At 46.5% G+C, this 280,908-nt stretch overlaps 1 protein-coding gene across 3 annotated transcripts; it reads left to right on the forward strand.

Annotated features, from left to right (window-relative positions):
* Nucleotides 1-70,329: 70,329 nt before the first annotated feature.
* On the forward strand, nucleotides 70,330-242,064 carry PTPN3 (protein tyrosine phosphatase non-receptor type 3; the record flags this gene model as incomplete). Of its 3 annotated transcripts, none has more annotated exons than XM_080708451.1 (26): nucleotides 70,330-70,378; nucleotides 153,762-153,916; nucleotides 160,703-160,810; nucleotides 160,886-160,928; nucleotides 163,327-163,405; nucleotides 168,695-168,739; nucleotides 170,608-170,660; nucleotides 176,712-176,832; nucleotides 177,897-177,984; nucleotides 181,681-181,769; nucleotides 186,123-186,186; nucleotides 187,597-187,769; nucleotides 190,232-190,366; nucleotides 194,008-194,184; nucleotides 202,214-202,400; nucleotides 202,546-202,623; nucleotides 204,194-204,250; nucleotides 207,848-208,004; nucleotides 210,927-211,087; nucleotides 224,785-224,875; nucleotides 225,152-225,213; nucleotides 229,040-229,186; nucleotides 237,689-237,817; nucleotides 239,392-239,537; nucleotides 240,033-240,168; nucleotides 241,987-242,064. In XM_080708451.1, 26 exons carry the CDS (start codon nucleotides 70,330-70,332, stop codon nucleotides 242,062-242,064), a joined length of 2,808 nt encoding a protein of 935 aa, XP_080564577.1. The 3 variants fall into 3 exon arrangements, with proteins under 3 accessions (XP_080564577.1, XP_080564576.1, XP_080564578.1); XM_080708450.1 differs by lacking the exon at nucleotides 70,330-70,378 and adding an exon at nucleotides 110,362-110,456; XM_080708452.1 differs by lacking the exons at nucleotides 70,330-70,378; nucleotides 190,232-190,366 and having other exon boundaries at nucleotides 153,779-153,916.
* Nucleotides 242,065-280,908: the final 38,844 nt, after the last annotated feature.

Below are 280,908 nucleotides of genomic sequence, written 5' to 3' on the forward strand. Positions count from 1 at the left end.
CTCTGCTTAGGGGGGCACCTCTACCTCCAAAGTGACTGTCCTCAGAGCCTCCAAGCCCACCTCCTCCCTTTCCCTGGGCCCCTGCCTTGACATGTGGTTCCATTGAACATCACAGATCACTTTTTCCCTGGGCACCCTTTAACTTGAATTTAAACCTTTTTCTGCCAGGATCATAAGCAACTCGCACAGATTAACTTGAGCTAAATGCATTTGTCCCAACAATGCCAATAGCTGCTGTTGATTTTTTTATATTCATAAGCGTCATTTCCACAGCATGCCTAAGGAAGTATTTGAGAAGTTCAAAATGGTGGGCCTGGGTCAGGCTGGCTCTGAGAAGGGAGTTTATCTCAAGGAGCCAGGAACCTCTGTGAGCTTCACAACCCTCCCAAGGAGATTCTTAGTCCGTGGAGGTCCCTAAGGACCCAAAATATTTTAAAATTTCCTTTCTCATTCTCTTCAAATGAGTCTCTGATATACAGATGTCAGATACTGTGACTGGCCTTGAGGGAAATACTTTGGCACAGGAAAGCCTTTCAAACAATATCTCTTTGAATAATGAATATTAAAGTTACAGTCCGAAGCAGAGAACTGGTCAGATCAGATACAACTCTGTGCAAGTCATGGGACTCTCCCATCCAAATAAAATGCTAACCATCCTTTTAAGAATAGCCCTGGGGTTCGGCTTTTGGTGCTACAAGGGGAAAAAAAAAAGTTCTGGAATATGTTTTGCTTCTGTACTGAGTGCCTTCGATCCTTTGTGGAGAGGAAAGTGGCCAGTCCCCCAAACAGCACAAAGGATCGGGGTAGGAACCAAAATCAGAGCAGACTGCCCAGTCCAAGCTGAGGGAGGGGAGGACTTGACAACAAAGGTATGAGGTCAGAACCTGCATTTAAGGAGGTGCAAGGTGAGAAGACCAAGAAACGCAAGAGAAATGCTTCATGTTGCCAGTGGCAAGATCTGTGTTATAAGGAGGCAGACTCTGTTAGCGGGGGAGTCGAGGGCCTTGTGGGTCCTCCCAGAAGCATCTCATGGGTGAGAGCATAGGAGTTTTCAGACTGAATTGCCAAAATTAGAACCCAATATAAAGAGCAGGCTTCTCTGAAAACCTGTATAGTCTTGATTGTACTATCGGCTGTATCATATTTTGCCTTACCGGAATCCTACGCTCTGTCTGGACATGGGTGCCTGCGTGCATGTCAGTCACTTGGAGAGATAGGTTGATTTCCTCTACAAAAGCAGAAGTAGCCCAGGACCGACCTCGTGCCTGGGAGTGAGAGGTTTCTCAGAAGTAGAACTTTCAGTGCTAAAACCGGAAACTCAAGGAAAACTGGGAGGAGCGGGCCTCTTCCCAGTCCCCAGCACAGGCACCTTGAGGAAGAGAGACACTAAACAAGATTGTCAAGGGCGTAGAGCAAGGTAAGCATGTGAACGGCAAGGCAGCCTTGAGGCAGGAAAGAGAAAAATCAAGACCTCCTGCAACAGCGGAGATGAAATGGCTTTTTTTTTTTTTCTTTTTTGCAATTTTACTTGATCTCTGGGTGCTTTGACTGCCTTCAATTTAAGCTTTTGATGATCAGTGAACCAATAAGGAAATGGTGGGGCAGATGTAAACTGAGATGGAAGTGGTGGCAACGGACACAGGGAAGGGGCGTACTGCAGAGGCTGGCGGTTTGAGATGTTTCTGAGTTAACCCCAGGCTTCTGGAGAATACACAGCAGCCAAGGCTGCTTCATGGCTTCATCTGGGGACCCATTTCGCCGCCCAGGAGCAGAGCCCCAGCTAGACTTCTTGCTGGCTGCCAGCCAATCAGCAATTTACCCAAACAGTGAAATCAAAGCTTGTGTTCTAAAGTGATTTGCTTTTCTGTCTCCTTTTCCTTCTCTTCTTATTTATTATTATCATAGTACTGCGGATTGAACCCAAGGGTATTCTACCTCTGAGCTACATCCCCAGCCCTTTTTCTTTTTTATTTTGAACCACGATCTCACTAGGTTGTTAAAGATTTCAGCTAAGTTGCTGAGGCTGTCCTCAAACCTGTGAGCCTCCTGCCTCCGCCTCCCCAGCACTGGGATTACAGGTGTGCACCACCACGTGCACATTTTTGAGTGACCATCTTCACTGTCTATCTCAAGGACCTTTTCATTTTCCCAAACCGAAACTCTGCACCTATTAAACGCTAACTCCTTATTCCCTCTTCCCTCCTTCAGCCCTGGGAACCACCATTCTACTTTCTGGTTCTATAAATTTGACTACTCCAGGTTTTTCATATAAATGGGACCATATGCTATTTTTCCTTTCGTGTCTTTGGTAATTTCTTAAAATTAAAATTTTAAAAGTATTTTAAAAAGTTAGAATATTGATACACAAACTATTTCACAGTAAATGCAAATCGATAAATTTATTTAGTTAAAATGTTTAATAATAGCTAAAAAGAAATAGCCTGTTAACTGAGCACCACTCACAGAAAAAAAAAATCAGTATAAATAGGCAACTTTTGAGCTAGGAGTGGTGGCACTGATCTCTAATCCCAGTATATGGGAGGCTGAGGCAGGAGAATTGAAAGTTCAAGGCCAGCCTCAGTGACTTAGTGAGGCCCTTAGCAATTTAATGAGATTCTGTTTCAAAATAAAAAATAAAGGCCGGGTATGGTGGAGCACACTTGTAATGCCAGCGTTTGGGAGGCTGAGATCACAGTTCACAGACAGCCTCGGCTACTTAGTGAGACCCTTTACAACTCAGTGAGACCCTGTTTCAAAATAAAGAATAAAAAATAGGGCTGGAGTACAGCTCGGAGGTAGAATGTCCCTGGGTTCCATCCCCAGTACCCAAAAAAAAGAGAATATATCATATGCAGAAAATAAGTAAATAAATAATAGGCAACTCTTTTTTGGGACACAGCGGTCCATCCCGTGTAATCCCAGAGACACAGGGAACAGGCTGAAAGATCACAGGTTCAAGACTGCCTGGACAACTTAGTGAGACCCTGCCTCAAATGAAAAAGGGTTGGTAATATAGCTGATAGTGCACCCCTGGATTCAATCCTTAATAAAGCAAAAAAACTGTGTTTTTTTTCTTTTCTTTCCACTCGCCTTAAAAGATTTGTTCAGTAAGAGTACAGTTTTCTGCTCTGGCCTCCACACTTGGACAGGCCCCAGCACTTTTGCCTGTCAATCTTAAGGAATAAATGGTTGGTCACTTTCACCAACAAAAATCTTGATTCTGAGATCAAAGAATAATTGACGTCTTGTTAGAGACCCTGCCATCGTATTGGGGGGACCGTGTGTTCGTGTGCCTGGATGACCTCCGGGTTACAGTGCTGGCCCTGGCAGCAGGCACACCTTGAGGAGAGGAGAGCGCAGATGGCCGGGCTTCTCACTCATTAGCAACTCTCACCTAGAAAGACTTCAAGCAGCCAGGTGCCGTGGTGCTGATGTGATCCCAGGACTTGGGAGGCTGAGACAGGAGGATCTCGCGGGTTCAAGGCCAGCCTCATTAATTTAGTGAGAGATCTTCAGAAACCTAGAGAGACCCAGTTTCAAAATTTTTAAAGGGCTGGGGGTATAGCTTCAATGTAGAGTACCCCTGCGATTAATCCCAGTACCAAAAAGAAAAAAAACAAACATTGAGGAAAGGCATTTAATAGGAAGCTGCTAATATACATTTACCCTCAACGTAGGCTCTTCCTTTACCTACAATATACCTGGGACCTATTTTCTGAAAGCCAGAATTTATTTGCAGTAGTTTAGTTATAAATTCTACTATTCCATTTTAAATGTCTTAAGACCCAAAAAAATGGGTTCACTGTTAACAAAATATTACAAAGATATAAAAGGTAAATCAAATAGTTGCCTACAATCGATTCCATCCCCGACCTTCTAAAGGGATAAAAATAATATGAAGAGAATGCAGCTGGTCTTCTGTCTCTTTTTCTCATACATACTCACATCATAATAGTTCAGAAAAAACAATCATACACAACTTCACATCACAAAACTACTACAAACAAGTAGACACGCATCTGGGTGGATGTTCTTATATTCACCCAGATAGAATTCCCCTGGGTTCCATCCACGGCACCTGGCTGCTCTATGTCTTTCTAGGTGAGAGTTGCTAATGAGTGAGAAGACCGGCCATCTGCGCTCTCTCCTCAAGGTGTGCCTGCTACCAGGGCCAGCACTGTAACCCGGAGGTCATCCAGGCACACGAACACACGGTCCCCCCAATACGATGGCAGGGTCTCTAACAAGACGTCAATTATTCTTTGATCTCAGAATCAAGATTTTTGTTAGTGAAAGACACTATTGTGCATTGTTAGGCATCACGTTATATTCATCTTGTGCCTCGCTCTTTTTCTCTTTAGTAGATCATAGCTTTCCCATTCTGGGTCTGTGCAATTCCAGGACTTTGGTTTGCTCTCCCTGAGAAAAAAAACAACGGCAGTGGGTACTCAGAGTGTGATTTAGAGACACAGAGATAGAGGAGACATTGTCTGATTGTCCAAAGGCAGCATTATTTGTGTAGCTGTGAAAGGCCGCCGGCTCTCATTCATAAAGTATAGGTGACTATGTTCTTGAATGAAAGAAAAGAAGTGACTGGCTGCCCCTGAGACAGAGTAGATGAATGGCCCAGTTAAGCAGCTAGCTGGGTTGTTAGTTGGTTTCGTACTGGGGATTGAACTCAGAGGAATTCTACCTTCAACTATACCTCCGGCTCTTTTTTTTTTTTTCTGTTTTATTTTGAAACAGGGTCTTGCTAAGTTATTGACAGTCTCACTAAATTGCTGAGGCTGGCCTGGAACCTGTGATCCCGCTGTCTCAGCCTCCCAAGTACTGAGGTTATAGGTATATACCACTACAACCAGCTAGGTGGTTGGTTCAGTTTCTGCTTTAAGGTTTCACTCGCCTAATAAGCACTGTAATCATTCTACCCCGGTCAAAAATACAGAGTAGATTGTGTTGTGTTGGTGTTTATATATCTGAAATAAATGAATAGAAAAGCAAATAGAAAATTCGTCCCTTCGATTATTTTTCTTAGGGTTTACATGTGATCTGTTTATTTTTCTAAGGCTTCCCTGTTTGTAAGCAGAGCTCTGCAGGCTCCTGGCATCTGAATTACAAGAAATGCTAGGTGCAAATGCAGGTTTCTAGGCCATATTTAGGCCTTGGAGTCAAGATATCTAGGAATGGAGTCAGATTATTTTAGTTAAAAAAAAAAAAACCTTTGCCATAGCCGGGCGTGGTGGCGCACACTTGTAATCCCCATGCTTGGGAGGCAGAGACAGGAGGATCGCACAGGTTCGAAGCCAGCCGCAGGCACTGGCTTAGGAGACCCTGTTTCCAAATAAAAATGTAAAGATAGGTCTGGGAGTGTAGCCCGGAGATAGAAGGGCTTCCAGGAACCCCAGTACCACCAAAAAAAAAAAAAAAAAAAAACCTTTGCCATTGCTGGGCGTCATGGTGCACACTTATAATCTCAGCATTTGGGAGGCTGAGACAGGAGGATCTCAGTTTGAGGACAACCTCAGCTACTTAGTGAGGCCCTTTACAACTCAGTGAGACCCTGTTTCAAAATTAAGAATAAAAATTAGGGATGGAGATGGAATGCCCCTGGTTCTATCCCCAGTACCAAAAAATAATAATAATAATTCACCAATGGTATTTTTGTGTTGACCTTTTTGAAAACCACCTCTAAAGACCTCCCCAGGCTCATCCTGCTGTGTTTTCTTTTTAAAAAGACTCTAGTCACCCTTTCTAACCATCATATCTCTCACATCCCTCCAATCTATTCCTCTTATCCCCCCACTACTCCACCAGGTCTTGGAAAGAGGAACCTTGGACACTCCTGAGCCTGAACCAGAGCAGGCCGGACCCACTAGCACCTGGGTCCCTGAAAGGCCGTGCAGAAGGGGCTGCCAATGTGATGGGGCCTTGACTCCCTATGTTCAGACACAGGAAGTAGGGATTCCACAGCAGGTGCTAGAGTTAAGAGCCTGGCTATTTCTAGGGGAGGGCAGAGCCGCGTGCAGACACCTTTGTGAACACTAAGAAGAAATGTCGTGAAGGACAGAAAGAACAAGGACAGTGAGAGCAGCGACCTGGCCCTCACATCTCGAGGCCGTGCCAGGAAGGAGCAGCCAGTGATGTTCCTGAATGAGTGAAAGGTAATGTGGGAATGGGAGAATGAAGAGTGAATGAATTTCCTTAAGAGAGAGAGAGAGAGAGAGAGAGAGAGAGAGAGAGAGAGAGTGTGTGTGTGTGTGTGTGTGTGTGTGTGTGTGTGTGTGTGGATTGAACCCAGGGGTGTTCTACTTCCGAACTATACTCCTAGCCCAATTTTATTTTATTTTTTTAATTTTGACACAGGGACTCACTAGGTTGCTGAGAGGCTTGCTAAGTTGCTGAGGCTGTTTTCTCTTTCTTTAGCCTCCCAAGTACTGGGATTACAGGCATGCGCCACCACGGCTAGCTGAATTTGCTTAACTCCTGATGGTTACGTCAACCAACGCCAACAGACAATTTTCAACTCCCTGAGATGACTGCCCACTTGTAAAAGACATATCGGTGCTCTATTATCAGTCAGAACATCATCTGAAGCTAAGTGTGGTGGTACATGACTATAATCCCAGAATTTGGGAAACTGAGACAGGAAGACCACAGGTTGGAGGCCAGCCTCAGCAACTTAGTGAGACCCTGTCTCAAAATAAAAAATAAAAAGAGCTAGGGGTGTAGCTCATAGGTAAAATGTCCCTGGGTTCAATCCCTAGTACAGAAAAAAAAAAAAAAGTCATCTGAAACTTTCTACAAAGAAAACTGGTGGAAACAAACTCAATAGAATTTAAAATTCCAGAAGAAAAACATGGAATTCTCTTCTTTGTCACGAAGACAGCCCTAGGAAACAGCTCTGAGCTGTGGGCATGTAAACTCTGGGCCTCATAGCTTAAGAGAGAAGTGGTAAAACTGAGAAAAGCCAAATTCAGAAAGCTGCCCTGAGCAGACACAACACTGCCCACCAACCAAGTTCCAATCCACTGCGCCGAACCCCAGGAATCTGGGCGCTTTCCAGGCTCCAGTTCGACCAGATATTTCCCCCATTAGATCAGTGAAGAAAAGAGGAACACAGGGAAATCCATCCTTTGGAAAGAATGGAAAATAGCATTTAACAGGAAAGATGAGCAAATGGACTGAAATCCGTACACATATGTTTGCCACCAGGATATCATAGCTTCTTCAAAAATATTTGCTCTTGCAAGTATCCAGATATAGTTTTGAAACACACACATTGCGGGTTTAATCCAAGGGCACAGCTTTGCTCCCCAGCCCTTTTCATTTTTATGTTGTTGTTGTTGTTGTTGTTGTTGTTGTTGTTTGGTGGTACTGGGGTTCCTGGAAGCCCTTCTACCTCCGGGCTACACTCCCAGACCTATTTTTACTTTTTTTTTTTTTTTTTTTGAAACAGGGTCTCCTAAACCAGCGCACGTGGCTGGCTTCGAACCTGTCTCTGCCTCCCAAGCGCGGGGATTACAAGCGTGTGCCACCATGCCCGGCTTCATTTTTATTTTGAAACAGGGTCTAAGTTGCTGAGACTGGCCTCAGATCTGAGAGACTCCTGTCTCAGCCTCCCAAATACTAGGATTACCACCAGGCCCAGCTAGCGTATTTCTTAAAAGAAGATATTCCTGTGACTCCCTAACCTGGGGACTCCATCCTTATAGCAGGATGACTCTAAGATGGCTGGAATGCTGTGGGCCTCCTGCCATTTACAGCCCAGTGTAGTCTCTTTCCCTTGAGTGTGGACTGGCCAACAGAATATAGCAGAGATGGTAAGGTGTGATTAGGTACAGTTCCTGTCTTGCTAGATGGCCTGCTTTATTGCATTCTCAGTTTATATACCTTGATGGAGTAAGGGGCCATGCTGGAGAGGCCCATAGGGCAGTAAAGTGAAGGTGGCTTCCAGCAGTAGCCAGGATCTGAGACCCTCAAGCAGACAATTCTACCAGAACTGAATTCTGCCAACAACCTGAACAGACTTAGAAATAGATCATTCCACGGTTGAACTTTCAGATGAGACCATAGCCCTGGCTAGCAACTTGATAGTGGCCTTATAAGAAACTCTAACCTGTGTGTGTGTGTGTGTGTGTGTGTGTGTGTGTGTGTGTGTGTGTTACTGGAGATAGAACCCAGGGGCATTCTACCTCTGAGCCATTCTACCCCCAGCCCTATTTTTTATTCTTTATTTTGAAACAGAGCCTCACTAAGTAGCTGACTCTGTCCACGAACCCGGATCCTCCTGTCTCAGCCTCCCTGATGCTGGGATTGCAAGCATGTGCCACCACGCCCGGTTTATTAGAAATTCTAAAGGGGAGGCCCCAGAGAACTGTTCCCAGACTCTTGATCCACAGAATCTGGGAGATAATAAATGAGTGCTGTTTTAAGCTACTAAGTTGGTGGTGACTCCTTATGACGTAAAAGATGACTAAGACAATCCTGATCCAAGTTGAGATATCCAGAAGGGATGTTTGCAAAATTCTTAACAATTGAGTTTTCTGCCCTTGTTACTAGTGGGATCCATGAAACAAAACAATCTTCTAAGCTGTCTATGTCCAACATGTCTATGACAACCCTGGGGGCCTCTAAGAAGTGCCCGACTGAGCAGCTCTCATCAGACCCACGAAAAGATACCACTGTGCTAAAATAGCAACCGATCTGGGCTTGTGCTCTGAAGATCTCTTTCAACCTCAGAGACAAGGATGATAAATCAAGGGCCCTGTCCTTGTTTTCAGTCAAAGGCTTCAATTTTAAATAATTCCACATGCTATAGGCATCCACTGCAGGCTAGGAGGACATCATTTGAAAAAAGCCTTTGTTTGCCTGAAGCCAAGATTCACTTTTTCTTGAAGTTGAGATTCACATCAATACACACACACACACACACACACACACACACACACACACACCTGTCTTTGTGGGAAGATGGATTCATCAAACTCACTTTTTCAATTGTGTCAGCTTCTTTTTTAATGCGGTAATGAATGGGTTTAATGAGATAGAAACCATATTTGTAGTTGGCATATCAAAACTCTTATTTCTTCCCATTGCCTCATGATGTGCTAGAACCCAAGGCACTTGCCTTTCTTTACTGTCTCTCCAGGCCACGCCCCTAGGCAACTCTCTGGTCAAAAGACTTCAGATGACTCTCTATGTGACATTGGTATAAAGGAAAAGAGAGATCCCCAGAGATATTTGCCAAGGGACAACAGGGTTTTCAGTCTCTTCTTTACCCCTTGGGCTCCCCCAAACTGGGCTGACCAATGGAATTTAAGACCCAAGCCACCCAGGGCTTCTTTTAGCCATGTTTATAAATCCACTTCAGAGAGTTTGGGAGAACCCAAGGCCACCCAAATCTACCACACCTACTGCAAGTGCAGGGGACTCCAAGACTCTCACAAGTATGGTCATTCACTACAAGGACTCATCAAACCCACTGAAAGCCACTGGCCTCACAGTCATAGTTTATTTTAGCGAAGGGACAGGGATTAAAAGCAGCCCAGAAAAGAGCCAGGGCCCTGGGCCAGAGGCCAGGCCCAGGACAGTTACGAGCATGAAGCTTCCAGTGAACCCTCCCAGTGGCTCATGCAAATGTGCTTACTTCTCTTAGCGACAGGGTATAATGGCCCACACAAGGTGTCACCAACTAGCTGTCTCATCCGAGCCTTGGTATTCAGGAGCTTTCACTGTTGATCAGGTACATACACAAGGCTGACTGTCCACTTGACTTCTAGATGTTGGGCTGATGCCCCCACACACATTATAAACAACGCAGCACACATTACCTAGCATGGCCCAAGACTCCCAGGCAAATAAGCCAGTCAGAACATGCCACGGTCTCAGGAGGTACCTCCCAGGAGCTCGGTAAAAAGGCCAGACCTCCAATGGGGGCAGGTTAATTCTCATTATTATGGTTATAATACTATACTTATTATGGTATAATACTATACCATACCACAGCCCACCTGGACTTCCTATTCCACTTGGCAGAAGCTCTCGGTAACACTCCTCAGCTTAGATCTCCCCTGCTCTCCTCTAATCCCAATAATAAGACCAACAAACACCTGGGCAATCCATCAATCCATTGACTCTCACACATTATCTTCCCTGCACGGCTTCAGCCTATAGCATCTCTCCCTCTCCACTCTCACCCCTCCACATAGTACAGTACTCAGATTGCTCCTCCTCTGCCTAAACCCAGCCTCCCTGGCCCATCTCCACAGGTAAGACAAAAATTCAATTTGTTTTCTTCTGGCTTACAGTGAGAGCTAATGAGAATATATGTTGGGGGGTAGTCCTCCTAATATGATTAGATTCTATAAGCATTTAGGGGTGATAAAGAAAGCCCTGGGTCTGTCACAGACCCAAGGATGTCTTTGGAATCCCACAACCCCAGACTACAGAGAATGATTCTTAACTAAATATATAAGTCAAGAAGAAGTCTCAAGTCTATAGAAAGCCATTGAACATTTTTCTATCAGGAATATTACATAAGATTCATTCACTAAATATTTATTGGGCCACTACTATATACCAGGCACAGTGGTGGAATTAGAAACTTTACTGGTAAGCAATATAGTCACTGTTCCTGCTTTAAATTCTGCTGTAGTAAGGAGTAAGGGGAGCAGCTCCATGGAACCAGGACCTGGTGGGGGAGAGGGAGGTCAGAGAGGAGACCGAAGAACAGAAATGCAGGAAGGAAGAGAAACTTGGGAAGGGCTTTCTGGGTTCCTGTCTTCACCTTAGGTGAAAGAAACAGGGTTAGGGTTATTACACTAGCCAAAGAGACAGGTGACAACATTGTGTATATAATATCTTTAGTTAACCCTCCAGCAACTGGTTTTGGGTGAGGCTTGGGCTTCCCTAGCACAGAAGTAATCTTGCATGCCCATCTAGCTCTGCAGGGTGCATGACCTCCAGTCATACAAATTCCATAATAGAAAATCTTCCCAAGCCATACATGGTGGTACACCCCTGTAATCCTAGTATTCAGAGGCTGAGACAGGAGGATCACAGGTTTGAGGACAGGGTCAACAACAAAGGGTCATGACATGATGTTGTGCATTAATTTCAAGTAGAATCATTTGCCATGTGACCTGCTTTGGTTTTAAGGGACAGTGTGTAAGTGGTGACACTTTTTTCTTGCCATAGCAGCTAGTATGTCTAAGGTAGTTGCTGCTCTGTCAGCTTGGGTCTCTGAGTAAACAGGATGAGGACCAAGTTCCCCAGTTAACCTGCTATGGACACAGGCAAGAAAGGAATGACCATTTGTGGAGGTGGATTGTTACCATGGAGCAGCCTAATTCACCATGACTGATACACTACTTACAAGGGCTTACACGCCAAGAGTCCACTGAAATGACCAAGGGACCATTAACCCAGGAGAGCTGCATCTTTCTGGAAGTCAGAGAACAGTGCCATCTAGAAGCCACTAAAAAATCAGAAAGATGAAGAAAATAAAGAACTTACTCAATACACCTTCAAATAAATGAATACCCCAGAAATTTTTATTTATCCATCTAAATAGCAACGTAGTAGCCGGGCATAGTGGCGCACGCTTGTAATCCCTGCGCTTGGGAGGCGGAGACAGGAGTATCACGCTGGTTCGGAGCCAGCCTCGCTGGCTTAAGAGACCCTGTTTCCAAATAAATAATATAAAATAAGTCTGGGAGTGTAGCCTGGAGGTAGAAGGGATTCCAGGAACCCCAGTACCACAAACAAATAAATAAATAAATAAATAAATAAATAAATAAATAAATAAATAGAAACGTAGTAAAGAAACTCATACACACATCAAATTATAATAATGAGAGCTGGTCGTGGTGGCACAAGCTTAGAATCCCAGCATTTGGGAGGCTGAGACAGGAGGATCCAGGTTCGTGGACAGCCTCAGCTACTTAGTGAGGCCCTTTGCAACTCAGTGAGACCCTGTTTCAAAATAAAGAATGAAAAATAGGTCTAGGGGTATAGCTCAGAGGTGAAATGTTCCTGGGTTCCATCCCCCGTACCACACAAAAAATTATAATAATGAGGATGTTTTCCAAGTGTCTGGGTTTAGAGAAAGAAGTGCCTTAAGGGTTCATGTTGGGGCATGCTCTAACCAACACAAGCTTTGGCCCAGATATACGGTTTTGTTCTCCCTAGAATAACACAAACTGTGCACACACATGTAAAGCAAAGGCAAGCTCACTTCCGGTGGGGGGGGGTGCCATGTGATGACTCCAAAATTACTTGCCTCTGATGGGGCGTTGAGTGACTGACACACGAAGCCACCCACTGTCCAACCAGTATTCCTCTAGTCCCAGTATGAAAGATTCTATATCCTAAAGCAAAACTTTGAAGCATGAAGGCAGAGACATATTTGGCATACTGCTGTTGGCTTTCGAATCACCGGGAATAAAAATAGAAATGACAGTATGTGAAATGGTATCCGCATTCTGGGTAAAGAGGTTGTCAGAGGGAAGTGGAGCCCATTCAGTCTGATAGGGCTCGCCCACCACATGGGGAGTGGAGGGGGGGGGGACCCTCAGGGAGTAGAAGGGACATACAGAGGATTACAAACCAGAAAGAAAAAGAAAAAGAAAAACAGGAGACAATCGCTACCTCCCCGTTCAGCAGCTGAGCTCAGTTGCTTTGGCGAGGATGCTTGTTAAAGCTCAGGTTCTCAATCAGTGAAGAAAACAATTAAATCTTCCATCAAGCCGGGCGTGGTGGCGCACGCTTGTAATCCCCGCGCTTGGGAGGCGGAGACAGGAGGATTGCGCAGGTTCGAAGCCAGCCGCGCTGGCTTAAGAGACCCTGTTTCCAAATAAAAATATAAAATAGATCTGGGAGTGTAGCCCGTAAGTAGAAGGGCTTCCAGCAAGCCCAGTACCACCAAAAAATAAATAAATAAATAAATCTTCCATCAAACTGCCATGGAGGCAAAACAAGGTCTGACCGTGGGGTCCACAGAGGATTGGTAGGGAGAGCTCTCTGGATAGCTGGCAGATTTGCTTCTCCAAAGTAAACTGGATTTAGATAATAGCCATGCAATCTCAGCATGGGGTTATCACCCCACCCCAGGGAACAAAAATTGGTTTGCAGGATCTGTATTGGGTTAAAGAGCATTCCCCAACATCCATGTCCTTCTGGAACCCAAGAATGTGTCCCCATTTGGGGAGAGGGTCTTTGTGTGTATAATTAAAGGAAAGATCAAGATGAGAGCATCCTGATTGGGTGGGCTGTAAATCTGATGAGCGTGTCCTTATAAGAAACAGAAAAGGATACACAGAGACCCAAAGAGAATAAGGCAGGTGGGTGGGGATGGAGGCAGAGGCTGGAGGGAGGCAGCCACAAGCCAAGGCGTTCCTGGAGCCACCAGAGACGGTCCCTCCCCCAGCGCCTTCAGAGGGAGTGGGGCCTGCAGAATTCAGGCTTCCAGACACTGACTTCTGGTTAAAGAAACACCTGGGGTTGGGTAATTGCTAAAGAACCGAGACTTATTTCTTACAGCTCTGGAAGCTGGGACGTCCAAGACAGAGGGTCATAACTGGCCAGGGTGTCTGGCTGCATCACACGGCAAGACAGCACAAGCGTGTTAGCTCCTGTCTCTCTTCTCCTTCCTAGAAAGCCACGAATTCCGTGTGGGCGCCCACCTTCATGACCCCGTCTAATCTGTGTACGTGTGTGTGTGTGTGTGTGTGTATAGTACTGGGCATTGAACCCAGGGGTGTTCTACCTCTGAGCTACACTCCAAGCCCCTTTTAGTCTTTATTTTAAAACAGGATCTCCCTAGGTTACCACATACTGGCTTTAAACCTGTGATCCTCCTGTCTCAGCCTCCCAGGTACTTGGATTATAGGCATGTATCACGCCTCCACCTCATCTAATCGTAATTACCTCCCTAAGGCCCTGCCTTCAAACGCAATCAACATATGGATTTGGGGACTTCATTTCCCATACATGAATTTTGGGGGGATACATGCAGACCACAGAAGCCACCTAGTTTAAAGTATTTTGATACGACAGCCCTAGGAAATTTCACCAGGGGATGCAAGAAATCTTATTCTCTTAAACATAGAAATATATGCAGTACATAAACAGATATATCTATGGGAAGTAGACGTTAAGAAAAATATGTATGCCGGGCGTGGTGGCGCACGCTTGTAATCCCCGCGCTTGGGAGGTAGAGACAGGAGGATCGCGCAGGTTCAAAGCCAGCCGCACTAGCTTAAGAGATCTTGTTTACAAACAAAAAAGTATAAAATAGGTCTGGGAGCATAGCCCGGAGGTAGAAGGCTTTCCAAGAACCCCAGTACCACCACCAAAAAAAAAAAAGGAAAATATGTATAAATAAGCTTCTAACGGAGCTATAATAAATAAAAGGTTAAGAAACAGTACAACTGGATGTGGTGATGCATGCTTGTAATGCCAGTAGTTGGGAGGCTGAGACAGGAGGATTACAGGTTTGAGGCCAGCCTCAGCTACTTAGTGAGGTCCTCTGCAACTTAGTGAGACCCTGTTTCAGAACAAAGAATAAAAAATCAGACTGGAAGCACCAGGCTTGGTGGCGCACGCTTGTAATCCCCGCACTCGGGAGGTGGAGTGTGCAAGTTCAAAGCCAGCCTCAGCTGGCTTAAGAGACCCTGTTTCCAAATAAAATATAAAATAGCCCAGAGGTAGAAGGCCCCTGGGTTCCATCCCCAGTACCACAAAAAAAAAAAAAAAATCAGACTGGAAGTGGAGGGCAGAGGTAGAATGCCCCTGGGTTCTATCCCCAGTGACACACACACACACACACACACACACACACACACACACACACACCCCACACACACAGGAAACAGTGCTCCAGATTGTGATGTTTTCTGCTTATTTGATTGAACTAGAGATTGAACCCAGGAGCATTCTTCCTTCAAGCTGTACCCCAAGTCCTTTTTTTATTTTTATTTTGAAACAGGGTCTCACCAAGTTGCCCAGTGACTCTCCAAGTCGCTGAGGCTGTCCTCGAACCTTTAATCCTCTTGTCTCAGCCTCCCAACTACTGGGATTGCAGTTTTACATCACCACACCTGGATGGCTGCAACGATTTTGAGGGAGGGTAGAGGGCAGGGAGAATGTTATAGTTTTCTTTTTTCTTTTCTTTCTTTCTTTTTTTTTTTTTTTTTTTTTTGCAGTACTGAGGATGAAATCTAGAGGCATTTTACCTCCAAGATACACCGCCAGCCCTATTTTTTATTCTATATTTTGAAATAGGGTCTCACTGAGCTGTAGAGGGCCTCACAAAGTAGCTGAGGCTGTCTGCAAACCACGATCCTCCTGTCTCAGCCCCTCCCAAATGCTGGGATTACAGGCGTGCGCCACCATGCCTGGCTAGACTTCTTTCTGTTGCTATTAAAATTGCTTTTTCTTGTTCTTGGCATTTAAAATAAATATACCCACTTCTTCCTCCTTTTATTCTGGCCCAGACAATTATCACAAGTTCCAGAAAAACTGTCTTGTAATCTACTTGTAATAGGATTTGTCCCAAGATGAGGCAGAACAATCCCCAGCAATGTGTCAGTTGTGTCTCATTATTTTGTTTGTTTGTTTGTTTGTTTGTTTGTTTCAGAGGAGTTGTAAGGCAACATTGGTGTTTCTGTATTCTACATTCAGCCTCTGGAACTGCCAGCTTGATCTCGCAAAATGGTGTCTATGGGACGATTAAAGGCAGTTATTTCTCCATTAATTTGCTTTATTAGCTATATTTGACATTTCAAATATAACTAAACTAAATGGAGCTTGTATATGGTTGCTTATTCTACTGACCTTCCATGAAAACCCTGCAGTTAGGTCACAGTCCCATTAGGTGAACCCTCAAACAGAGAGATGGTTGGTATGGCTCTATTTCATTTAAGATATCAACAGAAACTATTTGACAATTGATGCAAAATAGAGATGTCTAGGGAGTTCCCCCAAGCTAAATAACCCTGTTATTTAATGTGTTTAAGTCTCCAGATTCTTCCCCATGAATCACATCTAATGTGGTGATGCGGCCTGGTGGGTATTGACAGGCGTTGCCACCCACTGCCTCTGTCGTAGACTCCTCATCATCCCGACTCCTCTGCAATTCTTTCCTTCTCAACAGAACCGTCTCCAAATGAGTGTGCGAGGTTAGAGTCACAGGAGTTAAGTGTGCCATTCCCTTTCATCCCAGAGTTTCGGCTGAGAACAATGGGACTGGACCACCTTTGTAGGATGCTCAGGAAATGTGAAACAGGCTTCGCAGCCCTTCACTGCAAAGTTACGTCGGGGCGGGCTTGGAGACCTGTCACAGAGAGAGGTGGGGAGTTCTTTAGAAAAGTCTCCTGTTGTGGGGGAATGGGATAGAAATAAGAGGTTGTTCTTGTTTTAAGCTATATGAGACTTAGGGTTTTGGTTCTTGAAGAGCTTCATGGGTTTAACTCTGGAGGAGATTAAAGACTGACTCTAATGCTGCCCATACCTGAAACCATCCAAAGGTGAGCTGCTGGCCGGCCAGAGGGGCCCTGGGCAGCAGAGGGAGGCTGCTGCACTGACAATGATTTGCGCTTGGAGAGTGTGAAAGACAAAGACGGCATGTGCTTCCCAGGTGCTGATATGGAGCCCTCCGGAGGGAGGAGGACTTGAGTCATCTGGAGGGACAAAGTCGTTCAGCAAGAGACAGTGTAGGGGAGCCACTGAGGCCAGGGGCTGGCGATGAACTGTATGCCACCTCAGGGAACTGTAGCGGGAGCCCAGCAAAGATATCTCCAAGGAACCCAAGGGCGAGTCCTGGAAAGAACAAATTGGCACTTGTCCACTGGCGCCACCAGAAGGGTGTCGATGTAATTACAACCACACCATCCAGGGAGGCTGCTTTGCCCCTTACCCCACCCTGAGAAGCCAGAGCAGCAGAGCAGAGGAGGAAGAGTAGAAGAATGAGAAAACAGCGAAGAATCCAACCCCATCTCCTCCCCCACTGCTGGCCTCCTGTCTGGCTCAGGTCCAAGCTTTGGTAGCAGAGAGGCTTTAAACGGGATGAAAGCTTGAGGTTTGCTACTCCACCACGCCGGACCTTGTGCCTAGAACCTAGAGCACATGTTAATACCCGAGAGTGACTGGAAATGCTATGCGAAGGCACAAAGTTCATCCGGGGGCAGGGAAGTACCAGTCAGCAGAGAAGTTTAAAGGGGGAGTAGTGAGAAAAAGTAAAGTCAATTATCTTAATAAGCTCATCGCACCGGGCGTGGTGGTGCACGCTTGTAATCCCAGCATTCAGGAGGCTGAGACAGGAGGATCTGAGTTCGCAGCCAGCCTCAGCTACTTACTGAGGCCCTCTGCAACTCAGTGAGGCCCTGTTTCAAAATAAAGAATTAAAAATAGGGCTGGGGGTCTAATAGCTTAGAGGTCAAATGTCCAGGTTTTATCCCCAATACCACAAATAATAATAATAACAATAAACTCATCACATGGTGTCTTGGGGGATAAAAATGCACCTAAAAGTTTTGCCAGGATAAATTGGCCCATGAAATATAGCATGTGATATAGGCAATATTCGGCTATCTCAATAGTTTCAGAATAAAGATATAATTTGAGTAAATAAAAAGATTACTTACACATGACCTTATATACTATGCTTATTATAAGAATTGCAAGACCATAGACAAACAACAGGGAGAAATCCTAGGCAGGCTCAGTCTGCAAACACATTCACTATGGCCACCATTGCGCCCACTATATTCCTTAATCCCAGGAGGCACTGAGGCCTTGAATGGTTTACTTCTATGCGCTATCTCCTAGAGACACTCGAGGAGCTTCCGAGCAGGGGTACATTTCCCCTTTCAGTCCTGAAATTATTTTCAGAGGCACTCTCGCCTTCTTCTCTGACCTGGGAGGGTCTACCATTCTTGTCCAGACATGCCACCTTCTGGAGGCTTCTGCTCCTCTACAGCCCCAATCTGCTTTGTTCTTCACCTGCAACATGCAGGTCTTAGGAGCAGGAGAGCACCAGGAACTCAACAAGTCACAGGGCACAGCGGACAGCCATAGTTAACCTCTGGGCTATGGTAACCACCTCATTTCTACTGTGATTTTGTTATTAAATGGCCAGAGGTGATTCTCATCATCATGGGATCTTCAAGTAGCTCTTTGCAATTTATGGTCTTCCCACACCTCGCTAGAATACACCCTAGCTTTATTCAAATACTCTACATACAATTGGACTTAAATTGCATTGGCCCTCCAAGACTCTGGGTTCATTGCCTTGGCCAAGCCAAAAAGCTTGGGGGTGGGGGGTGACAGTAAGCTACTCCCCAATCTTGCTATCAGGTTTTTGTGAATGTAGGTCTCATACCAAATTCTGCCACACATATAGATGTCATCTAAACCAACTTTGATTAGTAATTGGGCATAAAACAGATAATACAACTCTTTTTTTCTTAGGTGCTTTGACCCCACCTTTGGGGGAAGATAAGCCAGAGGCAGCTCTCATGATAGTCCAGAGGCAGGATTCTGAAACCCTTACTGCCCACAAAAAGCAACCAGACTTCCCTTCCTCTATGGCTGAACTCAAAACCACTCAGGGACCAAGTTTTGGGTGTGATCCCAAAGGGAACGGCTATGTAATGCTGGGGTGGTGACTGCCCCTCCGAGATTACAGCCAATACATCTTTCATTTCAATCAGAATGATATCTCTCATACCAATTATCAAGACATAAATGTCACCCATGAAAGTCAATTTTTGACTGTCTTTGTGTTAATTAATGAAGTTTCTGATGGTGATTTGAGATGTACCCAACTTAAAGGATGCACCAACCACCTCAGGTATATCATGTTTTTTTTATGAAATTCTAGGTGTTCACCCCTGTAAATTGTTGATTAGGACAATCTACAGCCCCCCCCCCAAAAAAATAGCTCAGACTAACACACACATACTCACACACACACTTTCACACACCCATATCTATACTAAGACAATTGAAAGTAAATCCCAGACATCATAACAATATACGAATATGAAAGAACATCTGCCTAAACTAACTTTGGGTACTGTTATAGTTGGCTATGACTTTTAGGTAGAAATTGACTGAAATAATATAAAAATAATGAAATGTGTTTTGTCTTTATGAAACCCAACCGTTTTGTTTTTTTAATGTTAGAAACATAAGAAGCATGAATTAAGTTCAACTTGGCCACAGTCCTGTAGAGAACAAACATCAATTAGACATTATCACGTTCCTCTATGTGCTCACAGATGTAATTATGTACTTGGTCTTACACACCTAAATAATCCACAAAGTATATGAGCATTTGTCATTAAATATTTTTTTCAGACCCTTGAATTCAGATGGCCACCTATTATGGTACCTTACAGTTATGCTGCAATTTGGCAAACTACTTATTTCTAATATGTGGTTTTTTTTAGGTTGTTTCTGATCTTTTACTAAGATAAACAACTTTGTAGGCAATACTCAGGAACACGCAAATGACGCACTTACAGTGGGAATTTTCAGCAGAGTTCAGTAAAAGTGCTATTTACAAAGTCAAGGGGAGGATTTAGGAAAAGCAACCTCAGATTGTCCACATCCTGTGGTTTACGATGCGGGTGAGCTCTTCCCTCCCCGGCCCTGATGTCTGGAGACTACAGAGATGTAGAGAGAAGGCTGCTGAACAGGAGCTCAGCCTGGAGCAGGCTGGCTGCCAACCCACACTGACCTGGCAGGAAGGGAGCTGTGGGAAAAGAAACGGCCACCTTCCTCCAGGTTCCCCGTCCATGCCTCCCCTCAGCCCAGCCAGAAGCCACAGGGAGAAAACCCTCTGACGATGTCCAGATGGACAGCTAAGCTACCCGGATGCGGCAGGGCAACGCATGGAGTGTGAATGGCACCCTTAGAAAGGTTCCTCAGCTTTGTGTACAAAACCCATCTAACCTCTTATGTTTAAAGTAAGATACGTATGTCATAAACAACTTTAACATTAAGAAACATTATTGATGAGCATAGTAAGGGGAAAGTGAGCTCTATGCAGGCAGATTAAGAGGATTCGGCTGCCTGAGATGAGGCTACAGCTGAATTCTGATCCAGGACTGAGCAAGCCTAATCCCTGCGTGACTGGTGGGGAGGAAGCACTGACCTTTGGCAGGAATTCTTGAGCATCTGGATGGACCCATGGGGTGAAAGTCTATTTTAGGAGGGCTCCCATTAAGCCTTCCTATGTGACAAACTCTGTTAAGCATCGTAACACACAGCATCTCAGCACTCACAACAGCACCCAAAGTATGATCACCCTAAGTTGTACAAAGGAAAAAGAGAAGCTTGGGGAAGTTTGATGGTGTGGTTGAGGGCACACACCTGGGTAGTGGTGGAGCTTGGATTTAACCATAGACATTCCAGAGCTCAAACCGCATCACTGATCTGCTCCCAAAAGACTGCTTCCAGCCTGAGCTTTCCCAGTTCGAATAAACAGTGGAAAGGTGGCAAATAAAGATTAAGTCACTATAGGGAATGTCTGGTAAAGAACTTAAGAAATAATAAAACCGTCTGAGAGTGCGACCTGGATCATGCTACAGTTGGCAATAACTAATAACCACGATGTACATTTGTCAACGCTTGGATCTTTCTGGGAGAACATCAACTCACTATTCTGAAAGTTAATGACCAGCAAGAAGGAAGCGCTTATCCTGCTTTTCTTTTGTGAGCTGTATTTCATGTTAACAAAGTGATAAGTAAGTGCTTTTTATGAAAAAATCCTAGAGAATGCAGGCAGAAGAAATGATACAAATGCAATGTCTAGCGAGATCATGAATCTAGGAATCACTGAGGTATGCCAAAATCACTGAATAAAAGGCTGGTGGGAAAACTTAAAATGAATTAATAGCTCATGCACCCACTGATCATCTCAGAGGCCCACAAAAGTCAGAAAGACAGGACACTGTGCATCCATGTGAGGCGCAGGAGCTGTGAAACATGATCTGTGAATCCTTCTTGCCAACAAAACTGAGCTTGAATCTAGCCAAGTCTCCAGGCATAACTTCTGAGCTATAGAAAATAAAGGAGGTAAAGAGATAAGAAAATAAGTTTAAAAACCATAAGAAGCAACTAGCCAAATCCAGAATGTAGGCTATTCAACAGGAGAAATGACTGTATTTTTTCGCAAATAAATGGCATGCCAAAGGGGGTAGAGGAAAAACTGTTGCAGATCTGGAGATTTAAGAGGGCATTTGCTTGAGGGCTTCCTTTTGGGGTGAGAAAAATGTTCTGAACTACACAGAGGTGGAGGTTGCACAACATTGTGAAAATATTAAATGCCACCAAATTATTCACACTAAGATGATTGACTCTCCATTATGTGACTTTCGCTTCCATTGAAACAAAAGACTCAGAAATACATCCATCACACGCAATGCCTGGAGCTTGCTGGCAAGTCTGAGGGGAAGGAAGTAAAGCAAAGCGGACGTGAGACCTGCCAGACTAAAACCCCAGTTTACACTGGCCACGAATCGTAACCCCTAACTACAATATTTTAAGTTGGGAGGAGGGTTTAACTTGTAATTTATTTCTTTCTGAAGCTTAATATTTCTTTCTTTTTAAAAAAAATCTATTCTAGCCAGCTGTGGGTGACGCACACTTATAATCCCAGCGTTTGGGAGGTGGAGACCAGAGGATCGCAGTTCATGGGTAGATTCAGCTACTTAGTGAAGCCCTTTGCAACTCACTGATACCCTGTTTCAAAAAAATAAAAAGGCTAAAAAATAGGGCTGGGGGTGTAGCTCAGAGGTACAATACCCGGGGTTCCATCCCCAGAACTGCAAAGAAAAAAAAATCTATTCTGTTTGTACTCTTTAGCAACAAAGAGCTCAGTACCTTTCAAAACGATCCTTTTCATCAAGAATAACCCTGACTCCTGGAGCTTCTGTCCACTGACCCTAGCTCTGCCTCACTAGCTTACAAATATTGCATATTGATCTATTCAAATTACAGCCTTTTGAAACTATTGCCTTCCATCTTAAAATTTTATTTTCCAGGAGGAATCAGCACTTAAGAATACCTCAACACTTCCCCTCAGCTTATGGCAACATGTATATGTTAGTTGTTTTGTTTCTGTTTTGTCTCTCTGGCCAAAATACCTGACAAGAGCAACTTAAGGAAAGGTTTATTTGGGCTCATATCAGATGTTCAGCCCATGGTCAGCAGACTCCAAGGCAGAGGCACCATGATAGAAGACCACGGCGGAAGAAAGGTGCTTGGCTCATGGCAGCTGGGAAGGATGGAGGGAGGGAGAGAGAGACAGAGAGAGACACACAGAGAGAGAGAGAGAGAGAGAGAGAGAGAGAGAGACCGAGAGAGAGAGAATAGATATAGTCCCCAATGCCACACTCCCAGTGACCCACCTCCTCTACCTTCACCCCACCTGCTTAATGCTACCACCTAGTAATCTAAATGTTCAATGTTTCTAAGTAGAGTACACCAGGGTGTACTCTATTTCTATTCTATCATGTCTGTAGTCCACCTTTTCCTGCCCTGGAAGTCAGAGGCACCTTGCAAGATATACCTTGGTGTATGATACTCAAGAGGTTCCCCATATCAGAAGGACTAGATAGAGTAGATATTGAGACTGGAGTGTTGAATATTATAAAGCTATAATATAATGTTTCCTATTTTCAAATATCAATATGTTATAATTTTCCAGCAGATGGGAATGATGTATCTTGAGGAAAGGGCTCCTGTTGCTAGTTCACACAGAGGCTCCGCCTGGACCAACAGTGGCTGTTGACCCACCTCCAACCTGCTGGACAGCACTATTTTCTATTTTCTCCTATATAGTTGATAACAGTTTCTTACAGATCTAGCTCCTTTCTCGTCTGCAACCGAACTCGTCTGGCCTGGTTCTCACTATGAAAGTAACTTTGGTTGCAACTCCCCTTTTACACACTCTATTCTACCCTTTTTTGTCTGAAGATCACATCTTTGAGAGAGGACAGAGGAACCGATTGTCCTTGGGCCAACCTGCGGCCATATCAGTCTGTCTTTCGTGCATCCTGGGGTCCCTTCCTCCAAGCCCTCCCACCCCTCACAGTGGAATCCAGAGTCCTTCACCCCTTGTCCATGGCTGCCCTGGGGTCCCATTTCACTGACCATTGCCACTGATTTAGCTCTTGGCCTCACTCCGGCCTCACTGCCACTTGACATTGGTCCTCACCAATGTCACGTGATTACTAAGCTTTTCGTTCTTTTCTACCAAAGCCTCTATTTTACCTTTCCCCACAACACTGAAGTTGAGATTTTTTTTTTCCTGAGTCAGTGTCCTGTCCTGGAAAACCTGCTCTTATACATCTACCAAGACTGTTCTCCAGCTGTCCTGCCACTTCTCAGACCTCCCTGGTAAGTAAAGCCCCAGGTCCCCGGCACTATAAAAAAAAATCCCCTCAAGCAAACGTGTCACCACGTGATAGGCAGCATGGGCTAAGAAGCCCACGAGCCCTCTCTTTTCACTCTACAATCCTCACTGATTTTTTTTTCTTTCTCCATAGAGACAATAACATGTTTCTACTATAAGGTGCTTAATGCCTTTTTGTAAGTTGGCTTTGATTCATGGCTTCCATGGAGAACTGTTTTGCCTCTTTGCAGTTGTACAGATTTCTCACCTGCCCCACCCTGTCAGGAATGCCTTCATTTATCCACAACTTAATCTGGGGCCATTGGTAAATGTCACAAGAGCTCCTCAGATTATCAGAGTTCTCAAAATAATAAGGATGGAAGGCCATGATTATAAGATTTGTGTCCTAACGAGTCATTCACTCATTCATTAATGCATGCATGCTTTTTTTTTTCCCCACACATAGGTATTGAGGACCTATCATATGGCAAGCAACTAAGATGAATAACCCAACATCTCCATCATCAGAAACCCAAGTCATATTTCAAATATAATGGGAGCTCTATATGCCTCCTTATTTTAAAAATATGCATATTTTAATCAGACAGTATAGGCTTATATGACTCCCTTTTGTACATGGAGTTGAATTAAAATAATAGCTGGATAAAATTAATTAACAATTTTCAAACTGCTCTCTGTGGGAGACAGAAGACCATGCTTTTGTGCCCAGAAAAACACCTTCCCATTCACTTCGCACACCTCTCTTACTCTCAGTTTCCCCTCGCATCTGTCAAAACCCTTCTGGCTACTTTGGGGTCACCATGACAAACTGATCTGTCAAGGCAGGACCCCCAAACTCCCACCTCAACCATAACAATGTAAAAATCCAGATAAAATGCACAATGATTTCTCCCAAATAAAGACTTTTAAATACATAGAAATTAGAAAGCAAGAAGGCAAATTCAAAGATGTCAGTAATTTTTTTTTTCGTTACCGGGGGTGGAACCCAGAGGTTTTCTACCTCCGGACTATACTCCCAGACCTATTTGATATTTTATTTGGAAACAGGGTCTCACTAAATTGCTGAGAGCCTCACTCAGTAGCTGAGGCTGGCTTTGAATCTGTGCGATCCTCCTGTCTCAGCCTCCCAAGCGCGGGGATTACAAGCATGCGCCACCACGCCCAGCTGATGCCAGTAATTTAAAAAAAAGGATGCACAGCTCATTGAAGAAGAGAGATAAAAACTAAAGCCAAATGGCTCAAAAAGGATGGGAACAGGACCTGTATTCTAGGAGCCAGGAGGCTCAGGAGCAAATGCCAAAGCATCACATGTGTGTGTGTTCTTGTTCTTGTTTTATTTTTGTTTTGGTACTGGAGGCTGAAGCCAGGGGCATCTATCTCTGAATCTTTTTTTATTTTATGTTTTGAAATAGGATCTCGCTAGGTTGGTGAGAGTCTTGCTAAGTTGCTGAAGCTGGTCTTGAACCTGTGATCCTTCCCTCTCAGCCCTCAATGTACTCAGATTATAGGCAGATGTGTACCACCATGCCCAGCATAAGCCTCACCTCTTTGCAACACAGGGAAAATATAATGTAGACCTACAAGCCAAGCCATTGGCTGTGAAGGGTGGCCTGAGGGACAAGGTGGAGGCCAGAAGATGCCACACACTGAATTGGGAAAAGGGAGTAATACCTCAGCACTGCGGCGCTGGTCTCTTTTGCTTTCTGGTGTATCCCCGTATCCTGGCACCATGCCTTGGAACATAGCAGGTTTTCAATCAATATATGCCTAGTAGATGAATGAAGACTTGGGAAGCCATGCCAAAAACTAAAAAGGAAAAAAGACCTAGTATAACATAGTATTTCATGTATTTATTCCAGAGAATATAATGTATGTGTTATAAGAAATTCAATTAATTTTGCATGCTTTGTGGGTATGTGTATAATTATGTTTATACATGTACTTGAAGAGGAAATTGATGCACACATATGAAAAATCTTGGAGAAAAGAACTAGGGATCAGAGTTAAGAGGGAAGATTTCTTTTGATTGTTTAATGCTTTGGTACCATTTGATATTTTTCCACGCATATGTATAGCTTTCTTTCACACATGTGCAAAAATGTTTTCAAATAATTATCTACTAGCTACATAAAGAAGAATTTTCTATCTACTACCCCTTCTGAGTTTTGTGATGATTTTACATGAGACAAAGTACATGAAAAGTACTTTCTAAACTGTGAGTTCTGAGCTGGGTGTGGTGGTGCACGCTCGTAATCTCAGTGCTTGGGAGGCTGAGACAGGAGGATCGCACAGGTTCGAAGCCAGCCTCAGCTACTTAGGCTCTCAGCAACTTGGTGAGACCCTATTTCCAAATATAGTATAAAATAGGTCTGGGAGTATAGCCTGGAGGTAGAAAAGGCCCCTAGCTTCCACCCCCAGTACCACCAAAATAAATAAATAAATAAATAAATAAATAAATAAATAGTGAGTTCTGTGCAAATGTGAATAGTTAGTATAATAATTCCTTCTCTAAAAATAATAGGTGTGGTTCTTGTCTCCTAACTGAACATTGACTAAGAAGTACTGGTAGTGCCATCATAATAAGGAACTGTAAGCTTTCCCCAGGGAAGTCTGGCTGATGTTCAGAGAGCCAGGCAAGGAAACTGAAGACTGAATCCTGTATTTTATGCAGGCTGGATTTGCTCTTAGATTGAGAAATCTGACGACCTGGACAATCTCCACATTCTTGAGTATCCTTTTTGTGGTAATGGAAACATAATAATTAGCTAAATCGGGGCTCAGAAATCATTTCGAACACAGGAGAAAAATCTCATTCAGAGTGGCTCTCTAGCTCCCCCACAAAAGACAACAATTTGCTGTTGGGTGGAGTCCTTCGTGGTGATTTCAGCTTGCCTAGTCAAAGTGGCTGCTGCTCCTGCTAGATTCACTTAGAGATAGGCCTGTCGTCCTGGAATCTTCTTTCCCAGTTAACAGGACAAGGCCAGTGGAGGCTTCTGCTCTGAGAACACAACTGACTGGACGGATTTGTTCTTGTAGGTTTGGGGATAAATATTTACTAAGCGGCTGCAAAGTGACTGGCACCATTAAGTCTGTGTGTCAGAAGGGCACGAGTAATAGCTTCTGCTTTGCGCCAGGAAAAGCAAATTCCTTCTACATTATCTCTTTTGTGATGAGAAGAGCAGACACCCTGGCAGAGACAGCTCTACAGCGGAGACATCTCTGTCATCTTAACCCGTTTTCCCTGCGGTCACAGGACGCCACAGCCAGGGCCCCAGGCCCCAGCATGAACCTGCCGCTAGCATGCTGAGCGTACCTGTGCTGCCATTGGGTTGGGGCTTTGGTTTTGACCTGTGGCTGAGCCAGCCCAGTGTATGTTTTCTTTATAGATTAAAGCTGAACCAAAAAATTAGACCAGAGACAGAGCAAGGCATATAGAGGAGATGAAAACTCCACCCCAACCCTAAAACCATGCTAGGCTATGCAGCAATGACACCAGGGTTACGGCAGCCCCCGGGAGACTCCCCTGGACCTCAGCAGCCCACCCTGCTCACAGAAGCAACAGGGAGAGGCGCTGCCTCATGAGGCTCCCGCAGCAGAGACCAGGAAAGAAGCTCTTGGTGGAAGATTAGAAGTGGGAGGAAGGAATGCCGATTCGATGCAGGAACGTACATAAGACATGCCCTGGGGCACCCAGGGATGGCTCCATGACCCTCCAGCTGAAGACCAGCATGTCAGACCTTACAGGAAACAAGAGGGGACTGAGTTTTGTTTTGTTTCTATGGTGAGGATGTGCTGGGTCCCAAAGATGAAGGGGAGTCTCTAAAAGAGAGGGAGGTCAGAGGATGAGGTTTGACTATCATGGGGGAGAAGCAACTCAAATGCTAAGTGCTCTTAGCAAGCAGGACAGAACCCCAGTTCTTTCTTTCTGCCTCTCCTCTGTCATCCTCCCCATCTCCAGCTTTGGAGAGTTACTTGAATTCTGCAGGAAAATGACTGATCAGATCTTTCCATCAACCGTCCAATACATAACCAGTCCCAAGAAAGCAGGCAATATGTGGGCCTGGGAGGGGGGTGGTTTTGTTTTGTTTGCTTTGTTTTTGGTTTTGAATTTTGCAGTACTGAGATGGAACCTTGGAGAATTCTACCTCCGAACTACATCCCCAGCCCTATTTTTTACTCTTTCTTTTGAAACAGGGTCTCACTGAGTTTCAAAGGCCTCACTAATCGTGGCTGAAGTTGTCCATGAACTGTGATCCTCCTGTCTCAGCCTCCCAAATGCTGGGATTGCAAGTAAGCACCACTATGCCCAGCTATCTGCTAGGTTTTAAATGGATCAACAGGCAAAGAGAACAGACCAAATGCAGCTCTTCAGCCTGAGAGAACCACAAGGGCAGGTGTCCAGAGTCTCTCCACCCACTGCCCACTGCCTCTGGCATCTTGGAATACAACCAGAGACCCTTTTGCAAGGCAAAAAGAGAGTAGCCCAGCCTGTATGTCAGTCTCTTCCATGGCCTGGTGTATTCTCTTTAGTATTCGCGTTCTTGCCGAAAAACTGGATCAACCAATGTTTCACAAAAATAATGTTTAAAGCTATTGGTGCTTATTGCAATAATTGCCGCAAGGAGACCAAGACCTCCTGTGGACCCAAAGCACCCCTGCCCTCTGTGAGAGTATGCAGAGGCACAGGAGAGCCAGCCCTATTTGGAAACCCTAGTAATTACTATGGGAACCTGCCGGATGCCACGGGGTTTGGAAGAGGGCTTAATTAAGTGTAATCTCTGACAGCTCTGATTAGGAAATTGAGGGCGCAGTAACTGGGTGCCATTCAGGCAGCCGCTGCTCCTTTTGTTAAGAAACAGTGAGGGTCTCTTCTTTTGCCTACAACAAACAGGGAGCTATAATTACGCAATGTCAAACTGCAGCTGGGCGTGCTATTTTGGATTTCATATTTTCCTGGAGAGTTTTACAACCAAAAACGATGAAGTGCCTCTCCCCACTCGAACAGTGGCTGTATTTAAGATAGTAGAGACGCTCTACCTAACTCTACAGCCCGATTCCACTTCTCGCGGTGATGAGAGGGGAGCCAGCCAAAATCTGGTGGTTCACACTCCATAGAGCCGTGGAGGCCCTCGGCATTCATTTCCTGGGGCCTTCAGACCACGTACCACGGACTGTGTGTGTTTAACCAGCAGAAATGCATTCTCTTCTGGAAGCTGGGGTTCGGGAGCAGGGTCTCAGCATGGTCAGCTCCCTCTGGGATCTGTGAGGGAGCTTCCATGCCTCTCCTTTAGTTCCTGCTGCGCTGGAAATCTGGTGCTCCTTGGCTTGCAGAAGCATCTCTCCGATCTCCACCTTCGCCTACATGGTATTCTCCCCGTGTGCCTATCTCTAGGTCCAAATATCCCCTTTTTATAAGGACACAATCATTCTGGATGAAAGCCCACCCTAATGACCACATCTTGATTTGACCACCTGCAAAGACCATATTTCCAAATAAGATCTGGTTGGCAGGTACTGGGGATGAGAACTCAGTATTTTTTGAGGTAACAGATCCAACTCATGATCTCAGTTCAAAGTAAATCTTACCTGGATGTTCCAGGTTGGGGGGGGGGTGGGCATAAGGAGGAAGTAGACTAGCACAGAGCTTCTGTGACTGACATGAGGTCGCAGGGTGGCTTTGGAGCCCCTCCCTGTTGATGCTCCAGTATGGCCCCTTCGTGCTGCCTCAGAGAAGCCTCCGCAGAACGCTGTTCAGTTTTCCCTGGCTTGAGAGAAACTCAACTAAGAGGAAACCTGAATTTATATTCCCATTTTTAAAATTTATTTTTATTGGTGCATTGTAATCATACATCACATTGGAATATAAGACTTGAGAGGATATACAAGCACACATCATCCAATTAGCCCTCATCCAGTCCCCATCCCATTCCCTCCTTCCCTAGAGCCCATGCTTGTTTGGTGATTAACTTTGATACATTTGTTTATGTACCTCCTGCTTTTTAAAGAGGCTCCATCCTCCCCTATTCCATACCCTCTGATTGGTCACCTTAATTGCTTCACTATAGGGCCCTTTCTATAGCTCGACCATTTCCTGTTGCCCGTTTCCTCCTAGCTATTGCTGATTAGGGGAAGCATCTGGTTTTAATTTTCTGCGATATTTCTCTGTGCATGCCGCGTTGCAGATACTGATCCCACTCTTGACGGCCCCAGTTGTGGCCTGGCTACCCAGTGGACTGATCAGACCTCGCTGGCTCAAGCAGCAGCCTTGCCTCATGGAAGGCCCCGGTTCTGGCCTCGCTGGCCCCGACACTGGCCTAACCCCTCAGCTGGCTCCGATCCCGGCCTCGGAGGCCCCAGCACCGGCCTTGCCTCATGGCAGGCTCCGATCCCAGCCTCGTTGGCCCCGGTACCGGCCTAACCCCTCAGCAGGCTCCGATCCAGGTCTCAGAGGCCTCAGTAGCGGCCTTGCCTCACGGAAGGCTCCGATGCCGGCCAGTGGCCCCGGCACCGACCTAAACCCTCAGCAGGCCCTGAACCTGGCCTCGGAAACCCCAGCATCGGCCTTCCTCGCAGCAGGCTCCGATCCCAGCCTCGCTGGCCCCAGCACCGGCCTAACCCCTCAGCAGGCTCCGATCCCGGCCTCGGAGGCCTCAATAACGGCTTTGCCTCATGGAAGGCTCCGATGCCGGCCATTGGCCCCAGTACCGGCCTAACCCCTCGGCAGGCTCCGATCCCAGCCTCGGAGGCCCCAGCACCATCCTTGCCTCACGGCAGGCTCCGATCCCAGCCACGCTGGCCCCGGCACCGGCCTGACCCCTCGGCAGGCTCCGATCCCGCCCTCGGAGGTCCCAGCACTGGCCTTGCCTCACAGCAGGCTCCAATCCCGGCCTCACTGGCCCCAGCACCGGCCTAACCCCTCAGCAGGCTCCGATCCTGGCCTCGGAAGCCTCAATAATGGCCTTGCCTCACAGCAGGCTCCGATACCGGCCATTGGCCCCAGGACCGGCCTAACCCCTTGGCCGAGACCAGCATGGCCGGGATCGGAGCCTGCCATGAGGCAAGGATGGTGCTGGGGCCTCCGAGGCCGGGATCGGAGCCTGCTGAGGGGTTAGGCCAGTGCTGGGGCCAACAGCCAGCATCGGAGCCTTCCGTGAGGCAAGGCCGTTATTGAGGCCTCCAAGGCCGGGATCGGAGCCTGCCGAGGCGTTAGGCCGGTGCTAGCGCCAGCGAGGCCGGGATCGGAGCCTGCCGCGAGGCAAGGCTGATGCTGGGGCCTCCGAGGCCAGGATCGGAGCCTGCTGAGGGGTTAGGCCAGTGCCGGGGCCACTGGCCGGCATCAGAGCCTTCCGTGAGGCCAAGCCATTATTGAGGCCTCTGAGGCCGGGATCGGAGCCTATTCCCATTTTTTTAAATAAGCATGTGTCAAAGATTAATTTAACTCATTATTAAGAGAACCAGTAAGATAAGATGTTACAACCAGATCAAAGGAGCATTCAACAAATAAACGAACACACGAACACACACGGATCGAGGTGATCTGGAAGGCTGAAATGGATCTACAAATAAATGCAAATCAAGCCAATATCCACAGTGCAGTCACCAACTGCCCCTCCACTGGACAAATTTCATTTGCATATCTATAGGCCAGAGTCATTTGCATGACTATCAATTTTCTAGAAATTATGGAGCTGCAAAAACGAAAAAGGCTCTCAGAGGAAACATAGAGATAACCAAGAAGGGTGTGCTAGTCAAGACACCCACGGTCTTTTCTTGGGCCATTTCAAAGTCTTTCACCAGCTTTCCTGGCAGACTGTAGACCTTCTGAGTTCTAGGACCACCTGTTCTGATGCTCAGTGACTTAAGGCCTTAAAGTTCACAGTGGTGCTGGGGACCTGCTGGGTGGGCAGCGGTCACCCTCCTTCACATTTCAGGGGCTATTAACATGGCCTCCCTTCTCACCGGGTCCAAGCTGCTTCCCAGGCCAGACTGCGGGGAAAACGGAATTCCTGGTGCATACAGGGCTTCCTCGGCTCCTCCCCTCCTTCCTGGAAGACCAGGCTTTCTGGAATTCAGTACCAAACTTTCCCTCCCACACTTTGCTCCTGCACCCTGCCTCTTCCCACCACCCTGTCTCCAGACCCCACGGCCTCTCCTCTCGTCCCTTCAGCACATCTCTGAAAAGCCATCCCAGTTTCAGAGGTCCCTGTGGGGCCAGCAAAGTCTATTGCAACTCCGGGACATTTCAGCTGCACCTTCTGCCCAGTCCCACCTCTTTTGCTCTTTATAGGCCTGTTCCCAAGGGTGGTATCCCATAAAATTCTTGCACAAGAGCCTGAGCGTCTCCGGGAACTCAATCCCACCACGAGATAATCTAGGCATGTAATAAGGGCTCGGCTGTGCTACTGACAAGCTACATGACCTTTATCTACTGACTCCTCCTGGCCTCGGAGTGTTGATCCCCGAAATGAGAACATCAGCCCCAAACAGCCACTGCGTTCCTTTGTGAGAGCCAACATTCTAGCAGATCTTTTGTTTCTGAATGGACAGATAGTAAAAGAATAGGTATGAGCTTCAGAGATAGAAACCAGGCTTCACAGATGTTCATTCCCCTCTGGCCCACCTCTGCGAGGAAGGTGAGCCGGCCTTGGGACTCACCGACAGCGCAGTGGTGGGTGGGGTGGCTGGTTTTCTTCAGAGTTCCAAGTAAAGTTCCACCTGACCTGACAAGGTGGGGGTGGACCTGCCCGCCTGCCGCCAGGTAACAGCACCTGAGATCTTCTCTCTACACTGCTGCTGGGCTCCCAACACTGATACCCCTGGGAAAGGCTGACATCATTCCCAGTTACATTCGCAGGTCCTTCACATCCTTGGCCAAGCCTTCCATGTCTCTGATAAAAGCTGGGACCTTGCTGGTCATTAGCAAGGCAGCAGCCACACAGGGAGGAAGGGAGTTTCGGTCACTTTGTGGGTCCTGCTTTCTGTTCAGCAATGCCCGGAAGCAGTACTGAGGGTAGCCTTGCATCCCTTGACTGGGGTACAGTATGAAGCCTGACCCGACATCACTCATTCCCTGATTAAGATGCGGAGGAAGGACTTCAGTGGCACTGCTGGAATAACACCACACCTGTGGGTGTGTGCATGCACGCATACCATTTCCCACCACTTTATGGCTGAGATGTTTGCCCCTTCATTCCCAAGGAAACACAAACATTTGAAGAGTACATAGAACTGCTTACTAGTTGTGAGACTTTGCGCAGATTAAATGTTCTGAGGCTCAGTGCATCAAAATGAGGATAAATATTGGCGTGGGTACCACAAGTTGTTCTAAAAGGTAAACTCAAAAATCTCAGTGCTTTGCTGGGAATGGTGGCACATGCCTGTGATCTCAGCTACTTGGGAGGCTGAGGCAGGAAGATCTCAAATTCAAGGCCAGTCTGGCAACTTAGTGATGAGATCCTGTCTCAAAGTAAAAAAATTAAAATAGAGCTGGGGGTATAGCTCAGTAGTAGAATGCTTTGGATTCAATTCCCAGTACCGCAACATAAGAGTTTTAAAATCACACAATAGAGGTGTATGCATAGTTCCCATGAGGTCCAAAATAAATCTTACTGAATGGCAGCTGTCTCCAAGTTTGCACCTTCTGATATCCCCATGCCTGTCTATGCAAGATGGAGGGGAAAAGAACTTGGAGGGTCGGGTATGGGAGGAGTGTTTAGGCCAGGCCCAGAAGTAACACAATGCTTTCCTTTACACACTTACAGCTAAAATACAATCATGTCACCATGCTTACCTGCAAAGGAGTCTGGGAAATAGGGGTTTGCTATATGTCCAGACTAGGAAACAGACTTGTGAGAAGCCAACCAGCCCCTTCACAGGATCATAACCTTATAGAATTATCATTGGATTAAATAAAATAATACATGTTCTAGGTACACAGTGAGTGATATGTAAATATATTCTGCTATTATTTCCACAAATGAAGCCAGTATAGACATGAGTCCCAGGACCAGAACTGGGAGGATGATCCTGTCTTTCTTGGGGCAACACCTGTAACAGAGTCAAGGTGATCAACTCAAACTCACACTTCTTCCATTGGGCAGGAGAGGGGCGGGCTTTAGTTCTGAGTTAGAAGAAGGTAGGGGAAATGTGGGTTCCTCCATTATATAAACCATCTCTACTTTCACACCGTGACAAGTGTGCTTCAAAACATCCCAGAAGGTCAGTATGACTTGCAACCAGAAGACTAAGAGTGGTCCTTCCAAAGGCACCACGTCAGGCTACACGCAGGATACCTGTTCTTCCTACTGATTTAATGTCGGTCCCACTCCTTGGGAAATGATAATACTGATCTCCTTTCCTAGATGTCTGTCGCCTCTCTTCTGCCTTATTCTAAACAGCATCCATATAACTCTGAACGCCTTTGCCTAAGACGTTTAGGGCAAAAGCTGCATGATCAAATTACCTCTCTCTGACCTCCAAGGTTCCCTCTTAATAGTAGGACAGAGCAGAGAGTTTTGTATTGATGCCAGCATATGAAAAAGAGGCAATTATTTGATACTCTCCAATTCCCCATAGGCACGTGTGCACGCACAACACACACACACACACACACACACACACACACACACACACACACTGCCAGCACAGTCGCCACCCTTAACTACATTTGTCATTTGGGCTTTGGGGTTGGAAAGAAGAGGGAAATTGGGAGAAAGGGAAGTGGGATAGAAAGACGAAGTATGAGATAACAGGGGAGCTCTAGCGGCTGTGAGTTGTTGGCCCGCCCCTAAAGAACTCTAGTTCTAGAATCCTTATAAGATATGCTGGCTCTCTAGGGCTGTGGTGACAAAACAGCATAGACTTGGGCGGCTTGTACAGCGCTGGGGGCTGGAGTGTGAGAGCAAGGGTCAAGAGTCAAGAGGGTTGATTTCTTCCCAGACCCCACTCCTTGGCTTGCAGATGGCGACCTCGCTATGTCCTCACCTCTGTGTGGGCACACCCCTGATGTCTAAGGACACCAGTCATGTGTGCTTAGAGCCCACCCTCATGTCCTCATTTTAACTTAATCACATTTGTGTGTGTGTGTGTGTGTGTGTGTGTTATTGGGGGTGGAACCCAGGGGCTTTTCTAACTCTGGGCTGTACTCTCAGACCTATTTCATACTTTATTTGGAAACAGGGTCTCACTAAGTTGCTGAGAGCTTCACTAGGTAGCTGAGGCTGGCTTCGAACCTGTGCGATCCTCCTGTCTCAGCCTCCCAAGGGCTGGGATTACAAGCGTGCGCCATCAAGCCCAGCTTCCTTAATCACCTCTTTAAAGGTCTTCCAAAGATAGTCACATTCTGGTGTCCTGGGGTTCAAGGCTTCAACATACAAACTTGAGGGGTATAATCCAATTCACAAAATCAACCTTACATCAAATCATGTGTTTAGAGTTGAAAATGCAGAAAAACAGAGAATAAATGATTGTAAAACAAAGCACACAGGTTATTTGGAAAAACATTGGTTTGGTGGCTATGTGGATTTTCTAAATGTTGGCTCATTTGATTATATGATATCAAATAAAATCCCACTTGCAAATCTCACCACTGGCCATTTCGGAAAAGTCTTTTGGTGTTGAGAAGTCATCAGAGCTTCCAGGGGCAGAAGCAAGCGTTCCAGAATCCCAATTTTTCCTTGAAAACCTGGATTCTAGCCTTGGAAACAAATACTGCACATTGTCTTTCTTGAAGTGACAGGCCATTGTGTTCACTTTCGGGAAACTATCTGCCCAATCCCCTCATCTGTGTAACCACAGAGCCTGCCAGCCACTCCTTTCAAATAAAACCGAAAAAAAGTTCCAACAAGCCCCAAAAAGCTCAGCTCCAACAACTGCTTTGCCTTAGGACAACTGTGGTGCGTGTGTGTGAGCACCAGGTTTAATAAATGAGCCATCCCTACCACTTGCTCGAGGTCATTCTTGAGTGAAGCCGGCAAGTTTATTTTTTCACTTCGAATGTATGGCAGTGCGGGATGTGGGTGAATGGTGCCTGTGGGGCCACCACCGTGGTGCATGCCAAAGCCCTAACAACCTTACACACCACTGGCTTTGCCCATCAAGGCAAATGGCAACCCAGTGAAGTTACTGGTCTCACTGTTTTCTCAACCTTTTTAAATGGTGCATTTTGAAATGGATTGTGGAATGTTCTGCACATGCAAGAGGCTATCTGTAACATGCCAGTGATATAAAGAATAACACGGGCAGGGGGCCTCCGGGACAGCAGTGTGCTAACACCCTGTCAAGGGCCTTGTATTTGGCAGGGGCTAGTATAGACTGCTCAGGGTGACTTGGGTCTGATTTCCCGCTCATGTGTTTTGGCAGGGGTTCAGGTACCCCGTGAAAACATAAAAAGACATCAGTCTTGAGGGCTGAGATGAAACTTGCTCTTTCATTCAGGGACAAGGCCCCCCTTTTCTAGAACTGAAAGATACACAGATCCCTTGTTCCCCTAAAGCCAGGCTCACGTGAAAAAAAAGAAAGAAAGAAAAGAAAAGGTCTCTTTCCACTGTTTGCTCTCAGCACCAGAAAGCACATTGATTTGTTTTCTCAGTGGTTTTTACTTTTCTGATGTTGAGTTGGGACGAACAAGTGATTGCCATCTTTGATGATGACATGAACTGGCAGCATTTGTATTTGAAAAAGAATGATCGCAGTGTAAAAGGGTTTTTTTTTTTAATTTTGTTTTTTAGACATTTGAAAAAAGGAGGACATTTTCAGGTTGGAGTTGAGGTCCAGAAAAATGAAGATGGATTCTGAGGGGGGAGTCCAACATTCAAGCAACTTGGGTTCCCCCCCCTCAGCAGTGATGTGATGTTGAGCAAGATATGTGGAGTCTTTGAATATTTGTCCATTTCTGCATTTGTCAAGGGGCGTATTCCTGACACCGTTTCCATAAGCATCATATTAAGATGATGTGTGCATCGTGCCTGGCACAGTATCAGTGCAAAATAAATAACAGGGATGGGTGCTTGTGTGTCAGTCACAAGAATTATGTTTTTATTTTTTATTCTTATTTTTTTTGTGTGTGGTACTGGGGTTCCTGGAAGCCCTTCTCTCTCCGGGCTACACTCCCAGACCTATTTTTTATATTTTTTATTTGGAAACAGGATCTCTTAAGCCAGCACAGCTGGCTTCGAACCTGTGTGATCCTCCTGTCTCTGTCTCCCAAGCACAGGGATTACAAGCGTGCACCACCACGCCTAGCAACAAGAATTATGTTTAAGCCAGGTGTGGTGGCACACATCTGTAATCCCAATACTTAGGAGTCTGAGAAAGGAAGATAACAGGCTCAAAGCCAGCCTCGGCAACTTAGCAAGACCCTCCACAACTTCGTGAGAACCTATTTCAAAACAAAAAATAAAATAGGGATAGGGGTGTATTTCAGAGGTAGAATGCCCATAAATCCAATTCCTAGTACCACAAAAAAATAACTCTCTAATGAATTGCTAATTATCATAATTATAACTTTGAGCCAGGTGTGGTGGCACACGCTTGTAATCCCAGCATTTGGAAGGCTAAAACAGGAGGGTCCCCAGTTCGAGGACAGATCCAGCTACTTAGTGAGGCCCTCTGCAATTTAGTGAGACCCTGTTTCAAAATAAATAATAAAAAATAGGGCTGAGGACGCAGCTCACAGAATGCCCCTGGGTTCCATCCCCAATATCCCCCCAAAAAAAGGAATTATGACTTTGATTTAAATCTACATTATCTGAGAAATTTTATAAATACAACTCAACTCTCTTCATTGCCCTTAGCTGTGATTCAAACTGAACTGTCCACAATCGGCTTCCACCTCTGCCATACTAGTCATTCTTCCCAAGGATGCCAGGACATGAGCTCAGCCTAGTCCATGGCACTGATAATGCTGACAACTTGTGGCTACTGGAGACTCTTTCCCCCTCAGCTTCTGTGCCCCTCATTTCTCCTGGTTTCCCCAAGCTTCCAGACAACTGATCCTGCATGGAATTCCTCTTCAGGGACACAAGAGACATTCCTGGGGGCACGATCTCTTCTCACGATTCCTCTCTCTCCCTGAGTGGTCTCCTTCATACACACTGATAAGACCCCTGTCTCTATCTCCAGACCTGGCCTCTCCTTGAACTGCAGATTCTGCTTTCTAAGCCTCTCGTGAGCTCCTGGTCATTAATAAAATTTGGTATATCCCTACAACGAAATAGTATTCAGACATAAAAAGGAAGGAGGTCCTGAATCATTCTACAACATGGATAAACTCTGAAAACATCGTACTCATGAAAGCAGCCAAACCAGTCGCCTCTTGTATCATCCTATTTATATGCAATACCTAGAAAGGGAAAACCCCACAGAGATAGGAAATAGATTAGTGGTTCTTGGGAGCTTGGGTGAGGAGAGAATGGAGAGTGTTTCTCATGGCTATGACCCAAAATACCTGATGACCACAACTTAGACGAAGCAAGATTTATTTTCTCATTCGTTCTAGGGATTTCAGAAGCTTCAGTCATAGGCCTGGTGATGTCTGTAGAGCTCAATAAATGGCAGCGGGAGCAAGGGGAAGAGGAATTTATCTATCTATCATCCCAAGGCCATACCCCACGGACCCACTTCTCAGCAACCACACCGTCCAACATGGCTGCCTTATCTGGGAGATCTGGGAGACATTCTGTATCCAAACCATAGCAAGGAGTGTCTGCTAATGGGTATGGGGTTTTGTTTTGGGGTGATGAAAATGTCTTGTAGCTATGCTAAATGCCACTGAATTGTGCACTTTTAAAGGTGAATTTTATAGCACGTGATTCATATCTCAGTATTTAAGAGGATCGTAGACCACTGCTTTACGTCTCAATAGAAACTGCCGAGAAGCAAGCAACGTAGCCCACAAGAGCGTGTCCTTTGGAAAAAAGACGGAGCGTATTCAAATTCCAACTCTCCACTTGCATTTTCCAGAACTTGGGCATTTTAATTATATTCGCTAAGCAGCCGTTCTTTTAACCTGTAAATTGAGGGCATTACCTATATCCTGGGATTGTTATGAGGAGTCAATGAAACTATTGATGTAAACTACTATGTTAGTGCTATGCCACACATTTAATAAATAGGTATCTGATAAATGATTACTATTGTTGTTGTTACTTTTATTATTACGCTTATTTTTTATTTTATGATTACTCATATATTACTCTTATTTTTTCACATCTTTCAGATCTTTTGTATCTAACAATTTTTAGCAATATGATGTTATTTGACATTTCTAATTAGGGGGATATTACTTTTTCCCAGTTTCTGTGAGCAGAATATTGGAGACGTTTCTGGAAGATATTGCATAAAGAAAAATCTATTTTTGGAATGTCAAGATATTGACTGTGCCTCCTCCATGAAATAAATAATAATTAGCAAAATAGCTGCTAAAAGGCATGTCTTATGAATTGATTCCACATGCCCAGTCCCTGGCAGTAGAAATGTTTGCCCATTGCGCCACCTTGTGATGCTTGGGGGAACTACATCTCTTCTAGGGTCTAGGTGGCTTTGAGCCTTGTGATTCAGTGTGGACCTCAGATCACCAGATCAAGCAGCTTGTAAGAAATTCAACCTCAGGTTCCATCCCCTAATCCAAATCTGCATTTTATCAGTTCAGTGGGTGATCTGTGTGTACATTAGGTTTGAGAAGTACTGGCTTAGAGCAGATGGTAAATACTTAAAACATTTAAACTTAAAACCTTCTTGAATACCTTACTAATGGTAAGCACTGTATTGAGAACTGGAAATACTAACATAAATATCATTCTTTCCATTAAAGAATTGGCATTAAAACCCCATAATAGTTACAATTAATCATGTTAGTTTTTATTTTTGGTACTAGGGTTGGGACCCAGGATCATTCTACCTCCAAGCGACACCCCCAGCCCTATTCTATTCTTTTATTTTGAAACAGGGTCTCACACTAAGTTGTGAAGAGCTTCACTAAATTGCTGAGGCTATTCTCAAACCTGTGATCCTTCTGTCTCAGTCTCCTAAGTACTAGGATTACAAGCATGCACCACCACATCCAGCTTTTTTTTTTTCCTTTTTCTTTTTTTCAGTACTGGGGATTGAACACAGGGCCCCATCAGTATAGACAAGCACTCTACCACTGAGCTACCATTCCCAGCCCAATCATGTAGGTAGTGGGGGGGGGGTAATTGGGGATTGAACCCAGAGGTATTCTACCTCCAAACTACAACCCTGGTCCCATTTCATTTTTACTTTGAAACAGGGTCTCGCTAGGTTGGTGGCAGTCTCACTACTCGCAGAGACTGTCCTCAAACCTGCTATCCTCCTGTCTCATCCTCCCAAGTACTAGGATTATAGGGGTCTTCCCCATGTCCCACTGGATCGTGTCATTTTAAAGGGTGAAACTTGTGATAAATTAATTAGATCTCTGTTAAAAAAAAGGGGGGGGGGTTCAACAGAATGATTCCTGTGGGAGAGACACACACACATAATCCAATGGTGCTTAGAGAAGAGGACAGCTAATTCTGAAAGGAAGAACAAAAGAGTGCTGGGCACGGTGGCACACACCTGTGATTCCAGTACTTGGGAGGCTGAGACAGTACGATGGCAGGTTCAAGACCTTCAAGCTTTAGCAACTTAGTGAGACCCTGTTTCAAAAGTAAAAAGGGCTGGGGTGTAGCTAGGAGGTAGAGTGGCCCTAAATTTAATCCCCGGTACTAGGGGGGAAAAACTAAAGAGAAAGTGGCAATTGAAATGAACTTTAAATAGTAGAAATTTCCAGGTGGGGCCAGGTATTCCAGACCAAAGGAACATCATGAGCAAATATCACACATGCAGCCCATGTGGTGTGTTAGAGGACAGTCAAGTCCCTTGGTATGGCTTTGGTGGGTAGGGTGTTGGTAAAAGAGTAATTGCTTTAAGGATTATGAGAAAGGTTACCAGTGATGTTTTATTTCTGGGAAAAAAAAAGAAGGAAAGATTAGGCATAGTGGTGCACACCTATGATCCTGTACTTGGGAGGCCAAGAGGCTCAAGACAGCCTCAGCAACAGAGGGAAACTTAGCAAGCTAGTGAGATTCTGTTTCAAAACAAAAAAAAAAGAAAGAAGAGCCAGGCGTGGTGGTGCAAGCTTGTAATCCCAGTACTTGGGATGCTGAGACAGGAGGATCCAGATTCGCGGCCAGCCTCAGCTATTTAGTGAGGGCCTCCACAATTTAGTGAGACCTGTTTCAAACTAAAGAATAAAAATAGGATTGGCTATAGCATGAAGGTAAAATATCCTTGGATTCAATCCCCAGTACAAAAAGAAAAGAAAAGGAAAAGGGCTGGGGGTGGGGGTTTATCTTAGAGGTAAAATGCCCCTGGGTTCAATCCCTCATACCACAAAGGAGAAAGAGTCAAGAAGGAATGAAAGAGGAAACAAAGAAAGAAGAGAGGACCGCCATAAGTGAATGATGCCCAGGGCTGAGGGTTGGACAGGAAAGGACCTAAGATCTCAGGAAACTTTTTAGGATGCTGCAAATATCCTATAATTGACAATATCACAATTATATTGCCTGAAGACTTCATGTATATTAGTATGTCAAAAATCATCTACTGTGTTTGTAAGTGGGTACATTTTAATTATACCTCAAAAAAATGTTTTTTACCAAGCTGCAGTCATAGAGGTTTCACTGGAGAGAAGGAACAGTCCTTGGAGGTCTTACAGAGGCTGGGGCTGAGCATGATCTGGGCCATGGAATGTTCTGGCATCACTGGTGAAAGCTGGTGGGGCTCTAGTGGCAGTTTGAACCTTCAACAGTCACACGAGCGCTCTGAGCAGGGAGCAGAGCCTCTCGCTTCTGGTGCTGCCATTTCTGTGAAAATGTGAAGGAATCGAGGTACCCCAGGGCTGTGACTTACGCTTTTGTACAGGGGTGATCCTCACCAGTTTCCAGAGAAGCGAATCTGCCTGGCTATATGAACCAGGAAACTAGGGCTCTGGCTTCCTCTTCAGGACCCTCCCGGTGCTGGTACTGGTGTTGGTCCTGTGGTGAAAAGAAATAAAAAGAGAAGCATCTGGGTAAGAAGAACAGAACCCTTTTGGGGGGGGGAATACTGGGGTTTGAACTCAGACACATTCTACCTTCAAACTACCACTCAAGTCCTTTTTACTTTTTATTTTGACCAGGTTCTTGCTCAATGATCGAGGCTGGCCTGAAACCTGTGGTGGCCCAGTCTCTGACTCCCAAGGACTGGGATTACAACATGTGCTCGGCTGACAACATAGCTTTTGGAGCTGAGGGTCTGGGCTGGTGGCTCAGAGCTGGTGAGGCAAGACGGAGTCTCTTCTAGGGCAGAGGTGGAGTGAGAATCCCAGGTGCAAGGTGGGAAAGGGCTGAGAGACACAGAGGAGGCTGGTGTTCCTAACGTCCTTCCCAAAGGACTCACATAGTCTAAAGAGGACAGCCCCAAGGTGGCCCACCGTCCACAGCCGGGGCCAGCACACCTGTCACAGAACTGCTGCCTCTGGATGCCAGCTTGGTCTGCTGCTAGCCCATTTGCTAACACCCAATGGCCACCTATGGCCAATGGAGGTGAGAAAGATGGTCCTAGCATCTGTTCCCTTCCCCCTTTTACTAAGAAAGAGTTTTGGGAGGTGACAGTCAAATGACAGAGTAGAGAACTTTAAATTCCAACAGGCCCAAGTTCAAATTCCAGCCTCCTGTTTGCTAGCTCAATCAGAGTGGACAGAGTCCTTAAGCCCTTTGATACTTCATGGCCTGTGGAAAAAAAAACAGTGACACCCCCCACCCCAGGCCCTGGGGTTGTGCCAAGGATTACCTAAGGCAATTCTACCACAGAGTATCTTTAGTGCTGTTAGAGTCATTTCTGCTTTTTTGTTTTCTTTTTTTCTTCTTTTTTTTTTTCTTGGTGGTACTGAGAATTGAACCCAGGGGCGCTCTACCTCTAAGCTCCACCCCCAATCCATTTTATTTTTTGAAACAGCTTCTTGCTAAGGTGCTGAGAGTCTCAAGTTGTTGAGGCTGGCCTTGACTCTGAGAGTCTCTGGTCTCAGCCTCCCAAGTACTGGGATTTCAGGCATGGCCAGCTCTTTTCCTCCTTGATCTAACAAGAAGGAGCTGAGGACTCAGTGGGTGCATGTTTGTAATCCTGGCATTTGGGAGGCTGAGACAGGAGGATCCAGGTTTGCTGACAGCCTCAGCTACTACTTAATGAGGCCCTTTGTAACTCAGTAAAATCCTATTTCAAAAATAAAGAATGAAAAAGTAGGGCTAGGGGTGTAGCTAGGAGGTAGAATTCTTTTGCCTTCTATCTCCAGTACCGAAAAAAAAAAAAAAAAGATAATCTTTTCCAGATCTGTAAATGAGGGGGAGGGGAGGGGAGAGGTGCATTTCCAGCAAAGACCACCATAGGTAGAATACTGTTGACCTTCTATCCCTCCCACTTTAGAAGTGGTGGAGGGAACCACAACAGGACACCAGAACACAGACTGCTACTGCCTCCGCAGCCCGGCCGGGCACAGAAGCTCCTAGAGCGGAGACTGACACAGGTCCATCCCGGAATGTCCTCCTGCCCTGGCGTGCACAACGGGATGGCTGAGGGGTGAGGTGTATTTCCACAGGCTTCACCACGTCTGGAAGAGGAAGTACAGGCAGGGACATTGCCATTGCAGAGGCTCTCAAATTCCCTGCCCCAGGCTGTCCTTCACTCTATTTCCTCCCCAGCTGACATGGCCACTGGCCCTCCCGACCCCTCCAGCTCCACCCCAGCCTGCTGTCCTCCAGGGAGGGCTCCAGCTCTCACTGCCATTTACCACAGATGGATTTGGCTTTGCTCACAGCGAGTTGTTAGCATAAAGAAGCAACTCAAAACTTGGGCAATTGGAAGGAATGCGTGGGCCATCTGTCCCCAGCCTCGACCCTTGGGTTGGATTCCAACAGTATCCTTGGCTCCTTTCATTTCTGTGGCTGCAAGAAAGTCAAAGTTGCCAGGTGAAGTGGCACATCACCTAATCTCCACCACTCTGGAGCATCTCTAATAGTACCACTTGGGACACTCTTCCCCATCCTCAGAGATAGGGGAGCCCATTAACTTAGCTCTTTTGAAGCAGGAACCTAGTTTCATAGGAACCTGTCGGTCGCAGCGACGACTCTTACACGATCTTCCTCAAGCAGTTTTATTACCCCAGGTTCTTATACAGTTCCCATAGATCTTCTCCATCTTCTCCCCCATCACTCCACCAACCCTCTTAGCTCCTTCTCCTTCCTCCCCGCTAGGGCATGCGCGCTTTTTAACCTTCTCCTGGGCGGGCAGGTGGTAGCACGAGGCGCTGCGTCACTAATCATCCGTAAGGCGCCTGATAGGGCTCACTGCGCAGGCTCAGGGCACCGCCAGCCTCGTGAGCCTCGTGACTTGGCTGCAAGCCCAGGCGCCATCTTGAGTCCATGCTGGCAACAAGCCTGGGTGCCACCTCGGTCCTGCCGAGTGGGCCCCGACATATCTCCCTTTTTGTTTTATTAATATAAGGCTCGGGATCGTGCCTGTCTTAGGTTGCCGACCCTCAAGGACCATTCTTACCCGTCATTGGGAGAACAATAGCATGATTGTTTCCCTGTCTTAGGTTGAAAGGTCCCGGGGACGATCTTACCCGTCACTGACTACCGATCCAGCATACTGAGCCATACATGGGGAGATGGGCCAGCTTCAAGGGCTGCCAGAGCTTGCACCAATATGCGCTGTTGTTGCAGTGTGCGTTGTTGAGTTCGCCTGATATATCCAACCATGAAACATCATGCTACCACCAACAAGAATGCCCAGAACGCCATGCCACCCCAGTCTTTTAAAAAACCCAATGTTCCATGTATTAAGTCCATTCACTGTTGTACTGTGGCGACTTCCACGCGGGTAGAATTAATTGCAGCGATGGATGCTCATAGCTCAATCATGGTGTGTTCAAATTCACGGCTCCAAGTTCCTAGAAGCGTCTTGCTTAATTGACGAAACAAATTGCCTGCATGGGAGAAATTCTGATACTGCACATATGTTATACATATAGTCCAGATAATTGAGCTTGCTGAGCCATGCCAGCAGCCACATGTGAGGATAGAGCATTCATAGTGGCTGCAATAACTGCCACGGCCACAGAGGCCACAATTACAGCAATAAGAGCAGAAATTCCAAAGTCTCCAAGGGTGCATAGAAGCATAGCAGAAATTCAGAAAACAGGTATCAATAAAACAACCTAAACTATCATTAACCAAGGTAAAGGAAGAGGGAAAGTAGAAATAATTCCCCAAAGATCTTAAAGAAAACAACTCATCTCTACGGTACCGAGCAGCAGTTTACAACTCTTACGTTAGGAACTAATCTTCTGACCTATCCTTTACACATTAGGCGCCTTTTCCAACTAACCTCAGGTGTCTTCCATCTATGGTGGCGGATTAGGAGAGGGAGGGGGAGGAGCGGAAGGTTTAGGGCGTTTCATTTTTTCTATGAATTCTAACAGAGCTTCTTCCTTCTTAGAAATCTCTTTCGCTTTCAAATTTTCTAAAATGGCTGCTTTCACTTTAGCAACCTTAGACCTTTTCGTCGCAACACCTGCGAACCTTCACAGCGCTGTCCCTCGCTTATCCGCAAGCCTCGCTTATCCGCGAGCCTTATTTACTTCTACACCCCTATCATCGCAACACCTGCGAACCTTCACAGCGCTGTCCCTCGCTTATCCGCGAGCCTTATTTACTCCTATCTTGTCGAATCAGGACCAGCCTGATTCTCTAACTTGCTTACACTAAAAAATATCCTCCTTAATGGAGCCCCCTTTGATCGGGGAAAATAACCCTCCGTAAACGGAGCCTCCTCCTCCCTTTTCGGAGTCAAAGGAGTACTTACCAGCCAGCACTTACCAGCCAGCTGCCCTGGACTGCCGAGGTTCTGATCAAAGCGAAGGTCCCCATACGGGCCACCACTTGTCGGTCGCAGCGACGACTCTTACACGATCTTCCTCAAGCAGTTTTATTACCCCAGGTTCTTATACAGTTCCCGTAGATCTTCTCCATCTTCTCCCCCATCACTCCACCAACCCTCTTAGCTCCTTCTCCTTCCTCCCCGCTAGGGCATGCGCGCTTTTTAACCTTCTCCTGGGCGGGCAGGTGGTAGCACGAGGCGCTGCGTCACTAATCATCCGTAAGGCGCCTGATAGGGCTCACTGCGCAGGCTCAGGGCACCGCCAGCCTCGTGAGCCTCGTGACTTGGCTGCAAGCCCAGGCGCCATCTTGAGTCCATGCTGGCAACAAGCCTGGGTGCCACCTCGGTCCTGCCGAGTGGGCCCCGACAGGAACCAACCCCTCCCTTCCCACTTCCAACTCCAAGGGCTTCCTGGGTAATCTAGAAAGTCCCAGCAGAGCAGGGCGTGGTGGGGCATGCTTGTAATCCCAGTACTTGGTAGGCTGAGACAAGAAGGGTCATGGTTCGAGGACGGCCTCAACTACTTAGTGAGGCCCTCTGCAACTTAGTGAGATCCTATTTCAAAACAAAGAATAAAATATAGGGCTAGTGGTGGAGCTCAGAGGTAGAATGCCCCTGGATTCAATCCCTAGTTCTACAAAAAAAGAAAGTTTCCAGCAGCTCTGCCTTGAACTACAAGTATAGATTCTCAGGACTATGACAGAATTATGCCAACAGTGTTGGTTTAGTGTATACACACAGGAATATACCTCTGTAGCTAGATGTCCATCTCTATTGGACATTTCAATCTGCAAGACAAGGCCAAGAGGTTGGGACCACTTGTCTTGTGTAGACAAGAGAACACTGAAGCACAGTGTCCCATGGCTTATCTGAACACACAGGGCTAAAACATCAGGGAGCCATTATCTTCTATCTCACCCAAGACCAAACTTCCCAGACCCCAGGCTCTGGGTACTGTGTCATCCAATATGGCAGCTGCTGGCCACCGTGGTAGCTCTTTACATTTAAGTTTAAATGAAGTAAAATTTACAGTCAACTGCCTAAGCTTATAATAGTCACATTCCAGTGCTCAATAATCACTGTAGCTAGTGGCCACCATATCAAAGAGCTCAAGACACAGAACATTTCTCCCCTTGAGGCAGGGTCTCCTCGGTAGCCCTGAAGTCTGTAATGTTGAAATTGAGCTAGGGAGTCATGAAGGAGGTAAACCCCAGCCAAGTTAGTAAAAGCTGCTTTAATCAACTGGCTCCATCGGGCAATATCTACTGACCATGAGGGAAAGGACAGATGAGCCACATAGTCAACAGAGTCATGCGACAGAGAGGAATTACCAATAATTTATAGCAGGGAATTTGGGGTGGGGCTAGCAGTGTGGGAATGCCGACTCTCTTACAACATCCAGAGTCTCACGGCATCTTGTCTCACTATGTCTGGAGTCTTGTAACATCTCTGTTCTGGCTTCCGGAGTTCTGCCTCTTATCTCCGCTATGGGGGTCCTTGGGGGAAGGGAGGGATCTGACCTATCAAAGTCCAATTTTGTTGTTGTTGTTGTTGTTGTTGTTGTTGTTCATACACTGAGCCAAAGAGCTGAGCCACTGCCACCCCCTCTTACCAACCCAATCTCTAAAATAGTCCCACAGGAAGCCAGGCGTGGTGGCGCATGCTTATAATCCTAGTACTCAGGAGGCTGAGACTGGAAAATCACAGATTCAAGGACAGCCTCAGCAATTTATTGAGGCTTTCAGCAACCTAGTGAGATTCTGTTTCCAAATAAGAAATAAAGCTGGTCTTGGGCTATAGCTCAGAGGTAGAATGCCTCTGGGTTGAATTTCCAGTACATGTTTCCGTAGTGCAGTGGGACCCCTGAATTGTCTTTAATCCTTTGTCACCAGCTCTTTCCAAGCCTCTGGGAGTGTGACCAGAACCCTCGCCACTGAGACACAAGCAAAGAATGAGATTTGAGTGCTAACGATGCATCAGGGAGGACTTGGGTCTCCCAATCCACGCGCCAGCTGTCTAGTAGGAGGACCACAGCGACCAAGCTCCCTGGCCATGCCCCCCACAAGGGGACGGACAGGCTGATTCAGCCTCAGTCTGGACATGGCTGATGGTTCACAGGAGTCAGGGTGCCCTCCTGGCCCCCGAGCTGTGACAACAGCCAGTTGAATCCAGAAAAAAGGCCTCTAGTAGCTTCTGGGGTTTCAGAGACCAAGAAAGGTCATGTTTTTTCCGAAGGCACTGGATTCCTCTGGCTCCTGTACACTCGGAGCTTACATCTGGAAAAGGGCCCTCCCTCCCTTCCTCACCAGCTCCCATGCTTACTGCTCCTTCCTGAACTTTGCTGAAGGAATCTGCCCAGCACTTGGCCTGCTAGTCTTCCATGTAATAGGCATTTAAGCTGGGCTATCTTGACCTTCAGAGCTACAGCCCACAAGGCTGGGAATCCGGGGCTGCACCCTGCTGCCTCTGCCACTGCCTCAGCAGCCCCAGCTCCCCGGGTGATCCAAACATATCTCCCACTGTCCTTTCCTCTGGACACCACTGTCTTTCCTGCTGGATATGAGTCCTGTGCAGGCACAGTTTCTGCAGCCCTCTATCTTGGGGCGTAGGAGCCAAGCAAATGCAGCCTCTGCTTTCTGGCTGCCTCTGTGACAGCTGGCCCATGATGAAGTAGAAGTCAAAAGGCCACAGCAATTCCTGCCCAGCCAGCATTCCAAGCTCAAAGCCTCTGTGACCTGCTTGTTGGGGAACCTAACCATTGCCTTTTCTTCCCTTTGAGAGGTCTCTAGAAGAGAACCAGGGTTCTCTCCTGTAGGTTTGCCTCCTCCAAGTCGAACTCAGTGCCAGATGGACACACCCTCTCTACAGTCAGCCTCTCAATAGGGAGTCATTCCAGGGGGCTCCGGTCCTTTTTCATCAGCTGGGAAGCTGGTACCTGCTTCACCACTGGATGCTTGCAAACAAGGAGTAGGCACTAAGCCATCATGTCCCATCAGCCCACATATGGGACACCTATAAAAACTTTTAAGTTGGGCAATTTTACAGGTGCGCTATTAAATTTTTGGAGGTTTTTTTTTAAATAGGTGTACCGCATATGAGATATAATGGGTTAATGGCACTCTTCCTGCTTGGCAACACCCAGAATATGGGGCTGGGGGGAAGGCAGAATGGAGACAATATTGTGGAAGAAAGGTAAAATGGGAGGAAGAGAATTTGCAAAATGGTTGCGAAAGAGTCACCTACTGTGGGTCTATATTCATAGCTATTACTATAAAAAGGGTCCGTACAAACTAAGAAAAATTTCCAGGAAAACTTTGGAAAAGCAGCCTGAGCTCCATGAAAAGTTACTTCTCACACGCATACGCTGATGCACGCACAGAAAAAGTGAAACGTCTTAGATGAGCATCTGTTCCATTTCACAGATAACCAAGAAAATCCGATTTGAGTCAGTGTGAATAGCCAATTCATGCCATTGAATTGGTAACAACTAAAAAGGGCCATCGTTCCTAGTGCCAGAAAAATGTTTTATTAAAAGCTTGAGGGAGCTGGGAATTTACCCCATTTGGGTAATTTAGATGACACAGAAACAGAGGCACCTGGTTCAGAGAAGAGTCTTCTATTGATACAAACAAATCAACAGCCACAGGAACATTATAGCTCTGGTCCCTCAAACCTACACCCACAGGCAAATCCCTTGCAAAGGGGAGGCTTCAACCCAGAGCTGGGATGGAGAGCGATGGATTCCCTCTCCCTTACTCTTCCCCCCCCCCCTCATAATTTGTATAGAAGGGAGAGGCAGCCATCCCCCTCCTTCTGGAAAAAAAAGGAAGAAAACCCTCTGCCCCTGGGAGAAGGGATGTGAAAGATCCTGGGCTCTCACCCTAACCTTTTGGAATGTAAAAACATCTCTCCAAGGGTCTGCAAAGCCTCAGTTGTCTTGGTATTTACAACTCAGGCTCCCAGGACCCAGTGGCTTCATCCTTCTGAAAGGCAGATACCTCGGGAGAAAGATTTCACAGTCTTTCTGGCATTTGGGGAACTTAGAGCCAATGTCTAGGCTATACACATTTGGCCGTCCTAGGGAATTCAGGAGTTTTATTGCCCTCGCAGATTGGAAGAATTAAAAATGGCTGTAGATCTAACCCTTGAAGTACATGGAAAGCAAAACATGCTCAGGGGAAATGAAGGCAAATATTCTCCATTTTTATGCTATATATGCTTCTGTCTCGGGAGGCTAGGGTATTTTAGAGGAGCACAAAGAAATTCAACAAAGGTTTATTTTCCCACACAAGACTGCAGAGAGGAAAGGATATTTCTGGTTTGTGGCTAGAAATATGGATTGCTATTGCTCTTTGGGGGAAGAAACCTAGCAACATAAACTCTGAACACACATCTTCTGACTCCAGAAATTGCACTTTTAGAGTGTGTATAGAACAAAGCACGAAGTTAAGAGAAATAAACTATAATAGTACAAATTGCAGGATAGAAATGACAACAAATAGAATACAAAATGTCTATCAATAAGAAATGTATAAATTGTTACAGTGGGACAGCAAAACTGTACCAGTGTGAGATGTAGCCGTGGGTTCTTATTCTTAGCTATTTTAGAAAATAATAGCCAGAACTCTTTTTGCTGTAAGCTTAAGTAATTTTATTATTACAAAGGGCACCAAAAACTGTTACGGTGGCACAGCAAAACTGTACCAGTGTTAAGATGTAGCTGCAGGTTGTTTTTAGCTATTTGTAGAAAAGAATATCCAAAAATCCTACTGCTGTAAACTTAAGTAATTTTATTATTACAAAGGCAGAAAGATAGGACAGAGATTAAAGCACTACATCATAAAGGGAGTGACATAGTGGAGTGTCTTGAAAATAAGTCACTGAAGTGTTTGGATACAGAACAGTTTTTATAAAGATACATTATCCTTCATCTTTCTCAACCAATAATCTCCTGACCTAGGTGTGAGCCCACCCGTGCAGGCCCTTGTTTATGATTATGGGAATTATGATTATGGGGATTTCTTGCCAAAAGCCTTCCTACCTTGATGCAGGTGTAGGCGTAGGTCTTTGTTAGGACCAGAATGATTAACAAAGTCAGGGGTCACGTGGTATCTGCCCCCACCCCCTTGACAGAGGCCTGTATCCTCTGCCTGTGTTCTTGGGGAATTCTAACCTGTCTGCTAGAAGTTACTTATTATGTAAACCTGTCTTTAAAATATGAAGGCCCTGGGTCCCAACTCTTCTGTGTACTTGCTAATTACTTTTAGTGAGGGAACTCTGCATTATAACGGCTGCCTGAGTGCATGGCGGTAACCAGGCCCTGACTGCTCTTTGCATTTTGAAACTAATTTTTGATACATTAATACCAACTTCATTTTCCGATAAATCAATACCAAAGTCATTTTCCAATATCGGCACATTAATACCAAAGCCGTTTTCAAATATGTTTTGAAGCCATTTCCCAATACTGGCACATAAACTGCTAAACTAGCTTTACTATAGAATAGTAGTATGCTTTGTGGTTTGTTTGTTTCTTTGTTTCTTTGCAGTACTGGGGATTGGACCCCGGGGCATTTGACTTCCAAGCTACACTCCCAGCCCTATTTTTTAATTATTTTGAAACAGGGTTTCACTAAGTTGTGGAGGGCCTCACTAAGTAGCTGAGACTGGCTTTGAACCTGTGATCCTCCTACCTCAGCCTCCCAAGTACTGGGATTCTGGTATTTTTTTTTAAATAATCATTCTGTATCTCAACCTTCAATATTTGCATTACCTGATTAAATGAGAAAGGCAGAATGAAAGATATATATATATATATATATATATATATATATATAATATGGCATATGTAAAATAATCCATGATATTATATTTATTCCATTTTGTAAAACAATGAAAAACCTCACATGTATGTATGTATGTATGTCATGGATCAGAGGAATTGACAAAATGGTCATTGATCTAACTCTCATAATAGATGAAAAGCATTTCATGGGTGAAATGCACTTTCCAAGGGTCCACATCGAGCTTGTAGATTTTTCCCCACAAATTTATTAGGGTATAATGGATAAATAAAAAATTGTTATATAGTGTTATAAAAATTGTCACATAGTGTGATTTTTTTTGGTGGTACTGGGGTTCCTGGAAGCCCTTCTACCTCAGGGCTATACTCCCAGACCTATTTTATATTTTTTATTTGGAAACAGGGTCTCACTAAGTTGCTGAGAGCCTCACTAAGTAGCTGAGGCTGGCTTCGAACCTGCGCGATCCTCCTGTCTCCGCCTCCCAAGTGTGGGGATTACAAGTGTGCGCCACCATGCCTAGCAATGATGTTTCAATATATAAATTATGAAGTGAGCTAATTAATTTTCATCATGTCACAGTTGTGTGTGTGTGTGTGTGTGTGTGTGTGTGTGTGTGTGTGTGTGTGTTGTTTTCTTGGTAAATTTCAAGTATCCAATACATTTTTACTAGCTATAGAAACTGTTACCATACTGTACATTAGGTCTTCATAACTTTTTATTTTTGTACTAAGGATTGAACCCAAGGGCATTTTGCCGCTGAGCTCCACCACTAGCCCCTTTTTTTTTTTTTTTTTTTTTAGTTTTGAAAACAGGGTATCCTAAGTTCCTGAGGCCGGCCTCAAACCTGTGACCCTCCTATCTCAGTCTCCCAAGTAGTTAGATTACAGGCATGTGCCACCACACCCAGCTTTATAGGGATTTTATTGAATCCACTGATGGCTTTGGGTAGTAACCAACATTCTGACAATATTAATTTGTCTGATCCCTGAACATGGGGTATCTCTCCATTTACTTATGTATTCTTCACTTTCTTTTGCCAATATATAGTTTTCAGTGAACAAATCTTTTACATTATTGATTAAAGTTAATTCTAGAATTTAACATTTTGAGGGTCTGCCTGACTAATGTTCACAAATTGTTGACCCAGTTCTCTTAGAACCTCTTTCCTATTGTCTAGGAGAAGAGGAAAAGAGGAAAGTACAGTAACAGAGCTTCAGTGGTTTATTTTTAATGTATGATTGTTATTTTGTGGTACTAAGGACTAAATCTAGGGGCATTCTGCCTCCAACCTATACCCCCAGCTCTATTCTATTTTTTATTTGGAGACAGAGTCTCACTAAGTTGCAGAGGGCCTCGCTAAAGTTGCTGCGACTGGTGTTGAGCCTGTGATCCTACTGCCTCAGCCTCCCAAGTACGGAGATTACAGGCATGCACCGCCATGCCTGGCGAGTGTTTTTTATGTATTTTATTTATTATGGTGGTGGGGAGGTACTGAGGATTAAACCTAGATATTCTACCTTTGAGCTACATCTCCATAATTTTTTGTTTTTTTGAAACAGGGTCTCACTAAATTCCTGAGGCTGGTCTAGAACCTACGATCCTCCTATCTTAATCTCCAGGCACTGGGATTACAGGCATGTAACACCACACCCAGCAGGCTCTAGCATTTTATTTTATTTATTTTTTTATTTTTTTTTTTTTTTTTGCGGGTCTGGGGATGGAACCCAGGGGCATTTGACCTCTGGGCTACACCCCCTGCCCTATTTTTTATTCTTTATTTTGAAACCGGGTCTCACTGAGTTGCAGAGGGCCTCACTAAGTAGCTGAGGCTGTCCGCGAACCGCGATCCTCCAGGTCTCAGCCTCCCGAATGCTGGGATTACAAGCGTGCGCCACCACTAAGCCAGCTTTTCTAAGGAGGCATTATCCAAACTGGATGAGATAGGCAGACAAAATATTTTCATTTTTAAGGAAATGAGTTTATGTGAACCAATATATATCCAATGTGAGGATGTCTTTAGATTCACTCTTAAAAACCCAACCAAAAAAGATACTTTTAAATGTTCTTTAAAAAGCACAGCATGGTGGCACATGCTTATAATCCCGGTATTTGGGAGGCTGACAGGAGGATCGCAGGTTCACTACCAGACTCAGCTACTTAGGGAGGCCCTCTGGAACTTAGTGAAACCCTGTTTCAAAATAAAGAATAAAAAATAGGGCCGGGGGGCTGTAGCTCAGAGCTCTTGGTTTCAATCCCCAGTAGTGCCAAAAAAAAAATTTTAATGCTCTAAAAATAAAAAATTAAAAACATAAAACAATAAAATCAATGTAAAAATGAAAAAATAGCCCTACACCTGGTTACTTGTCATGTAAAAATGATTTGTTAATCAAACATATATTAATAACATTGTTTTGTACGTTACTGAAATATGTAATCTTAACTGCTACTGGCGAAAAACCTAAATAAGCTCTCTAGCTTCATTTGCTCTTAGTTGACTTAAAAACCACTAATTTTGGCAGTCACACGGCTGGGCAACACACCACTACTCTCCCCACTAGCTTTTCTGTAGACAGCACCTCTGATGCATGGGCTTTCACAATAGGGGTTGCCTGGGTAACTCTTCCCCAGGCCTGAGGTCCCTTTTGCTGGAGACACTGCCTTGGCTTGGGCCCACAGGAGTCCCATGGGCGAATGGAATGGATGAGAAGCCTTTGTATCTTTGTCTTTATGTTGTGGTGTCATCTGTTGCCTTAACTTCAGAGTCAGGTTCTATTCAGCCCTGTAATGTAGACCTGTTGGACATCTCAGAAGTGTTTTGTCCAAAACTATAATGAAGAGTTAACTTGACCTACACTTTCCTAGTCTTTCTCCACCCAAAGGCTAAAGACACCTGCCAGCTGCCATGACCAGAAACACCAGCCCAGGAAAGAAGTGAAAAGAGGTGACGCCCTCGGTCCACCTGTTCCCAGGAAAGGCATGAACATCCCTCCACTTAACAGCCTAGCCCTCTCCCTCCCTCTCCCTACGCTGTTACTATTCCTCCCTTTTATTAGCCTGTCTCTCTCGATTATTTCTATATTTGAAACCCCTCTATCCCCTGGAGTTGAGAAGACGCTTCCTGAATAAAGCTCCCTCTTAGTTCTTTGGCCACCAGCACTTGTCTCTTGGACATTGTTTTTATCTGTAGGATGGGTCTCCAAGCCTGGATTTGGTAACATGATCACAACATCTTGGTTCAAGTAATGAAAATCTTGTTTGACTTTGTTTTGTTTTGCTTTGGTATTGGAAATTAAGCCCAGGGGTGTTCTACCTCTGAGCTACACCCCAGCTCCCTCTTTTTTTTTTTTTTTATGGTACCAGGAATGGAACCCAGCAGCCTTCTACCTCTGAGCTACACTCCTAGACCTATTTTATATTTTATTTGGAAACAGGGTCTCACTGAGTTGCTGACAGTCTCAATAAGCAGCTGAGGCTGGCTTCGAACCTGAGCGATCCTCCTGTCTCAGCCTCCCAAGAGTGCACCACCACGCCCGGCTTAGTTCCCTTTAATCTTCCTGTCTCAGACTCCCAAGTGCTGGGATTACAGGTATGTGCTACCACATCCAGCTAAGCTTGCATTTTTTTTTATCATATCAGTTTTTTTTAACAAATTCTCTGAAACGTTTGGCATAATACTATCACAGAAAAGTGATTCCCTCTTTATTATTGAGGTTATTCATTGTTTTTGCAAATTCATAAAGAAATAAAAGCATACTTTTAAAATTATAACAAAGAATAAATTGTGACTTGGAGAATTACCAAGAATTCCAAGGAATTCCCATTTCTTGTTCCCAAATCTCTCAGAAAATTATCAGGAATTTGGAAATACAACTTTGCTGTGGGAGGAGCCAGATAACATATGGAAAAAGAGTAAAATACGTAAGAAAGAAAAGCCGGGTGTGGTGGCACACACTTGTAATCTCAGCATTCGGGAGGCTGAGACCGGACAATCACGGCTGGCGGACAGCCTCAGCTACTTAGTGAAGCCCTCCACAACTTAGTGAGACCCTGTTTCAAAATAAAGAATAAAAAATAGGGCAGGGGGTATAGCTCAGGGGTGGAATGCCCCTGGGCTCCATCTCCAGACTTGGAAAAAAAAAAAAAAAACATGAAATGTCAGGTGGTACTAAGTTCTATTCTGTGAAGAAAAATAAAGGAAGATAAGGGGCCAGTCAGAGATGGGCATCTCTGTTGTTTTAAATACAGTGGTCAGCTGTGCAAAATGACACTCACCTGTAATCTCAGTACTTGGAAAGCTGAGACAGGGGGATCACAGTTTCAGGGCCAATAGAGTGGTCAGCGATGAAGGAAACATGGGAAAAGATAATGTACAGAAAATCTAGAGGAGGCTTTGAGCCATCATGAAGCACAGAAGGATGGACCATGGGCCATGGTAATGATGAGCATCAGCTCTTTGAAAGGTCGGCGGCTGGGATTTTTGTGCAAGGGGAGGAGGAAAGTGCATTCCAGGCACCCGGGCAGTGCCCAGGTAGAGGGAGGGAAGCTGAAACAGGCCAAGGGTGTTGAGAAACGCCAGGACCTGGGTGCGGCTGCAGTGCAGGAAAGTAGCAGGTTGCTGAAGGGGGAGGTAAAAATGGGTCAGGGCAGAAAGCCTTGCCTCCCATGCTGGCAAGTTCAGCAGACAGGAAACCACAATCATATCTTGGGTCTGGTCGGGGTAACTTTGGAGAAGGTGCCCGGGAGCCGCATGATGGATGGAGAGCGTTCCCTCACAGAACCCAATGGGGTGCTAACCGACCACAGCAGGTCAGGACCTCGTGTCCCCACCTCCGCCACTGCACTTGAGAATTGCCCTTCTCAGCCAGGCCTGTAATCCCAGGACTTGGGAGGCCAAGACAGGAGGATCACAGGCTTGAGGAGCGCCTCAGCAATGTAGGAAGACCGTTAAAAAAAAGGAGGGGGTAGAATGGCGCGTGGTGGCTCACGCTTGTATTCCTCGCGCTTGGGAGGCTGAGACAGGAGGATCGCGCAGGTTCGAAGCCAGCCTCAGCTACTTAGTGAGGCTCTCAGCAACTTAGTGAGACCCTGTTTCCAAATAAAGTATAAAATAGGTCTGAGAGTATAGCCCGGAGGTAGAAAGCCCCTGGGTTCTATCCCCAGGACCACAACAAAAGGGGGTTACTGGGGTAGCATGCCCCTGGGTTCAATCCCCAGTACTCCCCAAGACACACACACAAACACTCTCCCTCCTCTTCCCGGCTGTGTTAGCAGAGATCCTGTTTGCCTGGTTCAACACGCATTTCCTATCTCTTCCATGGCAACAGAGCTCCCATCTTTACCAGAGGACAAAGCTGCTTGGAATAAAGACATACTTCCCAATCTCCCTCATACCTAGATCTAAACTCCAGCCATGAAATATAAATGAAAGTATACTGGAGCTTCCTAAGTTTTTTGTTTGTTTGTTTTTGTTTTTTTTTTTTTCGGGGGGGGGAGACAGGGGGTTGAACCCAGGGGTGTTCTACCTCTGAGCTACACCCCAGCTCCCTCTTGTTTTTATGGTACCAGGAATGGAACCCAGGGGCATTCTACCTCTGAGCTACACCCCCATCCCTATTTTTTATTCTTTATTTTGAAATAGGGTCTCACTAAGTTACCGAGAGCCTCACTAAGTCGCTGAAGCTGGCTGCAAACCTGCTATCCTCCTGCCTCAGCCTCCCAAGTACTGGGATTATAAATGTGTACCACCACACCCGGCTTCTCTGAATAGTTTTAAAAACCGCTTGGACTGACTGTCATCTTATTCTTTTATCCCTTTTATTTTTAAACAGTTTTTCTGTTGAAGAGGACACTGGAGCAATGGTTGAGCCCTCACCCTGGATCAACTAGGAAGAGCAAACCTGAGTTCCCAGTGACCTCAGAACTGTCCTGGTAGCCTTGGCCTCTGACCTCTGAGTTTTGTTTAAATGATGGGTAACCTATCATATTTATGCCTCTGTCATTTTGAGTTTTCTGTTACTTGCAGATGAAGTCCTAGACAATGCAAGGATAGGTGTGTTGTCTTGTTTTTTGTTTTGTTTTGCAAATATCAGTTTCCAATGCTGCTGCCCGAGGTATTGAGGAACAGTTTATTCCAATAAACCGGAAGTTTAGAGGAGAGCAGAGCCCTTTCTGTAAACAGTCGAGTAGGGAGCATCTGGAGGGATGCGCCAGCTGTCTGTCGCCGCCTCCAGCACGCCCGCAGTCTCAGTCCAACCAGTTGCATCATCATCGTGACATCAATTTCACAAGGACCACCTTAAATTTGCCTTTGAGGGTCAAGCTGAATTATCTGGGGAATTACATCTGCCCTTTTCTTCATTCTCTTCTGAGCACCTACTATGGGTCTGTCACTGTGACTGACAGGTTGAGAAGAAGAAAAGCAAAAGATCTGCTGTGTTCTGTGCAAATTGGGCCACTTGAGGCATGGCAGGCTCCACGGAGGGGCAGAGGATCGCATTAGGAGTGGGATGGCGACAAAGCTGAGCACATCCTAGGGAAGCTAGGAGAGTAAACGTGTGGGCCCCGCCCTAATTCCACATTTTTAAAAAACATAAGGCATAAAGGCAAGCGGAATTCAGGGTGCAGAAGATGTCCTGTTTCAGGCTAATCAAAATGCTTGACTTCTTAGTACTGGTAATTAACTCCCCTGCTTTTTAAAGGACTTGCTCCTCCCTATTCCTTGAGATTCAGTAGGACTCCTGTTTGCCTCCAGCCATAGGGACAGTCCTGAACCAGACCAACCAAGGCCCTTCCCTGGGATTTGTGTCTTTTCCCCCTTAGGTTGTGAGTTAAAGAATGTGTTTGCAGAGATGAAACTCATATCCCCAGGTATGTGGAAAACCTTGAAATAATGGAGCAAAGACACAAACAGCTGTCTGAGAGAAAGAAAGATAAAGTGTTTGGATCTAGTCAAATATAGGCATAGCTCTACCCTCACTATCTTCTGCAGCTGATTTACAGAAGCCAATAAAGTCATTTTTATTTACCTACTTCTAATTGGGTTTTCTTTCATTTGTAGCAAGGCCATGAATGATGAAAGCCATGACCCCATAGGTTAAAATCTAGCCTATGAAAGAGAGATTAATAATCCATATTGCTTCAAAAAACCAAAACTGAACCCAAGTATCAGGGCTTCAGACTTGAGCCCCATATAAGGAATTTTTTTCTAATATTGAGATGTTGTTAATATAATTTGAGAATAAGAGATTCAGCCTACTGACAATTGAAAAGCAGGGACCCAGGAGGGGTGACTGTTTCCTCTACAGTTCAATAAGTGTACAATTCTAGGGGCAAAAAAAAAAAAACCTTAACCCTATATCCTATATTCTGTTGAGGAAATTTATATTGTCACTGGAGGAAATAGAAGAAGAAACTTACTCTAACTGGTCAAAGACTTAACTTGAAGTTTACTATCATATTTACTCATCCTCCCAATGATCCATCCATCCATCTACACATCTATCCACTCACCTATCCATCCAGCTATCCGTCCATCCATCCACTCACCTATTGATCCAAATATCCATCCATCCATCCATCCATCCATCTATACATCCATCCACTCACCTATCCATCCAACTATCCATCCATGATCCATCCATTCATCCACCCATCTGTTCATCCATCCATCCATCTATTCATCTCTCCACCCAACTAATTTCCCATCCATCTCTCCACTCACTCATCTATCCATCCAACTATCCAATCATTCATCTATCTGTCCAGTGGTACAACTATCTATCCATGCATTTGACACACATTTACTATCTGTTACTCTGTGCTGGACTTGTGCTAAGCATTCTGTCTACAAACACAGAAGAACATGGGTCCTATTTTTAACTTCAAAGGATGTAGATGTCTTGGAAAGAGCCAGACAGATAATTAAAAACAATACCACAAAGAGTTAGAGGTTCCAGGACAAAAGTGTGTGACTCATGCTTGCAGGGAGGAGTCAGACATATGAGTCCAAATTGGAAGATGAGTCTAAGAGAGAAGAGGCGGGAGTGAGCACCACAAGCCAAGGTTTCAAACTCAGCACAAGGGCCAGGTGCGCAGGTAGGCAGGAGAGCAAGGCCATCCGCAGAGACCCACAGGGAACACAGGACAGGGAGCTGAGCCATCGAGGCAGGTGGACTGAGGCGAATTTGCAGCTTATAATAAAGAACCCCCTCCACAAAGACTTGGGCTTATTCATTCAACAAACATACACTGAGTTCCAATTACATATGAGGCTTTAGGAATACAGCATTGAATAAGAAGCCAGTGAAGAAGATGGGTGAGTGAGATAATTCTAATATACTCCTATGGGAGCAACAACAGAGGGGAACACAGCGTGCTCTTCAGTGCTCAGGAGGGGCAGATAACCCAGGCCAGGTGTGTCAGAGACGCCTCTGGAAGAGGTGATGACTTCGTAGAGTCTTAGGGGATGAACTGGAATGAGCCAGATAAACCAGAAACATCAGGAAGTAAAGGCACGTGCAGAGCAGCAGGAGCCATGGCAGGCAAGCACAGAGCAAGACATATAGAGTCCTGTACTGCTCTGCCAAAAGCCAGGAACCAGGGTCAGGAGGGTTGGGTGCGGGTGATGGGAGAGGAGGCTGGGGAGAGAGTCGCCTGAGCCAGCCTAGGAAAGCTAGGGCTTCATCCAGAAGGCCACAGGGAGCCATGGAAACATTTAGCAGATGAGTGGTAGGCCAGAAAGTGTGTTACCGAGAACCAAGTTTCCCTGACTGTGGAGATGAAGCAAGGGACTTGAGCAGAGAGATGGTGGCCGATCAAGAGGACACAGAGGAACCAAGCAGGAGGCTGACACTTGGAGTGAGCCAAATGGGAAGAAGCCCACAGCCTGGACAGAGTGAGGAGGAGTCGGAAGTGAGCAACAGAGCTATTAGAAATTATACGCCGGGCGTGGTGGCACACGCTTGTAATCCCGGTGCTTGGGAGGTGGAGACAGGAGGATCGCTCTTGCTTAAGAGACCCTGTTTCCAAATTTTAAAAAAAAATTATAAAAATAGGTCTGGGAGTGTAGCCCGGATGTAGAAAGGTTTTCCAGGAACCCCAGTACCACAAGAAAGAAAGAAAGAAAAGAAAAGAAAAGAAAAGAAAAGAAAAGAAAAGAAAAGAAAAGAAAAGAAAAGAAAGAAAGAAAGAAAGAAAAGAAAAAGAAATTATGATGTCCAGGCATGGTGGTACCCACCTGTAATCCCAGTACCTGGGAGGCAGAGACAGGAGGATCACTCTGGCTTAAGAGACCCTGTTTCCAAATTTTAAAAAAAATTATAAAAATAGGTCTGGGAGTGTAGCCTGGATGTAGAAAGGTTTCCAGGAACCCCAGTACCACCAAAAGAAAGAAAGAAAGAAAGAAAGAAAGAAAGAAAGAAAGAAAGAAAGAAAGAAAGAAAGAAAGAAGAAAAAGAAATTATGATGGCCAGGCATGGTGGCACCCACCTGTAATCCCAGTACCTGGGAGGCTTAGACAGGAGGATTGCAGGTTCAAGGACAGCCTCAGCAAGTAGTGAGATTCTCACCAAACTGGTAAGACCTTGTTTCCAAATAAAAATAAAATAGAGCTAGGGGTGTAGCTCGGAGGTAGAATGCCTCTGGGTTCAATTCCCGGTACCAAAAATATATATATAAAATAGAGCTGGGGGTGTAGCTCCAAAGTAGAATGGCCCTGCATTTAATCCCCAGTACCACATACACAACAAAAGAAAGTATGATGGAACTATAAATCCATGGCCATTGACAGAGAAAGGTGTACACTAGATATTGTCAAGTGGAAAGGATTAAGAGACAGTATTTCACAATATGTGAAATGACTTTTTTTTTTCTGGTGGTGGTGGTACTGGGGACTGAACCCAGGGGCATTCTACCTCTGAGCTACACACCCTCAGCACTTTTTTTTTTTAAGTAGGGTCTCTCTAAATTGATGAGAGTTTCCCTAAAACTGTCCTCGAACCTGTGATCCTCCTGTCTCAGCCTCCCAAGTACTGGGATTATAGCCATGCACCACCATGTCCAACTAAATTACTTCATTTAAAAACTTGCTATTTGTGTGGATGTGAGCGGAATTAGCTGCACCAGAGAAGTGCTAAACACAAACAGGTTTTTTCTGGGTATTGGAATTCCAGGTGACTTTTTTTCTTCTTTGTATCATTTTGAATTTTTTTTTTTTTTTGAGACGGGGTCTTTTTAAGTTGCAGAGGCTGATCTTTCTGAACCTGAAATCCTCTCGCCCCAGACTCCCAAGTACTGAGATTACGGCCATTCACCACCACACCCAACATTTTGCATTGTCTTTTTATTTTCTCAGTAGACACACATCACCTTTGTAATCAGGGAGGGGGGGAAAAAACACACCAATAAGCTTATTTCCATCTTGACAAAAATAACACTGAAAAATCCAAATGCAAACCTTAGCAAGTCGCCATTGTTCCCACTCTTCCATTGCTCCTCAGGGATCAGGCTCCTCGATGGAGCCCACCAGGCCTTCCACGATGGGGCTTCTACTCTCAGCATACTGGCTGTTGACCACTAGCCTCGCCAGATTGTCTCTCCTGCCTCGCAGGGCCCCCTCCAGGAACCCTGAGCCGGCTCACCCCAACACACCCTGCCTGTCTCTCTGAGCGCCTCCCACCCTCTCCTTTTGCTCTGCATTCTTTCCCCCTCTTCCGAATGAACAATTAACCCTCCACAAGACTCAGCCGGGGCACCCTTCCTTCAGAAGCCAGTTCCTGATCTCCCTCATTTGAATCCAATGCCCCTTCTGGTTATACACAATGCATATCCGCTATCCCAGCACCGCCATATTGAATTACAGTCAGCTGTGTGTGTGTGAGCACAAGGGTCTTTCTCTGCTGCTTCTTTTTCCTCTGTATTCTTCCAGTTTTCTGGTTCACAAACACCTTTGGCTGACAAAATGCATTGTGTGTGTGGGGGGGGTTTACTAGAGATTGAACCCAGGAGCATGCTGCCTTCGAGCTACACCCCCAGCCCTATTCTTTTTCTTTATTTTGAAACAGGGTCTCACTAAATTGCAGAGGGCCTCACTAATTAGCTGAGGCTGGCCTCAAACCCATGATTTTCCTGTCTCAGCCTCCCAAAGAACTGGGATTACAAGCGTGCGCCACCATGCCTGGCTGACTAAATACGTTTTTTGAGTGATCTGTGGGTCAGGAGAATTGGCACCCAACTTATATTTTATTATGTGGATAACAGCAAGCCAGTGAAGATATAGAAATTAAGGATGCTAATTATAGTCTACAATAATAGCCGCTTCCCCTGCCTCTTCTGTCTCTTTTTTTTCTCTTCTTTCCCACCTCATACACCCACCATCTTCCTTTTCTTTTTAGAAAAGTCTTTCTCAAATTGTAGTCTATAAAATAATTACTTGGGAGCAGTGATAAATATAGATTTCCCAGGCCATCCTCTTCTCATAGTTCTGATTTCTTAGGTCAGGAATAGGTCTCAAGCATCGCTGTTTTAACAAGTATACTAGATCATTCTCATCTGCTTTGAAAAAATCGTCTTGGGAAATGAAGGAGTTTTCTTTCATTATTATTTACCAGAGGGAGGTGTGAAGGGCGCTATCTACAACATTCTCCATTTCCCAGTTATATTTCCTGATCCTAAAAATTCAAATCCATCTCACTGATTGGGGCTTCACACACATTCTGGGCTACAGAGAAGCTTTCTGCATCGTCAAAGGCATGTAACAGCTTCCCAAGCCTTGGGCGCCCCTGACTCACAAGTGCAATGACTTAGTCTCATTACATATCACAACAACAATAATTATCACCATCATTACGTCCACAACAACTGCCATTCATTAAGCCCCCACTGAATGTCAACACTGTGCACAGTATTTTACTAGCATTGTCTCCCTTGACACAGCAACTCTGTGAAGCAGATGCTATTATTACCCCCACGATCCCAATGAGGAAACGGAGATTAGGGGAAGTCATGGCCAAAGTCAAGCATTTGTAGGTGGTGGAGCCGCTCGAATCCAGAATGATCTCATTGCAAATCCCATGTTCTTCCCACTAAGCCTCCTGGTTTTTTTCTCCTGCCAAAGATTTGCCGTAACCATAATAATAATACTACATCCCTCTTACATCAGAATAAGTTACTAAACGATCAAAGGTCTAAAATTTACAAATGGAACCCGGTAAGTATTAGGACTTCTCACGCCAAACTACAGAGAGAGAGGCCTGTGGCATCCCGTCTCTCCCCGATCTCTAGTTAAAACTATAGACTATGAACAAAGCATAAACCGCAACTATCTGAAAAGGAAACAAAATCAGGCAGATAGAGAATGGGAGTCAAGGTTAAAATAGCAAATCATGCAAGGATAAATGTCCCAGGCTGTCCTCCCCTTTCTCCTATGCCCCAGCCATAGCAGAGTTGGGGCTGGCAGGTAGAGGCAGCCAAATTGTTTCTCTGGCCAGGAGAGTTGAGGAAAGAGGCCCCATAGCATGAAAGGGAGCCCTGTTTTTCTCCCTTTATCATCTCCTCCTCCTCCTCCTCCTTCTCTTCCTCCTCCTCTCCTTCTCCTTTTCCTCCTCCTCTTCCTCCTCCTCCTCCTCCTCGTTCTTCTTCTTTTGTACTGGGAATGGAGCCCAGGGGCATTCTACCTCTGAGATACATCCCCCCCTACTTTATTTTTTATAAAGAGTCTCATTAAGTTACTGAGGCTAGCCTCAAACCTGCTATCCTCTTGACTCAGCTTCCCATGTACTGGGATAACAGGCATGCACACTATACCCAAGCATGGGATCCCTGTCTTTTCTTTGATTTTTTATTTCATTTCTTTGTTCTGAGTATAGGTCTTAGTCATGAAGTTGTGCCATATCAGCAAGTGTACAACAGATAAAACTCTAAGATCTTGTCTTTCTTGTCAGAGCATAGGACAAGCATCCTGTATGAGCTGGCCCATATAAGAAAGGAATTCCAGCCAGGCATGGTGGCACACACTTGTAATCCCAGCATTTGAGAGGCTGAGACAGGAGAATCGTGGTTCACAGACAGCCTCAGCTACTTAGTGAGGCCCCTTGCAAATCAGTGAGACCATGTTTCAAAAATAAAGAATAAAAAATAGGGTTAGGGGTATAGCTCGGAGATAGAATGCCCCTGGGTTTCATCCCCAGTACCGCAAAAAAAAAAAAAAAAAGGAATTCTCTCATTCTATATATGAACCTGTTCAACTACCCTGATCCATACATTTAAAGACCCAAAATAACATTAAAGATGGCCTTGCGAACCGAATTATGACTTAGGCCATCACCCAAGTTTAATATTAACCCCCATGTGGCACAAATATGGGACAGACCCAAAACACCACACATAGGTTTGAAAATTAAACTTACTTTGTTCTGTGTTTTTATTTAAGTTTTTTATTGGTGCATTGTAGTCATACATCTCAGTGGGGTACAAGATGGTGGAGGCATACATGCACAATCACCCAATTAGCCCTTACCCAATTCCCACCTCCTTCCTCCTTCTCATGTTTGGCTTAGTGACTGACATTGTTATGCCTGTGAATGTACATCACGCGCATTAGAGAATTTCCCTCTTTCCCCCTCCCATCTCCTCAGTTAGGTCACCTTATTTGCTCATCTATAGAATCTCCTTCTTTGTCTAAAGTTCCTCCTATGACCCATTTTCTCCCTAGCTTCCACATATTAGGGAGAGCATTCAATTTCTTTTTTTTTTTTTTTTTTTTGGTGGTGGTACTGGGGGTGGAACCCAGAGGCTTTCTACCTCCAGGCTATACTCCTATTCCCATTTTATATTTTATTTGGAAACAGGGTCTCACTAAGTTGCTGAGAGCCTCACTAAGTAGCTGAGGCTGGCTTCGAACCCGTGCGCTCCTCCTGTCTCAGCCTCCCAAGCGCGGGGATTACAAGCGTGCGCCACCACGCCCGACTGAACATCCAATTTCTTATTTTCTGTGACTGACTAATCTCACTTAGTATAATGTTCTCCAGTTCCATCTATTTCCCCGTAAATGGCATAACTGTGTTTTTCTTTATGGCTGAGTAGAATTCCATTGTGTACATATCCCTGAGTTTTGTAAGCCATTCATCTGTTGATGGACATCTTGGCTGGTTCCATAGTTAGGCAATGGTGAATTGTGTGTATATGAACATAGATACCCATGCATTAGTTTGGCAGTTTGGTTTCCATTCTTTGCGTAGATTCCCAGAAGTTGTTTTGCTGGATCATATGGTAAGTTCATTCACATTCTTCTGAGCATCCTCCATACAATTTTCCAAGTGGTTGCACTAATTTGAAATTTCACCAACAATGTAGTAGAGTTCCCACTTCTGCACATCCTCACCAGCATTTATTGTTGTTTGTGTTTTGAATGATTGTCCTCCGAGTTGGAATTAGGTAAAATTTCAGGGTAGTTTTGATTTGCATCTCTTTGATTGCTAATGATGTTGAGCATTTTTTCATGCATTTATTGGCCATTTGAATTTCTTTCGTGAAGTGTCTATTTAGTTTACTTGCCCATTTTTTTGATTGGGTTATTTGTTTTCTTAGTGCTAAGCTTCTTGAGTTTTCTGTATATTCTAGATATTAATCCTCTATCAGAGGAGTAGGTGGCAAAAATCTTCTCCCATTCTTTTGGCTCTTGGTTGAGTTAAACCTACTTTGGAATGAATACCCACAGTCAAGGATATAGAACTTGCAATCTGAATCCAGTATTGAAAAATGTAAAAATCAACATTTTTCAGGGATTTTATTAAGAACTGATTCTCATGAAATAATATTTTAAATGTTCAGAATATAATGAAAATTATTTGGTATATAAAGAAGAAAGTTGTATATTTTTTAATGAAAAGGCAATCAAAAGCTTGATGCCAATTCCTAGATTATCCAAATGTCTGAATTATCAAAGCCATCAAAACAACTATGATAAACATCATCCAGGAGGGAAAGGAGAATGTTTTTTAGGTTAATGATAAGATAAAAGTTTTCCAAGGAAAAATATAACCTAGAAGCTGAGTGCCATGGCTCACATTTATAATCCCAGTACTTGGGAGGCTGAGACAGGAGGATTACAGGTTTGCAGCCAGCCTCAGCAACTTAGTAAAGCGCTATTTCAAAATAAAAAATAAAATAGGTCTGGGGATGTAGCTTCAAGGCAGAACACACTTGGATTCAATCCCCAATACAATACACACACACACACACACACACACACACACACACACACACTCTCTAGGAAAAGAACCAAAGAGAAATTTTGAACTTGAAAAATATAGCATCTGAAATAAAAGATTCACCAGATAAATTCAATAGCAGAATGGACCTGACAGAGGGCAGAGTCCGTGAACACAAAAATAGATAAATAGAAGTCATTCCATCTAAATAAAAGAGGGAAAAAAGGACAAAAACTAGTGAATGAAGCCATAGAGGATTGTAAGACGATATCAAAAGGCTTAATATTTAAGTCACTGGCAGGTCGGGGTTTAGAGGGGTTGTCCACTTTGGGCTATACACTTCGTGTGTGTGTGTGTGTGTGTGTGTGTGTGTGTGTGTGTGTGTGTATGTGTGCAGAGAATTGGACGTAGAGGCATTCTACCCCTGGGGTACACCCCCAGCCCTATTTTATTCTTTATTTTGAAACAGGGTCTCACTAAGTTGCAGAGGGCCTAGCTAAGTAGCTGAGGCTGGCTGCAAACCTGTGATCCTCCTGTCTCAGTGTCACCATGCCCAGCTGCTTGTGCATCTTGCTAAGGTCCACTTTGTCATGAAGAAACAGTACTGAGAGTTTCCTGTTCTCGCTGTCTGACAGATATAGGCACAATTCCTCAGCTCCCACCCTGAGTCCTCAGGTTTCCCTATGGTGGACACTAATTCACTAGACCCTAGAACCCATATACCCCCAGGCCTGCCCCTCACCCCATGCAGCATGGGGTCATTGCCTTTTCCATACCAAGAACCAACCAACTATGGCGATGTGTTGGGTCCATTTACCATCCATCAACTGACTTCTCCATTCTTGCTTCCAGGGGTGGTTTTTATTTATTTAAATTTTCCTCTTGCTTGAATTAGGCTGAAACCAGAAATATACTGAACTGGTTACTAGGATGAACACAGGACTATGTCAGTGATCCAGATTCCAATCATACCTCTGTCACCAGCGACCTGGCTGTAGGCAGCTTACTTTATTCTCCGAGCCTCTATTTGACAGGCACACCACTATATGCTAGCAAACAGTAATATTTCTCCACCTTCCCCATCCACTAAGGAAAGCCGTCTCTGCTTCCTTGGACTCTCCCTCTTCCTCCCCATCAGCCCCTCCTGCTCCCCAGCAGGCTAAGGCTGGCCTGTCCACCCTAGATGGTCTTTCCCCAACTGTTAGGACGTCAGGGTAACTTATGTATGTCAGAAAGGACAGAGGGCTACTGGAGGAGGAGGAGGAGGATAAAGAGGAAGAGGAGGAGGAGGAGGAAGAGGAAGAAGAGGAGGAGGAGGAAGAGGCCAGGTGTAGTGGTACATGCCTGTAATGCCAATACTTGGGAGGCTGAGACAAAAGTATCACAGGTCCAAGGACAGCCTCAGCAAGTAGTGAGACTCTCATCAACCTAGGAGACCCTATTTCAGAATAAAATATAATAGGGCTAGGAATGTAGCTCGGAGGTAGAATGGCTCTGGGTTCAATCCTTAGTACCACAAAAGAAAAGAAGAAGAGGAGGAGGAAGGAAGGAGGAGTTGGGGAGCAGGAGGAGGAGAAGGGAGAAAGAGAAGGATTCAGGGGAAGAGGTTGCAGTGAGAAGGGGTTACGAATGTTTATCATTTGAGAGCTGCGCTGGCTCATTTGAGACTTGGGGTGCGTGTTTGGACTGAGGGAGTCGAGAAGCCGCCTGTGAGGTGCGTGGATGATGGTAGATACATGATGAGTAGACAGAATGAGTGCAGTGGTCAGGGAGAAAAGAGGGGAGAGAAGATGACGGAGAGGATTTGCTCTGCCCTGAACATACTCTCTTATGGTACTTTTTTTTGAGAGAAGTAAAATTTCAGGTTATGTTGTAGTGCCTGTTCGATGTTTCTCAGCGTGGAATGGCACCTAGAAGAAGCTCTTACTGAGGTGGGGAAAGCCCAATGAAATTACAGGTTCAAAATATAATTGTGGGGTTTTCGCCCCACCAATAGATGCTGGGGCAAAAACCCAGGGTCACTCTACCACAGAGCTATATTCCCTACCCTTTCTCTTTAATTTTTTTTTCCCCCTGTGGTACTGGGGTTCCTGGAAGCCCTTCTACCTCCAGGCTACACTCCCAGACCTATTTTATACTTTTTTTATTTTTGGAAACAGGGTCTCTTAAGCCAGCGCAGCTGGCTTCGAACCTGTGCAATCCTCCTGTCTCCGCCTCCCAAGCGCGGGGATTACAAGCGTGCACCACCACGCCCGGCTTTTTTAAATTTTGATACAATATCTTGCTAGGTTTCCTGGGCTGTGGGCTCCCTCAACTTGTGGTCCTCTTGCCTCGGCCTCCTGAGACGCTGGGATTGCTGGCCTGTGCCAGCGAGGCCGACAATGACAGTTTTATTATTGTTCCTTTAGGCTTTCCGCTTAGATCTTAGTTCAGATCAGCCCCCTGGTGTCATGAACTCCAAGTAGCTTGGAGCAGGGAAACTGTAGAGTTGTACAGTTTCTACTTGCATCTTCCAGAAAGGTCCACGGATCACCTCCTCCTTCCAATCAGCCTGCTCCACTGCGCTGGGTGAGATGGTCCACGCCTCTCCTAGCCCAGTCTCACTTTAGGGTCAATTTTGTTTGTGTCTGTCTCTCTCTCTCTCTCTCTCTCTCTCTCTCTCACTGATCATTTTGAGAGAGAATCATCATCTGCTCATCTCTGTAACCCCCCTAAGACTCCCAATCTAAAAGAAAATCTAAAACATGTTAAGCAAATGAAGCTGGGATATCATAAAGCATTAACAGATTCTCTCTCTCTCTCTCTCTCTCTCTCTCTCTCTCACACACACACACACACACACACACACACACACACACACACACACCCCAATGGCTTGAAGTTCTATACATCCCTGAGAAAAGGGAAGAAGAGACTTTGATCTGACCCAGAAAGCCTAGAATTGACTTGAGTTATTGCCATCAGGAAGAATGGCAGCCTGAAAAATAACTTTATCCAAGTTACAGAAAAATAAAGCTACCCTTATTTTGCGGATCTAAATTTTGAGCCCCCAAATTCAAACTCATGACAAGTGTTTGTCGATTGAATGAAAGAAGGCTGGGGGGAGGGTTCTGCTGCTGCGGGCTCTTGGTGGAACAGTCTTGGCTGGTCTCCAGAGAAAACAGTAATTACTAAACAGGGCATCTGCTTTCTAGTCCTTGCTTGGTCACTTATTATCTTGGTTTTCTAAGCAGGTGACCAGCCTCTTTGGGCCTCAGTTTTCTTATCTGTTTAATGGGATAATGACACCTGTCCTGCCCGCCTCACAACGTTATCAGGTGGGTTAGATGAGATAACACAGGTGAAGGTACTTTATGTGGGATTATAATAAGGGCATTGGGATCAAGGACCTTGAGTCCAAGAACTCAAGGATCAGAGTTCTTGGATACCCTGATTCTGTTTTTCTTGAACCAGTAAGAAACAACAACCAAATTGTCCATGGAAACCACCCCAGAGCTAGCTGGAAGGGCTCAACGACTGCGCTCTCTGTATCAGCAGAGCATGCTTCATTGGGAAGAAATTCTCGGGGCACCAAACGAATTTCTTTTCATTGTGAAATGATCTGTCTGATATGCGACAACAAATTAAGCTCCGGGTGACTGTTCCTGTAAAACACGTCCTGCTCTCCGCGCTGCGATTACGGGGCGGACAGACACGGTAAAGAATCAATTAAAACTCTGACACATTAAATGGAGCTCAAAGACCTGTTTCGCAGGTTTCCCCAGAGGAAAACAATCATGTTCCATTATGCCTTGGAAGCCGATCGAGGCGAGATTTCTGAGACAAGTTCTAGGGTTTGCAAGGCTGACTTTGGCTTTTCTAAGTCATTTCTGAAGCTCCACTTAAAGGATTACGGCGTCTGGTTCATCCTCTGTCTCACAGCACCATGGTGGAGCAAGAGGGATTAGCGTCCTGCGGGCATCCTCCGGAAAACAGTGAGTCCCCCCAAAGAATGTGTGTGTTTCAAGAAAGGTTGAAAAGGCGGCCGTGTTTATACTTAATATCCATTTCCAAGTGAAACCAAAGGTTAAGGAAGTCAAATCAGAAGGACGTTAAAACTACAATTCATATATATATATATATATATATATATATATATATATATATGTTCGGGCTCAACTACCAAAAGGTGTACATTTTCAAGAAGAGAGAACAAGAGGGTGAGAGGGGTAGGAATCACGTGGTTGGCAGGGCCCGGGCTGCATGTCTACCACAGCGAGTGGAAGCGTTCGTGATCAGAACGTGTCCCCTTGATTAATTCAGGCGTCGGGTCTGAGCCATTTTTCGGTCTCGTTGCCTGAAATAACTTCTGTCTCTCAACCTGAGTAGGTAGAAGAGGCTTTGAGGGTCACGCAGTGTATTTCCAGAAGCATTGCCCCCGGGGTGAGCTTCGGTGGAAATAAAGCAGGGTGCGGGAGCCGGGGAAGCGCAGTCCCTGGTGACTGCAGAAGAGACAGAGGCGTCCGCCAGGCTCGCCCAAGCCGGCTGTGTGTCCGGAATGGTTTTGGGGGGACCTGGCTCGCTCTGGACCTCGCAGACTAATCTGGCAGCAAAGAACTAGAGAGGAAAGAGCAACGTGAGGGTGGCCTGTCACTGTCACGCTTTCAAGAGATTCCAGCAGAAACAGAGAGGGAGACAAAGGAGCTGAGAGGCAAGACAGGGCCTGCCTGCCCGCGCTTGGTCCAGGACAGAACCTCCTCAGAGGAAATGCACTCACGGGCCAGGAATCCATTTGGTTAGGAGAGAACAAACGTTTGGCAATTCTGCTCCTGAAATCTGTTCACCACGTCTCACCATTTTGATTTTAAAAGAAAAAGAAAGAGGCACAAGAAGGGGTTTGTAGCTGAGGATACTACTCACTGTAATTTCTCAAAAACTCTCTGATTCTTCTCTTGTTTAAGTTGCTAATCGATCACATTTATTTTATGATGCTGGGAACCGAAGCCAGCGGGGTCTTTGTGTCTAGTAGACAAAACCCTCTACCACTGAGCTCCATCCCCAGCCCCTAAGTTGCTAATTCAATCCTTAAGCTTTCCTTCTACTAGAGGAGAAAGAAAAAGAAAACACTATTTTTACTATATTACGTATTTTTGTGTGCTAATGCTGTCTTCATCTGTAGAGTACACGGGCCTCTCAGAGCCACTGGGAGGGGCTCGGCTTGTGCAGGGGATGGGAGTCCTATCCCAAGATAGACAGAGACAGAGGAGGTGAGGCCAGGTCCATGCCCCATCTGCATGTGCCCACCATCCTAACGCTCTTCCCTCAATGCAACCACAGTGGGCATTCTCCTAGAGCCAGCAAGTTTCTAGGAGAAAACCTGGGACGTTTTTCCCTATGGGAAAAATGTTTCCACTGATTAAACAAAAAAAAAAAAAAGGATATCACTAAAAATATTCAGCCTTTTGTGTGACAAAGAAAAGGACTCAGCTTCCCAGAGAATTATGAGTTAGCCAAAGACAAACCAGCAGTAAAAGCTAGGTGTGTGGGTAACTCGTTCTACCACGCTGGCCTTCCCTTTCCCTTTGTCAAAGGAGTTGGTTGGGTTTTCTTATGCCTCATCTACGCCCGGCCTCACTTAGGTTGTCTCTCAAGTTTCAAAGCCTTCCCACATCCTCCACGTCTTCCATGAGAATAAAACCATGTGTAACCCCTGGACAGTCAATCCAATCCCACAGGCATGTATTGAACATCTTCTTTGTGCAGCTCTGTGCCAGGTACCGGAGATTCACATATAAAATTTGAGACACGATCCCTGCCCTCAAATATGTATACGATCTGTTATGATAAAGGCATTTTAGAATTGTACTATGACAGAAAATTTCTTGAATGCTCTGTATCACTGGAACACAAAAGAAAAGGGAGGAAAGGAATTTAGTGGTTTCAGAGAATATTTAACATAGAATTATCATAGGGGCCAGCAAATGTATGAATACACAATATACCAAATAGAATAGAAAAATAGACAAGTATATGGACATACATGTACTGTTCACAACAGTCAAATGATAGAAATAACCCAAATGTCCATCCGTGGATGAATGTATAAACAATTTGTGGTATATCCATACAAGGGAGTATTACTCAGTCGTGAAAGGTAGTGAAGCTCTGATACATGCTACCAAATGGATGGAATTTGAAAACATTATACTAAATGAAAGAAGCCACACACAAAAGTTCACAAATCATATGACTCCATTTACATGCAATTTCTAGAATAGGCAGATCTACAGAGACAGAACACAGACTGATGATTGCCAGGGGCTAGGGTGGGAGAACAGAGGGTGACTATTTCATGGGACAGGTTTTCCTTTGGAGGCTGTGAAAATGTGCAGAGATTAGAGAGCGGCATTGCAAATGTACTAACTGGCACTGAAGTGTTTCATTTAAAGTGGTCAATTTTAGCCCGGCATGGTGGTGCATGCCTGTAATCCCAATACTTGGGAAGCTGAGACAGGCAGATTTCAGGTTCAAAGCCAGAGCCTTGGCAGCTTAGCAAGGCTCTCAGCAACTCGGTGTGATCTTGTTTCCAAATAAAACATAAAATAGGGCTGGGGGTGTAGCTCAAAGGTAGAATGCCCCTGGGTTCCATCCCCAGCACCCACATGAAAAATAATAAAACCATCAATTTTGTTATGTGGATTTCACCTCAATTTTCAAACAGAGTGGAAGAGATGGGGGAATTGCGGGTCCCTAAAGAAGTTGTGCAGAATCCAGAAAGCCAGCTGACAGGGTCAACTGAGGACCAGCTCCTGCGAGACTAGAATGCCTGAGAGCGTTGGGAAAGGCAGCAAGGGTCTTCCAGCAGAGGTGGCTTGGTCAGATCTTCGTTTTGGACTGGGCTTTTGAGTGGAGGGCTGGAAACAGTAGGGAGGTTCTGGACTCATGGAAATAACACATGGAATCTGCTGGCTCAGGAAGAGATCATAGAGAAGGTACCAGATATAAAGCATCTGCGGCGGGGCATGGTGGTGTGTACCTGTAATTCTAGACCTTGGGAGGCTGAGTGAGATAGGAGAATCTTATGTTTGAGGCCACCCTCAGCAACTTAGTGAGACCCTGTTTCAAAATAAGAAATAAAAAGGGCTGTGGTGTAGCTTGGAGGTAGAATGCCCCTAGGTTCTTCCCCAGCATGAAAGAAAGAAGAAAGAAAGAAGGAAAGAAAGGAAGAAAGCTGCCTGATCACTGTCCATTGACATCATTAGTATTATCTTCTATCAAATTTGAACTCTGAGCCAGGTGAGGTGGTGCATGCTTGTAATCCCAGCACTCGGGAGGCTGAGACAGGACCATCACAGGTTTGCAGCCAGCCTCAGCAACCTTGTAAGGCCCTCTGCAACTTAGTGAGACTCTGTTTCCAAATAAAAAATAAATAAAATAGAGCTAGAGGTGTAGCTCAGAGGTAGAATGCTCCTGGGTTCAATCCCCAGTAACAGAGAGAGAGAGAGAGAGAGAGAGAGAGAGAGAGAGAGAGAGAGAGAGAGGGAGAGGGAGAGGGAGAGGGAAATTGAACTCAGATATATTAATGGAGATTAAAAAAAAAACAATTATCTTAGTTCAGTAGCCACAACTCTCTTAAAATTATTTTTTTCTTGCGGGTCTAGAGATGTAACCCAGGGTGTACCTCCCAGTTACACCCCCTGCCATATTTTTTATTCTTTATATTTGAAACAGGGTCTCACTAAGTTGCAGAGAACCTCACTAAGTAGCTGAGTCTGTCCACAGACCGCAAACCTCTGGTCTCAGTCTCCCGAATGCTGGGATTACAAGCGTGTGCCACCACGCCCTGCTTAAAGTTAATTTTTAAAACAGCAGAAGCCCGTCTTTTTACACATCCTACCAGCTTCAACATCTAACATATTTTTTTAAGGTAAAATTAACCTACTTCCTCTTCCTGTGAAGATTACTCATAAAGACTTGTCCTTGAACAAATAACTTCACCAAAGAAGCAAACCCATTTTTGATGAGAGCAAATTACAGCCCAAAAATAGGTTTAGAAAAGGAGCTGTGAAGCCAGGTGTGGTGGTGCACGCTTGTAATCCCAGCATTTGGGAGGCTGGGATTACAACAGGATTACAACAGGAGGATCACAGTTCAAGGCCAGCCTCAGCTACTTAGTGAGGCCCTTTGCAACTCAGTGAGACCCTGTTTCAAAACAGAATAAAAGGGCGTGTTGGCATATGCTTGTAATCCCAGTACTTGGGAGGCTGAGACAGGAGGTTTACAAATTCACAGGTTCCGAGTTTCAATAAAAAAGAAGAAGAAGAAAGGCTGGAGGGATGGGTGTAGCTCAGAGGTAGAATGCCCCCAATACCAAAAACTACAATAAAATAAGCTTGAGAGTGTAGCTTTGAAGCAGAATGCTTCTGGGTTTAATCCCCAGTACCATACACACAGAAAAAGAGCTATGACCCCAAATTAATACTTTATCTGTTTCAATTTTGGCCACACTAGCACATCAAGAATACTATACACTGGGACTTTGTTAAGGTAGCCAATTGGATTACTTTGTGTACAGGTTAAAAATCTGATCTTCTCCATATTTATTTAAGTATTACATGCAATGTGACCTATCAGAACCTTATGGAACCTATCAGGTCAAACTTCAGACGGGTGGATCTGCCGGTCAGCCTCACAGTGACATTCTAGAGTCTCCACCCTGTCTGAGGAAATCCCAGGACCCAGGGCTTTCCGGGACTTTCAGTGCTAACACCCAGCTCTCACCTGCACCAAAAGTTCTCCCCAAATTTCTTCTTAGATGTAGGAGTAGTTTTATTTGGAAAGCAAAAATTAACAGCAGCAATGAAGAAAGGGGAAAATTTGGGCATCCTTACTGTGGAAAGAAATGCAGGTGGCCCTCCATACCCACACACTCCTCACCCATGGCTCGCCGTACTCAGGTTCATTGGTTTTGAATCCCCGGGCTCTGCGTCTGCAAATTAAACCAGCCATAGTTAGAAAATATTCAAAAATATTATATTTGTGTAGCTGAATCCCAGTTTTTGTCCCAGTTTGCTGAATCAAATAATTGGGACGAGCTTTTTGGAAGAAGAACAAAGAAATCTATTGTTTTGCTAGTGAATTAGAGATATCAGTGAACCTAAGCACTCGGGGGGGAAAAAATCCTGGATTCCCTCTGAACAAAGGCATCAAGTTCCTTTTAAGAGTTAGCTCTTCAGGGTCTTGCTGGTGTCTTATCAGAAGAGATGCAATTGAAGCGGTGTATAGTGGTGTATAGTGGTGTGAAGTGGTGTATGGTGCACACACTTGTATCCCAGTACTCGGGAGGCTGAGACAGGGGAATCGCAGGTTCAAAGCCAGCCTGGACAACTTAGTGAGACCCTGTTTCCAAATAAGAGAGAAAATACAGCCAGAGGTATAATCTGGAGGTAGAATGCCTCTGGATTCAATCCCCTGTACCACAGAAGGGGGGATGTGGTTCATGTTTAAGTTTTGCTGAGTCAGTTCTTATTCAGATCCATAGATCAAAGTCTTTTTGTCATATTTATCAGAAGGTTCATGTCTAAGTCTTCCTTGAGTCAGTTCTTATGCAGATCCATAGGTGCCAGGTTCCTTTTATCAGCAAACAAATAAAAACATTTATTAACAGAGAGTGAACAGAGAAGGAAAAATTAAACAGGTTATCTGCTAACTGCCAGGGTCAGAAGCAGTCCCCCCAATCTGGATTGAACACGTGCGTATCTTGTTTTCTTGTCATAATTCCTTTAACAGTACGGGGTAGCAGTTATTTATGTAGCATTTACATTGCATCAGGTATTATTATAAGTAATATAGAGATGGCTTAAGGAGGATTGCATGGGTTATATGAAAATACTTACATCTCTGTACATGAACAACTTGAATATCCACAGATATTCATGTCCATGGAAGGTCCTAGAATCAATCTTCCACGAATGCTGAGAGAAAACTCTACATTCAAAGAGCAAGAATTCATTTCAAATGAGTTTAGAGACTCTCAACTCCAAATATACACCACCACAAGGACATGCTATTCAGGCAGACCATGGGGGAAATTTTTGTCTGCCAAGTTATTCACTAAACAAATGCCTTCTGAGGTCCGAGCAGGTGCCAGCCTCAGGATCAGGGGTTGAAATCCAGAAACCCAGATGCGCCAGGCTGGACTCAGAAGATGCTCTCAGGCTACGGGCCAAGCAGAGAGATGCAACCCAGGCACACACAAAGGAATCAGTAATTAGAGGTTTGGGCTTCTAAGAGCCAGACATTTACAAACACTATCTTCCTCACAACAAAACCTCAAATAGTATTGTAACTTTAAACATATGCTACACCATGGATAAATCTTGGAAACATGAAGCCAAGAAAAGAAAAGTAAAAACCAAAGCTTAAAGAGGTTATGGAATCCACCCAAAGCCACCTAGCTAGTTACGACAGAGGCAGAATCTAACCCAAGACTTTGAGCACACACACACACACACACACACACACACACACACACACGAAAAACTTGATGTATGCATCAAAAGACACTACAACAGAGTAAAGAAAAAGAACTCACAGGATGAAGGAAAATATTTGCAAATACATATATAAAGCAATAATTTGAAGAATATATAGAGAATCCCTAAAATAGAGCATCTGAAAACAACCTGATTTAAAAATGGGCAAAGCACTAACATAGACATTTCTCCAAAGAAGAGACACAAAGGCACATGAAAAGATGGTCAACGTCACTAAGCATTAAGGAAAAGCAAATGAAAACCCCAGTGAGATGCCACTCCTCGCTCACTGGGTTGGCTGTTGTTTAAGAAAAATAACAATTGTTGACAAAGGATATGGAGAAATTGGAACTCTTGTGCACACGAGTAGGGATGTAAATGGTGCAGCTGCAATGAAACAATACAAAAAAAAAAAAAAACAGAAGTGCTAGATGATCCGGCAATTACACTTCTGTCTGTGTCCCCAAAAGAACTGAAAGTAGGGACAGGAAGACATGTTTGTACACCCATATTCATAGCAGCATTGCGCACAAGATTCCATATGTGGAAACAACCCAAGTGTCCATTGACAGATGGGTCCCTAAGCAAAATATATACAATGAAATGATATTCAAACTTGAACATATGCTACACCACGGAGGAATCTCAAAAACATGAAACCAAGTGAGATCAGCCAGACACAAAAGGACACCTAATGACGGTTCCATACATATGAGGTACTCGAAGTGGCCAAATTCATAGAGACAGAAACTGGAATGGTTGCCAGGGACGGAGGCTGGGGAGATGTGCTTTACTGGGCACAAAAGTTCAGAAGTTTCCTTTGGGATGATGAGAATATTCTGGAGCTGGATAGTGGTTAGTGGTGATGGTTCCACAACAGGATGAATGTACTTAATGCCACTGAACTATAACCCACTATAGTAATTTAACACTATTACTATAAAATGGTCAATTTTATGTTATATATATTTTATCATAGTAAGACCAAAAAAAAAAAAAAAAAGAAGATGACATATAGAACACATGCATCTACTGACCTCAAATTCTCCCCCAAATTCCATGTAGTAACTAAAGCATACACTTTTGAAAAATAGACAGGGTGGGGAATTGTTAATAGGTACAGAGTTTCAGTTTTGCAAGATTCTGGCTGGGTGTGGTGGTGCTCGCCTATAACTCTGAGACGGGAGGGCTCCCGGTTCAAGGACAGCCTCAGCAACTTAGAGAGGTCCTGTTTCAAAAAATAAAAAAAAATGCAACCGAGCGTGGTGGAGCACACTTGTAATCCCAGCATTCAGGAGGCTGAGAACAGAAGATCATGGTTCAGGGACAGCCTCAGCTACTTAGTGAGGCCCTCCACAACTTAGTGAGACCCTGTTTCAAAATAAAAATAAAAAGTAGGGCAGGGGGTGTAGTGAGGAGGTCGAATGCCCCTGGGTTCCATCCCAGACCCGCAAAATAAATAAATAATAAAATAGGGCTTGGGTGTAGAAAAATAGTACACAAGGAAGTAGAATTAATTCAACAAAAAGGTGTTAAAATATTATGACTAGACTCAGGTGTGGTGGCATACACATGTAATCCCAGCATCCGGGAGGCTAGACTGGAGGATCGCGATTCACAAACCGCCTCAGCTACTTAGTGAGGCCCTCTACAACTTAGTGAGACCTTGTTTCAAAATAAAGATTAAAAAATAGAGCAGGGGATATAGCTCGGAGGTCAAATGGTCCTAGGTTACATGCCCAGACCAGCAAAAAAATAAAATAAATATGACTAACACTCTCAGACAGTCTAGAGTCAGACACACAAGGAAGAAAAAGAAGAAATAATGAGAAGAAAAGAGGAGGGAGAAGAGACTGTTAGAAACAGACACATACATAGATTTGAATTTTTTAAGTATAACATATATAAATTGTACCAACAATGAAAGCACAATTGGTTGATTGTTTATATTGTATATATCCTAGATATCACCATCTAAATCAAAATAAAGAATACACTCAGGCCAGGCATGGTAGTGCATGCATATAATCCCAGAGCTTTTGGGAGGCTGAGACAGAAGGATGGCAGATTTGAGGCCAGTCTCAGTAACTTCGTGAGACCCTGTTTGAAAATAAAAAATAAAAAGAGTGTAGCTCATATGTAGAATGTCCTTGAGTTAAATCCCTGGTACCAAAAAACAAACAAACAAAAACTATTACTCGCACCAAGAACATGAGATAGCCTAATGTTTCCTTTATTATAATTTTTCTTTTACTTCTGTATCTGTGGTCCATGATGAACTTTTTGTGTATGGTGTAAATGACCCAGTTTCTTTTTCTTTTTTCCTTTCTTGTGGATATTTTTGTGTGTGTATGGTACTGGGGGTGGAACCCAGAGGCTTTCTACCTCCAGGCTATACTCCCAGACCTATTTTATTCTTTATTTGGAGACAGGGTCTCACTAAGTTGCTGAGAGCCTCACTAAGTAGCTGAGGCTGGCTTCGAACCTGTGTGATCCTCCTGTCTCAGCCTCCCAAGCGCGGGGATTACAAGCATGCGCCACCACGCCCGGCCTCTTGTGGCTATCTAATTACAGTTTACTGAAAAATCTCTCTGCTGACTTGTTGTAGCACGTTTGTCCTAAATCGAGTGACCTTACATAGATGAGGCTATTGCTGAGTCTACTATTCTATTCCAGTGGTCTCTCTGCCTTTATTATTGTGGCTCTGTAATAAGTTGGCGTCTAGTACTGGGAGCTTTCAGTATTGCATTCACTATTCTAGGCTGTCAGCTCTCATATAAATTTACAATAGACTTGTCAATGTTCACTTAAAAAATGTCCTAGACTTTTTTTTTTGTACTGGGGATGGAACCCAGGGGCATTTCTACCTCCAAGCTACACCGCCAGCCCTATTTTTTATTCTTTATTTTGAAACAGGGTCTCACTAAGTAGCTGAGGCTGGCCATGAACCTGAAATCCTCCCGTCTCAGCCTCCCACGTACTGGGATTACAAGAATGTGCCGCCATGTCCGGCTAAGAGGCCATATTCTTAACTATCAATGATTTTTGCTTGTTTGTTCATTTGTTTGTTTGTTTTTGACCCTCAGGATTAAACCCAGGGGCATTCTACCTGCGGGATACACCCTCAGCCTTTTTTGTATTTTTAACTTGTTATGTTGACACGGGGTCTCACCAAGTTGCTGAGGGTCCAGCCATTCCTTTCCATCGTCTCCACTTTCAGCTGCTGTAATAAACATCTTCGTGCATATAACTTTTCTCTTCCGTTGAATGATCTCTTTAGATTATTTCCCACGAGGGGCAGGCCTTGGGCCAGAGGGATAAACAACTCCACAGCTGTTCTATGTACTGCCGCGGGGTTTGCCAAACAGGCTGCACCACTGCACGGCACCCGAGTGGGGTGCACACACATCCTCCACTTTCACCACCACCTCCGGCATAGGTGGAATCATTTGTATAAACAAATACACCATTCAAACAAATATATTCTTCATTTAGCCGGGCGCGGTGGCGCACGCTTGGGAGGCTGAGACAGGAGGATCGCACAGGTTTAAAGCCAGCCCCAGCTACTGAGTGAGGCTCTCAGCGACTTAGTGAGACCCTGTTTACAAATAAAATATAAAATAGGTCTGGGAGTATAGCCCGGAAGTAGAAAGCCTCTGGGTTCCACCCCCAGTACCACAAATATATATATATATATATTTCTTCATTTAATAGCTACAAGGTTGGACATTTGCAGTGTCAGGCTTGCTGATCAGCTGGGCTCTCTGGAAGCTTCCTTGTGTTTGAGGCCTTTTCATTTGCCAAGTCAGCTCAGCTCACCTGGAGTCAATTCTTCACCGAGATTGAAGGGCAAGGCTTGAGAGCCTCACCAACCCCCAGGGGCTGCCGATGCTGTCGGTCTGCAGACCACACCCCGAGTATCAAAACCTAAGAGTCCTCTATTCCGTAGACAGGTTAGACAGCAAGCCAAGCTCAGAAGATCCCATTAGAACTCCCTGTACCAGCTCTGCCATGGATGGGTTCTAGGACCTTGGTCTAGACACGACCTCCCTGAGCCTCAGTTTGTCCGTCCGTACAATTAGGGAATAAGACTAGACGCTCTCTGGGTCCCTCCTGTGGTCTGCACTTCCCTCTGGCATTGTTTAGCATATTCATACTATTTCCACATACTAGTCATTCAACAAAGAGTGGGGTTGTTTGTATGTGTGTGCGTGTGCATTTTTGTGCGTGTGTGTGGTGCTGGAGAATCCAGGGGCATTCTACCTCTGAGCTACACCCCCGGCCCTTTTACCTTTTGTTTTGAAACAGAGTCTCACTGAGTTGCTGCGATCTCTCTATCTTGCTATCCTCAAACCTGCGATCCTCCTGTCTCAGCCTTCCCAAGTACTGAGATTAGAGGCCTGAACCGCCCTGCCTAGCTAACAAATGGGTTTTGGTTCCAAGAACAGGCATAGGGCCCTATTCAAGCCCTGGAAATATAAAGTACAACAAGCTAGACACCCTGCTCTCGTGGGAGCACAGATCTGGTGGGAAAGTTAGAGCTGGAGAAGGGTGTGCTAAGAGTTTTGATAGAAGCACAGGATGCCACAGAAACATGTAGAAAGGGACCTCACCCAGACCAGGGCCAGGGGGAATGCGAGGAGGCGACCCCCAGGGAACCATTCCTCACCTGACTCCTAGGGATAAGGGGTGTGACCCCATGAGGATGGGCAAGGGAGGCCGGCCGTGTTCTAGGTAAAAGGAAAGGCCTCTCGAAAGACCTGAGCGAGAAAGAGCCTGAGGCTGAGAAGACGCTGGCCGAGGTTCCCGAAGGCAGAATGCGGAAGAGAAGCGGCGAGAAAAGAACAGAGGTGTGGACATGGCCCCGGGGTCGAGGGCATCAGCACCTCCGGACACTTCTCCAGAAGCGAGCAGGACAGACTTGGATTCTAGAAAGATCACTTTTGCTACAGTCCACAGATTAGATCAGAAGAGACCAGATGGAATGCCAGGCAGCCAGGAAGGAGAGTTGCAGGAGTTGAAGCAGGAGAAGAAAAAATACCTGCTCCAGGAGAAACACCTGCACTAAGGGAACGAGAGAGCTGGCAGAACCAAGGCAGATACAGAGCCAGGCGTGGTGGTGCACACCTGCAATGCCAGTGCTTGGGAGGCTGAGGCAGGAGGCTGGCAGGTTCAAGACCAACCTCAGCAATTTAGTGAGACTCGTGTCAACCTGGTGAGACCCTAGTTTTTCTTTTCTTTTTCTTTTCTTTTTTTCTTTTTTGCAGTACTGGGGATTGAACCCGGGACCATCCCACCTCCAAGCTACGCCCCTAGCCCTGTTTTTCATTCTTTATTTTGAAATGGTCTCACTAAGTTGCAGAGGGCTCACTAAGTAGCTGAGACCGGCTGCAAACCTGTGATCCTCCTGTCTGAGCCTCCCAAGTACTGGGATTACAAGCGTATACCACTATGCCCGGCAAGACCCTGTTTCAAAAATAAAATAAAATTAAAAAGGGCTGAGGGGGCAGCTAAGAGGTAGAATGGCCCTGGTTTTAACCTCTAGCAACACACACACACACACACACACACACACACACACACACACACACCAGATACAGAAAGCAAAATGGACAGGTCTCAGCGGGTGAGGGCAGTAAGGGGTGGAAAGTACCGAAGTCTCAGTGGCTTACAAGAGCAAACATGCATTTCCTGCTCATGGGTCAGTGGGTCAGCGGGGCTCAGCCTAGCTTGGCGGCACTTGGCTCCAGCCTACGGTCAAGTTCAGGTCTGCCCCACACATCTCCTATTTGGGGATCTAGGCTGCGGGTACAGCAGCCTCCCACAGCCCCTGCAGCCTGCTCTTCTCTTGTTGGATGGCAGGTGGATAGGGACAAAGGAGGTGCGGCTGCCCCTCCACACAGTGCCACCAGAGCCTCTACCAGGGTGCCACGTAGCCATCTCTTGTTCAGAGCAAGACCTATGGACACTCCCAGAGTCAGTGGGGTGCGGAAATATATGTCCTTCCAGACACTGTAACAAGGAGAGAGGGAGTATTTGCAAAACAATATAGTCTCCAGCCGGGCGTGGTGGCGCACTCTTGTAATTCCCCGCGCTTGGGAGGCTGAGACAGGAGGATCACACAGGTTCGAAGCCAGCCTCAGCTACTTAGTGAGGCTCTCAGCAACTTAGTGAGACCCTGTTTCCAAATAAAATATAAAAAAGGTCTGGGAGTATAGCCCGGAGGTAGAAAGCTTCTGGGTTCCACCCCCAGTACCACAAAAAAAAAAAAAAAAACCAATATAGTCTAGAGCACGGACCTTAACTCAGCCTCCGGGAGGTGACAGGGCCACTGAATGAGGAACCAGGAGAACTTTGGGAAGAGTCCAGCCTGGAACATGTTGAGTGGAATTATCACCGAGTTGTTCCAGGCGGGGTGTCAAGGGAGCAGCTGGACAGATCATCCCCAGCCCCCAGGTATGGATTCTGGAGTCACCAGAACAGGGCTGGCCAGGAGAGGGGATGAGATTGTCCAGGATGAATCTACAGGGTTAGAAACAGGGCAGACCTAGCGCTGAGCTCTCAGAACTTCAAGGGATGGTTGTTATTTGAGAGAGACCCCTGCAAAGAGGATCGAGAAACCAAGGAAGAGTAGTATTTCAAGAAAAAGAGAGCCCAGCATGGTGGCACATGCCTGTAATCCGGGTACTTGGGTGGCTGAGACAGGAGGATCGTGGATTCAAGGACAGCCTCAGAAACTTAGCAAGGTTCTCAGCAACTTAGCAAGACCCTGTTTCCAAATAAAATAATAATAATAATAATAATAATAATAATAATAATAATAATAGGGCTGGGGTATAACTTGAAGGCAGCCTGCCTCTGGTTTCAATCCCCATAACTATAAGACAGAGCGAAACAGAGAGAGACAGAGACAGAGAGAAGAAAAGAAAGAATAATCAGATTTCAAGTATAAAAACAAAGTCTAGTGTGTCTGACCACAGTAGATCAATTATTATAGTGTGAGCAATCAAAGAGTAGGTGCTAGCCGGGCGTGGTGGCAACACGACTGTAATCCCAGTACTTGGGCTGAGACAGCAGAATCGCAGGTTCCAGGCCAGCCTCAGCAACTTAGCGAGGTCCTTCGCAACTTAATGAGATTCTGTTTTAAAATGAAAAATAAAATAGGGCTGGGGGGTGTAGCTGACAGGTGGCACGCCCCTAGGTTCAATGCCTGGTATAGAAAAAAAAAAAAAAGAGTAGATGCTAAGACAGCAAATGAAGAAAACACTTTCAAAAAACTCCACAACCAGCCTGTGTCCCTGGAATGAGGCTCGAGGGTCTACCGCTCCTCTCACGTGAACTCGGCTGAAGCGTGACGTGATAAAGTTGCGCGAATCCCAGCACGCGCGCGTGTACCACGCGATGCATCTGCACAAGGCAGCACACCTGTGCCGTCAGCACCCTGAGCGGAGCCCCAGCGCCCTCCATCTGCCCCCTTCCTCCCGCCCGCTGACCTCTCACACCCCTGTGTTGACAAGACACCGGCCACTGGGAGATCAGCCAGGAACCTTGCTGAACTTGAAGTTCCCTCCTTCCGAACTCAGAGCCCCCTCCCAGCTCCTCCTCACCCCACCCCGTCTCCAGATTGCCACGTCTGCTTCGGTCCATTCATTCCTTCTCCTCTCCATCATTCAATACAGGAGAGTGGAGGACCCACATGTCAGGTGCTCTGCACAGGGCAGAGAGAGTAACAACAGCAGTGTCAATAGGCAATTAGCACACCGTGTGATAACCATAATGACAGAGGTGCCGCCTGCACCTGCCCACGTGTGAGGGTGTGCTGCCAGGGCACCTGGGAACTGGGAGCTTAGGAAAACAATGGAAACTGTGTGGGCTGGGCCGACAGGACTTCCAAGCCTTTAATGGGATGAACAGGGCTGACTTCTCCTTTGGGAAATTGCAGGCTTCTGTGGATGCCCTTGGTAGCTCTCTTTGGGCACAAGCCGGCCTTGCCTTGGTGTTCAACCCACAAAACTGGTCACCGACAGTGCTGTCAGTGAACAGTAGAGGGCGCTAAGAGACCTGTGCTTCATACAGACTTTTTCCCCCAAAGAAAAACACTTTCTGGAAAGTTCTCTCAAAGGAAGGTGATGCAGAAACAGATGAAGCCCAGATAGGGTAAGGAATACGCCTGGATCACACAGCTCCTCTGTAGCAGAGCAAGCATTTTTTACCAGAACCAGGCAACATACTCTGTAATGCTCTCAAGTTGTCAAAACTCAATTCACGGGGCTTGGTGGCACCGGCCTGTAATCCCAGCAACTGAGAGGGTGAAACAGGAGGGTTGCAGGCTTGAAGACAGCTTCAGCAACTTGGCGAGACTGTCAGCCACCTAATGACATCTTGTTTCAAAATAAAATAGGGCTGAGGGCGCAGGCATCTATAAACATTCCTTTTCTTGTTCTGTTTTGGTGTGTGTGTGTGTGTGTGTGTGTGTGTGTGTGTGTGTGTGTGTGTGTGTGTGTGTGTGTAGTGGGGAGGAAAAGAGGAGCCATGATGTAGAAGCATATTTCTGTGTAAACATCTTACACATCAACCTGACCTGGGGCTGTATTATCTTTTTTCTCCCTAAATCTGAAGCTGGTGTCTGTTCCCCAGGGGAAAGAGCAGTGGTTCAAGACACGAGATTGGCCAGTTTGGCAGTGCACATCTGTAATCTCAGTACTTAGGGGGCTGAGAAACAGAGATTTAAGGTTCAAGGCCAGCTTCAGCAATTTAGTGAAACTCTCATCAACTTAGTGAAACCCTGTTCAAAAATAAAACATAGGGCCAGGCATGGTGGCGCACGCTTGTAATCCCCATGCTTGGGAGGCTGAGACAGGAGGATGGCGCTGGTTCGGAGCTAGCCTCGCTGGCTTAAGAGACCCTGTTTCCAAATAAAAAAATATAAAATAGGTCTGGGAGTGTAGCCTGGAGGTACAAGGGCTTCCAGGAACCCCAGTACCACCAAAATAAATTAAATAAATAAATAAATAAATAATAAAAATTTAAAAATTAATAATAAGCTGGGCGTAGTAGCACACACTTATATTCCCAGTACTTGGGAGGTTGAGACAAGCAGGTTCGTGGCCAGCCTCAGCTACTTAGTGAGGTCCTCTGCAACTTAATGAGACCCTGTTTCAAACTAAAGAAGAAAAATAGGGCTGAGGGTGTATCTCAGAAGTAGACTGCCCCGGCTTCAATCTGCAGTACTGAAAAAATAATGAAATAAAATAAGACTGGGGGTGTAGCTTGGAGGTAGGATGCCCCTGGGTTCCATCCCCAGTCCATACACACAAAAAGTTGTGAGCTCTGGAGTACATCTGGCTCTGAAGTACATCTGGCTCTGGAGTACAATCATGCCTCTTCTTGGCATGAGTGTAGATGTACTTCTTCAAGTCTCTGGATCCCAATCTATAAAATGGGTGTTGTTCATGTGTACAAACCTCACACTACTGTGGGCAGGGCTTAAGGGAGCTGATGCTCCCAACGGTCCCAGACAGAGGGCATCTGCACCATCAATGAGTGCGCTCACTTTCAGTCTCCTGGCTGAGCAGCACTGGTTCACCACCGCCCCGTGCGCACGTGTGTGAGTAAGGAGCCCAGACACCCATTCCCCGGTCCTCCCAATCCACAGGCTCAGTTCATTTCAAGTCCCAGTTCTGCCTTGTGATTTATGGATTGTGCAATAACGGACATATGTCCCCTCTCCGCCACAGCTTTCTCCTTCCTCCAACAGGGTGATGATATTACCATTCTTCCCACTACTTCGATTGCAGCAAAAAATTCCTTTTAATTCAGCTCAACAAATATTTCTGCTGTCCTACTATGCCTTAAGAGCAGTGCTGAGTTTTGGAAAGAAACAGACAAATGGGTCAGAGCCACATACCTGAGAATCTCGTAGCCGAGTGGGCTACATGGGCTGGTGGTCATTCAAATTGCCAGAGACTATGATTAATTCAAGAGAACGATCACTAGTTAGGGGTGTCGGGAAGGTCTGCTGAAGGAGTTGAAATCTCCATGGCCTTTGAAGGGTGAATAGGCATTAGCCAAACTCATTCTCCTTTAAAGTCAGTGGAGGTAGCTTCCAGAGTTATGAATCCAAAATGCGAGGTCTGTAGCACATACTAGCCAGAGTCTCTCATCCGTCTTAAGCTCATGGTTGTTGGGCCCAGGGCTCTAAGTCTCTTTCTTTTCTATGATACCCCTGGAGAGTGGCAGAGGAGCCTTGGTAGACAGGTGAATTGAGGACGGCTTTCCAAGGAAGGAAGCCCAAATCACAGCAATTGGAAAAGAGTAGGAGGCTCTAGCCACAGATTGCTGGGGAAGGGGGACTGCTGACTTTTGCCCCAGGCAAGCATGTTCTGGCTAAGACTTGGCCACAAGACTTCCAAGCCTCTCGTCCTCCCCCAGAGCAGCCTCCCCAGGCACAGCCACTCACAGCTTCATCAGCCCGTCTCTGCCTGAACTGCTCTTTGTCCTTCTTTCTCTATCCACCCAAATTCCATGTCACCATCTCTAGGAAGCCGGTCACCTGCCTCCACTGACAGCTCATAGGACACACACACACACACACACACACACATACACACACACATACACACACACACATACACACACATACACACACATACACACACACATACACACACACACATACACACACACATACACACACATACACACACATACACACACACATACACACACACATACACACATACACACACACATACACACACATACACACATACACACACACATACACACACATACATACACACACACATACACACACACACATACACACACATACACACACACATACACACACACATACACACACACATACACACACACATACACACACATACACACACACACATACACACACACATACACACACATACACACACATACATACACACACACACATACACACACATACACACACATACACACACACATACACACACACACACACACACGTTTCCGATGCTCCCCTGAGCGTACCCCCACCCTCTTCCTGCACCCTGTGCATCCCACCTCCCACAAAGCTGTGAGTTCCCTGCAGGTGGGCTCTGGGCTCAAGTTCTTTCCTGTCCCTGGCTCCTGGCGCAGAGCCCAGCGGAGAGGACCTCGCTTGGTAAATGTTTGCTCAATTGAATTGAACTGATCTGCACTGGGCCCAGAATTATTGACCTTTCCAGTCAATGTTTTTGTTTTTCTGTCTCGGCAGGAAGCAGAGGGCCCACTCAAAAAAGTAATTGGAGAGCGTACTATGAAAGAATTGTTTAGAGGTCTGAGCAGGGTTAGGGGAAATAAAGAAAGTAAAGCACCTGGAGGCTCTCAGCCATGGGGAAAGCCAGGGGGTGAAGGAACAGAGCTGGGGAGGAACCTGGGGAGAGCCGCGGCCAGAGAGCAGACAGGAGGGCAGGATAAAACCACTGGCCAGCGCCAGCCTGGGGAGGGCCCACAGAGTCCATGCCCATCTCCCTTCTTCCTGCCACTGCCTCTCGGTGGCTGACCCCAAATGAAAGCCAGAGATGCCAAAGAAGCCCAGCTGGCACAGAAGGCAGCTTCCCTGGGCTCGGAGCAGAGTGAAGTGGAACACTCACGCAGATGGATGGATGAGCGGTATCCAGCACATGGGGCTTTTCCCCAAATGTGGTCCACGTTGCATCAGAACCACTTGGGGAGCTAATTTCACCAGCAGATTCCTGGGGCCCAGCCTCATAAATCCAAACAGCTAATTGTGGGGCTGGGGGAATCTGTATTGTCAAGAAGTTCCCCCAGCCGGGCGTGGTGGCGCACGCTTGTAATCCCAGCATCTGGGAGGCTGAGACAGGAGGATCACAGTTTGAGGACAACCTCAGCTACTTAGTGAGGCCCTTTGCAACTCAGTGAAACCCTGTTTCAAATAAACAATAAGAAAAATAGTGCTGGGGGGGTGTAGCTTGGAGGTAGAATGTCCCTGGGTTTCATCCCCAGTACCACACACCAAAAAAAAAAAAAAGGAATTCCCCCAGATGATTCTAATTCACAGGAGTATTGGGGAACCACTGTTGGAGAACCACAGTTTTGAATGTGTGATCTGGGGAGGGCTAGCCCAGGATCTCTGGGAAGTGTGGAATGATGGGAATTCTAAACTTGGTCAGGTCATAATTTGAACCGAGAGAATCATCCCCAGGTAATGAGAAAGACCTATTGGATATTGGGTCCCCATCTGTGCTTCCCAAAGGACAAGGAACCTCATTTGTTTGTTCTTTCATCCATCCATCCATACAGCATTGCTGAGGATGTCCTAACGCCAGGCCTGGTGGGAGTTTCTGGCGATACAGAGGTGACCAAGATGAATGGGAACCTCTGCCTGGGAGTTACTGTAACTCTTGGATGTCATCAGGGCCTCTTTGGGGCTCCAAAAACCATTCTGTGGAGAAGACTCTTCAGTGTTTCTGCAAGCTCTGGGGAGGCAAAATAACAAACCAATACTCATGGCTCCAACACCATCACTGCACACATCACTCCAAACACATCCCTTGCTTGAGCTCTGGGCACACAGGGGCCTAGGAGATGTAGCTGGGAGGCCTCACAGCTCCCTGCCAGCCACATAAGCTGACTCACTTTCCATCCCTTCCCTCTCTTCCTGAGTGCCGTCACTCCCCACTCTGTTCTTTAAGAGAAAGCTCAAAGCAATCCAAGCGTGGTGGATTATGCGCCTATAATCCCAGAATTTGGGAGGCCGAGACAAGAGGATCGCAGGTTCATAGCCAGCCTCAGCAACTTAGTGAGACCTTGTTTCAAAATAAAAAATAAAAAGGTTGGGGAGGGGGGTGCGGCTCAGAGGTAGAATGCCCCTGGCTTCAGTCCCCAGTACCAACAAAACAAAACAAAGAAAATAAAGGCAGAGTCACATGGCAGAGTGTGGACACAGGAGAGGGGGAGGGATAGAAATGGAGCCAATAACATAGACTGTGCAATCAACCACACTCTTAATTTCTCAGGATGGAGCTCTACTTACCTGGTCATCTTAAAAAGCAGCTCCCCTTTTCTTCTCCTCGTGTATAAAATCCATGAAATCAAGGTCTTCACTGTATCCCCAGAACCTAGAACAGGACATGGCATTCAGTTAGGGATAAGTAATATTTGTTGACTGAAGGCCTCCAGCTGCCTCGCTCTCACTCCCTTTCCCAAAGATGGCATCTGATCAGGTCTGTTACCATGGAATCTGATGCAGACTAAGGAGTCGGCTCTCTCCAGCACCCAGGCCGTGGGAAGCCTCCGCACGTTTCCATGCAGAGGCCCAACTTGTTCCATCAATGAGCTTCATGTAAGTTCAGTACTGGGAGAGACTGGCAGACCAATAGGGAGAGTATTCACAGGAGGCCTGATGAGAGATAAGGAGGTCTAAAAATAGAAAGTGGGGCTCTGGAAGGATGTGAGAAACATTGTGTGTATGGAATGGAGGAAGAAGGTTGTTTTCTGGGAAGGCAAAACACATGGATGTCTGCGATGGATAAGAAGCAGGTCTGTGGAATGGAGCTGATCTATTAGAGAGTGGCTGAGTCTGAAGTATTGCAGGACACCCATCTGGAGGGGTCTAGTAGGTACCAGAACTGTCTCCCAGAAGAGATTTTTCATTAATATTTTAACGTAGCCACTTACATCAAATATGGCATTTACATATACTGTCTGCCTAGGCAAACTCTTCTAAACCCGCTAGAGATCAAGTTATAGAGGTTTAGTTTTTCTAATTATCTTCAAGGAGGAGGAGAAAAGGACAAAGACCAACATCAGGACATGAGAATCAGAGAAACATAGGACACTCCTAAGAGCCACCTTCTCTCGCCAGAAGTCTAAACCCACAAACACAGCACCTTACTGTCACATATCCAATCAACAAACACGGACCCGGTGCTATGCTCAGGGCTACCACAGAGGGATAAAGGACAGGCCCCGGCCCTCAAGTAACCTAGACTCAGTGAGAAAGGGGGTGGAGCTTAAGTACTTAGTTAAGTAAGTACTTAACTAAGATCTACAGGGGTCTGGATAAACATCCCTGGGGCAATCGAAACGGGAGCTGGTCAATACCATCTGACCAATGGTGGGAGGCAGTAACAGACACCAAAGGTGCAGAAAGGACCCAGGTGGGTGGGGATGGACAAGAATTAAGAACATCCCAAGCCACGCATGGTGGTGCACTCCTATAATCCCAGTACTTGGGAGACTGAGACAAGGCCAATGTGCAGTAACTTAGTGAAACTCTGTAAAATTAAAAATAAAATAGGGCTGGGGGTGGAGCTCAGAGGTAGAAATTCCTTGAGTGCAATGCCTAGTACAAAAAAAAAACACTTTAGACATAGTGCCTAGCTTCAGCCAGGACTTCTGGAGGGAATGGACCACCATGTTGTACTAGTGTTTTGGAAGGATTGACACTCAAAGGCAGGAGGAAGAGGAAGAACAGGGACCAGGGAAGGAAAGATGGAGGGATACAGGCCCCAGCTCATGCAGGGTCTGAGGAACAAATTACCCAGGAGAAGGAACCAGAGCTGCATCCAGGGATTTCTGCCCTGAAACTTTTTTTTTTTTTTTTTTTTTGGTACTGGGGATGGAACACAGGAGCCTTCTACCTCCGGGCTACACTCCCAGACCTATTTTATATTTTATTTGGAAACAGGGTCTCTTAAGCCAGCTGAGGCTGGCTTCGAACCTGCACGATCCTCCTGTCTCAGCCTCCCAAGCGCGGGGATTACAAGCGTGCGCCACCACGCCCGGCTGCCCTGAAACATTTTGTGTCAGGGTTTTCAAGCCCTGCCACTCCCTTGTTTAGGAGGAAGAACAAAGAGCCTTAAAATAAACCCTAATTAATTTCCTAAAAATAAACCAACTACCTTAATCCCCTGCGTGATACACTTATGATGAAAGTATAAGAATCCTGTGCATGGGGCTTCCGGTTTAAAGTGCAGTCAAACACCTCCCTCATCCAGGCCTCCTGGCGTTCGGCGGGCAGGTGTTGCCAACATCTGTCTGACAGATGAGCGACATGTAGACTTAGACGGAATCCCTAGCAAACACTTACCACAGTAAAAAACCTTTCTTCAAAAAGCCTGTGAGATTAGTGTGATAATGTTTAGCTAAGTTGGTGTGTGTCCTTCCTTCTCAGGAGTGAGAAAGTGTGGTTGGCTGCCACATGCCTTTCAGAGATTCGGGTTGCTAGGTCAAGGGTTTCCAAATGTCCTTACGTGGACCAGTTGCACCAGGCTCACCAGGGGATTGATATATAGATAGATGATAGATAGATAGATAGATAGATAGATAGATAGATAGATAGATCTTTGTAGCACTGGGGATATAACCCAGGGGTACTCTATTTCTGAACTACAGCCCCAGCCTTATTTTATTTATTTATTTATTTATTTATTTATTTATTTATTTATTTTTGGTGGTACTGGGGATGGAACTCAGGGGCCTTCTACCTCCAGGCTACGCTCCCAGACCTATTTTATATTTTATTTGGAAACAGCATCTCTTAAGCCAGCTGAGGCTGGCTTCGAACCTGCGCCATCCTCCTGTCTCAGCCTCCCAAACTCAGGGATTACAAGCGTGCGCCACCACGCCCAGCTAAAACTGGGTTTTGCTAGGTTGCTGAGATCTCACCAAGTTCCTGAGTGTAACCTCCAACCTATGATCCTGCTGTCTTAGCTTCCCAAGTATGGAGATTACAGGTGTCTGCCACCTCGCCCAGCTACCAGGAGTTTCTTTATAAAATGGGCTGTGCATCTCCACCTTCTGGGATTTCAAACTCAATAGGTCAGGAGTGAAGATCAGGAACTCTTACTGCTGCTGGGCATGGCGATACATGCCTGTAACCCTCATACTTGGGAGACTGAGACAGGAGGATCACAGAGGTTCGAGGCCAGCTTAAGCAACTTAGTGAGGCCCTCAGCAACATAGCGAGACCCTATTTCAAAATAAAATAGGGCTGAAGATATAGCTCAGAGGTTGAAGGCCCCTGAGTTCAATCCCCAGTAACACACACACACACACACACACACACACACACACACACACACACAATTCCTCTCTCATAGGAGAGTCATGAAATCCAGTGGCCAGTCCTGTGATCACCCTGATATACAGGTCTAGCCTGTATATTTTATGTGTCTGCTCCAGGGAACAAAGCTGATGTTTTGTGTTTGTATTATTTACATGGATTTTAAAAATTTTCTCTATGATATCTGAAGTGTTGTGTGTATAATGTAGAAGCTTTGAAAAATACAAAGTAGACCATTAAATTAACTGGACAGGCTAGATGTGGTGGCGCACACCAGCAATCCCAGTACTTGGGAGGCTGAGACAGGAGGATACCAGATTCAAGGACAGTCTCAGCAAGTAGGGAGACTCTCGTCAACCTAAAGAGACCCTGTTTCCAAATAAAAATAAAATAGGTCTGGGTGTATAGAGGTAAAATACCTCTGGGTTCAATCCCCAGTGCCACACACACACACACACACACACACACACACACACACAATCATGGGTCATATCATTTTCTAAAAATAACTGCTCTTAAGCCTTTAACATGTTTTCTTTTAGATTTTTTATGTGCATAAAGGTGCTTTTTTTCTTCACAAAGTTGTTCTGTGAATACAGCTTTTATGTCTTGCAATTTCCATATAAACAATTTGCTAGCACTTTCCACTGTCATTACAACCTCTTTACAAAGTAATTCTGAGTATATAATAGTGAACAAGAGGGCTAGGGTATAATTCAGTGATAGAGCCCTTGCCTAACATGTCTGAGGCCCTAGATTCCATCCTTACAGTACAAAAGAGAGAAAGAGAGAGAGAGGCAGAGAGAGAGGAAGGGAGGAGGGAGGGAAGGAGGGAAGAAAAGAAAATCAATGAATATGATTTTATGTTCATTCAGTCAGTCATTTTGTGTGTGTGTATGGGGAGGAGGGTATTAGGGATTGGACCCAGAGGTGCTCTAGCTCTGAGCTACACCTCCTATTTTATTTTTTATTTTGAAACAGGGTCTCATTAAGTTGCGGAGGACTTCACTAAATTGCCGGGGCTGGCCATAAACTTGCCGTCCATCCTCCTGTCTCAGCCTCCCAAGTAACTAGGATTACAGGTGTGCACCACCTCACCCTGTTTGATATTTCTAGCAATCAGCAGCAGTGTGATAATGATTCATTTCTGTTCATAAGTCTTGATCTGCATTTGGGTCTGTACTTTCCCTTTATATAATGGCATTTTTAAGAATATTTCATTGTTTTCTAATAAATCTCTAGAGATATTTTACCTTCTGAATGGGAACAATACTTTTTTCCACTCAGTAGGCCAAAGCTGGCCTCACAGAACGGGCCTTGCAGAACCATTTCCTCTGGTTTCATTTCCTCTGGCTGGACAGGCCTCATCTGTCCCCATTTCCGTGCGGGTACACAGGAGAGCCAGGCTGACTTGGGTTTTCAGTGACTTTACCAGAAGTAGAGCAATGGTTGTACATGTTCCCACGGTCGCCTCTTTATCCAAACCATGGAAAACTGGCCTTTTTTTTTTTTCTTCATAACTGGCACAGGCTGTGTTTGGGTCAGGAACCCAATATTAACTACAAAGACTGACCTCAACCCAGGGAACTTGAGAAAAATCTAGATAACACTGTTGGGAAATTGTTCTCTCATATGAACTGGCATTTGAAATATGTACTGGAATCGTGTATATTTTTTATATCACTGAATCAAGTGTAATGGAAAATAATACTCTGGCCTTAGTAAGTTAGGAGATTTGGCTTGACTTGAACATATCAGTAAGGTACTGCAGGGGCTGGGGGCATAGCTCAGTGGTAGGAAAGTGCTTAGCCTGTGCAGGGCTCTGCCTTCAATCCCCAACACCCCGAAAATATACTAATTCAGCACAGTACACGTGTGTGTGTGTGTGTGTGTGTGTGTGTGTTACTAGGGATTAAACCAAGGGGCATTCTACCTCTGAGCTACACCCCAGCCCTATGTATATAGTATAGATAGATAGATAGATAGGTGATAGATAGATAAGACTGGGAATTGAACGTGGATGCATTCTACCTCTGAGCTATAGCCCAACCTATTTTATGTCTTTATTTTATTATTGATTGATTGATTGATTGATGGCACTGGGGTTCCTGGAAGCCCTTCTACCTCTGTGCTACACTTCCAGACCTATTTTTTAAAAATATATTTTTAAAATTGGAAACAGGGTCTTTTAAGCCAGCATGGCTGGCTCCGAACCTGCTCAATCCTCTTGTCTCTGCCTCCCAAGGGCGGGGATTACAAGCATGTGCCACCACGCCCGGCCTTTATGTCTTTATCTTGAAACAGGTTCTCACCAAGTTTCAGATGGCCTTGCTAAGTTGCTGAGGCTGGCCATGAATCTGCACTCTTCCTGTTTCAGCCTCCCAATTATTGGGAAGACAAGTGTGCACCACCACGCCCAACTTAATTTTTTTTTTTTTTGAAATAGTGTCTCGCAAGGTTGCTGAGTCTCACTACATTGCCAAGGCTGTCCGTGAACCTTCAATCCTCCGTCACAGGCTCCCAAGAACTGAGATTACAGGCGTGTGCTGCCATACCCAACGCTCAGCACACCCTAAGTAAGAGATTCTATCTAGGCTCACACATAGGTGTGAAAGAGAGGAGAGTTCACAGCTGGGATAGCACACCTGCCCAATTGCCTAGGAGGTGTTAGGGTGTGAATCTAGTGGAATTCCAACACGGAAGGAAGAGCCCCTCCACCTGCCCGTGCAGTCAGAGGAAACCAGTTCCTGCAGATTGTGCAAGGTTGGGAGAGATGTGAAGGCGGTTCTCACTGCAGCTACCCTGTTGTGTGAGGATGAAGCATTGTCACAGGGGCTGACAAAACCATGGGGCCGCTTCCCACGGCTGAGGCTGGAGATGATTCCAGGTTGCAGTGAAATTGAAATCATGAAACACCGAAAGGGTTGAGGCCTCTCTTTATTCCCTGGTAATTTCCATGAGGAATTGTACTGACCTTGTTATTACCAGTTTGTCTGCCTAAATCTGGAGGTCACGGGGCCTCGGAGCTGGTTTGGAATCAGCTCGCTCAGCAGTGCAGGCTGAAACAAAAGGGTGTGCCCTCCACCTGCAGACCTTCTGACGGTGCAGCGAGGTGACGCTCAGGTGCACGGGGAGGATGTCCCAACTCCTTTAATTATTTCACACAGGCAAGAAACTGAGAGCGCATGATGATAGCCCATCACAGATTAATTACGTTGGACTTGGGACACTGCTGGACACATTTCTCCACATCTTTCTGTATCTCATTTCTATATATCTAAGGGTTGACTGGTTATCAAGCTAGGAAACAAAATTCCGGAAGCATTCTTTCTTTTTATTTTTTCTTTTTATTTATTTATTTTGGTACTAGGGATTGAACCCAAGGACATTCTACCTCCAGCTACAACCCCAGCCCTTTTTATTTTTTATTTTGAAACAGGGTCTTGCTAAGTTACTGAGGATCTTACTAAGTAGCTGAGGCTGGCCACAACCTGCAATTCTCCTGTCTCAGCCTCCCAAGTACTGGGATTACAGGTGTGCGCCACCACACGGGGCTCTGGAAGGATGTTTGACAAAGGACCTTTAGTTTTAGCATAATTCTTCTTGCTCACTACAAGAGGGCAAACAATTTTTAAGGGGCTGACCGTCCTTTACAAAAGCACACTGTTCAGAACTAAAAGTCACAAAGCCAGGCGTGGTGGAGCATGCCTGTAACCCCAGTTCTTGGGAGGCTGAGATAGGAGGATCTCAGGTTTGTGACTAGCCTCAGCTACTTAGTGAGGCTCCCCGAACTTAGCCAGACCCTATTTCAAAATAAAAATAAAATAGGTTTCGGGTATAGCTCAGAGGTAGTATGCCCCTGGGTTCCATCCCCAGTAACACACACATACACACACACACACACACACACACAACACACACACACACACACACAACTAAAAGTCACAGTCCTATGGCACTAGAAGATCTTTCAGTGAATATTTCAAGAGTTTCCCGAAAGAGGTGTATATATTAATAATTAAGTACAAGTCAAAATACAATGAGAAGCATGAAACAACAATCCATGACCTACACAGTGCAGGGGTTAAAGAGCTCCGAATGAGTTGAGATAACGTAGCAAGAAGTCGCCTCTGAGATGAACCTTGAAGAATGTTGGGGAGCCAGGCGTGGTGGCGCAGGCTGGTAAGCCCAGCATTTGGGAGGCTGAGACAGGAGGATCGTGGTTCACGGACAGCCTCAGCTACTATTAGTGAGGCCCTTTGCAACTTGGTGAGACCCTGTTTCAAAATAAAGAATAAAAATAGGGATGGGGGTATTGATTGGAGATAGAATGCCCCCTGGGTTCCATTCCCAGTACCCCCCCCAAAAAAAAAGAATGTTGGGGTCTGGAGTGGTGATGCACATCTATAATCCAATACTTGGGAGGCTGAGACAGGAGGATCACAGGTTCCAGGAGACTCAGCAAATTTGCAAGGGCCTCAGCAACCTATCAAGACCCTGTTTCAAAATAAAAAAGGGTTGGGGGTGTAGCTCAGAGGTAGAATGCTCCTGAATCCAATCCTCCTGAATCCAATCCCCAGTATCAGAAGAATTAAAAAAAAAAAAAATTGTGGTGGATTTCAGCAGGCAGAGATGTTGAGCTGAATGGTTTCTGAAGGTTGATGTGGATGGTTGTTATTCTTAAAGGGAAAGCAAACAAGAGGGTTGTGCCTATGCTTGGGCTCAGATGACCAAGGCTGGACAAGGTGGTGGCATCAAGAACCAAGTTGTAAAAGGCCCAAGAAGTTTCCAGAGGTTTGAATATGGTCTTTCCCCCAAAACTCACGTTGAAAGTTGATTCCCGGTGTTAATGGTGGTGAGTCCTGCACACCAAGAGCCTGTGGTACTGAGGCTGAATCCAGGGACATTTTACCATTAAGCATTCTCTTAGATGTTTAAGAGAAGCGAGTGCCTTTCTCAGAAGACTGGGCTTACCGACGCTCACAGGACTGGATTGGATGTTTTGAGAGGGAACTGTTAGAGAGTAAGGCAGGCCCTTGTGTTTTGTCTCTTTTACGTGAGCCTCCTTCCCCTCTCAATTCTGCAAGCAGGACAAAGGCTTCATCAGATGACCAGATACAGACACCCAATATTGGATTTCCCAGCCTCCAAAGCCATGAAAATAAACCTGTTTGCTTTGCAAATTACTCTGCCTTGGGCGTTTGGTTATAGCAACAGAAGACAGGCTATGACAAAGATGAAGACATGGGGGACGGGTAACATATTCCGATGTGATGGCTGGAGAACCACATCCTAGGAAAGAAGTTAGGGATGAAAAAGCAGTATCTGTGCAGGTCTTGGTGACCACTGCAGGGAGCGCCACCCAGGCATTATAACAGGAAATCCTACGACCCTCCTTATCCCACACCCCTTACATGAAGATGATGCCCCTCAGGAACGCTGCCATCTCTGGCTGAACACAGATCCCTTTAACTTCACACGTGACTCATGTTTATAGAGGCATCGCCGGACAGTCTGTGTGGACTGTGATGCAATGACTGTGTGGACCATGGAAAAAATGAGAAAGATATCCTAGCAGGATGCCAGGGCGCAGTTGAGGAAATCCTGTGATGTGTCATCCGTGCAGTGCCAAAAGGTCACCAGAGTACTGGTAAGCCACACGGCAGCCCTGTCCTTAAAATGTCACCAGGAGCGGGGACACACAGTCTTTGCCTGGTCCCAGATCAAGTGCCCAGCTCCTCAGAGATGAAAGATTGAGCCAAGCAAGAACGGGTCCTCAGATAGTCACCTTCTGATGGATGTCACCTCCGGGGAGGCCCGAGTTCTCCATCTGGCTTCTTGGGCCAAATTGCCATCACCTGTGCGGGTACGCATCATTCCTGACCCTGAGGTCAATGAAACCACTTTTTCTGTCTCTTTTATCTTCATCCCAAAGCTGTCTTTTTTGTTCCATCTTTTAAACACTGAATTTCCAATAGGAGCAAGAGTTCTAAAACTATGTTTGTTTCCTTCTGGCAAAGTATCCATTGCTATACCCAGGCCAAAGTTAGAGACTTAATTTACCAAGTAACCAGGAGCTGGATGGTTGGGCAGCAAGAATTAGAAGGACACAGGAAAAACAAAATAAATTTTGAGAAAAATAAATATACTTTCATTATATTTTTCTGGAGAAAATGTCTTTAGTTTTACATAGGTCAGACATCACATGATAGAAAACTCAGAGGATACAAAAAGATTTAGGCCAAGAAGTAAACTTCCATCCCTCCCCTCCCCACGCTTGTCTAGTTCCTCTTCCGGAGTTAATGACCTTTTCAGTTTCAGTTTTGTGTGTATCCTGCATACTTTGATGTGTTTATTTTAAGGTCCACTCCTTTTAGCAAACATCACGGCCATGAGTACTACCCTCATTACCGCCTCCTCACCAGTCACATGATTAGCTCACTGTTAGCCTAGGAGACCGTGATGGATGGTATCAGGCACCGGAGGTTAAGGGCAGAGAGCCTGACACCTGGGAGTCCCCACTGGCCTCTAGGGGATGCCCTTACTCCATCTCCCCTTCCCTCCTCTCTACCCCATATATGTGTACTCCTTTAAGAAGTCCAGCTCTGGTTTCAGACATCCTCAGCCATTCAGCCGAGCCTCCGTGATACCTACGAGGCTATTATCTCTTAGTAAAATTTCCCACCCTTAAGAACAAGCTTGTGTTCTTGGTATATGTATATTGGAGATCATAGTACAAATGTTGTCAGACTTTGGTGCTGGGAAATTGTTTCCTTCTGTGAATTGGCATTTGAAATATGTACTAAGCCAGGCAGGGTGGTGTATACTTGTAATCCCAGCATTTGGGAGGCTGAGACAGGAGGATCACAATTCATGAACAACTTCAGCTACTTAGAGAGGTACTTCACAACTCAATGAGACCCTGTTTCAAAATAAAGAATAAAAAATAGGGCTAGGGGTGTAGCTTGGAGGTAGAATGCCCCTAGGTTCCATCTGCAGTACTGTAAAAAAAAAAAAAAAAAACAGAAAATAAATATGTACTAGTATTATGTTTGTTTGTTTGTTTGTTTGTTTGTTTGTTTATTGGTACTGGGAATGGAACCCAGAGGCATTCTACCTCTGAGCTACACCCCAGCCCTTTTTATTTTTTTAAAACAGGGTCTTGCTAGGTAGATGACAGTCTCACTACTTAATGAGGCTGTCTTGGAACCAACAAACCTTCTGTCTCAGCCTCCCAAGTACTAGGATTACAAGCATGCGCCACCATGCCCCACTATGTTCAATATATATATATATATATATATATATATATATATATATATATATTACTGAATCAAATCTTAATGAAAAATAATACTCTGGCCTTAGTAAGTCAGGAGACTCAGCTTGACTTGAACACATCACAGGTAGTCCCAGGATGGGAATAGAGCACATGCTTAGCATGTTTGAGGCCCTGGCTTCAATCCCTAATACCTGCCTCCCCCCTCAAATCCCAAAGCAAAACTAAAAATAAAAACTTTAGCATGCACAAGATTCTTAAATTATAAAATGCAGGTCCCTGGGACCTACACCCAGAGATTCAGGAAGTGCGTGCCCAGGTTTGGAGCCTGCTGTTCTCCAAGGATTCCCTCCCAGGGTGGTCTTCACCCAGTCCACCACAGCTGCATCCCAGCCCAGCCCAAGATGATCTTGCATATGTGGCTGGTTCCCGGGTCACACTTAGAGAAACACTTCCTCCAGCATGATTCCTGACTCTCCTGCCTCTTTCATGAGGGATTGCCCCAAGTTCTCCTGCTGGTTTTTCACAGCTACGGCTGCTCTGTGTTTCCTGGGCACTTTTTCCTCTCCTACTTTCAGCCTGCCTTGAAAGTGTGCTTGGGGAAGTCTGGACGGCCCATTCGCTCTGAGTTTGGTAAAATGGCACCACACTTCTGAGGGAGGGTCATTACAGAGGGGGCCAACCGCTGTCCTCTGAGTTTCTCCTGGTCTGTCTTCACTGTGAAGGCCACGGCTCTCTGTTGATGGAGAATCCCCAGTGCTTTGGGTTTCCAGAGCAGGACTTCCAAGACCCTACACTTCCACTGGCATTTTCCCACATAGCAGCCAACATACAGAGCACGCTTCAAGTCTATTACGGTCTGGTCCTCTGTGAGTTCTATGGCATGTGTATGTCAGAAGATCATTTTTCAAACTCTGTATATCCTGAGGGGAGCACCTGGGGAAAGGTCTGGGAACCTTCTGGGAGAATTGTTTAATGTTATCTTCCCATTTCTAGAATAATACTAAAACATATGCAGAAACTGGACATGATGGTACACACCTATAATCCCAGTACTTGGGAGGCTGAGAGAGGAGGATTGCAGGTTCAAGGCCAACACACGGTGGGTGACTTAGTGACTCCCTGTTTCAAAATAAAATTTAAAAAATTAAAGGACTTGAGGTGTAGCTCAGCGGTAGAATGCCCCTGGGTTCAATCCCCAGGAACACACACACACACACACACACACACACACACACACCATCAGGATCCTCTGGTTAATCCTCCTATAACAGAGGGGCGCTGCAGGATTTTGGTTCCTTTGTTGACATCAAGTGTCCATCTAAAGAGACAGCATTAGCCAGGCCTGGGTAGTGATGGGTGCATGCAATCCCAGTACTTGGGAGGCTGAGACAGGAGGATCACAGGTTCAAGGACAGCCTCAGAAAGCAGTGTGTCTCTCATCAACCTAGGAGACCCTGTTTCCAAATAAAAATTAAAAAAAAAAATGTCCCTGGGTTCAATCCCCAGTACCACAAAACAAACAAACAAACAAACAAACAAACAACAAGAAACAAAGTGACAGCATTTACCACTTAAAGTGTTGACAAGCAGTCTGACAGCCAGTAAATTGGGTCTGCCTCCCATCTAGCTCAGTCTGGAAAGCTGAGTCCTTGCTGGAGCTGATGGAGAAAGACTCCCCATCCCCCTCACCTTGTTCCCACCCTGATACCTCTGTAAGCCCCCAAGCCTCACCAGCTTCCTCGAATCTGCTCCTTCCTCTAATCTGCTCCCTCAAGGACCCTGGGACTTGTTGCCCAGAAAATATCTACATATAATCTGGGCATGGTGGCGGCACACGCTTGTAATCCCAGTACTTAGGAGGCTGAAACAGGAGGATCACACTTCGCAGCCATCCTCAGCTTCTTAGTAAGGCCCTTCAAAACTTAGTGAGACCCTGTTTCAAAATAAAGAATAAAATATAGGGCTGGGCTTGGGAGGCTGAGACAGGAAGATCACGGGTTTGAGGCCAGCCTCCGCTACTTAGTGAGACCCTCTGCAACTTAGTGAGACCCTGTTTCAAAATAAAGAATAAAAATAGGGCTGAGGGTTTGGCTTGGAGGTAGAAAGCCCCTGGGTTCAATCCCCACTACCACCCCTCCAAAAAAATTTGTCAAATGAACGAATTCTCTAATACCTAATTAACAATAATCATTTTAAGGCTGCTCTTGTTCTCACACTAAGTTTGTTAATTACTTTTATAGAACAAAACTCTTTTCAGTGATCATTTGCAATATAAGGCATTTTGCAATGGCTAAAACATTAGGCTTAAATATCTGTGCTTCCTGGGTGGGGGTGTAGCTTGGTGGAAGAGCGCTTGATTCTCACGCCAGAGGCCCTGGCTTGGTCCCAGCACCGTGAAATAAATGTTTCTCAAAGTGGAGTCAGGGAGCATAGGCTCGGGGGATGAGCCGTCCTGGGTTTGACTAACACTTCTGAATTATACCAACATGTTCCTCACTGACCACTTCTTTCTCTTCCTGTTTCTCTCTCCCCAACCCATTACTGTTCCCCTGAACAGATACCCGGATGCCATCGGCCCCAGCCAGTTCCAACTCTCCAGGAAAAGAGCTTCTTACTTTCTGTACAATTCCAGAGTAACCATTTATCCTCCCTCTACATCATTTTCTTCTGTTTGCCAACTTTTAAATTTGCTTTGTTTTTCTAAAAAAAAAAAAAAAAATCCTAGCCAGACATGGTGGTGCACGCCTGTAATCCCAGTATTTGGGAAGCTGAGGATTGCAAGTTCGAGGCTAGTCTCGGCAGCTTAGCGAGGCTCTCTGCAACTTCGTGAGACCCTGTTTCAAAATAAAAAATAAAATAGGGTTGGGGGTGTAGCTCAGAAGTAGAATGTGTTCTGGGTTCAATCCCCAGCAAAACACACACACACACACACACACACACACACACACACTCCGTATTATGAAATAAGATTTAGTGAACTGTAAACACATAAGAAGAAATAGATGCTCAAAGACTTGAATACCTTCCGTAGCTTGCTTAAAATATAATAGACAGCTGGACACGGTGGCATGCATCTGTTTCACATCACTAGAGAGGCTGAGAAAGGAGGATCACATATTTGAGACCAGCCTCAGTATAGCGAGACTCTTAGCAACCTCGTGAGATCCTGTTTAAAAACAAAATAAATAAATTAAAAATAAAGGGCTGAGGTGTAGAACAGAAGTAGAATGCCCCTGGGTTCAATCCCCATTAGCACACACACACACACGCACGCGTACACACACACACACACACACACGTGCACAGCCAGACACAGCCACCATTCCATGTGATGTTTTTGTTTTGCAGTGCTGGGGAAGGATCCCAAGAGCTGCACATGCCAGGCAAGCGCTCTGCCACTGAGCCACAGCCCCCTGGCATAATTCTTTCTTGTCTTTGTCTTCTGTGTTCCTTCTGAGTTGAAACGTAGGAAGTTGCCCATGCTGAACCATTTTTATTAACCCACACATTGGCAAATTGTATGCAGTTCAACCCAGTAACTACACAGCGGAGACCGTGCTGTGCATGTAATTTTACTGCATTCTCTTCACGTCATTATAACAGCCCCATTTGCCCCCGTGTTTCCGGATTCTCAGGCCCTTTTGGAGCTTCCATTAGCTGCACAAATAATTCATGAGCATTAGCATGTCAGCTGGGAGCCCCGCCCTGTCAACTGCTCAGCTGTCCAAGTGGTGCCCAGACTTCCTGAGTCCTGATGGGAATGACAGTCCTCTGATTCTTCTAGGAAGTTCTTCCTATAAACTCCCCAGCCAATTGCCGGCCTGCAGCGCCTGGCACCAGACCTTCTGCCTAAGTGGCACTTTCTGGAATGCTGCTAAGGACCGTGTTCCTTGCTCATCTGTTTTTTTGTTTGCTGGGTTGGCTGGTACCCAGAGGCATTCTACCTCCAAGCGACACCTCTAGCCCTTTTTTACTTCTTGTTTTTGAAACAGAGTCACACTAAGTTGCTTATGCTGGCCTTGAACCTGTGATCTTCCTGTTTCAGCCTCCCAAGTACTGGGACTACCGCCAGGTGCCACTGCATCTATCGCTCATTTCTTGCTCCCTTTGTAGGAATCTGGCCCAGCACTAGTGATGTATATTCAGTTTGTGGCATATCTTCTCTCTAATGAAGTGAACCTCTTTATTTCTTTTCTTTTCTTTTATTTGGTACTGAGGATGGAACCCAGAGCATTGTACCTACGAGCTATACCCCCAGCCCTATTTTTTATTCTATATTTTTGAAACAGGGTCTCACTGAGTTGCCAAGGGTCTCACTAAGTAGCCGAGGCTGTCCGTGAACCCGGATCCTCCTGTCTCAGCCTCCCAAATGCTGGGATTACAAGCGTGCACCACCATGCCCAGCTGAAGTGAATCTCTTTGTTGTCTTCTAATGATCTAATGGTCTTCCAATGGTCTCTGAATTTCTGAGCTAGGTACAGTATAGCAGCACCAATAAAAGGAAACTGCTGAGCCAGGTGTGGTGGCACATGCTTGAAATCCCAGTACGTTGTAGGCTGAGACAGGAGGATGGCAGTTTCAAGGCCAGTCTCAGCAATTTAGCAAGACACTATTTCAATATAATAAATAGAAAGGGAAGTTGGTTGTGATGGCACACGCTTGTAATCCCAGCATTTGGAAGGCTGAGAAAGAGAATCACAGTTCATGGACAGCCTCAGCTACTTAGTGAGACCCTTTTTCAAAATAAAGAAAAAAAAATAGGGCTGGGGGTGTTGCCCGGAGGAAGAGTGCTTCTGGGTTCCATCCCCTGTACTGCATAAATAAATAAATATAAATAAAACAGTCTCGGGGGTGTAGCTCACAGGTAGACAGGTAGAATGCCCTGGTTTCAATCCCAAGTACAAAAAAAAAAAAAAAAAAAAAAAAGGGAGAGCTGATTCAAATGTCTTGAGTTTAACAGCAGTAGGAGGAGTGCTGCTCTTGGTCCCTGGCTTATCTCTGCAGACAGCATCTGTAATCTCTCATCACAGCGTGGTCCTGAGAGTTCATGGGCCCTGGTTAGACTGTATGGTAACCTGCCTATAAAATTATTGCCTAGGAACAGTCATCTTTGTGGGTCCTGTCTGGAGCAGCCTCATTATCTGGGACTTGTCACAGCCCTGTCCCCAACTGGGCCAATTAGCTCTAGATTTAGCTAGGCTCAACCACAGACTCAGAAGATTATGTATCCATCCAAAGGCCCCATTTGTTTGTGTGTGTGTGTGTTTTGTTGTGTGTGTGTGTGTGTGTGTGTGTTTTGTTTTGGGTGGTACTAGGGTTCCTAGAAACCCTTCTACCTCTGGGCTACACTCTCAGACCTAATATATATATATATATATATATATATATATATATATATATATATATATATATATTTTTTTTTTTTTTTTTAACAGGGTCTCTTAAGCCAGCAAGGCTGGCTTTGAACCTGTCTCCATCTCCCAAGCGCAGGGATTACAAGCATGTGCCACCATGCCCGGCGAAAAGCCCCATTTGAATAAGGTTTGGGAGCTTATGATATCAGATTGACTGTCCCTGATGATAATACTATTATGTCCCTCTAGGTGCCACAGATTAAAAGGATGGGCTTTCCCATTTTGGCCCCATGAATAAAACAGTCACAAGGATACTAGAACATTTAAAGGTAATCTGTCACCTGTGGATGCATCAAGAGATACAGAAAATAAGGGGAAAAGATACGAAATAAAATGACACATAGGTTCTCTTATCATCAGTATGCGGTAAACTACTGCACAGAGAACACTGAGCCAAAATCCCAGCCCCCGGCCTCTAAGTCCCCGCAGCTTGCGTTCAAACCCTACCCTGGCCGGCGTGGTGGCATACGCTTGTAATCCCCGCGCTTGGGAGGCTGAGACAGGAGGTCCGAAGCCAGCCTCAGCTACTTAGTGAGGCTCTCAGCAACTTAGTGAGACCCTGTTTCCAAATAAAACATAAAATGGGTCTGGGAGTATAGTCCAGAGGTAGAAAAGCCTCTGGGTTCCACCCCCAGTACCACCAAAAACAAACAAACAAGCAAACAAACAAATAAACCCTACCCTGCCTGTTACCAGCTCTGAATGAAAAACGTCCTGTAAGGACTGTGAGGACTGTGAGCATCAAAGAGAGGGTGCGTGGGAAATCCTGGACGTTCTTGAGATTGATGGCAGTAGTTATTATTAAATAATTTTTAGTTGTTCTTGTTTTTTGCAGTACTGGGGACTGAATCTCGGGGCCTCACTTGAGCTAGGCAAGAGATCTACCACTGAGCTACTCCCTAGCCAAACACACACACAAACAAAAAAATAATAATTTGATCTCTGAAATGCTTATAATTGCAAACACAGCACTATGACAATAATCAACTAAAAGAAGGGATTAGGTACACTTAAAAGAATTCCACCACACATGCAAGAAATCAGACTAGTAACAGTTTCCTCTGTCTCCTTGTCTTGGTGGCCATGTGCTCGGAGTCATCACACAATTGGTTTTTATCTTTTTCACTTTGGATTGTTCCTTACTTTTCCTGGTGCAGGGTACTCTTTCTAAATCAGTGCAGATGTTATTCCAACTAATATGCCATACCCTAATCAATAATTCCTCTGCTGTGGAGCCTTCGGTTTGTGTTCAGTTTGGGGACTGTTCTTTCATTTTGTTCCTGTTTGGGTGATTTGAAAGACAAGCTTTAAAGGCCGGGTGTGGTAGCGCGCATGCTTGTAACCCCAGCATTTGGGGAGCTGAGACAGGAGGATCTCAGTTCATGGCCAGCCTCAGCTATTATTTAGTGAGGCCCTTTGCAACTCAGTGAGACCATGTTTCAAAATAAAAAATATGGCTGAGGGTGTAGAATGCCCCTGGGTTCCATCCCCAGTACTGCAAAAAAGAAAAGAAAGACATGCTTCTTCTTCTTCTTTTATTATTTATTATTATTATTATTATTATTATTATTGTGGTGGTGGTTGTTATTATTTACTGGAATTGAAACCAGGGGCATTGAACCTCCCCAGCTATACCTCCAAAACCCTCTAAAAATATTTATTTTTGTGATATTGTAGCTTGAACCCAAGAATATTCCAGTTCTAAGCTACACCCCCAGTCCAGTTTTATTTTGAAACAGGGTCTCTCTGGGTAACTAGGAGTCCTGTTTTGTTGCTGAGGCTGGTCTTGAACCTGCAATTCTCCTGTCTCAGCCTTCCTACTACTGGGACTATAGACTTGTCCTACCGTGCCTGACTAAAAATTTTTCTTTTCCTTGGTACTGGGTATTGAACCCAGGGGCGATCTACCTTTGAGTTACACCCCCATTCCCACCTTTTTTTTTTTTTTTAATCAGGGTCTAACTAAGTTGTTGAGGGTCTTGCTACTTTGCTGAGGCTGGTCTGCGACCTGCCATCTTCCTGTCTCAGCCTCTCAAGTGCAGAGATTATAGGCCTGCCTCCACCACGCCCAGCTTGAGATGCATGATTAAAAAAAAAAAAGGCGTTTTCCTTTAGGTGTATGGATATTTCTAGTTCCAATTTGGGAACATTAATTAGGAATGATGGTTGACAGAAGGGAAAGGCGCTAAATTCTAATGAAGAACCGGCTGGGAAAACTGCAAGAATTCGCGTGTCTGTTAGCCTCGGTCTCCTCATCCCAACAGCTGGCAAATTTACTCGAGGGTGGTGGGTAATTGAGGTGGGCACTCAGGCTCTTGGGGCTGGGGAGTGCAGCTCAGCGGTAAAGCTGCGTGCAAAGCACACGCATGCCCCAGGGTTCAATCCCCAGCAACCCCCACCCAAGTCTTTAAAGTGGACTAAACAGGTTCACGTATTTCCCTCCATCCCCACACGCTGCGTGGGTGTCACGGATTATGCGAGACACAGAGAGGGTAAGGCGCTTGTCCCAGTTCACTCAGCAGTTGGCACTGTGACAGAGTACACCGTCTGCTGAATCTGAATTGCAAGTTTTTTTCACCAAGCTTTGGGGCGGGGGAAATGTTCCCCAGCAGCTTCCTAGAGGGGGCGGCGAAACCAGGCCTGGAGCGGAGGGCCAGGTGGGGCGCTGCGGGGGGGGGGGGGGGGCGTCTCCTGTCCCCAAAGGGCTCCTCCTTCCTAGCTGCACACCCGGCTCCGAGCATGCCCAGTGCGCTCCTCGCCCGTCCGAGCGGTTCCGGCCTCTGCCGCGGCTCCAGGTTTTTCTGGCAACCCAGCCGGGCCGGGGCGGGGCGCGACGGCGCAGCCCTGGGACTCCGCTCGGTAGGAATTCCCCAGCGCCGCCGGGAGCCGCCCGCTCCAGTGCCCGGGCTCCCTGGATCTTCTCCGAGCAGTGCCTGGGCTCCCTGGATCTCCTCCGGGCAGTGCCCGGGCTCCCTGGATCTCCTCCGGGCAGTGCCCGGGCTCCCTGGATCTCCTCCGGGCAGTGCCAGGGCTCCCTGGATCTCCTCCTGTCCGGACCGGAGCGATCCTACCATCTCTCCATCCTTGTTTTTATTCAGTACTTTTAACAGCCATGCACGGTGGTAAAGGCTGGATCACTGCGCCAAGACAGCCCCAAAGCTGGCATTCCGGAGGGGACACTTTTTGATAAGTAAGCAAATCATAAGACTAGACAAAGTGATGTTACAAAGTCAGCTACTCTGCCCTTCTTGCCGGCTCTAAGCGGTCTTGTGCTAGGGAGTCTGCACCCGCCGTTCCCTCTCCCAGGACCGCCCTTTCCGTTTACCTGCGTGGCTGAAGTGTCACCTCTCCGGGTGCCACCCGACCCGGCCACCCGATCAGACCTCCATCAGCTCCAGGGCCCGATCTGCCCATCTCTGAAAGCCACACTATCCCCCACCCGAGCCTTCTCACCTGGCTCCTTCTCCCTTCAAGAACTTAGCACCTTCTCCCATGCTAAGTCCTTTGAGAATTTGCTGTTTATTGGTTGCCCGTCTACCTTCCCCAAGCGTGAAGAAGGGACGCTATAAGTATCTGGATAGTAACAAATGCTTGAAGAAAATTAAGAACATGGATACCGGCCAGGAGCAGAGCGCTAATTTAGAAAGGTGGTCAGGGAGCCAGGTGTGGCGCACGCCTGTAATCCCAATACTTGAGAGGCCCAGACAGCAGGATCTCAGGTTCCAAAACCAGCCTCGGCAATTTATTTTTTTATTTTTATTTTTATTTTTGCAGTACTGGGGATGGAACCCAGAGGCATTCTACCTCCTAGCTACACCCTCAGCCCTACTTTTTATTATTTATTTTGAAACAGGGCCTCACTGGGTTGTAAAGTACCCCACTAAGTAGCTGAGGCTGTCTGTGAACCGCTATCCTCCTGTCTCAGACTCCCAAATGCTGGAATTGCAAGAGTGCGCCAGCCGCCACGAATGGTTTGAGCCTCAGTAACCTAGGGAGACTTGTTTAAAAAAAAAAAAAAAGCAGGGGGGGGGGGCTAGAGGTGTAGCTAGGAGATAGAATGCCCTAGGTTCAACTCCTATTACAAAAAAGAAAAGAAAAGAATGTCCTAGGTTCAACTCCTATTACAAAAACAGAAAATAAAAGAAAAAGAGGGAAGGCCTCTCCAAAGAGAGGACGTAGGTACAGTGAGAAGGTGCCAGCCACGTGAAAGGCTGGGCCAAGGCGTCCCACACAGAGGGACAGGCATGTGCAAACGGCCAGAGGTTGGTTAAGTTCAGAGTGGGACAGAAAGGTGCCCCTGGAGTTGCAGGGGACAGGAGGTGGGAGGATAGACCTTGGGAAGTTTTCTCTGGGAACAAGCACTGGGCAGGAAGTCGACGAGACCCCCAGTTCAGCCACTGACCCACTGAGCAAACCCTCCCCTCATTTGAAAGGGCTTTTGGGCGACAACTCCAGGCATGGGTCCCGGAGGGCCGAGCACACAGTAGGTGCCCACTAGCTGCCTAGGGCTTGCGCGCCTGCCTGCTGCCTGGCGCCTGGACATCCGGGGCGCCCGGCTCGGCGGGGGATCCCGTGGCGGGGGGCGACGGGCCGGCCCGGCGCCCGCCCCTGCCCCCCGCCCAGCGCGGGCCCGTCGCGGCCGGCCGGCGGGAGCCGCCCGCGGGCGGCACTGGGCATGCTCAGACGGCGGCCAGGTCGCGCCGCGAGCGAGCTTCCGCGCCGCCCGCACGCGCGACCTACCTGGGCGCCCCGCGCCCCCGGATGCTGCAGGTACGGGCCGGGGGCCCCGGCGGGCCGGAGGGGCGCGGGCGCGGCCCGGGGGCGCGCGAGGCCGCCCCACCCCCACGAGCCGGGGCGCGGGCGCGCGGCGGGCGCGGGCGGCGGGGTCCCGGGCCACGTCGGGGCGGGCCGGGGGCGCTCCGCGGGTCACCTGCGGCCCGGGCGGGGGGCGGCGGCCAGGGCGGGGCGGGGGGGGGCGGCGGGGCCGGGCGGGGGCCGGGGCGGCGGCGGGGGCGTGCGCTGGGACCCGCAGACCGCCCAGCCCTCCGCCCGCGCCCCGGGCCCGACCCCGACCCCGACCCGGACCCCGCGCCTGGGGCGCAGCGCCCGCTCCCCGGACGAGCGTGCCTCTCGGCTTTCAAAGATGGCATTTCCTGGGCCTGGCACGAACTCCAGCGCCAATAAACCCTCCCCTCTCCGCGGGCGATATGGAATGATTTATCAGGTAGCCGCGGTGAGACAGCTGCAGTGGGGCAGTGCGTGCACCAGCGCCCCGCTCCCCGGAAATGCCACTTTTCTGCCATCTAAACTTAGGGAGAAGTTGCGGTGGCCTTAAACATTCATGGGAAGTTGAGACAACTTGACACCTGGGTTTGGGGAGGTGGTGGGAAGGGCTCCTGGCTCGGAAACTGGAGAGCTCCGTGCAAGCAGGGTTCCCCCCTGGCCAGCTGGTGACCTTGGGCGAGTCCTTTAACCTCTCTGATCCTCCATTTCCTCCCCTGCAAACAGCCGGTAATAATGCCCACCTCCTTGGGTCGTTGGTGGATTAAGTAGGATAAATTATGTGGAGGTGTTTGGCTCCGTGCCCGGCACAAAGCAAGCGAGCAGTTGGTGTGATGTGAATTTAATTCATTTAGAGACCCTCGTGGCTCCCATTTCACTAGGAAATTAGAATTAGGTAAGCATCTTCAGGGCCTGTCTTTGTGCCCAGGAGAACTTCTGCTGAAGGCTGAGGCCATGGAAAAACAACTTAGCCTAATGGTAATCAGAGAGCATCTTCTTTAAAGTCAGTTTTATGCATTCGGAAACTCCAGAAATGGGCAGTTTGGCTTCACTTACAAAAGAGCTGTTCTACAAGATGATCCTTCTTGCAAATGTTTAGGCAGATGATTTGGGAGAGTCAAACCTGGCTAGGAAGATCTGTGTTCTCAGAAGCTCTCAGGCCTAACTTTAAGTGATTGCTTACATCAGGGTTTCTCAGGGGCACACAGTTACCATTTGGGATTTGATCATTCTTTTTTGGGGCTTGGAGGAGGGTACTGTCTTGTACACTGTAGGATGTTTAGCCACATCCTTATCTCCACTCAGTAGATTCCAAGAGTGATACTTCCCCCCCTAGTTGCGCCTATCAGAAATGCCCCCTCCTCTTCCTTTAGAACCACCAATTTAGGTAATCCCGCTTTCCGACATTAGCCAGAGCTGTTTGAGGATTTCGTCTTGTGTTTTTATGATCACAGCTCACTTTTGCATCACCACCTAAAGCTCTGCAGAGAACGCCTGTCATCTCATTTGACTTTGAACACTGCCCTTCTGCAGCTCCCATTTAACAGATGCGGGAGCTGCGGCTCTGCTAGTGGAATCACACGGTCTATGGCATGGCTGGGATGTTAAGTCTTCTGCCTCTGGGGGCAGGACTTTTTCTTCTTCTCTATGCTGCCCTTTGTTGAAGACCTTCACCTTGATGGCTTTCCTGATGATTAAATAGAGATGTCGAGTGTATTGGGAGCTGGAAACCTTTCTGGAATTGACTAGTTGAAAATTAACATCAGTCAGCTATCATCTGACAGCGAGTAGGCCGTGCTAGTTAAATATTCCAGTTTATAGCAAGCTTCCATAAATTTCACATACACTTAATGGAATACCAATTTGCAGAGAATTAGAGTAGAATAAAACGTGCCTAATACTCTCTATTGATCCTGGTTGTCTCCGGTGATTTGCCTTCTCCTAAAAAGGACTGGTACATACAAATTAGACATTAGCAGGGGCATGGAAAAGGTCAGGTTGCTGAAGGCTTTTCCGAGTAGCTCCATTTATCAAGCTGCTTCTGTGTGGCAGGTGCCTTGCTGGGTGGGGATGCGGAGGAGGCCAGTGGACCGCAGTGAATCCAGGGCCCCTGGATGGACTTCCTTGTTGCAGTTCAGGCCACACGCATGGTGGGCCCTTGGGGACAGCTTGGGGAGGAGAAAGGGCCCACCCAGGTTTGCTCAGAAGCAAATTCAGGGTCTCAGGCTGTGTTGCCGCTCCGTCATTTTGTCTGTTATACCAAAGTTCCTCTGGTAGCTTTTAAGATTCTTGGTCAGATCTTAGGGATGCGGAGTCACAAGCAAATCAGAAAGCAGTTGCAGTCTCCAGGATGGTAATTAGTCTCAGGATTGAGGTAATTAGTCTCAGGATTGAGATTGGCTCCTGGATTGTAGATTGTGAGCTGGGTGAGGACTGTGAGCTGTTGGCTCCCTGCTGGTGAGGAAACTGAGTTAGCAGAGAGTGTGGGACTCAGAGAGTGAGTTAGCAGAGAGTGGAGGATTGCTGTAACCTTCTGAACTAGGTCTAGGCTCACGGGGATGCTGTTTTCTGGAACAAATAGAACCAAGCAGGATGTGGTGGTGCATGCTTGTAATCCCAGTACTTGGGAGACTGAGATGGGAGGATCACAGGTTGGTGGATGGCCTCAGCAACTTGTGAGGCCCTTTGCAACTTAGTGAGGCCCTGTTTCAAAATATAGAACAAAATAGGCCTGTAGGTGTAGCTCAGGGGTAGAATGTCTCTGGGTTCAATCCTCAGTACTTCAGAGAGAGAGAGAGACAGAGACAGAGACAGAGACAGACAGAGTAGATATAACCCTCCAGAAGGGGCCAGTGCTGGGGGTTGGAGGGAGCAAGGAGACCTGGCATCCCCCTTCCCCGGTTCTCAGGGACTGTGGCAGGTCACAGTCAGAAGGGACCAGCACTGTGTATCTCTCCCTCTTTACCCTGGAGAGCTCCTTTTGACCTTATCCCAGGACTCACCTTCCTGCCAGGAGACAATGAGTTCCTGGAAAGCTGGCTGATCCCTCTTCCTTGCTTCCCAGGGGCTGGAATGCTGAAGGCACTCAGCACAGGGCCTGGCGGGGGCGGGGCAGCTCCCCGGGCGTGGGCACTTCTTCCCAACTCAGTTCAGATGGGGCAGTACCAGGTCAGGTCCACACTGCTATTGTCTGGGCCCAGGTGACCTAGGCTCTGATCTTACAATTGTCTCCTTTCCTGGAGACCAGGTGAGCTCCCCATAGGCCTCTGGATGAAATCTGATCGGGCCATGACTCCTAAGGCCCAGAGATCCTGCATTTACAGAGAGCTTGTGCTCCTGTCTGTACCTGCCTGCCACCTGCAAGTTTACAGATTGCTCCAGGGCCACTGTGAGCACAGATCCAGCAGCGCGTTGAGACATTTATTGAGTCTCTGCTACATGTTGGGCTGCAGGGGTGAAAGCTGGACCCTGCCTTGGAAGGAGGAGTCATGAGGACAGTGACATTTGTGTGTGGGCGTGGGTGTGTGTGTGTCTCCATCGCCCATATGAGTCCCACTAGGGGAGCCAGCTGTTTACTCCGAGGGACAGGAGGAAGTGCCCAACTGGTGGTTGGCATTTGCTCTGAGTTTGAAGGTAGAAAAAAGATGGCATTCAGGATGTTTCGCGTGGCAGGAGCAGAGGCGCAGAGGCACAGAGAGACCTAGCATGGTTTATTTTGGTACTGGGGATTGAACCCAGGGCCTTGCAGGTGCTAGACAAGCGCTCTGCCACTGGGCTCCATATGCAGCGATAAGACTGTGTATAGGCATGCTGACTGCTCCCTGGCCTCAGTGCCTTCCTTCTGCCCTCGCCCTCTTCCCTCCCTTTTTGACATGGGGGCTTCACTGTGTTCTCCCAGCTGGCCTCTAGCTCTTGGGCTCAAGCCATCATCCCACCTCAGCCTCCTGAGTAGCTGGGGTTACACGTGCAGCCCCACCACACTGGCTATTCCTCTTGACTTTAGCTCACACATGACCCATGCCTCTAGCTGAGGCGCTCCTCCATCTCTGTACTGGGCTGGGTGGCACCCAGCAAAAGGAGCAGTGCCCCCGGAGCGTGGTAGCGCACACTTGTAATCCTTGCACTTGGGAGGCTGAGACAGGAGGATCGCACGGGTTCGAAGCCAGCCTCAGCTACTTAGTGAGGCTCTCAGCGACCTAGTGAGACCCTGTTTCCAAATAAAATATAAAATAGGTCTGGGAGTATAGCCTGGGGGTAGAAAGCCCCTGGGTTCCACCCCCAGTACCACCAAAAAAAGGGGGATAGTGTCTATTCTTGTTTTCCTCAGATGAGAGTGATGCCCTGGTTGTCTTTTTGTGTGTGTTTGATCATTGAACCCAGGAGCTTTCTGCCTCCCTGCTACCACTCCCACCCAGTTTTGAAACAAGAATCTCGCTAACTTGCCAAGAGCCTCCCTAAGTTGCAGAGGCTGGCCTAGAATCTGCGGTCCTCCCGTCTCAGCCTCCCAACTACTGGTATTACAAGCATATGCCACTGTACCCGGTCTTTGGTTGTCTTTGAGGCAGGAGTAATTCCTGCCACAGATGTTTCTGGTTTTACTTATTCAACACTAATATGGCTGCCGGGCACTTGGCTGAGTACTTTCCAAACATCAACCTATTCATTTAATCCTCACAGCAGCACTGTGGTCAAGCTGCGCTCCTTCACCCGGTGTGTGTCCTGTGGGTGATGTTCTGTAGCGGCTCAGCCACCTCTGACATTGTTGTGCCAGGAAACAGCCCAGCGGGGACAGCACTGCCTGGAGGGGCTCTGCCCCTGCTCCCTCAGGAGACCTGCAGGGCTATGCTAAAAAGCATTCTCTGGACCCAAGGCTGGGATTGTGATAGTCAGAGAAAGAATGTGCTGCTCCACAGTGCAGGAGGAGGCGGCCTGGGAGCTGTTTGGATCCTGAGAGAGTGGAATTTTTGAGCCATTTTGATGGTTTATGTGGAAAGTTAGGACAGAGAATTTGCAACTGGGATAGTCCTGGAAACATCAGGTCCCATGATTGACCGTCAGGATACGCAGGCTTTTAGCAAATGTTTACGCAGTGTGGAGTTTGGAGTAGGTTTTCTGTGCTTAGCCTCTGGTGCCTCCAAAGAGCTTTCTCGTCTCTGAATCCTGCTCATTCCTACCAGCCCCACTTTGCAGATGGTGAAAACTGAGACTCAGAGATGGAGTGACTACCCCAAGGACACAGTGCTTGTAAGCAGCGCAGCCAAGGTTCGAACCAGATCTGTCCCCAGAGGTCACTTATCTGTAAAGTGAGTAACATAATAGCCTTTTTTTTTTTTTTTTTTTTTTTTTGGTGGTGGTACTGGGGGTGGAACCCAGGGGCTATTCTACCCCTGGGCTATACTCCCAGACCTATTTTATTTGGAAACAGGGTCTCACTAAGTTGCTGAGAGCCTCACTACATAGCCGAGGCTGGCTTCAAACCTGTGCGATCCTCCGGTCTCAGCCTCCTAAATGCGGGGATTACAAGCGTGTGCCACATGCCTGGCTTTCCTATTTCCTTTGAATTGGCATGGTTTTGTTTGGTCTTTGTATATGGTGCTGGGGATCAAACTCAGGGCCTCCCCTTTCTTTGAATCAAGTCCTGGCCCTCATGAATCAAGTGCAAGTGCCTGCTGAGTGTAGCTGCAGGGGCTGTGCACTACTGCCTACTCTGGGGCCAGTTCTCAGGACTGCAGGAAGGGCTAAGCGGCAGGGTTCAGGACCACGCGGGCGCCCTGGCTGGCTGGGTGCTGTGTTGATAAGGAGCCCTGGACTTGAATATGGGGTGCAGAGAGCTGGCCTCTGCACCCCACCTCTCTCTGATGAGTCAGCCTCAGGCCTAGAGCGGAGTCCCTGGATGAGGGCGGCAGCCACCAGCTCCATCCCCTGGCCTTGACCACTCAGTGCTGCCGCCTGCAGAGGGCCGTGTGCAGCTGAGCCGTCCAGCTCACCAGCCGCACTCCCCCACCCCATCCCTTGCTCTGGCTAGCAGATGCATACAAGGTGGTCACAGAAAGCTGAAGTGTTGGGGAGCAGAAGAAACATAGGCTGCTTCCAGAGGGAGCCACCAACACTTCACCATGGCAGCCTTCGGAGCCCTCTCAGCCTTCGGGTCGGTTCTCTACCCTGCAGCCAGCCAACACTTCCTACTGCCTCAGAATAAAGACAGAATGGATCTCCTGGCATCTCCCTCAGGCCCTCACTTGCATATTCTAGCGGTCTTTTCCTAGCTCCGCCCCCTGCGCCCCTCCTGCCACAGGGCCTGGGCGGCCTGGGAGGGCTGGGCCACCTTCTCCCTGGGTTAGCTCATCCTCTGGGTCTTGGCTCTGACCACAGACGCCTTCCTGATTTGTGACTGCTGTAAGTGTCTGCACCACTAGAGCGCCCTCCTTGATAGCACTGCTCACACAGGCACTTTCGCAGTTAATTAGCTTAATTATTTGTATTAGTACCTCCCTCCCAGCTACACTGTGACCTCTGCAAAGGTAGGATCTCTCTCCCTCTCCTCCCCCTGCCTTTTTTTTTTTTAACTTTCTCTAAGCTTTATTCTTTCCTTTCAACTTTTTACTTTGACCTAATTCTGACTTACAGGAAAGTTATAAGAAGAGAACAAAGAACTCCCATACCCTCTTCACCCAGATCGCCGCCACATCCATTTTATCCCATTTATTTGATCCTTCTATGTATGTTTTTTTTTTTAAACCATTTGAAGATCAGTAATAGGCTTCCTTTCCCCCTTCATATGTTTCTTAAAAGTAGTGGCCATTCTCTTACATAACTACAGTACAGATTTTAGAATCACAAAATCAATGTTGTTACAGTAAATGTTATTACTGAATCTGTAGTCCCATATTCAGGTTATGACGCTTGTCTCCATTGTGTCCTTCTTGTAGCACAGAGAATCTCTGACCCTGTGCTGCATTCATTCAGTCGTCGTCCTGTCTCTCTCTCTCTGGTCCTCTCTAAACCAGAGCAGTTCCTCAACTTTGATTTGTCCTTTATGACCTGGACGTTTTTAGAGCGCACAGGTCACTTATTCGGTCACGTGTCCTTCAATATGGGCCTGTCTGTTTTTGTGGTGTTGGGCATTGGACCCACGGCCGTATGCATGCTGAGCAAACACTCTACCACTGATGTGTACTCTCAGCCCCATGGGCCTGTCTGTTTTAACTCACGGTTATATCCCCAGTGCCAAGCATAGTGCCTGGACCACTAAATGCACTCGGTCAGTATTTGCTAAGAGAGGAAAGTGGGATGGAAGAAGGTTGAGCAGGCTTTCTGGCTTCCCCCACCTCTACCTCTTTCCTTTCCTGAGGGATATTTTATTTGTTGGGATCATCAAAATGCAAATTGTTTTGAACCCTACTATTTTTATAACAAAGCCTTCCCCTTAAAAAGAGAGGCTTGCTCTGGACATAGTGAGCCTGCTATCCCTGCAGGTATATGAGCAGACACCAGGGAATGGCTTGGCAGGGATGTTGGAGAGGCAAATGGAACATTTGATGAGGGCTGGGCCTTACCCTGGAGGCCCCTCCTAACCTGGAGCAGCAGTCTTTAAGTGCGCCTCTAACTTTGCAGGCCTAGCAGCTCAAAAAAAAAAAAAAAAAAAAAAAAAAAACAGAATTTATCATCCAAACCAGAACATTTTGCAAATGAATGTGGTGCTATTAATAATCGCATCTGATGGACAGGCCTCAGCTGGGACTGCCCTAGGCAGATCAGGACGTTGGTCACCTACCAAAGTATGTCTTTGGGGTTGAGGTCATTGCCAAGGAGGCCGGTCTAGAAAACCCTCCAGCACTAGGAATCCACCACCTGGATGAGGACAAAGCTGATCCATTGCCCTGGCGTGACCCGTGAGTCCAGCATCTGTGGTCCAACACGCTGCCTCGGATGTACCTCCACACCTTGCTCCTGCTACAACAGCCTCTTCAGCCCTCCTCTGCCATGCTCCTTCCTGCCTCAGGGACTGAGCGAGCCTGGAGCCTCACCAGGTTCCCAGGCTGGATGGAAAAGCAGGGGCTTGGGTTCATGATGCCTCCAGGGAGAGGTGAGCCAGCCCTGCTGCCCATGCCCAAACTCAAGTAGAATTCCAGAAACAAAGCAAGGTAGAGCTGGAGGCTGTCTCCCTAGGCCTCGCTTCTTTCCCTAGTGCTCACGGTCCTCCCCCTATATGTCCTGTTCTTCCTGCACGATGCCCACTTCCCTTTCTTGGCCCTAGCTCCAGGATCAGGACCAAGATGTTAACCTTTGGCAGAGGCAGGGAAACAGGTGGCATTGGGAACCTGGGCACAAGACGATGGGCATTGGATGACCAGTAGGTGCAGACAGGGACTTGGATACAGAGAAACTAGGCAGGAAACGAGCCTAGAAGGATCCTGGTAACAAGGTCACTCTGCGGTTATATCAGATGCACAGACACGGGTCAGGGTCAGGGTCAGACTCTGGCTCTGGCTCCGGGCAGTCAGGCTCTTTCCCTCATTTTCAGCCTAGAAGAAAAAAATCAACCATGACCTCATAGAATAGAGTGCTGTAGGGTGAAAATGTGAAGATACAAGCTATTTTCTGGGAAGCATCCCAGTCACATGGGCCACAAGGACATTGTCCAGGGCAGCAGGGTGTTTTTCATCCATCTAGCCATCGGTGGCTTTAGTGGAAAATCTAGTAAATGAGGACTGTTCTGGTTCTTAGAGCGCAGGTACTAGCGCTGCTCATTTCTCAAAGCCTTGGGAAGACTCTTTAGTTAACTGTACTGTTAGATTTTTCCTGCTTAAAAATGTACTGTCCCAAGCTGGACATCGTGGTACACACTTATAATCCCGGTACTTGGGAGGCTGAGACAGGAGGATCCAGGTTCGCAGCCAGCCTCAGCTACTTAGTGAGAGCCTGTTTCAAAATGAAGAATAAACAGAATTGAACTAGGGCTATATCTTGGAGGTAGAATGCCCCTGGGTTCAATCCCCAGCACCACACACTCACAGATTTGTAGAAGCATTTAGTTCAGGGTCACTTTTTCTACAACAGAGAGTGGCACACATGTCAGAACTGAAAGCACCTTGGATAAATTTTTTCTAGCTCTAGTTTTTATAGATGGGGAACCTGAGGTCCTGAAAGGGATGTGGTATACCCATGGCGTGCTGTTAGGCAGAAGCAGAGCAGGGGCTGCTACTGTGTGTGTGTGTGTGTGTGTGTGTGTGTGTGTGTGTGTGTGTGTATGTGTGTGTGTGTGTGTGTGTGTGTGGTGTGTTATTAGAGATTGAATCAAGAGGGATTCTGCCTCTCAGCCACACCCCCAATCCTATTTTTCATTTTATTTTATTTTATTTTATTTTATTTTATTTTATTTTATTGTGGTATTGGGGATGGGACTGAGTGGCATTCTACCTCTGAGAGGCGCCCCCAGCCCTGTTTTTCATTCTTTATTTTGAAACAGGTTCTCACTGAGTTGCAAAGGACCTCACTAAGTAGCTGAGGCTGGCCACGAACCATGATCCTCCTGTCTCAGCCTCCCAAATGCTGGAATTACTAGTGTGCACCACCATGCCCAGTTTATTTTTCTTATTTTGAAACAGAGTCTCACTAAATTGCAGAGGACTTCCCTTAGTTGCTGAGGCTGGCCTTGAACCCGTGATCTTTCTGCCTCAGCCTTCCAAGTACTGGGATTACAAGTGTGCACTACTATGCCCTGCTGGTGCCCACTCTTAGCATTTCATCCCCCAGATCTTGGGAGTATTTCTAGATCTCATGCAAGTGAGTGTGTGAGACAGGATATATACTTCTATTATTTTCCCAATACCCTTTGGCATTTTTCTCATTATAAAGAAGTGTTGGCATTGAAGCAGTTATGCATTTCTTATTTTATGTAGAAGTTGCCAGGCTGATTTTTTTTTTCATTTCATTTATTTACTTGTGGGGGGAGTATTAGGGATTGAACCCAGGGCACTCTACTTCTGATCTATACCTTTAGCCCTATTTTATTTTTTATTTTGAAACAGGGTCTCTATAAGTTGTAGAGGACCTAAATTGCTAAGGCTGGCCATGAACCTATAATCCTCCTGTCTCAACCTCCCAAGTATTTCGATTACAAGTATGTTCACTGTACCTGGCTTCATTTTAATACACAAATTATTGGACGTACCTTCCAATGAATGTATATTTCACTGGAAGTGCTACACACCTATAATCCCACATACCAGGGTAGGGTAAAGCAGGAGGATTGCAAGTTCTAGGCCAGCCTCAGAAACTTAGTGGAACCCAGGCTCAAAATAAAAAATAAAAATGGCTAGGGATAGAGCTCAGTGGTACAGCCCTCTTGTTTCCATCCCTGGTACCGCAAACCAACAAGCAAGCAAACAAACCAACAAAAAACCCCTATGTGTTCTGTAGCACTATTTCTCCAGCTTTCGCACATCAGAATCCCCTGGAGGACTTGTTAAGACACAAGCTACAGTCCCCACTCCCAGAGCTTCTGATTCTGCTGTTGTGAATCAGACCCTCAGTGAGGCTGGAAATTTTGTAATTCTGACAGCTCTCTGGAAACCACTGGGGCAGGGACCAGCCTTTGAAGCCACTGCCCCCAAGCCTAGGGCTGGCTGCATAGGTCAGGCCAACCTTGACCTGACCCTCTACCCTCCTGAGTCTCCTCTCGTCCTCTCTCCAGGTGCCCTGTGATGCTGGAGGCACCTGAGGAAGCCTCCTCGCCTCCACCTGCTGTCTCCCCTCCCTTCCCCTCGCCTTTCCTTTCCTTCATCCAAGCTGAGGAAATGTATGTCCCCGGCTCCATCTTGCCTCCCTGCTAATCTTGCCACCGGGAAGGAGAACGCTCCCTTAGCCAGGCTCGCCTTTAGATCACTGCCCAACTCCTCCCTGCCCGTCCGTGGTAACTGAGAGGGGCACTAGGGTGAGAATCCTCGCACTCCTCTTGGTGCACGCTTGGTGCCATCCATTTCCAGGATCTCAGGTGTATTTATCTCTGTAATGAAGGAAAGACAATTTTTTAAATTGTGAAATATACAGAGCTGAGGATTGATCCACGTTTTCAGGTCCAGTCTAGTGGTATTAAGTGTATTCACATTGTCGTGCAGTTACCGCCACCCTGCATCCTCAGAGCTTGCCTCTCACAAAACGGGAACTGTGTACCCTTCGGTAGTAACTTCCTCCCTCCCCCAGCTCTGGCAGCCACCATTCTGCTTCCTGTCTCAACGAACCTGACTTCTAAGCGCTTCATATGAGTGGAATCACACAGTATCTGTTCTTTCATGTCTGACTGATACTTAGCATAATTTCTTCAGCTCGCATCCACGTTGTAGCTTGCATCAGAATTTCCTTCTTTTTAAAGGCTGAGTAATATGCCCTTGTATGCATGCAGTATGTCTTGTTTATTTTTTCCTCATTGATGGGCTCTCGGAAAGCTTCGTCTCTTGGCTATTGTGAATGATGCTGCCATAAGCATGGGTGTATACAGGAAGACGTACTTTGATAAACTTGCAACCTCAGGTGGAATGTTTATATTATGTACACAGCAGTCTTAGCCTTGTCTACTACCTGCAGTCACCAGATTTCCCCACTGATACCACCTAACCACACCTCCTGGGTGGTGATGGCCGGGGATGGCTCGCTTCTTGAGAACAAGGCCTGGTTCTCCTATCTCAGCCTGCTTGGTCTGTGTGGTCACCCTTGTCGGAGAAACCCCTCTTCATGCCAGGGGCTCTGTGCTCCTGTCCACCCTTAGCCCGAGCCCACTTGGGCTCACCCTCTGCTGTCAGTTCTTCTGTCTTCCAGCGCACCTGATCCTGTCATCGGGGCCTCTCAGGCCTGCACCTTCTGCCTGGTCCTCTCTGGGCAGTTCTGGTCCCGTGTTACATCCCTTCCCAATATCAAACGTCTCCCCTGAGGAGCACTACATCCCTCATGTGCCTGTGCAAAACTGAGCTCGTCACCTGCACAGGACAGGTCCTGCCCATCACACTCATAGCTCCCACCTCCGGCCCACCCCTCTCAGTGTATTTCCACCTGCTTCTCCCATTTGCCTCTATATTTGGTTTGTTTACTGCCACTGACAGGCCCCTCCTTCACATTGCCCGAGGAAATGTTCCCCTAAAAAGCACGTGGGTCACCTGATTCTCTGCAGGCTGCATATGACCTGGCTCTGTCTGGCCTTCCCTTCTCTTTTGGTTTCCCAGCCCTGCAGACCATTGCCCTAAGCCAGGGCTTCCCAGGCTCCTGCTGAAATGCAGGTGCACGTTCATTAAGGGCTGGGCCTTTTCCAACAAGTTCACACCTAATGCCCACTACAGGTGGGGCAGCCAGACTCTAGCATTTCACAAGGTGCTGCAGACCTGTTTGCGGTCTGGTAGTAGTGCAGAATTTTATAGGTTTTAAATTTAAATTTACCAGGCGTGGTGGCGCACACTTGTAATCCCCGCGCTTGGGAGGCTGAGACAGGAGGATCGCACAGGTTCGAAGCCAGACTCAGCTACTTAGTGAGGCTCTCAGCAGCTTAGTGAGACCCTGTTTCCAAATAAAATATAAAATAGGTCTGGGAGTATAGCCCGGAGGTAGAAAGCCTCTGGGTTCCACCCCCAGTACCACCCAAATAAATAAATAAATAAAAATAAGTTTAAATTTCAAGAAATTAAGTGTTACACTTAACATTTTTTGTTTTCTGAAAAGTTGATCTTCAGTGTTTTCAATCATAAAGCAAATTTCTTACTGCATGATTATTTGCTAATGAAAAATGTTTCATAGGCCGGCATGGTGGAGCATGCCTATAATCCCAGTACTTGGGAGGGAGGCTGAGACAGGAGTATTGCAAGTTTGAGAACAGCCTCAGCAAGTAGGGAGACCCATCAACCTAGACCCTGTTTCAGAATAAATGTAAAGTAGGAGCCAGGCATGGTGGCACATACTTGTAATCCCAGCATTTGGGAGGCTAAGACAGGAGGATCGCAGTTCACGGACAGCCTCAGCTACTTAGTGAGGCCCTTTGCAACTCAGTGAAACCCTGCTTCAAAACAGAGAATAAAAAATAGGGCTGGAGATGTAGCTCGGAGGTGGAGAGCTCCTGGATCCCAACCCAGTACCCCCCCCCCCGCCACACACACACACAAAATAGGGCTTGGGATGTAGCTTGGAGGTAGAATGCCCCTGGGTATAATACCCTGTATAATACACACACACACACACACACACACACACACACACACGAAAAATAAAATTTTTTCAAAGAATAAGGATTCCTGGATGTAGGGAGGTGGGGCGGTGGTATTAGCGGATGAGAACATTTTTCCTTGAAAGGGCCCCCTCTTGTGAGTGGCTTCTGGGCCACAGAGCTCTCTCTCTAATTCAGCTTTGTCTCCCAGACCCCAGTACATGAGGTAGAGGTAGAGGGGTTTCTTAAGTTGTTGGGGAGGGGAGGTTAGAAACGGGATTTGAGGTGGGAAGCTGGGCTTCGCAGGGCTCTTCTGGGAAGGTGCTGCCAGTCAGAGAAGAGTGAGATGACCCTGGCACTGGGCCTTCCAGAGATGTCGGACCTGCCTTAGGACTCTTAATAAGGCTTTGCAGCTGAGTGCCCAGTGGAGGGCAAACCATACATGTTAGAGGCTTCCTGGAAGCTGGGCTTTGGCCTGGTCCAGGCTGGAGGGGTCTTGGGGGTAAGGACTGTCCGAGGTTGACCAGGTGGAGCCTGTGCCCCTGAGAACCTGGCTGTATTTGCATCCACAGGAAGTTTGGGAGCAAGTCCCAAGTGGTGACCCATCCAATCTGTCGGTTGAGTGAATGACGGCAGAGAAAGAGACTGGTGATTCTGACCATCCTGCTCCAAAACTTCCTTGCTGTCCTCTTGGAGCTGCCTTTGAGGACTTCCCCATCTGGCCTCTTCCACCATGCACCTCTCCCTCTCCCGTTCAGGCCCCAGCCTGGGCTGTTTCCACTTAGGATGCCCGTCCTGATGAAGATCCCGGGATGACACAGTGGCACGTGGTAATTCTCAAGCAGTGCCAGCTGTCAGCTGTGACGTTTGAGCCAGCGGTCTCAGCGATGGAGAGAGCCGTGGCTTGTGCCTGTGCCTGGGTGGGGCTGAGGTGCTGCTTATGGGTGGACGCTCTGGAGGCTGGCACGGGTTCGTGGCGTGGATATCAAAGGCGCCAAAGGATGGCAGCTGGTGACAGAGCGCAGAGGAGGAGGCCAGGGGTTGGGGCGCTGGAATTGGGGTGGAGAGCAGAGCCTTGGCTGTGTGCACTCACAGAGGGGAGTCGGGTTCTGGAGGCTGGGGGTGGACTGAGATTCTGCTTGTTCTAGGAGCCACCCTCGGTGCTGAAGCTGCGGGTCCGGAGACCACACTTTAAGTGACATCAGCCCAGAACATGATTTATGGGGGAGGCTTGTGGAGAGAAGTTATACTACTGAACTGCATACGTACAGTTCTTTCTTGTTCACACATACCTATGATAAAGTTTGATTTGTAAATGAGGCACAGGAAGAGATTAATAATAAGCTGGGTGTGGTGGCGCATGCTTGTAATCCCAGTACTTGGGAAGCTGAGACAGGAGGATTGTAGGTTCATGGCCAGCCTCAGCTACTTAGGCCCTCCACAACTTAGACCCTGTTTCAAAATAAGGAATAAAAAATAGGGCTGGGGTGTAGCTCAGAGGTAGAATGCCCCTGGGTTCATTCTCTAGTACTGAAAAAAAGAGATTAATAATAAAGTGGAATAATATACTGTAATAGAAGTTACCTAAGCCAGGCGTGGTGGCTCATGCTTATAATCCCAGCATTTGGGAGACTAAGACAGGAGGATTGTGATTTGTGGACAGCCTCAGCTACTTAGTGAGGCTCTGTTTCAAAGTAAAGTAAGACCCTGTTTCAAAATAAAGAATAAAAATAGGCTGGGCATGTAGTTAAAAAGTAAAATGTCCCTGGGTTTCATCCCCAGTGCTGCAAAAAAACAAAAAACAAAAAAAGCTGGGTATGGTGACACATGCCTATAATCCCAGCATTTGAGAGGCTGAAACAGGAGGATTTCAGGTTTATGGCCAGCCTCAACAACCTAATGAGACCCTGTTTCAAAATAGAAAATAAAAGCCAGGTGTGGTGGCGCATGCTTGTAATCCTAGCATTGGGAGGCTGAGACAGGAGGATCTCGGTTCTCAGACAGCCTCAGCTACTTAGTGAGGCCCTTTGCAACTCAGTGAGACCTGGTTTCAAAATAAAGAATAAAAAATAGGGCTGGGGTATAGCTCAGAGGTAGAATGCCCCTGGGTTCCATCCCCAGTACTGCAATAAAAGAAAATAAAGGGCTGGGGGTGTAGTTCAGAGGTAGAATGTGTCTGGGTTCAATCGCCAGTACATACTTACATGTGTACACACATACACATACACACACCCCTAAAATTCTTGGAGGGCTGGGGGTGTGGCTCAGTGGAAGAGCCCTTGCTAAGCATGCACAAGGCCCTGGGTTCATTTGATCCTCAGCACTGCAAACCGCAAGAACCTTATGAATTGTTTGTTTCTGGAATTTTTCATTTAATATTTTCAGACCCAATTAACTATGGGTAACTGAAGCAACGAGAAACCTAACCACAGATATGGGGGGTTGCTGTCAACTCAGCGCTCTGGTCTGTTCCTGAGAGGGACTTGGAGGGAAGGCAGGGAGGACTGGCCCAGGCCTGGAATGGGGCTGGTTCAGTGGGCGTCAGGTGGTGGGTGACAGTGGTCCTGCGGCGGGGGCTCCCCAGAGCTTTTGATTCAGTGTGGGGGTGATTTGACCTTGTTGGCTGGTAGCCCTTCCTTGGAAGTCTAGCCTCTTGGTTAGATTCCTCTGAGGAGGTGTCGCTTCCCAGCCCTGCTGAGCTATGTTCACACCCCGACAATGGCCCAGCTGCCCGCTCCTGTCTCAGCAGCTCAGCTGCACTCAGTGGTGATCAGCTCTGTCTCCTGCTGTGCCTGGGTCCCCACTGCGCTGGGCCTGGCTGGCCCCTCCACTGCCTCCCTAGCTTGAGCACTGTAAGGGCGGACTGCAGAGCTTAGGGAGAATGTCTGGAGCAGGAGAGAGGCTGCCCTGCACAGAGCCAGGGAGATGCTGGGCTGTGGAAGCAGAGGGGCCTCAGGCGATGATGCCAAGAAATGTCCTGGGGGATCCGGAGAGGACTGGACTGGGGCTGTGTCTCTGAAGGAGTGGACAGCTGCACAGGAATGGGGATTTCAATCAAGAAGCCTTTGCACTTGACCTGGGAGCCACAAGCAAACCTACACCTACGTTTCTTCTGCCTTGAGGAGACAGGTGCCCACATTTAGTCCATCTGGGGATCAGGGGTTCTCTCCTCTGCCTCAGGGTGCGGCCCTGAGCAGCTCCTCGGAGGCTGTGTGGGCAGTGGCGTGGGCAGCAGTCTAGGCGCTCTCACGACCTCAGAACTTAGAACCCGTGGGAGGAAATGGAGAGAGGTCTGATCGCTTGCCCACAGCTGATCCCTTGCCGCGCTGGGCGTGCAGGCAGGAGCTGGCCGGGCCTGCCAGCCTGGGAGCCGAGGCCTGGGGGAGGAATGGTTGCAGGTGTGCATAAAAGGCGGCGGGATTGATTGCAGGATTGGAGGGCTGTGGGACCAGGTGCTGAGCACCATGCCCAAAGAAGAAGCAGGTCGGGTAGGTAGGGGACACAGCATGAATGCAGGCAGGGAGGGTAAAGATGTGGCAGACCACTTTTTTTTTTAAGTCCTACTGGTTTTTTCTTTAAACTCATTATTGCTCATTGAAAATCACAACTATTTTCATTTGTTTGGTTTTTTTTTTTTTTTTTGGTGATACTGGGGTTCCTGGAGGCCCTTCTACCTTTGGGATACACTCCCACGGGCTACACTCCCAGACCTATTTTTTAACATTTTTATGTGGAAACAGAGTCTCTTAAGCCAGCGAGCCTGGCTTCGAACCAGCGCGATCCTCCTGTCTCCGCCTCCCAAGCGCGGGGATTACAAGCGTGCGCCACCACGCCCGGCTTTGTTTGGTATTTTAATTGGTTCTGGCCATACTGTGGATGTGATTCTATAACCAGCCTTTTTTTTAACCTAATATTCTAATTATTGTCTGTATCATTACAAAGTTTCACAGATATCCTGTGGCTATTTTTGTGGTTCACTTAAGTGGCTCTCTAAAGTTGGCAATTAGGTTTTTTTTTTTTGTTTGTAATTTATTTGTAGTACTGGGGGTGGAACCCAGGGGCTTTTCTACCTCTGGGCTATACTCCCAGACCTATTTTATACTTTATTTGGAAACAGGGTCTCACTAAGTTGCTGAGAGCCTCACCAAGTAGCTGAGGCTGGCTTCGAACCTGTGCGATCCTCCTGTCTCAGCCTCCCAAGCACTGGGATTACAAGCGTGCGCCACCACGCCTAGCTTGTTTATAATTTTTAACATGATAACCATAGCTGAGAGGAAAATCTTTGCAAGTAAAACTCTTGTTCCTGTCAGAATAGGATTCTGAGCTTTGGCTCCTGAAGTGGAGTTTCCCGTCAGCCCACCAGCCAGCACTGCTGGAGTGGTATGCTGTGTTGGCGCTGGTCAGCCATTTCCGCGTGCATTTCACAGCATGTACAGACGCCTGTGGGTAGAGAGGCCACCTCCTACAGCTAAGTCAGCAGAATCTTGGGCTTGGCTGGTGTGCATGGGAGTGTTTGACTACACCTGATGTCCCAGCCCTCCCGGTCCTTGTCACTGCCCAGGAGCACCTGGCAGCCTGTGGGTCTGCAGGCGAGTCTGGGCAGTGCTGGCCTGGGCTTGTGGAGCGGGCTGCCTTCCCTCGGGTGCTGGGCCGTGGGGTGCAGGCTGAGTGTGTGCAGTCCTACCCCTGCATGGATGCCTCCCGCGGATGCTTATTGAGCTGAGCGCTGTTTTAGGAGCAGGGTGAGAGTAGATAAAGCCCCGCCCTTGAGGAACTTACATTCGGGTGGGGGCTAGGGATGTGGGAATCAGGAGCTGACAGGCAACCAATACTTGATATGCTTGGTGGTGATAAATGCTAAGGAGTAAAGGAAAGTAGGGTGGGGGAGGGTGAGCGGGAAGGCCTTGGTGATAAGGTAGCGTTTAAGCACAGGGGAGGGAGTGAGGGAGGGGCCAGGTGTGGATATCTGGGGGAAGGGCATTCCAGGCAGAGGGAATAGCTGGGAACACCAGGAGCTCCTGAGCCAGGCTAGGGAGGGTGTCTGGCAATGGCTGGGAGGTGCGTGGACCCGGGGAGGAAGCCGTGCAAGGCCTTGTGTAGCAGAATGAGATGTAGGTGGGGTTCACACCCCCATTCAGAGGTGGAACCGGAAGGCCACCCCTGCCCTTAGAAGCCATTCAGGCTGACCGCACGTGTTTTTGTTGCGTGTGTGTGGGGGTCCAGCCCCGTGTTTGCTGGGGCAGACCCTCAGAATGGAAGCCCTGGTGAGAGACTTGAGCCCGGACACTGGTCAGGGCGCGTTGGACTTTGGTGGGCTGGGGATTCCCAGCCTGTCATGAGTTAAGGGCACTCCGTTGATCTGGGGCCATTTTAGGTTAACTGTAGGAGTGTGTCAGTGCCCTCTTGACTCTAACAGTTCAGCCTGCCCGCTTCTTTGTTGTGGAGAGTCTCAGCTGGAAGTGGGTGGTCTAGCAGATTTGGGGGGGGGGGCGGATACTAGGAATTGAATCATTCTACCTTAAAACTACATCCCCAAGCCCTTTTAATTTTGAAACAGGGACTCACTGTATTGTGGAGGCTGGTCTCAGACCTGTAATCCTCCTGTCTCAGCCTCCCAAGTATTGATAGTCAGCAGATTAAACAAGTTATATAATCATAAAAAAGAAAAAAGTTCTGATACATGCTCCAACACCAAAGAACCTTGAAAACATTGTTATATAAATTAAGCCAGGCACAAAAGGACAAATATTTTGTGGTTCCACTTGTGAAATATCTAGAAAAGGTAAATCCATGGTTTCAGAAGGTAGAGGTTACCATGAGATGGGGGAGGGGTAATCAGGGACATATTGCCCCATGGGTACAGAGTTTCTGTTTGGGGTGATGAGAAATTTCTGGAAATAGTGGTCACAGTTGCACAACACTCTGAATGTAATTAATGCCCCTGAATTATATTCTTAAAAATTGTTGAAATGCAAACTTTATGTCTTGAGCATTTTTATTTTTATTTTTATTTTTATTTATATGTGTGTGTGTTGCTGGGGATGAAACCCAGGGGCTTTCTACCTCCAGGCTACACTCTCAGACCTATTTTATACTGTATTTGGAAACAGAGTCTCACTAAGTTGGTGAGAGCCTCACTAAGTAGCTGAGGCTGGCTTTGAACTTGTGAGATCCTCCTGTCGCAGCCTCCCAAGTACTGGGATTACAAGCATGCACCAGCACGCCTGGCTTGTCTTGTGTATTTTTAAATCCCATGATTAAAAAAAAAATCACAGTAGGTATGTCTGGGGAGTACTCGGTTTTGTCAGGAGCTCCTGGGTTTGGAGGCGGTCAGGGCTACCTCAGAAAGAAGCCCAGTTCTTTCTGGTTTGAGACTCCAGTGGGAGTCAGGTGTGGTGGGTTTCTCCTGGGTCAAGGCGGGTATTCAGAGGATACCTTTTTGTCCCCTTAACTGACCAGGTCCAGCCCCTGGTCAGCTCCTGCCTACTCCTCTTGGGTGGTTCTGTCCTAAGGCAGGCCTCCTCGGGCCCCACCGCCTTGATGTTTGTGCCTGTCTGGTCACGTGCCACCTCTTCCTGCTCTGGGTCCACTGTAGGTTCTTTTGAAATCAGAGCTCTGCTAATTAAGAGTCATAGAAACACCCAGCCATGGTTGTGTACACACTGGATGGTGTGTTGTAAAACTCTAATAGAAAAAGGCAGTGATAGGTTTGAAATACCTGGACGAACGTTGGATCGTGATAATGTGAAAAGGTGGACTGTATGATTGTACAGAAATTACAGCTTTCTAAAACATACACCCCCAGCCGGGCATAGTAGTGCATGCTTGTAATCCCAGTCCTTGGAGGCTGAGACAGGAAAATTGCAGGTTCAAAGCCAGCCGTGGCAATTTAGAGAGGCTCTCAGCAAAAACAAACAAACAAGGCTCATTGGCTTGTTGCTTTTGTTGGAGGTAAGTACCACCAGGCCCCTTCTCCCAGCGTCAACCACCTTGCATTTGCAAGGCTGTTAAGGTTAGATTCCATACACCCAAGCATCTCCCATGGCTGGTTTAGACCCTGTAAGGCCGTCCTGAATTCTCCTGCACACCAGGGTGTGCCCCCAACCCCAGTTTGTTACTCTCTCCCCATGATTGTCCTTATCAGATCCTGGATCTACAGCCCCCAAGTGTGCCCCAGTGTGAGCAAGCACGGGTCTAATTGAAGACAAGTTGAGAAGCCAGCTCCCCAGGTTGGGGTGATTCCAGGAGGCCTGGCAGATCTGAGATTCCTGGAGGCAGGTTCAGTCAGAGAGAGACCTGGCTGGGGCCCGGTAGGCCAGCCAGCACTCAGGTCCTCCCAGGAAAAGAACCTCAGGGTAGGAGGGACTAAGGTCAAACCTCAGGCCTGGCCTCAGGAAATGGGATGGCCCACTCCTGCTCTCTGACTGCTAATAATTAACCCGGGAGCTGCCCGTCAGGCTGGAAGGGCCTTTAGACATCACACCCCAGCCCACGCCTTTTAGCCAAAGTGGGAGGAAGTCATACTACATTTTCTCAGTTTTGAAAGGCGGATGACCTTCACAATCAACGGGTGCTTTGGATGTCCTGTTTCTTTAAAATAATTTCTCTGAAACACCTGTTAAATCAATTGTGTCATCTTATCGTGGAGGGAGTATAGTAATAAATACCTAAATCATTACTCAAGTTTCTAATGTTGCAGAATTAATTAGGGGGAAAGAAGGCTTTCTGGACCATTTCCTTCTTAGGAGGAAATTCGCCTACATGTGAGCCTCAGGGAGTGTTTGAAAGATTATCTCAAAAGGGTAAGGATATACCTGTCTTCAGTATATTACAGAGATGGTAGTGATTAAGTGTGGGGCCCTCTTTCCCCCAGTGAGTCACCTGTAACTCACCCTCCTGTTGGTGTGGGTCAGTAAACTCCGAGTCTGGGAGGTATGCCATGCCTGGACCCAGTGGGGCTTGTCGTCACATTTAGAGCCTGACTGTGACCTGGGCGTGGTTGTTTGAGCCTAATTTACCAATCCTAGGATGGGACGAGTCCTAGAGTCCTGTCTGCCCCCCCCCCCCCCAGCTCCTGTTAAAATCACTGATGTCATCTTGGGGGTGGGGCAGGGTAGAACTTCAGCAGGTACCAGTTAGAGACATAGAGATTTATTTAGGAAAGCAAGAAATACACATTGAAGGGAGAATGAATTCAGGCACCTTGAAAGTGAGAAAAGCCCCCTTGGATTGTGAGGCTCTTTTTTCATAGAGGACTTCTGTGAGGGGTGGGCAGGATGGAGTAGCCGAGGGTGACCTCAACCAGGTGGTCACATGATTCAGGGTGTCTAGGTCACCCTTAGTCACCCTCTGTCTTAGCAGGTATTCATTTTGTTTCAGCTGTTCAAATACAGACGACAATGCCTGAGGAGGTTTCTCTCCAGAGGAGGCCCCCAGATTCCTCTGTCCTCCCTGACCTCTGTCCTCTCTGTCTGTCTCCTTTCTGTCACAGGGCCGTGATTACCCTCGGTTCTTAGCTCCCCCCAAAAAAGATTTCATTTGGGGGTACAGAGAGGGTTGGCATGCAAGGCTTCGCTGGATAGGTTTCACAGGAGAGTGAATGAGCTCACTGGCCCAGGAGCAGAAAGAAGGAAGGAGGAGGAGAAGGGGGAGGCTGCCCCACTGTGAGATAGTTGTGCTATCTAGTATCCCACCCCTCACGCATAGTAATTTGGGGTAGTTACTGCTTAAAGTGACTGTGCTAAATTCATCCTGCCTCGCTCTGCCAGATTCCCCTCTCCTGCCCACATACCCAGAGCTGCAGTGTAGTGGCTCTCAGTCTCTGATCACACTTGGCAGGGGCAATCCCCATCTTCTCTCAGGAGGACACCTCCCTGTCCCATTTCTTTCCCCACCTTTTCATTTTGTTTCTGTTCTACTTCAGTGTTACCAGGTGCAGTGGAGCATACGTGTAATCCCAGCTACTCAGGAGTCTGAGGCAGGAGGATAGCAAATTCCAGGCCAGCCTGGTTATCTTAGCTAGACCCTGTCTCCAAATAAAATTAAAAGAGCAGTGAGTGTAGCTCGGTGGTAGAGTGCACCTGGTTTCAATCCCCAGTATTATAGGGAAGAAGTCAGTAGAGCCCAGAGTGATGGATGTGAAAGCATGGGGAACCTCGTCCTGTAGGACCCAAAAAGGACTTGGGCAGATTGAAGCCCCAGAATAGGGGAAAACAACCCATGGACTTAGGAGCAAGGTGCGAGGGGAGTGTGGAGGGTATCGGGTGAGCTGGGCCCTCCACTGCACTAGGTACGAAATTGCTGCTCCTCAGAAATACTTTAGGGATAGCCAGGCTTGGTGGCGCACGCTTGTAATCCCAGCATTCAGGAGGCTGAGACCCAGAGGATCGCGGTTCGCGGACAGCCTCAGCTACTTAGTGAGGCCCTCTGCAACTCAGTGAGACCCGGTTTCAAAATAAAGAATAAAAAATAGGGCAGGGGGTGTAGCTCGGAGGTCAAATGCCCCTGGCTTCCATCCCCAGACCCGCCAAAAAAAAAAAAAAAAAAAAAAAAAAACTTTAGGGATGAGAAACCAAGACGTAGAAAGTCGATTCGTCGATGGATGGTTATGTCTGCAGAGCAGAGACTGGAACCCAGCTCTGGCTCCATTCCTTCAGAGCCCTGGCCTCCCGAGAGCCCTGCCCACCCCGACGGAGTCCCCAGGCAAAGACGCTCCTGACCTGTCACCAAGCGCTTCTTGAAATCAAGAAGTGGGTTGTGCTCCTCTCTGTACTGCCCCCGCTCGTGGGGCAAATGCATGTAAGGACAGAAGCAATGAGACTTTTTTTTTTTTTAATTGGTGCACTGTATTCATACATCATAGTGGGATACAAACTTTTGTAGGCATACATGCACACATCGCCCAGTCAGCCCCCACCCGATCTTCACCCCATTCTCTCCCCATCCCTCCCTCCCATGCTTGGCTTAGTGGTTGACATCTAGTATTATAGCAATTTATCCAAAATTAAAAATGATAATCTCACATAACAGTTTCATTTGTCTGATACCAAGCTTTTGATGACTTAAAGATAACATTTCAATATTTCTTTTTGCTTTCTTTCTTACCAGAGAATATTTTTTTCTATTTTTTAGGTGAAACTATCCTATATTTATATATTTATTTTTCAGAAAAAAAAAATCTATCCTAATATGGAATATGGACTCTAGATACCCAAAACGATCTTGAAAAAGAACAAAGCTAGAAGATATATATTTTCTGATTTCAAACCATATAAAGCTACAATAATTGAAACAATGTAGTACTATTCTAAAGGCAGATATATAAACCCTTGGAGTTAAATAAAAGCCTAGAGCTAAATTCTTCCATATATTGTCAAGTTATTTTTGACAAGGTTTCCACGAACATTTGGTGGTGGAAATAATAATCTTTTAACTAAATATTGTTGAAACATAATAATTACATGGAAAAGAATAAAGTTGGACCCTTACCTAATCCCATATACAAATATTAACTCAAAATAGATAAAAGACCTAAATATAAATCTTAAGACTATAAACTTTTAGGAGAAAATCTGGGTCATAAAACCTCACAACATTGAAATTGGCAGTGATTTCTTGGATATGATTTCAATGGCACAGGCAACAGAAGAGTATACAAACTCCCTAAAAAATAAAAGAAAATATTGTATATCCAAAGACAATGTAAACAGAGTTAACAGTTACTAATAGAATGGGATAAAATATTTCCAAATGCTATATCTGAAGGTATATTAATATTCCAACTAGAAATCCTAAAAATTAACAACAATAAAGGCAAACAATACCATTTAGAGATAGGTAAAAGACTAACATAAGTAATGAATCTCCACAGATAACCAATCTTAGTTGACTGTTGGATGGAAACTCTTGTTTCTCTGGTTCTGGTGTGTGTTACCTATTTCTTCTTTGTAGTTAATCTCTTTGAGTATTTTCTCTAGCGCTGGTTTTGAAGACATAAATTCCTTCAGTTTCTGTTTGTCATGGAAGCTTCTTATTTCTCCATCTAATTTGATAGAAAGTTTTGCTGGGTAGGAAATTTTTGGCTGGAAGTTGTTTTCTTTCAGAGTTTGGAATATGTTACTCCAAGCCCTTCTGGCTCTCATGACTTGGTTTGGGAAGTCTGGAGTGATTCTAATTGGTTTGCCTCTGAATGTCACTTGGCCCTTTGTTTTTGTTGCCTTTAAGATTCTCTGCTTGGCTTCCACATTGGTCATTTTGACAATTATGTGGCGTGGGGATCCTCTTCTTCGATCCTGTCTAAAGGGAGTTCTATAAGTTTCCTGGACCTGTGTATCAACCTCTTGCTCTATGTTTGGAAAATTTTCTGCTATTACTTCCTTGAAGAGATTGTTGATCCCTTTGGTTTCACTTTCTTTTCCCTCCTCTATTCCAATTATTCTTAGGTTAGCTCTCTTAAAATGGGCCCATATTTCTTCAATGTCAGATTCCTGCTGTTGGATATTTTTTCCTAGATTAGAAACTATGCGTTCATTTTTGGAATGATCATCTTCTAAGAGCGAGATTCTCTTCTCCATGTGGTCTAATCGGTTGTTTGTGCTTTGAATTGAGGCCTTTACTTCATTAATTGCATCCTTTATCTCTTTTTGGCTCTCTCTGAGTTCTTTTCGAAGTACCTCTATTATTTCTACAGTTATTTTCCTGATTTGATCTTCTAGAAATCTCTGATTTTCTGTTTTATCGGGTTCTGATGTTGTGGGATTGTGGGCATTCATTGCTCCAGTATTATTCCTCTTTCCCATGATTTCAGAAGTTTGTGCCTTTTCTGGGTTCTTCCCTTGGGTCACTATGACTTCACTTAAGGTGTTCTGGATCTCGAGTCAGTAGTATCTCAGACCCCACTATTCCTTTACTGGGTTGTATCACAGAGTCTCCGACCCAGAGAGTCGATAGAGGCTGCTTTAGACTGTGGGGGGTGCCAGGTTGCATGTTCTCCTATGGTGTAATATCTCTGCCACTGCCACTCCCCCACTGGGTCAAGTCCCAGGGAGTACAGTACTGGGATTTCTCCTCTGTGGCCCGCAATTTGACTCACTGTTCTTGAGTACGCAGATGTAGCTGTACTGGATTCGGTGAATTCTCTGCTGTTGCCGCCGGTGGCAATATGGCGCCGCTGCTACGCCCTCGGCCGTGAGGCTGGCGTATTTCTTCTTGGTTTTGATTTCCACCCTGAATCCCTGCGGCGTGTGCTGAGCTCAGCCACTGGGAGCTTTAGATTTTACCTGCGGCGAGAAATCCCGCCTGGCTGTTTCACAGCGGCTCACCTCGGCTTGCTGTAGCCGTCCGGTGAATTTGCCGCTGCCGCCGGCAGTATGGCACTGCTGCCGCGTCCTCGGGCTTGAGGCCGGTGTATCTCCTCTGTGGCTCTGAGCTCTGTTCTCAGTCAGCTTTCTCTCTGGAGCCTGGTGATTTTTTTGTTTCTCTGGTGATGGTGTTTTCTGGCTATGAAAGGCGCTGATTTTGTGGTAATGGAGATTGGTTGTTAGCGGGGCTCTTAAGCCCCGCTTTTCTCAGTCACCATCTTCCCGGAAGTCTGCAATGAGACTTTTTAAAGAGCTTAAACTTTTGCCGGGCGTGGTGGCGCACGCTTGTAATCCCCGCGCTTGGGAGGCAGAGACAGGAGGATCACGCAGGTTCGAAGCCAGCCGCGCACGTTGGCTTAGGAGACCCTGTTTCCAAATAAAAATGTAAAAGTAGGTCTGGGAGTGTAGCCCGGAGGTAGAAGGGCTTCCAGGAACCCCAGTACCACCAAAAAAAAAAAAAAAGAGCTTAAACTTTTATCTTTATCATTATTATTATTTGTAGTATTGGGGATTGAACTCAGAGACATTTCTTATACCTCTGAGCTCCATCCCCGGCCCTACTTCATTTTGAAACAGGTTCTTACTAGGTTGCTGAGAGTCTTCTAAGTTGCTCAGGCTGGTCTTAAACCTGTGATCCTCCTGCCTCAGTCTCCCTAGGACTGGGGTCACAGGTGTACACCACCACATCTGGCTTATCCTTGTTATCTTTATTTGTTTTTCTTTTTGAGGTACTGGGGATTGAATGCAGGGGCATTCAACCCCTGAGCTACACCCCCAGCCCTCTTTTTTATTCTTTATTTTGAAACAGGGTCTCACTAAGTTGCAGAGGGCCTCACTAAGTAGCTGAGGCTGGCCACATACCTGTGATCCTCCTGTCTCAGCTTCCCAAGTACTAGAATTCCAAGTATGCTCCACCGCGCTTGGTTCTATCATTGTTATTTTTCGGTGAAATTATACATTCATTTCTTGTGTTTTGCATTGAATATCTTAACATATACAACATAATTTTTTGATCCACATACATTTCCTTCAGTTATTCTTAAATATTTATCCTGATTAGCCTGGGCATACTTTTTTTTTTTTTTTTCAGGTTTGGGGGTGGAACCCAGGGGCATTCAGCCTCCAAGCTATACCCCCTGCTCTATTTGTTATTTTTTTATTTTGAAACAGGGTCTCACTGAGTTTCATAGGGCCTCACAAAGTTGCTGAAGCTGTCCATGAACCACGCTCCTCCTGTCACAGCCTCCCGAATGCTGGGATTATAAGCGTGCACCACCATGCCCACCTTTGGGCATACTTTTAATTAGTCTTTTTTAAGAGTTTCCTTTCTTTAATTTTTTGACCTCATTTTATTTAGACACAAAGCCCTAAAAAACTGAATAGGCTGGCTGCATAAAAATATATTTTATTTTCTAGAGGCATTGGCAACCAGCAGGTTGTCTGTATCCAATATAACCTCAGATGGCCCCTTAGATTAAAACCTTCCAGGCAGAGGACTTGAGGGCTGAAAGGAGCCTTAGCAGACTCTCAGAGGGGCTGCCCAGCAGTGACTTCCCAGACTGATTGACTTCTCAGGTCGATTAGTGACATATGGGGGGATGCTTTTTTTCTTGAGGGGAGTGGAAGTATTTTTTGGTGTTTCCTTGAGATAAAATTATGGCCAGGGCTACTGGTAGTGAGGATTGGGTTTCTCTGGCTGGGCTGCGGCTGGCTTCAGATTCCTTGGCAGGGACAGAGTCTGGCGGAATGCTCTGGTTGTGAGATTCCAGCCTCTTGGCCTGGATGTGCTGTGATTAGCACATCTCAAACCTTTCAAAGTGACTTTAGCTGTTTTCTTTTCTGCAGGCTTCTGCTGCCTTTGGCTGTAAAGGGGTGGGGGCTGGAGCCTAAGATAGAAATATCATAGCCTGACACCCAAATGGGTGTGTCTGCTTGAGGGCAAATATTGGCACAGTATTTTTGTGAGGTTTATGCAACTTGATTCATGTCCTTGTAGAGTAAATTTATTCCATCCTGTTTTCCAGCCTGGTTGGAGCCTGGTGGAAATAGTCAGAGGGAAAATGAAAAGTGGTGAGTGGCTTAAGTTTAGGTAGAAATTTCTAAATATTGGACATACTCCGTTGTTATTCTCTGGGCTTCTTTAAAGGCTGTAGTTTATCTGCTCATGTCTTTTATCCTGTTTCACATCTGATGGGCCACACGCGGGTGTGGGTTGTGGAGAAATGAGAAGGGTGTGACCGTTTACCATTATCGCCCATGAGAAACCCGGTTTTTAACAGTGCTGTGGTTGAGTGTGGCTTACATGTCCAGAAAGATGTCTTTGGCACTTTGGAATCAGAAGTCATGATAGAATCTGGACCCTAGAAACCTAAAGTTTACCATCTGTCCCAACCTTTCCAGTGTTATTCTGCCTTCTATAGCCTTTTCTTTTCTTTTCTTTTCTTTCTTTTTTTTCCCCCCAGTGCTGGTGACAGAACCCAGGGGCATTCTACTTTCGAGTGACACCCCCAGCTGTTTTTTTTTTTTCCTTCCTTCCTTCTTTCCTTCCTTTCTTCCTTCCTTCCTTCTTTCATTTTTTTGTGGTACTGGGGATGGAATGCAGGGGCATTCCACCTCCCAGCAACACCCCCCAGCTCTATTTTTTTATTCTTTATTTTGAAACAGGGTCTCACTGAGTTGCAAAGAGCCTCACTAAGTAGCTGAGGCTGTCCTCGAAGATCCTCCGGTCTCAGCCTCCCAAATACTGGGATTACAAGCGTCTGCCACCACTGCCCAGTTTGTTCTTTATTTTGAAAGTGTCTAAGTTGCTAAGAGCCTCACTAAGTAGCTAAGGCTGGCTGTGAAACCCTGATCCTCCTTTCTCAGCCTCCCAAGTTCTGGGATTACAAAAGTGGTCCACCACGCCCGGCTTCCTCTGTAGCCTTTTCAACATGAGTCTTATTTCAGATTTTCTGCTTGATTACCTCTAGTGACTGGGAGCTCTCTGCCTTTCATATCTGTGCCTTGTTCAAAAGCTCTTTCTTCTACTGAGCAATCTGTCTTTGAGCCCTTGAGCCAAAACAAAACCAAACCCAGTCTAATGGTGGTAGTTAATTTGCATTTATTTTCTCCCTGGTGCTTAAAACAACCTTGGAAAGCAGCAAAATCTCCCTTCCTTTATAAATAAGGAAACTGAGGCCAGGCATGGTGATACACACCTGTAATCCCAGCGCTTGGAAGGCTGAGACAGGAGGATCACACAGATTCGAATTCAGCCTCGGCTACTTAGTGAGGCTCTCAGCAACTTAGTGAGACCTTGTTTCTAAATAAAATATAAAATTGGTCTGGGAGTGTAGCTCAGAGGTATAAAGACCCTGGTTTCCATCCCTGGTACCTAACACACACAAACACACACACACACACACACACACACACACACACACACACACAATAGAGGGAAACTGAGTCTCAAAATAAGCAGTCTCTCAGGTTCATCTCTCAACTATTGAGTGGTTAAGCTGAGGTTCCAACCCAGGGCTGCCGGATTCTGTAGCTGGAGCCTTCTCATGCCCTGATTCCTCTTCTTTGCTACCCAGCAGCATCTCAGCTGTGGCCCCTTTCTAGTCCCCCAGCCTCCATCTCCCCTAGAACTTGACACTTGTGAGTACCCTGCCCCCACCCCCACCTACTTCCTGGCCGGCTGATGTGCCTAGTAAGTGGATATTGGTGGGTAAATGGTCCGGAACTCCTTTGCCTAGGTAATAACAAAGGAGGCTAAAAGTAATTATAAACAAGCTCTGCGAGTCTGTGAAACTGCAGCCCAGGCAGTTGGGCTTGTTGCTTGGAGGCTGTCGGGGTACGCACGGTACCATGTAAGTCCTGGAGGACTTTCTCTGCAACCTGGCGTGGTTGAAGCCCTCTGTCCATGAGCTGGCATTTGTCCCCTGCATATCCCAGGAGGCAGGTCTCCTGCCTCTAAGGTCTGGGTTCATCGGGTGGTGGGTGATGGGGAAAGTTCCCCAGTCACCATTCAGTGACTGTGTGGAGGAGGCCTGCTCAAGCCCTTCTCGATTCTCCACCACTCATACCCCTGTGGTCTGAGAAGTGCCCCTGGGACAGCTGAGGTCTGTGAGATTTGAGGGTGCTTGCTTCAGCGTGGTGCCATGGGAACATTTTCTTAAACATTATAAAAATAACTTCTAAAAGTCTCATTAAAAAAAAATCTCAAGCCAGGCGTGGTGGCGCAGGTTTGCAATCCCCACACTTGGGAGGCGGAGACAGGAGGATCGCGCAGGTTCGAAGCCAGCCTCGCTGGCTTAAGAGACCCTGTTTCCAAATAGAAATATAAGAAAATAGGTGTCTGGGAGTATAGCCCAGAGATAGAAGGGTTTCCAGGAACCCCAGTACCAACAAAACAAAACAAAACAAAGTCTCAGCTGGGCATATGGTGGTAACATGCTTGTAATCCAAGTACTTGGGAGGTTGGGACAGAAGGATCACAGGTTTACTGCAAGCCTTAGCTACTTAATGATGTCCTCTGCAACATAGTGAGACCCTGTTTCAAAAATAAGGAATAAGAAATAGGGCTGGGGGTGTGACTCAGAAGTATAATGTCCCTTCGTTCAGTCCCGGGTACCACACACAAAAAATCTCATGGTAACAGTGCAGCAGTCCAGAGAGGGGTCCCCAGGAGGAAGGGATGCTGAGGGTCTTGGCCAGGCTTCTCCAGAGTTGTATGCTCAGGATCTGTACTTCTGCTCTACTTGATACCTCAAGAATAGGTCTTTACAAGAGAACTGCATGCCTTTATTTAGTGTACCCAGCATGAGGTTTCTGCTGCCTTAGGAGCAGACCTTTAAGTTAGGTGGCAGCTCATCCCCACGCTGAGCCCGCTGGCCCAGGGCTTGGAGGAACTGGGTTTCTCTTTATAGCAACATTACCTCTTTCCCAAAACCGCCTGCAGCGCTTACAGCTGCCTTCATCTTGCCCTTCAGGGAGCTTAAAGCCACTTCTTGCTATCCTCCCGGTATCAAGTATAACTTTTTTATTTTGTTAGTTTTGCAAGTGTCATGGTGTCCAACCTATAAATAAATCCAGACTCCATAATAAGAAAACTATTTGACATTTTGAAGTTGTACGAGAACAAGGGTGCTAATTACGGGTCTCAGTTTGAATACAACTGATCCTACAAATGACCCCACCCAGGCTTCCACCGGGGCTTCAATCGATGGACATCCACTCCCAGAACAAATGGTAGGCTCTGGGGAACAGAGGACTGGCCTCCAGGAGTGCACTTGGGTAGTATTAGGATTGATGGTTGTGGGATAATTTGAGTAGTAAGCTGTGTTGTCAGCTTGACCCATGTGTTGTATCCCATGTGGTAGAGAATTATGTGGAATCTGAATGTTAAATGCTTTCATAAATGCACTTTTAATAAGTGAAAGGTATTAAATACACTTAACGAACGCATACCCAAATTTTTAGAAAGTTTTGGACAGACACCAATAGTTGGATTGTTGATGGTGATTATTATATTCATTAGCCAGCTTTGGATTTTAAAAGTGTTATTTTAGCCAAGCATGGTGTCTCACACCTGTAAACCCGTACTAGGGAAGCTGAGACAGGAGGATCACGGGTTCCAGGACAGCCTCAGCAATTTAGTGAGGCTCTCAGCAACTTAGCCTCTGTTTCAAAGATAAAATAGGGCTGGGAGTGTAGCTCAGAGGTAAAAATGCTCCTGGGTTCAATCCCCAATACCAAAAAATATATAATTTTGTTTTTCTTCATTTATTTTACTTTTTTACAGTACTAGGCATTAAACCGGGGCGCCGTGCACTCAAGGCACGTGCTCTGCTGCGGCGTCATAGCCCCAGCCCTCAAAGGTGGTATTGTTGTTCTTATGGTAGTAGTTGTTGTTGTTATTAATATTTCAGTACTGGGGATTAAACCCAAGGGCATTTTACCTCTGAGAAAAGCTCCACACCCTTATTTTATTTTGTGGTAGATTCTCCCTAAGTCACTACCTAAGTTGAGAGTCCCATTCAATTGCTCAGGCTGGCCTTAAACCTGCAATCCTCCTATCTCAGCTACCCAAGTATGAGCACACATGTACCTCCACGTCCAGCCAAAAATGTTCTTAATTAATTTATTTTTTGTGATACTGGGGATTGAACCTAGGAGCATTCTATCTCCAAGCTACACACCTAGCCCTATTTTTTTTTTTTAATTCTTTATTTCCAAACAAGGTCTTAACTAAGTTGCAGAGGGCCTCACTAAGTAGCTAAGGCTGGCTGCGAACCTGTAATCCTCCTGTCCTAGCCTCCCAAATGCTGGGATTACAAGCATGGGCCACCATGCCCAGCTAAAAAATATAAGTTTAAAATTACTTTTTTTTTTTTTTTTTGCCGTACCAGGGATGGAACCCAGGGCCATTATACCTCGGATCTATACCTCTAGCCCTCTATTTAGTCTTTTTCATTTCTGAAACAGGGTCTCACTGAGTTGCGAAGGGCCTCGCTAAGTAGCTGAGGCTGTCTGTGAACCGCCATCCTCCTGTCTTCCTCCTAAATGCTGTGTAATAATTTCAAGCATGTGCCGCCACGCCTGGCTAAAATTAATTTTTTGGTTGGCATGATGGCACACAACTGTAATCTCAGTTCTTGGGAGGCTAGGACAGAAGGATCTCAAGTACAAAACCTGCCTGCATGATTTAGCAAGATCTTGTTTCAAAATAAAAAATTAAAAAAAAGGCTTAGGTGTAGCTCAGTGGTAAAATAATTTTTATGGCGGATATATAAGCTCAAGACAAATTACTGTGTTGGCTTTAACATAAATTAGCAAGATGAAAATGCTTTGTTTAGCTGGGCATCATGGTGCATGCTTATAATCCCAGTACTTGGGAGGCTGAGACAAGAGGATCTCCAGTTCTTGGCCAACCTCCTCAACTTGTGAGGCCCTCTACAACTTAGTGATACCCTATTTCAAAATAAAGAATAAAATGGGGCTGGGGGTGTAGGAGGCTCCTGGGTTTAATCCCCAGTACTGCAAAAAAAAAAAAAAAAAAGAAAGAAAGAAAAAGAAAAAGAAAAAAGAAAGAGCAATTTGCTTAATGAACAGATTTTTCTAATTCAGTGAGTAGTAGTGATTGTTTATATATTAAAAGCTAATTTATAAAATAAGTATATTTCTCCTTATATAGCTATTTAGTATTAGAAGTAAGAAAGCCAAGAAAGGGGGAAATGGCAGAAGGTGATATTGATCAGTTTAGGAAATTAGAGTCGTAGGAAAAATATTAAATCCCATGTAGGGGTTGTAGGGTAATTTTATCATCAGCTCTACCTTATTTAAAGTTAATGAAGTGGAATAATGCATGTGCAAGTGTTTTTAAGCGTATGGGTCTTTCACAAATGAAAACTAAAATCATTAATTTTTAATTAGTTGGTCTGAATTTCATTAAGAATATTTCTAAAACCTAATTAATCACACAAAATGCACACATCTTTTTTCTTTCATGGCCTTTTTTTGTGTGTGTGTATGATACTAGGGCGGGAACCCAGGGGCATGCTCCCTCTGAACAATACCCTCAGCCATATTTTTTGTGTTTTCTTTCAAAACAGGGTCTCACTAGATTGCTGAGGCTGACCTCAAGCCTGTGATCCTCCTGTCCTAGCCATCCAAGCACTGGGATTATGTGTCACCCGCTTAGCTGGGGCCACTTTTAAAGAAAATGCTAGTTGACTCATTGGTTTCTGGTCTTTCTGATAACTTGAGTGTTTTGAAATGTCACAGTTGGTATCTGTGGATGATGGCAGCTACTTTGAATGGGCAGGCCAAGGCCCAGGAGCAAGACATAGGGCTCTTTGTAACTAGCTCTCTTCTTCTCTACTATGACAACAGTGCTGATCCCAGCACTAACATATATAGACGGGAAACTCTGTTACTTTATCAACAATAATTTAGGGAGTGCTTCTCCCTGTGCTGAGTGATGGGCAGCTGGGAAGCTATGGAAACTCTGTGGCTTTGGGAAAGGACTGTAATAATACAGACGGGAAAACGACATGAAGCTACCAACCCAACCAGGACCCTGGCCATAGGTACAGCTGGTCAAAACTGAAGTCTGTCTGGTTGAAGGTTCCCAGCCTGTGGTGTGTAGACTGTCTGCATCCTTGTCTTGGGGACAGGAGCGCTTATTAAAAATGCATCTTGGCTGGGCGTGGTGGCGCAGGTTTGTAATCCCAGCGCTTGAGAGGCGGAGACAGGAGGATCAGGCACGTTCGAAGCCTGCCGCACTGCCTTAAGAGACCCTGTTTTAAAAAAAAAAAAAGTATAAAATAGATCTGGGGGTGTAGCCCAGAGGTAGAAGGGCTTCCAGAAACCCCAGTACCACCAAAAAAAAAAAAAAAAAAAAGTGGATATTCTTACGCCGGGCGTGGTGGCGCACGCTTGTAATCCCAGCATTTGGGAGGCTGAGACCGGAGGATCACAGTTCGCAGACAGCTCAGCTATTTACTGAGGCCCTTTGCAACTCAGTGAGACCCTGTTTCAAAATAAAGAATAAAAAATTGGGCAGGGGTGTGTGGCTCGGAGGTCAAATGCCTCTCGGTTCCATCCCCAGACCCGCAAAAAAAAAAAAAAGCATCTTGCCAGCACTTGTAACCCCAGCATTTGGGAGGCTGAGACAGGGGGACTGCAGTTCATGGATAGCCTCAGCTACTTAGTGAGGCCCCGTTTCAAAATAAAGAATAAAAAATAGGGCTGGAGGTGTAGCTCGGAGGTAGAATGCCTCTGGGTTCAATCCTCAGCTCCCCCCACCCCCTGCAAAAAAAAAAAAAAAAAAAATCTTACTACAAGTAAAATAAAGCAGGATCCTGGCTTTTATTCTGGACCAGAAAGAAAGAAATAGAGAACATCACCCAATTTGTAAAAATTTTAACATGGACTACATGTTAGATAAGTGTCTTATCAGTATGGTACTGGTACTTATCATACAGTACTGGGGGTGAAATCTGGAGTCCTTCTACCTCTGGGTTACACACTCAGACCTATTTTATTTTACTTAAAAGGCTCTCACTAAGTTGCTGAGAGCCTCCCAAGTACTGGGATTACAAGTGTGTGCCACCACACCTGGCCTAATATTTAATTTCTTCAGTGTGATACTTGTGCCATGTTTATGAAATGTCCTTGGGAGATTCATGCTAAAATATTTCAAGGTAAAGGGATATATCTATAGCAAGTGGTTCAGAGAAAAGCATGGTCTATGTGTGTGTGTGCACCTGTGTGTGCATGTGTGTGTGTGTGGACACATATGTGTAGTTAAGAGAGAGGGAGAAGCCAGGCGTGGTGGCGCACGCTTGTAATCCCCACGCTTGGGAGGCGGAGACAGGAGGATCGCGCTGGTTCGAAGCCAGCCGCGCTGGCTTAAGAGACCCTGTTTCCAAATAAAAATATAAAATAAGTCTGGGAGTGTAGCCCAGAGGTAGAAGGGTTTCCAGGAACCCCAGTACCACCAAAAAAAAAGGGGGGGGGGGAGAGATCGCATATGTGGCAAAATGTTAGCAGTTGAACGCAGTCTAAGGCAGGTGTACAAGAGTTCTATTTTTCTTGCAACTTTTCTCTAAGTTTGAAAAATTAACTTTTTTTATTAATGGTACTGGGGATGGAACGCAAGGGCTTTCTACCTCTAAGCTACACTCCCAGACCTATTTTTTAATATTTTATTTAGAAACAGGGTCTCACTAAGTTGCTGAGAGCCTCACTAAGTAGCTGAGGCTGGCTTCGAACCTGTGCGATCCTCCTGTCTCAGCCTCCCAAGCACTGGGATTACAAGCATGTGCCACCGTGCCTGGCAAAAATTAACTTTTTAAGCTTTACAATGCAATTCTCTGGGCCCTTATTGAACAGAAATCCTTCTGGGTGCTCAATAATTTACATTTTAAGAAGCTGTCCAAATAATTACCATGTACATTAATTTCTTTGAAGTTATTAGTTTGAGAGTTAATCACTTTTTAAAAAGTCACTTAGTCATTAAGTTTCTATCTTTACAGTTTAGTATCATCTTAGCAGCTCTTCACACATGAAAAGTTAAACCCTTGCCTACATATTTGTGAATTTTACTTTTAGAAGGGACCATCTACTTAATTCAGAGGAGGTTAAGGAACACTTCCAGAACCAAAAGCTGCCCCTGCCGCGTGGGTGTGGTGACACATGCTTGTAATCCTGGTTCTGGGGAGGCTGAGCCAGGAGAATCACAAGTTCGAGGCCAGCCACAACAATTTAGACAGACCCTGTTTGCCAATTAAAAAAAAAAATCGTGAGCCAGGCGTGGTGGTGCACGTAATCCCAGTACTTGGGAGGCGGAGACTGTAAGATCGCAGGTTCACAGACAGCCTCGGCTCCCTAGTGAGTATGCTCTGCCACTTAGTGAGACCCTGTTTTGAAATAAAGAATAAAAGTAGGGCTGGCGCTGTAGCTCAGAGGTAGAATGCTCCTGGGTTCCATCTCCAGTGCCACAAGAAGCTAATAAAATAAATAAATAAATAAATAAAAAAGAAAGTCAGCCTGGGGGTGCTTGGGGGTAGGATGCTCCTGGGTCTAGTCACAGCACCACACACATATACACACCCATCCTACATCAGGTGCCCACGGTGGTGGTTGGGGAACGTGTTTATGTTTCCCAAGCGACTGGTGGGAGTGAATGTAGAATGCAGCCCAGCTTCTATGTGTTCGCTGAGAAAATAGAGGAAGAGAAAGCAATACTAGTGCTTTCTTAGTGGTTAACGTGTTTAATCTCCAACACATGAAATATTGGCATGTGATGAGAACCGTGCTTGATTTGCTGAATCATCCCCTCGCGTGGCTGATGGCACATGTTCTTTTCCAGTCTAGAAATGTCCCCTTCAGCACATCAGTCATCTGTTGAGGCTCATAAATAGCAAAAAAAAAAAAAAAAAATGTGGGAGGAAGAAATAACTTTCTTGAGTTCAGTAGGGAAGAAGAGTTAGGAAAAGGGGATCCGCTACAGAGAGGAGGGCTTTATATGCTCGGAGATGGCATCCTCAGCGAGACTGCACTGTGAGGGAAGAACGGTTAGAGCTGAGCCAGGCTCCCCCCAAGAAAGCCGGGCTGGAGGCGAAGTCCCTTCCTCTGGTCACCACTAGGTGGTAGCATTGGCCCAGGTCCATTTGAAGGCTGTGTTTTGAGGCTCCTGCAGCAAGCCACCTAAGGTTCTTTTGCACAGGTAACACACAAATTAGGTATTTAAAAATGATGCTTTCTTATTTTTTTTAATCTTTTTTTAAGCTTAAACTTGCATTCTTGAGTTGTCTAAGTTCCTTATTTTTAAAAGTGAGAGATACAGAATTTGTTGTACTTCCTCCTAAAACGACTCAATCGGAGTCGGATTGGTTTCTCACCTGTGCGCTGCCCTCCTGCCTTCCATTCTGCAGCTCTTGGACCTGTGAAAGAACTGCTCCACCGAGCAGTGTGGAGACGGACCTCGAAGGAAGGAATACAGCAGGGCGTCACCTCCCCTCTGTCTCTGGCTCCACGGGCGGCGGCGGCAGCAGTAGTGGAAGCCTGGCCCCCGGCCCCTGAGTGTCCAGCGCGTGGCCCTTTGTGCCAAGGTGCTCTCGCTTCTGGTTTTTTGGTTTGTAGAGCAGCTCAGGTGTCTGTCACATATCTGTCACGGCTGTCTTCAGCTCTAGCAAGCTGTCTTTGAATGAGTACAGATTTCAGAAAGGAAATGTGTACACATCTCGTGAGGTGCTTGGCATCAAAATAACCCTACAAAAGCTGGGATCTATAGTCAGGAAGCGATAGCATCAGGAGTTTCATACAAATGAAGTGCCTTTTATTAGTAACTACTATGTGTCCCATAGGATGCTGGGCACGTTACATGCGCTGCATCGAACTCTTGTACTTATTCAATCCCTGCTGTGTGCACAGTGAGACGTTGCCTCTTCCTCTGTTTTCCAAGTTATAGTCTTTGAAGACTGTTTTTGCAGCAGAAACTGTACTGCTAGTGTGCAAAACATTCTAAAGCCAGCCGGGTGTGGTGGCGCATGCTTGTAATCCCTGCGCTTGGGAGGCTGAGACAGGAGGATCACACAGGTTCGAATCCAGCCTCAGCTACTTAGTGAGGCTCTCAGCAACTTAGTGAGACCCTGTTTCCAAATAAAGTATAGAATAGGTCTGGGAGTATAACCTGGAGGTAGAAAAGCCCCTGGGTTCCACCCCCAGTACCACACACACAAAAAAAACAACATTCTAAAGCTGTAACTATTTGGGGTTTTAAATTATGCAAAGAATAGGAACGGCTCTCGTGTGGTAGCTGACATCAGCTGCAGAATGGTCATTTGTGGTCAGAGAGGCCAGTGTGTTCCCGTTGTGGCTTTGTTTAGAATTGAGAAGCTTATAAAGGAAGCCATAGAAACTCTGAGTTCCCCAATTGCTGTGCTACAGGAAACAGGGCAATTAGTCAGCCTCCATTGTCTCCACCAGATTGTTTAAGATTTAATTTCAAGACAATCTGAAAACACCACATGGTTCAACATCAGACACACTTTTATCAAGGTTTGCTTCAGTTTCAATTATAAGAAGAACATTTTTGCAACTTTTATAAGATACCTTTTACAACATGGTCCTTAGGTCCCAAGCCCTTTATTGCACAATCAGAGATAGTGCAATGAGGAAAAACCCTGTCTCCTCGGGTTCTTAGTTTGGTCAGCTGGCTGCATGACCAGTGCTGGGAACCACCGCTAACCTTGGTTAGATCTATGGTTACCGTGGGCCCTGTACTGGCCGAGCTACAGGAGCTGCGCAGGTGAGGAGCAAATCCATGCCTGCACTGGGCACCTCAGCCCATGCGGCTTTCATTTGGAGGCTCCAATTGAAGTTCTTGTTGGTTTCCTGCTGAAGTCATTGTGCGATCACTCTGCTTCAGCTGCTCCGCAGACTGTCGCCTGGCTCTGTCACCTACGCCCCACGGTGAATGGCTTAGGAGATGCGGAGCCTCTGTCCTGAGTCTGACCAGAAAGCCCACTCCTCTAGCCCCTGCTGCCTGGCCCTGTCTTTGAAAACCTCCCAAAGGAAGTGTTCTATGTGCCACACCCAGGATGCTGAATCACCTTGCCAGGTGGGACCAGGGCAGGCGTCATTGCTACAAGTTCCCCAGGTGATCCTGATGTGCACCTCCCACTAAAATCACACTTGTAATGATTTTCTTGTATCTTTTTTTTTTTTTTACAAAAAATTGTAACCTACCTGAGATTCTTAAGATAAGAACTAAGCAATGAAATTGACATTTTGAATTCAGTGTGGGTTAAAGCATTAGGGAACACATTTGTTGTCTTTTGATAACTTTTTGTATTACTCAGAAAACGCAACCCTGCTTCTAATGACATTTTCATTGAAAAGGGCAAGGTGGAGGTGGTGGGGTGGGTGGAATTTTGTAAGTGATTGAACATGTTTCTTTGCACTGCCGGTCTCAGGAATGATTTTTATTAGTATTTGAGATTTCCTGTCCTTATTTACAGAAGAGTGAAAGTTTATCTGGAACTCCTTCTATTGATAACAGACCAAGTACACTCCTCTCTTCCGAGATGTGCTTTCTATATAGCTGTCGCTTCTTTATATTTTCTCTTCCTGCACCAGTGTGTGCCTCTATCTCCCTGAAGCTTGATTGACAGGACTCCTGTCTCCTTTGTCCTGGTCCCTTTGAGTCACCACTTCAGGCTGCTCATTCCAAAGTCTTTATCTCTGGCCCTACCCTGCCCTTGGGAGCTGATTTTCCAGTCATCTGTGGCTTGCTCCTTAGGTAGATCTTCCATCAATGGAGGGGGGGGTATCACCTGGGAAACAGAGAGATGCAGGTGCTTAGGTTCCACCCAGACCCACTGGACCCAGAGTCTGCACTTTTATAAGCACCCCAAGAATCCTGCACGTAGCAGCGTGTTGAACAGCAACAGTCCCTGGGATATCTCACTCCACCCTCAGTCTCCTCTCATTCCTCACCCCTGCCCACTCCTACCCACCCATGTTTGTGTCGGGTTGTACTACTATTTATTGATTCATTCAGATACTTACTGGCACCCAGCAGAGCCAGGTGATAAAGATACAGTGAGCAAATCCAGATCTGATTCCTACCCTCATGGAACTTGGTGTCTAACAGGAGCAGCACCTATCAAATGCACATCATGAGTTATAAGTGTGAAATGAAATTAGGATGATGAGCACTATAGAGAAAGCCTATACTGCAGATATATGACGTGGCTGGGGAGGCCTGAGATGGCTCCCGAGGGAGCGATGCCTTTGCGGGGCATGGAGGGAGTCGGGGCTGAGCAGCCGAAGAGGTGCAGCAGCAGGAAGAGGACCACAAGCTGCAGGAGCAGCATGTGCAAAGGCCCAGCTGCACAGAGAAGGTTTATGGAGAATTATTAAAGAACATTTACTTGCTCTTAAGACCTTCGTCTGTATTCGCTCTTCTACCTCACCTCGTCAGATTTATTTCTTCTCCGTTCCCCAGGCTGAGTTAGATTTTTAGGAAGGCCATCTATATTCTTTGTCAAAGCCTAGACCCTCCCACCAGAATGCTATGATCTTGTGCTCATTTGAACATCTTCTCAGTCTTTTAGGCTACCACACAAATGAGTTCACTGTAAAACCCGTTTCCTTACTGTTCCAGAATCCCATGGTCAGAATTTAAACTGCCCTCTGCGTCCTTCTTTATAAATATACTTTAAATTTTTTTTCCCTCTAGCTTTCTTTTTATTTGGTCATGGGAATTAAACCTAGGACCTCTCGCGTGCTAGACAACAGCTCCAAGCTGAGCTACATTGCTAGACCTTTTAATTTTATTCTGAGACAGTGCCGCACTTAGTTGCCCATAATGGCATGTCATCCTTCTGCCTCAGCCTCCTGACCAGCTTGGATTACAGGCGTGCATTACCAAGCCAGACTGGCTCGCTCACCTTCCCTTCCTCCTGATAGTAAAAGATAACATTTCATTAGTTTCCCCCCACTGTAATGAAACACTCAACACAGGCTATGTAGAAAGAAAAAAAGGTTTATTTAGCTCAGTTTTGGAGGGTCGAGGGCATGGCACTGGCCTTGGCAGTTCACAGCTGCATCACAGCTTAGAGGATGGCAGTGGAAAAAGCAGGTATGCGAGCCGATGATTGCATCTCAAGCCAAGAGTGGAGGGGAAGAGGACAGGCAGGGCCACGCTTGCTCCTTTAAAACAACCCTCTCAAGAGAATCACCAAAGGGGTCTCAGGAGAAACACCTCACACCCCCCAACAACCTAAGGACCTCCCCCCAGCCCCACCTCCCAGAGGTCCCATCACCGCCCAACAGCGCCACCTGGGGGACCAAGCCACAGCCACAGCGGACCCTTTGGAGATAAAAACCACGTTGAAGCATAACACACTTACAGGAAAACATATGATCATGAACACAGTGGTTGGTGAACTTCCACACAGTGAGTGCTTAATTATCATTAGTGCCCACACCAAGACACTGATAACAGCATCCCAGAAGATAACTAGGGTCCCTCCTGGTCGCTAACCCCAGGAGTGACCGCTACCCTGTCTTCGAGCAGCTTTGGTTAGTTTTGCCTATTTTTACATAAATGGAATCATGCTATGGGTGACCCATTACATCCAGTCCCCCCATTTTTTTTGGTGGTACTGGGGTTCCTGGAAGCCCTTCTACCTCCGGGCTACACTCCCAGACCTATTTTTATATTTTTATTTGGAAACAGGGTCTCTTAAGCCAGCGCGGCTGGCTTCAAACCTGCACGATCCTCCAGTCTCCACCTCCCAAGTGCGGGGATTATAAGCATGTGCCACCACGCCCAGCTACATCCAGCCCCTTTTACTCAAGGTGGCATTAAAGCAATTCTTTCCTGTTGTTGCACGGAGCAGTAGCGCGTTTATTTTCTTTGCTGTAGGATAGTGCAAGGTGTGACAATACCACAGTTTACACACTTAAGCCATGTGGATCCATTCCACTTTGGGACTGACTGCTACAAAGATTCTTGTGCATAGCTTTTTGTGAATGCCTGTGCATTTTCCGGTTGGGAAGCCATGCTCGGGGGTAGTTGTGTCACAAACTGTGCGTACGTTCAGCTTGAGAGAGGCTGCCCAGCACTTTCCCAAAGTCGTCACACCCGCTGTACGTTTTCGTCAGCAGTACGTGCAGCCCCAGCGGCCCGCAGCCTCCAGGGTGCTCGAGTCTTCAGTGCCTTCCGGTGGGATGTGGGATGTGGTTTTGTTGCTCTGTGGTTTTACTCTGCCTTTCTTGGGCAAGTCATGTGGTTGCTGCATTTCCATTTTCTTCTCGTTTTCTGCTGTGTTGTTGTCTCTCTTAGTAGCAGGATTGCTGCTTCCTCGTCTTTGGGGGTCTGCACATTGCAGTCATCTTCGCCCACCCTCTGGGTTGCCTCTTTGGTCTTCTAAATGTTGTCTTTTAAGAAATAAGATTCCTTAATTTGAATATAATCCAGCCTCACTAAATCTCTTTATGTTTTAAGTCATTTATGCCATGCTTAGTTCTCTGAAACCCGAGGGGTAGAATATATGAATCCCAAAGACACTGCAACATAAAAATTATAAACCTGGGAAATTAGAAGATGTAGACCTGGGAGATAATACAACACACAAACAGGCCATGTCATTTCTATGAAAATGTTATAATTGACCAACGAATTTTGTTCAGTTTTAAAGTCAAGACTCAAAAGCAGGCTGGGCATGGTGGCGCACACTTGTAATCCTAGTACTTGGGAGGCTAAGACAAGAGGATTGCAGGTTCATGGTTGGCCTCAACTACTTAGTGAAGACTTCTACAACTCAGTGAGACCCTGTTTCAAAATAAAGAATAGAAAATAGGGCCAGGCGTGGTGGCTCATGCTTGTAATCCCTGCACTTGGGAGGCTGAGACAGGAGGATCACACAGGTTCGAAGCCAGCCTCAACTACTTAGTGAGGCTCTCAGCAACTTAGTGAGACCCTGTTTCAAAATAAAATATAAAATAGGTCTGGGGTGTAGCCCCTGTGTTCCATCACTAGGACCACAAAATAATTAAATAAATATATAAAAAATAGGGCCGTAGGTGTAGCTCAGAAGCAGAATGCCCCTGGGTTCAATCCCCAACAGGAAAAAAACAAAAAACAAAAAAAAAAACTTCAAATAGAAATATTGTTTGTATTCAGTTCTCATTACCTATAAGTTCTTAGATAGGATTGTGAGTATCAAAGAAAATGTAAAAAATCACCAAAGAGCTAGGTGTGGTGGTGCACACTTGTAATCCTAGTACTTGGATACTGAGACAGAAGGATTACAGGTTTGAGGACAGCTTCAGTAAATAGTGAGACTTTCATCACCATAGCAAGACCCGATTTCCAAATAAAAATAAAAAGGGCTGCGGGTGTAGCTTGGAGATAGAATGCACATAGGTTCAATCCCCAGTGGCATACACACGCAAGTCACCAAAGAGAACACACAGCTTACCATTAAATGATAGCAGTAGAAAGTAAGAAATGTTTCTGTAATCTGTAGAAGTTAGACTGGAGTGCGTTCTTTTGAGGCGAATTTCAGAAAATCACATTTATTTTTCTTCTAGGAGTCTCTTGATAGATGAACAATAAACTTCTCTATATTACCATGAAGGGGAAAAGAAGCAAGCTGGTGTGAAGGGCCTGGGTAGGCTGCAGGCCAGCACAGGTGGCTGGCTATCTTCATATAAAATTACTGACAGTTATGTCTTATGTTGCAGGTTATTCAACGATAGTTATGACCTCCCGGTTACGTGCGTTGGGTGGAAGAATTAATAATATACGCACCTCTGAGTTACCCAAAGAGAAAACTCGATCCGAAGTTGTCTGCAGCATCCGCTTCTTAGATGGCTTGGTACAGACCTTTAAAGTTAATGTAAGTTCTCCACATTTTTTCCCCTGAATTAATGCTCCTAAGAAATAGTTTTCACCTCTTGGCCTACAAAATGAAGAAAACAATTATTTTAAAGTGAGAGCTTGTAAGGTTTTGTAAGTTGAGGTTGGACTGGGAACACTCCTGGAGGCTTTGCCTGTTCTGCCTCCCCCTGGCCTTTGTGATGTAAACTGTGGGACTCTAGGCTGTTTCTGTTTTTGCACAGTCCCTGTCCACTTCCTGAAGCAGAGCTGGCTCTCAGATGATACTGTCTGTATATGCTTCATTAGAGCCCACGTTGAGTGTTTAAAAATAGTTAAAACCAAGCTGGGCATGGTGGCGCACGCTTGTAATCCCAGTACTTGGGAGGCTGAGACAGGAGGATCGCAGTTCATGGCCAGCCTCGGCTATTTAGTGAGGCCCTTCGCAACTGAGTGAGCCCCTGTTTCAAAATAAAAAATAAAAATAAAAAATCGGGCTAGGAATGTAGCTCAGAGGTAAAATGTCCCTGAGTTCAATCCCTAGCACCACAAAAATACATACATACAGGCCAGGCGTGGTGGCGCACGCTTGTAATCCCTGCGCTTGGGAGGCGGAGACAGGAGGATCGCGCAGGTTCGAAGCCAGCCGTGCACGCTGGCTTAGGAGACCCTGTTTCCAAATAAAAATGTAAAAATAGGTCTGGGAGTGTAGCCCGGAGGTAGAAGGGCTTCCAGGAACCCCAGTACCACCAAAAAAAAAATATATATATACATACATACATACATACATACATACATACATACAATTAGGTTATATGTCATCCCACTGTGAGCCCCTTGAGGACAGGAAGGGTGTCCCTGCACAGGGCCAGGCACACAGCAAGTGCTCATTAACTGTGTGAGTGGGTGTGGGTCATGAGATGGTCAGCCTCAGGATGGCAAGGTTCAAGCAAGTCCTGGCTCCTCCCACTTAGAGCCCTTGGCAGAGCGCCAGCTGGGAACCAGGCTCTAGGTGGCCAGCTGCAGTTGGGTACTGAAACAGCAGCACCCCCTGCTGGCCACCCACTCCAGCCCTCACCAAAGCCTGCGACCTTTGCCTGTCTCTCCCATCCTCTGGCCCGTCCTAAAGGAGTAAACACAGACCCAGAACTGACTGCCAGCATTTGCCCCAGCCTAGAAAGCGCAGTATGCAAAGAAAGGTGTCAGAAGACAAACTGGACCAGAGGACAATTTTAGGAACAAGAAAAGGCCACAAGGACTAAAAGCACAACAAAACTGTCCCCTGCATCTTCCACCCGCCCACCCACAAGTTCACCTCCTACTCACCCCAGGTCACTAGGGAGCTTGGTGAACACAAGAGGAGAAGCCTGGCAGGATGGGCACCGTATCTCCGTCCAAACCAGGGGTGAGATCACTGCCCAGTGCTTTGGCCGCAGGCATCTCCCAGCAGCACACAAGATGTAGGTCATGGGAGTTTGAGTCCCCTGCCTGGCAGAGGGTGGCAATGGTCAGTGGAGAGATGTTTTCCGAGTCTCTACCACCCACCTACTTCCTCAGCTCTTCCCCAAGGTCAGGGAGTCATTCTTCTGCGGGTGGGGAATGTTATCACAGCAAGAAGAGAAAACTCGGCACGGGAGTATAATTGTGGTGTTAGGTGTCTCCAGAGTCTAATTGGTGGGGCAGAACAAGCACCTGTGACATGCTTGTGTGTGTGTTTTTACCCCTGTGGTGCTGGATGGGACCCAGGGCCCCGGGGTGTGCAGACGCTCTGCCCAGCCCCTCCCACGCACTGTCCACCCCCACGCTGCAGTCTGGAGAACCACTCGTTCCAGGTGCTTCTGGTGGAGTCGTGCACGTTTCCCTTAAAAACAACTACTTTGCTTTGTTTTGTTAAGTGTCTTTTACACTGGTTTTTTTTTGTGTGTGTGTGGTACTGGGGTGGAACCCAAAGGCTTTCTACTTCTGGGCTATACTCCCAGACCTATTTTATACTTTATTTGGAAACAGGGTTTCTCTAAGTTACTGAGAGCCTCACTGAGGCTGGCTTCGAACCTGCGCGATCCTCCTGTCTCAGCCTCCTAAGCGAGGGGATTACGAGCGTGCGCCACCACACCCGGCTACTGTTTTCTTTTTAACGTAGTCTGCTGTAGAATGCTATGGTTAAGCCCTGTGAAAGTCGCAGATGTGTCCAGAGGCTGTAAACTGACAGCTTAGTGTACGACTGGCTCCTTGGTGAAAATGTGTTTGTCTGTGTTGCAGCTGTTCCTCAACCGTTCTTCGCGATGTGGACGTGAACATTTGCTAGTGTATGACTCATTTATTCACTCAACACATGTTTACTGAGCCTCTATTATGGGCCAGGCTTTGTCCTGGGTTCACAGAATGTACGAGTGAGCAAACAGCACAGCTCCTGCCCTTCTGAAGTTTCCATCCTTGTGGGAGAAGATGGGTGGGGCTATCATTTTATAGATGTGATAGGGGAAGGCCTCACTGGTAAAAAGAAAGAGCCATATGGTTATCTGCAGAGGGCACTTGGCTGTGAAGAAGGGACAGTAGCTCAAGGGCCCTGGGGCAGGAGCCTGTGCAGTGTGGTTGTAGGACAGTGTAGACGCCAGCGTGTCTAGAGTGGAGTGAATAAGAGGAGGTAGAGCAGGAGATAAGGTCAGAGATAACAGGGATGGGGCTTGGGGTGGGAGTGGGGAATCAGACACTGGCTTTTCTACTTTGTAAGGTAGAAAGCACTGGTAGGTTTGGACAGAGGCCTGTCACAGTCTGACTCGGGTATCGCTCTGGAAGCTGTATGGAGAGACCTGGGAGGGAAAGCCAGGAGCCAGGCCGAGAGCCTGCTCTAGCAATCCCTGGAGAGATGCTGATGAGGGGGCGGGCAGGCTCGGGGAGGTGGCTAGGAGTAAACCGAGTCTGGAAACACTTTGAAGATGGAGCCAATAGCATTTGCTGATGACTGGGATTTGGGGTGTGAACGCCTGAGAGGCCTCAAGGTGACTCCAAGGTTTTTGGCCTGAGCAACCTGGCGAGATAGAGTTGCAGTTTGTAGAGATGGGAAAGGCAGGTTTGGGGATGGAAATAACCAGTTCGGTTGCAGCCACGTAAAGTTTGAGATGGCCATTATTTGTCTCTGGAGAAATGTGAAAATGATATTGGAAACACAAGTCAGGAGTTCAGAGGACAGGGCCAGGCTGCAGATACAGATGTGGATTTTACCAGGGAAGAGAGGGAATGTCAAGCTGTGGAACCAGGTAAGTCCCCCCGGAGTAGGCAGGAGATGGGGAGGAGGCCTGACATTTAAGGTTTGCAGAGCTGAGAGGCAAGTTCTAAAGGAGACTGAGGAGACCAGCTGCGGAGACAGGAGGAGACCAAGCACAAATATCTGAGAAACAGGTGAAATGTCAGGAGGGAGAACGACCAGCCCCGCGAGAAGGGGTGAGGCAAGCCCCGATCATGAGAAGCCTTAGCGCAGGGCCTGGCCCCGGTGAGTGCCCAGAGGTTCTCACAGTCCTTGTCACCTGCCGCTGCCTGAAGCCTACAGCAGCCCAGTCCAGGCCTGGCTCAGCAGAACTGGAGGGCCTGGTGGCAGCTTGACGTTTCCCTCACTTCTTTTCGTGCTACTTCTGGGGACTGTTTGCCTGAACTGTTTGTGGCCACAGGGAAGCTGATGTGAACCTCAGTCATTGCTACTCCAGTCCAGGAGCCAGCTGGGTGCTGCAATGACCTTGTACTGTGAGGGCTAGGTCTGTTCTTAATATAGATGTGTCTTTAATGATGTTTTGATTTCTGAGGACCCGGTGAATTATGCAGAATGTTACACCTGAATGTTTGAGTTACATATACCAGAAGCGGTGTGGTAGGAACACTTGAGCTCTGAGATCAAACCTGAGCTGGGCACTCGGGCCTCTGCGGGCAACGGCACAAGGCACAGAGCCGACTGCTGCTTCTCTTTGCCCCCTGGGCAAAGGAGGGGGGGATGACTCTTGCAAAATTGCCACAAAGATTGGAGATCGTGTGGGAAAATGCACAGGGTATTATACCTGGTTGCTTATAGATGTTCAGTAAATTATAGTTGTTAATAATATACAACACACGTAAGCCGGGCATGGTGGCACACATTTGAAATCCCAGTACTTGGGAGGCTGTAATAGGAGGATCATGGCTTTGTGGCCAGCCTCAGCTACTATGTGAGGCCCTCTGAAACTTAGACTTTGTTTCCAAAAAAAGATTTAAAAATAGGGCTGGGGGTGTAGCTCAGAGGTAGAATGCCCCTGGGTTCCATCCCCAGTACCACCAAAAAAGAAAAAAAACCTGACAACAACCAATGTAATATAGGTCATAAATAAATAATAATTCTAAGCCGGGCGTGGTGGCGCACGCTTTTAATCCCCGCGCTTGGGAGGCTGAGACAGGAGGATCGCACGGGTTCGAAGCCAGCCTCAGCTACTTAGTGAGGCTCTCAGCAACTTAGAGACCCTGTTTCCAAATACATTATAAAATAGGTCTGGGAGTGTAGCCCAGAGGTAGAAAGCCCCTGGGTTCCACCCCCAGTACCGCTAAAAAATAAATAAATAAATAATTCTGGCAAGGGGAGCAGGTAGCTCTTTGATGTATTAAAAGAGCGTCTCACATCCAGTTATGGTAGTGTCCACCTGTAATTTGAGTACTTGGAAGGCTGAGACCGGAGGATCCCAGTTTTGAGGCTACCCTCAGTAACTTAGCAAGAACCTGTTTCAAAATAAAAATTTTTTTAAAGGCCTCGGGCTAGGGCTGAAGCTCAGAGGTAAAATGCATTGGGTTCAATCTTCAGTACAAAAAAAAAAAAAAAAGAGTGTCTTATCTCACAGTGTAAAGGGAGGGTAGTTCGTGACTTGGAATGTGTGGACTAAATTATTCCACACCTACCGAGATTCTGTCATGTCAGAAAAATATATACACACAATTCTTGTTGCCCTCCTCCCCTGGCTTCCCTCTCCCCTCACCCTACAAGTCTTTGAGATTGGAATTGACAATTTATAATGTAAAATTATAATGCACCCAATTAAAAAAAAGTTCTCTCTGGCCGGGTGTGGTGACGCGCCCTTGTAATCCCAGCATTTGGGCGGCTGAGACAAGAGGATCTTGGTTTGAGGACAGCCTCATCTACTACTTAGTGAGGGCCTTTGCAACTCAGTAAGACCCTGTTTCAAAATAAGAAATAATAAATAGGGCTGGGGGTGTATCTTGGAGATAGAATGCCCCTGGGTTTCATCCCTAGTACTAAAAAAAAAAAAAAAAAAAAAATTCGCTCATGATCAACAATGCCCTGGCTGGAGGAAGAAGCAGCAGGGACGGGGCCCCCGGACAGGAAAGGGTGCTGGAGGTGGGCCTGTCTCACGCTCCCACTGCAGACCAGATCCCTTGAGGCTGGCCTAAAGAAGTTGCTGCAGAAGAACGCTGTTACTGAATCCTCCTTTTCCGGGTCACTGTGGCCTATTTTCAAGTACAGTACCTGCTGTCAGACACTCAAAAAAGAGCTAACCTGTGCTTATCCTCTACCCTATTTCTGACTCATATTGTCCTGTGAAATGGTTTGGTTCAAAGGATCCCCGAGAAGCTGGCCTGTTAAAGGAGAGTTTGCGCTCTCCTTAACGCTCCAGGCTGGTTTTGCAGCCCTCCCTCCTGCCCACCATGCCTTTGTGCCAGGCCATGGGCTTCAAATGCCTGCGCACCTCGAGGGAGAGGGTGACGCTCAGCCCTGTCAAGCTTCCAAACCCAGACTGGGGGTGTTTTCCACCCGTCCCCAGGTGAAGCTGACATCTGTGTTGTCCCCTGAGTGTCCACTGTGCATGGTCAGGTCAGACCACTCAGCAGTAGTATGTGTTGTTCTGTGTTACAGTTGCGCCTCCGTAGTCAGAGCAGGAACAGGATGCTCTGTCCTCAAGCCCCCCCAGGCCTGTCCCCTAAACACCACACAGCGGAGGCCGCCAGTGCCGGCTCTGGGGTGAAGTGTGGCTGGACATCCCATCGGCTTCTCACTTCACACTACGGGAGCTGCGAGGCAGATAATCCCGCGGGGTGATGCAGGCCAGTTTGTTCTGAGGGTATTTCGAGTTGCATTCGAGTATTTTTAGCTGTTAGTGGAGACTTTTCCTACCCTGCACACACTTCTGGGTTCCTGCAGGGGTAGGAGCTGCAGACACATGCTGAGCGGCCAACAGAAACTGACCTGGGATTAGCGTTTGCTGTGGGTAATCCGTGGCCAGGTCATGGTGAGTTTACTGCAATTATAATATGTGGCTTTTCCAACTTAGACATCACCTGAAAACCTCAGCTAAGAGGAAGAAAGAAATCTTAGAAAGTTAAAGTAAATTAAACTCATATCATCTTAAATTGTATTTGTTCATCCTGTCTTAAGAACTACATTTACAAATATGTCCTTGTAACTTGAAATTTATAAACATTTTTGTTACTGTAGGAAATATGCATGTATAACATTTGACTATTTTAACTACCTTTTACATATAGCTAAGATGTCACTACCAGTTCATAACTCACCTTATGATTTTTTTTTGTGTGGAAAATGCCTCTGGGAGTGGAACCCAGAGGCATTCTACCTCTGAGCTACACCCCCAGCCTATTTATTTTATTCTTTATTTTGAAACAGGGACTCACTGAGTTGCAGATGGCCTCACTAAGTAACTGAGGCTGTCCGTGAGCTGCAGTCCTCCTGTCTCAGCCCCCCAAGTGCTGGGATTACAAGTGTGCACTCTATGCCCGGCTCATTTTGTGATTTTTTTACACTGAATATTTTTCCCCCTAGAAACAAGATACTGGCCAGTTGCTTCTGGATATGGCATTCGCCCACCTGGGCGTGACCGAGAAGGAGTATTTTGGTTTGCAACATGGTGACGATTCGGTGGACTCCCCTGTAAGTGCCAGCCTGTACAAAGTGCCGAACGTCTACCTGGGTTGGTTTTAAAGCTTATGTTTTCTTACCCAACAGAGATGGCTTGAGTCAAGCAAACCCATCAGGAAGCAGCTGAAAGGTTGGTGTGATCTTTTCATTTCAGTTGAACATTAGGTGTGAGGGGGCCTGTTTCTCTCCTCCAGTCTTCAGGGCGCCTGTTGCACCTGCTACCTGGATTCCAGGGGGCCCAGGAAATTGGGGTGAGCAAGCTTCTCCCCTCTGACTTGGGAGGTAGGAGACCTGCTTGAGGCCACCCTTTTAGGGGTCCTCACCAGCTGTGGGCAAGGAGGGGGATGTGAGAGGAGGCAGCTCAGAGTGAAGGAACCACTTTTTTTATTAACAAGGAAGGAAAGAGAAGTAGGATGGTCCTTCTCAGCCCAGAGTGACAGCCACGGAAGCAGAGAAAGACAGAAAGGCACCGACCTACTCCTCGCACTTCCCAACAGCACAGTTGCATTCACTGGAAACTGACTCACAGGTAGATAAGGTCATGCACATAAATGAGGAATTCTTTCAAATATCCCTCACCCATCACGATGGAGCTGTAGGCAGGGGCCGTCCATGACATGCCTCACCTGTCCTCAGCCCCATCTGTTGTCAGCCTGGTGTCCACATTGGCACCTATGTCTCAGGCAAACCTGGTGTCTGCAGGGCCTCTTCCATGCCTTCCTTTAGTCTATTCCCTCTACTGGGCATGCTTTCCCCACTCTCTTCCCCACATCGAACTCTTGCTGATCTTCAAGGCTGCTCAGACACCATCTTCTCTCTTGCTAGACACCGTGACTCCTTCTGCCTTCCCTTCATTGATCGTCCTCTCCTTCACGGCTGACCACTGTCGCCGTCCTCTCACAAGGTCCTAACCCCTGGCTGCATTCTTCTCTGCATCCCTCATGGTACCCGATGCACAGGATCTGGCAGTGAATGGCAGAGGGGTGCTGGGCAGGTGGATTTGCACACACACACACACACACACACACACACACACACACACACCACACCCATGGCACCACTCCCCTGCTGCCCACCCTTGGAACCAGGCCCTCAGAGTTCTCACCTGCATGGCTGTGCCCTTGATGGTCAGGAGTACCCAGGGGAGCCACAGAGCCCCTTGCAGATAAACACCTGCCCCGATTTAACTCAGCAACAAGCACAGGACAGGCGCTGTCCTTTACTTTCTCACTACTAACTCATTCTTTTAAAAGAGAATGGCAAAGCTGTGGGCTAAGCTCTAGAAACTCAGTCCAAGTCAGATTTGGACCTTGCCCACAAGTATCTCACAGCCGAGTGTGCAACAAGACAGGAGGAGAAGGAGTTCTGTGATATACTAAGCACAGGATAGGGTGCACTGGATCAGCGCAGAGGACAAGCAGACAAAGAGACTGCGCCGAGACACAGTAATGACAAGTTACAGAAGGCGGGACAATAGAGGCAAGAGCACCCCAGAGCCAGGCGCGGACTTGGCATGCCCCGCTCTGCGGGTGATGAGCCCGCGCACTATTACAGCGCCACCCACTGGTGCCCGTCCATGTCCAGCAGTACATGCAGGTGCAGGCCCATTAGGGATTCTTTAAATACCAACCCCAGGTAAAGATACAAGTACTAAAGAGAGGGGAGGGTGGAGCCTGGAGTGACCCGGGGCAGAAGCAGAGATAAGCAGCAGGATCTGCGAGGGGAGCAGGCTGGACAGGAACATGAATTCAGAGAGGAAGACGGTGCATATTTACCCAGCTCTGGAGAGGGGGTGAAACCGGCAGGAAGAAGATGTTGGGATCTTAGCAACACACTCTTACCCTCTGTTGCCATGTCTATCAGGAGAAATGGACTAATTTTATCCCCACAGGTGAATTAATTGAGTCTTGGCGTTGAAGCAGAAAGCCCTATTTGAGTATGTTCCTTGTGTAATAGTCACTGGCGTATCAATCACTTAATGTGCTATGTGTGAAATGCTTTCTGGGGTAAAAACAATTTGGAAGTGTGGCAGAGACACAAACCTCAGCGCTGCTATTCTTGTCGCTAGCCATGTGAACGCAGGCAAGTCACATCTCTAAGCCTGTTGGCTTGTCTGTAAGATGGGGTTATCCACGGCAACCTAGCCTGCTCAGAGTCACCGCGCTGTTTAAATTCTAGCGTGGAGGGGGAAGTGTGTGAAAAGTATAAGTGGCCATGTAAACGTAAGCTATTGCTTCTTTGTGAACTTGGTGTAATAGGCTGATTCAAACAATTCCAAATACAGACAACAGCGTACGTTGTTTGGGTACAGCTTAAGTTGAACGTGAAGAAGGTTAGAGATTCATATAGTCTATGCCCTATAGGCTTGGAGGTTTTCTGAAACAGCTAACCGATGCGCTGGTCATTCGAAATGAGCTCTTTTATAATGGAAAAGTAGATGGTTGAGTAAAAAGTACATCACTTATGGAAGAGTATACATTGATTTTTTTTAAAGGGAATATCTAATTTGTCTCTGAACAATGTTGTAGGAGGTATCCCCTGTACCCTGCATTTTCGAGTAAGATTTTTTATACCTGATCCCAACTCACTGCAGCAAGAGCAAACCAGGTAATAACAATTTTCTTAAAGTTTTCTATTTAGTGTGTAAAAATAAGTAATAACTAAGAAATGTACTCTTCATTTTATAATTATGGCCAGATAACTTCATTTGGGTATAATACCTGTACCAGTCACCGTGATCCAGGTACAAGCCGAGATACATAGATTGAAATTGTAATTGGTGGATACGTTGTCCCCGCCTGATGGTTTCCAGCACACTGGCGTCCTCCTCCTGCTCCCTCTCGGGCCTCCCCTTGCTCTGGGCCTCTCCCAGCTCTGGGCCTCTCCCAGCTAGTGTGCTCGGAAAGTCGCCGGCCGTGAATACGGGCTGAGTTTAGAAGACAAATGCGTAGCACAGCCATCCCCAGGCCACATAGCCTCTGAAGGGCTGGAGTTGGTGCCCTTGGGGATGACAAGACATGCTTGTGATCAGATTTTGTGATCAGGTCCTAGTTTGTAGGAGCTGGTAGAGAGAACAGGCTGGACCCAGCTTGTCTGTGCAGTAAATCAGCAGGTGCAGGAAATGTGTGAACCAGATAAGGGAGGAGGGCCCAGATAGGAGCTGTTTACCCCTCGGGGCCTGGCAGCTCAGTTTTTCAGGTGGGGAGCAGGGTGTTTAGAATGGAGGGGACAGCACAGGAAATCTGTTGCTGCTGCTGATGTGGACTGTGCCAACAACTTTCCCACCCCGTGGCAACACTAAGCCCTTTTATTGCCTATCCATTTATTTTTTTTGGAGGGAAACAATTTCACCAGGAAAAAAAGCAATGAATGTTTAGGATCACCATGCTCCTACCTGTGCTCATTGTGGCCATAGGCCTGTCTCCAGGGAGGCGCCATCAACTCAGAGAGTGCTGTCCGTTTTCCCTTTCTTCTTCTTTTTAGTGGTAATCACATCATCACCCAAGTATTAGTTTGTTACTGTATCTTGCCTGCTTTGGGCACCACTTCCCTCCACTACACAGGCATAGCAGGTTTGGCTCTTTGCCATTCTGGTATATTTTAAGCTAGTGTAAGGGAGGCCTGGTGTGACTGGGTGGGTACCCAGGGGGAAGTGCACGTGGCTGGGAGCCTTCCCCCGCACATCTCCTCACCCTGGTCACCTGGGGACAGGATAGGCACGCTCACTCCAGCAGGTCACTTCATGAGATGATAGACTCAAAATTGGTGGCGTAGAGCCGGGCGTGGTGGCGCACGCTTGTAATCCCAGCATTCGGGAGGCTGAGACCGGAGGATCGCAGTTCACGGACAGCCTCAGCTACTTAGTGAGGCCCTCTGCAACTCAGTGAGACCCGGTTTCAAAATAAAGAATAAAAAATAGGGCAGGGGGTATAGCTCGGAGGTAGAATGTCCCTGGGTTCCATCCCCAGACCCGCAAAAAAAAAAAAAAAAAAAAAAAAAAAAAAAAATTGGTGGCGTAGCCTATACAAAGGTGTTTTAAATGACCCCACCATGGTTTCCTCACACCGATACTAAACAAATCCTGTTTGAGGATGCTTTATAGTGACATGGAAAACCAGGCACAGTGCTGTGCACCTGAAGCCCTGGCTCCTCCGGAGGCTGAGGTGGTGGAGGGTGGGTGATCACCTGAGCCCAGTTCAAGACCAGCCCAGGCAGCATCTCCAGACCCATCTCCAGGAAGAAATGACATTAATCGTGTGTGTAAATGTCTGTACATATGCTTGTGTATACATGTGTACGTCTGTATGTGGGAGTTAGCCACTGGGTGTTTGTAATATCTAGTCTATGTTTCATGTGTTTTATTTCACAATGCAGTACACACACACACACACACACACGTTACTGAAGCATTTTATAAAATATAGTCAAGTACTAAGCACATGAAACTTTTCTGTTCTATTTCCTTTTTTACTTTTCTTTTATTTTTGGTGCTAAAGATTGAACCAACAGGCATTCTACCTCTGAGCCCCTTTTTATTTGTGAAACAAGGTCTCACCAAATTGTTGAGGGTCTCACTGAGTTTCTGAGGCTGGCCTCGAACCTGCCATCCTCCTATCTCAACCTCCCACGTACTGAAATTACACACATGCAACACCATGTCCGGCTCTATATCCTTTTATAAAAATGCCAGTTATGCCACTTACTTGGTTGCAGTAGGAGCTAATGGGTTCTGGCTCCAAGTAGGAACTGCATGGCCCAAACTGGTAACTGTCCCTCCCTGTCCCTCTACCTCCTGCCCACATTGCTGGCGCTGCAGGTTTGTGGCACCCGCTGGGCAAGGTAGAGCTCTTCAGTGACAGACCGTGAGGAAGCACCCCCAGGGCCAGCTAGCTCAGAGGTCCCTCTCTGGTGCCCCCTCGTCACTGTCACTGGCTGTCCATCTGCACACCCTGAGGAGGGATGCTCACGGGATGGGAGCCAGCAGGCTACCTGCTGAGCTTCCTGTCACCTGAGGGGCAGCTGAAGGCTCGGGGAGAAATGAAGCTGCTTTCAGGTCCCCAAAGAGTAGAAAAGGGGGGATTATATGTGCTGGGTTTTAGATTTTTAGATTGTAGGGTGCTAGAGAGAGGCAGATTTTAGCGCAAGACAAGGAATAGACTAATATTTGTTCTCACCGAGGTCCCAGATAAAACTTGGTATGTCTGTGTGTCTCTTAAAATTCACTGACTCAGATCTGACATTGCACCCCCACTGGCCACCTCCCATCTTAAGATAATGCTGTCCCGAGCAGGGAGCAGGGGGCAGCTGTCACTTCCTGGGATGTAGGCACCAGGTTTCTCTGAATGCAGCACCAAGCTCTGGCAGCAGCCTTGCCTGTGGTCCTGTAGAGCCAGGGCAACCAGGATGGCCAGCTCTTTCTCTTATGCTGCGTCAGGGTCCCACCAATAGTTTACATCTGTGCTTTTGTTTTTGTTTGTTTGTTTGTTTTTGTTTGTTTTTACATGTATCACTAGCACATGGCATCTTATTGGGTTCTAGCTTTGTAGCCTGTCCAAATTTAGTGAGTTCCCTTTTAAGGAAACTGGGCTCCCAAGAGTCAAAGGATTATAGAGGTAGTATTTGTGGGCTTGTTTATTTTATTTTTTAAATATTTTTATTTATTATTTATTTATTTATGTATTTATCTGTGGGTCTGGGGATGGAACCCAGGGGCATTTAACCTCCAAGCTACACCCCCTGCCCTATTTTTTATTCTCTATTTTGAAACAGGGTCTCACTAAGTTGCGGAGGGCCTAAGTAGCTGAGGCCGTCTGCGAACCGCGATCCTCTGGTCTCAGCCTCCAAAATGCCGGGATTACAAGCGTGCGCCACCACACCTGGCTTTTTAAAATCTTTTTCAAGGCTCTAGGTAAGGAGACATTGATCGTTGTCTTTTTTTTCTCTAGTTGAGGTCATGGATGGTCCCTCTAAGAGATGATAATACATTCCCAAAGTTAGGCACACCACATTTATCTTGTAAAAACTTTCCTTTATTCTAATTGTTAAGTAAATGTCCTTTTTTTATTGTCTGCCTCCACAACTGCTGTTTCTGTTAAATTTAGATCATGCTAAATAGAACTTTATTTACTGGCAATCTTTACTTAAAACTTAAGCTCCTTCAAGATACCTACATAGTCTCCCTAAGTTTGGGTTGCATTCCACAGTTCTTCTGTCTTTACATGTGATTTCAAGGGTTGACTCAGAAACTTTGTTCAGTCTGTGGCAAGATGGCACTTGGTGAATGGTGATCTCAGGGTCTCATTCTCATTTATATCCCTAGGAAAATATACCAAATTGCTGGGCTCTGCAGTGAGAGCCCAGATTTACCAGTGGACTATCTATAACTCCCTCCACTCTCCTGTCTCTCCGTAGCATTGTAGGAGGAGAGAACACTTAATTCTGGTTGAATGTCAGCTTGGATAAACATAGAAACAAACCAGAAAGGACTGATTATGTTCTCCCACATAGAAAAGAGAGATTCCAATAGCAAATAGGCATGAATCAGCACATGGACACAACACCATCTCTCCGTGCCAGGTGCTTAGCCTGTGATGAAGAGTTGATGATCATTATGATTAAAGTAATGACATCAGAGTTAGGGCCTAGATCCTCAGCTGTTTTTTAAAAATCAATTCATATATAACAAATTTATAGCATACTGAGATTTTTTTTTCATTCGTACCCATGATTAAAATAAGACACAGCTGACCAGATGCATCCTATCTGAGAATCAATTTCCTCATCTGTACCAAAAAAAAAAAAAAAAAGTAGAATGCTGGGGCCTACCTCACAGAGCCATTAGGAGCCTGAAATGAGGGGAAAGGTCACAAAGCCCCGGGCACACAGCCCACAACCACTCAAAACTGAGGCTGTCATATTGTTGAAAGCATTCGCATCTCAGAAAGCCCGTCCCTGATGCTTATCGGTTTGAAGGAATTAGAGAGTGGCTGGTTTGCACTGCCAGAATGATCTCCCTCTGACCCCGAGCACCGCCCTGTCTGTATTAGATTTCAAGAGGTTTCCCTTTTGTCATCTTGGCCAGACCCTGGAATGTCTATCCCGTTTGAATCTAGGTTTTAAAAAAGAGTGGGAGCTAGCGGCCAAGTGTCACATGTGTGCCGTGTCCCTAAATATACGCGTCCCCAGGGCGCTGCCTGGACTGCACAGCGCTGCTCACGCCTCCCTGTGCCCATCTGCCTGGGATAGCAGCATAGACCCACAGACTTGTCCACGAAGCAGGGTGGGGTTTGGAGGCTGCGCCTGCCGGGGGCTCACAGATGAGCACAGAGCACAGCTCGGAGGTCCCGGCAACATTGGTGTTTGTGCTTTCGCTCCGGCACCCGCAGTTCCTGGGACGCAGGGAAAAAAAACATCTGGGTGTTTACACCACAGCCAAGGAGGAGTCTTCGCTGATGCTCCTCCTCGCAGCTTCACAAAGAGGAAATGTGGGTGTGCATGTGGTGGTGTTTGGAACAGTGGCTCTGGCATCTCACGGGGGCTGCTGTGCAAAAGCCTGTGGGTCCCAATGCCTGATTAGGAGGGCCCAGGCTGAGGGCGGGGGCGGCGGCGGCGGCGGGACCCGGGATACTGCCAATCACCGACCTGTGGGTCTGGTGCTCAGCCCTCCCTGGGAAGGCCTGTGCTAGGCCACAGGGGGCATCAACCTGGGCAGTCATTACCGAAGGGGCAGCTTTGTAACGTGCATAATAGCACCTGATACCACTGAAAATACCTAAAAATGCATTGTGTGTATTTTGTTTTGCAGATGTATAGGTCTTGTCCTTGACTCATCAAAAAAAAATTTTTTTTTGCTTATTTCAGTTTGAATATGAATTAACGAAAACAATTGTTTCATAGGCATTTGTATTACTTACAACTGAAGATGGATATTTGTGAAGGAAGGTAATGAGAATTTTGCCTTTTTCTTTTCCTGTCAGACTAGCCAAATTCCTGGCTTTAATGAGTGTGCCTTTCTGGCAACACTATTAATCTAAACAAAGACTGGATGTGGGAAACAGAATCCTGTGTGACATTAGGCTTTGGGCGTCCGTTTTTTAACTCAGTCTTCATTTAGAGAGGCTAAGGATGGATTTCATGTGATTTCTGTTCTATTACAAAAGATATGCCTATCTTTCTGGTAAAGACTTGAGAAAGTGTGAAGGAAGGAGAAGCCCAAAGTCTAAAATGGGGTTTATTCGGGAAGGCAGATCTGGCCTAATTTAGGTTTGCTTCTAAGCCCTCCGGTACCCGGCCCTGGTTTACTTTCTCTAGACGAGGGCCTTGGCTCAAAGGCATGAGCATCTGCCTGTGGTTCAGCACGTCTGCGTATCTTGACCATTGAGGTGGTTGGAAGCTTTGGAGAGTAGCCCAGAAAGGGAGATGAAATTCCAAGCTGGTGGTCTCTCGGAGCTACGTCCTCCAAATCCTTAGTATTTTCTTGACTTGCAAAAGAAAAATACAGCAGTAAAGTGGTGGAAACAGCCACATCTTGTTCCCACTGTCCTCACCCCCCCCCTTCCTCCTGTTATTAGTTCTGCTGAGGAGGGTCATCAGAGGCCACCAGCTATTGGTTACAGAAGCAACACTGGAGCCCATTAGCAATTAGAACCAGTATGGAGAGCGGAGACCATGGTTGTCGTGGGATTTTAAGAGCTCCATCTTTTGATGGGAACTGGAAAAGTCTTCATGGGTTGCCGGGATGAGCCAGCAGGAATCTGGAGTGGCTTCAGGGAGGATGGAGGCCCTGGATGGGGGAGCACTGCCCTCACCCAGCTTTAGGACCAGCACACCAGGCCCTGGGCAGGAAGGCAAAACCCTGGAGAGCCCTAAGATTAGCCAGTGAGGTGGGATGAGTCACGTCTTGGGAACTTCAGGAGTTGCCATGGAAACTGCATGTTTTCTCCACTTCCTACTGGGTTGCTGGGAAAATGCTCTTAAAATCTCAGTGCCACCCAGTGTTGCTGTTAAGGATCTCTCCCATCATCAGCTCCCTGCCCGCCCTGTCCTTTCCCAGCCCATTCTTCTACCCAGCCGCCATCTCTGCCCGAGTTCTGCTGGCAAAGTTACTGGGTAGACCATGGAGACAAGGGAGCCATCCAAGGAGTCAAAACCTCACTCAGACAGGTGGAGTCATTGGTAGAAATGAGGTACTTGGGAGGACAGTGAGTTTAGAAAGAAGTACGAACAAATTTTTCCTGCGACTGTGGGTCTAGTAGGCAGTGGAAGACAGAGACAGGTCATTACAGTCAATTAACTATGGAATTGCAAGAGTTAAAATTCAAAATACTTTTCTACTTTTCCCTTCTGAGAGGATGTCACATTTTAGAAAGGGGGTGATCAATAATCACAGTCCTTAGAACCTGGGATTTAGTCAAAAAGCCCTGTAAGAACTCTCACCTCTTTACTAGAAAGATTAGAAGGCAGCTCATTGACTTAAGAGTCCGATTTTCTCACTTTTCCTCTTAGGGAACTGAGCTTGGCGTTTCTTGACCAGCCAACATGTGGGACACTGTTAGATATTTAGCTTCGTGGTTCCTTTGATGCATAGTATTTTAAAGATAGAAATTTACCTTTTCATTTTAAAAGTCTTTGGTATATACATTTGTCTTCAGTCTTTGCATTTGATTCATATCATAAGGTTGTCTGTGTTATGATTCATGTTGTTCTTTCATGGTTAATCCAAGAAATGACAGGCATGTGCTGCCTGTGATCCGGCAGCGTTGCGGGCCCCCGGTCCTCAGGACTTTGCTAAGGTGCTTTTCTCCCGACAGGTTGACCTGCCCTCTGAACTCCGCAGTGGTTCTCGCATCCTACGCAGTACAATGTAAGTCGCCAAGGGCGCATCGCACAAGCCCATTGTGCACAAGCCCATTGTCCTGGTCAGTGTATTGAGAAAGCCACCTACGCCTCTTCTTTGACCAAGTCCTCTTTCCCAGGATCCCAGCGAGGCAGCATATCTGGCTGTCTGGATAATCCCACTCTTCCCTGACTTACTCTCCTCCAGCTTGGGCGAGTTGGAGTAAGGAAAGTGGTACAGGGGAGGGGATGAGCACTGGTGTGGTGTTTCCTCCCGGGGGACTCCATAGTACAGCAGACAGCTTCCCCACATGGCATTTTCCAGAGCCTTTGCCCGGGTATTTGGATTTGATCTCCATACAAACCCCAGTGGAACAATATTTACACTGGTCACCTCTTATAAACATGGAAACTGCGACCTAGCTAGGTTAAGGAATTTGCTGGAAGTCATTTCTGCTGCTTGCTTGGTGTCGGTCTAAAACACCGCTGAGAGCTTATGAATTTATTTTTAGAGCTTCAATATAGCTAATGGGCTATGTACTAGTCTACAGCTGTGCTGTCCAATAGAAGTGTAATGTGAGAGCCACATAGGTAATTGTTGTCTAGTACCCAGCAAAACTAAAAAATGAAACATAAAATTAATGTGTGTGTGTGTGTGTGTGTGTGTGTGTGTGTGTATGTGTGTGTGAGAGAGAGAGACAGAGACAGAGACAGAGACAGACAGACAGACAGACAGACACCGCCAAGCTACACCCCCAGCCCTTTTTTTATATTTTGTTTTGAAATGATCTTGCTGGGTTGCTGAAAGTCTCACTGTATTGCTGAGTCTGTCCTTGGTCCGCCTGTCTCAGCCGTTCAAGTACTGACATTACAGGTGTGCGCCACCGCTCTCAGCAAGATTATTTTCTTAATATTTTATTTAACCCAACATAATATTATTTGGATATAGCGTAATATATTTCAATATGTAATCAGTGTAAAAATCATTGATGAGATATTTTTACTTTTTTTCATACTACATCTTTGAAAAGCAGTCTGGATTTCACACATACAGCACATCCCATTTGGACTAGCTGCACGTGACTCATGGCTACCATTTTGGATAGAAAAATCCAGCAGGGATTTTCCAGCAAGATGGTTTATTTATTTATTTTTATTTTCATTTTTTTTTGCGGGTCTGGGGGTGGAACTCAGGGGCATTTGACCTCCAAGCTACCCCCCTGCCCTATTTTTTAATTCTTTATTTTGAAACCGGGTCTCACTGAGTTACAGAGGGCCTCACTAGGTAGCTGAGGCTGTTGTCGAACCACGATCCTCTGGTCTCAGCCTCCCGAATGCTGGGATTACAAGTGTGCGCCACCACGCCCGGCTCTGACAAGATGGTTTAAACTGGAGTGGTAATCTGCCTGTCCAATGAACACAACTGTGTTGAGCATATATTCCATGCCAGGTCGTGGCTATGCCCTGTAGAAAGAATGCAGTCAGATAGAAGGGAAATATCACCTTCCAGGTGCTTAGCTGTGCGACACCATTAGCATACCCCACCATGCTACTTGTGTAGAGCTAGGTAGTAACTCAAGACTTAAGAAATCCTCTCTTCTTTCTCGTAAGCCCCAAATCATCTTGGCCTATTACCACCTGGCCAACTGCATTTAGGGAGCAGGATGCTCAGGTCTAGAGCAGGCACTGGCCAAATTATTCTCCATCCTGGGCTCAGAAGCAAAATAGCAAAGAAGGCTATCAGTGTGTCCCCAAGTTTGCTTCCTCACCTAGCTGCAAAGTACCAAAAGAAGAAGAGAAGAGTTGGGCGGGGGATGCTGGGTCCGCAGCTCACCTGCGTGGAGCCGGAAGGTAGGGGAAGAAGATCCCAGGGAAAGCTTTGTGCCTTGAGTGTCCAGAGAGTCCACTTGCTAGTGAGACAAGACCAGCGCTAGCTTCCATCTCACCTGTGTCTCCTCCTCCCCTAAAGGGAAAGTCAGTGAGGTTGCCCCGTGAGGGCCTGGGTGCATGTGAAAGTTCCCCTCTTTCTCTCTGAGATCCATCTGCAGCAGACCTGGCCGTGGTGCCTCCACTTAGGAAACAGCACAATCTCCAGTCAGCCTGTGCTTTTGTGGGTCTCTAGACCTTGTGCACCCACCTTTGCTGGGCAGGTCAGCCGAAGAGTTGAGCGTGCTGTTCATTGCTAGAGCTTTAGGGGTTCGAGGCAAGGGCACTAGAAAGCAGACTCACCGTAGATTACATCCTGCCCGCTGCATTTGCCCTTTATGCGGTAGGAACTCCCGGAACCTGGGTTGCTGCTGCCTGCTAGATGGAGGTGCCAGATTGCAATGTGGCTACTTGGTTCAAATTAAATGATGCCTGCAGATGATCTGTAGCTAAAAATTTTCACAGTTCAGCCATCACTGACTGAGTGGATGAGATGTGAGGCCATATTGCTTGTGCCTTGGCTCCCCTGCTTGTCCTTGCATTGCCTCAGGCTCTCTGGGTCTAGGTGTCTTCACCTGTCAAGTGGGACACAGCAGTATCTACCTCACAGGGTCTAGTGAAGACAGAATGCTGATTGCATGTAAAGCCTTTTTGTTTGTTAGTTTTGGGGGTACTGAGGATTGAACCCAGGGGCAATCTGCCTCCAAGCTATACCCCCCCCAGCCCTGTTTATTTTTATTTTGAAACAATGTCTTGCTAAATTTTTGAGATTCTCAGTGAATTGCCAAAGCTGGCCTGGAACCTGTACTCCTGTCCGCCTCCCAAATCCTGGGACTATAGGAGACACCTCTATACTTGGCCTATGTTAACACTAACTATTTTCTTGTCTGCTCAGAAGACGCCTGTATAAAATTGCCTATTATAAGCAATAAACTCTATTTAGAGTAAAATATAGGAACCGCATATAAAATACCCTGTTCCAAGCTTCTGGAGTTAGGTTTCCTCCTGCAGAAGACTGATAAAAATGAGGGCTAAAGAAAGTCATTAGCACCTAAGAAGTGCTAACTAGTTTCAGTGGAAAGTGAACATCACTGTCGTGCTAATAAAATCTCAGGTTGTCAGGCAAGCAATTTTATGTACAAGCTCTTTATATTCCTCTACCCTCAGTAAATAAATACATATTTGCATACTAATATGCATATATTTCTGTAAGATTAATTCTTAGTTACAAAATTACTGGATCAAAAGGCATGCCCATAATTTATCTGATATATTTTGCTAAACTGTCCCAAGATAGATGTCTAATATTTAAGTCCTACCAGGGATCAGCTAACCAAAAGCACATTTTCTTATTAGATGAAAAGCAAAATGATCTGCACGTTAAATGCCAAAAGACTTGATGGTGGAATACTGCTGGCAGCCTGTCAAGGGTTTATTAGGCACAAAGAAGATTTACTTATTACTTATTTTTGCTGTGCTGGGTTTTGAACCCAGGAGCATTCTACTTCTGAGCTACATCCCCAGCCCATATTTTATCCTTTATTTTGAAACAGTCTCACTAAGTTGCAGACAGCCTTACGAAGTAGCTGAGGCTGGCCTCAAACTCCTTTACTCCTGTCTTAGCCTCACAAGCACTGGGATTGCAAGTGCTGTCACACCCAGCTACAAAGAAGGAGTTGTATTTTTTCTTTTTGCAATACCTATTTATTTCATAATGGGCTCAGAGCCTGTGTCACCTGCAACCTCTGCACCAGCCTTGGGATGGAGAAAACTTGCTGTTCTCCCCACAGGCTCTCTACAGTGCTAGGGAGGCAGGCAAGGACCTGATTACTTTGAAGATGAGTACAGAGGATGCTCTCTCTCCCGCGAGGGGGAGCGAGAAGGAGACTGAGCGAGCCCCAAAAGGAGCCTGTGAGATGAAGCTGGCATTGGAAGAATAGCAAGCAAAGGACTTTCCCAGCAGAGCAGCTTGTAACACCATAATGCAGGAGACTATGATAGACCCTCTGTTGCATCACGTGAAACATGTTATCAAAAGAGAGCCTGGAACTTAAAAGTCAAGGTAGTTGGCACATAGCACTTATCTCCTTTTCTTTCTGCTCTAATTAGCTTTTGCACATGTCACTTTCCACAGAGAGGAAATCATAGTACTCAGGAGTTTGGGTCAGGTGGTATAGTAAGAGGAGAACCTGTGATCAAGTCTGGGATACCAACTAGTGGCTGAGTAGCAGTGGCAAGTTCCTTCTCAGTTTTCCTTATCTGTTTGTCTGTTTGTTTGTTTGTTTCTTTCTTTCTTTTGTTTAGGGAGTACTGGAGATTTGAACCCAGGGACATTCTACCTTCAAGCTATATCTCCAGCCCTGTTTTTTATTCTTTAGTTTGAAACAGGGTCTCACTAAGCTGGAGAAGGTCTTACTAAGTAGCTGAGGCTGGCTGTGAACCTGTGGTCCTCCTGCCTCAGCCTCCCAAGTACTGGGATTCCAAGTGTGTGCCACCATGCCCAGCTTCCTTATCTGTTTGGCAGAGATAAAAACATCACCTATTTGTGGGTGGTCGTGGGCAAGTGGGATGACATCTCTGAAATCTATGGAAGCCATCCAGAGTCTGCAAATGGTTGTGCAGCCATTTAACACTGTCTCCCCCTAGTGGTTATCATAGAGCTTTGCATGGAGTAGCTCCTTAAGGAAAAACCATCAGACATAGAGGTCCATTGGTCATGTCTTGAGTTCAAAATGTTTGTTAGTGACTTGACTAGGTAGAGAACTTTGCAGTTTATGTTTGGAGAACAGCATTCAGTTGGGGAAGGATGACCAAATCATCCAGGAGGACCTTCATGAGCTAAAAACAAAAACAAAACAGGGAAATTAAATAGGATTCTTTCAGGCCAAGGAAAGTCTTTGTAGAATTGATAGGCCTTTAGGGAGAGCAGCAAATGGCTGGCAACTGCGTGCTTTCCTGATATGGTGGGGCACTAACAGAGGTTCTGGTCCTGATCACACTGAAGAGTGACCCTCTGAAAGGAGAAAACCATTCCTCTCTGGACCTCAGTGTCCTCCCCTGAGGAATTTGAGAAGATTCTAGTGGTTTCCTTGCTGGGTAACCTGTTTCAGGGCACCTAAGTGCTATCCCATGAACACACTATGATCCACTTACCCATACTCGAGAAGACGGAGCGTGAGAGCAGTCGTGTGGCAGAGTTCGGGGCCCCATCTCTGTTGATTTGCTTTGGTGGTGCTGGGGATCAAACCCAGGGCCTCGCACATGCTGGGCAAGTGGCCCACTTTCTCCTGTTTCTATGGAAATAGAAAAACTGTGTTGAGAAGAGAACTGGATGTCCTCACATCCTTCCCATGGTCCTTTTCCCCATCACTCTAACGAGAGCCCAAGCATGTGGGTAGAAGGCTTCAGGGAGATAGATCACTGGGGCCAGGGACTAGTTTGGGAATTCTTCCATAAAGCCATCCCCTTCCTTTTCCCTCTGTGGCTGCAAGTCCCCAGTGTGATTCTGCTGGCAGCTCCAGCATCTGTCTCCCATCTTCCTGCCCGTCCCCCTAATGTGTCCTGCCTTGGAAGCCCTCCACTGGCCTTGCCCAGGCCCTAAGCCCACCCACCCTCATCCCTGTGGGCCCCTCTCTCTCACACCTGCCTGAATTTCAGGGGGTAGGTAGGATTGACATGACCTGCTTTCTGCCCAAGCCCTTTTCTAAGAGCCAGGTGCGCCAGCATTAGCGTCTTCTTGGGCTCTGACGGCCCGCACAGTGCTGGGCATGGGTCATGCAGCGTTTCCTAGTGGGTTCTCTTCTCTCTCCTTATCCAGGGGTTTGAGTGCAACTTTGGGGCAGAACAGAGTGTGGAAGACATGTAGGGTCTAAAGAGGACCTAGGTCCCGACACCATCTCCCAGCGTTTTCCATTTGCCCTCAAGGAGAGTGAGAATCGGGTTGATCTTGTGTTACAGTACTTAGCACTTAGCACCCGGCGGGTGAGGGCTCAGATCAGAAGTGTGGAATCAAGCTAATGAGAAGCTGCAGTGTATGAGGTGACAGAACTTAAAAAGAAGATAACTTCTGATTAATGTTTTCCCTGTATTGCTTGTAAATGCAGACTGTATTGAAAAGGCAAAACTGATTTTGATTTCTCCCTTATTTTACTAGCTCGTTTTGGAGACTTTAATTCTTCCATGCACCATCCAGGCTACCTAGCTGACAGCCAATTTATACCAGATCAGAACGACGACTTTTTAACCAAGGTGGAGGCGCTCCATGAGCAGCACAGGTATTTTCAGACACCATGTTCTCTGGTGTTTGATGCAGGCCCGCCTTCCTTCCTCTGGCTCATGATCCTCTTTCAAAATGTCGGGGGCTTTTGAACCTCTGAGCTGTGACAGTGGTGGATATATTTGGCAGAACGGGCATTTCTGTGAAGTACAGAAGCTGAGGGAGGTGGTGGCCGCTGTGTTCCTTCTCAGGATGTCATCGGCGTCAATTAATTCCTGAAGGAAAAAACTGCTTTGAAATCTGGCTGCACCACTGATTGAGCCCACAAGGCAAACCTCTGGGCAGTTTACCATGCTTAATTAAACAGGCCATTCCATCAGGTGCTGCACGGCAGACAGACGGGCGAACACGAAGTGCGGGTGGGCCAGACGTGTGCGGGTTTGATCTGTGAAAACCACACGCTTCCCGGTACGAGCTCTGGTTTTCTGCAGCTGCCTTGGGGACAGGCTCCCCTGACAGAGATGCCCCCATTCCAGCCCCCTATTCCCTTTCCCTGTCGAACTCTAAGCTCTCGTGGCAGCTGCTCAGTCCATGTCACGCTGACCCAGAAGGCCAGGTCTCAGAGGACTGCTTGCTTCTTGGGAAGGCCATAAAACAAAGGGCCAGTGACCCATGTACCATCTAAGGAGGCGCTGCCAGCCTCTCTGCCAGAATCACTTCTCTGGCAGAAGTCAGCTTCCTAAAATAGTCCAGGGCCAGCGGCGTTTGAAGTTTGAGGCCGCCACTAAAAGGAATAGACAAAAGCAGGAAGATCTAAAGATTACCTGTGAACTGAGCAACTTGGAGCGAACAGGACAGGAATTTTGCAGGGTGATGTTCTGGGAGCCTGGTGGGCGGCACTATTTAATAGGAAACCAGGGAGCCGGATGAAGTCACATTCAGTCGACCTGGTTCAGTGGAATTTAGGGCTGGATCATTTAAGAGCGGCAATGGAAGGCATTTAAGAGCCTTAGCGGACTCTCACCAAATTCTCTATTTTTTTTTAAGAATTTTTAAGAGTTGGGAGTTAATATTTGTTCCCTATTTGTTGGGTGAGTTCTGCTTCTCCTCATCTTTCTGCAGTGGACTGAAGCAGTCAGAAGCCGAGTCTTGCTACATCAACATAGCGAGGACCCTTGACTTCTACGGAGTGGAACTGCACGGCGGGAGAGTACGTAGCCTCATGTTTTGGGTCCAAAAATTGTTTCCATTTTCAGTTAGAAAAGCTTGAAAAATTCCTTGATGAAACTTTCTTTTCCATTAGAATAAAGAAGGCTGTTTAAAAGACAGGTATGGGCTTATTAAGAAATACTGGTGTTTATTTTCTTGGTCATTTATTTGCTTTTTTCATGTTCTCGACATTGTATTCAATTGTTTTTTTCTTTTATGAGACAAGGGGACTAGAGATTTGTACTTTTTGTAAAAGTAGTTTTCTAAGATTGTATTATGGTTAAATGGGCAAAAATGCGTATAAATAATTATATTTTCCAAATGAGGTTTTAATGAGCCAAGGTTTGTACCACTTAATCTCAAGCACTGCTCAAACTAGAGATAGTTGCCCAAATACTGTTGTATTTTTGTTTTTGTGGTACTGGGTATTGAACCCAGAGGCAGTCTACCTCCAAGTTATGCCCTTTTTTATTTTTTGTTTGGAAACAGAATTTCACTAGGTTGCTAAGAGTCTTGCTAAGTTGCCCAGGATATCCTCCAACCTGTGATCTTCCTGTCTCAGCCTCCTAAATAGTACTTTTTAAAAAATTACTGTGGTATTGGCCAGGTTCAGCTACTAATCCCAAGCTACTCTGTAGGCTGAGACAGAAGGATCCATTTTGGAGGCCAGCCTAGGCAACTTAGCAAGACCCTGTCTCAGAATAAAAAATAAAAAGGGCTGATGTGCGTGGGGGGGGGTAGTTCACTGTGCAAGGCTAGGTTCAATCCCCACAACCACAGAAAGAAAAAATAAATACATAAATTATGGCAGTATGATCATGCAAATCAATATTTTAAATTATTGTGACCTCTGTAACAGTGGACTACTTAATTTTCTCCCAGTAGTGCCATCATTGCAGGACCCTCATTTTCCCTCCTGGTTCCCGTGAAAGGATCTCCGGAGGCTGAAAATCAGGGACAGTTTTCTTTATTTACTGGTAAATTGCCCAGTTGACAAAAGTCACAGGTCTGAGTCCCAGACAAATGGCTCACACAGTTCTTATACCCTCGGTCTCCCACTTTGGAGAGGGGAGGAGTAAGCAGGAGAGTTATTACACCTAGCATAAGCAAGATACAGAAAGCAGGAGAGGCCATTAAGTTACATACCATCCTCCAGCCCTCTCCAGTGGTCCTGATAGACTCTGGTTTACATTAGGGAGCGCTCCTGGGTCTTAATTCTGCCTCTCCTAGGAAATAATTTCTTTAACTTTGGTAGTCGTTTCTTGCTTGCAGGCAGCTAGGAGGAGTGGTTAGGGAATTCTTAATGTTTTTCTATTTTAAATCTAAATTTATTTTTTTCTTTCTTTCTTTTTTTTTTTTTTTTTTTGCGGGTCTGGGGATGGAACCCAGGGCCATTTGACCTCTGAGCTACACCCCCTGCCCTATTTTTTATTCTTTATATTGAAACCGGGTCTCATTGAGTTGCAGAGGGCCTAAGTAGCTGAGGCTGTCCATGAACCGCAATCCTCCGGTCTCAGCCTCTTGAATGCTGGGATTACAAGCGTGCGCCACCACGCCCGGCTAAGGCTCCGACTGAGTTTCCTCCCTCACTACAAGCTAGGCTGTCTCCATTTTACACATAGAAAAATTGATACTCAGAGATGACTCTGAGGTCACACAGCACATAAGCAGTAATTTTAAAAGGAACAAGTGTTAGCTGAGCACAAACCATGTGCTAGCCTCTGTTCCGCATGCCCTCATAGAAGACCATAAATAAGGTTGCATTTTAGGGTTAAAGACACCTTGTCAGATTGGTAGTCTGATCACCCCCATTTTACAAATGAGAATACTAAGACTCGTAAAAGCTGAGTAGCTGCCCAGACTTTATAGAATATTTTCTTAGTTTATAGAAATACTTTCATTAATTTGTCTCATTTTGGTCTCGGAGCAGTTCTGTGAGGTGGGCAAGGTATAACTTAGGTAACAACACAGGGGAAAGATATTGGATCTTACGAAACAGCAACTTGGGGACTTAAAGGTTAACTTTTCTTCCGTTTTCAAATACTTTATCTTTGGTAAAAATTTTGGAGAACCCTATTCTGTGGCAAAACAGGTTCTTTCTCTACCTGAGTTGACCCGTGCCTTCCCCACCCTCAGAACTGTCAGCAGTACGGCCCCAAAGCTTTGAGGCCAGGAGAATGGCTGCCTGGCTGCAACCCTCAAGGGATCAGAGAAGGCTGCGTTGCACCAGGCTGTGCCGTGTGCTTTGTGAACCGCTCCCAGATCTCAATAGCTTGATGCCACAAAGTGGACTCTTGAGTTTTTCAGTGTCCACATGGGGTCCAGTCATCTCCCCAGGTCAGCCTGCTTGTCCCCTGGCCCCATGTGCTTCCTTGTTCCGGCCCCCGGGGTCCCACATCAGCTCTTCAGGGCTACCTGGCAGAGACACACATCACTTCTGCTCAATCCCAGGGCCCTGCCTTCTACAGGGGATCTGGGGGAGGGACTCAGTTGACAGTAATGTCCCCACTGTCAGGGTAAGAGAGTGAGGAACACACTGAAAGACCAATTGGGAGACGTGAGACCCAGGCCTTGGCCCACCCCCTCATTCATTTCCCTTTTCACTCCATTTCCATTTTATTTGCTAATTTTTTCACTTCCCTCAATTGTGATCACAGGTCTCATGTTTAAACACAACTCTGTTTTTCATCCTGCAAATTTGACTTTGCTTCAAGCACGTGATTTCAGTGAGGTTCTCAGGAACACTGACTTCCCACTGTACCAGCACTGTCTCCCTGTCCAGTTCCTCCAACTCCCCTTCTTCTATTGACTGCTCATAAATGATTCATTCCATGCAAAAGGGGATAGACGAACATGTATTATATCTGCCATATGCCAAACTATGCTCAATGTCAAAGCCCTGTTCTACGTTCCTTCTTATATTCTCTCATTTCAGCCTGAAAAACACCCTTTGAAGTGGGTTCTATAATCTTTATTTTGTGGAAAGAAAAAACAGAGGCTCTCCTTTGGCTGACCAAAGGTTCATGCTCGGTTGTAATGACTAAATAATCGCAGGTATCTGATTGGGAACAGGCTTGTAGGTGGCTCAAGGGAACGAGCTGCTCTATTTTAAAATTTTATTTGCTTATACTCAAGTGGATTTAAAACAGTCTGTAGCATCTGTTCTCTTTCTCCGCTGTCTCTGACGGTGCCCAGCACGCTCTCAGGAAATGTCAGCCTCTTAGGAAATGTCAGTTGTATTAGATTTATAAGCAACATTTATTTCTTAATTGGATTTGGAGTCAGTTCTATCCTTGTAATTTTTCATCATCATATCATAATAGCAAGAGCCTTTTCACTAACGGGAGTTGAGATGTGTACACACGATACAGGGAGAGCCTTTATTTTAATGCGGCTATCAAGGGATAATTGTTGAATATTTAAAACTGAATAAGTGATTTTGTGGGATGAATGCCCGCTGTGGTCACACTTAGAGAGACAGACAGTCTCCTAAAGAACTCCTACACTTTAAAAGAATTTCGTGCTATGTACTGGATCTTAAGTAGCTGTGAAGTGGAGATTTTTGCCTGTTTTTACTAACATCTTCCCTTTGGAACTTATACACATTGCTATTTATAAAAGCGTGGGTGCTTAAAGTTCCCCCAGGGCACAAGCATGGCTGGAGCCTGCTGTGATTCTGAGATCTTCCTTTTCACAGGATCTGCACAATTTAGATCTAATGATTGGAATTGCTTCTGCGGGCATTGCTGTGTACCGAAAATACATTTGCACAAGTTTCTATCCCTGGTAAGTGTAAACAGTTCTAATTACTGTCTGAATCATGCTTTGAAAATATGCTAAACAAAAGTAATGTCGCATCTAATTTTAAACTTTTATTCTAAAGAAAGAATAGAAATTTCCCCCCAAGTTTTAACCTCTGACCTCTGAATTAGATCCAGACTTAGTAAACTTGCAAAAATTAGAGCTGATTTTCATTGTCACTCCCTCCTCCATCCTTGTAGTTGGGACGCTCTATGGAAACATGCTGGCTAAGAGGCATGAGACAGCTCTTGGCATTAAGGAAACTTCCCGTTCCTCTGTGCCTGTGGAGTTATGTTCCAGGACCCACAGTGGGTGCGGGAGCTGCAGATAGTACTGAACTCAGCCTATACTACGTCTTTTGTCCTCAATTTACATACCTATGACAGAGCATAATTTATAAATTAGGCACATTAAGAGATTAACAACAAAACTAATAATAAAATAGAGCAATTCAGGCACTATACTACAGAAGCCAGATGTGGTAAGAGGCTGAAGTAGGAGGATTCTGAGTTCAGAGCAGAGTCAAGACAGATAGTAACTGTTTCCAGATTGCAGCCAGTCATGGGTGTCCAAGACCATGGAAGGTAAAACCGCAGATAAAGACTGTGCTTGAGTTCAGGGTCCCAGGCAACAGGGAGCTCTCTTCAGCGGAACACCACCAACTAATAGCATCTTCATGAAAGACTGTGTGGCGGTATACAGTACAGAGGGAGACGGGGGATCTGCAGGGAGCGGAGGAGAGCAAGTGCCGCTGTGATAGGAGATGCAGGAGCAGATGTGCAGGTAGGTAAAGAACAGGAGCCCCAAGGAAGGAAGTTATGGAATAGAGAGGAGAGGAGATTTGGGTGCCAGATTTGTGCCACGCGGAATTGGACCCTTGGGTCTAAATCTGCTCTGCAACTGGCAGCAGAACCTCATTAGAAGGGACATAAAGATGTTCATCGTGGTGTTATGACAGGAAAAGATCTATACATCTGTGAGATTAGAGGGGTGATAGTAATGATGGCATTTGCAATTGCTGAGTGCTTCTGTGTCTAAGGCATGTCACTCAGGGTTTTATTTATTTCATCCAAACCTGGACGAGGCACCATTGTTAATCCCAGTTTCACAGAAGAGGAAAGATACAAAGATGTCTCAGTAAGAACTTGTCTAGCTTGTCTAGATCTCATTCAGAGTCACGCTCCAGCGCCTACACCTTTGTTCCGTCACCAAAAACCTTATTTGTAGGAAAATACTTTAAAAGGATGCACGCAGGTACTGATTTTCAATTTTGTAATATATCTCTTTTGCAAAAACAAAAACTTGTCGCAGCCCTATTCAGTTCATAGTCATCTCAGTGTAACCACTAATGGAATCTTCTCCCCATCTGCCTTCCCCCTCGTCTCCTTAAAAGCCCCTCATAGTTTGGGAAGCTGAGATGGGAGGAACGCAGGTTCGAGGCCAGCCTCAGCAAAGTTAGCAAGACTCTGTTTCAATAAAATAGGGCTGGGGTTATAGCTCACAGGTACAAAACCCCTGGGTTCAGTCCTCAGTACTCCCCCCCACATACACACACATACACATACACACACACACACACACACACACACACACACACACACACACACACTTACAGGAAGCAGAAAACCCAGTCTTGACTTGGTTAGCTGGCAGTGGCCTGCACAACTCTCCAGTCTGTGCAGGACCTGGACCCAGCAGTGGGCACAAGGCTCATTTTCCTTTGCCAAACCCTCCGGAAGCTGGATGCTTCTCCCAGATGCTACGGGCTGGAAGCCACCTGCATTCGGCTTTGTCTGTGACTTATCCTCCTAACACTCCACAAGCAAGTGCTAGACCCTCACATTTCGGGGAAGACATGAGTCCCATAAGGACACACATAGGGGAAGCCAGGCATGGTGGCGCATGCTTGTAATCCCAGCATTCGGGAGGCTGAGACCAAAGAATCACGGTTCGTGGACAGCCTCAGCTTCTTAGTGACGCCCTCCGTAACTTGGTGAGACCCTGTTTCAAAATGAAGAATAAAAAATAGGGCAGGGGGTGTAGCTTGGAGGTCAAATACCCCTGGTTTCCATCCCTAGACCTGTAAAAAAAAAAAAAAGAAAAGAAAAAAAAGATACTCATGGGGAAATCAGGAAACGTAGTCCTGAAAATCAGGTTCATAAACAGAAGCCTTCTTGGCAGAACCTGCAGGAACTCTGCCACCCCACTGGCCCCCTAGGTGCTCCTGCAGACCTGCCAATACCTTCCTTACCCTTCAACCAGCCAGCCCCTGAGGAGGCCCCTGCTGCACACTTTAAGACCAGTGGGGAGGTCAGCAGCGGGCAGTGGCCCAGGACATAAGTCAGGTCCACCTGCAGCCATAGGAAGCACCCTGAGCCACTGAGGTGGACATTTTGCAGGATGGGCTTTGGTCCAGGGGAACAAACTCTAGAGTGAAGGTGCAGCATGAGTGTGGATCCAGAGGTGAGGAGAGGAAATGTGGGATTCAGACTGGAGCGTGGTGTGGGCACGGGGAGGCCTGGCCGCGGAGGGCTCGCAGGCCACGAGAGAGTGGGCTTGATCCTTGGTGCGCCGGAGAGTCGCTCCACCCTCTTGCGTACAGCGACCACACTAGTAGTGACTTCTAGTAAAGCTTCTAGTTCACACAGTGTGCATGTCGTTACACGCGTCACCTTCGTTCGTTAGATTACAAGTTCCCAGGTGATACTGCCTGCTGTCATGAGCCCTCTGTCCCTGGGGCCTAGCTGGGACTTCATACATTTAGATACTTCCTTATGACTGAATGAAGTACAGGACGGAGCTCCTGTCGGGCCGTTCGCCCAGAACCAACATGGTTGCTGTCTGCATTTAATAAGATATGCCCTGGGACAGCATGAGAGGGGAGAGCGCTGAATTGGAGTCCTCTGGGCGTGGCAGCCAGCCGGGGGCTCCCATGTGTGATGCCAGTGGGGGAGCGAGGGGCCCACAGATTCCCACAGGAGAGCAGGGCTGGTGAGAACTCAAGGGCTAGTCAGCTGGTTCTCCTGACTCCTGCAAAACAAATTCCATGGCTGTGCTAGGACATGGGAGAACATTGAGGAGACCCGGGGAGCTGGCAGGGTGGGGTGTAACGCCCGGAGAAGTACTGCAGGAGGGTCAACCTGGCACCCGTCTGGTCCCTAGATGGTCAGCCTGCAGTCTCCCCAGAAATTCACTTGTCACACAGGTACATTTACCAACAGACTGGTGAATTTAGGGCGCGTTATTTAATGCGTAATGTAAGTGTTCCATATATGTTGCTGATCTGTTTGGAGAAATGTCACATGAAGAAGCCTGTACTTTGTCTACCCCACCTCCATGTTCTAGAACACTCTACCAGGGTCTTCCTGTGATCCTAGAGACTGGTAGAATTCCTTTATTCCCCGAAGTGTTGAGGAAGTAAAGACTCCAGTGAGGAAAACTGCCTCCCTTATCTGGATTCCAGTGGTGTGGTATAAATGAGCGAGATCGACTTAAAAAGTGAATTCAATGGCCGATTTTAACGAACAGGACAAGCATTGCGGGCCTGCCGTGGGCCCTGCACTGTGCGAGGGACGTGACGTGCTAATCCGTTTGACTCTTCCTTTGGTGGGGAAGGTAGTGTAGCTGTCGCTGTGCCTGAGAACACAGCTCTGGAGTCAGGTCAGATCCGGCGCCCAGCACTCCCGAATGAACAGTCTTGAGCACCTGGGTGATGATGTCTCTGAGCCTCATTTTCCTCGTCTGAAAACTGGGTCCAGCATAACAGTACGTCCTTTTCGGATTTGTTGCGAGACTTAATGGAGGAGCCGTTTGTAAAGCTCTTCACTGTGGCTATGAAGAGCTATATAAATGCATGCTCCACTAATGGTGGCTACACTTCTGTACTATGCACTTGACAGAGAGGCCGCCTGACACGTGGCTGTTCAGTAGCAGAGCTGGGGTGCTGACCCAGCCTGTGCCCCGCTGCTGCTCCACACCGTCCTCCACTATCTTCCCCGCGGGTCCACCGTCTCTGCGGGGCTGCGGTGTCACAGAAGCAGCTCACGACAGAGAGACGCCCGGCCCAGGCTTCTTGTTATTTAAAAGTGACATCACAATCCAGTGACCCTGGGAGCCCCAGCTCAGTCGGCTCCTTGGTGTCTGGCCGAGCGCTGCGATGTGTCTGTAGCTCGGTGCACTCCAGGCAGCCAGGAGCCCCAGGATCAGCACCATGGAATAGAGGACGCTTGCAGAGAGGGCTCAGCTACTCCCTGACCGATCCCCGATGTTTGTGTTTTATTTGTGTTTTGCTTTATGTTTTGTGATTTGTTTGTTTGCGTTTTGTTTTAATTTCTTCAGGGTGAACATCCTCAAAATTTCTTTCAAACGGAAAAAGTTCTTCATACATCAGCGTCAAAAACAGGTGAGTGCGTCTGTGCTGCTTTGCTTCCCCTTGAAGCTACTCTGGCTCTTAGTGCTTCGGGGGTCTGAGGCCCTCGGGGTGTGGTGGCACCGGAGTTGGGAGCTTCTGGCAGCTGTCTTAAGTGTCTGAGCTTCTCTGGTTGGAGAATGACCAGCTTTGGAGTCAAGTGTGGGGGGTGTCGATCCTGGCTCCTCCCCTTACCAGCTGGGTAGGTGGTACAACCTCCCCTAGCCCGAGTTACTTTGTTTCAGAAATTTAGTGACGCTCCTGTCTCCAGGAAGGGTGAGGCTGAAGTAGAAGAGCGTGGTCAGGCCTCCAGCAGAGCCAAGACACAGAGCAGCCAGAGGTGTCCACAAGGAGCGGGGTGTGGTGGTGCACACCTGCAGTCCTAGTACTTGGAGGCTGAGTCAGGAGGATCACAGGTTCATGGCCAGCCTCAGCAACTTAGTGAGGCCCTCTGTGACTTAAGTGAGACCCTATTCAAAATTTTAAAAAGTAAAATAGGGTTGGGGGTTTAGCACAGGGGCAGAATGCCCCTGGGTTCAACCCCCAGTAGCACAATAAGTAAAAAAATAAAAAAAGTATTCATAAGAGCAGTGTCTTCCCTTAGTGAGTTTAATGCTGGATGGCGTGTTTCAGTCTTCTAGTAGGTGACCCTTTGCCTCTAGCCATGGGGAGACTAAATGAGAGGGGAGATGGAACTTGAGCAGCTCAGCACGAATCAGCGCGGCCCGTCCTCTCTCCCCACACCAAAATCTGTCTTGTTATGTTTTGTATGTGTCACTTACTATCCCTAGGCCCACTCCCCAGTGTTTCAAAGATACCGAGCCCTTAGATGGCCCCTCAGTAGCAAAGCTCAGAGCAAATAAGGGCTGGAATCTGGGTCCCTACACCCCCCAGCGCAAGACCCAGGGTGGCACTCAAATGCATAAGTCAGAAAAACCTAACCCCGTGTAGAAAGAAAGCAAAGCCTTCTTGTGGTTAAAATGCTTACTGTCTACGAGCGCGGGACTTCAGTGTGTGCTCTGTGCGAAGCAACTGGGGAAATACCCAGGATTATCAGTTTACTGTTGTCTAGTAGGCAAGAGTGTTTCTTGAGGAGAGAGATCTTCTCAAAGAGCTCAGTTTTAAAAAGAGCACATGCCACTTGGAGATGTAAGCGGATTTGAAACCAGTGTTCACGAAGGACACTGATGAGGAGTAGGTTCTGGCCATCGTTTTTTTACAGCAGTCATAAAGAGGGTCACCAGTCCACTCTGAAACATTCTTGTGGCACCGGGCCGTGGCCCAGGCACCTGGAGGCTGGGTCTCCACTGTCCGTTGCCTCTTCCCTGGCAGCCACCAGTGTACGTAAAATGCTTCCGAGACCTACCTCTGTGCAGATGAAATCTCTACTGTTTTTCCAACCAGACTGAATCCAGGGAACATATCGTGGCCTTCAACATGCTAAATTACCGATCTTGCAAAAACTTGTGGAAATCCTGTGTCGAGCACCATACATTCTTTCAGGCAAAGAAGTTACTACCTCAGGAAAAGAATGTTCTGCCTCAGTACTGGACTCTGGGCTCCAGGAACCCCAAAAAGTGAGTATGCATTAGGGACAGTTCATACTGGACTGAGATGTCAACATGTCCTAGTCTCCGCTGGGTCGCTGCATTCTTGGGCAGATGAAATAATGCTGTGGCCCCGACCCCCGGCCCTGGATCAGGAGCCATGGCTGGGAAGGCTGTCTGGGTGCAGCAGTGTCTTCTTTCTGTATATTCATAGTCAAGTGCATCTCATTTTCCTAGCATTTATTTCTGACCCCTCTGTTTTCAGAGCTCCCAGGCAGCCAGAATTGCAGCTGCCCCCTACCCTGTCCAATAAAAGGACTTGAGTGTCTGATGCCAATGTGTTAAGGCTTTCCTAGCCTGGTGCCGTTCAGCCAGCCTCTCCCCTACAGCGCTAAGCCCATAAGGTCCTCCATAAAAATGAGTGAAAGAATATAAATAAAGGTTTCCAGAGTCAAGTGACTTTGGAATATATTGCCTATGATAATTGCAAAACATTAGTAATTATAGACGACAGTTACCTAGTGTTTACATTGTGCCAGGCACTTACTTAATTTAATTCTGACAGCTATTTTATGAGATAGATATTATTATCCAAGGGAATGATGTTCAGAATATTTAATTACTAGCACAGTAAGAGAAATTTTTATAATTCATATGTATTTTTAAAATTTTAGATTACAGTCTATTTAGTTACTAAATAAAATAACCATGCAGCTTGTGTTTGTGTTTTATGTCTTTATAAACCAAGACTATCTTCTAAATATAAGAGATAGCAGAGATTGCTTATCAAGTTATTCTTAGAGTTTCTAAATCATTCGTTGGCTTTTCCGAATTGTTCTTGTGATTTGCCGTCACTGGTGTGGCTGTTACTAAATGAGGCTCGTGTCTGACATTATTGGCTGCACGGAGTGGCACCAGCCTGTCCCGCCGACTTTCCTGTTGCACAATAGCCGTTAGGGTACTCGCAGATTCAATAAGTCGAAAATTTCTTTTCATATCTGATATTATCTATGTTGCTAAATGTTCTCTCTCCGCTTCTGATGAACCAAGAGCAAATGTGTTTCTCGAGTTTTTAGTTTACAGTACTGTCTGTAGTAGCTTATGCATTCGATAGCTATCACTGAGCTGTCATGAGCATAATTTATTGGTGGCACTTCTAGACACCAAGCTGTTGTGCACGTATGATGCCACATGGAATCTGAGCCCCACGTCCTGCACAGTCCCTCTGGCCAGCCAGGCCCCTTGGATTAGAGCTGTACCTAGGCTCGAACGAGCAGCTCAGCACCCGCTGCAGCCCTACTGCAGTGTGCTCATCTGCGGCTGCTCCCTGGCAGCCAGATCTGATGGCCCAGATGGCAGCACTGCGGCTGCGCGGCCATGAGCTCTGTGACGGGTACATGCTGAGACATGCCGTCATCGCCGGGGGCTTAGGTGACATGACAAGCTCACCCTTAGGGGTATGATCCACATAGTTGGGTATCCGGCTCTCTGAGAGTTTCCACATAAAAGAAGCTTGTTCAGAATGTTCCCAGCTTTGGGATAATGGAACACTTATTTTTAAGAAACGCTGTTAATAACCTGTGACAGACGCGTCGGTGACCTGCTACATCGAACCTTACAGTTGTGCAGCTTGCTCTCCTGGCTTTTAAACCTGTGCCCTGAATCAGTGGCCATGTGGTTTCTGTTATAGATCTGCTGTGAGCACTTTGATCAGGGTGACAGTGACACTTATTACCATACATTAATATATGATCTTCTAGAGGGAATTTAGTTTTGTTTGTTCTTTTTTTTGTTTTTGTTGACTTGTTGGTTTTAGGCCACTGGGAAATGTGTAGAATGTTTTCCAAAGACACTGAAACATAGTTTAAACTGTGCAGTGTTGGAAGAAAACATGGCGCCCCTAAATGGACTTCAAACTATTCTCTCAAATAATTCACTCTTCAAGATTTAAATTCCCTGGATATAAATAAAATTCAGCAGTAACCCTCAGGTTGCACATTCAGAGAGTTTGGCCTGAAACTACATCCGGTGTATATTCTCAGGTTCTCTATAAGTTACCAGTGATTTATGGAGACAAGTTCTCTCAGCCTGGGTGACAAAGAGCATCTGGAAGGAGGGTAAATATTTTTACTCATGCCACTGTGAGTAAAGTGAGAATTTCTTGAAGCGACTTAAACTGTATTTCTATGCTATCCTGGCATTCCTTCCAAACTGATATGATCTGGTTATATTCGGAAACAAATTGGTTGCTTAAAGTACTAGAAATACAAAAGAGTTTTTGCCAAAAGAGAAGAGCAGCATAAGGAAAAGCCAGGACCCCGGAGGACCACTTTGAGACCATCTGCCCACTCTGCACGACCGTGGCTGGTGGCATCAGGCATTAAGTGGCTGCCCTTCTGGGCAGGGACACAAGGAGTCGGTTGGCACTTGCTGTGGTTTCTTTCTTGTTGTACATGTCAGTGTGGAAAGTGAACCTGCATCTGGTTTTTCAGGTCTGTAAATAACCAATATTGCAAAAAGGTGATTGGAGGGATGGTGTGGAACCCGGCCATGCGGAGGTCCTTGTCCGTGGAACATCTAGAAACCAAGAGCCTGCCTTCCCGGTCCCCTCCTGTCACCCCCAACTGGTACGTCTTCTTCTGTGCCACCCGCCAACAGACATGTTCATGCTTTTAAAACACAGACTCGCCGGGTGTGGTGGTGCACGCTTGTAATCCCCGTACTTGGGAGGCTGAGACAGGAAGATCGCACAGGTTTGAAACCAGCCTCAGCTCTTAGAGAGGCTCTCAGAAACTTAGGGAGACCCTGTTTCCAGGTAAAATATAAAATAGGCCTAGGAGTATAGCCCGGAGGTAGAAAGCCTCTGGGTTCCACCCCCAGTACCACCAAAAAAAAAAAAAAAAAACACTCACACACACAGACTCAGCTTATAAATTCCTAAACACAGATGGTCTACAGTCAGCGTACACATGCATTTTTGGCTGCTGGAGAAGTCACTTTTCCTAAAGTACACAAGTCGAGCTACACATTTCCTATAGGGTATATAATATTGAGATGCTCTTTTTTAAATTTTTGATTGACATAATTACATATATTAATGCAGTCCCCTGTGATTCTAGCACATGTATACCGTGTAATGATCAGATCAGGGTAACCAATAGATCTATTACTACAAATATTTATCACTTCTTTGTTTTGGGAACACAAAATCCTCCCTACAACCTGGTTTGAAATATAGAATTAATCATCATCAACCACAGTTACCCTACCAAAAGTATTTTCTCCTATTCAATTGCACTTAAACAGTTATTTGGTTATAATATTATAGGTTTGAAAACTGTAGCCTACCAAAATAAATGCGCCCCTCAGAATTATACTACACATTAGCATATTAAATGCTCTGAGAAGTCCTTTGGTAACGAAGTACATGTAACTTTATTTAATCTGTAGAGTAAACTTTGGGGAAAGCCTGCTTATGAGGTAAGGTTGTGTGGCCCTCAGCAACAATAACAAAGGGCACAGGGGGAAGTAGCCTGCTGCCTTTTAAGATGATGGACTCAGTTTAAAAAGAAGGATGTGAGCCGGGCGTGGTGGCGCACGCTTGTAATCCCAGCACGTGGAGGGAGGATCGCAGTTCATGGACAGCCTCAACTATTTAGTGAGGCCCTTTGCAACTCAGTGAGACCCTGTTTCAAAATAAAGAATAAAAAAATAAGGCTGGGGGTGTTGCTCACCCCTGGGTTCCATCCCCAGTACCACAAAAGAAAATAAAGAAGAAGAGGAAGGATGTGCACATGGGACAGGGAGTGGGGGGGCTCAGTGTTTGGGGCACTGGCCAAGCATGAGCAAGGCTCTGGGTTCAGTCTCCAGTGCTGCAAAAATTTTGTAGAAAGGCTCTGAACAAAAATGAGCCAGGTGCGAGCCGGGCGTGGTGGTGCACGCTTGTAATCCCCACGCTTGGGAGGCTGAGACAGGAGGATCACACAGGTTCGAAGCCAGCCTCAGCTACTTAGTGAGGCTCTCAGCAACTTAGTGAGATCCTGTTTCCAAATAAAATATAAAATGGGGCTGGGAGTATAGCCCGGAAGTAGAAAGCCTCAGGGTTCCACCCCCACTACCACCACCAAAAAAATGAGCCAGGTGTGGTAGCACACGCTTATAATCATAGTACTTGGGAAGCTGAGACAGGAGGATCACAGGTTCAAGGATAGCCTCAGCAAGTAGTGAGACTTTCATCAAGATAGCAAGATCTTGTTTCCAAATAAGAAATAAAATTAGTGTGAGGGTATACTTCAGAGGCAGAAGGCCTTTGGGTTCAATTCCCAGTACCACAAAAATAAAATAAAAATGACTACGGATGATAATTTCATACTAAAAATAGCAATTTCATAAGCTTCCTTTGTAAGATTATTTTTGTGTGTGTGGTACTGGGGGTGGAACCCAGGGGCTTTTCTACCTCTGGGCTACACTCCCAGACCTATATATTTTTTTACTTTATTTGGAAACAGGGTCTCACTAAGTTGCTGAGAGCCTCAGTAAGTAGCTGAGGCTGGCTTCAAACCTGTATGATCCTCCTGTCTCAGCCTCCCAAGCGCTGGGATTATAAGCCTGTGCCACCACGCCTGGCTTGGAAGAGTATACTTTGAAAGGGTCAGGTCGATTTTTTTTTTTACTACTACTATTTTATTGTAATGGTCCCCAGAGATAGCAGCCCATTTTTGTGAAGGGCTCCAGAAAAGCCAAGTGTCAGCAAAAGGGAAACCACGCAAGGAAACTTCCCAGCTCCACAGGGGATTAACAGTATGGTCTTAAAGACAAGTGGGCCTGTAAGTTCCTGAGCCAGGATCTACTAGAACCAAGGGAACCTGAGAGAGACAGATAAGGGGATGCTGTGCAGGGCTGCTGGGTAAGGACTCTTCACTGGGAACCAGACACTCTGAGCAGAGATGGTGATGAGATTCACTGTCAGGAGTCATGACCTGGCAAATAGATTTGATTTTTGGTTTCCAATATTTATATATTTCATCCTAAAGAGGTAAATGCATGCTATAAAGTAATGACTTACTTTATCTAGAAATTTCTTAGGTGGCTTCAATGCCAGGGACCCAGAGAGTGCTCCGATAAGATCCAGAACACCAGGTTGTATGTCACCACTTGGTGGCCTGGAGCTCTTGCTACTAATTATAGGTCCTCTCCTAAGAGAGTCACAGAGCCTTTTTTATTTCTACAATAGACACCATATTATCTGGACCCAGGGAGATCCCAAGTCATGGAGGCCCAGTCATTACCAATCAGAAATAACTAAGAAAGAAAGAGAAGATTAAAGCTGGGCGTGGTGATGCACATCTGTAATCCCAGCACATGGGAGGCTGAGACAGGAGGATTTCAGGTTCAAGGCCACAGTCTCAGCATCTTAGAACCTTAGTAATTTAGCGAGACCGTTTCAAAATGAAGAATAAAATAGGGCTGGGATATAGCTCAAAGGTAAAACATCCCTGGAGAGAGAGAGACAGAGACAGAGACACAGAGAGACAGAGACACAGGCAGGCAGGCAGGTGGAGGGGGAGATGATGAAAGAACCAGAATAGAAAATGGAATGCGTCAGATCAGCCACTGTGGGAGCAGCTGCCCAGGTGCTGACCCGTGTCCTGAGAATGTGGCCTCATTGGTTCATTCTTAGGAGCTGTAGGTGCAGCCAAACCCCAGCAAGGTGGCTGGACTAGCCTAAGGCTACATGGCTTCTGTCGCTATTAGTGAATAGGTCAGTGCCCGGATTGCCATCTCATGACACATGTCTAATAAGCCATGTAGTTTAAAAAGAAAACATTCCCTCTTGGATCAAGTGAAATTCACCTGGAAGGATGTAGCTGAGTTTCGCCAAGAAGTATATTTTGGCTTCTAAGTCTTTTATTTACATTGTTTGAATTGATAAGAAAAATTGATCAGTATTCAGTATGGCCTGCTTCTGTCTTGACAGTTTAGTCCTCTCAGAAGAATAAACTCAACCTACATCAACACTCACCAAAAGGCATAAGCCAGTCTACTCCTGCCCACGTATCCTGTGGGACTGTGTTTCTGGGGCCGTACCCATTGCTGAGAGTGTCGGGTGAATTCTGCTGGTACAGTAACGGCCACCTGGGTCTGACTTTCTAACAGCGCCAGCCAGGGCATCCTCAAGCCAGGACATGACGTGTCATCCCTGATGTCTGCTCAGACTTGTTCGTGGGATTTGTTTTCCAACCTTTGCACCTAACCTCTCCCCATCCAGGCGAAGTCCTCGGCTCCGGCATGAGATCCGCAAGCCCCGCCACTCTTCCGCAGACAACCTGGCCAGCGAGATGACATACATCACAGAAACTGAAGATGTATTTTACACCTACAAGGGTTCCCTGTCCCCCAAAGACAGCGACTCCGAAGTGTCTCAGAACCGCAGCCTACACCGAGAGTAAGAATCTGCTGGTGTTTCCTTTCTTGTGTCTGCTCTTTGGCTGTAGAGGGGCTTGCGCAGGCCCAGGTGGCCTTTTGAGAGGAGTCAAGAGCTGGTGCCTGCAGCCAGCACCCAAGCCAGCTCTGCGGGAACGAGAGCAAATTGTGTCTGATCGCAGGGTGGCATCCTGTGTGCCTGAGGCCCAAGCGCTGCTTTCGGTTGGTGACAGAGACCTGCTCTCCCAGGTCCATGTCAGTCTCCTAGTCTGCAGTTCATAAGCAAAGCTCATTTTAAATCACTTCAAGTTGCAGAGGAATAGACTCAGGACTTTTTGAACTCTGATTTCTTTAGACTATCGCAATTTTGCTGTGACTTCAGATTGCTGAGAGTGTGCTTGCTTCTAAGAGCCTTCTCAGAACGAGAGTATATCTGTTCTCAGGCTTTTTGTTTGCTTGTTGTCTTGAATTCATAGTATAAAGAAAAAAAAACATGCTAGAACATCTTTGCTTGTCAAATATTTGTCAAGGACTATTTGTTCTATCTCCTCCTATGTTCTCATTATTTTTAATGTGATAAATTCTTGTCAATCAAGGCCAGGAAAAATATGTCTCTTCTGAAAGATGGGCTTGAGTTCTTGTTATTCTAGACGGATAGCCAACCCCTTAGCTCCCTTCTTGCCTTGATTCCCAGCCCAGAGCTGTTTGTTATCATTTACTCCCCTTAGCCCACATTTCTGATATAGTGTCTTCTCTTCCTGCCGTACCTTTATTATGTAATTCTACCTTAACTGTGCATTTTAGGGTGAGCTGTCTCAGGCCATTGTTTGAGGTAGATAAGACATAGCTCATCAACTATCATTATAGGAGATAGAAAAGGATAACCTCTGTTAGGAAATGAACTTAATCATTGGGTATCTGTTCTCTTAAGGCCATACCGTGGCCAGGATATACACACATAATGTCTCCCCTAACAGCAGAGGCAGGCACTTTAACCTCAGCTCCTAGGCTGAAGGCATTATGTGCATCCTGATTTGGGCTCCAGGCTTCACAGATGAATTACAGATCTTCTTGTAGTTTGGTGTGTTTGCTGCCCCTCCTCTGCCCCTGCTCACAGCAAACACGGTGGTTAGCTTATCTGTGCTCTTAACGCCTCTGCTTAAATAATCCCCATGGCCATAGTTTCCTTGAGACCAGAGCTGATGATACTTTTGTGAAAGATCGCTATCACTTGTTTCAGCTTGCAGTAGATGGTGTGAGCTCCTCTGGGTGACTCCGTGGCTTTATAAACCACAAACAAACCTAGAAATAGGCAGGAGGACAGGCGTGAGTGCAACTAGAGCCGTGTGAGTCCACTGAGGGCTTGGGAGGCCCATGCACACTCTGCATGCCAGAGCTTCCTGCTGTGGTTTGTAGTCCTTGTGTGGGCTCTGAGACATCCAGACTCTCACCGTCCACTGCAGCAGACACCGGCTATTCAGAGTTAAGCTAATTAACAAAATGTGAACACTCAGTTCCCGAGTCACTCAGGCAGCATCTTAAGTGCTCTGTCCATTCGTGTGGATAGTGGCTACCTCGTGGTACAACACCGATGTAGCCCATTCCCGCCACCATGGGAAGTGCCGTCAACAGCGGAAGTGTCTAGCATCAAAAGGGGCATTTCTCAAAGCAGAGGGTGTGTATAGTCTGGGGATCAGGCAGGGTCTGGCAGCAAGTGGGCAGCCTCAGAGAGCCCTGGGCCTCTGTCATCTCATGATGCAAGCAATACCAGGTGAGGGAGACGCCTTCCATCCGGTGACTTGTGGGTGCTTAAAGCGGCTCCATTCCTGGGTCCATCAGCGCACTTTAGATGTTTCCTTTGCTGAGCATGGAAGGGGAAGTATCAAAACAAATCAGACATGGCTTTGCCTTCAGCACCTCCAGGGCAGCAGGACCAATGCCACATTATCAGTCTTCATCATCATGCGGAGAGTCCAGAGAAGCCCAGGTAACTGCGTGTCTTCCGCCAGATTTTCCCACTGTCATCTGCGTTACACGGAATTGTAGCCCATCTCAACTTTCACAGTCCAATATAGAAGCCGACAGCCACATAGGACAGTTTACATTTAATTTGATGAAAATTAGAATTTTAAACTCACTCCCTCAGGCCCTGATGATTTCAGGCCTTGCTCACCCTTACAAGATGCATACAGATTTCCTTTAAAACTCCTCCCTGGGACCTTGCAAAATGTGTCTTCCTGGAGCACTTCTTACTTTGCAACTAAATGTCAAAAGTACCAAGTGATGGTGATTCCCTTAGTGGCTCTGAGTTCCGAGTGGGATGGATTGTTGGAAAACCTTCTGCTGAGTTAGGTGGAGGCTGCTTTTTGCTGTTGGGGAGCCACTCTCTGCTGCGGATTCAGAGGCCGCCGCCTTCTTGAGAGCCTGATGGCCCTCTGCAGCCCCAGGCAAGGACGGGCTGGTCTATGCTTGGTGAAAAGAACTGTGTTGGTTACTTCACCGAGTATTTGCAAAATGTTTAAGAAAAGTTTGACATGTTTTCTGCAGCAGATTTGTGTTAAGAGGCAAGAAGAAGCCTTCTGTCAGAGAAATCAGATGAATAATATCACAGACAACGAGGAGGGATTCTTTTAAGAAGAAGAATTAAGTGCAATGTTCTGTACTCGTTTAAAAGCGAAGAAGAAAGAGAGGAAAAGGGCGGTTAGACTCTGGCTCTCCACCCAGAGCTGAAGAGCTCAGGCTGTCTGAACATGATCCGAGCAGATGAGTCACTCTGATTTGTTCTGTATTTATAGCAGCTACAAAGTTTATGATTAGCCTGCTGAAGCCCTGGCAATTTGCTTTGTGCCCAAGTCGGCAGTGGGCTTATCATTCCCAGCGCTCTGTCAGTCACTCTGCGTTTCTTTCCTTCCTTCTGGGGGAGACCAAATTCTTCAGGAGGAGTCGGTTTCTTGCCGGTAACAATAAAAGACTTTCCTCTCCCATCCAGATACCGGGGAGGAGCCGAGCCCTAAAGGAAACTGCCTTTCAGAGCAGACACTGGAGGACATGGACGCGCAGACAGGGAGGCGTTCACATGACCTGTTACTTTATCACAGTTGTTTTGATAACACCCTTGCGCGTCGATTGACTCTTTCCTTCATGCCTGTCTTCTTCCATGAGATAGGGGACATCGGCCAAGTTTTACTTGATAGCGTCTTGTGTTAGGAAGGGCCTGAGATCTCCTACGTTCATACATGGACAGTGCAGGAATTCCCTCGGCTTTGGTTTGTTTTTTGTTTTTTGTTTTTGCGGGTCTGGGGATGGAACCCAAGAGTATTCGACCTCCGAGCTACACCCCCAACCCTATTTTTCATTCTTTATTTTGAAACCGGGTCTCACTGAGTTGCAAAGGGCCTCACTAAGTAGCTGAGGCTGTCTGTGAACCGCGATCCTCTGGTCTCAGCCTCCCAATTGCTGGGATTACAAGTGTGCGCCACCACGCCCAGCTAAATTCCCTCGGCTTTATTCTCGGGCCTGAGGACGCCACCACCGGCGGAAGGCTGTCCCGCAGCGGGGCACACGCTCTGTGGTTGGAGGCACCAGTTGCTGGTGCTGCCACCCTTCTCTCTCCGCAGGTTCTGTGCCTACAGACTCGACAACCTGCACATCCAAAGAACCTAGACTTGTGGTTGCTACATCTGTAGCGAACATGACTGGGCTCATAACAACTATTTATGTGACTTTTACCTCGTATTAGGTATTATAAGTTATCTAGAGGCATACATGGGTCATATGCAAACACTGCCATTTGAGATAAGGGACTTGAGCATCCATAGATTTGGGTATCTGCAGTGAGGGATGTCGTAGAACCAGTCCCCCCGGGAACTCTGTTATTCTAAAATTACTGGATGTCTCCTTGACCCAGTCAATAGGTTTCTTCCCCCAACCCCTAGAACCACACACATGGTGTCTCTTTCCAGTTCTGCCTGACAGTCCTGGCTGCTTCTCTCCATGTTCAACAATCCCAATTCCTTTAGCATTTCTGCCTGTTCCTCTGCCCCTGCTCTCCAAATGCCCAATAGCTCTGAGCAGAGGGTGGCAGCCCTGGACGTCTCCTCAGGGCACCAGCCACAGCCAGGCTTTCCTTAGGGCTATGTGTTCATTTTCCCTGACCCTTGCCTCACTGGGTTTTGGTCATTTGTCACCCAACCTGGCCCCATCTCCTCTCTCCATCTGCCTACGGTGGCTGCCCCTGCCTCTTGGTGAGGGTGGAAGGGCCACCGTTCCCCTGAGAGCCAGGCTGCTCCTGCTGGAAACGGCAGCCATGCTCCACTGTTCTTTTTCCTTCTCCATCCCCATCTGGTCCTCACCTGATCAGTTCTGTCTCTTGAGTTGGGTACAGAGAAAGCATCACGCAGGCATCTTTCTTGGGAAGCCCTGTCTCTTTTCATTACGTTGATACTGCTGTCTTCAGAGAAATGAGTTCTCTCATGGCTGTTGTTGGTAGTGACTGGCATTTACAGTCTTAAGTGTCTTACTGTCTGTATCGCCCCAGGGAACCGGGCATGTGGTCCTTCCAGCACTGGCCCCTCTGGCCCCTGGAGGATGGCGGCAGTCCTCTGTAGCATCCCTCTCCTCCTGCCTCAGGGACAGCCTCTTGCTGCCGCTCTTCCTCCCCCAAGTCATGAGCTTCACCTCACCCACACAGCCTTCTTCCCTCCCTCCCACCCTTTCTTCACTCTCCCACAGTGATGTTCGTGGCGCCTGACTGCGGAGCAGCTCCCCTCGGCTCTCCCTCCGCGCCCACACGGCTCCCTCTTGGGCATCTCAGTTTCTGCCTGGTAAGGGCAGAAACCTTGTTGTTTGGATGTCTCTGCCCCTGACACCCATGTGCTCTTTCTCACTGCCTCTCCTCATGTGACATCCTCACCTGTCCACCCGTCCATCCTGCAGACCATGCAGAACATCACTGTGCCCTGCAGGAACCCTCTGTACACAGTTGGTCAGATCCAAAATAAGCCATTTGCTTAAGTAAATTACTGTCCAAAGGAAACCTCCCATAGCTGGGCGTGGTGGCCCATGCTTGTAATCTCAGCATTTGGGAGGCTGAGACAGGAGGATCCAGGTTCACGGACAGCCCCAGATACTTAGTGAGGTCCTCTGCAACTTAGTGAGACCCTGTTTCAAAGTAAAGAATAAAAAATAGGGCTAGGGGTGTAGCTCGAAGGTAGAATGTCTCTGAGTTCCATCCCCAATACCATATTAAAAAAAAGAGAGAGAGAGATTTCCTCAATCATACTTAGAAAATAGGCTGGGGCACCAAATAACTTTGAATATGTTATTATTAGTAGTAGTAGTGGTAGTGCTAGTATTTTCAGTACCATGAGCTGTTTAGAACATTGGGTTTTAGGGCCTGGTGTGGTGGCGCACGCTTTTAATCTCAGCATTTGAGAGGCAGAGACTGGAGGATTGCGGTTCACAGACAGCCTCAGCTATTTAGCGAGGCCCTTTGCAACTCAGTGAGACCCTGTTTCAAAAAATTTTTTAAAAAGACTAAAAAATAGGGCTGGAGGTGTAGCTCAGAGGTACAATTCCCCTGGGTTCTATCCTTAGTACCGCAAAAAAAAGGGGGGGGCTTATATGAAAAAGAAAAAACACTTTGAAACCTTGTATAATGAAATCCACAGATGAAGGTTTTTAGGGTGCAGCTCAGTGGTAGAGCACTTGCCCAGCATGTGATACCCTGGGTTTGATCCCCCAGCACTGCCAAAAATGTCCAGTAAAGCTTAGCCCCATTGCCCTACATGGAAGGATTTCTCTTTTTTTGTCTTTATTTTGTTTTTACTTTTATTTCTAAGTTGAACATATTGAAAATGGTATACATTTAGACTGTGCTTGGTGCCCTCCCCACCATTTCCCTTTCCCCCTCCCAACCCTAAATGTCCAGGTTAACCATGCTATATTCATACTTTTACACATATTCAGATATAGCTCCTTCATTAATCAACCCCGGTCTTCTTCATCTCCTATCCTTCCATTCTAGCTTTGCTGAGGCTTCCCCTCCATGATCTGGAGTCCCTCTGGTATCCCTAATACTCCCTAGTTTGGGCATATTGGAGAAAACATATGTCCCTTCTCTTCCTGTGCTTGGCTGGTCTCACTTAACATAATGTTCTCCAGGTGTTTCCATCTTCTTGCGAATGACATGATTTTGTTTTTCTTTACAGCTGAGTAGAATTATTCCATTGTGTCTCTTTCCCATAATTTTGCAATCCATTCATCTGTTGATGGAGATCTGTGTTGGTTACATATTTGGGCTATTACTAATTGTGCTGCTGTGAACATGGGTATGCGTATGTTACTGTAGCTCTTTGATTTCAACCCCTTTGGAAAAATGCCCAGGAGTGTAGAGCTGGATCATATGATGTATCTATGAAGGATTTCTCTTTATCTTTGCTTTAAGTAAAGTCTCATTGACTTCCCCTCTGAAATGTACCCTTAGTGTAGCACTTCAGTTCTAAAATATCCTCTCTTTGAAATCTCTCCCCATCTCTAACTCCCTCGCTCAGCCAGCAGCAAGAAACCATAATGCCAGGTCTTCTGCAGACGGCTGCCTCCACATTCTCTGCCGCTGAATATTTTGTTCAGATAAACTGATATCATGAGTTACTCTGTGTAAACAGGTACAGATCGTGTATCTCAAGTAATCTAATTTGGGCTGTGGGTGTAACTCAGTGGTAGAGAATCACCAAAAAGAAAAAAAAGGATCCTAATTTGATTTTTTTCCAGGAAACAGAGAGGCACGATTTTAACGAAAGTCCATGGGTAAGAGTTTGCAATAAAGGCTTAGCAAGAGGTAGAAGCAGCTGTCATCTATTTATTCTTCCCGTCTTTACTTTCTATGAGGGTAGGATGTGGCGGAGTCTGTGAAGTGTGGGGAGAACCCACACGCCAGGCCTGTGGCTCTGGGAGGGCCTGGTGTGGGGGATGCAGAGCCCTGGGTGTCACAGGTGATGGGTGGTTGATGCTGTGAGGTTGGAGACAGCAGTCTTAGGAGCAGATTCACGGTGGCCTAGAGGGAAGAGAGCCGCTCAGAACCCACGTGTGTCAGACTCCTGTCTCCTAGGTGAGGGGAAAGCTGTGGGGAGTCAGGTGAGTTACACAGCCTCTCTGGATCTCAGCATCTTCACATGTAAGATAGGGGTTGAGGCAGACAACCACGGTCTGTTCACTCGCACCCATCTGTCTAACACAGCGCTGCCCAACAGAAGTTCTGCAGTGACGGAAACGTTCTGTGACTGTGCACTTGAAATGTGGCCAATACCACAAGAACTGACTTCTTCCTCTTAAAATATTAAAAATAAGTAGGTACGTGTGACTAGTGGCTATTTTATTTAACAGTACAGTTCTAAGACACAGAACGGAAAGATATACATTCAGTAAAGAAAAAATAAAAGCTAGGATCTCAGTGTGGGCAACTCATGGATGTCCCAGGCATAGCGTAAACTCGAAATGATGTAACTTGTCATGAATACGCAGCAGTTGCCTGCTTCCTTTGGGTAACCAAGAGTACTAGGAAGTAGAGCCGTCAGAGGGGAAAAGGGTCACGTGCATTTGCATGACCTTGCCTGGTGAGTCTGGTTCAGTACACACACCAGAGCCAGGCTCAGCGGGGTGCGCCTGTGTCCCAGCTCCCAGGAGGCTCAGGCAGGAGGATCTCTTGAGAGTTCACAGCCAATCTGAGCAACACCGGGAGGCCCCATCTCAACAGCCAAAAACTCAAGCCCCCAGAGCAGCAGGTCACATTTTCCCATCAAGCTCAATGGGAAGGGAGTTGAGTTTTCAGCAGCTCATGGGTCTGCCCTGCCTTCTTGTCCCTTTGCCACCCAGATTTAGGGTAGGGGAAACCAGAGGACTGGGTTGACCCATACAGTTGACCTTTGCAGCTCTGTAGAGGCTTCGGAGATCCATGCCTACCTTCAGATGCCTGGCCCCAACGGTCGGTAATACTTGCTCTAATAACATATTAATCCAGTTATTAAAATATCTCCTCCTTCCCCATGATGAAGGAGTTTATCCGAGAACAACCCGGCACAAAGCTCCCTGACCCAGAAGTCATCCAGTTCTGTGTCTCCATCTTCAAACGCTCCAGGCACCTGCTCGCCAGATGGCGTCGACCAGCAGTTTTTAGAGGACTACCACAGGGTGACCAAGGGGGGTTCCAGCGAGGACGCCAGCCAGTACTACTGCGACAAGGTGAGTGTGTCCGGCCCTGCCACGCTGAAGTGGCACAGGCCAACCCCGTGAACAGGCACCCAAGCAGTTGTGGCTGAGAAAAGGAACACATCACCAACCCCCGGAAACAGAAGTTACTGAATGGCCACTGTCAAATGTCTTTCAGAATGATAATGGAGACAGCTACCTAGTCTTGATTCGTATCACACCAGATGAAGATGGAAAATTTGGATTTAATCTTAAGGTATGTCTTGTGGGTTTACATATCACCTTAGTGAATTCTTAAAATAAGCAGTGAAGATGGTATTTTTTAAACCCACTTCATAAGCCCGGCATGGTGGCGCACGCTTGTAATCCCCGCGCTTGGGAGGCTGAGACAGGAGGATCACACAGGTTCGAAGTCAGCCTCAGCTACTTAGTGAGGCTCTCAGCAACTTAGTGAGATCCTGTTTCCAAATTAAAAAAAAAAAATAGGTCTGGGAGAATAGCCCAAAGATAGAAAAGCCCCTGGGTTCCACTCTCAGTACCACCAAAAAATAAAAAATTAAAAAAAAATTAAACCTACTTTAAAGATGAATCCTGAGGCTCACACAGGTGAAGGCATACAGTTGGTCAACAACTGTATTCAGTTGAAATGCATTGCTGAAGCTGATAAGGGAAAGCTATTCGCCAGGCCCAGTGGTGCATGCATGTAATTCCAATACCTGGGAGGTTGAGACAGGAGGGTTGCAGGTTTGAGGCCAGTGTAAGGTCACACTGTGAGCGAGAACCTGTTTAAAAATAATAAGTAAAAATAGGGCTTACATTTATTTTTTCAGTACTGGGGATGAAACCCGGGACATTCTACCTCCAAGCTATACCCCTAGCCTTATTCTTTATTCTTTATTTTGAAACAGGGTCTCACTGAGTTGTAAAGGGCCTCACTAAGTAGCTGAGGCTGTCCACAAACACCGATCTTCCTGTCTCAGTCTCCCAAGTACTGGGATTACAAGTGTGTACCACCACGCCCGGCAGGACTTGTATTTTTAAACATGTTAACAGTAAAGTATTTTAAATAGTAAAAATAGCTCACAGGTAGAAGGTCTCTCCATTTACTACCATAAAAAGGAGAGAGAGCCAGGCTTGGTGGCTTATGCTTGTAATCCCAGTACTTGGGAGGCTGAGACAGGAGGACTACCACATTCAAGGCTAACCTCAGCAACTTATGTAAGAACTTGTCCTAAAATAAAAGTTCAGAGTTGAACTAGATTCGATTTCTGTTACCACAAAAGAAAGAGAGAGAGGGAGAAAAAAAACAGCTATTCTGGATGTATCCACGCACCTCTGGGCACGGTCTCCAAACTCCACCGTAGGCCAGATCCCCCCTGTTTTTGTAAATAGTCATTGGAACAGCCGCACCCATTCGTTTCCAGCTTTGGGATATAATGGCAGAGTCTAGCAGCGGCTTCGGCGGCATCAGACTCCTCTTGCGGCAGAAATCTGGAATATTTCCTCTCTGGCCCTTTATGGAGAAAGCTCACCGGGCTAGAGCCAGTGAGGGCAGCCGCCCTGAGCCGGCCTCACGGACTCAGCGCACAGCCCTTCCTGAGGTTTGTTTTTAGTTCACACAGGATGGAGGATGCAGAGGAGTTCTGGTTAGTCCCTCTCGCAGAGGAGCCAGCAGTGTGGTCCTAGTGGAGTGCCAAGCCCTGGGTTGGGCATAGGTCTAGATTTGAGGGCTAGCTCCCCTGTGCCCAAAGACTCACTTTGCTGGTGTCTGCATGTCTCTGTTGCTATGAACTACTCAAGGTCTTTCCATTTTACACCATTTGCAGGGAGGAGTGGATCAAAAGATGCCTCTCGTGGTCTCCAGGATAAACCCAGAGTCCCCTGTAAGTAAAGAGGCCCCATGTTATTTCCGTGTTTGCTTTCCCCCAGATCTAACAGCTCTCTTTTAGGTCTCTGTCCTGTTTCTTTTTTTTTTTTTTTTTTTTTTTTTTTGGTGGTACTGGGGTTCCTGGAAGCCCTTCTACCTCTGGGCTACACTCCCAGACCTATTTTTACATTTTTATTTGGAAACAGGGTCTCCTAAGCCAGCGCGCGCGGCTGGCTTCGAACCTGCACGATCCTCCTGTCTCCGCCTCCCAAGCGCGGGGATTACAAGCGTGCGCCACCATGCCCGGCTCTGTCCTGTTTCTTTTTCTTTTTTTCTTTTTGCCAGCGACTACGTGTGTGTAAATACACACAGATGGATGGGGTGAAGGGGACTTGTGTTTCTAGGACCTTGCTGCTCTAGGTGGGTGCTGGAGGCACAGCACATGCATAGCCTGGGGCCTTGTTAACCATGCAGAACCACTGGCCCCAGCCTGGGCCTGCTGACCAGACCAGCACATTGTTAAAATATGCTCTTACTGGTGCACTGCAACTATAATTTCCTCCAGATCCCCCCCACTCACCCTTTCTCTCTGTACATGTTAGGGATTACATTGAATCTTATATTGCTTTTGGTAGTTTGGCCATTTTGACAATAGATATTTTGACTGTCCAAGGATATTGGAGGTCTTTCCACCTTCTAAGGTATTCTTCAATTTCTTTGTTTAGCGTTGTATAATTTTCATTGTAGATGTGGAATTTCATTTACCTCCTTAGATCAATTCCTAAATTTTTGTTTTTGAGGCTATTGTAAGTGGAATTGTTTTTCAGATTTCCTTTTTTCATGTATTCCTGGCTGGTATATACAAAAGCTGTTGGTTTTTATAAGTTGATTTTGTTTCCAAAAACTTTACTGAGTTTTTTTTTTTTTTTTTATCATCTCTAGAAGGCTTTTGGTTGAGATTTTTAGATCTTCTAAGCATGGGATTATATCATCTGCAAATAGAGATAACTTGGTTCTTTTTGCATTTGTATCCCTTTAATTTCCATCTTTTGCCTTATTGCTCTGGCTAGAATTTCAAGTACTGTTTTGAGGAGTGATGTTAATGACTATTCTTGTCTTATTACTGATTTTAAAGAAAGTATTTTCAGTTTTTCCTATTTAGTATGATGTCAGCTTTGGGCTTGGCATAAACTGCCTTTATAATGTGAAGATAAACTCCTCCTTTCCCTAATTTCCTCAGTGTTTTTAACATGAATGGGTGCTGGATTTTGTCAAATGCTTTTTGTGCATCTATTGAGATGATTATGTGATTTTTGTCCTTAGTTCTATTTATGTGAGAAATTAAATTTATTGGCTTGCATGCATTGAACCAGCCTTGCACCTTTGGAGTAAAAACAGCTTGGTCGTGGTATCCAGTTTTCTTGATGTGGTGTTGAATGTGAAATGCAACTATTTTATTAAGAAGTTTTGCATCTATGTTCATCAGAGATGTTGACCTCTAATTTTCTTCCCTTTCATCTTTATTCAGTTTTTGTATTTAGGTGATACTGGCTTCATAGAAGTATTCTATTACTTTCTACTTTGTAGAATAATTTGGGGAGCTTTGGGCTTAGTTTCTTTAAAGGTCTCTTAAAATTCATCTACAAATCCATTTCTTTGATGGAAGGCTCTTTATTATATTTCAATCTCTGCTTGTTCTTGATCTGTTTTCTAAAATCCTCTCGGTTCCATTTAAATAGGTTATATGTGTCTAGAAATTTGTCGATTCCTTCTGAGTTTTCCAGTTAATTTGAGTATAAGTTTTTCAAAATAGTTTCTAAAGCTCCTCTGGATTTTCATGCTGCCTATGGTGATATCTCCTTTTTCATCTCCTATATTAGTAATTTGAGTCAATTCTCTCTTCTGGCTCAGGGTTTATCAGTCCTATTTATCTTCTCAAACAACCAGTGTTTTTTAATTGAGTTTTTGTATTATTTTTTAATTTTCTGTTTCATTTATTTATGCTCTGATTTTAATTACTTCCTGCCTTTTACTGGGTTGGGGTTAATTTGTTCTTGGTTTTTCTAGAGCCTTGAACTATATCATTAGATTGTTTATTTGTAATCTTTGTTTTTTTGTTTATGACTCAGTGCTACAAATTTCCCTTTTAAAACTGTCCCAGAGATTTTGGTAAGTTGTGTCTCTATTTCTCTGTTTTCATTTGATTCTAGGATTTCTTAATTTCTCTCTTATTTCTTCTATGATCCCATCTTCATTCAAAAGTATATCGTTCAGTCTCCACATAGTTATATAATTCCTCTGGATCATCTTATTGTTGATTTCTACTTTCAGTCTATTATGACCAGAAAAGATGCAAGGAATTATATCTTTTTTTTTAATTTGCTAATATTGCTTTGTGGCCTAGAATATATTCTATATTTAATATATTTAATATATTAAATATAATATATTATGAGCAGCTAAGAAGATGTGAATTCAGCTATTGTTAGGTGAAGTAGTTTGCAGGTCTCCATTAGCTCCCCCTGATCCATAGCGCAGGTCGTCTGCATTTTGAATGAGACCCTCCAGGGACGTGAGCGCCCGGTACATTTTGTGAAGTATTGCTAAAGAGAGGGAAGCCGAGGCTCGCAGTCGGCTGTTGTGCTTGCTTCCGGCAGGATCCTGGACCAGGCATTCCTTCTTACCAGCAGCATCACCCCAGCCCCAGCTGAGGCCTCCTAAGGAGAGTATTGACTTGTTTTCTTTCCAATTTTTTGTTTGCCGTACTAGTGATGACCACAGATGGATTAGTGCACCCATCACCTTGCAGTTCCCTTGCAGTTGCTGGGGTATTTTTAAGCAGTAGAGCATCAGCACGTCACTGTGCCTCCTAAGAAGGGACCACTTGGGGAGTCCTAATATTGAGTGGTTCTTAAGCTCATCATTTACCTTGTGTAAATGGTTCCTGGTTTTTGGGGATTGAGGAGGTTTTCATTCCTACTCTCTTCTGTTCACTACCTCACTCCATAATGGGTTCTGCCTCTGGTGTTAGGCTGACAAAGGCCTTCTTTTTCACAAGGCAGATTCACACTTCTGGCTGCCAAATCACTTTCTAAAAGTGCATCCAGAAAGCAAAAGATTAAAAATGTCATCATTAGAGCCAGGCGTGGTGGCGCACACCTGTGATCCCTGCGCTTGGGAGGCAGAGACAGGAGGATCACGCAGGTTCGAAGCCAGCCGCGCGCGCTGTCTTGGGAGACCCTATTTCCAAATAAAAATTAGGTCTGGGAGTGTAGCCCGGAGGTAGAAGGGCTTCCAGGAACCCCAGTACCACCAAAAAAAAAAAAAAAAAAAGCCATCATTAGAATAAACAAAGGTTGGCTCCCGTGGAGACATGGCTCCTGCAATCTCCCTCGCCTTGTTCTGAAATGTTTCATAACTTACATTCTGGGCAGCACTTTGAAATCCCACAATCATCCTGGTAGCAGTGGCGGTAAAACTGGTGACAGGGATCCCCGAGGGAGAAGAGGTGAACTCAGTCGCCATCTCAGGTGTCCAGGATCCGAGAGCAGCAGCGATCCTCCCCTTGAGGGTGGTATCATGGTAACGCAGAAACTGGCTTCCCTCCACGCAGGCAGACACCTGCACTCCTAAGCTGAACGAAGGGGATCAGATCGTGCTGATCAACGGCCGGGACATCTCGGAGCACACCCATGACCAGGTGGTGATGTTCATCAAAGCCAGCCGGGAGTCCCACTCGCGGGAGCTGGCCCTGGTGATCAGGAGGAAAGGTAACAGCCACTCGTGGGGGGAGGAGCATCGGGGATACTGCCTTGGCCCAGCAGGTCCACGGTTGGCCCAGCGTGTGGTTTTGAAAATATCGACTAGATGGCCAACATTTGAAAATCAAGAATTTTCACATAACAACCGGAATCTGTGGCTGCTTGCTGGGAAATTGTGGAGATCTCTTCCCGTGGGGCCAGTCCTCTGGAGAGAGGTAGCGCCACCCATCCCTGTATCCAAGGCTCGCGCCCAGATTCCTCCAGCTCCGGCACAGCTCAACCCATCACACTTTTAGCTGCCTGGCCCTCCAGACATCTGCATCTTCAACCTCTCTGGAAGGATTGGGTTACACTTTATTCACGCACATTTGATTTTGTGGGAGAGGCAGCAGGGATAGTAGGGCCGGAGCCTGCCTGTCTTGGTGGTGTCTCACTCTGCCTCCTGCTGGCCGAGGGACCTCGTGCCAGTGCGCTTTGTTTCTTCACATAGAACTTGAGGTTAACTCAGTGCCTTCCTCAGCAGGTTCTTCCAAGGACTAAATGGTGCAGACGCTGGGATGCTCTGGGGGTGTGAAGGTGTTTGAAGGAAGTTCTCTGCTGAGTGTCATTACTCTTAACTCTTGTTGTTCTAAAAGAATAAAACAAGTCCCTTCAGTTTTCCTGCACAACTTTAAATTCTGACAGTAAATGAAGGGTGCACTGCACAGCCCTGGCCTGCACCTCTGCCCCAGCCTCCCACATGCAGACGCAACTCCACGCTCCTGCCCTCTCTTCCCACTAGAACCCCCAGGACCAGGGCCACGCCACCTCCCAGGAGGCCATAAGGGCTCTCTGTATCCCCCACCAACCCCAGCAGCATGCTCGGCACTCAGCATGTGTTCCATGGAGATAGTAGTTGGTGTCTGGGACCCTCTAGGCAAGGACCCTGCTCTGTGCCCATTGCTTCACATCAGCATCCTCTTCCACGCTCATGACTCCTGTAAGATGGGTGTTGTCAGCCCCAAGTGGGAAAATGGGGAAACCAGGTCACGGAGAGGTGAAGGAAGTTGTCCCACTGCCGCAAGCCTGGTAAAGCCATACAGTGGTAGATGAAGGAACTGGTGATGTGCGCGGCCTCCCTCCATCAGACCTGGGTTTGCAGGCCCACTTGAGAGGCTGCCTGTTGGAGGTGAGGAGACCTGGTGTTTATAGACTACAGAGCCAAAAGGCTAGGCACCATGGTTTTCTACTAACTGTAATGGCAAGTTTATTTTTAACATAAACATTTAAGTAAAAGATTAATTGAGCCAAGTGTGGTGGCACATACCTGTAAGCTCAGGTACACAGGAGATACGGCAGGAGCATCACAAGTTCAAGGCCAGCCTAGGCAACTTGGCTATGCCTTGCCGCAAAACTTTAAAAAAGGCTGGGCATATAGCTCACTGGTAGAGCATCCCTGGATTCAGTCCCCAGCACACACACATAAAATACATATACATGTGTGTGGATTAATTTAAAGAAAAGTTATACATCAACACTGGCACAGGGAGTCGTGGATATGACAGATCACATGGTCTAAGGACTGAGCTGTGGTTAGTGAAGAGAGCGAGTCAGATAGATGCAGACTCAGTGCCCGTGACCTGCCCTGTAGTGGGTGGCTTTGGACAAGCAGCGCGCCCTGTCTGAGAGTCCGTTTCTTTCTCTGTGGAATGGAAAGAACAGCAGCAGATGCACAATTGTGGCGATTTAGCCCAACTCTTGGGGAAACTCAAACACCGTTCGTTTCCTCTGCTTCCCTGGCATCTTGGAGGCGACAGGAGCCACTGAAGGCTTTTGAGTGAGGGGATGACTTCCCTTTCTGAGTCAAAAAAGGATATTCAGAAATGATCCTAAAGTGTGTAGTTTTGGAGAAGGGAGAGGGGAGATGAGGCAAGTCAGGGAGAAATATTGTGCATGGTGGGAGAAGAAGGGGCCTAGATTTTTTCCCTATTGAATTCAATATGGAGGGAGAATTTGGACTTCAAGAAGTAGGACTTGCACAAAGGACAAGTAGGACTGCGGTCCTCACTGGAACAGATGGGGCTCTCGGGAGCCACCGAGCCAGGGAGACTGGGACCTCCCCGTGCCCAGGAAATGGCACGTGTGTGTGTGTGTGTGTGTGTGTGTGTGTGTGTGTGTGTGTGTGTGTTACTGATTGAACCCAGGGCCATTCTACCTCTGAGCTAAACCTCCAGCTCTATTTTTTTTTAATATTTATTTATTTTTATTTTTTGCAGTACTGAGGATGGAACCCAGGGGCATTCTAACTCCAAGCTACACCCCCAGCCCTATTTTTTATTCTTTATTTTGAAATGGGGTCTCACTGAGTTGTAAAGGGCCTCACTAAGTAGCTGAGGCTGTCTGCGAACTGCGATCCTCCTATCCTCAGCCTCCCAAATGCACCACCACACCCAGCCCCTATTTTTTTTTTAAACAGGGTGTTGTAAAGTTGCTGAGGCTGGCCTCGAACCTGTAATCCTCCTGTCTCAGCCCTCCAAGTACTAGGTTTATTGGTGTGAGCCACCATGCCAGGCAGGAAGTACCCATTGTAAGGGAATAAATGAAAAGAGTCTGAGAAGGGAGGGTGGGATATAGATTGGCAGAGGAGTAGCGAGGGCACAGAGTGTGCAAATGAGAAAATAGGCCACCTTTAAACACACTCTTTCTCTTTTCCTTCCCTTTGGCAGACAGCATGTGCGTACCGAACATCACCCTTTAGAATTAACCCGAGAGATTAATGTGTCGTTTTATATAATTAGCACACACTGAATCATTCCCCTAGAAGTGGTGTCCAGTGAAAATGATGGCCATGTGCTTGATGGTGTAGTGGGATGCTGTGAGCCACCCGCCGGGCGTCCGGGTGCTCTTGCGGGAAAGCTGATAAGCAGGCATGCTCTGCCTTCTCCCTCCCAGCTGTCCACTCGTTTGCGGAGATCAGATCTGAAGATGAACTGAACCAGCTTTTCCCAGAGGCCATTTTCCCTGTGTGTCCAGAGGGCGGGGACACGTTGGAGGGCTCCATGGACCTGCTAAAGAAAGGCCTGGAAAGCGGGACAGTGCTGATCCAGTTCGAGGTAAGAGGACGCCCGGCCTGACCATCTTGGCCCTGCCACCGCTGGGCAGCAGGGGGCGCAGAGGAGACCCAGACCCCTCAGTCCCGTGGTCAGGAGGACTGTGGGTCACAAACCTCCAACAGCAGAGATGCCGTAGGCCAGCAGGTGAAGCCTGCGTTCCTCCTGGAGCATCAGAGCAGGGAGGCCCAGCAAGCGGGACCAGGACGCGGCCCACCGCTGAACTCCGGCTCACCCTCTGGCTCTAGTAGCATGCCGTAGTCATGGAGAGACGAGTCAGGAGTTGAGGAGGAGGGACTCTGAGCATGTGTAGCTGCCAACACAAAGGCTCAAACTGCAGTGGAAGGAAGTGGAGAGGAGGAGGGAGCGAACCGCCCCAGAGTTGATGGGGAAGCTAGCCCTCGACCCTCACCCAGGTGCCCATGGGAACTGGGGACAGTTAGTGTCAGGCCATGGGACACAGTGTCCTATCCTCTCCAGGCTTTCAGAGCTGCAGAAACCGGAGGCCGGCCCGGCTTCCCCGGGAGGTCTGCATTCTGCAATGCACAAGATTGAGACTGGTGCCAAAGGCACCCACGGAGGCCCTTACAAAACCAGAGGCACAGAGGAAACTCCACTTTTAAGTTCTTTTTAGTGATTGCTTAACCGAATGAAAATAGAACATGTTTATTTAAGGTAAAAGAAAGCAGAGCAGTTCGTGCAATGAAAGAGTAGAAGGAAGAGCACAAAAGAGCATAAGACAGGCCAGTAAAAGGAGCTGCATCTCAGTCAGCCAGAAGGTCTGGGTTCATAAATTAAGGACGAGAGTCCCACAGGGGATTCAGTCACACAAATCACGTTTATTCGGGAAACCAGCTGAAGGAAGAAAATACAGAAGCAAAGTAGGGAGTTTGTCAAATGTACGTGACTGCAGAGTGATTCAGGAAAGTGAGTGACGTGGACATCGAGCAAGAAAGGACACGAGGGGAGAGCCACAGAAGGCTTGTTTTATCGTAGCATAAGGTGTGGAATGTAAAAAGGTATCACAGCAGAAGATACTAAACAGCGGAAGGAAGCAAAACCCTGAGATGCAAATGGAGCCCAGGGGTATTCCCTATTCCCGAGCAATACCCTATTTTTTATTCTTTATTTTGAAACAGGGTCTCACTGAGTTGCAAAGGGCCTCACTAAGTAGCTGAGACTGTCCTTGAACCGAGATCCTCCTGTCTCAGCCTCCCAAATGCTGGGATCACAAGCGTGAGCCACCATGCCCAGCTGGACATCCCTCTTTTAAATCCCCCCAAATCATCAGGGACTTTTAAACTTTTAACTAACCACCTTAATAGGTAATACAAAACAAAAGTTTGTGTTGTGGAAATGAAATTTGGATAAGAGGATCGGAACGCAAACACTCCCCAAAATAACTGAAAAAAGGAGGAGCTGGCAGTCCAGTCACAGACTAGACCAGTCTTACCATTCATTTCATACTGGGGAAGGGGCGGAAGGGGAAGGGCTCCATGGGTCATTCATTCATTCGGCCATTGTGCCTGAGCGACTTACCATGTGCCTAATTCTGGGTCAGGAGCATAATGAGGGAAGAAAGGGATTTCTGGCAGCAAAGAGCTAACAATCTACTTTGGTGTCCTGGGAAGATGTATCATGAGCCCCAGAAACAGCCAGAAACCAAGATTGGGCAAGATTTTATAATATAGAACATATGTTCCATGGCAACTGAAGACAGAAGTTTTCAGGAGATCCTCCAGGGTGAGATGTAGGATTAATAAATGGTGAGATGTAGGATTAAGTGTGGATGGGAGGATGTTCCAGGAAGGTCATGTCCTGAATGCAGACCGGATGAAGCTCCTAGGGTGTCACTCTGCAAAGGAAAGAGGCCTCCCTGGGGTGGACCCCACAGCAAGGAATCCTGGGAGGCATGAGATGTCTGCAGGTGAAGAGGGAAGAGGCCTTCAACCCAGGGAGAAATGTTCCAGTTGATGAGCTATTCCACAAGGGGGTGCTGTGGGCCCTCCTTGAGGAGCAGCTCAAAACCTGGTCCCAAATAGTGCTCCAGAAAGCTGCCTCTGCTCCTGATATGAGTCCCCCATATAATGTTCTTTACAAAATGTTCATCAGCTCATGTGTGTCTGATTTCCACGCCCAGCCAGAAATTCCTCTTTTAAATAATGCTATTTTCTGGGCATGGTGGTACACACTTGTAATCCCAGCATCCAGGAGGCCGAAACGGGATCACAGTTCGCAGCCAGCCTCAGCTATTTAGTGAGGCCCTTTGCAACTCAGTGAGACCCTGTTTCAAAATAAAGAATAAAAAGCCGGGCATGGTGGCACATGCTTGTAATCCCCGCACTTGGGAGGCGGAGACAGGAGGATCTCGCAGGTTCAAAGCCAGCTGCGCTGGCTTAATAAGAGACCCAGTTTCCAAAAATAAAATAGGTCTGGGAGTGTAGCCTGAAGGTAAAAGGGCTTCCAGGAACCCCAGTACCACCAAAAAACAAACAAACAAACAAAATAAAGAATAAAAAAAATAAGGCTGGAGGTGTTGCTCAAAGGTAGAATGCCCCTGGGTTCCACCCCCTTCCCCCCCCCAAAAAAAAATAAATAAAAAATAATAATAATGCCTTTTGCAGAATTCCAAAATACTGAGCAGATGAAAGCAGATCTGCTCCACTAAGGGCTGGTGGCTCCCGGATCCCTGTCTCCTCAGTCATCCCTCCCTGCCTCCCAAGGCGCAGGGCGTCCTGTGAGCACTGGGCGAGGTGCCCTGCACAGCTGTAGGGCAGGGAAAATAACATGGAAGGGAACATTCAGTAAGCACTTCCCATGTGCCCAGGGCAGGGCATCGCTTACATAGTTCTCAAAACATCCCAGTATCTATGCTGTCATTACGCCCATTATAGGTGGAACAGAGTCTCGGACAGATTAAGTGACTCCACCAAGGGCCCAGAGTAAAAAAGAGTGATGGAAACCCAGGCAGGCTAACTCAGGAGCTTGTCGGCTCCTTGGGAAACCATGCGATGTTGTTGGCCTGTGAGGGTTCTTATTAGAATAATAGAACCTCAGGGGTAGAAAAGATCTGGGAGGCTTTTAGCCACACGGAGCCGGTCAGACTTTAAACCCTGGATCTACCTCTCGCTCGCAGCCTTTCACCTGTGTGACCCCTGTTGTCCCATCTGTAAATTGGTAGGTTGTAAGGACAGATGAGATAAATACTTAATGGGTTGTCTGGTGTATGATGAAAAGACCATAAAAAGTGACAGCTATTATTATTTATAAGCAAAGAGATTCCAAGGGCTTGCCCAGTCTGCACTAGACAAAGATCCCAGTCTGGTCACATGGCACAGGGTTTAGAACCGTGGGCTGTCTGACTCCAAAGTCCTAGCCATTGTGGCCACTCCTCCTGCCCCCTCCTCCAGTGACGATGGTGGGTGGACAGCTGAGCTGATGGGAGTGTGCGCTGTGGACAGGAGCAGGAGGAGAGGCTGGCCCACAAAGGTGCCCACATCACCCATTCCATGACACAGAGTCCCCGGCCACACAGCCTGTCCCGCGGGCTGGTTTCCTGTGAGGCTTGCTCTGAAACTTTTTTTTTTTTTTTAATTAAGGGAATTCCCTCATCCCAACCCCCATGGCTTTCAGTAAACAATTACAAATGTGTTCCAGAAAGCATTTGGTCCCAGCTGCAATAAAATCACACTTAATGATAATTAGCATTTCTAAAGAACTTTGAAATCTACCAAGTATGTTTGTTTTTACATATGTTGTTTCAGTTGACTCTTGAGACAGCTCTGTGAAATAGATAGTGGCCACAGTATTAGGGCTTTCCTCGCCTTGTTTCTGAGGCTTGAGCCCAGTGCCTCTCGCATGCTAAACTCCCGCTCCACCACTGAGCCACAGCCCAAGCCCCAAGATTGCACCTTTAGAAATGGAGAGAAAGAAACCAGGCACGGTGGTGCACACTTGTAATTCCAGCATTTGGGAGGCTTAGCTACTTAGTGAGGCCCTTTGCAACTCGTTGAAACCCTGTTTCAAAATAAAGAATAAAAAATCAGGCTGGGGGTGTAACTCGGTGGTAGAATGCCCCTGGATTCCATCCCCAGTACTGCAAAAAAAGAAAGAAGAAAGAAAGCGAGAAAGAGAGGAAGGGAGGGAGGGAAGGAGGAAGGAAGGAAGGAAAGGAAGGAAGGAGGGAGGGAAGGAAGGAGGGGGGGAGGGAGGGGGGAGGGAGGGGTAGAGAGAGAGAGAGAGAAGCTCGGAGAATCTAAGGAACTTGTCCAGTGTCACACACCTAGTTATAGAGCTAGAATTTGTTAAAAATAAAAATCAGAGGCCGGGCGTGGTGGCGCACGCTTGTAATCCCCGCGCTTGGGAGGCGGAGACAGGAGGATCGCGCAGGTTCGAAGCCAGCCGCGCGCGCTGGTTTAGGAGACCCTGTTTCCAAATAAAAATGTAAAAATAGGTCTGGGAGTGTAGCCCGGAGGTAGAAGGGCTTCCAGGAACCCCAGTACCACAAAAAAAAAAATAATAATAATAATAATAAAAATAAAAAAATAAAAATCAGAGAGACACGTGTGGTGGCACACGCTTGTAATCCCAGCACTTTGGAGGCTGACTCAGGAGGATCGCACAGGTTCAAAGCCAGCCTCAGCTACTTAGTGAGGCTCTCAGCAACTTATGAGACCCTGTTTCCAAACAAAGTACAAAATATGTCTGGGAGGATAGCCCGGAGGTAAAAAAAAAAAAAAAAAAAAAAAAAAGCCCCTGGGTTACGCCCCAGTACCACAAAAAAAATAAAAATCAATCCAGGTATAGTAGTAAAGGCCTATAGCCCAAGCTACTCAGGAGCCTGATGCAGGGGGATTGCATCAGCCCAGGAGACCAGCCTGTGAGACCCTGGCTCAAGTCATTCACACTAGCAGACCTTGTCCAGCGACAGCAGGTCACTGTCACCAGGCGTGACACCGCTGTTCACCCAGCCTCCAGTGCAGCCGTTCACACCAGAGCGACACAGCGGCTCGGCGGTATTTGTGACTGGCCTCAACTGCCTCGGCGCTATGCTTTGCTCAGCCCCGGTCAGGTCAGGTGTTCCTCTTCCTTTGGTGTGAAGGAGCAGGCTTGGGCTCAGGCAGGGCCATATCCAATGCCACCTCCAGGATGTGATTGTCCCCAATTGTCCCTGAGCCACAGCCTCCTACCTCTCCCAGAATAACTCCTGGCTTAATCCACACTTCCCTGAGCGGAGGCTCCTCTCTAAAGAAAGGGAAGGATTTGCATTTGCTTCGTGGTTTCCCATAGAAAATCTACATGGTACCGGGCATGATGGCGATGCTTGTAATCCCCGCGCTTGGGAGGCTGAGACAGGAGGATCACACGGGTTCAAAGCCAGCCTCAGCTACTTAGTGAGGCTCCCAGCAACTTAGCAAGACCCTGTTTCCAAATAAAGTATAAAAAAGATCTGGGAGTATAGCCTGGAGGTAGAAAGCCCCAGTACCACCAAAAAAAAAAAAGAAAGAAAAGAAAAGCTACATGGTGATGTTGAGCGAGCTTTGGGAAGCAGCTTCCCAGCCAGCAGAGGAGCCCTGTGTCCATGCCCGCCTCGTAGCCACGCGGTGCACAACATTACCTTCTTACAATATTTGCTCAAACCTTTGAATACTTGTGGAAATCAGTTGATAGACGGTGAGGAACATTGAGAAAATACCAAATTTCCTAGACCGCTGAAGATCACGTATCCCACCCCCTCCTTCAGCATCGTCCATGCATTCATTCATTCATTCATTCATTCACTTATTTTGGTGAAGATTGAACCCACAAGCATCCCACCTCCAAACTATACCCCCCAGCTCTATTTTGTTTTTATTTTGAAATAGGGTCTCACTAAGTTGCTAAGGCTAACTTCAAACCTGTGCTCTTCCTGTCTTAACCTCCCAAGTCCTGGGATTACAGGCATGTGCTACCATGCCAGGAGCATTGTCCGTCTTTACCTGACCTCAAACCATCGCCTTCTCTCTTTGACCCTTGTTCTTCCTCCAATGCCTACATCACCATTAGAGGAACCTACCCATTACTGTCAAAGCAAGGGGCTCACGGGCTCCCGTGGTAATTACAGAATCACATTTAGAAGGACAAAGATAGATGAAAACTGGGTGAGCGGTGTAAATGGACACGTGGATATTGATGAGGGCAGTTTTACCTTCAAGAGGAAAACCTGTCTATAAAAAGAGTGCATTTAAAGGTGTGGTGGCATACCTCTGTAATCCCAGCTATGTAGTAGGCTGAGGCTTGTAAGTTTCAGGCCATCCTGGCACCTTAGCAAGACCCTATCCCCCAAACAGAAAACAAAACAAGGGCATGTATATTAGTGGTAGAGTACCCCTGAGTTTGGTCCTCAGTATTGCCAAAGAAAAGTATGTTTTAAAAAAGGTTTACAGAGCCAGGCATGGTGGCACACACTTATAATCCCAGCATTTGGGAGGCTGAGACAGAAGGATCATGGTCCGCTACTTAGTGAGGACCTCGGCAACTCAGAAACCCTCTTTCAAAATAAAGAATAAAAAATAGGGCTGAGGGTATAGCTCAAAGATAGAATGCCTCTACAAAAGGGTTTTTTTTTTTTTTTTTTTTTTTTTTTTACCTTTTTTTAAGAAAGGAAAACTCCCAATATAATGTGCCTGGGGTAGATGGAGCATTCTAAGATCCTTGGGAGACCCTGTCTGCAGCCTGTGACTTCAAATGCCAGATGCCAGGCACCCCTTAAAGGGCATGCTATCTCAGTTTGTGTATCCATCTCTGGAAGGGACCCTGAAAAAGTACTCAGAGTTCACCAGCAGTAGAATGTACATCTAGGACTGCGTGTTGAAAGTAGCACTATTTAAGGTCTCTTCGTTAGCTTTCTGTCACTGTGATAAAATACCCCGGAAAACCAGTCTAGAGGGAGGAACAATTTATTTGACTCGTGTTTTCAGAGTTTTCCATCCATGTGTGCTCACTCGGCCCCTTTGCTTGGGCCTCATCTTCTAAAGGTGCCGCCATCTCCCAGTAGCCCCACAGGCTGCTGACCAAGCCTCAAGCATCTGAGCCTTTAAGGGACATTTAAGATCCAGACAGTAACAAGGCCCCTCCCCAGATTACCATCAATATTTCAAAGCAGTACATTTGTGTATGGTAGATGAAGGTTCCAGGTACCCTCTAGACAGTGCCCTGGTCCTCTGGCTGGGTCGGTACAAAGGAAAGGGTATACCCCAGTGTGGATGAGCGTCCCGTGAGTAGTGAATGGTCTGTCTACCAGGTACAACCAGGACACAGCCTCTTGGGGCATTTATGGAAGAATGAGTTCCCCTTAATTCCCTGGCACCATGTCTAAGATAGTACAAGTTCTTGCCGGCTTTATTCACTGGTTTGCACCTTTTTATTGAGTACTACTGTGTGCCAGGCATGGTGCTGAGTTTAGTGGGTTTTGGTGGTGAAAAAAACAAGAGTCTTGCCGAGCGTGGTGGCACACGTTTGTAATCCCCTGGCATGGGAGGCAGAGACAGGAAGATCGCACAGGTTCGAAGCCAGCCTCGCTGGTGTAAGAGGCCTTGTTTCCAAAATAATATATATATATATATATATATATATATATATATATATATATATATATATATATAAGTAGGTCTGGGAGTGTAGCCTGGAGGTAGAAGGGTTTCCAGGAACCCCAGTACCACCAAGGGGAAAAAAAAAAAAGAGTCTTGATGCTGTGGAGGTGACAGTTTAGTGGTCCATTCCAGGAGCCAGCAGTGCACATTTGGCCCCAAAGTCATGGCTCTAGAGCTGACTCTGTTCCTGGGTTGTTTCTGTACTTTTACTGGTGCGCTCTAAGTACGCCACAATGTTGACTTGTCATGGTATTGAGGCTACAGAAAAGTTCTGTTCTTGCTCTTGTCTCTCATTCCCTGAGGCCCCACCACTCCCCTTCCCTGTATTTTTCCTGCCTTTTCCCCCTTTTTGGGTCCTTGGCCTTGGAGAAACCAGGGAGAACCCCCTCCCTTGTTGCTGTGCATTAGAGTTCCTTTACTGTGCACGTCTTGCAGGCAAGCAGCTCCTGGTTGGAGCTGGTTGTACCTGAAGCCCTGGCCCCAGGGGCTTGGCTGGACTTTCCAGCTCTGACCAGGGGAGAAGGCGGAGAACACAAGAGCCACCCCAAGGCCTCTCTCTGAGTTTAGGTGGCTCCTGCACAGAAGAAACATTTAACCTTGAAAGCTGTGTTTTCTAGGCCACCCGCCTGTGCCGAGCTGGAGGATGCCAGCTCCTCTGTCAGTTTTTTGTCTTTGGCGGCCAGAGCTAGAGATATCAACACTGTAATTTAAATACCACTGTTCCTTGGCAACACTGAGCTTTTCGTAATTTACCCTTAGTTTCAGAGCTTCTTGGAACTGTACTCTGATAGGATGAGAACAGCACAATTGAGGACATAAGAATTAATATTTTCTTAAAACTGAATGGTTTGGTGATCCTTCATCCTTGTGACCCAGCTTCTCAACCCCCAGTTGCTCCATGTTAGGACAGAACCTAGGGGACCTGCAGCCAGGCGGTCTTGTCTGCCTTACACACCTGCGGCCTGGGAGTAATGGAAGCAAATTGTATTTTTCCCATGAATAGTTCTTTTCAAGGCTTTCTATCAAATTCTGCCCAGTATCTAAAAGCCTTAACACAATCCCCTTCATTCCTGACCCTTCTTAAAAGACATACCTGTTTTTCTACCACATCCCTTTCCATTCTGTCATCCCCTGCCTGGAGGAGGTTTTTTCCACACAGCTGGCTCTGCATCCCATGGGGTCTTGAGAAGAGTCAGTGCATTATGGGGCCCTGGGAGCCAGCACCTCGCACCTGGAGCCCACGCACTGGAGCCCTGTTGTCCTCTGAGTGCTTCATCCCCTTTGAGCATTGACCTTTGCAAGGTAGACACAAACATAAGTGTGTAGACAAGCCTACCAGGAGCCAGAAAATCAGAATTTTGAGTTGTTCACCTAGATTTCTCTAAACATCTTTGTAGTTCATAATTTTATAAATCGGCCAGACATAATAGCACATACCTGTAATCTCAGTACTTGTAAGGCTAAGACAAGAAGATACTGGGTTCATGACCAACCTCAGCACTTAGCAAGGCCCTCAGCAACTTAGTGAGATCCTGTTTCAAAATGAAAAAAATAAAATAGAGCTGGGAGTGTAGCTCAGAGGTAGAACACCCATGATTTCAATCTCCAGTACAAAAGTTTATATATATGCATATATATTGGTTTCTTTGTTTCTTTTTATTTCACTCATTTGAACTTAAAAAACAAACATTCTCATCATCATAATTCAGAAATAGTTGAGTAAAAGCCATAGACTCCTGAGCCCCATTCCATCCATTTTCTTCTTATAATTCACAAATAATTTGGTGTGTATCCATTTATACTTCTTCCAGTATTTATGCAAATATCTACATACATATACAGACATATACATGTGCACATAGGATTATGTGTGTGCACATTATGTATACTCTGTGTGTGCTATTTACAAATGGGATCACTATTGTATATATTATTTAATAACGTGCATCTTTCACTTAAAAATGGATGAATGGATGCCCTTCCAAATCTGTGCTATGACTATGTCATAATTTAAGCCAACACTTTTCCTCCTTGGGAAATATTCAGGCTGTTACCATTTTTTGGTTTTCTGTGAATAAGTATTTTGCTGCAGATAAACTTCTCTGACATGAATCTTTATATATTTCTGTTGGATAAAGCCCAGAGTGTACACATTTTAAAATGTTTTAAAACACTGCAGTAGCACTTTAATTTTAGTGCTTTACAAAGCACTACTACTGGGATACATTTAAATCTTATAATTAAGGCCTTTTGCTAGGTCTCTGCTTATCTGCTAGACTGCACGTTGATTGCATTTACCTTTTTCTTATTAAAAAAAAAAGTACCTCTTTTTACCTCCAAGTTGGATTTACTGATGATGTTACTTAATTGAATTTCCACCACATGCCTTTAACCAGTTAGAACTGAAATGCCATTTAGATAAGTTTGACCCACTCAGATGTCCTACTTCTGCCAGAATCAACCCCAAACCTTCAACAAATAATGAGTTTATTTCTGAAATGAACTCCAAAGTCCGTTAAAGCCTGCAGGTGTTTCCATAGTTGTTCATCAGCTACTTGAGTGTACAGGTGATCCAATTAGCTGAGCCATTTGAGAGTTTGCAAACTCAAAGCATTCAGTAAATGAATTATGACCCCAAATCTCCACATTAATTCTCATCTAGTGAGTTCTGTTTAGTTTTTTTAATAAGAGAAAAACAGACTAACAGAAGCCCATTTATAAAACAATACAGTTTGCAAAAGTATAGGAGTAAAATAATGTTGCGCCTTCTCATTCAAAACACAGAGACACTGGGCGTGGTGGCACAAGTTTGTAATCCCTGTGCTTGGGAGGCTGAGACAGGAGGATCGCACGGGTTCGAAGCCAGCCTCAGCTACTTAGTGAAGATCTCAGCAACTTAGCAAGACCCTGTTTCCAAGTAAAACATATAAAAAAGGTCTGGGAGTATAGCCCGGAGGTAGAAAGCCTCTGAGTTCCACCCCCAGTACCACCCCCCCCAAAAAAAAAAAAGAAATTTCGAAGAGTAAAAAAAGTATTGAGAAGAACCTAATGACAGACTAAAAAGTTAAATTATAGTAAACAAGATTATTGAGCCATGGAAAATCATCTGTATGGAGAATATCTAGTGACATGGAGAAATAGATGCTACATAATACACAGGGGAAAATGGGCTTCAGTGGTGCCAGGCATGATGGCACATGCCTGTAATCCTAGTACTTGGGAGGCTGAGAACAGAGGGTTGCACGTTCGCAGCCAGCCTCAGCAACTTAGCCAGACCCTCAGCAACTCATACCCTGTTTCAAAATAAAAAATAAAATAGGAGCCGGGCGTGGTGGCACACGCCTGTAATCTTCGCGCTTGGGAGGCTGAGACAGGAGGATCACACAGGTTCAAAGCCAGCCTCAGCTACTTAGTGAGGCTCTCAGCAACTTAGTGAGACCCTGCTTCCAAATAAAATATAAAAAAGAGCTGGGAGTATAGTCTGGAGGTAGAAAGCCTCTGGGTTCCGCCCCAGTACCACCATTTAAATAAATAAATAAATAAATAAATAAAATAGGGCTGGAGGTGTAGCTCAGAGGCAGAATGCCAATGGGGTTCAATCCCCAGTTCTACACACACACAAATTCAATGGTGATAAAACTTCATGACTAAATTAGCTTGAGAAATACTTAGCTGATCAAAATTAAATTTGTGCATTCTAAAATTTATCTTACTGGGAGTTTATAGGATATAAGAAATATTTCCCAAACTTTGTAACTTTTTCTGAGGCATGCCTATTACCTTCTTTTTTTTTCTTTTTTTTTTTTTTTTTTTTTTTTTTGGTGGTACTGGGGATGGAACCCAGACTTTTTTTATATTTTATTTGGAAACAGGGTCTCACTAAGTTGCTGAGAGCCTCACTAAGTAGCTGAGGCTGGCTTTGAACCCGTGCGATCCTCCTGTCTCAGCCTCCCAAGCACAGGGATTACAAGCGTGCGCCACCACCTGGCTTCTATTACCTTCTTTTAAGACACTTGGCTTCCACTGAAAATAGTTCAAGAAATGCCAATACAATTTTTATTTTTAAAAAATGTAGCATATGCATGTAATATTTGTGCTTACATACATACTTGGGTACAAATGTATGTATAGAAAAAATAAGCTTGAGAAAATATATGAGTAGAATTGTAAAATTGCTAGCCAGGCATGGTGGCCCATGTTTGTAATCCCAGCATTCAGGAGGCTGAGACCAGAGGATCACGGTTCATGGGCAGCCTCAGCTACTTAGGCCCTCTGCAACTTAGACCTTGTTTCAAAATAAAGAATAAAAAATAGGGTAGGGAGTATAGCTCAGAGGTCAAATGTCCTTGGGTTCCATCCCCAGACTCAAACACACAAAAAAATTGCTAATAATTTCTCTCTTTATACTAGTTTGAATTCCCCAAGTTTCATGCAAAAAATATTACTTCCAAAATTGAGAAAAGGTTTTAAATTTCAAAGATCTGATAAGAGCCACTCATAAAAAGAGCTTCACTGCAGTTGTCAAAGCGGAGAAAAGAACTAGGTATAAAAGAAAAGCTTTGGCAGCAGATCTGAGCTCATTTTCTTTTTTGTGATTTTGGGCAAACTACTGAACCTCTCACTGTCACTTGCAAAATTAAAATCCTAGGAATGCCTTCCACAAGGCTATGGGGAATATCATGCATGGCAGGTGCCATATCAGCGTGTTGAATATGTGTTTATAAATGGGCAAAGATTGTTTTATTTAAATGTTTTTATTGTTATTTCATGTATATAGAAATACATCTTTAAGCAAATTTGTGTTGGGATAAATATTTTTACTGTGGAAATATACTTCTGAAATGATGAATGAAACGCTCTTGTGCAAAAGTGGTTCACACTATTGAATTGGCTGGAAATAAGATTTTAAAATAATTTAGATGAGCCGGGCGTGGTGGCGCACGCTTGTAATCCCTGCGCTTGGGAGGCGGAGACAGGAGGATCGCGCAGGTTCGAAGCCAGCCGCATATGCTGGTTTAGGAGACCCTGTTTCCAAATAAAAATGTAAAAGTAGGTCTGGGAGTGTAGCCCGGAGGTAGAAGGGCTTCCAGGAACCCCAGTACCACAAAAAAAAATAATAATAATAATAATAATTTAGATGATTTCCATTTAGATCAACAGTTACACACACACACACACACCAATCAAATAATTGCCATAAAAGTGTAAATACATTTTTATGCTGGGCATGAGGGCACAGGCCTGTAATCCTAGTACTTGAGAGGCTGAGACAGGAGGATTGCAGGTTCAAGACCAGCCTCAGCAACTAAGTGAGGACCTCAGAAACAAAAAAGACCCTGTTTCAAAATAAAAAAAATAAAATCTGACTGGGGGTGTAGCTCAGAGGCAGAATCTCATCCCCACTATGTTCAATCCCCAGTACTCCCCCAAAATAAAAAAAAAAAGTGTTGCAAATGTAGATCAGAGGTGAACACTTTTCTCTCCCTTGGGTTCAATCTTTAGTACCAAATATTTTTTAAATGAGGTTTTAAGCCAAGTGTGGTGGCGCACACTTGCAATCCCTGCGCTTGGGAGGCTGAGACAGGAGGATCACACGGGTTTGAAGCAGCCTCAGCTACTTAGTGAGGCTCTCGGCTACTTAGTGAGACCCTGTTTCGAAATAAAATAGAAAATAGGTCTTGGGGTATAACCCAGAGGTAGAAAGCCTGTGGGTTCTACCCCCAGTACCACAAAATAATAATAATAATAATAATAATAATAATAATAATAATAATAATAAATAATAAAAATTAGGTTTTACTTGCCAAGAACCATCACCTATGACTCAGACCCCTGCTTATTGACTCCCCCTCCCCAGAGATTCTCAAACTTTAAGAACTTGTTATTGAAGAATTTTCGGTTTTGCCTAGAACTGTAGGATTTCTTATTGGGAAGATTTCCTTTTTTCTTCTAATATGTAAGCACTTTAAAATGTTAAGGTTTTTGTGCCACGTGTATTTAGGATGTCTTCACACTTCCTTCCTGGGTATTTCTTGCAGTGACGTACTTTTCACTCTATTTGTCCTGCAGCAACTCTACAGAAAGAAGCCAGGTTTGGCCATCACATGTGCAAAGCTGCCTCAGAATTTGGACAAAAATCGATATAAAGATGTGTTGCCTTGTGAGTACCCATCCGGCCCCAATGCCTCCTTCCCCCCTCCACTGAGATAATGCTTCCCTTTTTAAAACAGATTGTCTGGTATTCTGGAAAGATTTTCAGTGTGTCTGTAAACACCACCGTCTTTATTGCAGCCATTTCAGACTGTGAACAGTTGGGGAATAGTGTTTATGGTAATGAGGCCAGAGCTGCAGATGGGGCTGGGAACTGAACTCCTGTTTACTTGGGATGATAAAAATAACGCTCAGAATAATCAGTAAATTTTTCCTTCTCCCACAGATGACACCACCCGGGTATTATTGCAGGGAAATGAAGATTATATTAACGCAAGTTATGTGAACGTAAGTGAAGAACCCGGATGATAAGAAAGAGCGCGTTCATCAACCGTAACAAGGAAGGGGCGGCCTGTTGGGTGCTTTGCGGTTGACAGCGTGCTCGCCTGCTCACAACCTCATTTCAGATCCACAGCCATGCGAGGGAAGGCAGAGTAGTCTCATTTTACACAGGAGAAAACGAAGGTTCGGAGAGATTGAATAATTTAAACAGCCGCAAAGCTAAGAGAAGATGGGACAGAAATGCGCTCTTTCTGAAATCATCTTTCGTGCGCCTGTGTCCCAGGAAGCTGCCCTTTAGGTGTTTGGGTTTGCTGATGGTTGCTTTGTGACTTTCTGTCATTTTACCCACATTATTAGTGCCATCCTGCCTAAATATAAGAATAAAACAAAAACACCAGCCAAGTGTGGGAGGCTGGGACGAGGACCACAGGTTCAAGGCCAGCTTTGACAACTTCGTGAAACCCTGTCTCAAAATAAGAAATAAAATAGGGCTGGGGATGTAGCTAAGAGGTAGAAGAGCCCAGGCTTTATCCCCAGTGCCACAAAAAATAAAATAAAATAAAACTTCCACTATATGTATAACCCAAAAGAGAAAAAGGAGAAAAAAGGCTTAATATGTGATGGGAAAGGCATTCATATTTACTGTGAAAATGCACCTTGGCAATTTCCTTGGCCTCCCTGAACTTCAGTTTATTTTAATTCAGGGTCAACAAACTTTTTTTTTTTTTTTTTTTTTTGGTGGTGGTACTGGGGATTTCTGGAAACTATTCTACCTCCAGGCTATACTCCCAGACCTATTTTTATATTTTATTTGGAAACATGGTCTCTTAAGCCAGCAAGGCTGGCTTTGAACCTGTGCGATCCTCCTGTTTCTGCCTCCCAAGCGCGGGGGATTACAACCGTGCGCCACCACGCCCGGCCCTCAACAAACTTTCTACACAAGGCCAGATAGCAAAGATTTGGTCTTTGCCTTTAAAAATATCACCATTTAGCTAGGTGTGGTGGTGCATGCTTGTAATCCCAGTACTTGGGAGGCTGAAACAGGAGGATCGCAGATTCGTGGACAGCTTCAGCTACTTAGTGGGGCCCTCCGCAACTTAGTGAGACCCTCTTTCAAAATAAAGAATAAAAATAGGGTTGGGGGTGTATCTCAGAGGTACAGTGCCCCTGGTTCAATCCCCAGTACTGCAAAAAAAAAAAAGCAAAAAAAAAAAGTCACCATTTTAAAATGTTGAAAACCAGCCAGGCGTGGTGGCGCACGCTTGTAATCCGCACGCTTGGGAGGCTGAGACAGGAGGATTGCGCAGGTTCAAAGCCAGCCTCAGCTGGCCTAAGAGACCCTGTTTCCAGAAAATATATAAAAATAGGTCTGGGAGTGTAGCCTGAAGGTAGAAGGCCCTTGGGTTCCATCCCCAGTACCACCAAAAAATAAAAAAATAAAACAGAATGTTGAAAACCACCCTTGTAAGATGGCAAGCCAAATTCCCATCATCTGCCAAACCTTGACCTAAACAAACATGATTTCTCGAGCAAGTCTCAAGTTATAGCAAAATCAAGAAGTGCCCTAATAAGAATTGGTCTGTGAGCCCAGCATAGTGGTACTCACTTCTAATTCCAGTACCTGAAGATAAGGCTGAGATAAGAGGATTGCAGGATTGCAGCCAGCCTCGTGTGCTTAGTGAGGCCCTTTGCCATTTAGTGAGACCATTTCAATATAAAGAATAAAAAATAGGGCTGGGAGTGTAGCTCAGAGGTAGAATGCCCTTTGATCCAATCCCCAGTACCTCAAAAAATAATAATAATTGGTCTGATTAATGATTCCCCATAAAACACCTGTGGGTTTCATGGACCATCACTTCAACATTCCTGGTCTTAAAAGCAGAGCACCATCAGCCAGGCATGGTGGTGTATTCCTATAATCTCAATACTTGGGAGACTGAGACAGGAGAGTTGCAGGTTCAAGACCATCCTCAACAATAGCGGGACTCTTAGCAACCTAGCAAGACCCTATTTCAAATTAAAAAAATAAAAAGGACTGGGGGTGTAGCCCAGAGGAAGAATGCTCCTGTGTTCAGACCCATCCCCAGTACAATCAATCAGTCAATTAAAATAGCAGTACAAAAAAATAAGAAATCAGATGCTTTCCCAATACGTGAGAGTTAGGGAGAAATGGGCATAGGAGGAACTCTAGATGAAAAAGGAAATCCTATAGAGGAGCAAACAAGGCAACCTAAAGGAGGAGAAAGGAGTGGGGAAGAGGAAAATCTCTAAAACACACATTGTACTTAAACATATCGAAGTCAACCACTAAGCCAAGCAAGGGTAGGAGGGATGGGGAGGGAATGGGGTGGGAACTGGGTAGGGGTTAAATCAGTGAAGTGTACAGGTATGTACACACAAGTTTTTTACCCCAATATGATGTATGAATATAACGCACCAATAAAAAAATTTTTTTAAATAGCAATACATCAGAAATAGTGGGGGGGTTGCAAGCCTACAAAGTTCAGTCTCTTCAAGTTCTCCAGGGTCACAGAAGCTATTAACTCAAGCATCAGCCAAAATCGTTAATTACGATTCCTCATTTACCTTCTGTACCTAAGAGTAAGGAAATCACATTGTCAACCCAAAGCTTAGAGGATTCTGGGTGTTCTTTCATGAAAAGAACCCAGTCCAAAAGAGAAAGGTAAAAATGAAGCAAGATGGAAGAAGTGTTTGTTTTAAAATATTCCAACAGGTAATGTCAAGATTGACCGACTTAATGACATAATCATTAGAAATCATGCAGAAATCAAAGTGTGACAAGAGTTGGTGGTATAAACCTACATTTTTAAGCTTTAAATAAGTCCTACTCTGATATCATGGCATATAAAGTATAGCCCAGTAACTAAAAATAAAAAATAAAAGTAATCAGTTCTTTGCCTTTTGGCTAAGATCAAGTGTATATAACAAAAGTAAATCTGTTTTTATAGAAACCTTACATAGGAAAAGACTTGGGTATGGGGATTGGTATGTATCTCTGCAAATGAGGATAACTGATGTTGGTTATATTTAAGATAGAGCAAGGAAAATCATTTAAACTCTTCAGATATCCTGAAGGGACATTTTAATTTGTGTGTGTGTGGGGGCGGGGGTCTGGGGATGGAACCCAGGGGCATTCAACCTCCGAGCTACACCTCCTGCCCTGTTTTTGATTCTTTATTTTGAAACAGGGTCTCACTAAGTTGCGGAGGGCCTCACTAAGCAGCTGAGGCTATCCGCCAACTGTGATCCTCTGGTCTCAGCCTCCTGAATGCTGAGATTACAAGCATGCGCCACCATACCGGATAACATTTTTATTTTTATTTTATTTTATTTTGTGTGTGTGTGTGTGTGTGTGTGTGTGTGTGTGTGTGTGGTACTGGGGGCAGAACCCAGAGGCTTTCTACCTCCGGGCTATACTCCCAGACCTATTTTATATTTTATTTGGAAACAGGGTCTCACTAAGTTGCTGAGAGCCTCACTAAGTAGCCGAGGCTGGCTTCGAACCTGCGCGATCCTCCTGTCTCAGCCTCCCAAGCGCGGGGATTACAGGCGTGCGCCACTACGCCCGGCTAACACTTTTAATTTTTGCCCACTAAGTACCATACAGTTTAATCTTAAAGATCCTAAATGCTAGCATTAACTGTCATTTTCAAGGATTTTAAGAAGTAATTTTTCTTTGGTTTTTCTTATTCACTACGAATAAAGAGATAACTGTCTAGTATGAGATCTGTTAGCAAGAAGAGTTTAAAATGCGGAGCCCTCCCTCCCTGTGGTAGTGACGGGTTCTGATTCCTTACCAATCTCTTGTTAGATGGAAATTCCCGCTGCTAACCTCGTGAACAAGTACATTGCCGCTCAGGGACCCCTGCCACATACCTGTGCCCAGTTTTGGCAAGTCGTCTGGGATCAGAAATTGTCACTCATTGTCATGTTGACGACTCTCACAGAGCGAGGACGGGTAAGTGGCTTGATAGAACCCAACTTGCTGTGTGGAACTTGAATCTCTGGGCTGGAAGGGTCTCCGCACCCGGCTCCTGTGGAATTCATGAATCTCCTGTTTGGATCCACCAGATGGGAGTTCAGCCCCTCCTCCTGCCTCACCCCGGTCCTCTTGCGTTGGCTTTGACCTTGACCACCCAGCATAAGTTCTGGTCCTGAAAGCAGTGTGTACCTGGTAAACAGTGGCCAGAAAAAGTACGAGAAACTACATTGTTGTGCCACTTCCCATAGCAAAAGTCGGTGTACAAGGGATATTCTGTCATGCTTCTCTAAGTTGTTGACACCATCAGGTATCTTTATTATAAAACATTTCTCCAGAGACACAACCTGCTTCCTCCCCAGGTTCTCTCCCCAGTGTAGTCCAGAATGACAAAGTAATCCATGTTGAAAATGACCATCTGCAGGAATTGGGGTGGGATGCACCCTTGAAACCAGTCTACTTTCTCACCTGAAACAAGATAAGAATTCCTACTGATTAAAGAGACGATTGCACTAGGGCTTTTCATGTGTGGTCCTAGGCAGCTCTCCACCTCCACTAGCACATTTCCGGGTTCATCCTGTGGGTACCACTCAGCTCCACTTATTAAAAATTTCTCAAAATGAACATGTTGCTTTTAACCTCCATCCCAATTAGTTATGTGGAAGCCACAAAAAAAGGCCCCTCCATGTGATGCCTCTTTTGATATCTGAAGATAACCTCGGGCTTCTGTTAAGATCATGGTCAGCAGAGATGGTGTAGGCTTTGTCTCAGTATTGCCATTGAGTCAGTCTCTCCTCCTCACGCTCATGCCCTGGACTCTTGGGATCTTCACCCAGCACACTGAAGCCAGACTGGATTGGAAATACGGTTCTGCTAGAGCAGGTTACTTAACCTTTCTGACACTTGACTCTGATGAATGTATAGCAGAGATAGTAATAGTGCCCACCTCAGGGGTGATGAAGACAGAGACACAATACATAGGAAGCTTAGAGAACCATCTCTTGCAAGAGTCCATCATGTGTCACTGTGGTCATCGTTGTGGTTTGGATTCAGCCCTCAGATCTGGTCTTTAGGGTATTCCTTATTCCTTTGCATTAGCTATCATTCTTAGCTTCTTGTGGCTAGTTAGAATCTCTCATTGTATAAGTTGCTGATAGACAGTTGTAAAGTAATCCCAAGGACTTGGCAAACTGAGACAGTAGGATCACAAAGCAACTTATTGAAACCCTGTTTCAAAATTAAAAGGGTTAGCCCAGCCTGGTGATAATCCCATGCATTGTAATCCCAGCATTGGGGAGGCTGAGACCAGAGGATCGCAGTTTGTGGACAGCCTCGGCTATTTAGTGAGGTCCTTTGCAACTCAGTGAGACCCAGTTTCAAAATAAAGAATAAAAAATAGGGCTGGGGGTGCAGCTCGGAGGTAGAATGCCCCTGGGTTCCATCCCCAGTACTGTAGTCAGTCAATCAGTCAATCAATGGGTTAAGCCAGGCACGGTGTTCCACGCCTGTAACCCAGTACTTGGGAGACTGACAGGAGGATTGCAGGTTTGAAGACAGCCTCAGCAAGTAGTGAGACTCTGATGAACCTAGCAAGACCCTATTTCCAAATAAGAAATAAAATCAGGGTGGGGGTGTAGCTTGAAGGTAGAATGCCTCTGGGTTCAGTTCCCAGTGCCACACAAAACAATTAAAAGGGTTAGGAGCCAGGTGTGGTGGCGCACGCTTGTAATCCCTGTGCTTGGGAGGCTGAGACAGGAGGATCACACAGGTTCAAAGCCAGCCTCAGCTACTTAGTGAGGCTTTCAGCAACTTAGTGAGACCCTGTTTCCAAAATAGGTCTGGGAATATAGCCCGGAGGTAGAAAGCCTCTAGGTTCTACCCCCAATACCACCAAAAAAAAAAAAGGGTTAGGGGTATAGCTCAGAGATGAGTTCCCCTGAACTCAATCACACAAGAGGCAATAGAAACCACACAAGAGGCAATAGAAACTTCCCCCTGAATGATGGGCAGCAAGAGTTAATTCTGGCAGCTCTGCTCTCATCTGCTCCGCTCCTCCATCTCATCTACCCAGTACCTGGAGAGACGGGCTCAGATGAAATCACCACGCGGCAGCTCTGTGGCACTGATCCCTGTCTGCAAGTCTCATTCTTGTTTCACTCATTTGTTCATTTGTTTGTTTGCTGTGTGTGTGTGTGTGTGTGTGTGTGTGTGTGTGTGTGTGACAGACAGACAGACAGACAGATGCTGGGGATTTGGAACTGAGAGGCGTTCTACCTCCAAGCTATACCCCTCAGCCCAATTTTATTTTCTTTTTTATTTGGAAACAGAGTCTCATTAGGTTGCTGAGAGCCTTGCTAAGTTGCCAAGGCTGGCTTTGAACCTGCAATCATCCTGTCTCAGCCTCCCAAGGACTGGAATTACAAGCATGTTCCACGATCCCTGGCTCTTGTTATTTTTTAAATTTTGTTTTTAATGAGAAATGAAGTTATTCGGACTCTTTTTAAGTTTAGGGAACTCAGCCAGTTCATGGTATTGTACTCTCTATTTTTCTCACATGCCTGCAGCTCTCTGGCTGTGTAGTGTAATGAGCGAGGAGGCAGACCCGCACGCAGTATTTCCTGAGTTCAGATCTCAGCTGTGCCATTTCCTGTTTATATGATGTGACTTATGCTTCATATAAAATGGAGTAACAGTAACACCTGTCTTCCTGGGGCTGAAAGCATTAGTACAGGAAGTATCTCAGAAGAGTGCTTGGCACAGAGTACATGCTATATAAATGTTAGCTGGCAGTGGCTGTGCTAGTACTTTGGTTGCCACCTTAGTGACTGTTTCTCGGACTGTACCATCTTTATTTTGTCATCTAACTTTTCTTTAAGTTGACTTACTTTTTCCATTTAGTAAATTTTCTTTGAAAGATATTTCTTAAGTGGGAGTCCACTTAGTCTGGTATAATTTGCCATAAATAAAAGGTATACATAAAAATATAGGACCACAAAACAATGTTATTAAATTCTAAACACTCTTCTCAGCCTGTGAACCTGAGGCCTGTACTCGCTCACTCTCAGTTATAAAAATAGATTTGAAGTTTTAGGGGCGTAACGTCAAAGAGAACCTCTCCATGGTGTAATCAGAAATACTGCATGAAAAAAAAAATCACAGGGTTCTACCGTGCTCTGCAGACCCCGTGTCCTGAGGTACTGCCAGGCATCATACCTGGAAGGCTCTGACATGGGCCGTTCTGGTATTTTACAGATAGTGGACGTCATCAGTCTTTTGCCTTCTTATTTTGTGTTCCCTATCTGCCTTCCTTTGGCCCCTTATTCTGTAACTTCAGGGAGCCCGCGGCTCTAGGTTGTCCCAAGAGTGATGGTGGAGGAGCCACTGTGCCCTCTCGGGAGTCTGTTAGCTTAAGATGACACTCCTCAGAGCACACACCTGAATGCATCCGCGCGGCTCAGTGCAGTCACTGGCTTCTCGTCTGTCAGGTTTCTCTTTCCCCTGGAAGTTCACTCTCCTCTGTCTAGATGGACAGTTCTTCTCAGAGAAAGGGCAACCCCCTCTGAGGTGGTTGGTGACGTGATCTACCCTGAATAGCACCCCCCTTCTTTCCCTCTGCCTGCTTGCTGCAGCCCAGAGAAAAGGCCCTTTCTGCCACCAGAGAGGTCTGGCCGTCCTCGGCTGCTCTTCCAGGTCCTGCCCTCCTGCCCCGTGCTGCTATCGTGCCTCCTGGCCTTTGTTGGTGGCCACTCTGAACCTGAGCTCATCTGAGGTCTCTGTGTGACCTGACACGCTCCTTTGTTTCCGAGCCCTTTCTTCCCACCTGAGCCCATTCTGTGGCTGCCATTGGTTTCCTGCGGTAGAGATTGCCATCTCCCATGGGGCCTGGCATTCCCTTCAGCATCTCTGGCCCTGGGAACTCGCTCTCGCTTATCGATGGTTAGAAACCTGTCCTTCCAAAGTGCAGGGTGCACGTCTCCCCTCTCCTGTTACAAAGTCTCAGGTGACCTGAGCCCTGTATCCTGCAGTCCCCACTTCCCCTCTCCATTCCCACTAGTCTTCCCAGGTCAGGAGTCGGTCATTCTGGGAGAGCAGATTTGCCCTCTTTTCCCAAGAGCTGAAATCTCCAGCGCACCGTTTGTTTTCTCCCACTGCGTGCACTGGCCCCGCAGGTGTGCACTCACATCCCCAGGTGCAGAGCTGCCTCGGCTACCGCTGCCCACCAGCGCTCAGGGACATGCTCCCTGCAGGCTCGCTCAGATCTCTCCTGCCATTCCCACCCAGAGTGGTTTCCATTGTGCGTCTCCTTGAGGCCCAGGGGTTTTGTCCTACAGGCATTTTCTATTTTCAACTGAAAAAAGTCATTCTTCCTCATTTTCATAAGGTGTTTCTTCTACCAAGAAAAACTATTTTTACGTCTTTATGTGAAGAGCATGGGTAATCGTCCTTCCCAGCCTTCTGGGGGGTCAGGGGAGGCATCTGGACCTGGGACATCACTTTCCACTGTGTAACCTTGGACAGGACCCTGAGCCTGGCTTTCCTGTCACTAAAAGGAGGCAGCAGTGCCTGTGTCTTCTTGGGTGGCCCTGAGGCTTAAGGCTGAGCTGCCCCGGAGCTGTCCCATCCTCATCTCGCTGGGCCAGAGGCAAACGGGTTTGCTGCTGTGAACAACATCAGGGGCCCCAGATGGCCGGGAGGATGATGGGAAGCGACAGGAAAAGGTTGGAGCAGCACAGAGCCGTCAGCTCCCACACTCTTGTTACCTGTGAGCCACACTGAGCCTGGTAGAATGCACAGAGCTTACGAGGCTCCTCCCCGGGCAGCTGAACTTCTGAGTCAGGTTTTGTCCTGCCCTCTGGGTGGTCCAGCTAACAGAGCTGGACACTGGCTCCTTCCACCTCCTCAGCCCCAAGCCAGCCTGCCCACCTACCTGAGCATCCTCATGCACCTAAAGCCACCATCACCACATATGAGCGCGCGCATACACACACACACACACACACACACACACACACACACACACACAAAATCCACCCCATACCCTGGGCCCACCACTCCAGACAGCGGCACACGCTCACTTGGCCTCCAGAGCCAGGAATCTGCAGTGGGCCTCAGCCTCTCCCTTGTCTCCCCACATCCACTTCTCAGGGTCCCCACCACTGACTGCCTTCATGACTCCTACTCCATCCTCCCCCGACCCGACCCACAGCCCCACCTGCTCTCAGAGACTTCACCTGTCCCTCCCAGCAGTGGCCTGCTGGCCCCAGGTCCCCCCAGTCAGGTAATCTCTGGACACAGTTCTCAGCTGGACCTTGCCGGTAGGGCAGCCTGTGTTTTCCTGCACTCGGGCAGTGGCCCCTGAGCTGCTCAGATCAGAGTCATGCCTCCCGTGCAGCTGTACCCAGCTGTCCATCAGGTTTCTTTACCCTGTGCTTCCTGTTCCTCCGTCCACACGATCCAGCCTTGCCCCGCCACCTGGGGAGCACCCTGGGCCCCCTCTCTCCCCAGAACACCACTCTATCTCCTACATGACCCACCTCTGTCTCTGTCTCTTTGTTTGTTTGTTTTTTTCTGCCTCCCGGCTATACTCGCAGACCTATTTTATATTTTATTTGGAAACAGGGTCTCACTAAGTTGCTGAGAGCCTCACTAAGTAGCTGAGGCTGGCTTCGAACCCGTGCGATCCTCCTGTCTCAGCCTCCCAAGCGCGGGGATTACAAGTGTGCGCCACCACGCCCGGCTTCTTCCTCTTCTTTTTACACACGTTCCTGCCACCAGAATTGAGAGCACCTTGAGGATGATGCCATACCATGTCAAATCCATCACAGCATCCCCAGGAGTGTGTGTTGACTAAGTGAGCAAGAAAGCACGCTTTTCCCCAGAAAGCCTTCCTAACTAGGTCCGTGCATCTCCCGTCAAACCCTATCAGGTCCATCTTCCTGAGATAATGCTTTTTCCCATCAGAAACTGAGTCTTTGCCATGTTACCTTTGGTCCAGACAGGCACAGCTTTGCCAAAGCCCTTTTAATAGGCAGCTTTTCCTTCCCAAACCCTCAAAGCTGCCCCAGGGACTAGGGGAGAAGCTATCCCTGCTCACCTGCATATCCCCGAGAGGAGGGCCCTCCGAGTTCCTGCAGCATCTGCCTGGGTTTGCCCCCAGCAGCCCCGTTGCCCGCAGACGAGCTGCGCTGATCGCTGTTCTTTGATGCCTTCCCTCCCTGCCGTTCCAGGCCCTCTGCACGTATTGCCTCTGCTGAATCTTCACAGCCCTGCAGAGGTGCATTTTCTTGTCATTTCATCAGGCATCCACCCAGCTAAGAGTCCAGGTCCCTGGAGTGAGGCTCTGGCTGTGCCTCAGTTCACTCATATGCAAAGCAGACATTCGCAGACCCTCCCTCAGGGGGTGTTTGGAGGCCATGATGAGTTAATATCTACACAAAGCACCCTCCAGGACTTAGAACATCGCCTCCCCCCAGCAACGGCTGGGGAAACTGAGGCTCCGAGAAGTTAACTTGCCCAAGCCCACACGGTTGTTTGGCAGAGAGCCTGTCAGCCAGGATTGAAACCCAAGCACTCCACACACTTCTTGTTCTCCAACTATACGTGCTTTCAGATCCAAATAAAAGGGCAGTGTAAATTTGATCAGAGGTGAAGAGGGTACAGTTCTGGTCAGATTCACTGTGAAGATGCTCTGAGTACAGGTGTTCGGAGCTCACCCTTGTGCAGGCAAATCGCTTCAGAGTGTCCACCTGCAGGGCAGGGACCCCCATCCTGTGCAGGTGAGGGCACAGTCGGGTGCAGAGCCCAAATCTGCTGACCCCATCCCTGGTCCTACAGACAGGAGCCCCCTCATGTAGAAGGAAAGTCCACAAGTGGTTCCTAGCCAGGAAACTCGCACTTAAACTGCCAAGTGAATTCCCAACTCCAGCTTTCCAGCTGCAACTTTCATCTTGGATATTCACTGTGACATTTGAAAATAAGGCTAGAAAAGCTGTTTCCTGAAAAACGGCACATGTCTGTTGGTTATACCACCCATGTGCTCAAACAAATGTCATTTTTACTTAAATTGATATAACTCTAGGCTTGTGGAAAAAATTATATATTTATATATGTAGAAGATAGATAGATAGATAGTGTGTGGTCCTGGGGATGGGACCCAGGGGCCTCTACCTCCAGGCTATACCCCCGACCTATATTTTTTTATATATTTTATTTGGAAACAGGGTCTCACTAAGTTGCTAAGAGCCTCACTAGGTAGTTGAGGCTGGCTTTGAACCTGTGCGATCCTCCTCTCTCAGCCTCCCAAGTACTGGGATTACAAGTGTGCGCCACCATGCCCGGCAAAAAAATATATATTTTTAATGAGTAGGAAACTGACTGACAGGAGCCTGAGGGGGTGGGCAGCTTAGAAGCCAGAGGCAGAAGCCACAGTGGCTCATGGGGAAAGCAGCGGGTTTGGAAGGGTGGTGGCATCGGTCAGTGTGGGGAAGCCACAGCTGTGTTGAGAGCCACCTGGGTGCTGTGGAATGATGCTGGGCGATGCTGGGGCAGTCTGTGGCCTTGGGCAAGTCACTTACTGTGGAGCATCTCAGCTCCATAGGGGACCATCTAGGAAAGCATTGGGGAGCCCAGGAGTACAGGAGCAGGGATATTCATCAGGCATTTCCCGAGATGGGCTGCTGCAGGATTTCTGACCACAACAATGGCTGCAATAGCCAACGCTGAGCTGACCTCCACAGTGGGTACTGCACACCCTCTCTAGCCCCTGTCAGCTTCCACAAGGCAGGTGCTGTCCCTGTCTTTCTTTTTTTTTTTTTTTTCTTTTTTTTGGCAGTACTGATAGTGGAACCCAGGAGCATTCTACCCCCAAGCTACACCTCCAGACCTACTGTTTATTCTTCATTTTGAAACAGTCTCACTGAGTTGCAAAGGGCCTCATTAAGTAGCTGAGGCTGTCCTCGAACTATGATCCTCCTTTTCCGCCTCCCAAATGCTGGTATTACAAGCGTGTGCCACCATGGCTGGCTGTCCTCATCTTTCAGGTGACATGTGAACATAAGAATCAGGTTGACTTTTTGAATTCGTGTGGCTGGCAGGTGCAGGAAATGATTCCAGAGAGTTCTGTCTGACACCAAAGTGTGCTCTTGGCCCTGTGCTCTGAGGTTCCTACTCAAGTCGGGGTGGCAGAGGCTGAGGTCAGAGGCTGTTGGCCCCAGAGAAGGACCCTGGAGCAGAAGAGGTGTGGCTTGTCCTGCAGGCTCCAGCACAGGCGTGATTGGCCCCTGTCTAGCCGATCCCACCCCACGCTCCAGAAGGGGAAGGAGATTGCTCTGTGGCCAGCCCCAGAGCGTGCACAAGACAGATGGGCCTCGCCTGAGTGTCCTTCCTCCCTCCATCTCTGAGCGGTGCGCACGACCTGTCCGTGATTGGCTATTCCTGTGCACCCCGCAAGCAGAGGCTAACTCATCCCATGCTTTCCTACAGACCAAATGTCACCAGTACTGGCCCGATCCCCCCAGTGTCATGGACCACGGTGTCTTTCACATTCAGTGTCAATCAGAGGACTGTACCATCGCCTATGTGTCCCGGGAAATGCTGGTCACAAACACAGAGGTAAGCAGCCACCCATGGAGCATGGGAGGCGAGGACGTGGGTGGCAGATCGGCAGCCACTGTGCTCCCGCTCGGGCCAGGCCTCCACATCTGCTCCGCTCTGCTCTCATGTAGTGGGGTACCTACAAGACTGCCTGCCAGAGAGCAGGGACCCCGGGGCACAGCCACACCATTCACACAGCTGAGCAGGGAAGAGCCCAGTGTGTGCTGAGGGGTGAACAGGTGCACAAAACAGGTATATCCACACAGAGGAATAGCAGTCAGCCTTCCAAAGGGAGGAAAGGTGCTACTTGGGTGAACCTTGAAGATGTTATATATGCCACATGAAGTAAGCCAGTCACAGAAGGACAAAAAAAATTATTTTTTCAGTACTAGGGGTGGAACCTGGGGCTATTCTACCTCTGAGCTACACCCTTTGCCCTATTTTTTTATTCTTTATTTTGAAACAGGGTCTCATTGAGTTGCAAAGAGCCTCACTAAGTAGCTGAGGCTGCGATCTCCTGTTTCAGCCTCCCAAGTGCTGGGATTACGAGCGTGCACCACCACAATCAGCCCAAAGAATTCCATTTATATGAAATACCTAAAATAGTAAAATTCGCCGGGTGTGGTGGCACACGCTTGTAATCCTAGTACTTGGGAGGCTGAGACAGGAAGATCGCAGGTTCGCAGCCAGCCTCAGCTACTTAGTGAGGCCCTCTGCAATTTAGTGAGACCCTGTTTCAAAACAAAGAATAAAAAACAATGGGGCTGGGGATATAGCTCAATGGTAGAATGCCCCTGGGTTCAATCCCCAGTATCACACACACACACACACACACACACACACACACACACACACACACACAAAATAGTAAAATTCATATTGAGAGAAAGGGAAATGGCCATTGGCAGGAGTTTGAGAAGGAAGGAGAATGTTGAGTTACAGTTTAACGGGTACAAAGCTTGTGTTTGGGTGGTAAAGTTCTGGAAGTAGATGGTGCTGGATGGTGGTGATGGTAGCATACCCTAGCGAATAAATACACGAAATGCCACTGGAGCTTTCTTCTAAAAAGAGTTAAAATATCCTGGTACTAGAGAAGGCTAAAGCAAGAGAATCACAGGCTCGTGGCCCGCCTCAGCAACTTTGCAAGACCCTGTGTCAGCGTAAAAAATTAAAAGATCTGAGGATGTAGCCTGGAGGCAGAACGCCCCTGTTCTCAATCCCCAGTACCAAAAAATAAAGGGGCTGAGGGTGTAGCTCAGTGGTAGAGTACATGTTTAGCATGTTCAAGGCCTTGGTGTGTGTGTGTGTGTGTGTGTGTGTGTGTGTGTGTGTGTGTGTGTGTGTTTCACATGTGTGTTCCTAATTGCAAGAACCCCGGGTAAGCAGAAGAACCCACTATAGGTGAGTGATGGGGAGGGCAGCCATGCAGGAGGTGGCCTGAACTTAGCCAGGCAGGACGGGCACTTGGGAGAGTGGGGGTGCAGGGATCGGCAGGTGCCACAGCAGAGCTGCGTGCGGTGGAGAGGGAATGATGGGGCCTTGAGGCAGGACCGCCGTCTGGGTGAGTCAGCGCGTTCCTGCATCTTCTGCAGACTGGAGAGCAGCACACGGTGACGCATCTCCAGTACGTCGCCTGGCCTGACCACGGCGTGCCCGATGACTCCTCGGACTTTCTGGAGTTTGTGACCTACGTCAGGTCCCTGAGGGTGGACGGTGAGCCCATCTTAGTTCACTGCAGGTACTGTGACCTGTTTTGCTTTGTTTTTTAGTACTTATATCCCTTGGGAAAGGCCAGGGTAAAGCTGGGGGGAGAACTTGCAGACACCAAACCTCCCTCAATCCCACGAATTTGCATGTTCTTACAAAGCTTTATTTATTTCTTCTCAATTTCAAAAGACTGGAGTTTTCTGAAATCATAAAAGCTCTGTAGCCTGGAGCTGGAGAGGAGAGTCCCACTGCATCTGCCTCTGTCCTTGAGTCTGTTGACCTTCACAGTAGATGTGAATAAGAAAGGGAGTGGATTTGGAGCTTTGGGTGGGTTTCTTCCTACTGGCTGTCTCCCAGGCTGGGCCCTTTCATCTAGTTTGAAGCACTGAGCGTGTGTCCTATTCTCAGAGGCCCAGGAAACGAGGCTCGTTCTGAGTCGATGCAGGCACCGGCTCGGGGCTCAGCTGGGCTCTGCAGAAATGTCAGTCGGGCAGATCCTGAGTCTCTGCTTTTCTCCTCTCCACAGTGCTGGAATAGGTCGCACTGGCGTGTTGGTCACCATGGAAACAGCCATGTGCTTAATTGAGAGAAACCTGCCCGTTTACCCGCTGGATATTGTCCGGAAAATGAGAGACCAGCGCGCCATGATGGTGCAAACTTCAGTGAGTAGAAATCCAATGATGGAAATAGTAAAAGCGGTGGACACTTGCTGAGCAGGCCCGCCAGGCCTGGGCGCAGGGCTTAGTGAGTAGAGAGACTGAGGCTCCAGGGGACTGAACCGCAGGCCCGAGATCACAGCCTGTCAGGGGCTCCGCAGCGCCAGAGCCCACCCTGCCTGGCCTCTGAGGTCGCCATCCTCACACGTGGCCTTCAGGGCCTGTGCCGCCTGCCACTGCCAGGGAGCGGCCAGGTTGCAGTCCAAGTGCAGAGCCACCGCCCCCCCCCCATTTGCCCATCAGAATAAAGCAAAGAAAGGACACTGTGGGTTTCGCCACCTGCTTCCCTTGGCTGCTCTCTGGGCTGCCGCCCGCCTGCATCACGGCTGGGTACTTGGCCCCACCAGAGTCCTCAAGAGGAAGCATCTGGGTTTTCCCTAGAATCTCAAGAGGGGCAGTACAGCAGGAAGAGCATGCTTGGGGCTCCCTACATGCTGGGCAGCCTGAGATAGTCCCTTACCCTCTCTCCAAGCCCCAGCTGGCAGATGGGACCAGCCCACATTCACTCATTCAACAGACCGTCGTGCAGTAGGAGAGACCCAGGCTACTGTCTGATAGAACTGTATTAGTCTGTTAAAAAGGGGGACCTTCTAGGGCTCTCTGAGAACAAGCTGGAAGAGCATATAAAGCCGACTTTGGAAAGTCGGAGAAGGCTTCCTGGAGGAGGGACCTCTCTGTCAAAACCCCAGGGTGGAACTCCGTGCTCCAGCCAGCGCCGCCTCATCGCGGGCTTGTGCTCAGAGTTTATAAGGTCTCCCTGACCGATTATGAGCGAGCCATTGTCATTTAATAGTAGTTTGTGCCCAGGAAACTGGTTGAAAGAAAAAAATCACCTTAAGTATTTCAGGCCATTCTCTGTCCTGTGTTGCAGTAAGGAGGACCTCGTTGCTCAGTAAAGAGTCCATCTCCCTGGTGGATTGTGCTAGCTGGAGATGCTCCATCTCAGTGCCTTTGTTTTATTCCTTGTGGACTTCTCGAAAACTCTGTTCCCCAAGTGTTTGTCAGTACAGTCAGCCCTTTTGTGTGGGTTTCACATCCAAGGATTCAACCAATCACAGATGAAAAGTATTAGGAAAAAAGTTGCATCTGTAATTGAACATGCACAGACTTTTTTCTTTCTTGTCAGTATCCCCTCAACAGTGCAGTATACCAACTATTCACATAGTGCTTATGCTGCATTTCAGGGACATAGAGATGACTGAAAGTATATAGAAAGACGTATAGAAGAGGTATGTAGATTAAATGCAAATACCGTGCATATAAGAGGCTGGAGCATCCATGGATTGGGATATCTACAGGTTCCTGGAACCAGTCTCCCATGGATACCAAGGGGCGGCTCCATAAACAACCTTGGCCTGCAGAGTGTCTTTCATTGGCTCCTTTTTAAGACAAAATTCTGACACCTTCCCCAAGAGCCAGACTTACACAAGCACCTCCCCCTCCCCACAGTTCCTGGTCAGGACTGTGTCACCTTACCTGGCTTGGAATGGGCCCTCCTCATCAGGCTTCCCGGCTTCCCCACTGGTGCTTAGACTGTGATGGCCACCCTGCAGGGCCCTTCGCTCCTTCCCTGGGCAGCCAGTGCCTCCCTGGCCCTCTGCCCTTCCTCCTCTGGGGGCAGCCCACCCACCTCCATTGTGCAGGAGTTGGGGTCCCAGGGTGTCTCCTTCACTCTTTCAGGCCCCGGGCCCAGAGTTGGCACTTGGGCAGATTCAGGAGCTAGTTGGCAACTCCAGGACCTGATGGCTTCCTCTTCCTTTCCAGAGCCAGTACAAGTTTGTGTGTGAAGCGATTCTTCGTGTGTATGAAGAAGGCTTGGTGCAGACGCTGGACCCCAGCTAGGGCTGCGGATGGAGCCTTCATTCCTCATTCCCAGGGGCGTCTTCCTGGCGAGAGGCGGCACACCCTCAGGAGGCCGCCAGCGCACCTGGACCCTGTGGGAAAGGAATGAGCGCCTTTGAACCCAGGCACTTTAATTTTCTATAGAAGAGGAATTCTGTACATAGGAGCTGGTATAGATACGCATGCAACTCTGGCTTCCTGTAGGCCTGGAGAGAAATAAACAGAAGGGGATCTCAGTTTGGGGCCTGTTCAAATGCCTTCCTCCCAGACATCCCCATCCCCGCCAGCACCCCGTGGGCCTCTGAAGGGGCTGCCCACAGTGCCGTTGACCTCCCAGAAGCCAGCCTGCGTGGCCACGTAGGGCCCCTCGGATGTTTTGTGTGTCGTGTGTGGGTGGGACTCCGGGCCGAGCTGCCTGTGCTTCTGGGTGGGGGAACTGGAGCAACCACATTCACCCCCACCCGGCCAGGGAGCCACAGTGAAGGAACCAACGCGTGGGGCGGGAGTCCAGGCTGAAGGGCCAGGGACCTCTCCTGCTCTTCTTTCCTGTGTCTCGCCCCTGCCTCTTGTGACATTGGCGTTCCTGAGAATAGCATCTGCAGCGCCCCTTCTGTCCCCCTGCCTGTGGCATCTCCTCAGGTTCTCACCCAGTGCCTGAGCTAGATTGATAATGTTCGTGCTGGTGGATTCTCAGCGGAGACTGAGAACCAGCCTCTCGGCGCCATCCCGGGTCCCAGGATCAGAAGCAAATCCTTCTCTTGCCTCTGCTGCCCCCTGTGCACTCGGATGCCAGGTCCGGGATCCCCGACTACTGAGTCTACTACATGGATTGCTGCTACTTCAAGCTCTTACACTTGAAACGACGAGTTTCCTGAGTGAGATGGGACGATGGGCTCTGAATATTCAGTCTTTGGCCCTTCTGCGCAAAGACCTTCTAGTGAGCAGCCATGGGAAACCCTGCTTCCCGAGGGTGTGTGTAGGGTGTGTGTCCGCGTGCGCACTCCCATGGGCCAGTGCTTCTCAGGACTCCTAACTTGATTCTAATTACCGTTGAGTTTATATAAAGAATGAGTCTCTGTATAGAGGAACAAATGTGTGCATTCACTCTCAGTTACAATGGTCTCCATTTCATTTCAGAGGAGAGGATCAGACTATCTGAATCTAAACACAATTTGATGTTAATTTATTCTAAGTACCCATGATTTTGATTGTCCTAAATAATCCTGCCTTTGTGAATACTGTGTTAAATTTTTTTTAATTTGTGACAGGATTGTAGCAAATTATTATTTAAGGAAAATAAATTACATAAACATTTTAATGTGGTATTTTTAAATGGCAGTTTTTGTGTGTCCAGAAGAGGAAGCTAAGCCAGTTTCTTCACGGTATTTATAGGAAAAAGGGTGCTTTCATGTGACAGCCTGCCTAGATGAAGCCATTTTGATATTAGGAAACTCTGGACCAATCGAACTGTTTCCTGGTTTCATGATGGATAAGGACCTATCCGGAGGGGCCAGGTTTCTAAAGGTTCTTTATCTGCAAACCCAGCATATTTATTTGCACACTTCCTGTCTTTCCCCCATGCATATTTTACTGCTAAATGGCATGTGTGGGAAGGAGGGTGCCTGGTGCCGTCACCCTGTGCTGCATAGCAAGAAACTACCAGGAAGTTTGGAGCCGAGGGCTGGGAGATCCAGTTCCTGATCTCACTCAACCCCACCAGCTCTCAGCTAAGGCATTTAGGAGCTGGGTTCTATGTCCTCTATTTCCCTATCTGTAAAGTCAGAGAAATGATACCTAGGACTTCAGGGTGAACATGAGAGTTGAATAAAATCATGCCATTAATGTGATTTTCATCAGCTGGAATATTCACAGACACTGGTATGGATAAATGACTTGGAAAAAAATTTAACTTAGTGATCAGCCTCAAAACACATCTAAACGGAGTGAAAATCCACTGGGTTTCCCTGAGGGGGAAAAATAATGTTCTTCTAGAGGAGAGAGCAAGAACACAAAGAAGTATCCTCCCAGTGCCTTTGTTCAATCTGGACTGTGAAAAATTCTCCCAGTGAAGCACAGGAGAGGAGGAGGAGGAGGAGAGTGCCGGCGTCGGTTTGAGTGCCATCAGGGTATTTAGCGCATCATTGCCACTGGACAAGAAGGCGTTGCTGCCTCGTCAAAAACATGGAGAAGTCAAAAAAAATCTTTGAAGACTGGGGTTTTACGATTTTTTTTTTAATTGCTTAACATGAATGCAGAAACGCTACCCTTACCGTTACATAAATTTCTAAAAAGGCTGCAACCGGCCTCTCTGCCACTGCGCAGGCCTGGACTGCTGTTCAGACTCAGCAGATGTCACTAGAAACAAAATCCCTAAAATACCAGGTGGAACAAGACAAGTAAAATATGTAAAGGAACAAAATAGGCACGTGAATCCTGCAGATACTACGAAGTAAAATCCATAGCTCACGATTCCTGTTCACCACCTTGTACATAACAGCGATTACTCTCGTGCTTTTTTTCATCCTAAGTGAAGAGCTGCATTAGAACCAGAGTAAATATTTTGCCTGGGGAATTTGGATGTGATTGGAGAACACACTGGCATCCTATGTTCTGGTGCCTCCCGGACCTAATTAGACACATGGGCGTGCTGACTTAATCAGGACAGGAAGTTCCTGCTAGTGTTGCTCCTCGGACCTGCACTTGGGGCTCTGACTTCGCAGAGCTACAGATTCCGCTCAGCTTGGATGGGGGTAGGAGACAGGATGGTTGGCTCACAGACCCAAATCAGCCTTTAGTTACCTACCACCATAACTCATACTTAAATATGCTCCTAGATATTCTTAAATATGCTCTTGTTGCTGTGTTGCAGGCCGGGTTTCTTTTGCTCCTCCAGTTATCATCTGGGGACAGCAACTGGGGTCTTCATCTTCCAGAGGCAGCGCCTGTGGGGAGGGACCCTGGGAGGCCAGGCGTAATCCACTGTCTGTGGGTTTAAAGGAGACAATTGTGCTGCACGGGGTGAGTTCAAGATTTGTCGATCTAGGAGTCAAATATTCCAAAGAAGCAAAATTAATTCTTCACCAAATCTGCATGGCTACCAGAGAGCTAAGCGTCCCGTTCCTGTGACTTGCCATTGAATGTGCTGCCAAGCACCGTCACCCTCTGGTTCTTGCCATCCTCCTGGCTGATGGCAGCCTCGGGGTCTGGCACGGCCTGTGTGGCCTCAGCCTGGAGGACCGTCCCATGGAGTCCGGTGCCTGGCTGTGCACCATCTTGGCAGCTCATGTCTGTTCAGAGTAACCAAAGGATTGTGTTAAAGCCATGTTGTTTTCTAAAAGCATCTTAATCAGCAATATTACTTTCTGTAAATTTGGAATGTTTCATTCTGACCTGTATCAGTGACTCTACTGACACACGATTTGATCGATATAAAAACATTCAAGCTATGCAACACTACTATATTGTCTGTTGCCATTTTTATTCTCGTGAATGTCTGATTGCTGCAGATGTTTCTGTATTTTGCTCCCTCCCCCCCCCCAACATCGACTCGGTAGTGTGCTTCCTGCCCATCTTGCACACAGTACCTGTCTGCCTTCACCTCGGGTGGCAAATTCCAGATGAGAACTAGGTCTGCTGTCATGACAACGGTAGCTTACACAGAGCACAAGTTTGCCCTACGTTGCACAGGGCCGCGGGGTGGCTCCGTGACCAGCAGAGTTGCAGGTTACTTCCAGTGTGCTGGTCTGTCATCCTCAGAATTCAGCAGCTACCTGCCATGGTCACCTGCCAACTGGATAAAGGAATGGGGTGCACAGAAGCAAGACCCCATCCTTTGGGGACACGGCTCAGATGCCCTACATCCCATTGACCAGAACTTAACCACACGTCCATACCTCCTGCAATGGAGTAGTTATTCCGAGGAACCAAGTGCCTAAAATTCAGAGGTTCTGTTTCTCATAAACACAGACAGAATGAGTTTGAAGGGCATCAGCAGGCTCTGTTGGAGCTCGGCCCTGCGCCCCCCATCTTATCCATGCCTCCCCTCCCCAAGGACAGCATACTCCACTCGGTTACGCCATGCAGCTAAAGCTCCAGTCATTTGGGGGTGACTTGCAATCTTACCCATCTGCTCCTGGTGGCTTTTTGGGGTCTAATGACTTACAAGCTAAAAGACAAGTTGCCTTCTCCCTATATACCCCAGAGACTTTAGTGAGGCAGAAATAGGAAGAACAGCCATGGAGCACTCCCTGGGGAGTCACTGCTTCCCATGCATAGGAGCAGAGAGGAAGCCCTCGAGTAGGAACCAGCGGCCAGTCCCCTCTGCAGGGGACTCCTTGACCCTACACAGACATCTGAAGTGGGACTGCTTGGGGTTGGCACCACTCTTAGGGGTGGCCTTCCTCCAGGGGCAGCTTGGGACGGTCCAACAGCTTGCTCTCATGGTCTTAGGAGACCAGGTTTGTGCTTTCTTTGCCAGTAGAATTCCATGAGTTACCCACAGCCAAAGGTCCAGTCTAGACTCACCTTCTGTGCTCCGCTTCTCAAACCGCCTCGCCTGCAAGGCGACTCCCTTGAGGCCCCAAGTTGACATAGGCGGGCAGGCAGCACTCTGCTGACCAGTGGAGCCAGCCATCTGCTCCACACATTCCCATACCGAAGCCTGGCTGCCCCACCCCACACCCTGTCTCTCTGCTCCAAGGCCACTATTTCCTCCCTTCCCCTGACACTGAAACTGGGAATTGAGCCCAGGGGTGCTCTGTCACTGAGCTACACCCCCAGTCAGTCATTTTGTAAATTTCATTTTGACACTGGGTCTCGCTGAGTTGCCCAGGCTGGCTTCAATCTTGTAACCCTTCGGCCTCAGCCTCCCAAGCAGCAGGATTCCAGGTGTGCAGTCTTATGCCTGGCCCGAGCCACTGTTCTTGATAGCCGAAGGGTGGAGGACTAAAGACTGGAACCAACTGTGAATGCAGACGACACCCAGCCTTGGGGCCAGTGGGCCCCCTCCCAGCTCAGCTCAGTTTGCAGCTCTTCCCATCCCTCTTCAAGTCATTTTTACAGACCTTGAGAAGAGGAAAAAAGACTAGCAAATCACTCTTTTTAAAGCCTCCCACCATTTTCTCTGTAGCTGTGACCTCAGCATGTGGTCCATCTCCCACGGACTGCAGACAGCAATTTCACCAAATCTTCAGCCATTATATGAAAAGCAACATATATATCTTTGCCATCTGCTGCCCCTCCTCATGCCACTAAGCCGTTGCACCATATCAGATGTTATTTGCAGCATCCCATTTGCAAGTATCGAATTCTAAATCCAAACACTAAAGTAAAGGTGGCTGGAGCAGAGCTTATTTCTTGCTCACATAAACACTGGCAGTCCAGAGCCATTACACTGGCCCATAATCACTGGGGACGCCGCCTATCTGGGTGCTGGGCTATCTTCAACATAAAGCTGCCACCCCATGGCCCAAAATGCCTGTTCTGACTCCAGTCATCACATCCGTGTTCTAACCAGAAAAAAAAGAAGCAAAAGAATACTTCCTTTTAGAATACTTCTTCAGCCAGGTGTGGTAGTACTCACCTATATTCATAGTACTTGGGAGGCTGAGACAGGAGGATTGCAGGCTTGGGGCCAGCCCCAGCAAATTAGGCCCTTCTCAACTTAGTGAGACCCTGTTTTTATTTATTTGTTTATTTGTTTATTTGTTTGTTTGTTTTAGTGCCAGGGATGGAACCCAGAGGCTTTATACCTTTGGGCTACACTCCCAGACCTATTCTGTATTTTATTTGGAAACAGGGTCTCATTAAGGTGCTAAGAGCCTCACTAAGTAGCTGAGGCTGGCTTCAAACATTTCTTTTCTGGACAACTCGCGTGCATGGGATCCCGTAGCCTTATTTTCTTTTTTTGCGGCACTGGGGATTGAACTGAGAGCATTCTTACCTCCGGGCTACATCCCCAGCCCTATTTTTTTTTTTTTTTTTTTTTTTTGTTGTACTGGGGATAGAACCCTTCTACCTCCGGGCTACACTCCCAGACCTATTTTTATATTTTTATTTGGAAACAGGGTCTCTTAAGCCAGTGAGGCTGGCTTCCAACCTGCGCGATCCTCTTGTCTCCGCCTTCCAAGTGCGGGGATTACAAGCGTGCGCCTCCACACCCAGCTGTGTGACCCTGTTTTAAAAGTAAAGAATAAAAAATAGGGCTGGGGCCGGGCATGGTGGCGCACGCTTGTAATCCCCGTGCTTGGGAGGTGGAGACAGGAGGATCGCGCAGGTTGGAAGCCAGCCTCACTGGCTTAAGAGACCCTGTTTCCAAATAAAAATATAAAAATAGGTCTGGGAGTGTAACCCAGAGATAGAAGGGTTCTATCCCCAGTACCACCCAAAAAAAAAAAAAAATAGGACTGGGGATGTAGCCCGGAGGTAGAATGCTCTCAGTTCAAATCCCCAGTACCGCAAAAAAAGAAAATAAGGCTAGGAGATCCCATGCGCGCAAGTTGTCCAGAAAAGACAAATCCACAGAAACAGGAAGTGATCCCTGTTAGCCAGCAGCTGGGAGAGGGGAATGAGGAGTGTCTGCTAATGGGTACAAAGTTTTCTTTCTGAATGTTCTGGATGAACAATGGTCATGGTGGTCCATACGGCAAATTTATGGAAAACACCAAACTGGATGTCTTAAAAATGTGAGTTTTATGTTATATCAACTTAATCTCAATTTTTTAAGAAAAGTAAGGGTAAAAACTATAAGAATGCCCCTACAGGAGAGAGAGTTTAAGTTGGTTTGAGTGGCAGGTGGCTAGCAGACATCAACAGGGCTGGGGGTGTAACTTGGAGGTAGAATGTTCCTGAGTTCAATTCCCAATACCAAACAAAATAAAACAAAACGTAGAAATGTGCACAAAACCTCCACACCCAGCACATTCTACTTCTGGAAGTCTGACCTAAGAAAACAACTCAAGAATTTTATTAAAATCAATATGATTTTATATCAAGGCTTTTTTATATTGGTGAAAATGTCAAAATACTCTCCATGCCCATTGGTCCAGGTCTTTGTTGCAGGGCAGCATGCGGGGCCGGGGGCGGGGCTCGCTGTTAGAGCTCTTACCTCCCGTGCTTGAGGCCCCGGATTCCATCTCCTGTACTGCCAGATAAACAGTCTCCTGAGGATACTGTGCACCTCCAAAAGCTGGTGTGGACACTGTAAATGTCCATACGGAGAAAGTATCCATGATATTTTGATGAGTATGAAATTTGGGCTCCAGAATGGTGGTACTCTGTCGTTCTAACTTTAGATAAGGCCAGTAAAAGGTGGTGGGTAAGAATATAGATTCTGAAGCCAGAGAGATGATAAATAAATGCATAGAGTGGCAGAACCCCACGTGTCCAGTGTGGTGAAGAATGCCTATTTTTCTGGGCGTGGTGGCTCACGCTTGTAATCCCAGTGCTTGGGAGGCCGAGACAGGAGGATCCCATAGGTTCGAAGCCAGCCTCAGCTACTTAGTGAGGCTCTCAGCATCTTAGTGAGACCCTGTTTCCAAATAAATTGTAAAATAGGGCTGGGGTTGTAGACTGGAGGTAGAAACCCCAGTGGGTTCTACCCCCCCCCAGTACCACCAAAAATAAAATAAATAAATAAATAAGAATGGCTATTTCAGTGACGTGCGCATGTATGCCTCCAACATCACCAATAAGAAAAAATTAAAAGGAATGCCTATCTCTAGGGACAGGGCTATGAATTTATTTCTTTTCCTTCTTGTTTACTAGCATAGTCTAATTCATTTCTGTAATGAAAATGAATTTCTTTTTTTATTTAAAGGCTAGAATAATGCATGATTATAGAAGAGAGACTTGAACACTGGCGGTGGAATTACATGTAAGATCAAAGCCTCTGACTCCTCCTTGAAGCAGACAGGATTCTGTTATTGCAAATGACAATAATTCAACTCAAACTAGCTTAAGCCAAAAAGGGACTCCTGGGAAGGATACTAGGGTCATGCCGGATGGAGAGCAGCCTTCAGGAAGCTGGGTGCTTTGATGGAGAGATTGGGTTCTTGGCTTCTTTCATTTCTGCTTCCCAGCCATCACTATCTTTGGCATCTTCCAGTGGCCTGGTAGATGGCTCCTCCTCCCAGCTCCAAAGCCAGAGCAAGGAAGAAGAGTATTCTCCCTGCTCCCAGTTCATCCTTACTCTAATTGGCTGGCTCAGGTTAAATGTTCATCTCTTGGACCAATCATCGTGGCTTAGGGTGGGTCAATGGACCACAGCCTGGAACCCCATCACAGAATGACTAAACTTCGAGAGACAGCAAGGATCAGCTTCCTTTGGAAAGGAAGGGCCCTCTGGGTAGACAAAAGGATATTTTGGCTTGCCCTACAAGGAGTCCAACACTGGCCAAAACACTTGCCACCCTGGCCTCGTAGCTTCTGGCCTTGGAGAGTGTCTGAGGCCCCTCCTCAGCTGCTGGTGACCCGGTTCCTGCCCCATGTTACCTCAATTAAAACTACAGTATCGCCGGGCGTGGTGGCGCACGCTTGTCATCCCCGCGCTTGGGAGGCAGAGACAGGAGGATCGCGCAGGTTCGAGGCCAGCCGCGCGCGCTGGCTTAGGAGACCCTGTTTCCAAATAAAGATGTAAAAATAGGTCTGGGAGTGTAGCCCGGAGGTAGAAGGGCTTCCAGGAACCCCAGTACCACCAAAAAAAAAAAAAAAAAATACAGTATCTCTAAGGACAGGTCTTCTGGAAGGATAGAAAACCCTTCATTCTGTTTCCACTTTGTTTGACATCACTACCTTACAGGAATGCACCATCCCACCCGGCTTAATGGTAAGAAGTTTCAAAGGGTCCCAGATGAGATGAGAGAAAAAGATTTCTACATGCGACCACATGAAAATTCAGAATACCCTAAACACACACATACACACACACACACACACACACACACACACACACACACACAATCAAGAAACTGAGAAAAGTATTTGCAACAAATATAAAATATTAAAAACAAGATGCCATTTTTAGCTTCAACTTGCATAAGTTAAAAGTCATGTTTTTGAACCATGTTTAATGACAATCTTATGGGAAATATTTGAATAGGACAAAGCTTGGAAAAGAAGTCCACATCAGATCAAGACTGTGATTGTGGAAAAGGTTTTATTTAATTTTTTGAAGTTTTACTGTTTTCTCATTTTTAATTAAAAAAAAAGCATTACATATAGAATCAAAAGAAGAATATAGTTGAACTGGGTCCAGTGGGAGTGTTGCCTATAGTCCTCAGTACTTGGAATGCTGAGGCAGGAGAAGTGTTTGAGCCCAGAGTTTGAGGCCAGGCTGGACATCATAGTGAGACTTCCTCTCAAAAAAAGAGCCTAAGCCAGGCATGGCGTCACATGCCTGTAATCCCAGTCCATGGGAGGCTGAGACAGCAGGATCACTGGTTTGAGGCCAGCCTCAGCAAATTAGGGAGACCCTGTTTCAAATTAAAGTAAAAAGCCAGGCATGGTGGTACGTGCTTGAAATCCCAGTATTTGGGAAGCTGAGACAGGAGGATCACAGGTTCACAGCCAGACCCTGATTCAAAATAAAAAATAAAAACAATAGGGCTGGGGTGTAGCTCAGAGATAGAATGTCCAAGGGTTTAATCCCCAGTACTTCAAAAACAAAAACAAAATTATAAAGGGCTGGGTGGTAGGATATGCCCCTGGATTTAATCCCCATTACAAAAAAAAAAAAATCAGTAGATACCACCTTTAGCTGAATTTCCTTTAAGATTTAGTGTCACAAAGGAGTGGGAAAACAGGAGGCCTAGAACACAAATTGGTACAATCTGGAAGGATGTATTAACAGTAATTATTAAGCACTTTTGTTTACATTAGTTGGTCCAACTGCTGCTCATTGGTTCTAATGGCTAGAATAAAACATGAGTGGGAAGCCGGGCGTAGCGGCGCACGCTTGTAATCCCCGCGCTTGGGAGGCTGAGACGGGAGGATCGCACGGGTTCAAAGCCAGCCTCAGCTACTTAGTGAGGCTCTCAGCAACTTAGTGAGACCCTGTTTCCAAATAAAGTATAAAATAGGTCTGGAAGTGTAGCCTGGAGGTAGAAAACCTCTGGGTTCCATCCCCAGTACCACAAAAAAAAAAAAAAAAAAAAAACATGAGTGGGAAAAACATGGTGATGAGTGGAACAAATGGGGGCAGTGGGGTGTGAGTGTGTGTGTGTGTGTGTGTGTGTGTGTGTGTGTGTGGTGTGTTATTCATTGCAGAGGTTTTTTAGTTTAATTTTGTTTGGTTATTGCAGTTCTGGGGACTGAACTCAGGGGCATTCTACCTCTGAGCTCCGCTCCGCAGCAACCAATTTCTTTTTTAATTTTTTCTTTTTTTTCAGGTCTGGGGATGGAACCCAGGGGCATTCATCCTCCGAGCTACACCCCTTGCCTGCCCTAATTTTTATTCTTTATTTTGAAACAGGGTCTCACTGAGTTGCAGAGGACCTCACTAAGCAGCTGAGGCTGTCCGTGAACCAGAGGGAACATGACCTTCAGAACTTGAACCTCAAGTTCTAAGGCAGCGCTGTACAATAGAACTTTCTACGATGAAGGAAATGTCCTATATCTGTACCCTCCAAGATGGCAGCCATTAACACTTGAAATACGGCATGACTGAGAAACAGGATATTTTATTTGCTGTTAAATCCAAATAGCCACATGAGGCTGGCGGCTACTGAATCAGACAACATCACTAACAACAGATAATGCCTCTGGCCCTGTCATATAGTTTTTGTGAGACCCAAGCAGTGTCAACACAGGTCTGGAGGTGAGGGTGTGTCACGCCTGGATCTGGCAGAACCGGCTGCAGGAGGACACCACAGGCAGGGGCTCTGAAGACTGGAGGCTGCTGTACACGGGCACAGGGAGGTGAAAGGAAACACTCGAGGTACCAGGGCACAGACGCTGCGGGGGCTGAGTCGTGGCCCCTGGTCTGGGAGCACTGGCCCGTGGTCTGGGAGCACCGGCCCGTGAAGCACAACTTGTGCTGGGGAGAAGCAGGGACAGCTGGTTCATTTCCTGCAATGCCTCACTACCAGCGGGCTCCCTGGTCTCTCCCTGGCAAGCCCAGGCCCCGCAATGCTCCTTCCCCCTGGTCCTCTTATAGACAGAGCTCCAGTCCCCAGGAAACCGGGCAGGGTCACCCCACTGATGTCACTCCGCACGTATCCCCTCGTCCTCTACCTCCCTGAACACTTTCTTCCCAATCAAACTTGTTATCTCCTTTACTAAGGACACAGAGGTAGCGGCCTGCCTCCTCACTTGGCCTGACAAGGGCTCTGATCCTCTCCCCTTCCTGTCACCTGGGCTTGCAGGGGGGTCATCTTCTCTGAAGCCCACCTTAAAAATAAGCTGGACTCAAAAGCCGGGCATGGTGGTGCACCCTTGTAATAATCCCCGCGCTTGGGAGGCTGAGACGGGAGGATCTCGCAGGTTCAAAGCCAGCCTCAGCTGGCTTAAGAGACCCTGTTTCCAAATAAAAAATATAAAATAGGTCTGGGAGTGTAGCCCAGAGGTAGAAGGACCCTGGCTTCCATCCCCAGTACCACCAAAAAATAAAAATAAAAAATAAGCTGGACTCACCCACCACCTTCCCTGCTGACCCGGAAACTCTAGAGCCTCAAACATCTTCCCCAATTCCTGACCCAAAGGCAGCCAGCCTGCAGACTGCTGGTAACCTTTGGGTGGCCTGACTTGCTAAGCCCACAGGAACTGTACAAAATACCCAGAGAAGGAGGGCGTTAGCAGTGGGAGATGAAGTTAGGAAGGAGTTTTAAGATGCCATCAGGGCAATTGGAGGTTATAAAAGTTGTACTCATTAAGACTGGAGCGGTAGCTCAGCGGAAGAGAGTTTGCCTAGCATGCAAGAGGCCCTGTGTTCGATTCCTAGCATACACACACACACACACACACACACACACACACACACTCAGAAGGAAGGAAGCTGGACACATTGAGAGGCGACCATGGAGAGAAGATGCAGAGGAGTCAAGAAAGAGTGGTGGAGATCAAAGTCCTGACAACTCTCTAATTCTAGTTCCCAGCCCCTGTAGCTGAAGACACCTGAGGAGTCACTACCAGACACCGTAGACTGAGCTTTTCCCTCTGAGCTCAGTCCCTCTTCTTATAAAACCACCAGGATTCAATCAAAGGGTACCACCCTAAATGACCTTATCCACATGTACGCACTTTCCAGACCAAGACAAGAGAACTGTTGGTTCACAGCCATCCTCAGCAACTTAGGCTTCTGCATCTCAGTGACGCCCTGTTTCAGAATCAAAAGTAAAGCCCAGCATGGAGGTGCGCGCTTGTAATCCCAGTGCTTGGAAGGCTGAGACAGGAGGATCGCACGGGTTCGAAGCCAGCCTCAGCTACTCAGTGAGGCTCTCTGCAACTTAGTGAGACCCTGTTTCCACATAAAATATAAAATAGGTCAGGGAGTGTAGCCCAGAGGCAGGAAGTCCTTGGGTTCCATCCCCAGTACCACAAATAAATAATAAATAAATAAAGATAAAAATAAAAAGTAAAGCCAGGCATGGTGATACTTAATATCCAAGTACTGGAGAAGCTGAGACAGGAGGATCACAGGTTCAAGGACAGCCTCAGCAAGTAGTGAGACACTCATCAACCTAGTGAGACCCTAGTCAAAAATAAAATAGCGCTGAAGGTGTGGCTCGTATTTAGAATGCCCCTGGGTTGAATCCCAGTACAATTTTTTTTTTTAATGCTGGGGAGTGAACCCAGAGGTATTCTACCTCTGATCCATACTCTCAGCCCTATTTTACTTTTTTATTTGGAAACAAGTTCTCGCTAAATTGCCGAAAGCCTCACCAAGTTGCTGAGACCGGCTTTGAACCTGTAATCCTCCTGTCTTGGCCTCTCAAGTATTGAAATTACAGCCATGTGGCACCACACCCAGCTAAAAAAATTTTTAAGAAAAGAGAGAAAATCTTGAAAACAACCACTATGGAGATCAGTATGGTGATCCTTCAAAAGACTAGGACTGGAACCACAATATGAGACATAGATACACCATTCCTTGATATCTTTCCCAAAAAACTAAAGTCAATATTATCTACTATGATATATACATACCCATGCTCATAGAGGCACAATTCACAATAACCAATTCACAATAACCTGGATTCAGGGCCTCCTACCCTACCCTCCCACACACAAATTATAATTGGAGTCTCAGAAGGAGAAAAGGAAAAGAAAATAAAGCAGAAAAAAAATTTTTTGGAGAAATAGTGTCTGAAATTTTCTAAATTTTATTTAAAGCTCACCTAGGACTAGGGCATCACTTAGTTGGTGGAGCACTTGCCCAGAACTTCAGTCACAGGCACTGTAAAACACAGAGAGAAACAGCAAAAACAAAGTATGCGTAACCTTACAAGATCCTCAGCGAGCACCGAGCAGAAAAAACAGGAAGGAGAAGCTGTGCTGGGCTACTCGATAAAGCCCAAGCGCCGAAAGTCCAAGAGAATGAGGACGTCCTGCAAACGCCGAAGGATAACCACGATTCCCTCCAGCCTCCTCCGCCTAGCTTCCACTGAGGGGAGGGGGTCACATGACCAGCACTAACTTCAAAGGAACCTAAGAAATCAGGGAACAGAATCCCGGTACTTGGGAGGTTGAGACAGGAGGATCACAGGTTCAAAGACAGCCTCAGCGATTTAGTGAGATGCTCGGCAACTTAGTGAGACCCTGTATCAAAACAAAAGATAAAAAGGAGCGGGGCAGCCGAGCGCGGTGGCGCACGCTTGTAATCCCAGCATTTGGGAGGCTGAGACCTGGAGGATCGCAGTTTGTGGACAGCCTCAGCTACTTAGTGAGGCCCTCCGCAACTCAGTGAGACCCGGTTTCAAAATAAAGAAAAATAGTGCAGGGGGTGTAGATCAGAGGTCAAATGCCCCTGGGTTCCATCCCCAGACCCGCAAAAAAAAAAAAAAAAAAAAAAAAGGGAGTGGGGCATGGTGGTACATGCTTGTAATCCCAGTACTTGGGAGGTTGAGACAGGAGGATCACATGTTTGAGGCCAGCCTCAGCTACTGAGTGAGTCCCTCTGCAACTTAGTGAGACCCTGTTTCAAAATAAAGAATATTAAAAAAAAATAGGGTTGGGGGGTGTGGTTTGGAGGTAGAATTCCCCTGGGTTTAATCCCTAAAACTGCAAAAATAAAAAATAAAAAGGGCTAGGGATATAGCTCTGAGGTACAGCTGGAGTTCTATGCCCAGTGCAGAAAAGAAGAAGAAGAAGAAGAAGAAGAAGAAGAAGAAGAAGAAGAAGAAGAAGAAGAAGAAAGAAAGAAAGAAAGAAAGAAAGAGAAAGAAAGAAAAAGAAAGAGAATGGTCATAATTGTCCTAGGTCACCTTGAAAATGGTATTACAGGTGCCTCAAAGAAAGCAACAATTAAGGATCTGCTAACAAAGAAGAGCAAGCGAGCCTCCGAGCTGCTGGGTCTGTGAAGTGAATATGCCTGTTACTTCCTTTTCTTCTCAGTGGCACAGAGTCAGGAAGCAAAGTCTCCATACCTTATGTTTCCTGGTTTTTCTGTTTTGTTTTGTATTAGGGATAGAGCCTAGAGGCATTCTACCTCTGAGCTGCAACCCCCCCCCCAGCACTATTTTATTTTCTACATTAAAATAGGGTCTCACTAAGTTGCTGAGGCTGAGTTGAACCTTCCATGACCCTCCTGTCTCAGCCTCCCAAGTACTGAGATTAGAGGTATGTGCCACCGCACTGGCCTACATTTCCTGATTCTAATCCCTTCCCAGAGCTCAGCTGCATTTCCACAATTTGATTCTCAAAGACAACCCCCAAACCTTAAAATCTGTATAATAAGCCTCCCGTTTTGCTTGTGCTAACCTAAGGTGGCTTGTGTTGCTTCAATCCAGAGTCCTAGTTAACACACTACCCTTGCTCGCTGCCGTCAGAGCCTCACCTACCAGGCAGAGACAGTGCTCAACAAGTACCTGTGATCCTCCACCTCCTCGCCTCTGCCAGAGCTGGGGGCCATGTGATCAAATTCTAGGCAATGGATTATGAAGAAAAGTAATGAGCATTACTTCTGGGCCAAGGCAGTTAATAGCCAACATCCATTCATTTTTTTCTATCTCTGTCTCGGTATTGAGGTTAAGCCCAAGGGCATTCTACCTTCCATCTACACCCTCAACCCTTTTGATTTTTTATTTTGGAACAAGGTCTTGCTAAGTAGTTGAGACTGGCTTTAAGCCTGTGATTCTCCTGTCTCAGCCCCCCAAGTACTGAGATTACAGGCATGTACCACCATGCCAGCTTCCTCCATCTCTCTTTGCCCCACTGTGACAATGTGTTCTATGATCTGTGGCTATAAGAAGGAAGAAGATGCTGGGTGTGGTGGTGCCCACCTGCAATCCTAGCACTTGAGAGGCGGAGACAGGAGGATCATACATTCAAGGACAGCCTCAGCAATTTAGCAAGACTCTCAGCAACCTAGCAAGACTGTTTCAAAACAAAAAATAAAAAACGGGCTGGGAATATATCCTGAAGGTAGAATGCCCCTGGGTTCGATTTCCTGGTACCCCCTCCAAAAAAAAAAAAAAAAAGAAGGAAAGGAAAGAAAAGAGAAAGAAAGAAAGAAGACTTCTTAACGTATTTTGGATTCTGCATGAGAAAAAATAAACCTTTTTTGGGGAGAAGCCACTGAGACTTGGAGGGTTTGCTTGTTGCAGCACCCACCATTAATTACACTAACTATTACACTCATTAAATGACAGGCATGTTACTAATCCCTTTCATTAGGATCTGATCTGCTTGAGGTCTGCAGCAGGTGTTTATCTTGTAACTCCAGCGCCAGCCCCTACAGGGCCTGGAACATGAAGTGTGCTCATTAAATGTGTGTTGAATGAATTACAAGACAATGAATCACTTTGCCCGATATTTCAACACTTCCAGTGAGCACTCACTAGAAACCCAAGGAGTATGGAAATTTCTAGAGCTGGAACTCGCGCCCACCATCTTCTAGTTCCAAGTGGAGGGGTTTTTGCACATCACCATTGTGAATGAGTGATGGGAACCGTGAATTAGCCCCAGTGTGTAGCAATTCAGCAGACAGGCAGTCTGTGTGCGGCTTTTCTAGAAAGTCATTTCTGGGAAAGGGCCCAAGAACTTCCATAGAGCAGAGGAGAAAGACTTCTTTAAAGGTTGACTGCTGCCATTGCTCTGGTCACGAAACTGAAAACAACTCAAGTCAGAAGCTTCCCAGGAGACAGAAGAACATCTGTCTTTGCAAAAATTTCAACATTCCTATTAAACAATTTCTCGGGAATTAACAAAGGGGAAATTGAGCAGGGGAATTCTTGAAATCCCACAATTAAGCTCAAAAAGTCAATGCAAGTTCAGGTGGGGAAACAGATTTTTTTTTTTTTTTGACAGCTGCGTGAATGTCTGAATTAACAGCAAATGCAGGAATAATAAAGATCCGTTTTGCTTTGCTGTTGTCCATGGGATGAGTCTACTGTTTGCGGGATAAAGAAGCGAACTTTATATCCATTATCTTCTATTTCCTTATAAGAAAGTAGCAAGCTATGTGACTTTGTTTCCTATTTTACAGGTAAAGAAGATGGGCTCGGAGGAGTTATGAAAGCCGTGAAAGGTCACTCAGCTCATAAATTGTTGACTCAGGATACAAGCACAGGTGCTTTGGAGTCTAAAACCTGTGCTCTCTGCTTTCAGATGTGGCCAATGTGACTCTTTTATGTGAGAGTCTCAGAAACACATTTTGACCTGGTTTAGACAAAGAGACCTCCCTAGGTCACAGAATCCAGGAAGGATTGGGTGACCGGCAGAGGCAGCCCTGGGGCTCCACAGCAATGGATGTCCGCAAGCTGCCGGCAGGCCTCGCTCTCTGCGTCTCTGCTCTTCTCCCGTTGCCTTTAGTTTCTCTCCTGCCCAGCATCTTTCTGCCACAGAGCAGAAAACCTGACTACCAATACCCCCACTCCTCGTGCTCCTTGGCTCCTGCCAGCAAAGAGATGCGACTCACTTCAGTTCCAGCTTGAGAACTGTCAGGGCGGGGGCCCAGATGGTCAGCTTTGGTCAAATACCTCCTCTGTAGCGGTCCACCCTGGCCTTGGAGAGACATCCTCTCAGAACAAGGCAGACTCTTGTTTGAGGAGGGTAAAGTTTCTGGAAAAACGAAAATAGTCCAAGGAAATGTAAATGCTTAGTTTGATGCACAGAACATTCTGGAGAATATTTCTGCTCTCTTCAAGCAGATAAAGAGCCAGCATCAGGATAGAGGGCATGCTCAAGGTCACGGGGGATCAAGAGATAGAAGTTTCCAGAAGGCAGAGCTCAGGTCAGCTGCAAAATGCAGAGGCTTCCCGTGAGCCAGCTATATGCTAAGTTTCTTCGTGTGTGTGTGTGTGTGTGTGTGTGTGTGTGTGTGTGTGTGTGAGTGATACTAGGGGCATCCTACCTTCAAGGCACACTCCCAGCCCTGTTTTATTTTTTACTTAGAAACAAGGTCTCACCAAGTTGCTGAGAGTCTTGTTAAACTGCTGAGGCTGGTCTAGAACCTGCGATTCTCCTGTCTCCGCTTCCCAAGTACTGGGATCACAGGTGTGCACCACCATGCCCAGCTTAACATGTATTTTAATCATCACAACACATCTGTCAGATGAATTTCATTATTTCTATTTCACATGTGAGAAACAGAACAAGATAAATAAATTGTGTGAGTGGCAGGGATGGAAGCCAGGCGTTCCTTCTCTGCTCTTCCCACAACATCGCTTTGTGTCTTTACACTCAATTCCCTAATAATCCTGTCCGTTCAAAGAGATGGGATGTGCCAGGAGTAGAGGTCGACCACGCCTAAAGATACCCCTCAGAACTCAGGTCGCCATCTTCCCAGAACTTGATAAAGATGGATTTCAAAATGAGAGATACTGTTGGACTAGAAATCCCCCAAGACCCATTCCAACACTGACGCAACAAATTCTTCAAGCTCAACAAATTCTTTGTGTGGGAGTGAGGGCTGGGGGTTACGAGGTGTTGAACCCAGGGGCGTTCTACCTCTTGGCTACACCCCCAGCCCTTTTCATTTTGAAACAGGCTCTCACTAAGTCGCCGAGGATCTCACTAAATTGACTAGACTGACCTCAAACCTGTAATCCTCCGGTCTTAGCCTCCCGAGTACTGGGATTATGGGCTTGTGCCATCGCACCAGCTTCAACACATTCTGTGTGTGTGTGTGTGTGTGTGTGTGTGTGTGTGTGTGTGTGTGTGATGTTAAACCCAAGGGCATGCTAACTCTGAGCTACATCCCAAGCTCTTTTTCATTTTTTTATTTTTTTGGGGTTTTTTTTGTTTGTTTGTTTGTTTTCATGTTTTTATTTTGAAACAGAGTCTTGCTGCTAACTTATGTGCTGGCTTCAAACCAGTGATCTTTCTGTCTCCACTTCCAAGTATCGGGATTGCAGTCAACAAATTATTTTAAAAACTCTTCTCTGGATATCTTCCATATACCTCACCCGCCAACTATCCCTTTGCAGCATGCTCTGAGGCTGTGTGTGTGCGCGCGCGAGTGCGTGCGTGTGTGTGTGTGTGTGTGTGTGTGTGCGCGTGCACGCACATTATTGGGGAGTGAACTCAGGGGCATTCTACCTCCAAGCTATACCTCTAGCCTTTTATAATTTTTTTTGAGGTACAAGGGATGGAATTCAGGGGCATTCTACCTCCGAGCTACACCCTCAGCCCTATTTTTTCTTTCTTTCTTTTGAAAACGAAAACGGGTCTCACTAAGTTGCAAGGGACCTCACTAAGTAGCTGAGCCTGCCCGCGAGCCGTGATCCTCCTGTCTCAACCTCCCAAATGCTGGGATTACAAGCTTGCGCCACCACGCCCAGCTATAATTTTTGTTTTGAGGCAGACTCCGGCTAAGTTGCCAAGGGTCTCACTACATTGCTGAGGCTGTCCAGGAATCTGCGATCCTTCCGTCTCAGCCTCTGAGGTACTAGGCTCAAAGGTGTGCACCACCATGCCCAGCTGCTCTGAGCCTCTTAAGGCAGACCTGTGTGCATTGCATCATGGGCTCCCTGCCCTAGCTTCCAGCTGGTTCTGCTTCTAGGGATCTCAGCAGGAGCTAAGAGGAGGGAGGTCAAGAATTCTGCAAGGTCATCTTTGGTTGGTTGATCTCCCAACTGAAGGTCATGCTCCTCTCCACGCGGCAAGCTCTGCACAGCTCTTGTGCCTTCTAGGTTAGCGCTTGTCTCTTCTCTGCAGCCAGGGGATGGTGAGGGCTCTGCACAACTAACCCAGCGGTCCTGCAGCATCCCTGCTGTCCCCTGAGCACCCATGCTTTCCTCATCAATTCCTCTGTCAAGGAACCTCCCAGCATCTTCTGATATGTGTGCACCGCCCGTTTCCTAGAGACTGTACCTGATATGTGAACTACCTCCAGTTTACAAGTTCTATACCCTAATTACACTTTTCTACATGTTCACTGTGGGTCTTTCAGATATAGGCTAAAGACGAAAATTAAAATCAGCTAAACCGGGCGTGATGGCGCACACTTGTAATCCCTGCACTTGGGAGGCTGAGACAGGAGGATCATGCAGGTTCGAAGCCAGCCTCAGCTGGCTTAAGAGATCCTGTTTCCAAATAAAATATTTTTTAAAATAGGTCTGGGAGTGTAGCCTGGAGGTAGAAGGCCCCTGGGTTCCACCTCCAGTACCACCAATAAATAAATAAATAAATAAATAAATAAATAAATAAATAACTGGGATGTGGTGGCACACGCTTGTAATCCCTGCGCTTGGGAGGTGGAGACAGGAGGATCACGCAGGTTCGAAGCCCGCCGCGCTGGCTTAAGAGACCCTGTTTCCAAATAATATAAAACAGGCCTAGGAGTGTAGCCCAGGGGTAGAAAGGTTTCCAGTAACCCCAGTACCACCAAATTAATTAATTAATTTAAAAAATAAAATCATCTATATGTGACCCAGGAGAGAGCTAACATTTGAGAACATTGCTTCCCAACATCTTTTGGGGCCTCCCTGACATACATTGCTCACACCGTTTACATCTCAATGTGCATTCGATTTCATGAACAGGATTGTATCATGAGCATTTTCCTCGTGCCATTAAAAAGTCTTGATAAACATCATGTTTCGAAGTTGTAAACGATAGCGTTACGTGATTATTTTCCCGTTTCCCCATTTAGGTTACTTATTGTTATTATAGTTATTATTACGCTGTCATGAATACCCCTGCTACCCTGATCATACCGCGTAAGTCTTCATATCTGATTATGTCCATAAGCCCTTTCCAATGTCAGATGCTCAAGTGATCCCCAATGCACTGCACACACTAGAGGGCGCTTGAGAGTTCTCTAAACAATAGTTTTCTGTGCCTTGGTGAAGAATGAAAGGAACCTGCCAGGACTGGCAGAAATATTGAAGGCATTTGAGGGTTTCCCTTCGCCACCCGGAAGGCTATGCGTGAGCTCATAATAAAACAATGTGTGCATTCTCTTCTCAGGCCTGGTTCCATCCTGGGTCGAGAGCTCGAGCTCAGTGTGTTATTTTGGCTGACAAAAAATGTGGTCACAAACCTTTTTATCTGTGGATGACCAGTGGGGTGACCGCTGAGGCCACGCTGGCTCTGAGAGAAGGCCCCACCCCAGCCGCGGGGAACTGCAGTCCCCAGTTTGTTCCCAGAGCCGCGGGCCAGACTTTGTTGTGGAACTCGCTGTACGAGTTCTCTGTAGCTGCTTGAGAGACTGTAGTGGGTAATTGTCCTCAACCAACACTCGGGTCACCAGCAAATGAGTGTGCGGCAAGCACGTGACCAGATTGCTTGGAGCAGGCCTGGGGGCCGAGACCTCAGCTCCTCAGCATGGAGCCATTCCCTGTGTTCCCCTTTCAGCTGTTTTGAGATTATGGTTCTTGCAGAAGATTCTGGCAAATGGAGAGCCCGCTAGAGTCTGTGGTCACCTGCAGGCAACAGCGGCCGGGCAGGTGCAGCTGAGAAGAGCAGTTCTCAGCAAGTAGTCTGAAAGGTGGAACACTGGAGTGTCAGCCCTATATCTCCAAGGATAAAGACACACCCCTGCTTCCCTTGCACTGAGCCTTTTGCCTCTTCCCCCTGGATCCACCTTCCCATAGATGGGTCCTTTCTGGTCCACCATCTTCACTTGCTCATTTGTGGGATAAATAAGACACTTCTTCCTTAAAACTAGACTTATAGAAAGACTTTTTTTTCCCCCAGTACTGGGGATGGAACTCAGGGTCATTCTACCTCCAAGATACACCCTCAGCCCCCCCTTTTTTATTCTTTATTTTGAAACAGGGTCTCACTGAATTGCAAAGGGCCTCACTAAGTAGCTGAGGCAGTCCGCAAACCGTGATCCTCCTGTTTCAGCCTGCTGAAGGCTGGGATTATACGGGTGAGCAACCACGCCCAGCTCTTATAGGAAGATTTTTGACTGTGTGCCAGAGTACTCAGGTGACCTAGGAAGGCAGTGGGGTTTGCATAATTGGCAAAAATTATATGCTTTGGAAACGCTGGGTCTGGGCGGGCTCAAGGAACCTGTGTTAGTCAGTTTTCCATCACTAAAACAAATACTGGAGATAATCAAGTTATGAAGAGAAAAGGTCTATTTTTGGATCAGAGTTTGAGAGAGTTTAGTCCACGATTGATTGTCCTTGTTGCTTTGGGCCTACGGTGGCACATTATGGCCAAAACAGGTGACAGAGAAAAGCTGTTCACCTCATAATTGGAACATGAAGGCAAGAACGAAGAAGAAGCTGGACCCCACTATTCCCTTCAAGGTCACTCCCCCAGTGGTCGGAAGACCTCCCCTGAGGTCTCACCCCTTAAAGTTCCCACCACTTCTCACTAGCACCAAACAGGGGGACTAAGCCTTTAACACACAGGCCTCTGGAGAACATTTAGGATTCAAACTACAGAGTGGGCACAGTGGTGCAGGCCTCTAGTTCCAGCTACTCTGGAAGCTGAGGCAGGAGGATGGCTTGATTCCAAGAGTTTGAGACTAGTCTGGGCAATATTGTGAGAATACCCATCTCAAAAAAAAAAAAGAAATGAAGAGAAAAAAGAAAGAAAAGAAGAAAGAAAGAAAAGGAAAAGGAAAAGAAGGAAAGAGAAAGGAAGAAAGGAAGGAAGAAAGAAAGAAAGAAAGAAAGAAAGAAAGAAAGAAAGGAAGAAAAAGAACCACCAGGCATGGTGGTGCACACTTGTAATCCCAGTGCTTGGGAGGCTGAGACAGGAGGATCGCACAGGTTCAAAGCCAGCCTCAGCTACTTAGAGAGGCTCTCAGCAACTTAGTGAGACCCTATTTCCAAATAAAACATAAAATAGGTCTGGGAGTATAGCTCAGAGGTAGAAAGCCTCTGGGTTCCACCCCCAGTACCACCAAAAAAAAAAAAAAAAAAAAAGAAAGAAAAGAAAAGAAAAAGAAAAGAAAGAAAGAAAGAAAGAAAACAAAACAAAAAAGAAAAAGTCCAGACTATTGTAGACTCATATATTCAAATGCTAAAAGCAACCCACATAGGGTTAAGGTAAGACTTTCCCTTAAAAACCATGGCTCAATCTTAATTGTGCATAAAATCACTTGGGAACAATTTTTTTTAATCCCATGCCTAGAGCAATCACATCAAAATCTCTAGGGATCGAGGCCCAGACTAAAGTGACTCTTAAAGATCCCCCAGGTGATTCCAACATGTGGCCAAGGTTAAAAACAACTGGCCTTTGAAGGATAATGAAAGAAGGCCAAGGCTCTAATGCATTGATAGCCACATAAATTTAATGGCCATGTTTCCAGTCTGTGCCTGGGCCTTTTTATTTCTTTAAATCTTGCTTTATAATGCATTCTAGCCTCTATTTGCAAAGCCAATTAGAGAGCTATAAAATAAGTTATAATTTCAGCACTTAAATTTAACAAAAAAGAAAGAAAAAAAAATTCGTGTGTCACTTGTATTCTGTGAGTTGCCCCTGCTTGAGGAAAGTTCCTTTGACTGACAAAGCCACCTTTTCTCACTGGGCAGGCAGAATGTCCTGGAAGAATGAGAGGAAAGGTCAGGCTTCAGCAAAGCTAGCAGGTGGGAGAGCTGGGGAATGATTCGATATGCTCTCAAGAGGAGATTTCTGCATTTTAAGTAGAGAAGTACAGCCTACCGGAGGGCAGAGGGTGGCAAAGGCTGGGAGCTCACCTGGGCATAGTAACATTTCCGTGTCTTTGGTCTGGACTTTGGTTTGCATTGTAGGCAAGAAAGCCAAGATGCACTGCCTCTCAGTCTTAAAAATTCAGCCCCTACTTCTCTGCATCCTCTTCTCTCTTCAACCTCAGCCACCTTCTTCTATAGTTTCTTAGGGAGTAGCTACAGAAAATCAGGAATCTGGGAGTCAGATGAGAATCCCTGGCCTTAGCCCCAGGCTTACTGGCTATGTGGCGCTTATGCAAACTTTCCCTCTCGGCATTGCATTTTTCATCCATGAATCCAGCAAGTGTCTGGGAACCCAGAGCCTCCTGTGTCACCTCTGCGTGGCCCATGGGTGAAGATGGCACCAGCTGTTCTCCTCACACTAAGGACTTTGCCTCTTCCACCTGTGTTCATCTTCCTGGGGATTGGCCTCTCCTGGCAACCGTATTTGAAGATCTCATTTGTGTAGGAGATAAGGTTAGAGAAGCATGTGAGCTGAGGCAAGAGGGGCCCTTGCTCCAGTCAACCCCCCAGGCTGACCTCCAGTTCTGTCCTCTTGAAAATGGACTACACAGCCCATCCTGAGCCTCGAAGAGGTCTAGAGCAGCTGCTGGCGTGGGGCGGTGGTGGCAAGGTGGACCTGGACCGGACAAAGCAAAGGTGTCCTGCTTGCAACAGACCCGTCCTTGTGGAGGTTCCAGACAGACTCAGGAGGGAGGAGCGAAGGAGGCAGCTCTCTCCGCCTGGCCACACAGTTTAGCCTGGAAAAAAGCTGAGCCTAAGAACTCTAACTTCAAATTTGGCTTTCCAGGTGATTATGAGAAGCCTTATTAGGTTGGTACATTATTTAACAGCTAGGTTTTTAGCTTGCTTTTTACCTTTAAACATTTGAGGCATCTGCTGAGCGTGGTGGCGCACACTTGTAACCCCCGCGTTTGGGAGGCTGAGCCAGGAGGATCGCGCAGGTTCGAAGCCAGCCTCAGCTGGCTTAAGAGACCCTGTTTCCAAATAAAATATAAAATAGGTCTGTGAGTGTAGCCCGGAGGTAGAAGGCCTATGGGTTCCATCCCCTGTACCACCCAAAAAGAAAAATTTTTTTTTGAGGCATATGGTACATGGACCTGACCCTGACCCCACGACGGTGACAGGCAGGCCCAGAGAAAAGAAGAGGGTCATTTCGGTTGTTGAAGGGATTAAACGCAAAAAAAAAAAAAAAAAAAGACTTCAAGACTTCATACATGGTAGGTGCTCATTAAAGATTATTCTTTCCTTCTAGCTCATCAATGTCTCCCTTTAAAAATGAAGTTGGGCTGGGCATGGTGGCGCACACTTGTAATCCCCGCGCTTGGGAGGCAGAGATAGGAGGATCACGCAGGTTCGACGCCAGCCGCGCGCGCTGGCTTAGGAGACCCTGTTTCCAAATAAAAATGTAAAAATAGGTCTGGGAGTGTAGCCCGGAGGTAGAAGGGCTTCCAGGAACCCCAGTACCACCAAAAAAATAAATAAATAAAAAATAAAAAATAAATAAAAATGAAGTTGGGGGCCTAGTGGCATGGCTCAGTGGTAGAGCCCTTGCCTGGTATGTGTGAAGCCCTGGGTTCAATCCCTAGCGCCGTAAGAATAAATTTCAAGCCCGGCACGGTGGCGCATGCTTGTAATCCCAACATTTGGGAGGTTGAGACAGAGGATTACAGTTTATGGACAGCCTCAGCTAATTAGTGAGGACCTCTGCAACTCAGTGAGACCCTGTTTGAAAATGAATAAAAAAACAGGGCTGAGTTGTCATAGGGCTGGGGTGTCACTCGGAGGTAGGGTGTCCCTGGGTTCCACCCCCAGTTCCACAAAAAGAATTAAAAATTTTAAAAATTAAAAAAAAATGCAGTTGGGGAAGGGACTCCTTCTCTGAGCAAGGGCACCGCCCCCACTCTTCCTTCTAGCAGCTTCGTGCTGTGCGGACTTACTGGGGCTAGCGAACACAGCCGCAGGCCTTGCCAAAGTTAACCGTGGCCAGAGAAATGGCTCTTATGCCAACCAGGAAGGCCAAGGCCCCAGCTGAAGTGCCTCTCCAGGGAGCAGCTGTAGCGAGGGCAGGCTGCAGGAACCCAGACCTTCTGGCAAGATTCTGGGAGAGAGAAGTCTGGACGTGGGAAGGAGGAAGGGCACCCACCGCAGCCAGTTTGGGGACCCTGAGAGCTGTCTGCAGAGGGGCACTGGCCTGAGCTCAGGACTCATACCCAGAAAACTAGCCATGCTACCTTCAGAGCCAGGGGTGGGGGTGGGGAGCTCGGCAGTCTGGTACTCAGAGGAGCCAGACTTCTCTGATAAGTTGGAACTGGCAGAACAGGTTCCCTCTGCTAAGCAGTATCTCAGATGCGTTGCCATGTATCAACTTCATGCTTTTTAAGTGCCCATTTCAGTCTGCATTTTAAACAGTAAGGAGCAGTAGCTAAGTGGTTAGAAAACCTGGCAGGGGAAAGGCAAGGCGGAGGGAACAGAAACTGCACAGAGCTGTGGGCAAGAGCTGCCCCCAGAGGCCTTGATTAAAGGACAGTGAAGGACGAACCCCACAGTGTGGAGGGAGCAGGAAGAAAGAGGCGGGAAGGGAACTGTGCCACCCGGAAATGGCCTTGGAAATGGCCTTGAAACATTCGCAGACTGCTTCCTGCATTGAAGAAAAATGCTCTTTGAGCCGGGAGTGGTGGCGCACGCTTGTAATCCCAGTACTTGGGAGGCTGAGACAGGAGGATCTCACAGGTTCGAAGCCAGCCTCGGCTACTTAGGCTCTCAGCAATTTAGTGAGACCCTGTTTCCAAATAAAATAGAAAATAGGTCAGGGAGTATAGCCGGGAGGTAGAAAGCCCCTGGGTTCCACCCCCAAATAAATAAATAAATAAATAAATAAATAAATAAATAAATAAAATAGAGTGGGGATGTAGACTAGACATAGAATGCCCCTGGGTTCTTTGGACTCTATAATACAATTTCTTCCTCTTTAGAAAAGACTTCTATTAACTTTGAGAAATGTTTAAATTGTAACTACTAAATGTCAAATACTTAAACATACTTAAACTATATTTATGTAGTATCTCTTGCTGATTATAATTTGAATCTATTTACCATCTAACTAGTTGTATCTATTCTTCCATCATATATATATATATATATATATATATATATATATATATATATCCCAAAATAAAAATTGAGCCAGGTGTAGTGGTGCACACCTGGAATCCTAGTACTTGGGAGGCTGAGACAGGAGCATCACAGGTTTGAGGCTAGTTTTAGCAACTTTGTGAGACCTTATTTCAAAATAAAAAAGATGGGGCTGGAGGTGTTAGAACCTTCCTGGGTTCAGTCTCCAGTACCATAAAAAAAAAAACCAGAAATTTATTTTATAATAAAGAAAACATATTTTTAAATCATAAAGAAGTTCATACGATAAGTTCGGAAGCCCACTTAGTCCTGAGACACAGATCCCTGAGAAACATCACTGTTAAAGAAAATGTTCTGGAAATATCAACATGAGAAAAATACTACAAACTCGTTCGACTTACTCAAACGCTCACGAGGTCTATACTTCTCTGGAACAAGGCCACTCAGTTCTGAGTCTTGCCCACAGGGGTGGTTTTCTCCCTAAATATCAGGAACTGATCCCACTGAGATGCAGAATAAACATGTCTCCATTTGTACTCTTGCCAAACTTTATCTGACAGTCCTAGAGATTCACGATGCAGTCAGTTTGCCTCCACACCCACCCTCGCCTCCCCTACAAAACACATGCTTCTATGAGCCCCACTTTGCCCCTCCTGTGAAACCCAGGTTGGCTGTCCTGATGATGAAACACTGGCCCTTTATACCAGGTTGCTATAAATGCAACATTGTTTATTTGCCAAATCCCAGAGAGGCAAAGTTCTAATTAATCTATTAAGCCTTCTCTTGGAAAAAAATCAAAAGTTTCAGATGGGAAACCTGGGTGGATATCAGGAGGGGGTTTTACAACATGGCTGGCCAGGCTGCTCCAGATGATGTAGACAGCGGTTCCTGTGAGCTGAGAGGAGCTGGCTGGGGCTGCAGAAGAGAGAACAGCTCTATTTGGGGATGTTACCCCGCAGGGGGGCCTGCAGCATCTGCCAGACCCGTGCCTGTCATCCTCTGCAGTGGAGCCACAGTGCCCATGCCTCCAGAATTGAGACTAGAGTAAGGAAAGATACAGCTAGAGGTGGGACCTCGGGAGCCCTGGCTTGTCCCTGTAATCCTCCCAACAGCAGAGTTGAGGGCGAGGGCTCCCGAGGCTGTCGCTGAAGGCCATGACCGCTCTCGGCAGGAGGTTAACATGATCCCTTCCAAAGTCTCCCAGGGAAGCCACCCCGCTGCTGGCTCTGCCAGTTGACCAGTAGAGTGGGCACAGACGGGGTTGCTTTGGTGTTGTCGTTGGTTTTTGCGGCACTGGGGATGGAACTCAAGGGTATTCTATCTCTGAGCTACACCCCCAGCCCTATTTTTTTTTATTATTTATTTAGAAACAGGGTCTCACTGAGTTGCAAAGAGCTTCACTAAGTAGCTGAGGTTGTCCTCAAACCACGATCTTCCTATCTCAGCCTCCCAAATGCTGGGATTACAAGCGTGGGCCACCACGCCCAGATGCTTTGTTTTAGTTTTAAGCTACGACCTTTTATGTTGTCCTCAAACCTTAAAGGCTTGTGCATCCTGGAACAGGTCCCCCTTTCCTGGCTTTCCTCTCCTACAGGGGCACAGGAAGAATGGCCAGCACACCCCACTGAGGACGATGGCGGCACTGCTGGCAATGCAAAGAAGGGGGACAGATGAAGGCCCTCTCTGAAGCAGGAGCTTTCCTCCAAGAAACCTCGGAGCCTTACAAGAATGCTCACTTGTAATCCCAGCATTCGGGAGGCTGAGACAGGAGGATCGTGGTTCACAGACAGCCTCAGCGACTTAATAAAGCCCTTGGCAACTCAGTCAGCAGTGAGACCGTTTCAAAATAAAGAATACAAAATAGAGCTGGGGGGTAGCTCAGAGGTAGAATGCCCCTGGATTCCATCCCTAGTACCGCAAAAAAAAAAAAAAAAAAAAAAAAAAGGGTGCCGTGACCCTCCTCAGAGGACCTTTGTTACACGGTTTGGGTCTCTTTAGATCTGCAAGCACAAATGCTAAACTATCCAGAGATTCCCAAACTGGCTTTGTGAAATCTGGACCCACAGCGTGGTCACAGCATGTAACATCTGGAGTGGGGGAGGAAGAGGCCTCGGCCTACTTAGAGCTCCTCTGACCAACAGAACTCTGCAGGGACAGAACTGTCTAGACCTGCACAGTAGAGTAGTCTCCAGACAGAGAGGCTCTTTCTTTTTTAAACCTCTCTTCCCTTTTCTTCTGTTCACCACCCCCCTTCCTTTTTTTGTAACTGAGGATTGAAACCAGGGACATTCTACCACTGAGATACATCCCAGACTTTTTTTTTGTTTTGTTTTGCAGGTCAGGGAATGAAACCCAGGGGCATTCGACCTCTGAGTTACACCCCTGCCCTATTTTTTTTTTATTCTTTATTTTGAAACAGGGTCTCACTGAGTTACGGAGTGCCTCACTAAGTAGCTGAGGTTGTCCGAGAACCACGATCCTCTGGTCTCAGCCTCCCTAATGCTGGGATTACAAGCGTGCGCCACCACACCTGGCTCGTCCCAGACTTTTTAAAAATTATTGAGGCAGGGACTCACTAAGTTGCCCAGGCTGGCCTCACACTTGCAATCCTCTTGCCTCAGCCCCCCAAATCACTAGGATTAGAAATATGCACCTCCACACCTGGCCACATGTAGCTACTGAACACCAGAATGTCTCTAGAGGAACTGAATTGTAAAATGCTGTTTGATTTAAATTGAGTAATAGACAGAGGTGGCTAGCGGCTGTCTTCTTTTTCAGTACTGAAGATTAAAGTGGATGCCACTTTATTTTATTTATTTATTTATTTTTGTGTGTGTGTGGTACTGGAGGTGGAACCCAGAGGCTTTCTACCTCCAGGCTATACTCCCAGACCAATTTTCTATTTTATTTGGAAACAGGGTCTCACTAGTTGCTGAGAACCTCACTAAGTAGCTGAGGCTGGCTTCGAACCTGCGCGATCCTCCTGTCTCAGCCTCCCAAGCGCAGGGATTACAAGCGTGCGCCACCACGCCTGGCTGGATGCCACTTTAGATGGCAAGGCAACAAGTCTGCTGCTGGCCTGTAATCTCAGTACTTGGGAGGCCGAGACAGGAGAATTGCAGGTTTAAAATCAGCCTCCATCATTCAGTGAGACTCTTGGCAACTTATTGAGACCCTGTTTCAAAATAAAAAAATGAAACAGGGCTGAGGGTGTGGCTCAGAGGTAGAATACCCTTGGGTTTCAAAGCACATGTGCAAACACACACACACACACACACACACACACACACAATCGACTGGCATTGAGATGCTGAGGAAGGGGCTGTCTGGACCTCTTTCTGGTCTCCTTTGCTTACACCCCTGGTTGGTCAAGCTTCTTGTGCACCGGTCTGGCAGCTCCATTGCCAGCTTCTCCTTAGTTAACCCGATGGCACTGGCCAAGCTTCTGCAAGAAGCAACATTGCACTATCTGCTCTGGAAAGACTGCACAGGACTTTCTCTGAGCAGGATGAGGTTGGCAGAGATCGCTGAAGCCAAGAGTGATATTCCAAACTGCTAATTTGCTACAATAATTTGGGAAAGTGCTACTTAAAACCCTGACATGAGTAAAGACAACATTTCTGAAATTGTGGGAGGCCAAAGTCCAGGCTGCTGGAGGTTATGTTTGCTAATTGTCTCAGTGGCTGTTTATTAGATGGCTGTGGAATATTTATTTCTCTCTGCCAGGATACTTGGCCCAGGGAGGCAGCATCATTCACTGGGATTTTTTATCTTGACTCAAGCTAAAGATTCAAGATCTGGGTATGATGGATCACACCTATAATCCCAGGCCTCAGGAGGTTGAGATAGGAGGATCACAGGTGTGAGGCCAGTATAGCAACTTAGTGAGGCTCTCATCAACCTGGTGAAGAGAAACAATCCCTGTTTCAAAATAAAGCAAAAATTTTTTTTTCGGGTCTGGGGATGGAACCCAGAGGCATTTGACCTCTGAGCTACACCCCCTGCCCTACTTTTTATTCTTTATTTTGAAATCGGGTCTCACTGAGTTGCAGAGGGCCTCACTAAGTAGCTGAGGCTGTCCGCAAACCGTGATCCTCCAGGTCTCAGCCTCCCTCCAGGTCTCAGCCTCCCGAATGCTGGGATTACGAATGCTGGGATTACAAGCTGCGCCACCACGCCCGGTTTGCAAGTTTTTTAAAAAGGGTTGGGGTGTAGCTCAAAGGTATAATGCCCATGGGTTCAATTCTTAGTACAAAAAAAAAAAAAGCTAGGTTTAGCTTATCAATTGGACATAGTTTGGAATCATATAATCTGCCTCCCCTACTTTGCTTCTGCACCTGAAAGATCTAGAAGGATCACAAGACATTCTCACAATTGCTTTTGCAAACAAAGTGTCCAAAGATCAATCAGGCCTTCTGAGTGTGGGAAGACAGGCCAGCAGGGATCGGCGGCATGTCCTACGCTATTCAGCTCAGCCATCTGCAGTTGGCTGGGTCAGGGCTGGGCACTGACCTCAGAGCAGGCAATTTCATAGGCTGGCTAGTGACTTATAACCCAGAACCAAAGAATATGCCCCAACCATATTCTTCTTCTAAGGAGTCTAGGCAAGAAGCAGGGAGAATCTGACAAGCTTTTCTGCCTGAGTGTGGTGCTAGTGGTTGAACCCAGGCGCGTTCTACTTCTGAGCTATACCCCCAGCTCTATTTTCTTTTTTAATTTGAAACAGGGTCTCACCAAGTTGCAGAGGGCCTCACTAAGTTGCTGAGACTGGCTTCGAACCTCTGGTCCTTCCTGCCTCGGCCTCCGAGTACTGGGATTGCAAGCTGTATCACAGACCTGGATGTAAGAGGAAAAAATACCAAGCTGGGTGTGGTGGTACATGCCTATAATTCCAATACTTGGGAGGATCGCAGGTTCAAGACCAGCCTTAGCAATTTAATGGGATTCTCAGCAGCCTAGTGAGACGCTGTTTCAAAATAAAAAACTGGAGCTGGGTGTGGTGGCGCATGCTTGTAATCCCAGCTTTCGGGAGGCTGAGACTGGAGGATGGAGGTCCATGGACAGCCTCAGCTACTCAGTGAGGCCTCTGCAACTCAGTGAGACCTGGTTTCAAAATAAAGGATAAAAAATAGGGCAGGGGGTGTCGCTCAGAGGTCGAATGCCCCTAGGTTCCATCCCCAAACCCACACACAAAAATAAAATAAATAATAAAAAAATAAATAAACTGAAGCGGGGTGTGGTAGCGTACGCTTGTGATCCCAGCATTTGGGAAGCGGAGACAAGAGGATCTTTGTAACTCAGTAAGTGAGGCTCTTTGTAACTCAGTAAGACTCTGTTTCAAAATAAAGAATAAAAAAATAGGGCTGGGGGTGTAGCTCAGAGGTAGAATGCACCTGGGTTTCATCCCCAGTACTGGAAAGGAAGGAAGGAAGGAAGGGAGGGAGAGAGAAAGAAAACAAACCACAAACTTATACGGAAAGTTAGGGCGAAAAACTGATTTCATATAAATGTGATAGAGCCTGGGACTCTATGTTTTTAAAATTCTTCAATACACAATTGCTTTAATTCCACGTGTACTTAACCCCTCTGCAGTGACAGTTCTTCCTCAAGCTAACCCTCCTTTGCTGCTTTAAGGATGCAGCCAGTATTTTCCTATAGTTGGGGGCACTTCAGGGTAAGCTTTCTATGTCATATTCCCTAGGATACATTACTAGTCCTGGCATTACTAAAGGGATCCTAAGCTTTGTGTTTCTTACTGCACATTACCTTCCTATAGGTTGTGTGAGCTTTGTGTTGTTGACGACGAGCATGTCAGCTTCCCAGCCTTCCCAGTGCAGCAATGTCATGAGGCAGTTGAGAGTGCGGTTCAGTGGCGGACACTTGCCTAGGAGGCCCTGGGAACCATCCCCAGGACTGAAAAAAAAATTTGTTTTGTACTTGAGGTAGAACCAGGGGGATTCTACTTCTGAGATACACCCCTAGCCCATTTATTATTATTATTATTTTGAAACAGGGCTTCACTAAATTGCTGAGGTGGGCTGCAAACCTGGGATCCTCCTGTCTTAGTCTCCCAAGTACAGGGATTACAAGCATGTGCCATCATGTCTGGCTCAAATTTGTTTTAATTTGCATTTACTTTGGTTATATTAGTTAAGGTTACCAGTGATCCATTTTCCATTGGTATGTTTACTATGTACATCTTATATTTGTGAATTTTCCAAAAGCAATATCTTCTGGATACTTCTATTAAATCTATAGATATATATTTTTTTGGTACTGGAGATTGAACCCAGGGGCATTCTACCTCGAAACTACACCTCAGGCCTTTTTAATTTTTATTCTGAAACAGGGTCTTGCTAAATTGTTGAGGCTGGCCTGCAACCTGCAATCCTCCTGTCTCAGCCTCCCAAGTACTGGAATTATAGGATTATAGGCACAAGCTACCATTAAGTCATTATAATATATATATATATATATATATATATACATATACACACACACACACACATATATATATATATATATATATACACACACACACACACACACACACATATATGTTTCTTTTTTTTTTTTTTTTTTTTTTTGCAGTACTGGGCATAGAACCCAGGGGCATTCTACCTCTGAGCTACACCCCCAGCCCTATCTTTTATACTTTATTTTGAAACAGGGTCTCACTGAGTTGCAAAGGGCCTAAGTAGCTTGAGGCTGTCTGTGAACCCTGATCCTCCTATCTCAGTTTCCCAAATGCTGGGATTACAAGCATGTATGCCACCATACCCAGAATATAATCCATATTTTTGAAACTACAACAGAGCTTTCAACATCTGTAGTGACAACATCCTAAAACCCCACCAGTCAGAAGAGCGATCCTTTTCCATTTGGTTAAGCCATGGTTATAGTGTTTCCTGGGGGTATTTTGCTCATGATGACGGGACAGGGGCCTGTCAATTAGCTATACACTTTGGTTATATGGTCAAAGTGTTCAGTGGTCATATAAAGGAAAGACAAGAGAATTAAATAAAATTAAACAAATTTCTTTTTTTTTTTTGGTGGTGGTCCTGGGGTAGAACCCAGAGGCTTTCTACCTCCAGGCTATACTCCCAGACCTATTTTATACTTTATTTGGAAACAGGGTCTCACTAAGCTGCTGAGAGCCTCACTAAGTAGCTGAGGCTGGCTTTAAACCTGTGCGATCCTCATCTCAGCCTCGCAAGCGCGGGGATTACAAGCGTGCGCCACCACGCCCGGCTAACAAATTTCTTTACCGCTTGTACCAACCAGAGCCTTCAATTTTTTTGGGGGGGATTGAGGATACTGGGGATGGAACTCAGGGGCAGAATTGTGCCTCTGTGCTGTACCACAAGCCTATTTTGTTTTTCTTTTCTTTTCTTTTCTTTTCTTTTTATCTTTTTTGTGGTACTGGGGATGGAACCCAGGGGCATTCTACCTCTGAACTATACCCCCAGCCCTATTTTTTTTATTTTTTATTTCAAAACAGGGTCTCACTGAATTGCAAAGGGCCTCACTAAGTAGCTGAGGCTGTCCGCGAACCCCTATCCTCTTGTCACAGCCTCCCAGATGCCGGGATCACAAGCGTGCGCCACCACGCCCGGCTCTGTCACAGAATCTTTATATGCAGAAGATCCAGAAGGGAGGGTCTCCTGAAGATGCTCTAAGCCTGGAGCAAGAAAACACAGGCATCCCACAGTGGCCTCGCTGAAGAACTCTCTATGGGGCAACAAAAGGCAGGCATGTCTTAAGAATGCCTTTGCATAATGCATTTGAAAAGGGAGTAGGGGTGTTAGAAAGTCAACATATCATGCGAAAGGAAAGTTAAACATCTTAGGTGGAAAAGAATCTCATTTTTGTTTAAGGAAAAAACGTTATTGATAAGTTGGGTCCCTCCCCAACGTGATCTCGCTGCAGAACAGGTGCCGATCCTCCACGTGACTCAGTCGCAGATCAGGACTACGCGCAACTCTCCAGCCGCGTGGCGTTGATCCCCCCAACCACACCCCTACCTCTGGAGGGGCCAGGTCCAAATAAAGCAGCGGTCTCTGAGAACCCGGTTGGTGTTTTTACCTCCCTCCTAAACCCCCTAACTCTATTTTCCACCTAACAATTATTACCTTATGGTTTACTTGTCTCCTGCCCTTAGCTCCTGCTACTACAAGAATATAAGTTTCCAAGGGTAGGAGTGTCAAGTCATGCAGACCATTCTAAATTTGCTTAAGATTTGAGGTTGTGTTTATGTTGTAGGCTATGTGATTGGACTGCACTATCATTTTATGCTTTACGTTTTATTTAAAATATGCTTATGATGTTTATATTAAAATTTTTGTTTTACCTAAAGAATGCTTTTTACTTTTTTTGTGTGTGTATGGGACTGGAGATTGAACCCAGGGGCATTCTGCTTTATTTAATTAATTAATTAATTAATTTTATTTTTGCGTGTGTGTGTATGTGGTCCTGGGATGGGACTCAGGGGCCTCTACCTCTGGGCTACACCTCCAACCTATGTCGTATTTTGAAATAGGGTCTCACTAAGTTGCTGAGAGCCTCACTAAGTACTTGAGGCTTGCTTCAAGCCTGTGGGACCCTCTGTCTCAGCCTCCCAAGTACTGGGATTACAAGGGTACACCACCACGCCTGGCTAGTTCTGTTGTAGAGCTATACCCACAGCCCTATTTTAATTCTTATTTGGAAACAGAGTCTCACTAAGTTGCAGAGGGCCTCAGTAAGTTGCTGAAGCTAGCCACAAATCTGTGACCTTCCTTTCTCAGCTTCTGTCAGATCTTCCTGTCCCAACTACTGGCACAGATGTGTGCCACCATGCCCTGCATAAAATTTTATTTTAAGTTAATAGCAGCCAGGTGAGATGCTTTATATTCACTCCCAAGGATTTAACCAATTTGGGATACAAAATATTCAAAAAGGGGTTGAGACTATAGCTCAGGAGTAGATTGCATGCTTAACATGTACAAGGCTCTGGGTTCAATTCCCAGCAACAATATTGTTTTTTTCTTTTTTTCAGAAAAAAAAAATTGTATTTGTATTGAACATGTAAAAGCTTTTACTTGTCATTATTTTCTAAACAATGCAGTAGAGTAATTATTTATTATTTATATTGTATTAGGTATTACATGTAAGCTTAGAGATGATTTAGAATATACAAAAGGATGCAAATATTATATAATTTTACATAAGTAACGCTGAACAACATCTCAGATCCTTTGTCTCTTTTTAAAATTAGGTCACTTTTTGTTATTGTTGAATTTTAGTTGTTCTTTATATATTCTATATTAGCCTTTTGATATATGATTTGCAAATATTTCTCCTGTTATCTGGGTTATTTTTCACTTACTTTGTTTTGATGAGGCTGGCCTGAAACCTGTGATCCTCCTGTCTTAGCCTCCCAAGTCCTGGGGCTATAAGCGTGTATCACCACACCCAGCTTTAAAGTTTATCACTTTGATCAAATCTAATTTATCTATTTTTTTTCTCTTTTGCCTGTTCTTTCTGTGCCAGATCTAAGTAATCATTGCCAAATTTGGTGTCATGAACTGTTTTTTCCTCTTTTCTTCTAAGAGTTTTATAGTGTTAGTTTTTATTTTCCTTTTTTTTTTTTTTTTTTTTTTTTGCGGGTCGGGTCTGGGGATGGAACCCTGGTGCATTTGACCTCTGAGCTACATCCCCGCCCCATTTTTTATTCTTTATTTTGAAACAGGGTTTAAGTTGCGGAGGGCCTCATAAGCAGCTGAGGCTGCCCACGAACCGTGATCCTCAGGTCTCAGCCTCCCAAATGGGATTACTAGCGTGCGCCACCACGCCTGCCTATAGTGTTAGTTTTTATGTTTAGGTCTTTGATCTATATGATGTGAGGTAGGGACCCAACTTCATTCTTTTGTATGTGGTTATCCAGTCCCTTCCCTCCTCCCATTTGTTGAAAGGACTGTCTTACACATTCAATGATCTTGACACACTTGTTGGTACAGACTTTCCAATATGGCTTCAGGAGACTGTGTGTGTGTGTGTGTGTGTGTGTGTGTGTGTGTGTGTGTGTGTAGACTGAACCACCAGGCCATTCTATCTTGGAGTTATACCACCCCCCCCAACTCTATATTACTTTTATTTTGAAACAGGGTCTAAGTTGCTGAGGACCTCGCTGAATTGCTGAGGCTGGCTATAAAACCTGAGATCTTCCTGTCCTAAGCCTCCCAAGTACTGGCTTCTGATAGACTTTAAATGGTGGAGTGTTTTTTTTTTTTTTTTTTTTTTTCAGTAGAATCTGTTCCTACTTCCCTCAAAGCAGTCTTTCTCTCTGTCCCTGACCAGAAGAGCTGCCATGGGCTAGGCCCCAGGAGACCCTTATAAGGCCTCCCAGGCAAGGAGAGGCCTCAGGCAGCACCCAAAGGCAGCCTTGAAGGCCAGGCTGCTCCTGCTGGGTGCCACCCAAACCAGCTGACCCAGACTGGCTTGAGAAGCACCCAGACCGGTTTGTAGCCTTTGTGTTCAGCTTTGGCTTCTGTACTCTTTCTGTATTTCTTCTCCAATTTCTTTTCTCCCTCTCTCCTCTTTCCTAGCCCCTGCATGGTCCTTGCCAAGCCCCAGACCAAAGGCTCTGAGCTGCTGACCTCTCTTCTCTCCTGCTCTTGCTGGGAGCCCCTTTCCTCCCTGGGGCCTATCATATGGTTTCTGTTTTTTTTTTTTTTTTTTTTCTTTTTAATGGATATAAAATTATCAATAATGACATGACCAGTAATGCTAACAATAACAATTCACATTTATTGGACACTTATTAGGCATAGGTTACATGCTTCACAACATTTATTCTCTACAACAGACCTGGGAGGTCAATTCCATCATTATAACATATGAGAAACTAAGGCATGAGGATTCAAATGTGGTACATGAGGTCACACTGCCAGAAAGTGGCACAGCCAGGATCCAATTCCACCCCCTGAGGACGCTTTGGGACCAGACTGAACAAAGGCCCAAGGAGAAGTGACGTAACTAACAGGGAGTGGTGGGCATGGGTAGAATTGAATCTCAAAGAGTTTTCCAATAGCCAGGTGTAGTGGCCCATGGGAGACTGAGACAGGAAGATCATGGATTCACTGCCAGTCTTAGCAACTTAGTGAGATACTGTTTCAAGATAAATGAAAGTTGGGCTTAGTGGCACAAGCTTGTCATCCTAGTACTTGGAAGGCTGAGACAGAAGGATCGAAGGTTGAAGGTTTGTGGACAGTCTCAGCAACTTAGTGAGGCCCTCTGCAACTTAGTAGTAAAACTTTCTTTCTTTCTTTCTTTCTTTCTTTCTTTCTTTCTTTCTTTTCTTTTCTTTTCTTTTTTGTTGCAGTACTGGGAATTGAACCCAGGGGCATCTACCTCTGAACTACACCCCCATCCCTATTTTTTATTCTTTATTTTGGAACAAGGTCTCACTAAGTTCTGGAGGATCTCACTAAGTAGCTGAGGCTGGACTTGAACCTGTGATCCTCAATTCTCTTGTCTCAGTCTCCCAACTACTGGGGTTACAAGCGTACAGCACCACACCCAGCTTTGAAGACCCTGTTTCAAACAAAAAATAAATTAAGGTTGGAGGTGTAGCTCAGAGGTAGAATGTCCCTGGGTTCAATTCCCAGCACCCATACTAAGTAAACAAACAAACAAACAAACAAACAAATAAATAAATAAATAGGGCTAAGGGCTAGGGACTGGGGCATGGAATGCATGCCTGTAATCCTAGTATTTAGGAGGCTGAGACAGGAGGATTGCAGGTTTGAGAACAACTTTAGCAATTTAGCGAGGCTCTCAGCAACCTAGCAAGACCCTGTTTCAAAAAAAAAAAAATAAACGGGCTGGAGGTATAGCTCAGAGGTAGAATCCCCCTGGGTCAATCCTCACCACCACCACACACATACACAAAAATAGATTTTGCACCCCAGCCTTTCTAGTACCCCTGGGCCTTGGCCTCTTCTAGAGGATGGGTAGGAGGGAGAGAACAAGTTGGGGCGGGTACCCCAGGACCCAGACAACTTCTCATGAAAGTTCCTGAATCCCTCCCCACCCCCCACACACTCACTAGACAGGGCTTGACTCTGCCCCGTCCTCCCAGCGCCTGCTGGCTGGACTCACTGATACTGCCTTCCAGCAGGTTCAGGCCTGCCCAGTTCCGGAGGGATTCCCTCCACCAGTCTGCACGTGCAGGGGGTAAAGAGGTAAACAAGATGTGCTTCCTTCCACCTGGCAATCTGGCCATCTAGGGGGATAGCTCTTTATTCCCTTCCAGTCTTGCCCGTCTCCCCCCACCCCCTGACCCAGCTGCCATCCTCTGTCTCCTGAGCGCCAATACCTCCCAGCACTGAGGGGCTGCCAAGTCTGACCATAGGTCAGTCTAGAGAGGATCAGAAAGGGCTGTGCAGAAGAAGGCCCATCA

Source organism: Muscardinus avellanarius, assembly GCF_963383645.1.
Source record: "Muscardinus avellanarius genome assembly, chromosome: 13".
Taxonomy (NCBI): Eukaryota; Metazoa; Chordata; class Mammalia; order Rodentia; family Gliridae; genus Muscardinus; species Muscardinus avellanarius.